This window comes from Alligator mississippiensis, chromosome 14 (assembly GCF_030867095.1).
Source record: "Alligator mississippiensis isolate rAllMis1 chromosome 14, rAllMis1, whole genome shotgun sequence".
NCBI lineage: Eukaryota > Metazoa > Chordata > Crocodylia > Alligatoridae > Alligator > Alligator mississippiensis.
In genome coordinates this window covers 41,647,186-41,917,681 of record NC_081837.1, presented here as the reverse complement: position 1 = coordinate 41,917,681, position 270,496 = coordinate 41,647,186, and the positions used below count along the sequence as shown (strand labels likewise).

The window sequence follows — 270,496 nt, the reverse complement described above, 5'->3', positions numbered from 1 at the left end:
GAGTCAGAGGCAACATAAGGAGAGGCATTGCATAAGTGTCTGGAGAATTCTAGTTGAAAGCAATAGGGTTCCCTGGAAATTACTCAAAAGACCTTGGCCAGCTGGGCAAGTTGGCTCGCTAGCTAGCACTTGCTTTGAATTTCCACCAAACCCATGTCCCTATCATGCTGCTTGTTGTCAAACAACCTCATCAAAGCAGCTTTTGAAGTGGATTTACAAGTGAAGTCCTGCCCATGGCACCATCGGAGTTCCTATGCAACACTTTTGCCAGATCAGGGTGGGTCTGCTCAACTGTCCCAGCCAAATCCCAGCGTGTCTAGTATTATTCTGTACAGACTCCCATCGGTGTGTTTGGTGCTGCCCTTTTCTAGCCGCAGAGAGACACGTAACGCCTGACATGTCTAAGACCTTAGTGATAGATAGCTGCCAAACCTCCCATGGCAAGACAGGTCTTTTAGCTACTGGACCAAAACCAAAAGGTGAACATAGAAACTGGGCCCATGTCTGGATTCATTCCAGGAATTGCCCACCCGGGGTCGTGTCTAGATCTGGGAAGCCAAGGTCCCTCTCTAGTTCTGCAGCTGCCTATCCTGTCTGCTTCACAAGTGTAGACTCGTGGAAGGGTTCCCCCTCCTCCGCCTCAAGGGTTGGAGACACAAATGCAAAATAGAGGAATTCAATGTCTTATGCAGGTCACATCTGGCATGGAAAAAAATTCAAAGCAAAAGCAATGCTTGGGGCAGAAAGGGCTTCCTGGCAGTGGTCCAGGGAGAGGCTGCAGCTCTCCCACCCCAATCCAAAGGAGCTAAGCAGGAACCGTTCTCTGCCACGCTCATATTAATGCTGTATTAGGGAGTTTCCAAAGTTCAGACTCAGCTGCCACTTCCCAAATTACAGAAGGAAGAAACAGCACCCAAGACAGAGAGAGGAGCACAGGGCCCAAACCTGACATGAGGAGCAAAAGCCCCACTGCCTTCAGCAAAAGCACAATTGAGCTCAAGTTTCACATTGCCGCACCCAAGATGTGTTTTCCTGCACCGTAACCGATGAGGTGCATCTCCTATGCCTCTACTGCTCCTTTGTTACACCACAGACAAAGTAAGAGTGGGGGAACTGCTGTGCTAGAGCTTTTAACCCTGTGATGCATTTAGGCAGCACATCACCAAAGCAGAACATGTTTTCAGGATGCAAACCAGACGCTGAAACGTATGTTCCACGCACATCTGTTTTTGTCTGAAATGAGAGCATTTCACGTCCCCAAGGGCAACGTTCCTTCAGCAATTCCAATACCAATGCTGCTCTGATTCAAAGATGACTTGCTAAACCTTCCTGCTTTCTTACTGAGGCTCACCTTTCCTTCCCACATACAGGTTAAGTGGACAAATCTGAATGTCAAAAGCAATTTCTCCAAATAAACTGCCTCACAGCAACAACAGAGCTTTTGCTTTGAGCTTTTCCCCATGCCTAATGCGACATGCACAAGATGTAAAATTCCTCTATTTTCCTTGAGAGGGAGGAGGGGGAACCCTTCCACGAGCCTATGCTTGTGAAGCAGACAGGATAGGCAGCTGCAGAACTAGAGAGGGACCTTGGCTTCCCAGATCTAGACACGACCCCAGGTGGGCAATTCCCAGAATGAATCCAGACATGGGCCCAGTTTCTACGTTCACCTTTTGGTTGTAGTCCAGTAGCTAAAAGGCCTGTCTTGCCATGGGAGGTTTGGCAGCTATATATCATTAAGGTCTTAGACATGTCAAGTGTTATGTGTCTCTCTGTGGCTAGAAAAGGGCAGCACCAAACACACCGATGGGAGTCTGTACAGAATAATACTAGACACGCTGGGATTTGGCGGGGACAGCTGAGCAGACCCACCCTGATCTGGCGAAAGTGTTGCATAGGAACTGCGATGGTGCCATGGGCAGGACTTCATTTTTAAATCCACTTCAAAAACTGCTTTGATGAGGTTGGTGGACAGCAAGCAGCATGATAGGGACATGGGTTTGGTGGAAATTCAAAGCAAGTGCTAGCTAGCGAGCCAACTTGCCCAGCTGGCCAAGGTCTTTTGAGTAATTTCCAGGGAACCCTATTGCTTTCAACTAGAATTCTCCAGACATTTATGCAATGCCTCTAGTAGATCAGGATGACTGATCTACTACACAGGGTTTTAAACTGACTTTGCTGGGGGACAGGGAAACTCCATGAGTCTATGAATCCAAGTGGAGCATGCCTGGGGACTGACACAGAGGAAAGCTCCCACGTGGAGGACACCAAGATACCCGGTTTTGAAAATGCTCATGGAACAGTTCTCCTGCAGCATCTCAGGAAATCGAGGGTGTCAGTTGGGGTCCTTGTACACCAATGCCAGGAGCATGGGGAACAAGCAGGAGAAGATAGCTCTCCTGCTCTCCAGTGGGTAATACGACCTGGTAGGGATCACAGAGACCTGGTGGGACTCTTTGCATGATTGGAGCATAGCCATAGAGGGCTACACCCTGCACAAAAGGGACCGAGCAGGGAGAAAAGGCGGAGGGGTGCTGTGAGGGAGCAATACACCTCTCTGGAGGCTGACTTTGGCTCCAAAGATGAGCAGCTTGAAACCCTCTGGGTCAAGCTTCGAGGAGGGGCAAGGTGAGAGCGACCTAACTGTTGGCATTTACTACAGGCCACCGAACCAAGAGGAGGAGCTGGATCTGGAGTTCTCTCGAGAACTGACAGCAACCGCGCATGCAAGGGACTTGGTCATCATGGGTGACTTCAATTACCTGGACATTGATTGGGAGGAACACTTGGCTAGGTTGGATTGGTTATGTAACTTCTTAACTGTAATTGAGGACCTTTTTCTGACCCAGGAAGTGCAAAGGCCAACCAGAGGTACCGCTCTCCTAGACTTGGTCTTGGCCAAAGGAGATGAGCTGGTGAGTGGCTTGGCCATTGAGGGTAGCCTGGGCGACAGCAACCATGAGCTCATCAGGTTCACTGTCCACCGCAAGGCTGACAAATCAACTAGCAGGATTGAAGTCCTGGACTTCAAAAATGCTGACTTCAACAGGCTCAGGGCATTAGTAGGGGAGGTGACGCAGGACCAGGGACAGAAGGCGAATGAGATGCACAAAGAGTGGTCGTTCCTCAAGGATGCAATCCTCAATGCACAAAAGAAAACCGTCCCCATGAAGGGGAAAGATAGCAGAAGGGCTGGCAAGCCCTCCTGGCTCAATAAGGACATTGCGGTCCTCTTGAAAAAGAAAAAAAAATAGAGAGACATACACACAGTGGAAACTAGGGATAGTCTTCAAGAAGGACTGTACAACAGTGGCCTGCACTTGTAGGGAAATTAGGAAAGTTAAGGCGGCACTGAGTTTGTTAGCCAAGGGAGTCAAGGACAATAAGAAGTCCTTCTTTAGGTATGTAGGGAGCAGAAGAAAAACAAATGGAAGAGTGGGGCCCCTGCTTGACACCTCGGGACAGCTGGTAAGGGGTGCTCAGGAAAGAAAATGAACTCCCGAATGCCCACTTTGCTTCAGTATTTCACCAGACCAAGGGGAAAGACAAGCGAGATAAGGATCGCAGGGGGCATGGTGGGAATGATAGCCTTCCCACTGTGGAAGCTGAGCTTCTGCAAAACCATCTAGAAAAAAGTTATTTATAAGTCAGCAGGACCAGATGGACTTCACCCGAGAGCGCTGACGGAGCTGGCTGAGGTCATCGCAGAACCCCTGGCAGAACTCGTTCACAAATTGTGACACAGGAGAGATCCCTGAGGACTGGAAGAGGGCCAGCATTGCGCCCATCTTCAAGAAGGGGAAGAGGGAGGACCCAGGCAACTATAGGCCAATCAGCCTAACCTCCATCCCAGGGAAAATCCTGGAAAAACTCATTAAAGAATCTATGTGCAATACACTCATTGAGGGTAAGATTGTCATGGTAGGTCTCATCTTACCAATCTCATCCCCTTCTACGAACAGGTCTCTTGCCACCTGGACACAGGAGAGAAGGTTGACATTATATACCTAGACTTCCAAAAGGCTTTTGATCTAGTATCCCATCATATCCTTGTGGAAAAATTGGAAGACTGCAGGCTTAACTGCTCAGCAGTTCAGTGGGTGAAGAACTGGCTGCATGGTAGGACCCAGAGAGCTCTCCTGGAGTGTCCCTCAGGGGTCTGTTCTTGGACCGGTGCTTTTCAACATCTTTATCGATGATCTGGATGTGGCGGTGAAAAACTCGCTGGCCAAGTTTGCAGATGACACCAAGTTATGCGGAAGTGTGGTCATGCCAGAAGACAGGTTGTAGATACAGGCAGACCTGGACAGGCTGGAGAGCTGGGCAGACCAGAACCAGAAGAAGTTCAACACTTTCAAGTCTAAGTTGCTCCAAATAATCCCCAACATACCTACAGGCTCGATGGTGACAATTTGACTTGCACCCTGGCTGAAAGGGATCTCGGGGTAGTGATCGACTACTGCGTGAACATGAGCCGGCAGCGCGATGCTGTGGCCAGCAGAGCAAACAACACACTGGCATGCATTAACCGCTGCATCTCATGCAAAACTAAGGAAGTGATACTCCCACTGTACTCCACACTGGTGAGACCGCAGCTGGAGTCCTGCATCCAGTTCTGGGCGCCGCACTTCAACAAGGACACGGAAAAACTTGAGAGGGTCCAGAGAAGAGCCACCTGTATGATCAGGGACTTGCAAGGCAAGCCATACGAGGCGAGACTGAGGGACTTGGGCTTTTTCAGCCTACAGAAGAGAAGGCTGAGAGAAGACTTGGTAGCAGCTTACCGCTATGTCAGGGGAGTGCATCAAGCACTCGGTGAACAACTGCTCACCAGGGCACCCGTGGGGAAGACCAGCACCAATGGATACAAACTCCTGGAAGGCTGCTTCAGGCCCGATTCCAGGAAAAACTCCTTCACAGTCCAGGTGTCCAGACGGTGGAATAAACTCCTGAAGATTTCCAGGGTAAGTGACTGCACCATCTCTGGAGGAAGGAGACTGGACCTCGCTGGGGTCACCTGATCCCCAGTTGTCTTTTCCTGCCTAGTGCAGGGGGACTAGACCCGATGATCTACTAGGTCCCTTCCAGTCCCGTGCAATCTATGAACTCCACTGTATTTCATCTAAAGATAGATATTACGAACAACTTTTCTTACAGTAAGGGGGCCAGAGTCTGGAATGGGCTTCCAAGAGAGGTGGTGCTGTCACCTAGCTTGGAGGTCTTCAAGAGGAGGCTTGACAACCACCTGGCTGGGGTCATCTGACCACGGTCCTCTTCCCTGCCTGGGGCAAGGGGTTGGACACGATGATCCATTGGGTCCCTTCCGACTCGATAATCTACGAATCTACGTGCACCCTAAAATGGATAAGTGGGCAAATATGTGAAAAATTGAGGCACAAAGAGATTATAAACCTCTATTATTCTTGGAAAAGATGTCAATGTGTTTATTATCAATAATTTCCATTTATATTCATGTGAAGAACCGAATCAATACATTTCTCCAACCCCATAAGTAATCTAAAATGAAAATATAGCTTGGGGCTGAGAGTTACTGCCCAAATTCAAAACCCAGACAGTTTTTAATCCAAGTCCTCTCCAAAGCTAAAGGGGCTTCCGATTGAAAAGCACTGAAACGGGCTTTTGTCGTGTTGTTTGCTGGTTTCTTTTTTCTAAACACAAATGCTGGTTAGAGTCTTGAATCTGTTTTGCAGACACGCTTTTTGCTTTCCAGAAGTAACACAGAATGATGGGTCTGGAAGGGACCTTAGGAGGTCACATCTAGTCCAACCCCCTGCTCCAAGCAGCACCAGCCCCAGCTACATCATCCCAGCCAAGGCTTTGTCTTCAAAACCTCCAAGGATGGAGAGTGCACCACCTCTCTGGAGAGCCTGTCCCAGTGTTTTACTACCTTTCTGATGAAAGAGTTTTTCCTTATATGTAACCTAAACGTCCCTTGCTGCAACATGTGCAGGCCATTATGACTGTTCATTCAAATGTCAGATTTGAATACATACTTGCCTGCTGATCCATATATATTTTATCTGAATGAGTAAGAAACACTCAGAGGGGCGGTTTGGTCTTTACAGAACTCTTTGCTAGGGAACTGAAGGGGGACAGTCCCTATTGGTAACCATTATAGTGTACACTCAGATTTTTTAAAAAGCCGTAGAGGAGAGGAGGGGGGAAATCCCCTTCTTACAAAACATTACTGCTACACAGCCTCTCGGGTTACCCTGCAAGGTCTTGTGATGACCCACCATCATGTGTGCTGTCCTTTGTGTCGCTCGTGAATGCCCATCCTCGCTTGCATGTTCTAAGAGGGAGAAAGAAAGCCCAGGGTTTCTCAAACACATGCAAACCCACAGGATGAGCTGCCATAACCATGCACAGAAGGAACAAGGATAAAAGAGCTGAAAGAATAAAACTGGCAAAAAAAAAAAAAAAAAATCAACCATCCCCACAGGTGGGAGTGGCAAAAGCTCTGGTAATTAATTACAAACGCTATTTCTAGGAATGTGTTCAAACTTTAATGATGCCAGCCTAAATCTAAGCCTAGAAGCAGATCTCTTTTTGAGATGCCCCTAAGCCAGGCAGCAAAAGCACTTGCAAAATCTGCCCCTCATAGGAGGTGCCTGGCTGAAAATGCAGCTTTTGGGAAAATCCAGCTCCAGCTGAGAGTACCAAGCATGTTAAAATTTGGTCTAATTCAATCAATCAGGAATTGATCTCAGAGCCAAACCTTTAATATTCACTTCTTGCTTCTGCTGCTAATTTACTTCACTGCTACGGTCAAGTTATTTGAGGACAAAGTTCTCACCAGTTTGTTAATTGGGGACACTGGGGGGGCAGGGCAGGGGGGCTTGGTGCTTGGTTTTCAAAGGTCCTGAGCCTCTCCAGCTCCCTATCATACGTGCTCGGTGCCTCTGGGGACCAGACCCATGTATTTCAAGTTAGTCACCGAGTCAACAAGTTTTCTGCAAAGATTGGCTTTAAAATTTGATATTCACCGTCACATCCAAAATTTGATATCTCAGAACCTCCATCTGCTACCGCACAGAAGAACTAAAAGGAAAGGAATGAAAAGATTACAGTCAAGAGCTCACCCGGCAGGAAATGCCAGAACTAAGGCTGCTTAGCAATTCATTGGCTATTTTGTGCATATTAAGATATGGACCTTAGTAACAGGATGACAACTGATTTTTTCCATGACACTACTGTCACATTCAGGGTGCACAGAAGGGAGTGTGTGATAAATTCTTCTTAAAATTGCTTGTTCTTTTGTACTCATTGACCAGTTTGTTGTTTCCAACACACCATACAAATTCTTCACCACCAACAAAGTTTATCATCAATTGCTGATCTTGTCATCAGTGTTTGCATATTCCTGATGTATTAATGAATTAACCTTCGTAACACTCCTCCCTGCTAAGAGATGGAATTACGCCCCCCCCCCCCCACCTCCTTATACAGATGGGGAACAGAGGCACAGAGAGTTAAGGATGAAAGCTGCTGAAAATATTTGTTCATTTGGGATGGCCTGTTTGACGTTAAGAGGACTCTTTTCTTTTTCTTTTCTTTTGAGTGTATGGGAAATGTTTTTGAAACTTTATATGATCAAAACGCAGCTCCAAATACATACCATCAGGTATAGAAGCGATCATTCAGCACTTCCCAGGTGGGTTGGTGTCCACCTGGGAAAAGTTTGGTTTAAAGGACTTGTCAGGCATGGCTTGGGATAGAAACCCATTCTGAATACTGGCTTTTAACTACCTTACAATGAGACTATGCTTTCTCTTCCAGCAGCCCACTAGCTTATTCACTACACATCTTACAAATAGGGCAAGAAATGTTTTATCTGCTGCACCAGCCCCATTCATTCCCAGAGGATGGCCCATCCTGTGGACTGGCTCCGGTGAAAAACCAGCTCAGGATCATTTAATTAAAGATAGCATCACATGCGAGGAAAAAGAGGGAAAGGGGCCAGGAGGCTTCCTTGGCTGACCAGAGAAATCCGGGGCAGCCTACGTGCCAAAAGCGGGGCGCACAAAAAGTGGAAACAGGGAGAGATTACCAAAGAGGAGTATACCTCCTCCGCTCGCACTTGTAGGGAGGCAGTTAGATGGGCCAAAGCTACCATGGAGCTGAGGATGGCATCCCAAGTAAAGGACAACAAGAAATTGTTTTTAGATATATAGGGAGTAAAAGGAAGGCCCAGGGAGGAATAGGACCGCTGCTAAATGGGCAGAAACAATTGGTGACGGACGGGGGGACAAGGCTGAACTCCTCAACGAGTTCTTTGCCTCAGTGTTCCTAAGTGAGGGGCACGACAAGTCTCTCACTGGGGTTGTAGAGAGGCAGCAGCAAGGCGCCAGACTGCCATGCGTAGACCCTGAGGTGGTGCAGAGTCACTTGGAAGAACTGGATGCATTTAAGTCAGCAGGCCTGGATGAGCTCCACCCGAGGGTGCTGAAGGCACTGGCCGACATCACTGCAGAGCCACTGGCGGGAATATTCGAACGCTCGTGGCGCACGGGCCAAGTCCCGGAGGACTGGAAAAGGGCCAATGTGGTCCCCATTTTCAAAAAGGGGAGGAAGGAGGACCCGGGCAACTATAGGCCAGTCAGTCTCACCTCCATCCTTGGCAAAGTCTTTGAAAATATTATCAAGGCTCACATTTGTGAGAGCCCAGCAGGACAAATTATGCTGAGGGGAAATCAGCACGGGTTCATGGCAGGCAGATCGTGCCTGACCAATCCAGTCTCTTTTTATGACCAGGTTACGAAACACCTGGACACAGGAGGAGCGGTGGATGTCGTATACTTAGACTTCAGGAAGGCCTTTGATCCGGTATCCCACCCCATACCGGTGAACAAGTTAAGAGGCTGTGATGTGGATGACTGCACAGTCCGGTGGGTGGCGAATTGGCTGGAGGGTCGCACCCAGAGAGTCGTGGTGGATGGGTCGGTCTCGACCTGGAAGGGTGTGGGCAGTGGGGTCCCGCAGGGCTCGGTCCTTGGACCGATACTCTTTAATGTTTTCATCAGCGACTTGGACGAGGGAGTGAAATGTACTCTGTCCAAGTTTGCAGATGACACAAAGCTGTGGGGAGAAGTGGACACGCCGGAGGGCAGGGAACGGCTGCAAGCAGACCTGGACAGATTGGACAAGTGGGCAGAAAACAACAGGATGCAGTTCAACAAGGAGAAATGCAAGGTGCTGCACCTAGGGAGGAAAAATGTCCAGCACACCTACAGCCTAGGGAATGACCTGCTGGGTGGCACAGAGGTGGAAAGGGATCTTGGAGTCCTAGTGGACTCCAAGATGAACATGAGCCGGCAGTGTGACGAAGCCATCAGAAAAGCTAATGGCACTTTATCGTGCATCAGCAGATGCATGACGAATAGGTCCAAGGAGGTGATACTTCCCCTCTATCGGGCGCTGGTCAGACCGCAGTTGGAGTACTGCGTGCAATTCTGGGCACCGCAATTCAAGAGAGATATAGATAACCTGGAGAGGGTCCAGAGAAGGGCCACTCGTATGGTCAAGGGCCTGCAGACCAAGCCCTACGAGGAGAGACTAGAGAACCCAGGTTCAGCCTCCGCAAGAGAAGGTTGAGAGGCGACCTTGTGGCTGCCTTTAAGTTCATCACGGGGGCACAGAAGGGAATTGGTGAGTATTTATTCACCAAGGCGCCCCCGAGGGTTACAAGAAACAATGGCCACAAGCTAGCAGAGAGCAGATTTAGACTAGACTGTAACAGGAGGGACGGCAGGGTCGCCGTGCTAGCCCTCGCCGCCTCCTCTACTGTGCCAAGCTTCGGACTTGCATCCTCCTATTTTCGCCCGCCACGACTTTGATGATAAGTGTTTTGTAGGGAGGCTACCTCTCCTCCGCTCGTCCTCAGTTCTCCTGCTCCGGGTGTCTGGCGTGTCTAGGCCGTGCGGGCCTTCTCTATGTGCCACCCTTCTCACCGGGCTCTTCCCTCTGCAGTGCTGCCCTCTCACCGGGCTCTTCTTTGGAGCTGGGGTCTGTACCACCAAACTCCGTGCCCTCACTGGGGCTGGGGTCCTCACTCTACCGTGAGTCCCCTATGAGGCCTCCTCCATCCCCTTACAGCCTCACCCAAACCACCGGTGTTAAACCAATTGCAACATAAACTCAAGCCTCTTGGCTATAACTTAAACCTAAGCCACCTGGCTGTACCGACATTGCTCAGCCATCTTGGAGCTGCTACCCTTTTCTCTGCAAGCAGTACCTGCAGTCAGGCTTCTCCTCACATCATGCTCCAGGAGCTTCTCTCTCTCTGGCAGAGAACTCCTGCTGTCTTAGATGCCCGTCACCAACTGCCTCCAGTCTCAGCTTCCCTCCTCCTCCTAAGAGCCAGGCCTTGCCTCTTATAGCCAGCTGACCGCTGGCAGGTGTGGGTCGTCTGCTGGCTCCCCTTGCCTTGGCAACCAGCACCTGAGGAGTCTTCTGTGCTCTTCTCAGTAGCAGGCACCTTAGTGTCCTGCTACATAGACATTAGGAAGAACTTTTTCACAGTTCGAGTGGCCAAGGTCTGGAACGGGCTCCCGAGGGAGGTGGTGCTCTCCCCTACCCTGGGGGTCTTCAAGAGGAGGTTAGATAGGTATCTAGCTGGGGTCATCTAAACCCAGCACTCTTTCCTGCCTATGCAGGGGGTCGGACTTGATGATCTATTGAGGTCCCTTCCGACCCTAACATCTATGAATCTATGAATAATGCATGTACCCCAAAGGGCTGAATTAAGACTATATAGAGAACCTTTATTTTGGCATTTCCTATCTTTTGTGTGTTCTGAGTGCAATCTTACCACTTCAAATTGTCTTTAAATGTCAATTCCTATTTTTTTTTAGAAAAATACAGATATGAATTCTATCAAGGGGAATCGGATTGATCGTCACCTGGTTCATCAGCAGGGTTAGGACCTTCGGATCATAGCACAGTCCTCTATCACTTGAGCTCATGGAGTAGGCAATAGCAGTAGTAGGCTGTCAGACTTTATATTGACCAGCCAGGGAATGGAGAAGTAGTAGAGGTAACCCTCGTTGCTGCTAAATCAGGTCCTCAGAGCTCCACAATTTTTTACCCTGTACTTGGATATGCAACTGTTTGAATCTGTGGCAGAACAAGCTACCAAGTAAGACTGTTGCTCACCAGCACCAGAGAGGTATCTTGAGGCCAACGAGCATTGCTGTGGTACGTTGCAACTCTCAGATGCGTGGTGCTATAAATTGCTAGATTTTGAGGCCGTACCGATCATCTAGACTGATACCTTACACAACATAGGCGGGGGAATCCCGTCAAGCAGTTCCGGCATTGAACCCTGTGCTTCCGACTGAGAAACTTAACTTAGCTCTTCTAAACAGATACCCATTCTTGATTTAAATACTTTTTACTTTTAGATTGAAAAGATGGACCCTCTCACCATTCCTGTCTTCCTCTCGGTACTTAACAGGTGGTGGGCAAAGCACATCTTAATCTCCTGTTCAATTAGCGAAACAGATGGAGATTCTCCAGACCTCAGATCCTTCTTTCAGCTTCCCCGAGTCCATTTTTTAAATAATATTTTTAACTGGACACAGACTTCTAGCTATGGCACTATGGAGCCCATCGCTACAATCCTACCCTCTACCTAAAACTCTCCTGCTCGTACATCTAAGGAGCACATTTGCCCTCTTTGTAATGGCATCACACTACGAGCTCACATTCAGTTGGTTATCCACCGTGATGCCTAAACCCTTTCCGAGGCCACTGCTTGCTCACGTAATTATGGTGTGAGCTATATCCTTGGTTTCTAGAGGTGTTGCCCTGCAATTAGCTATATTAAGACCACAAAACATCATTACTATGGAGAATGAACAGAGTCTGATCTCAGTACATGGATGTAAATCCAATATAAATTCCACCGTAATTCAGTGGACTCCTCTGGATTTATTCCAGGTTTACCTTGATGCAAATGAGATCAGAATCTGCCCATCAGGCTAGTATGTAATTAGAGGCTCAACAATGGGCTTGTGCACTGTGAAAGTATGCCAGCCACCATATAGAACGTGTTTTATCGGATCATTCACGTGGAATTTTTGGAAGATTGTATTATTGTTCCTCATTCAAAGGCTCCCGCAGGGTTTCTTACCCTCATAGCCCACTTGCCATTGAACTAGAAGAACACGGAGCTCATTAGAGCAAGAAGTTACTGCACCAGTTTGCTTTTTTCCTAGCAGAATTATTATTTTTGCTTCTGCAATCAACAGCAAATGGCTCAAGCAATGGTTTTAACGAAAGGATGATCCTTATCAGCTTTTTGAAGGGTATGCTTTGCCTTAGCAACCACAAACCATTTAAGCTTTTAAGAACATTTCTGCTTCCACCTTACTTCCCACACGCATACAAATCATCATGTACATTTATATCATTAGGTATGAATTAACATTAAAAGTGCCAGAGATAAAAGAAATATAAGACTGATGCAAAACCTGCTCAAGTCAATGGAAAGACCGATATATTTATCATCCGGACAACTGTGCGATGCATACGTGGAGGTAATCCTTCCTGATTCTTTCTGGGCATCAACTGATCCTTCAAACCATGACAGCTGGTCGGGTGTGTGTTTAAGTATAAACAGCGCATCACAAGGTAATGGTCATATCATGTACCGTGCAAATGTTAAATCCTAATACAGACAACAGACAAGGCACTTATAATTGCATCCAGCAATACCAAAACTGGAATGAAGCAGCTTATCAATTATGAAAGGACTCACCTGTTAAATGTATCTAGGGTCCGTGCTTCAAAAACAATATTGGGAAGTTGGAAAGGGGTCAGGAAATTGCTACTGAAGTGATCTACAGTTAGGAAAATATACCCTATATGGTCATACACCTCGTGACTTCAGCAATCTATTTGGTTTACTCAACAGTGAAGTGATGATTTGACCACAGTCTACAAGTCTATAGATGTGAAAAAAGCTTTTTGACAGGATATGGCATCTTAAGGCAGCAGAGAAAGGCACAACACTATCTGATGATTAGAAGACAAGGAGAGAAAAATGTACACAAAAGATACTCAATTTTCCACAGAGTAAGTCATTAATCACTGGAACAACGGCACACAGAATGTGTCAGAGTCACCATCACCTGATCCTGTCTAAAAGGAAAGCTGTCACTCAGACTGAACTTGTGGACTGCATGAAGAAAGTCACTGCAAGCATTTATGGGGCTTGTAGCGCAGAAGGGATCAGAATGGCTCCTCCTACCTTTAAAATCTCCAATTCTGTGCCTCAATCCTTAGTATTACAGAGGAATAAATCAAAAGCAACAAGCACATTTCTGAAGCTGCATGGAATTTACCTGTTACGGCCAAACAACGTGCGTCCAGTTGCCGAGTACACAGCCAGCTTGCTAAAAAACAGGTTTCCAGAAGTGAAAATCCTGCGTCATACCATGCTAGCAATAACGTACAAAGTAATCCACGTTATGGCCAGCCCATCAGGAACTATTAGTCATCCGGGGCACCCCTGATGATCGCATGAGTGAGAGCACTTTGCACGAATACAGCGATATGGAATGGGGATTTTGGAGAAGGAAGGAAAGAAGGAGAGACATTGATGGGATAGAGTGGAAACTAAGGGGACAGTAAATAGTATCTGCTCAACATGCTGTAGATGAGATGACTAATTAATACACGAGCCAGATGTGACAAGGAGGATAGAGTTTCCCTTGTGTGTACAACATACAGACTGTGTCCAGCCATTACCCGTTCCCTTTGCTGGTTGCAAATTATCGGAGAAATAAGAGACTCTTAATACATATCAGCAATTTTGGTCCAAAAATACTGTAGTCAGTTGTGTCCAAAGGTTCATAAGGGAACTGGGTGCCCAGCTCCCACTGGCCCTCAAAGTCAATGGGGAGCTCCCAAGTACCAAAGGGCCCGATTCCAAAAAGCATTTAAGTACCTATAGATGCAGCTAGGTGCTAACTAGGCTTTTCAAAAGTATCTATAGGCTTGATTCCCATTGAAATCTCCCCATATCCCCCACAGGAGTAGGACCTGGAGACATTTCCCCCAAGAGGTGACTGTGTTAGTCCCCTTCAAAGGGTTACCCCCCAGCAACACGTGACCAGTTTGAGGGAGAAGCTAAATACGAAAGCACGTGCATGAGCGCTGGGGCCTGCCAAAATAAGCAGATCATACAGTCCGACAGAGGGGGGAGTCACACTTGCTTGCACTTCTAGGAAGAAACACTGAATGCCATGATGACCCTGCCTCTTCCAGCCGTTCACTAGTGCGCGTTACCCTCCGTTATCCATCCCCCTCCCCTGCCATTTTGCCTTGAAGAGGACCTTCCCTCTGTTTCAGTTCTGTCTCTGCATCAAGCACTTCCTTGAAGTCTAGAGTTTCTCTTTTGAGCATCATTTACTCTAAAGCCTGTAGCTGTTATATGACTTGTGGCTTCACTTGCCGCGCCAACATTCAAGCAATGACAAGAGGAGGGATCAGAATGAGTGACGGCGCTTCTCACAGTGCAGCACAGCTCCGTTTCAGATCTCTGCAGCTCCAACTCAGTCACCTTCTGGCCTGAAGACCCGCAGCACTGGCCAGCGGAGCTGGAACCACCGAAACGTGGTTGAAAAAAATCAAGCCCTGAACCCTGAGGGTGTCATTTCCAGGAGCAACGATTTCTTTAGACATGTCCTTTGTAGTAGAGCTGGGGGCACGGTGACAGGACACCTGGGTTCTTGACCTTGTTCAGGCCACTTAATCTGACTGCCATTCAGTTCCCCTTCTGTAAAATGGGGATAATACTTGCGCACTGTTGTAAACCAATTTGGGAATGAAACATTTTGCGGTGCTATTGTATTGCAGGAATAAGAGCATGACCTAATGAGAAAGCAACACCTTTGCAACAGGGCTGTATATCGTAGCCAGCAGGAACACAACATGATCATTGTTTTATGAGTAGCTGTGCCTTACTATTACCCATGCAATGCTTACCAGAGGTGGAAGACCCGCTGGAACAAACTGTTCAAGACACTGTTATTTGTCCTTCTGTGTACCGGGGTGGGGGAGTTTCACTCCAGCTAGCACTGAATACAGATGCAGTGCACTGGTCCTGAATACTGCTAAGCGACACTAAAAGGATGAAACCATCAAGGAAAGGTGAAGGATTCACCTGAATACAGGATCCTACAAGTTGTGCAGCAGTGTCACAGAGTTGTTGCACATTTCCTGCAAACAAGGAATTTCTTAGAAGATCAGGGGAAATGGGGGAGAAGGACATGCATGACTTTTCAGTAACATGCTTTCCTTCCTGAAACTGTCTTGTTGGCAAACGTAAAAGTTATTTCCTAAAGGTGCAGAGATACACCCACTCCCCGGACACTCTTTAGGAAAAGGTACTTCATTCATTCATGCAACCATGTTGTAGTAGTGCACGGTGAATGCATTTCCACAGCAGTAAGCAAGAACGAGTCAGACTGAAACTGCACCGTCAAGATCTCTGATGCATCGTCTGCGAAAAGGAAACACAGGTAAACATAACACAGCCTCATGAGCGCATGGACGCAGTTTCCTTTATACAATGGATACAGCCCAGTCATCCTGGAATACACACCAACAGAAAACAAAATCAAAACAGACTGCTGGGCAGGGAAGGGCAAAGTGCCAAGGGCCAAGCTCTCCCCTATGTTACTCTGATGTAAATCTGAATTGACGCTATGGAAAGCTAAAGATTGCTCAGAGAAGTGTGAAGAAGGAGGGGCAAAAATGCCTGGGCAAGCATTTTCCACTGATTTCAGTGGAGTTATGTAAGTTTATACCAGCTGAAGAGAAAAAGTTGACCTTCCTATCCACCCCAAGAGGCCCCTGCTAGAGATCACCACCCAACTGAAGTCAGAAGTCATGAAGGTTTTGGTGGTGCCTGTTTGGGATTCACACCAGCTCAAAAGCCCATCTCTCAATCACCTTGTGCAATGAAGCCATGACACCAAATTAGGCAGTTCCTCCCTGATCCAAGGGAAGGGGGGATCTGGGCACACAAGGTCTCTAGGGAAGAGGAGCAAGCATTAGACAGGAAATGCATTCTTTATTTGCTCTGAAGTAACAAATTTGCGCCTCTTGGTATTCTCATATAAGTTGCTGCGTGAACCCTTATGGTGTGCAAGACTGTCCATACACACAGACGGTCACCAATGTGCTTGGCGAGTTATTTCAGTAGATAACTGCGTGGACAAACTCTGAGAAGCTACCTCCATCTGAAACTCTACCTGGTTTAGCCTAGAAGCATGCATTTAAGTGAATGATCTAAGCAGAGCAAAATCCCGTGCGCACATACTCCGGAGTGGTCAGCTTACATCTGTTGGGTACTGACGTTAGCCAAGTCACACTAAGCCACTTCTGTAACCCAAGTGTAACGTGAATCACTGTTACAAGCTTGCCTATACGAGCAGGCTGTTGAGACAATGCTCTCTTCTGTCTCCTGGTCAGGTTCCTCATAATGTCTGCTGGTGAGAGAGAAGGAACCACGTTGTTGCATCAGAAGAAAAATGGGCGTGAAGTACATGACATAATCAAGAGATGATTCAGATGAAGCATCACTAGAAATGCCCCTTTTAAAGTGACCTTACAAGAAACAAAAGTGGACAAGGTGGGCTGGCAGACCTTCCCCGGAGCAGGGAGTTACCTGGCTGCAGTCCTCCTTTTCTCCATTTCATTACTTTGATCACAGTCACACAAGTCCTGGGACCAAAGCAGTCCTCTTCCTTCCTCGGGGTGCATTTCCTTCACTTGCTCAAACAGTAACCTTAAATTATAATCATCATATCCCATGTCTTTGCAGGAAGGCACACGGGGAAGCTGGCCAGTACAAACTAGCTAAGGAGACCGAAGGAGGCAGACAGATGGTTGCGGCACAAAGAGGTGAAGTGATTTGGGAAGGGCAAACTGCTTGAATCTAGCATATGCCCTTTCAAAAGGAAATGCCAAAGTGATTTCTACTTTCTCTTTCTTGGATGCTTAAATTGCTATTAAAAGCCCTTAATGTCATCATAACATAGCTAAATAAAACCCAAGGTATCCTGGGAGGACGATGGAAAAGTAAAGAAGTGTCAGAGGAAGACTCTTCAGCATTGAAGTGGTTATTTTTACTTTGGCTGTGGTGATAATTCTCATACTTTGATATAACCACATCTCAGTTCAACAGCCAGTGCCAAGCTGCCTGCACAGGCTTAGTATACTTCCAGGAAACCCAATAGGACTAAGTCAAGTCAGAAATGTGAACACACACATCGCCCACTTGCACGCGTTAACCCCAAAATCTTGTGCTATAGCACTGGCTCCCATGACACATACAGCTTACTAGAGCCACACATGCAGCGTCCTGATAAGAAACCTCTCGGTGATAAGCTCTCAGCTCAGTAAGAAGAACAAAATCCATCAGAGGGGACTGCAGCACTGCCGCTATTCCTCGGCCGTGAAGCTGTTCCAGTTCATAGGAGACCTCTGTCACATATGCCTCGCGCCAGCAGCCCTGAAGCTGCTTGCCGCAAGTCTCTGGAGCCCCAGTGGTACTGGTGGGTCTGGTCTCTGGGAAAACATGTTAAGCAGTGAAAGAAACAGAGTTAAATTCATCCCTACAACAAGGTCTATGTCAGCAGACTTCTGTACCTCCACAGAAGCCTTCCCTCCCTGTGAACCATTGTGGATCCCCAGCGATACAGGGGTCTGTGCACGAGAGCTCAAGGCAAGATCACAGCCTTGGTGTCACAGGGTTGGAAGGGACCTCAAAGGTCATCTTGCTCATCTCCCGCACAGCGATCTTTCAGCTGCACGTGGGCTATTCAAAATGGTTTAAACCTAGATCTGGAGTTGCTGCTGACACTGCGTTTGACCTGGGGCACGTCACTGGCTCTCACTGTGCCTTGGCGAAATGGAGAAAGCAATACTTACACTTCCTCCGATGAAAAGGACCCTAAGTGATGCATAGGCTGCTCTGCCACTGGAGCCATGGTATCTCCTAAATTTGCAGTGAGTGGGATGCCCAAAATTCACGATCCCAAGTCAGTACTTCCCAGGAGCCCCCACAGCTGTACCTAATTTGCATAGGTTCCTAAAAAATAAATGCAAAATGGCCATCAAATGCTCTTTCCAGAATTGGAGCTTTGTCAGATTAAAAGCAAAATTACATATCAGCAGCCAAAATGCTAACCAACTTCCCCAGCATTTCAGAAAACCAAGAGCCTGCATTTCTTTTGGCGTGTGAGAGTTTAACTGGGCTCTCTCTGTGGCATCAACCAGAGCTTAATGTCATAAAATCACGTGCGCTAGGGTACCCTTTCCACAAGACGGGCAAATCCTATATTTAGGTCCTCAGGTGAGCACAAACAGAACAGTTACTCCTCTCAGAGATGATTCTCCAAATGCAGAGCCCCGATACCTGCAAAGCAGCCGGACATTCAGCCTCTTAACTAAATGGATCCCTGGTATAGCTGCACTTACTGCATTAGAGGGATTCGTTTAGCCCTACAGTCCTTAATTAAGATAGCCCTTTTCTTTTGGACTGCTGATTGAAAGAAAATGGAATTTCTTAAATGCACCTGACAGATTTATGCAAACGCCTTTCCCACAGATTGAGTGATTATATTCAAGTAACACAAAAGCACTTGCCTGGGGAGTTTTGGTCAGAGATGATCTTGCCTCGAGCAGGGAGCTGGACTAGACAAGCTCTTGAAGTCCCTTCCAGCTTTTCTATGATTCTGTGGTTTCAACAGGGAGAGGGCATTCCTTAATCCTCACGGAAATCAAGCTAATAGGCAAAAGCATGCGTGTGTTTGGGTCCAACTTAGGGTAGGTCCCATATTGCCAGTCCCATTATTTCAGTCTAATCAGACATCTGCACAATTCCAACCATCCGTGCCTTGGAGACGTAATGTGTGGTTGAGGTACATACAGATCGTTTTGAACTGTAACGCTATGAGTGTAGGTCGTGCCATACCACACCAGACCTGTGCTCCATATCTTCCTGTGACACAGAGCAGATCCACATGCTTCAGACATCCATGAAATGGAAACCAGTGGCAGGCAACTCTGAAACAGCCCAGCTCACGGCACCCACTAGAGATAAATCTGTTCTTCTCCCAAGCTGAGGGTTTAAACCATTTTTAGGGTCAAGTCCAGACTGATTCCTGCACCGATGCCTAAGTCACCATCCGAGTGGCAGTCGATAAAATGTCGATGTTACGAGGGCAGCACGCTTTCACTCTGTGCTGAAAACCATAAAGAAACCAAGTGTTATGTGGTTGAAAATGAAATATCTTAATATGAAATTAAAGAAGGAGGGCATCGCTGTTTCAAGTGCAGTAAGAGGGGAAAACTTCTGAAGAGAAATTCATGAGAACAGATGATCTTTCTACAGTCCCTTTGACCCAGAAGCTCTTTACAAGCTTCTTCATCAAGCCCTCTTCATCAAATTCTTCTTCAAAACCTCTTCATCAAATGCTCTTCTACACAGAATTTCAAGTGTTGGCAATGTGAATATTCCCTGACAATTAGGGGCAAGACCCTTCACTTGCCGAAGGCAATTGCAAGACCCTAAACTCAGCTCAGACTAGGATAACTGCTAGGTATTATTAACACGATGCAGATTATGGGAGTGTCAGGCACTAGCCTCTTTGGACCAAGAGGAGACTATTGCTATCTATTGCTTATAGGCCTGCAACAAGACAGGAGAGTTGCTTCCAATGCCCCTGCTATGGAGTCACCTGTATGATGGATTGTATTAGAGCGTGAAGAGAAGTGAAGAGGGGACTGCAAAGAACAGCCCGTACAGTAGAAATGTGGTTCTTGTATCTGAATGGAGAAAGGGGAGTTTTAGCAGAGCTCAAATTGCTGCACAAGCTGCACTGTAACCAGAACATGAGTGGCAACATCCCTATTCTTGGCACGGGGTGCCATGGGGTTTTTAATTGCCCAATACTCATTTTCATAAATCCTAGATAAAGTATTATTTATTCCTTCCTTTATTTTTTTCATAGGACTTTCTAGTTGATGAAAAGTTTCCTTCTTTTTCTTTTTTAGCTAGAAAAAGACAACTACTAGAACTCATACTTCTTGATTATTTGGGGGGGGGGGGATTATTTACCTGTGCCACATTTGTATGGAGCTTTTATGGTGTTAATGACCTAGAAGAAAATATAAAGGAGGTAAGTCTGTTACAGAGATTTAAAAATAGAAACCCTTTTTCCCCTAAGAATAAGGTCTTTTCACCTAAAAATAGAAAAGACCCGTGAGAATGCAGAAGTAAACTCCACGCAGCACCTTTCAAAGCTCATATCACCATTCAAGCTTTCCTCTTTGCTTACTTCTTGTAAATTTAAATGTGGCTAATGTAAAAAAATGCCATGTCTAAGCACAAAAAGATTTGATGGGCTGGGTTGGGGGGGAGGGGGTCAGAACACAGGAAACCTCTTGACGGGAAACCCAAGTGACATTTTTAATGAATGACTTAAAACCCCAATATTACTCCTCAGGAAATGGGAAAGGAAATTGAGAGGATGTTTTGAGAGTATAAAACAGGGGCTCCATCAAGGTGAAGGCATTCAGATCTTGCGTATTGCCTCTTGTGAAATTCAACTGATAACTGGACCAATAGGAAAGAAACTCAGCTGAGAAATGAAACTTCTCACTGCATTCGCTAGCCTGGTCCTGCTTGCTAGCCTTCAGCATGCCAGCTGCCTGCTGCCAGAAGAAAGCTGCACACAAGTTGGTGACAGCCTGCTGCGAAGGCTCAACACCCTGAGGACAGAATTTAATCAAGTCAAGAACTTTTTTGTGAGTATGACACCTGTCAGCTTCTCTGTCCTTCTACCTACTCCTTCTGCACGTTCAGTGATTTGGCTTAGAGCAAGAGAGATGCACAAGGCAGCTTTCTCTGAGCAAAAAGAGGTTTAGATGCTGGGTTCTGTGCTTCTGTCTGTGACTGAATTAAGTAGTGCAATTTCATCGCTTGCTAAGAAGCTAGAAAAACTGCAGCACTTTCTTTCTTGTTGCAGTGACAGCAAAAGCAAAAGCTTTCACAATGAATTTCCACACGTGCTAATATTACAGGGGAAAAAAATCTGCTGCAGATTATACAATACTGCTAATGAAAGGGTTACATTCAACTCTAACCTAAGAGGGTGCTACTGAATTGAAGTCAGTGATGGAGGAGGATGAAAAGACTTGACTCCAGAATTAATTTTTGGGAGAGAGAATACACCAAGGCATCAAAGCTGGAGCCAGGCATTCTCTGACCAGGGAAGCTCTGCATATTATAGCACCCATTTCCACATCCAATTTAAAAAATGCTGCCTGTGGAAAGGTTTCCAAGCTGGTGCTACTGCTCCAGGGAGCTTTAGGGTGAGAGTTGCAATGAAGCAAGTCTTGGTGAAGCTGAGCAAAACAGGCATGGAGAAGGGTCTGCACTGAATCAGTGCTTATACAGTAGCTTGAATGCATCTAAATTCCTATTTAAAGCAAATGTCAACCTATATTAAGAACATCAAATTAAAATGAGATGCTATGGATCTCAGTGAAAATTCAGAATAATGGCATTGCTTGTCTGAGCAGCCAAATTAACACAAGGGATGGTAGGTTTAAGGGACTTAAGGCTTTGATTTAAAGTTTGCTACAAGTCTCTGAAAGAAATGCTGAAGCTGGTGACTCCCTTTAAAGACCTGTTATTATCTCTCTCTCTCTATCTGGAGCAGTGATGCACCGTGTTGATAAATACATTCGCTAGACAGATCGAGTAAGCAATTCAGTTCAAGTGGTTGGCACAATTTTCCACCTACTTGAAACACAAGGTGTGATGCGCTGTGCAAGCAGTACTGTCATGTGCACACTGTCTGAAGTCAGAAGAAATTAAGTAGGGCTGAAATGTAGGCTATTGAAATTAAGCACGTGTAAAAGAAATCCCCCAAGGATACGACTTTCTCTTCCCAGCTTTTAATTTCAGATCATTTCCACCAAAGCACCGGTGACACGGGTTAGAGATTATCAGGATGTGAAAGTTAGCAGTAGGCTGGACACAAATCCTGCAGGGGAAATACTTTATCTCTCCAGTGTTTGCCTTAAGGAGATAATGCAGAGTCAGGCAAACCAGCCAGTCTGAGAAAGTACAATGCATTTCTAAAGCAAAAATGAAGATACGTAAGGCTGCCTACCTGGATAGGAGCTGACCTTTCTCCTGCATTCTTTCACAGCAAGACAAAGATGATGAACTTGACATCCTACTGCTACAAGATGAGTTACTAAAAGATTTCAAGGTGAGATTTTTGTTGTGGACTGTGATGAATTCTCAGTTAAGTCTGCTTTTCCTCCTTTGCCTGTCTACTCAGATTTTATCATAGCAAAAAGACAGCACGAAGTAGATCCAAATGTCAGGGTGCATTTGTCGGACAGTGGTGCAATGGGTCAGTTGTATCTAGGAGTATTTGACTGGCTTGTTTCTTTGTCTGCCCAGCATCCACTCAAGATAGTCACTCCCATTGCTGTTTCCATGTGCGGAGCTGTCTTGGGGTCAGAGCAGAGAATGGGGGAAGCCAGGATCTCGTGGTTTCTACGATGTTGATTTGAGCCTATTGCTTTACCTCTGCATCGGTAGAGCAGGATAACAATGTTTGCTGCCCCTGAATTACTGCATGGGGAGGATGGTGGGAAAGGGCTGTATAAGCTTTTATCCACCTGTAAAACTAGTCTTCTGAGCAGCAAATATAACAGAAGGAGGCTTCTTTCCAATGATGATTTATAAGATTTCTTCTCCCAGAAAGTGACCCGCCATTAATGCAGTTAACTCCTCTTCCCCCAGGGCCAGCTGGGCTGCCAGTCCGTTTCAGAGATGATCCAGTTCTACCTGGAGGAAGTCTTACCAAAGGCCGAAGGCAGCGACCAGAGCATTGAGCGGCATGTAGACACTATTGGCAACAAGCTACTGGACCTGAGACACACGCTGAAGCGCTGTGTGAGTATCTTGTCGCTTGGGGGGTTCCCATCTTTCCAGGAAACTAATGCATAGCCAGGAGCACCTGCAGCACGAAACTTGTACTTGCCCACAGGGAAGGGACGGGGCCCTTTGCTGCCAAAGCCATGTGGGATGCCCTAGATATGCTGCCAAGGTACCCTAACCCTGCACTGCTGGAGTGTTTTGCCAGCAAACACAGGATAAGACAGCTCACACTACAACAGGCACATTAGAAATACAGGCAAACTGCTCTAATCCCTGGTGTGATGAAAGGCAGGCAAAACTGCACTCACAACCAGAGAGACCGAGGCAGGTATCGCTAATATACAGATCACTGCAGCTGAGGAATATATGAGATCAGGTGAACCAAATGGCTTCTTCTAAACTGTGGCATCTCAGATGTTATTATTCAAATAGGAAGCTTTAGAAGAAATTCTTCATGGTTAAATGGCAGTCAGCAGCCCTGGAATAAATACCAACTTAAAAAAATGTCCAAGTGAAGTCCTTACCTGAAAGGAGTTGCTTTCACAGACTGAGAAGGCACAACTAAGCAGAACGCAGCTTCAGCTCCTGAAACTGCCTGCTTTTGGTGTCCTAAGTGTGTCATCTGGCAGCAAAATGACTCAGTGAATAAGCAACTCTACACAGCCAGCCTCAGACTCTGCAACCTAGAGAGAGAATCGTCCCTTAGAGCAGCTCATGAGGGCTGTTATCTGGCACGGAGCCCAAACCTGGCAGTGTAGGAGGCAAGGAGCTATGGGGAACATTTCTATGTGCAATTATTATTTGCACCCTGAGACATCAACCAGTACCCAAACACCATTGCATAGGGCTCTGTACAATGCAGGCAGCCATACTTCCTGCTCCAAAGAGCTGGCGGTCTAAAACGTCAAACAGTGACATAAGAGAGGAGGGGAGAGGATGCAAACACCTGCCAGGGGCTGCTAGGCGAGACACCCATCTTATTTTTAAACAGCAAACCAGTTTCATTTCGGTCACAGACATTTCACTCTGAATGATACACAGGGCTGAGGTGGGTTTGTATAGGGGAATTTTGGAGGAAGAGAGAGAAAGAAAATAGAAAAGAAGAAAGCAAAGAGTTGAGGGAGGGAAGCAGGTAAGGGGAGTGGGGGGAGGTTGCCGTCACAGGGGAAGGGAAGATGAAGTGGAATAAGCAGCTGGTTTTGCTTTTCCACCTTTCCAAAAGATCTGTTAGTGCAACAACAGCTGGGGTGGAGCTGCTTCTCTTGGATACCCAAAGTCTCAGCTCGTGGCTCACTACAGTGCAGTGCCCTGCAGCAGGCTCTTTAGTTTGAAATCCTTTCTTGCTTTCTTTTACAGCACAGATTCCTGCCTTGCGAGAAGAGGAGCCAAACCGTAAAGCAGATCAAGGAGACGTACAAAACGGTAAGCTCCCCATCACACAAGTCCTTTGGGAGCTATCCGTGATCCCAGTCAAGTCAGTATGTCCCTCGTTGCAGTTGGAAAGGGAGCTCTAGGGTGCAAAACTGGCAAATCAAAAGCGTCGCGTCTACGTGACTGTCCAGAATTCCAATTCTGATTCAGATCAAATGAGGTTATGTCAATTAAATAACCAGTGCTCGGGACCTCTACAACCTGTGTCTAAGGCAGGAAAAGTGTTGGGGGTGTTTGCTTTTGGGTTTCTGGTGTTGACTAGTGCTGGAAATCTTGAATTGCCATAAAAGAAAGGGCTTCTTGAACCTCTTCTTGTATTCTGACTCAAGCGGTTAAGATTTTTCACGTGATATCTGAAGCAGCCTCAAAGCATTGGGAGGTTGACTCAAACTGGAAGAGAGCTCCCCCTTCCTGTTATGGTCTGAGCACAGGTTGACCCCGCAGAACAGATAGCTGCTACAAAGGGAGGTCAGTCCACTGATTCAAGTACTAACCTGGGGCTTGAGACATGGGCCCCACGCCCACTCTGCCACACGTTTCCTGCATGACCTTGGGCAATCTCTGGGCCTTGGTTCCCCAATCTTGAAAATGGGGTTGAACACCACTTCCCTACTCAGAGGGGTGTTGCAAGAGCAAACACAGAGGTTCCCAGACGTTCTGGTGGCATGGGCTGCAGAAAATAGGTAGGTCACTGCACTGGTCACTAGCCAGAAAGCTTGCAAGCTGGCCGACGCAGGGAATGGTGCTGAACACACGCCGCCTGACCTCCAAACACACTTCTCTAGGGCATATTATACAACCAAGGAGTCAGTCAGGGGTCTCTGAGTTCATACTGTCCAAATACAGGGCTTATGATTCATACTGCAACTGGGTGAATGTTATGCAATAAAAACATGCAGCTCTTCTTTCCAAAACATAACAAATTTGCCGGGGGGCTTTACACCCCGCTGTTTGTGTTTGCTTTCCACGAACAGTCAGTCAAAGGAAAGAAGTGTAGGCAACGAAGGCATTGATTGCAAGTTAACGAGATCCTTATTAACCTTTCTGTGCGCTCAGAAAATTATGCATATAGGCTTCTACTGCTTTAACTCATCTTGTAATTTGTTAAATATCTAAAAATTCAGCGATGCTCACGTCATTTCTTGTCTCTGCCCTTGTCCCGCAGCTACACAAGAAAGGCATGTATAAGGCGATGGGGGAATTTGACATTTTCATTGACTACATTGAAGAATACTTGATGATGAAGATCGGAAAGTGACACCTTCCACAACAGGGAAACTGCTATTTAAATCGAGTCTCATTGTAATATTTAATACCTCCAATACCTCAATGTTTATGTTTACAGATAGCTTGTATTTGTTTAAAGGGAAACAATGTAATTTTAAACTGTTATTTATTGTTTGATATTTTTGCATGGTTTACAACTGTGCAATTTGTATTATCAGCTTGGAAATATCCAGACATGCAGAATTTCAGGAAGCATTTTTGAGGGGGTAGCCAATGAGCCAAATTCATCCCTGGTGTAACTCCTCTGAAGTCAGGGGTAGGTACCCCTAAGTCCTACCCCTACTGATCTCCTGTTCAGGAGACCCCCTGCTCTAAATCCAGCAAAGCACTCCAGCATGTGCTCAAGTGCTGTCCCCTAATTATTCATAATCAAAACCCTGTCACGGTTCCTCTGTTGCGCATCTGGGATAGGGAACCGATTATTTTCAAGCGTCAAAACAATTTCCCATCTTAAAATAGAAAATTAATCACAGCTAAAACCCAAGCCTCTCTTTCCTGAAAAGGCTTTTTGGTCTGCCGGCTTGACACGAAAAGGAATATGGAGGCGGATGGTTCGTGTTCAAAATTTTTAATTCACTAGAAACGCCAGGGATGATATAACAAGCAATACATTGTGATTAATCCAACTTCCTGACCTCAGCTTCAATCCTAGCTCACTGTTATAAGAAAGTATGGTATTTGGAATTAACTATTTTAGTTCTAATAGAACTTCTCATGACTGCTAGTAACTATTTATCACATGACTTTCAGAGCTGCTGAGTCCCCATAAATGTCTTTGAAGTCAATGGGCTTTGCAGATGCTCCTCATCTCTGAAAATCAGGCTATTGTGTCCTATCGTTCAGTCTTTGAATGGGTTTTGCTCACTGTTGGTTTAGTGAGTGGAGAAGATAATTTAATTACCCACCATTTTAAGGTGGATTTGGTAATTTGCATTCAAATGCATGAAGCTTCACATGGGACTGACACGGGTTGGGGTTTTGCTTTACATTAAACTTTATGAATGAGAGGTTGCAACAGGCGAATGCTGCAGCCGACGTGTTACAACCACGGTGGGTTCTGTTTTCCAGGATACTCTTTATTCTCTGCACTTCAGTAGTTGTTTTGCCTTTGCTCACGGGCTCCTGTGCACCCCGCTGTGCGAACGAGGTTGCCAGGCAAGGAGCAAATGCAATGATTTTGGGGAGCTCGGTTCTAATATTTAGAAGCATCAGGATGCTCCATGCTAAGTGAAACACTGTCAGTTTATCATTTGCTTTACCGTGCTTTGTACCTTATCTTTAATAAAAGAGAAAGAAATACACATACACGCTTCTCAGACTATTTTTGAGATCTAATCTGATGGAAGGCAGAGGGGGTCTCTCTTACCGGGAGATTGTATCACAGGGGAACTTGTTATTCAAATGGATATAACCAGCATGCCCTACAGCCCAGACTGAGAAACAGCTAATCTATGAATCTATGAACTTTTGCTATGACTTATCCAGAGCCCCTTGGATCTCAGCATGGGTAGAAGGAGGGTAAGGACAGCATCTGGTTACCAAAATATAACATTTAAACCAGGCTTCCTTGAAAGCCTGCCTATGCTTGCATTAAACCCCTCCTGAGCCCAAAAAACCCCTCCCTTTGACTTGAGTGGTGTAGCAGAGCGTGACCTGGGCAATGAGGTTACAGCTATAGGAACCGTACCAAACAGTTCCATTTAGCTCGCTGCAATTTCATTTCCTCAAGACGGGATGCCGTTTGCAGCCCCGTGCTTCGCTAAGCCTTTTGTTGACACATCCATGAGAGTGACCTATTTGTAGGCCTATGCAGAATCCATCTTTTCGGTTGCCTAATAAAGGTCTGATAAAAGAGGACATGTTTTTGTCCTGCTCTCTCAACATATTAACCCAAAGTTGTGCATAAGAAACAGCATCTGTCATTTCTGGTGTTGCAAACATTGTGTTGTCTTCCCTGACTTTTTCCCATTGGGGCACCTGGTCATAGAGGTACCCAGGATGAAGGCTATCAAGCAAACTGAAGTCCCTGGAAGTGAGTGAGGACAGAAAGGGAGAGATTCCCTTGACAATAGCCATTTCTCTGGGGGGCCCATATAATGATTACAGGAACATGGTGAACCATGAACTCTTAGTGTGACCTTAGCCAAGTGACAAACATTGAAGCACAGGCTTAACCCCATCCCCTTCTTCCCACCCTATTTAGGACTGCACTTGAACAGCTATTTGATTTTAAGCATACATTCAAGCCCCATCAATTCTAGCTGGGGCCTTCACCCCACCCCGCCTCCCATCCCTCAGTTCCTCATACATGCATTGGGACAATGGCACTTGCTTTGCTTGCTTTTTCTCCCTGAATTATAAGGTCTTTGGAGCACAAGCTGTTGCTCGCTATGCTGGTGTACAGTGCTAGCACAGCAAGCACCGATCCTAGTTCCAACCTTTAGGCACCAGCATAATGCCAATAATAATATTACTTAAGAAAAGCAGCGCTCCTTTTTCCCTGGGTACTGTACAATACCCAGTCCATGCTCAGCATCTGAACCCATCAATCCAAAGAGCACCCACACACACAAGCATACCAAGATACAAGCACTATTTCTACCTGTGCCAATGGCAAACCCACAGATGACTAAAGAGGGCACGTTTCTTAAACTTCATTTTGCGCGCCTCCATTCAACCTCGGATATTTGCAGGTCTCAATCCAATTTCACTTTCAGTTTCTAGCCACTTTCAGTTTCACGAACATGGAGTATTTGGGCATTAAAGCCGAAGTTCAGAGCACATTCAGCAATCTTTCCAGGATTTTTCTTTCCTGCGTCATTTCAGAAAATGAAAGCAAGGAAAGGGAGCGTTCTTTAGTCAGCGAGACAATCCCATGCACCAGTAAGTGCTAGATCACTCGTACACTACTTTTAGCCCTCTGACCCCACTGGCACTTCCTTTTTTCATTGGCTGTCCCCCACAGTAGATTACTCGGCGTCTGCCGCTGCCCAACCGTGGCAGCCCACGGAAACTTAGTGGGCTACGGGCCCCCGGCCCAAGTTTTCAAGTCGGCTTACGGCACAGCGTTTGACCTAATAGGCTCTTTTTTTTAAGTCAAATCTGCATTGAGACTGTGCTTCTCAGATACCGAGAAGGCAGTGTGGCCAGTCCAGCAGGAATACCCCTGGCCCTACGGCAGCTCCAACTTGAATGCAAAAACCCCCTAGCTTTTTTCCAAGCAGATGCCACTAGTCTGCTTCTTTCCTGACATGCCTCCTGCTGTACAGGTCCTTCTCTTCAGGCACCAGAAAGCCACTGGGTTAAGTTCAATAGCTTCTCGGCCTTGGAGGTCTGGATTCCTCTCTCAACCAGCGTTACCCAAAATGCTAAGCATTTTGTAGCTGTACCCCGTGCAGCAAAACCCCCACACAAAGCAGTAGAGACGGCAGCGCATTGCCTTTAAGGTTTTGCACACCAGGCTTGAAGTGCAACAAGAGTTATCGGAAGCATATCCGTGTCCAGCATGGAATAGCAGGGGACGTAAGCCCGAGGCTTGCTGAGCAGGCTATAGGGGAGTCAGTCCTGGGAGGTTGGGATATAAGAGGGTAGGACTGAGAAACCATAGCAGAGCTGAATCGTCCGTAGCTGGAGACAGTGTCATGAATCCATTTTCCTTGGCCGTTGGCATAATCTGACCTCTCTCAAAAGTGAGTTCAACTTTCCAGGCAGTTTTCTGCACCTCCATATATTAAAGCCTTTGCAACCACTGTTGACGGTGTAGAGACAAGAAACTCCCAGTCAAGAAACCTGTGGATTTGCATGAACGTTGCAGGCACTGTACACTCTGTCCTCTGCACAGAGAAAAAGGGTTGTGTCAGCTCAATTGTGGTCAGTGTTTCAAGTAAAACACAGTCACTATGGTTAAAGTAACCACAGGGAGGAAGCAACCTAGGATGCCTCTTGCTATAGCGAGATAAAAGACTTCCAGTTACCTGATACCGGAGGACTTGCTTCATTCAGAAGAAAATGGAGACACTGCTGTCAGCCTTTTGGGAAGGAAGGGCTGTAGAGCAGAGAGCTCCTTGCTCAATGAGATCAGAGTGTGGCAGGCTGCAGGACAGGAACCAACAGCCAAACCTCTGAGCTTCAGCCAAGGACAGAAAAAAAAAGCTTGACCTTGGCAAGATCCCTAGCCAAGAAAACCAGTTGGCTGGTAGTAGAAACCAATAAGGGGTAGGCCCTGGCCACAGCACGGGGAAAATCAGAAGCTAGATCTCTGCAAACAGGGCATGCAAAGAGTTTAGGGTGTTTAGCTCCAAGGTCCCGGACCGTTTATAATACCGCATACACATCTCATGCACACATGCAGAGATACGTGCACATATCCTCTTCAGAAGGCTTCAGATATGGCACTGTTGAACTCCCGGAGGGAACTCTGCACTGCCTTTGGGGCAAACAGGATGCTGCTTGTGGAGGAAGGGGACAGGGCTATGTCCGTTATCGAGCGGCTGATGCATGCCGTGTGTGGACAGGCGTCTAAGAGAGGCTATTTCAGAGATAGCAAGGTCCTCGCCCATCCCTCTACATTCAGATGCAGAGCTGCAAAAGGGCAGGCTGCACCAGTGACACGCTTCAAGCACCCTCCGAAGTCCTCCATATGACTCACGACACCTACATCAAACCAGAATCACGGCACCACTGTCTTCAAGCCTTCCTCTCCACTCACCGTCATCTCCCCTAATCTGCATCTCAATCAAAAGCCACTTCATGTGTCAGGTGTGGATTTCAGTTCCCAGGTGCTTGCGGGGCGCCTGGGCTCCAGGTGATGCTGTTTCACACGTGCCGCAAGACGGAGAGACAAAAAACAAACGTGTTAGTGCTGAGACTGCGGTGCCAGCCAAACGCTTGCTATGGAGGCTGCGGGCGCTGGCAGCACAAGGGGTGAGATCGCGGAGAGGAAAAGCGTAGGGCCCCGGGGACCAGAGTTTCACTCGGAGCTTTGCCACAGCTGTCGTCTGTCAACTTGAGCAAGTCACTTAAATCTTTGTGCCTCAGCTTCCCAGCTGTGAAACGCAAGGATAAGACTGTCCCTGCTGCCCCCTCTCCACCCATCTGCATGAAGATGCTAGCACTGGCTGGAAAATGGCTGTTCTGTTTCATGACAACCATTGAGGCTTTGACATCTGCCTTCAGCCTGCATTAGAGGAGAAAGCCGTTGCAACGCAGGGTTGTGTGAAATGAATCATAGAAGTCGGGTCGGAAGGGACCTTGTAGACCTTCAAGTCCGACCACCTGCCTGGGCAGGAGGAAAACTGGGCTCAAATGACCCCAGCCAGGTAGGCATCGAGCCGCTTCTTAAAGACCCCCAGGGTAGGAGCCAGCACCACTTCCCTTGGAAGTTGGTTCCAGATCCTAGCCGCCCTGACTGTGACGTAGTTCCTACGGATGTCTAGTCTAAACCTACTCTCCAACAACTTGTGGCCGTTATTCCTTGTTATCCCGGGCGGTGCTAGGGGAAACAAGGTCTCCCCCAAACCCTGCTGGTCCCCCCTAGTGAGTTTATAGACGGTCACCAGGTCCCCCCTCAGCCTTCTCTTGTGAAGGCTGACCAGGTTCAGGTCCCGTAGCCTCTCCTCGTAGGGTCTGCCCTGCTGTCCCCGGATCATGCGGGTGGCCCTCCTCTGGACCCTCTCGATGTTGTCCACATCCCACTTGAAGGGGGTGCCCAGAACTGGACACAGTACTCCAGCTGCAGCCTGACCAGTGTCGCATCGAGGGGGAGGATCACCTCCTTGGCCCTACTTGAGATGCACCTGTGGATGCACGATAGGGTCCGGTTAGCCCTGCCGACCGTGACCTCACATTGTTGGCCCATGTTCATCTTGGAGTCAGTGATGACTCCAAGATCCCTTTCTGCCTCCGTGCTCTCAAGAAGGGAGTTTCCCATCTTAGAAGTGTGCTGCCGGTTACTACTGCCCACATGCAGCACCCTGCACTTGTCCGTATTGAAACGCATCCTGTTTTGTTAGCCCACCCCTGCAACCTATCCAGGTCTTTCTGCAGTCTTTCCCTCCCTACTAGCGTGCCCACCTCACCCCATATTTTGGTATCATCAGCGAATTTGAACAGGTTGCTTTTCACCCCGTCGTCCAAATCGCTGATAAAGAAATTGAACAGCGCGGGCCCAAGGACCGAGCCCTGGGGGACTCCGCTGCCCACTTCCCCCCAGGTTGAATATGACCCGTCCACCATCACCCTCTGAGTACGACCCTTCAGCCGATTTGCAATCCATCTGACCGTGCAGGCATCGATGCCACAGCCGCCTAGTTTTTTAATGAGGATGGGGTGGGAGACAGTGTCAAAGGCCTTGCTGAAGTCCAGAAAGACTACATCCACGGTGACACCTACATCCAATGCTTCTGCGACCTGATCGTAAAAGGCAATCAGGTCGGTCTGACATGACCTGCCCCTAACGTCCCTTCAGCATTTTGAAAAGGTCAGCTCTCAACGCCCCTTCCCTCTCTTTGGACTCAGGAGCCCATCCCAGACCTCAGAAACTTTATGATCAAACACATCGAATGCCTCAGATGCCAAGGGAAGCTCTGCCGTGTTTCCTGCTGCCTCTACAAGCTCAGAGACCAGGGCTTGCCAAAACACAGGGCTGCCACACTGGTTTGCAAAGCACCCCTTGCAAAAGATAGCTTCCCTTGGCTGAGGTGGCATCAACGCACAATGTGCATCAGGGCATCTGCCGTTTCAGTGCAGGGCTCCCGTAGCTCCGTTCGGCCCTTGCTGCCCTTTTGCAGGCTTTCCCCGCGCGATGTCAGGCGCGCTCAGACTGCTACGCGTGCAGCTAAGCAGCACATCTTCCCTACATGCCTCCCTCCCCCCCCACCTTTTGCTTTACCCACCACTTGCTGTCGTCACCTCACCCAACACTATGAAGCGAAAGCTCTTTGGGGCAGAGCGCGGACCTGCGCCCTGCTGAAGCTGCTAGAAGCTGCTGTGACAGGAAAGAGCAACAATAACAATTGCATCTGTTATCCCGCAGCAGACCGTGCTGATTAAGTTCCTGACAACCTCACCTTGTGTACCCATGTTACAGTAAGACGGGTTGAGCATCACATACATAACAAGACAGTGGTTTTCTATTTTTTTATCCCACATAGACAAAATGGTTTCCTCAGTGGGTATCTTCTTCCTGACATCTAACCCAGGGCCCAAATTGGTTGCTGACACAGCCCTGGTGCCTGAGAACTAGCTCTGCTTCATTCACATTTTACACTCAGCAGCTCAACCAAGTAGCCCGAGGTGCCTCCGAAATGCTTGCTGCCCGCACCCGTATCTGTCCTCCGCTGTACATGTGCTTTGGACAAAACTCCCAGAAAGTTTGCAAGGGTTTGATTCGATGCCGTAGAGGTGTGTCCAGCAGAAATACCTTTTGGAGGAGTTGGAATAATAGGTGGGAAGCTTTGAGGACTTGTTCTGGTTTTGTGAAACCTAATACATAGGGACACAAGAGCCTATGAGCGCCAAGGGTCTCACCCAGCCTTCCTGAGAGCAACAAAAGTATTGGAAGAAGCCATCCAGCAAAGGATGCAATTGCCCACCAGGCTAGAAGACACACCACCACCAGCAGGACAAGGAAGAACAGCCTTCCTCTTGCAAGGTGCACAGCCCTAGGTAGAGCACCCCTTTCTGTAGCTCCCAAGTCAACGAGACCCTCTGCTGAGAGACGGTCACTCTGTCCACGACAGCCCACCACACGTTTCTTCCATGCACCCAGTTCAGCCTGTGGTTTGAACCATGCTCCACCCCAGGCTCGTGGCAGCAGATGGCAAACAGCGGGGACTCCACAAGCACGGGACCTAGACAGCAGGGACAATCCAGGCACTGCCAACAAAGTACAGACTTGCATAACGGCGCAGTCACCCCCAGCTGGGATTTTTACGGTGCGGTGAGTGGCTGAGACATCAGATGAATCACTGCTCATTTGCACTGGAAGACGCCAGCTGTTGCAGGGAATGCCAGGACGGAGCAAGGTCACACCGAAGAGCTGGCAGACCTCCCGACCTCGGTCTGCTCTTTACACGTCATACTCAAGGTGCTGCTGTCAAGCCAAATGCAACAGGCAGACCCTCCCTTTGACAGGTGGCCTGAAACCTTCCCCAGTGCACAGGGCTCACCAGAGGCCTAGTCACCACCTAAATCCCCACTTGAAAGAAATAGCTTCGGGTTAGCAGAAAACGAGTACACCCACGATCGAGAGGGTCAGCACACGGGGTTTGCACTGCTTCAACGACATGGCTTCCAAGCCAGCTCCAGGGACATCAGTCTAGCTTATGTAGACAAAGCTTTTAGGACTTCGGTGCCTTGAGCTGTCCTTCTGCAAGGAGGCAAATTAAGCTCCAAATGAGGAACATGGGAAAGGGCAACACATCTGACCACTCCTCTTCTTCTGCTTTTTTTTTTTTTTAATTCTTCTTCTTCCTAAGCTTGCTTGAAAGCAAGAGAGTCCCATGAGCTGTTCAGTCTGTCTCCGTCTCCACAGAGCCCAGGAAGCCATCAAAAAATCTTAGTCATCCCTATTGACAAACATGGGAAAAGCAGGCAGGGTGACCCCCTGGAGGCACATGCTGAAGGCTTCCCCTGAACCAGAAGGCAACAGAGGAGGGTGCAATCTGGGTGGAAATGATGGGAACATCTTTGTGTGCTGATGGGAGGAAACCCACCCGGCTTCTAACCTGGGAGAAAACAGAAAGAGGGAAGGATGCTGGTCTTAGCTTGTATAGACAGTTGAATCAGGACACTTCTGACTGTCACTTCAGTTTATGGGAATACAAACGAATGGTCCTTTCCTTGCTTTAATGATGGCTTTTAAGCCTAAAAATAATGAAGCAAAGCTCCCCAGGATGGGGTGACCGGTGTGCCTCCAAATCCAGGGTGAAGCAGAGGCCGGCTCAGCCACCGGCATAATGGCTTTCTTCCCGCGCTCCCCAGAGAGCGAAAAACTTCCCTCATGGCTCGTATTCTGGTTTTGCTCCCTCACCTGCACCCGTGCTCCCTGAACCCTCCAGGGGAAGTTTTAAAGCTGACCTGACAATTCACTGCTTGAACAATCCTCTGTCCCTTTTATCAGGCCCTTTGCTTTGCCAGTCTGGCATAAAGGAGCTAGACTATAACAAAGACTCCAGCCCCAGCACGGTAGCTGGGTGAAAAGGCCGGAGGAGGGTCCATTTGTGGAAAGCTCTAGTCTAAAGAAGACTTTGAACATAGAGCACTCTTTCAAAACCGGATTTGTTTTGTGCAGGTTGTGCCACAGCTTGTTACTGCATTTTAAATGCTTATGCCAGCTGGTCCCAAGCCAGCATCGCTCTGTGCCCTAGATTTTAATGTCAAACTATTCCGAAAGCCAGGGTTTTGTGGTAAAGGAGGGCAAGTGTGACAAAGAAAACAGAGCAGAGGGCCCTGGTGTGAGCTTGGTACATTCATTATTGTAACAGAGGCAGATGTCACTGACTGCCACTTTCTTACTCCAGCTATACCTCAGTGGTAGAAACTTGACTAATAACAGTTGCTGAGGGAACAAGAGGATTATTCAGGTTCAGAGTACCAATATCAGCCAGGTTAAGCTCTCTTAGACATAGTGCCAGCATGATGAGTTTCTGAGATCCCAGGGCCGAGACGCCACGGCCAGAGGCTACTCTGCCTACGAAGTGCCAAGTGGACAGAAGCTGGACTAGGACCAGCCCTCGGCACCTACTACAGTCCCTGGGAAAAACATTCATGCAGAAGATGGTGTGTCCTTCTCATTGCCTTGTTGCAACCTAATTTGAAGGCTAAGCTGTCATCGCAGTCCAAATTAGATTCGCTTGTGGATTTTCAGGGATGCAGGGCGGAATAGGGTCACGCTTCGGAGCCTCAAGCTGAGCAGGATCTTGCCCGGCGTGTCTGATTTCTAGCAGGCAATCAGGCAGGTACCACGAGGAGCAACACCAGCCCTGATGGCTCACCAGCTTGCTGCATCGGGCGATGCCTCCGTTCTCGAGTTGGTTCTCTCCCTTCGCACGATGTCTGACTTTCAATATTTGGCCAAACTAAACTAGATCCCCACACCTATTCATCTGTGCTCCCTCTCTGCCCGTAAAGTGGAGGAGACATAGCAACTGGCTCATAGCGAGACCCAAGCACGGATGTGTCTGTGAGCCACAAGGTGAGTTCTGACGCACGTGGGCACCGGGTGTGAAGAGGCAACCAACCTCAGCGTGCTGTGCCCTGCCTGGGAGTTACTGCACCTGTTTTCACTACAAGTCTGAGCGAGGGTAGATGCGATGAGTCTTCACAGAGATCAGCCATGAGGCCGGGCAGCTGGCATGCCTGCTTTCAAGGAGAAATGAAAGTGGGAAGGGTTGGTCTAAGACCCTGAAGTGAGGCTCAAAATGCCCACGGCTCCACAGGGAGGTCAAATCACAGCCGTATTGCTTTCGCCTAACTTCCCTCTTCAGTTTGCAGCTCACAGCATGTGGCAACTAGGATTTTCAAAAGGTCCTAAGTGATGAGCCTAAGTCCTATAGAAAAATCAAAGGCAGCTGAGTGTTTGTCTTGCTTTGGCGCCTTTGAAAGCTCTTGCCTAAAATCTGAGTTTCTCCCAGACCTTAACGTGCAAAGGCACATTACACCAACACAGGGATTTTAGCTGGTGCCTCAGGACACAATCTACCCGTTCTCTGCGGCGTTGTACGTACCGGTTCTTTTCCTAACTTTGGAGGCTTTCATACCACACCCGTTACCCTGGTGTCTGAGCCCGTGCTATTCTCCGAGTCCCACGCTTCAACGGCATGTCGAGATGCAAAGCTTCTGGGGATCCTCTACAATTAAAATACAGTGTTATTTTAATAATAAAACAAAATGGTCTGCTCCGGTCGTGCAATCAGGCACATCTATTCCAGTTCAGCATCACTTTAAATACTCTCGGTCACAACAGCATAGCCAAGCCCCTTCATATTGCTTCACAAAAGCTAGATCTTGGGGCCAACTTATGGAGGAAGATATTGTACTGCTAAAACACTGCTATGGGGAACCCAAGACCAAGATGTTAAGGCATAGCAGAAGCAGACCCTGACAGAGGCTTTCTCTGTCTAGGGCTTGTCAACCAGGAAGATGGAGCCATCTCTTTTTCCCACATCAGTTGACAGGAGAGGAATCCTGGCAAGGCAAGCGAGTACAAATAGCACGCTGGCTCGGTACAATACAAATAGCATAACTGGGAATCTTATCCCTCTAGCTTAGCCATGCCTAGTCCTACCAAGGATGACTCGGGTTTTGTCTTCTGAGTCGTTCAAATGGTCTCAACTCCAGTACACACAGGCAGAAGGAGAGCCTTCACGCACCAGGCTTCACACTGCTCTATCAACTACTTTAAAAGTAAAAACTGCATGCAGGACCTGGGAAGGCAGACTCGGGGCCCTGCTTGGGCACTCCACTAGCAGCGTCTGCTGGTGGCGAAGGCAGCCCAGACAGGGCTGTAAGGGTTTCAGTAAAAGGTCCTTTCCCAGGCCAGGCATTGCAGCTCAGCCGTGCGGCGGGCTTTGCAAATCGAGCCCGGAGACTTCTGCTCCACGGCTCACCTGGCAACAGAAGCACGAGCCCCTTCTGAATGCATCTTCCCTGCAGAAGGGAGGTTTCACAATACCCAGGGGAGGTTACTTTAGCAAGAAAGGGGCCGGGTGACAGCACCCTGTGGAGGTTTCCCAACAGGAACAGGAGCTGTTTGCTTTTGCTTCTGCTATCACTTGCTGTGTCCACACATATCACAAAGCTCTTCCAAGAGCATCAATCCTGATTGCTAGGTTGAGCGACTGGTTGGTTTTAAAAGCATTAACTGGAGAATGCCAGAGTTGCAGGCTGGCAAGGTGAACCAGGAGCAGAGACTTAGTGCGGCTGCTGTTAGTTAGTCCAGTAATTAGTGCCTCCAGGTTTGAAAGAAAGCATATCCTGAAGCACAAGACAGAGCAGGACTCTAGGTAGAGTGTGACTGGGACTATGAGACTGAAGAAGGAAGGGAAATAATCCATTAATAGCACCTGATCTTGGGCAGGTTAAATCAGCACAACTCCATCCACTTCTTTTGATCGACACCAGCTGAAAACCCAGGCAAGCCCTTCAGGGACCCATCTTGCACTGACATTAATTAGCTTCCCTCAATCTGTCCTTTTCTACTTCAGCCTGCTATGATGCCTCCCCTCCATCCCCGAGAGGCCTCTCTCATCCCTCACTCCCTGCAGCAGTGTTTGCTCCTGGCAGCTTGGCATTTCAGAGCCAGGTCTCACGGACGTGGTTCGCGTCTTTGCAGCAACACCGTGTTTTTCTCGCTTTGGTTTCATTCCCTGAACCTCTTGCAAATGCCATCTGGGCCCACGCTGCTGGGGTGCTCTTCAAGCCCCTACACAGTTTCGTATTGTCAGGGCTGATCAGAGGTATTCTGGTTTTCAAGCAACAAGGAAAAATTCTGTCTTCCCTGGCTAGGAAATATGCTGGGAACATTTGAAACGGGTGCTCTGGTCATAGCTGTCCATCATCACTTGGCTTTTATGGTACATAACTTCTTGTTTCTGGCCTCTGCTTTTACAAGAGCCCGCTGTGGATCTACTACATTGCAAAGGGTTCTCGTTTTTACAAGTTCACTGGCTTAGGCTAGCAGTAGCCTTAGCCCTAATCGGTATAGATTCATAGATGTTAGGGTCGGAAGAGACCTCAACAGATCATCGAGTCTGACCCCCTGCATAAGCAGGAAAGAGTGCTGGGTTTAGATGACCCCAGCTGGATACTCATCTAACCTCCTCTTGAAGACCCCCAGGGTAGGGGAGAGCACCACCTCCCTTGGGAGCCCTTTCCAGACCTTGGCCACTAGAACTGTGAAGAAGTTCTTCCTAATGTCCAGTCTAAATCTGCTCTCTGCTAGCTTGTGGCCATTGTTTCTTGTAACCCCCGGGGGCGCCTTGGTGAATAAATCCTCACCAATTCCCTTCTGTGCCCCCGTGATGAACTTAAAGGCAGCCACAAGGTCGCCTCTCAACCTTCTCTTGCGGAGGCTGAAAAGGTCCAGTTTCTCTAGTCTCTAGTCTATAGTTTGCAGGGAACATGGCAGTCCCAACACACTCCCTTCTGCACATTTGCCTGCTGCACTGAGGCAAGCTCTGGCAGGCCTAGTGCTAATCCAATATTTATTGATTTACTAAGCAGTTTAGCTGTACCAGCTTGGAAGAGTGCAAATAGCATTACTGGGAATCTTATCCCTCTGGCTTAGCCACACCTAGTCCTAGCAAGAATGATTCAGATTTTGTATGGAAGGTTTTGTCTTCACAAGTCATTAAAATTATCTCAAGCCCAGCACACGCGCAGGCAGAGTGAAGTTGGTGTGGCTGCTCAGGTGACAGCAGCTTCCCACGAAACCACTTAGGCAGATGTCAGAGGCAGCATGGTTAGGGGCTGTGAGTTCACAGCACTGCAGTCTTCCTTTGTACCTGGGTGTTTCCACGCCTCTGCTGTCAGTGTGAACAACAGCACTTTCAAATCTCACAAGAGCTAAGTCAGAGCTCAGAAACTAAGGGCTGGTCTGGCCCACGTTAGCAAAGAGCGCGGCCGATGTAAAAATGGACTAGTACTCCAGTTACATTCAGGTGTCCTGCTCAATGAAGTAAAAAGCCCAATGCTGCTCATGCTTGACCTTGGAACAGAGATAGATCCATTCTCACTGAAAAGTCTGGTGAAGCTGAACCACTGCTTATCCTAGACATAGGAGGAAGTGTGGGGTGAGGTTGAAGATTCATTTTGCACCCACATATTTGCATGTAGCCAGCAGTGGGATATCCGTTACAGCCCTGATTTCATGCTGATGCTGCCAGACCTGCCGTGCAGTCAGCATACATCCCTAGCACTTGCTAGTTGGCTACTGCTTGCTAGAGTCCACCAGGGACAACAATATCTGGAGGGGTTTTCCTTTCCCAGCCTATCCTCGTTTTGTCCGGATGAGTCAGAATCGCGCACCTCCGGTTTACGTAAGTGGCATCCAGCAATCCCACAAAAAGGACTGTGCACTTTGAGACATGCCCTTGCTCTGCCTCATTGCCATCATCCTCCACCACTTCTGCCTTTCACAGGAGCTGTATTTACTCCGCAGCCAAATGCAGAAGAAATCCCTCATCAAAACAAGAAGGACAATGCAAACTTCACATTATCAGAGGCATCCCCTTTCAGGTACAGCAGCTTCCTTTGAGTGGAATAATTTAGCAGTGATGAAAGAAGCTGGATTGACAGTCCCAAAGACCACATCTCTCTCTTTAGGCACAAGTTAGGTACAACCCTGACAAAGGTTGGCGCCTCCTTCTCACGCTGATCAGAACCGACACGAACAGCTGCGGAAAAGGAAACCATTTGCAACACGTGACACCAACAAGAGGTTTTGATCCTACAACTCAGGCACTGTAATGCATAGTTCTGAGCACTCCTTATCTGGTGATTTATGTACACACAACCAGCTCTTTGAGAAGACCTCTCTTTCCAGGATGGAAGCTAACCAATGCCAATTAAGTGCATCACCCTGGAAGTAACTGGGCAATTCGACTGCTCTGCTATTTGATCTCGCAATATTTTGAGCCCTCTGCAGGCCATCCTTACCAGGTAGCTGCATTACTAGATTTTCTGCATCACCCCACTCGGTTTCTAGGATCACCTGTAGCAAATATCTAACGCGGTCACTGTGGGTCTTTCTTGCATTTACTACTCATTTGAGCCAACCATTCAGGACATTTGGTTCCTTCTGGGAAAGGAAGGGTTGAGCACACTAAAGCCACTGTCTAAACAATAAGCCCTAAGCCTCCTCTATGGATGAGAGATGGAATAAAATCTCACATCTATTCAAATCATCAGCTTCTCCGTCTCCCAGAGCAGCAATTACTTCTAGCAGAGGCAGAGACTAGAAACCAGAGACGAACCAGCGAGATCTCAGTGAAGTTGCTGACTATAATAACTAATGCTGACTATCAACCCGGTTCAAAGCGTAACCCCTGACTGAACTCAACTTTTCACTGACAGCAAGAAATAGCAATTTTTACAGTGCTGGAAATGTACTAAAAATAAGAGGGCGGAGTGCAAAGAGAAACTTTTTTTCCAACTAGCTACTAAAATTAAAGCGTTGTGGTAAATCTTTCATATATTCCTCGAGTCAGCAGCTCACAGGTACAGTTCCTTCCTGTCATCGGAAGGAACCGGGCTGGACACAACGCTGCATATACGCACACAGATTATATAACGATTAAATGTCACGGGCCTGCTCGTTAAGGTGCTCCCATTCTGTAGATTCGGTTCCAAGCCTGAAAAGAGTTATGGGCCCAAATAATGGCATTTAGTTATTTAAACACTGCAAGGGCAGCATGCAAGGGAACGAGCTGCTAGTAGGGTGATATCTTCCTGCCGTCCCACACAACTGGCCACACCAAAGCGGCAATTCTTTACGGATGCAAAAGGGAAAGAGGATATTAATTACAACCGTCCCCTTAAAACGTGGCCTAGTACACATTGGATAACGATGCACTTAACCGCGGTTACGCCAGCTCCGTTAACTTTGCAAATACCCTCTCATTAGAGTCGATGCCTGATGCCTATTTCACGGCAGGAAGTGAAAGACTCTGGACTCAGATACAACACGTTTTGAAAACGGTCATCCAGAGAGTGCAGGGACATCCAAAAGAGCCCATCACCGAGTTACTTACAGCCTTTTTGTGTCAGTAGATGTTTTCTTTAAGCGTGGCCCAGGGTCACTGGGAGTCTTTAGTCAAGGCACCTGGGCTCGCTAGAAAGGTGAAAAGCAAGCAATGTTAGTAGATGCGTCACCCGAGTTGGAGCTCTTCAGAGCAGTAGGGCAAACGCTGCCAGGAGGTCCTGGCCCAGCAGGCTGCAAATGCTCTGCAGAACCTGGGATGAAGGAACCTTCTCCCAACTCCAGGTCTAAGACAAACTAAAGGTCTTCAGGGCATGATGGAGACTGACACCCAGACCTGGCTCGGCAAGCGATGGAGCAGCCCTGGGGTTATGTTCCCTGAGCAGCGGGTTGATGACTTGAAGAAAAAGGCCCATCCAGTCCCTCTAATGATCTCAGATGGAAAGGCAGACCTTGCAAGTGCCCGAAGGAAGAAGCCTCATTTGGCCTATCCTTTGCAGTATGGCACATGAAACCGCCTGGCAGCACTGGTAGGCTGCTATCTTTGCTGAGAAAACCCAATCTGCCTTTTTTCTAGTGAGGCTCTGTCAGCAGCAACAGAGGATGTGCCCTTAGCCAGAGCTGAGAATAGCCCGACTACTGAAGGGTCTAGGGGTGGCAGCAGCTTTGTTAGTAGTCACTTAGCAGCCTACGGGGAAAGCCTTACCGTGTTTTCATTTTGTACAGCCTTATGAACTGAAATGCTACCTCCGTGTTGGAGGTACAGCTGCCATTCACTGCCTGAACAGCTGTGCAACAGTCCTACTGTACGTGATGATTCAGGGAATCCTTCTCTATGCAGCTTACAAACCCTGGCTGATGCTGTGAGGAGATCTCCTATAGCAGGGGCTGCCTCTGCATGGATGTGGAAGCCACCATTTGCTGACAGAGGACAATTGTCATTCATTAAAACGACACGATCACCTAATTTAAGTGGAAACAGTATGGGATGGCTGTAGCCAAAAGAACTAGTTTGCGCTTATGTCTTTGCAGGGACCTGGAGTTGGGAGAGTGGAAAAGGACAACAGGTGGAACAAAGAAATCCAAGTTTTGGTTCTAGCTCGTAAAGCCCACAGAGGTGAGGCTGGGAAGGGAAGAAATCCAAAAGCCACACACAAGCAGCTCTGAGCAGGAGAAAGGAAAAGCTGGGGCTGCTCCTGTAGCAAACAGAGACCTGCTTAACAGTGGAACCAGCCAAGACCAGAGTCATGACGTTAACCTGGAACAAGAAGAACGAGGAGAGCTGGGAACTGCCAGAGAAGAATCCTGGAAAGCCCCAGAAGTCCTGACCCAGGTTCAAGGAAGTTCAAAGCAGCAAGGAAACCACATTTGGAAACTGGGTACAAGGGGCGTATTTCAAGCCAAGACTAAGTTATTTTAGGGTCCTCCACAGTGCCTGTCTGCACCTGTTGCATCCTTGGAGAAAAGCTGTAAACCCACAGTAATGGTGTGTACTTAAGCCACCCAAAATGTTGGTGGGAACCCATCACAGCACCTCTTGGCTGAAGAAGTAACAAAGAGAACCAATGCTCAGGAAACGTGCCAGAGACACCAAAATAGAGAACTAGCGCTGAGACCCCATAAGCCAAGGGAAGCCTCAAAGCATCCACATCCAATGGATTGGCAACCAATATAGTCACTGAGCCAGCACGTGGCTTGAAAGGTCAACCAGAGCTGGTTTAATCATCCCCAAACTTCACCCCCTCAATAGACAGGCCAGCACAAAGGGAGATGACAATGCTGATCATCAAGGTATAAAAATAAAAAATGATTACACAATAATCATGTTCCAGTCATAGTTACATGATAAGGTGCTTATCTTTCATCATCTGCACAATCACTCCTGGCTTCCAGTTATGCTCGAGGCATTTGCAAAAGAAAGAAAGAAAGAAAGAAAGAAAGAAAGAAAGAAAGAAAGAAAGAAAGAAAGAAAGAAAGAAAGAAAGAAAGAAAGAAAGAAAGAAAGAAAGAAAGAAAGAAAGAAAGAAAGAAAGAAAGAAAGAAAGAAAGAAAGAAAGAAAGAAAGAAAGAAAGAAAGAAAGAAAGAAAGAAAGAAAGAAAGAAAGAAAAAGAAGAGTTAGCAAGAGATGCTTTCACATGCTCATCTAATTGCCACGTATCTTCATCTCAGATCTTCAGCTTCTAGTTGAAATCAAGCATGAATGTCTTCTTGTAAGGCCAATTAAAGGTCAGGACAAATTGGGTGATAGCCCCACAGGTGCCAACAGAACTGGATTGATGCTATTAACTGCGTAAAGCTGCATCTTGCGTATAGGTGGCCCATCACAAACTGCTCTAGTTACTACCTCTCAGATCCTCTCTGAAGATTTTCCCTGAAGAAGTTACATAGATTTGATCTGGTGTCTCCTACAAACCTGTTCACGGTAGAGTATTCCCATGCCCTTCAACCCTCAGGAAGAGAAAAGGGACATTTGTTCTTCCCTAACAATTGTAAGAGCCTTTCTTGGCAGATTGTGAGTGTTTCCCCCCCCCCCCCCCCGCCCCATAGGTTTGTTTGCTTGGGATTCATTCTTCTTCTTTTAATTTTATTTTGCTTTCAAACCTGGAGGAGAGCTATGAACTCGCATGAGTAAGTATCTGTTCTCAGTAACGCCCACACATTGACACAGCAATTCCTTTTAATAGCAGCATCTTTACAGAAAACAGATCTCTGAGTACCTTGTTACTCTTGGTATACATGCATTCGAGAGGAGACAATCATCTCCCTCCTAGAAGAGTGTGAGGGAGAAAACAGGGTTGGATGGAAGGGGTGGGGACACGCAGACAGTGGTGAAGCCATGGAAAGGGCATTGGTGAAGCCCAAAGCAGGTGTGTGTATGAATGCAATTGTAAGAGGGAGGTAGGAGCCACCACACTGGACAGAGTATCTGGAAGTGGAGGGGCTACAGCCATGCATGGAGAGAACAGGCCGTCTTGGAGATGCAAGAGATCCAACCAGGGTTCAAGTCACTTGGACCCTTGGGGAGGGGTCTGCAGAAAAAAAATAAATTGGGCTGCCCAACACCATGCCCTAATAAAATCAGAGACCCCAGGTTATGTTTTTTAAATCTTACAAGGGGGCTTTCTTGTGGGGGGCCCCCAAGCTCCCCCAAAATTTGCACCCTGGATCCAACCATTCAGAATCCCCGGTTAAATCAAACCCTCCCCAGTGCCCAGTTTTCACTGGCATCAGGTGACTCCCAAATTGTCCAAACCAGCATCGATGTGATCTCTTTAGACCAACACGACTACAACCAACACCCCCAAGCCCGTGCAGGCATCCAGAGCAGCGCAGCACCGAACACCTTCCACCTCAGCTGCCCCCAGGAATGAAGCTTCTGTTATTTCTCTTCCCTCCACCCTGTGTCTACAAACACACGGGAAAACATCTCCAAGCCACAGACCATGCTGGGGATGAGATTTGTGCGAGAGCGCACTGTGATTGCCAAAAAAGGCTCGACACACAACACGATCTGGGAAAGCCGCACACCCCCCGCCCCCCCAAGCCACGCTCGGGTTTTTCAGCGCAAGTATTACATGTGTTTATAGCGAACATTTTCCAAACCGCTGAGCCTGTGCAAGTGCTTTGTGCTAACGGCAGCTGCGGGTCAAGACTCTGGAAAAAGCTGCCTACACTTCACACCTCTGTGCAATACACATGCTGGTATCGTGCACGTTTCCGCTTCAGCACTGTCAACTGCGCTAGAGCATCAGGGCTGAAGACTAGGGTTTTAAATGACAGGTTTCTTGTTTTGGAACCAGGCAGCCAAAGAAAAATGCCTCCCTCCCCCCACTGTCTCCTGCTAGGAATGATTGGAAAAGGCTCCTTGCTATTAATTAATTAATCAATCCTTTCTGTTTAGCTTGGTGCTCTTGGTAGCTGTTTTACAGGAATCAGCAGTTTGACGTTTCCCTGAATACAGAAATGTTAAACCCCTTTCTCGAGCTAATATTTCACGCCAGACATCCTACATCTCACAGCAAACTGAACTAAGGGTAGACCTGCAATTAAGGTATTGATCTGGGATTTGGGACAACTGGATTTAGCTTCCAAATCTATCCTTTGCCCAACCTTCAGCGAGGCATTTCATCTCTCCGTGCTTCCGTTTCCCCACACCATGCAAAGCCATGCAACTTTCTTAGGTCGCAGGGGAGATGGGAACAGAAATCTTCTGATATTCAAGAGACGGGGACTATACAAGAAAAAAAGATCATAGACAGGTGTAAGCCAGAACTCAGTATGTTGGAGCAAAACTAATCCATTTAACAGCCCTGGTTCTTTGGGTAGAGGCGATATCTTTTATTTGACCAACTAAATAGTTGGAAAAATTGTGCTTTGCAAGCTTTCGGGCACAAACACCTTCTGCAGGCATAAGGAGAGCCTGTTGGTGTTGTGTGTGCTCTCCTGGGTAGACTAGAAGCCAATCTGCAAAATGCAGGTCTATTGGCTTCTATTCTAGTGAGGAGAGCTCACAATTCACCAACAGACGCTCCCTGTGCCTGAAGAAGGGCATTTGTGCCCAAAAGCTTACTAAGAACATTTTTTTCCAACTATTTAGTCAGTCTTATAAAAGATATCACATCTACCCAAAGAAACTTGTCTGCCTACGTCCTTAGACCAACAAGGCTACGACCAACAGACCTGACATTTCAGCCTAAGATGCCTTCCATGTAGACAAATAAGAGTCACCCTTAAAAAAGGAATAAAAGACAATGAGAGAGACATACTTCTGCCTGGTTTCTTCACTACCCTCTGGGATGTGAAACACATTCAGAAAATAAAGGGTCTCAAACCTCGACAGAATTGGAGACTACTCCGATTTAAAAAGCACAGGCACCTCTCTCTCCCCGCCTTTCCCTAACACAGACACACACGCTTATGGCCTACACCCTTGGCAAATTGTACATGTTCCTGTTCATAACTATATAGAAGCAACCCTCCTGTGAGCATCTCAAATCACCCAGGTTGGGGCCTGGAAAAATGTATCTATATAGATAGATCTATTGATAGATATATAGATGAAGACTGATGGTTTCTGCTTTTTAAGCAGCAGTTCCCAATCTGCCCAGCTGCTGCATTTCCATACCCCTGCATTTCCATCATGGCACTTTACTGGAGATCAGGTTACTTAACGATTTGTTTAGGCGTTTGTAACTGAAAAACAGGAGGTTTCTCCGTCTAAGTCACTGGAAGGTAGCTTCAGCATTGCATCAGAGTCAGAGCTCTGTGTTGTATTCATGGCTTCTGCCATTACACTTCGCACAGCAATGATGCAGGTTTGAAGTATTTTGCTAGCTTCTTAACACATCTAAGGCTTTCAGTCGGTGCAACTCCAAACCGCAGTGTTTTCTGACAGTTTTAGTATGAGTTGTCAACATCACAAAATAATACCATGAGGGCTCCCAGCCTGCTGGGAGCAGCTATGCAGCACATGACCTGAAAATCCCCAGAGCACAAGTAGAAGAGGAAGACAAGATGCACACTGCAAATCATTTCCAGTAGGCTCACGACTGTCCCTTGCGTGGCCTTCAGCCCTCGAGCCAATGCTAAATCAGAGGCACAGGAGGAAAGCGAGATGAAGTGTGAACTCAGGCCAGCAGTGTCCAGTGGATGCTGCATCAGCTCAGCAGAAGGGGGAGAAAGCCCCAGCTGAAACCACACCAAAAGTTGAGTAAAGGGACCAAAGGACATGAAGTCAGGACACCTCAAATCAAGTGACTAGTAATTTTGGCTGCCTATGCTGAGAAGCCTTAAAGAAAGGGCTGCGTGCAGTCTATTCGTCTGTCCTACGCGGGACTCCACCAGCAGCAAGGCACCCAAAAATCACTCACGAAAGAGCCTTGGCCTAGGACTCTAATCTCGTGCAGCGACACCTGGCAAGTCATTTCCTGTCTCTGCACCTCCAATTTGCCATATGTAAACGACAGTAAATATTTAACAGTTGAGATGTGCTGCAAGGCTCCTTGAATTAATACTGACATACCTAGAGAGAAGGTGCTAAATGCAAAGGTACGATCTACAAAGTGGGAACAACACTGCTCATCTCCAAGACATCCTTATGTTCAGTCAACCAGCTTTGACAAAGCCCTTTGCGATCCGTGACCGAATGATTATGGCTCCTGACACTCTTTAGCCAGAGGCAGCACAGATCTGATGGTCTAAGGAGCTGGTCTGGCCTCATGTGTCAACATCAACATTTAACACGGACACTGCTGAGGTCTTCAGGTCAGGGACAGCTATGACTCCAACTAGACACAAGTAAGGACAATGCCACGTTACATAGAAGGGAGCTGCTGTGAAGAGCCAGGCCAAACATACCCGACTCTTTCCACCTCCAGTTGGCCGGGAACCATCACCTCTCCCCACCCACGGATGACCTGGCCAAAGCAGCCTCTCGATTAGGTCATTGCAACTAACTGCATTTGGGGCTGGAGATGGAAACAAGCACCGACTCCTAGAGAAAGAGGGCTGGAAGTGACCACAGGAGATGATCCCAGTGCAACCCATTGCTCTAAGCAGAGGCTGTCTCAGTCCCAGAACCACTGTGTGCAAAGCAGGCTGGAAGCTCTAGCACAGTTTGATCTGAGCAAAGTTGTCAACCCAAAAGACTGTATCGAAAGATTACAGGTAAGAAAATAATAGAGTTGTTCTGTGTCATTTGTTGATCAGGCCTCATATGATGACCTGATCATAACACATCAGAGCCAAAACTTGCCTTTAGCTGGTTTCCTTACCTCTAGTCAGAATGAATTAGTGACTTTTAGATGCTGAGTCTGCATGCAGGGAGTCATTTAGCCTTAGGCTCTATGTTAATGGAAGAAATTGTCCGGTTCCACCACGCGCTCCTTGCATGATGCCACTGCCGCTCTTAGGCCTTGATTGGGATCTTCAGAGCCACAAAGCAGTCGAGTCCTCACTGCATCAGCGGGCACGTCCTGGTCCATATTCCAGCGAAACAGCAGTGCTTCTGCACGTCAAAGCAACCCCCGAAAGCCAAGCGCTAGGACTCGGGACTATTCCTAACTGGGGAGCTAGCCCGAGGACAGTAGCGGCGTTGGGAACCAGGTGACCACCCAGGGCCCCACACTTTAGGCGGCCCCAAAATTTTATAACAAATTTGGGGGGGGGGGGGGGTGAAGTTTTTGCAAAGAAGTGCTCTATTTGCATTCTAACACTCGACTATTTATCTGATTCCCCCAAAGAATATTAAGAAGATCCATGATACAACTGTGGTGGGTTAATATTTACCCGAGTACCTCTAAGGCAGGGGTGGGCAAAATGCGGCCTGCCAGGCCATTCTATCCAGCCCGGGGGGCCTCTAAAAAATTTAGAAAATTAATATTTATCTGCCCCCGGCTGCCTGTCATGCGGCCCTCGATGGCTTACCAAAACTCAGTAAGCGGCCCTCCGCCCAAAATAATTGCCTGTCCCTGGTCTAAGGGGTCTCAAAGGACTCTCTTGCCCAGGGCCCCAACAACCCTCAGCCCCCCACTGCCACGGGCAAATCAAAATAACCCAGAATCAACCACCACTACAAATCGAGAGATTGCCGAACAGCACAGTTTTAATTCATTAACAACCCAAGCGGAGCTCCATCTTATGCAGGGATGAAAGGCAGGAAGCTCTGTGGAGTTCGCATGACACTTTGTCCTTCAGATACGCCCTAGCTAGGCGGTGTGTAGATACCACTGCCATGGGTGCAATAGAAAACACTATGACAAATTAAAGAAGGGAGATTTCATCAGCTTCAAAAGCCACAAAAGCAGGGCTTTTTTTTTTTAACCAACACATTTCGAATAGACGTCAATCCCTGCTGGTTGGAGCGGAAAAGAAAAGTAACCAGTCTCCCAGTGTGAAATCACTTTAAAAAAAACAAAATCAGATAAAGCCTTTTTTAATCACCTGCTCAGAGCTTCCCTGCTCTCTGCGTTTTGGCAAAGCTCATGGGCAGCCCAACCATAGCCCCGCTCTGACAAACACTGATCCATAACGTCAGCACTGGGATGGCGGGGCGTGGGGGAAACGACTGGAAACTCGTGCCAGGCTGATGCACATCTAAAAGGCACCTGATGTGAAAAGCTTTGCAGGATGGCACCGAGGTGTGCTGATGCAGCAAGTCTTGCTGGGCCCAGCAAGAAAGGGGCAGGGGTGGGCAAGATCAGGCCGGGGAAGTAACTAAAACATTTTGCAAAATGCTGCTGGTGTGCAGGAGGAGGTCTTACCTGCTCCAGGCACACAAAGACCCCAGCTGCTGCTGCATCTGTCTGCTACTGCCCCAGCAAAGGCTCCATGTTTGGGGGCAGGGGGGACACCATCCTGGCATCTGCTTCAAGTTGGTGCCCAGACTGGTGCCCCACATGCCCCCCCTAGTTACACTACTGGATCAGACTGAGGTGCATTAGGAGCCCTTTGACCTACAGCACTCCTGTTATGCCGGCCAAATTACAACTCTGCAGAGCCTCTAAGTGCAATGCCAGAGCGCACTTCAAGGAAAGGATTTACCTGGGCTGGCTGAAGGGGCTGCTGGTCAGAGCTCCAGCGGCAGAGCAAAGTGGTGCGAAGCCCAGGACTGGGCTGCTCAGCTTTTACGGGGGTCCAGACCCGGGCTGTGTCCGCTATGCCAAGCATGAACCCACCCTGCAGACGAGGCAAAAACTTGTTTGGTGAGAGCACAGAAGTGAAAGCAAGGGCGAGTAGGATTCTTCTCCCCTGTAGTGTCCTGCAGAGCTCACACCCACCGAGCTCTGCTGCTTAGCTCTCCCCTGTGCCCCCAATGCAATTGATGCTGCTGAACTGGAGCCTGCAACACCTAGGCACCTTATTGTCAGCACTAACAGCATGGCTGTCCCGAGCCCATGCCATCAGCTTCCTCAGACTCTCATGGAACGGAAGTCAATGACTCAAGTGGCAAATTCAGATTGAAAAAGGGGTGGCGGGAGGAAAAATAATCCACCCGCACACATCAGCCCACACCTCCTGTTTCAGCACTTATGCAATCTTGATTACCAGAGCATCCAAGTGCCTTCCCACCCTTGTCTTCACAAGAGCCTGGCATTGCCCAAGGCTGGAAGCAGCAGAGGGGCAGGATGGAGTTGGCAAGCCGCACTGCCTTCTCTTTATATACTTGACAGGAAAGATTTGATAACCTTGGTGCAAAGGCATTGAGAGCTATTATAACAGCAGCCCTCCAGCCATGCACACGGGGGTACTCATCTCTGATGGCAGCAGATGATCTGTGCACCGCGCTGGTGAGCTGTAGCCACTACCAACACTTGAGAGAAGCCAATAATGTGCATTTTACAGCCAGCAGCATCTGTCACCTTACCCAGACCCTTTCCCCTCCCAGAAGCCCTCCCTGTGCCCAGCTGAGAGGAACTGCTTACTGGAAACAGCCTCAGCCAACAAAATCCATGCCTTGAGAGCTGGCAGAGGGAAGCAGGGCCCTTTCCAGGGTCTGCAGCCTACCAGCTTCCAAGGAGCATGGTGCCTCTTTCTTGCAAGGAAGTGGCTGGAAGCCAAACATAGCAGAGGAAAAAGCTAGACGAGCATCTCCCTCTTCTGGCTCTTGCAAGTAGTGCCGGAGGCTGCTACTTCCCAGTAGCACGTTCACATCACATCCAGGTCCTGGGTGCAGGTGGGTGGGTCGGCTGGGAAACTACATCATGGCATTTAGAAAGATTTGGATGGCACAGCGTGCCTGGCCAGGGAAGGAGGAAGGGCCATTATGAGCCAGACCCGCACTCTCCCCCTTTGCCTTGCAATTAATTGCTTCGCCTAACAGTCTTTCATCTCTGTGCCAAATAGCCTGGTGAAGGGGGAGTGGAGGAGGAAGAAAAGAGCCCAGCTGCCACGGATCACCTACGGGGGGGAAAACCCTTGGGACCAATATTTGTTTATCCAGGACATATGCCAAGGGCAGACATGGCAGCCAAGCCTTGCTACCAACTCTGCAAGGAGAGAAGAGGCACCAAGATCGCTGTAGAAATACCCTCCCCCACCAGCACCGACTGAAGTCAATGGATAAAATCCTCTGCTGTGCACAAGGCTAGAGCAAGGGTTTGGGCAGCACATCAATCCCACTTAATGTCTCTAAGAGACTCCTGCCTGACCCCAACTTTTTCAAAGGCCCTGCAAAAAGCTCCCAGGACTGCCAATGGGCTCCGGATCAGACCCAGCAAGAATTTTCTCCCGACACCCAGGCTGCAGGTACTCAGTCCCCCTTCAGGGTGGGGGAAACTGCCTCCCCCAACCCCAAAAGACCAGTAGGAGCCAATCTGGATTGATACACAAGCAAGGAACAGGAAGACTGGGCGACGCATTAAGTGTCTTTAATCCGAAAGAGGGAAAAGCAGACCAGGAAGATTAGTATAAGCCAACAGACAAAAAAATTAAAAATCTGGCTTAAAAACAAATTAAAATTCCATACAGTGTCTAAAAGGTCTAGAAACTAAACATTTCCTTAAAAAAAAAAAAAAAAAAAAAAAGAGTTGTTGTTGGAACACATTAAAATGCAGTGAAACAATGTGATAAAGAAAATAATTCATGGACTAAAGACCTCAAAAGAGCTGTTCTGCTTCTGGGAACAGAGGGTTTCAAACACCGAACACCACCGTGGGAGAGGCCAGGACAAAGCCAGGAGCTGCCTCTCCTCCTGCATCATGCAGGCAAGCAGCAGAACAGGAGTCCACCGAGCCGGGGGTTCCCCAGAAACCAGGTGCCCCTCGAATGGGGGAGTCAGTGCTAGAAAACCAGCTGCTGCTCCAACGACTCTGAAGCTTAGCTGGTCCTTCAGGTACGTGGCCACTTTCCCCCAGCCATGCCCGAGCCAGCTGGTTTGCTTGGTGGGACCTCCAGTAGCTTCTGCCCATATTAGCTTCTTGAGACGGGGAGCGAGGGGCAGCTGAAGAGCCAGAGGAAATACTGCAGCACTGTAAGGAACTGAAATCCACTGCCCAGGCATCTCACAAAAGAGATGGAGAGAAGGATGCCCTGTCTGCACTTCGAATCCCGCTTCCCCGATGCGGGGAAAAGTCTTTCCCACATCCGAGTGGGGCAGGAATAGATGGGTCTGGCGGTGAGAGAAAAGGGCCCGCTCTCCCATAAGCTCTGTGGTCAGTGCTGGGGCCCCACAGAGGAAGGAGTGTCTGCATGGTCTGACTTCTGCTGCCAGCTTTGAAGAAGTGCCATGGTATGAAGCAGTCATGCTCAGCACACTGGGAGCCCCAAGGAAAGTCAGGGCATGATGCCAGGAAAGGACAGCAGCGGGTCTCTCTCCCTCTACAAAACCAGCAACTTCTTGACTTCACAAGAGCTTGAAAACCCTGCAACAGGCTGAGCACTAAGAGCATGGGGGGCAACTGCATTAGGTGCTTCCGGTCTAATCCCAGGAAGGCTGAGGCTGCTGTGGGGGGGGTTCATCAGACACTTCATCCCTTCCCCCCACTCCCCAAAACCCTGAGACTAAAACTGAATCCCAGGCACGTGGCAGACCCCAATGGACGGTCCAGACAGACCGCACGAGTGCACACGTGCACTCCCGCATCTGCATACGCATTACACGCACCCCATGGGTCTGCATACATGCAACATGCATGCACAACAGTACTTGAGAACAACCACGTGTGCATGTGCTTAATGTCAAGGCTTCCAGTTCAGGAAGGATCTCTGCTACGTTAAAGGGCATCCAGCAATTATCCAGGCCTGCAGAGCAGCTCTGGACCCAGAGGCTTTCCCAGCCAAACCCAAACTCCAGGCCCCTGCAAATAAGAGTTAAAAGGAGAGCAGAAGGGACTAGGAAGAGCCCCCAACAGCACATCCCTACACCCCAACCGACGGCTGGCCAAAACACCGGCACTGACCAAAGAGCCAGCAGCCTTCATCTCTAGTGAACACTTTGCATAGGGAACACACTGTCTGGGTTTCAGCTCTACAGTAGTTTTAAAAAATATTTATATATTAGATACCCTAAAAAAGGTCACCACAGGAATCTCCATGTCTTTGGAAGGAGGGAGGCAAAGAATTTCACCCAGGAAAAAAATCCAAATTACCGGCACCATTCAACTAGGAGACAAAAAATAAACGTGTGGGCATATCTTACAGGGGGCGTTTCCTTGCCTGCTCCAGAAAGGTCAGAAACACAGGTGGGCTGCTAAAAATAACTAGTCTGGTATAAATGTCTGAATTCCATGCGCTTCGATATAACAGTCTGTCTTTGTCTTTTTTTTTTTTTCCTCAAAAAATATATATATAGTTATTGCTTTGTCAATGCCCGGGCAGGGCTGGGCGGCGCCCTCAGTGGGGGAGTGCTGTCGGCTCGACGGGGTTCGCTTTCTTTCGCCTCTTCATGAGCAAAGGGTTGGACGAGTCTTCGATTTTCTTGATCTTGATTTGTTCGTAGTCTACGCGCATGGTGGCCAAGGCACTCGTCATCTCCTCCTGGAGGCAGAGAGGGAAACGTGGGAACGATTAGCAACAGCACACAACGCCCGTATGTTCCAGTGCTCGTATCTGCCTGGCCAACGCAGTTGCAGACTAAAGCTGGAACAAGCCATTAGGATCATGCGATCCAGGTCAGACCTTTGCCCAGCATCAGTCCTCTTCACGTGGAGATTAACTGGATCACACCTGGCTGGGGTTGTCCGACCCCAGGGCTCTTTCCTGCCCAGGGCAGGGGCTCGGACTTGATGATCTGCTACGGTCTCTTCCAACCCAAACATCTATGAATCTATGAACTATAGCAACCAGCATTAACGAAAAGGCTTTGGCGGATGGAGAAGCCATTTGGCCCCCTTTAGTCCAGCTGCCTTTGCTGGAGTCAATTTATGTTTTATTTCTAGCTTGAGTTGCTCGTGCTTCCATTTCCAGCCACCCCTGTCGATGTATTGGATCAAATGATTTTGCACGCTCGTGGTCTGAAAAAGAGCACCCCCTCTTAAAACACCCACCGTATCACTTCCAACTCCCAAACTGACATCTATTCATACCTAGGCTTCCTTATAGCCCATGGGAAGAGAGAGAAGCAGACAGCCTCTAAACCCATCCTTCATGCCACTGGCACGGCAGCCTCAGCAGAGGACTGAATAGGCCACAGAGACCAAATTATCTGCTCACCTCTTCGAGGCAAATCTGAGGCCCTGCCAAAAAGCCTGAGGCAGTGACGACAGAGTCGTTACTAGACCAGTTAGGCTCAACACTGCAGTTGGAGGCAAAATGTGGAAACCCGTGTATTGCAACCAGCCACACGAGTGTACTTTCTAGAAATATTCCAGCCCCTTAAATATGTGCATTTCCCATTTATACATAGCTTGTGTTTGCAGCCCATTTCTCTTCCTTCCCAATCTACTTCCTCTCTCACATCCAGGATATATAATAATTTCTGTCAAGAAGCCTTCCTCACAGGCTCAAATGAACCCAGTAAAGGCCCCAGGGCTGCCTGTGGAGAAACACCTACAGACCTACGGCCAGTTACCTGGGTCCTGATCCAAAAGGCTTCCCCCCACCCAAACCCTTGCCAAAAGCAGCACACAAGCTTGAGCGAGGCTGCGTACTCAGGGACTGGCTTCACAAACCAACAGCAGCAAGCACACCATCTGCAGCAGATGGGTTTCGAGGGCAGAAAAATTTCAGGGAGCCTTTACCTTGACATCCTCCCACAAATCCTTCTCTTCTTTCAACACTCGACTAGTGTGCAGTGGCGTCTGAGGTACCTGCATGGATTGCTTTAGGCAGAAAGAGAGACAAAAGGGGGTTAAGCCACCAGTCACATTTCCTGTAGCCCTTGCCCTTCCAGTAGCCAGCACTTGCATCCAGAATGCCAGGCACCTACCATGATCCAAGGATGGTTCATGAACTCCGTTATCGTCATGCGTTGGGTTGGGTCTGTCTTCAGCAGGTTCCGAATCAGCTGTTTAACTGGAGCAGGAAGAGAGAGCATTAAAAAGCATGCCTATCTATTTATTTATCTATCTAAATCTACACATCTGGGCATCGCCTGGTGAAAGCCCCTGGTACTTTGTTGGCTGCAATGGGGCAGACGCCCAGGTTTAACTAGGCCTTATTCTACTCCCAGAGGCCTTGGATACAAATGCTGAGCTTTCCCAGGGGGTGTTACAGTGAAGGAAAAACAGCAAAAGGGTAAAGGGGCTGCCCTGGGACCTCAGAGACCTGGGATCCCACTCCTGCCCTGCCAGTGCCATCCTGCATGACCCTGAGCCAGTCAGCCTCCTGCATGAGACCCATGAAGGAAGCGGGCTCGTCGTGGGTTCTGCCAGGAGACTTATAACTTGCATTTCCTCCATCACCATTGTTACCAACGTGAACTGTTTGTGGGTACAGTGTCATCCAAATCCCCCACTTCCCTGCCCCAGGAAAGGGAAACCACATTGCCACTATCAAAACAACCAGCCCCATGGGATTTCAGTGCCGATGGTGCCTGTACGGCTTCCCTGAGTGCTGAGATATGCACGTTGCTTAACTAAAGCCATCCTCTCTGCTAGAGGGGGCACACAGCACTGCAGCTCTTACCTTCTTCCGATACTTCGGACCACTCAGGGTTGGGGAATTCATACTGGCCCATTCGGATCCGCTTCTTCATGCCTGGAGAGATGGCCAGACCGTGGTTGGAATAGAAAGGGGGATAACCACACAGCCTGAGCCAGAGGGAGAGAGAGAAAAGGAATATCATGAAATGATCTGCTAGAGAAACATCCTTCAGATGCTACACAGAGCACTGGAAACTCACTAAATCAAGTCCCCCCCTGCTTCTTCTATATATCCAAGTCCATTCCAGATCATGCATCCAACAGCATCCTTGAAGGGGTCCCCCAACCCCTCAGGGAGGGACAAGGATAAACTCACTCCTGGAATAGTTCCCCCACCCCAAGCGAAATATGGAGGGAGGCTTTGCAAACAGGCCAGTCTGAGCACTAGACAGACACTACAAAGTAAGGAACAGCCCCCCTGATTTGGCTTGGACTAGCAGGACAAGGCTGCGTTATTTAAAATACAGTGAGGTTCCTAGAGGAGCAAATGGATTCAGAGGAAGAGCATGGCCTGCTCCTCCAGCAAGGGCCCTGGCAAAGCCAAGTGGCCATCAACATTCAGAGGGTAAAAGCAGCAGCTCCCCTGGGTTGGGAATGGCTTACTTACAAAATATACATGATGACACCAAGGGACCACATGTCACAGGACTTGTCATACTTCTCTGGGCCCAGCACCTCCGGGGCTGGGGAAAGAAAGGAAAAGGCAAAAAGTCACAAGATGGTCAGAAAAGTCCTGAAAAGGAGCAAAAGGGGCCAAACACATGCATCACCTCTGAAGAGCGCAGCTCTAATTTAGGCCAAAGTCATGAGCTTGACAGTCTCTACCTGCACTCCCTAGCCTACCTCAAAAAGGCAGCTTAACTTAGGGGCTGGTGTGCGCAGAAGCAGCCCCATGCTTTCAGAAGCCGAACAGATAATCATTTCAACTATGTGCACAGCTACACAGAGGCCCAGGACCAGAACAAGAGGTGCTGAGCATCGGGCCCCGGAGTCTCGACAGGCCGTGGGTGGCCAGTGCAAGGAAGATTATGAAATGGCCACATGATTAACACCAAGCCAAGACATGCACCAGACAGACTGCAGGAAGACAGGATGCATGCTGCCTCTGGCCTGGGACAGCCTACACCACCCACCATTTCAAGCGTCTTGGCTCTCACGGTCCTCAACGCTTGAGCAGGGATTGCAGAGGCCCAGATCTGTCTGCAGTAAAACCGGTCTTCTGCATGGCCCACCTGAGGGTACTGGATTTTAACTAGAGGGCAGGGCTGCAGCAGTTTAACAAGGGAGTTTACACACCATCGGTGTAAACTAACAACGATAGCAGGAGATTCTGAGACCGTGCATTCCCCATTCCCTAGAAGAGAGCAAGGCTTATGCACATCCCAAAAGACTCACCCACATAATAAGGCGTGTAGCATGGAGTGGCCAGGGAGTTGTGCGTGGTGGTTTCTTTAGCAAAGCCAAAGTCGGTGAGCTTTAAGACAGTGTTGGGCCTTTTGGAGGTGTACAAGAGGTTTTCCGGCTGCAAAGACACAACAAAAAGCAGCAAACAGTCAGACAAGTCCTCCATAGCCTTACACCCAGCACAGATGGGGCCAAGAGCAGAACGGGGCTTCTGTTTCATCGCAGAAGGTTTGCATGTGAACACACCACTGGGAGCCAACCAGGTTTAAGTGCAAGCTTCAGGGTCAGAGAGGGTTTCTTGTGACAGCCCAGTCCTAAGTCCTACCCGAAGCTCGGTCCTTGGCATCCGACTGCCTGGTGCCATTTCCAAGGTCAAGATATGGCGGGTAAAAGCTGAGTGAGTCAGGCATCAGGATGGTTCACATGTTCCCCTAGCACCTCAATCCCTCCCATCCCCCTCCCACCTACCCACAAGCCCTTCAGGATCCAGCCAGGGTTGGCCCAGATCTTCTGGGACACTGCAAGAGACTTTCTGGCCATTTCTGTCAACCCCAAGGCTTTCCAGCAAGGGTCTGGAAGGGCTTTCTAGTTGTTGCAAACCAGCAACTGCCAGTCCAGATCTTCTGCTTGGTGAGCACCATGTCCAACATCAGATGACACAGCACACCTAAGCAAATGGGTGTGAACACCGGTAACATAGGTGCAGTTATGAACAAAGGAAAGAAATCTCAAAGCCCTTCCTGGACCCAGCCCTTGCCTCAGGGGGTTGGTACTATTCGAGTCAGCTTGCAGGGGTTTTCCCCACTACCACATTCAGTTTTTGGTCTCTGCTCTCCTGACCATCCCCCTCTCTCTCCCTCAAGAACAAGGCTGAAGCTGCATCCTTCAGGTATCAGCATGTATCTTTACCTTAGATCAGCTACAAGACAGCAGGATGTTGCATACTTGGGTACTTAAGCCCCAATGTCCTGGGGAAATTCCAATCCAAGCAATGCTGTTCTGTCCCTGCAAAATTCCCCCTGTGATTTCATCCAGAGGCAGGAGGCTTCTTCTCTTTCTGCCCCGAATTTGGGCGGCATCATCGGGCAGCTATGGAATATTTGCTGTGTTCCACGACAGAGGTGGCTGCATTTCAGAGCAGCTTTACCTACTGGGCCTGCTCCTCGGTTACCGCTTAGCTGCCGCTGCTCTTTGCGACTGAGGGATGCTCAAACCGTGAGATGGTACAGAAACAACTGCTCATCGGCTTGAGAAATTGAATGCTAGAAATCCTTCCGCTCTTGCTCTTTATTTTTATTTAGAAGAACTCATGGTTCTCCAAGGAAGGCCCCCTGCAAGACGCAGGGAATGGCAAAGGTCAAGGGTTATCCCCTTTCCCCAACATCAAACCAGCCATCGTTTCATGGTCGCTGCTCTGAGCTCCTCCTGTTCTCTGCGGGTGGCCTGAATTTAAGCCAGCCAGAGGAGAAGGGAGTGAACATGCACCTCTGCCGGGCTGTGCTTTACTACGGCTATTCCCAAACTTACCGGGAAGCATTTCAATTTTTGTTTTCTTTTTTAAAATGGCTTCTTGTGGTGCTTCCTCACTCCGACATGCTGCTTGCTGGTGGCACACAGACACGGGTGCCCTTGCCAAAAATCTGTGATCCAAGCACCGTCCACCATTGCATTAGCCCTACTCCTGACCCAAAATGCTGCCTTGATAAGCCTTCTACCCGAGCGAAGCCACCAGGATCCAATGCAGCACTGCTCCCCATCCCTGCCCCGCAATCCCCCTGCCCTTTAAAATGACAGATTTACCCGCAGCCTGCCAACTTTAGCGAGCCTCTTCAGTGCAAGCTAAGGGTCCTGACCTGGACTGGACAATGTAAGCAGAGGTCCCTCTGTTATGGGCAAAGACCTTGGAAACGGGCATTAACTACTAAAGTAAACAGTACCTTAACATCCCGGTGGGCGATGTTAATCGAGTGCAGGTACTGGATGGCCTCTCCAATGCTCTTCATTATTTCTGAAGCCTCTAGAGAAGTTACAGGAAATTGTAGAAGTATGTAACGTGACAGCTCGGCAGTATAGCCCCCTCCCCTCTGCACCCACAAGTGATTCACAGAGCATCTGCAAAGGCAGGACCTAGATGCTCCCCTGAGAATCCAAAGCCAGAAAAGGTGGCTGTCCCCAAAGCCTGCCTTTCTGCAGCGAGTCCCTTACATAGCTCACGTGGCTCTAGGATAGGCCTGCTAAAAGCAGTACTAACAAGGGAAAGCTCCAGCCACTGGCTTCAGCCTTAAACCGACTGGCGGAGCCACATCCTCTGCATCTAACAGAGGTTACAGCCTGCCTCGTTAGGGATGGTGATAGAGAAAGGGCCTTGGAGAGCCCAGAGCTCAGCACTCACTGCAAACTGGCAAAAATCCCATTTTTCAACGAAAATACTTTTACAAGTCACAGAAACCCATCCAGCTCCTAGGCGAGCTGCGCGGGAGGCGGCACCCAGGGAGGAACAGCACTTTTGGAAGTGTGCCCTCTTCCCAGGCAGATGTAAACATGCTCAGTTCAGACACTGGAAGGGGCAAGGCTGGCTAGGGGCCGTGTCTGCCATCCAGCCCCACACCCACAAACTTGCAGGTTCCCAGGACTTCCCACTCCGTGCCCCAAGCAGGCAGCAGTCAAGGGAACGGGCCTAACTGAGAGACGCCTTTGAAAGGCAGGACGTGTAGCACAATCTGAGGGTGATAAAATGCTGTGCGTCTTCTCCCTACCCCGCTCAGTGAAGGCCTGGTCTCCCCGATCTTGAATGCGACTGAAGAGCTCCCCGCCATCCAAGCTGAAACAGAGACAAGAGGAATTGGAGACAGAGATGCTACCGACCATGCCCCGAGTAGCTTTCTCCAGCTGCCCTCCACAGCAGCATGGGCTGTTCTGCACCCAGCCCCATGGACAGGCAATGCACAGCTGCCCCTGGGGAGCTGCCCCAACACCCCAGTGAGGAGAGCGCTGGCAAGGAGTCCGGACTGACGACAAGTTTGGTGGGGATTAATCTCTCCCCCCACGCCTGGTTAACGCTTCTGCATGCGCTCCTCCTCCCAAGCCCTGTCCTCCACCAGGTCACTGGCAGAGGGCCTGCAAAGGTACAGAATAAAAAGGGCAAGTGGTTGTGGTCTCCATGGTTGCATGTCAACACCCATTTACAGGAAAAAAGGCAAGGTGCCCTAGAAGCGTTGTGACATTTCCCCGCCTGGCTGGCCTACTTTCTGAGCACAAGCCAGCAAAGCTAAACCCATGTGAGCGAGGAAGTGTTGAAAGCAGATTTCCGCCACAGTCTGTGGCTCCGGCTACTTCAAAATCCGGGGTCAGAGAGTGCAGCCACGTGCCTTTCTCCTGGCACGCAAGGTGGCTGGCGGCCGGCAGGCTCACCGAGTGCCACAGCACAGCACCGGCCCCATCCTCAGAGGGTAGCTCTCACTGATTTCAGAGCCTGGCCATCTCAGCAGGGACGAGGGGACCTGGATCCCCTAAGCAGCTTTGGTTTTTTTTAAAAGTGCAGCTTTGCTGACCCTCAGACTCAGCCGTCTCCTCTACCCCGCTGCCTCCATGTAGCTGCGGGCAAGTCACCTCACTGCAAGACAGGCCACGTGATATCTCCTGCCTCTCTTTTCTCTTGGTTTTTACGAGCTCTTCAGGGTACAGACTCTCTCCTGACCTGAGTGCAGCGTGCCGGAGCAAGAGGGCCCTGGTCCTGGCAGATCTCCAATACCCAACTGAACTCAACTATGTGACTGGGAAAGGCGATCTGCTTCTGGTAAGACCTCAGCAGCCAAGTCCTGGGTTGCAAGCACCAGGGCTTTAACACGGACCCTGTTGCTGAGGGTCAGGCAATGAGGCACCACAGCAGTGTGTGGCCCCTCAGGACCGTGGCAGACTCCAGACTGGTGCAGCCAGGATGTCTCTAGCCTAGACACTGCAGTGACCAGCTTCCCATCACCCAGACCTTCCTTCCTGCCCCGCCGCACGTGCGAGCTGCTCGGGCCCGCTCTGCCTGCAGGCGCCCGGGATTTCAGCTGGCTTCTCAGAAGCACCTGCCCACACAGCGAACTCATACGCAGCTTGCATAACCACCGAGCTGCAGCCTGCCCTTCACAAACGCCGCGCTGCTCCTCGCTCCCTCCACCCCCCACCAACCCTGGCCTCTGCCAGAGGAGAGGTTTTGGCAAGGAAGCTGCATTCAATCACAGCTGCGGTTGGGATGTGGTTTCGATACTTTCCCCTTCATTCCTCCCTCCTCCCCATATTAAAGCAGCCGTCTGAGCGTGCCAGGTTGGCTCAGATGCTGCTGTAAGAAAAACTGTGCTCTTTACCCTGCCTGTCACAGTTTCTGCGGCTGCCTGCTGACCACGAAACCCACCCCTGACCATCGCTGCGACCGAACAAATGGGTTGCCACCATGCACGGCAGCAAGGCTGGGACTCCCGAGGCTCCGCGTCTGCTTTGAATGGGGAAAGTAGGGGTGGTTGGGACAGCCTGCCCGCTACCAGAGCACAGCTGGGTTTGCAAAGTGGCTCAGAACCCAGCAGTGTGGTCACAGAGTAATTTGGATACCTGGTTCTTAATTGCGACTGCCACATCCCTCTAGAGAGCTCACATGGGCCAGTTCCCTCCTCCCTACTACTCTCCAACCCTCGTTAAGAACTTCCCTGACAACAATGACTCAAGATCCCCCTCTCCACACACTACAGCTACCCTCAAGGCCACCAATTTTGCATTATAGCCAGTCCTATTTCTATCCAAGGGGCACAGAGGATCAGACAGGTGCCAGTGCTGGTTCTGACCTCTGTGTAGGAAGAAAATAAAAATCCTGGTGTTGCTGAGGCCTGAAGAAGTGAAACACCTTGTATGGCACAGAATCATAGAAAACGAGGGTTGAAGGGACCTCAGGAAGGCACATCTAGTCCAACCCCTTGCTCCAAGCAGGACCAGCCCCAACTACATCATCCCATCCAAGGTTTTGTCTGGCCAGGTCTTGAAAACCTCCAAGGATGGGAGTCCAGCACCACTCTGGAGAGCCTGTTCCAGTGTTTTCCTACCCCCCTAGTGAGAAGGTTTCTCCTAATATCCAACCTAAACTTCCCTTGCTGCAACTTGAGCCCATTGCTCCTCGTTCTGTCATCTGTCACCACTGAGAACAGTCCAGCTTCATCCTCTTTGTAATCCCCCTGCAGGGAGTTGAAGGCTGCTATTAAATCCTCCCTCAGTCTTCTCTTCTCCAGACTAAATAAGCCCAATTCCTTCAGCCCCTCCTCACAAGTCATGTCCCCAAGCCCCTGCACCATTTTTATTGCCCTATCCTGGACTCAATCCAATTTGTCCACATCGTTTCTGTAGTGGGGGGCCCAAAACTGAGCACAGCACTCCAGATGTAGCCGCGCCAGTGCCACATAGAAAGGAAGAATCACTTCCCCTCAGTCTGCCGGCGATGCTCCTACTAATGCAGCCCAGGCCATTAGCCTTCCTGGCAACAAGGGCACACTGTGGCACATGCCCAGCTTATTGTTCACTGTCACCCCCAGGTCCTTTTCTGCAGAGCTGCTGCCCAGCCAGTCAGCCCCCAGTCTGCACCGGTGCATGGCATTGTTCCCTCCTAAGTGAAGGATTTTGCACTTCTCCTTGTTGAACCTCATGAGATTTTTTTTGGTGCAATCCTGCAATTTGTCTAGGTCTCTCTAAATCCTAACCTTCCAGCATATCTACTACTCCCACAAGATTGGTGTCATCTGCAAACTTGCTGAGGGTGCACTCCATCCCATCTTCCAGGCCACGGATACAAATACTCAACAAAACTGGCCCCAGGACCAGCCCCGCAAGCACTCCACTCGGCGACTAGAGTGCCAGCTAGACATCAAGCCAGTGATTACTACTCTCGGAGCCCAAATATCCAGCCAGTTTTCTATCCACTTCATGGACAGACATCATGGGGGACATGTCAGATGCAGGCAATCTTGTCTCAGCCTCTCCAACTAGCACGCCTGGCTGCTTTCAAAATGGTTGAACCCTTGTGATGGGAAAATCCAAGGCAAAACTGGCAAATTAAGGAGACCGTCTTTTCAAAGGACATGTGGCCCCCCCATCTCCTCCCTTTGCCCTGGCAATCTTTAGTAACTAGTTACTCGCTATTTAAAATGCCCCCATTATGCAACACAGGGAGAATGGCCAGTGTCTTCTTCTAACTGCACCTACATTTTCCACTGGTTGCAGAGGTCTCTGGAGCATAAACCTTGCCCTGAGCCCATGGAGGAGATCAAAGAGAAGGAGATACTTGGAGATAACCCATTCCTGACCCCGCACTTACCATTCCATGACTATGAGCAGACACTTTCTTCCCTGGTAGAGGTTTTCATAGACGTCTATGATCTTTACAATATGGGCGCACTGAGAGGCCCTCCAGTGGAGTTCAACTTCTCGGCGGGCTTTAGGGCAGTCCTGCAGCATCTAACAGGAAGATGAAATAAATACATAAATCTCTCAGCCACGTTTTGCAGGATGAACACAATCCCAGTTGGCATCACAAGAAGGAAACTCCCAGTGCGTGATGCATACAAGATTTCTGGGAGAAAAGCACGTTATTCTCCCAGTGCTCTGAGGTCGAAACAGTCGAGCTGTTGCCATGCCAGTATGACACACTAATAAAGCTTTTCCAGGCTCCCACACAGAGAACAGAGGCAGACACACAACTGGGGGCATAAAAGGGACCAACTACAACAGAGGCTGATGTATATGCATCCATTCCTGGCATGGTATTCAGTACAAGGATGCCTACACCAGACAAATTATCGTCTTGGCCAACACAACACCACCACCACCATCTAGTGGCAAAGAATGCCAAGCCAACTAGTTTCTTCCCGGCCAAGGCAAACCAAACAGCACCTCTTCTAAGAGTCTCGGTCCTGATAACTGGATGAATTTCTACTTGACTGCAATTTGGGAAATACATATCTAGGCAAGTACCGCATAGACCCAGGACACCTATAACAGCAACACTGATGCAGAGCGAGGAGCCTCTGCCCAGGTAACTGGAGCAGCCCAGGGATCAAGCGGACAGCGCCACAAGGACAAACGTAAGGTGCCGCACCAAGGAAGAAGGAATCGCCAGCACGCTCACAGGCTGGGCGAGGACCCTCTCAGCAGCACAGCGGTGGAAAGGCATCTCGGAGTCACTGTTACCTCCAGATGAACACGAGTCGTCGGTGTGGTGAAGCGATCAGTAAAGCTAACCGCACTTTATCATACATTAGCAGGTGATGATGAACAGGTCCAGGGAGGTGATGCTTCCCCTTCATGCGGCACTGGTCAGGCCACGGCTGGAGTACTGCATCCAGTTTTGGGTGCCACGCTTCAAGAGGGATGTGGGCAACCTCGAGAGGGTTCAGAGGAGCCCACTCGTATGGTCAGGGGCCTACGAGGAGAGATTGAGGACCCTGCATCTCTTCAGCCTCCACAAGAGAAGGCCGAGGTGAATTTGTAGGTGGCCACAAGATCACTGGGGAGACAGCAAAGACTAGGAGATGCTCTGTTTACCAGGGCACCCCTTGGAGTAACTAGGAACAACGGCCACAAACTGACAGAGACCGTATTTAGGTTAGACATCAAGAAGAACTTCTTCACCGTAAGGGTGGCCAAAATTTGGGATGGGCTTCCAAGGGAGGTGGTGTCTCCCCTACCTTGCGGGTCTTTAAAAGGAGGCTGAATCTGCATCTGGCTGGGGTCATCTGGCCCCAGCGCTCTTTCTTGCCCACGGCAGGGGGTCAGACTCCATGATCTGCTAAGGCCCCTTCCGACCCAAACATCTATGAATCTATAAAACTCTCCAGGAAAAGCCACACTTTGCAAGAGAAGACGATTTAGCTGCGTTTGTAACAGGACCTGTTCCTACCCAACGATGACAGATGCCAATGCCCCCCTGGCACAGTCTACTTCCTCCCTGAAAGCTCGGCCTGAATGTCAAAAATACCCTGTGGTGGTATGGGGTGGCAGGGGGAAGCAATTGTGCCCTTTGAATCGCTCGTGAGCATCAAACAGAAAAGCACAAGGGGACTAGCGCCGTGGAGGGGACGATGCTTCCACTACAAGAAATTTAGGGGTTGAAGACAACCAAAGGCCCCCTCTTGTCTGACTGCACATCAGGGTCTGCCCACCTCTGGCAGAAGGATGCTGATGGTCCACACAAAGAGTGCAGGGGAGGGCAGCGGGTGCAGCAGGTAAGCAGAGGAAGCTGCCTTGCTAGTGCCCCAGCCTGGCTTGTGTTGTAACAACAGCCCATACTCTGCTCCCGCTAGAAGCAAACTTTAGGGGCAGCCATAGCTACAATCCTAGGAAGTCATTTGCATCCGGGTCAACACCTGGAACACAAATAGTGAGCAAGGTCTTCACAAATGCAGGCGCGAAGGGTGTTGGGAAACCACGCCTTGCAGACAGAGACAGCATCCGCTGAGCATGTGTGTGCAAAAACACCGGCAGTCACTGCATTCGTGGGGACGCAGTGCCATCTGGCGGCAAGAAGCGGGTGCCTACAACCCTTGCAAAACTCCCGACCCTGCAGCTCTGCATTATTCAGCTGAAGAAACCGTTACAAATTTGCACAACATCCTGTTTGTTAATGAACCTTTGGCGCATATGAGACATCTTTTGCCTGAAGATTGAGGACCCACATTCAGTAACAAGTTGAAGCCTCCTTTGAGGCCAGTTGTTATCATCACCCACATAGCAATGGGGAAGAAGAACCATGGACAAAGGAAGTGAGTTGCCCAAGGTCACCCTGTGGGGTTAGTAGCAGGGATGGGATGAAGAAAAGTTTGCATTTCTAACCCCATGCCACAGGCTTAAGTGCTGGGCTTATTCAGGCAGCTAGTTCCTGCATGGACCAGTGCTACGCACAAATCACCAGAACAAATCAGCGCCACTGAACGCCTGAAAGCACGCGTGGAGGGAAGCGTCCCTAACAAAGCACTCCGCAGTTCAGCGTTGGCGTAAGCCATTCAGGCCCTCTCTCAGCTTCACGAGTCCTGTTTCCATAATCACTTCAATTTACCCGATCATCGCTCTTGGTAAAATGGCTCCCTGGAGCATGTGAACTCCCTCCCCCAGCCAATTACTGCTATCAGAGCTATAGCTGCTGAAGGGCAATGACAGGCGTCTCCCGTGGTGCAGGACACAGCCTGGTCATGGGGAGCTGCTCCTTTAGCATGGCTGGAACTGCATGCCTTGCACTGACACCAAAGGCAAAACTCCCCATCATGCAGGGGCCTGAATTTTCAGCCACCAAAATGATCAAATTGATGCCGCTGCCAAGCAGTGCGATACCTCCAGCTGGGTGCACACAGCAACAGTCTTGTGGGAATGGATATTTGCTGATTTTTTTTTCCAGAAGGCATGAACATTTCAATGAATGTTTTCAACTCTTTAAAAATTTAAAGCTACTCCAGGGCTTGGCAAAAAGCAAGGCACCAGTGAAAACTTGTGACTTCAGGGGGCCCTTTAAATCAAATATTAATTTTAGCAGCAAGGTAATTATGTAGGATATTTGAATCAAAGCAGGTCTATAAACCAAGTTCTCTGCTTTTAAGCTCTAGCTGCTTATTTCAGTGCTGGAAACTCAGCGGTGCTGCCGGCTCCTGAACTTAGAAGGACACGATCCAATTAACTATAGCGGGGTGGTTGGTTTTATTTTTTACAAAACAAGTCTTACACCTACTGTCATCCTGACACAGGGGGGTCTTTCTAGATCCTCACATCCAGGCCATCTCACTTTTGTGGGTCGTTTCTGCAGAAGATCCAAGAGACACCCTTCCTATTCACCCACTCGTCTCGGCCTGGCGGGGAGGCAGCTGCCCAGGATCTCACCGCTTTGCAGGTATCACAGCATCCTTTCCGTGGCCTCACGCAAGCTTGCTGCACTCTGATCTACCCAGAGGGTTGCTACAAGACCATCGTCCCAGCCTGTTCCTTTGACCATGTCTCCTTTCTCCCTGGGCATTCCTCTGTTGCCTTCCCCTTCTCGGCCACATCACATACAAGCTGCTTGTTTTCGCTTTCAAGGCCTGTCATAGTTTATCCGTCCCTCCCTCCCTTCTGACAGATCAGCACTGAGCCCAAAATCCTGGCCTCCAACCATGCATTCGACCTCCAAACAAGCATTTTCACGCGTGCTGCCCTCTACACTGTACCGAGCTTCCCACGCACATTTGCCAAGCTACCCCATTCTTCTCCTGGCTCACGTGCCGGCCAGCTGAGCCCACTGTCCAGCACGCCGGCCAATGCCATCTCTTTGTTTCCTTTCATTTCTCCGTCCAGCTGTATCAATCCACTCTCTCTTGAACAATACTTCAATGGCAGAGTCTCTGGAGGAAGGACCAGCTCCTTTTGCTCTGCTTGTCCAGCTTCTAGTACAAATGGGGTCTACAGCCCATGACTGGGGCTCCTGGGGACTCTACCAATACTCATTATTCAAGGAGGGCACACTGCCCCAACCGACCTAGAGTATTAACCAACAGCCCACTACCATCGGACGGGTAAACAGAAGGTATCCTGGTCCAAGGGCTAGGGACACGGGATAGGTTTCAGGTATCTTGTCTGCTGTGAAAGATGCTTCTGCTCCCCGGGCCTCAGTTTTCTCACCTGTAAAACTATCCTGTACAGTGCTTGAAGAGTAACAGAGAGCAGGCACTGCACCCCATCCACCTGCAAGGGCAAAGGCCTGGAGAGAAATGCTGCACAGGAATATTAAAGTAAAACAACATATGGCTAGGGAGAGGGGGAAGAATTTAATTTTTTAATTGGGTGTTAATTGCAATGGGCAGGAGGATGCGAGAGGGCCCATTTAACCAACCTATGCCCCTTTAAACGGCACTAGGCGGGGCATGAAAGATGAAGTGAAAGAGCCCGGTGTATCCCAGCTGGATGCGATGGCAGTGTCAAACATATAAATAACCGTGGACAGGCCCCTACGCAGCTCGAGCTCCCACCTGGCCGTGACACACAAAACCATTAGCAGCATTTCCTCCAGAAGCTCCCCCCATAAAACCACATGGGACAGGAGGGTCCAGAGTACACAAACAGACCGTTCTCCAAACAGCCGGTCCCTCTGCTTCTCCAGAAGGAATCAAGGGCCTTTCACAGAGCCTGCCCTTGGCTCTCGGGTACAGGAATGATCTGCTCCGCTGCCAAAGTCTATTAAATACCACGTTCATCAGGATAAACAAACAGCCTTAATTACATGCAGCAGCCTCCTAAATATAGAGCAGCAAATGCATCTGACTTGAGCTCGCGGTCTCCCTCCTGGCCTGCGCCGTCGCAGTACGCCTGCTGCCAAGAGACTGGATGCACGTCCCCGAGCGCCCGCTGCTACGTTCTGCTTGGGGCTTGAGCTTTGCTTTGCTAAAAGGCCAATTTAGCACCCAAGCGGGGCCATCTGCGTTCAACAGCATCTGCAAAAGCTTTCCCAGACTGGAGCGGGGTGGGTGGCTACGCGTGCATGTACTCAAGTGCCTCGCTGAGCCAGCTCCCCAGGGATCTGCACACAACACGCCACAGCTCTCTCCCACCGCAGCAGGCAGCCTCCGACCAAAGGGATAAAGGCACAAGCTTCAAGCGAGGAGCAGTGTAGAAAGACACCGACCGTAGCACCGATAAGGATGTGCTTAGGTGGGGAGCGTGCAAGTGGAAGCTCACCCTGTCCCTAGGGAAAGAGGCACCTGTAAGAGGAGCAACAGGATTAGGGATTTAGATGGGGAGTTTCATTTAACAGGCATGAGCAACTGTGGCTTCCCTTGACAACAGGGAGAACAGTGTTCCTACCCCCCGGTTCCTCTCCCAGCTGCTGCGTCTGCATCCAAACAGATCCCCATGGCACACGCCAGCCGCGCGCAACCGCGTCACCGTCGGCTAGTGTGCTGTCAAACCAGCGTTTCTAATCTCATCCAGATTTCCTTGACCGCAGCTGGCGGAGCCGCCCAGGGGCACCGTGGCACCGACTGCAGCTGGGACAGGGCTGCAAGCAGTCAAATGCTCAACTTGCCAACCCCAAGCCCATGCTCCCCATCCCTGGATTTGCAGAAAGCTGGCTTTTCCTTTTGCCACTTGCCGGGTTGATAAGCAACACCTCTGCAGGGGCTTCCATCCGGAGATCAAAAAGAGCTTTGCAAGGCACAACCCAACTCCCACCCACCTTAGGCATGCTCTGTTGCCCCAACACGTCTAGTGCAGGGGGTCCCAAACTTTGGGGATGATAGACTTCTATCTGCCCTTAAAACCTGCCATGGATCACTCTGCACCTGTACCATCAGGCTCTTTACTTGGGGCCCACTATGATCCAAGAAGCCCTTCCCACCAAGTGACCTGCAGGCCAGTTTGGGAATCACCCACGCCGTGGACAGAGTCTGAGCATTGCAGTCCTGCCAGGTCAAATACCCTCCCAGCACCTGCACTCCCTCCTCCCAGCTTCTGTCTTGTCTATGCAAGCCCATCAGGGCTCCTGCTATATACCGGACAGCACCCAGGACCAGGACCCCTTGGTGGCTTCAGCTAAGTGCTCCTGTAGCATGAAATAGCTATCAAGTCATTTGCCAAAGGTCTCAACCGGAGTTGCTGTGGAGTAGGTGAGAAGCAAGAAGCCCCAGCGATACGGTGACACTGCCTCCTAGGCTTCAGTTGCAACCCCAAAGCCTCTGGTTAAAGGCTTTGGGGTTATTAACCGCAGTAGCCGGCCAGAAAGGCTTTCAGGAAATTGAAAGTGGAGCTGGCGAGCGGCATGACAGCGCCTGGAAAGAATGCAGCACCCCGCCGCGGCGTCCCCGATCCGGGCAGCCACACCGCGCGCGCCGCACCCAGGCAGGGGGCCCCAGCTGGGCCAGGCACGCACATTCCACAGGCTGTCAAACCTGCATTCCCAGCTCAAAGGCATCCGGGCTGGGGGAAGGGGAAGGAGGAGAACAACAAAAGGAAAAGCCACCAGCATAGCAAACCTAACCGCTGGCTTCATCCATGGTTTGTAAGGGGGGGTAATAGGGGGGCTGGGCACTGCTAGGGGAACAAAGGACCTCACTGGACACTGCGATTTCTCAGAAGCGGTCAGCAGGCAAGCAAATGTCACTCCCTATGGAAAACCCCTCTGTTGCATTTAATGGGATTGGAATCCACGGGGTCCTGGAGAAGCCCTTTGACTGGCCTACGGACAAGGATCCCCTTGTGAGAGACGCCCAAGCATCTTAGGGAGCTTTTTCAAAGGAGCGCGATTCCCTGTTAACTGTTTAAGGACATTTCCACCAAGGGTAACGAGTTGCTACTCTCTGCCCTGCAGACAGACTTCTACACCTCCTGCACACATCAAAGTCAAGGTACTTTTTTATCGTGAAACTCAGAAACACGCAACTATCCGATTGGCTTTTATCCAAGCAGATCAGTGGACGGTTTGCATTTGTACCTGCAAAAACAAGCTTTGCTTGACTACAGGAACAGGGGAGACGACAGCTGCTCTTTCACCTCCCAGTATTAATCCCATTAGCCTGATTAGTCATGATGTGGACACACGTCCCTCTGCATCCAAGGGCCGTCCTGCTTGAGGAGGCAGTCACACAACTCAACTGGGCAAGCTGGAAGCAAAGCCATTCTCATTCTGGATCTTAAAATAGCTAAACCAGAACAGTTCCCCCCCACACCAATCTTGTTCTTCTAACAGGACATCCATAAATCACGTTCAGAAGTGTAGGCATTAGTCTACATGTTGTAGGAAAAGCATTACAGCTATTATTTGCATTGTGGCAGCAAGTACAGAGCCCAGCCATAGATAAGAGCTGCATTGTAACTCGGAGCTTGTATAAGCACGAACAAAGACACAAAGAGACTGTCCGTGCCCTAAGGAACTCAACGTATGGAGGATTTCTAGAGCATGGGGAATCACAGCAACGTGGAAGTGAATTGCACAGGAAAGTAAAATCAGATTATACCACAGCACCAATTCTCCGGCACTCAGGGTTAAGAAACCCCTTCAGACATAAGCCCAGCAGACTAATAAAAGAGAAACCCCCAATGCCATAAGGCTGCCTTTTCTGCTGGGCAGAAGAGCAAATGTTTTCTTCAAATAAAAGTCAAAAGCTTACCCACCTGTATGCCAGCCCACCCTGTCGGCATTCACGGACCTATAAAAATGACAAACTGGGGGAATGAAGTACCAGCATCCGACTTAACTGTCTTGGCATAAAGCCTCTGTGGGTCAGAGCACAAGACGACTCCCCAAAGCATCTCAAGCCCCACCTGAGCCTCTCTCACTCTTCAGAGCAGGCACACATCCCCATACGTGCTGCTGCTGTCCAGACTTCCCTTGTTTTCTAAAAGGCTTAGAGGGGAACCTATGCCCGTCCCATCCCCGCAATACCTTGCCCCCATCCACAATGGGAAACGACCCTTTTCAGACTGCACATGTCATAACCAAACCTATGGCTATTTAAGCAACTCTGGCAACAGCAACACAGAACCCATCTGTCCCGGTCTGGCTGTTTTTGGGAGAGTCTCAAGTTTGCAGTATAGGGCTTATGACAGGATTCCCTTCAGCAGCTCCAATTCCAGCCAGCAGAGGGCACGAGGAGCCCGGGGAACCTAGTATGCTTGGGCAGGATGGGGTTTTGGTTTTTGACACTGTACAGACTGCAAGCTCACCGCACAGATTTGTTATGAGAACAGGTCCCCACGGATCATTTCTCATCAGCGGAGAGGGACGAGGAGAGCCCAACCACATCCGAAGAAGAGAGTTCACACAGACCCCTGTGACCGGGAAGAAAGCCGCCCTTGCAAGACTGCAGAACCGGGCTGGAAAGAGCATGAGACTTCCCTTGGGGTGACCTGGCACTCCGGGGACCCTGGGGCTGGGTTGTGAACTCCCATTTCTCACGTCACACCTCTCCGTTTCCCATGAGCCCTTCGATTCTGCGACAGAGCCCAACTGGCATCTAGCTGGCCCCATCCGACGGGAGGGCAGATGCCACTTCCCTTTGTCTAGCTTCTCTAGGGAACCAGACAAGACATTTAAAAACAAAACAGAATTGGGGGCGGGGGGAAAAAAAAGCTTGCCTACCCAAAAATGTCCTTTATCACATCCAGCCCTCCCCCATAAGCCTGCTCGCTGGGGAGCTTCCGAGGCCGATAAGAGAACAGGAAGCATCAATGCTATAAAAAGCAAGGAAATAATAGTCACAAGAGTTGAGAGGAAATCATTGCAGAGGTTCTTCTGAATGAAGCGGTTAAGTCCCCACGCTCACCCACCCATGACAGGACCTTGGGAGACCAACTTCTGGGAACTACCCGCTTGCTGTTGAGGTTTTAAAATGCAAAGCTCATGGCTGGAACACCCCCTTCAAGCGCTCCAGCGGTGCATGCCAGACAACATGGTGCTGATCGCAAGGACCTGGCAAAGGCTGGCTGATGGAGAGCGGTGTTAAAAAACCACCTGCTGAACGGTGGGGTGGACACACAAAGGATACAATGCAGGGGTACGCTACGGGCAGCGTGCCTGCGGTGCTAGGTGGCAGCTACAAAACAGCAAAGCAACACAGCTCTCGAGGACAGAAGCCACACACATAATATTGTATGCAATGGGAACTGCAAGAGAAGCGTAATGGGGGCTCAGAAAGAAGCTGGCTCCATCTGGAATTTGGTCGGGACATAAGGTTCAGACACTTTGTGAAGGGTACCAAGATTTACCATGAACCTAAGCAGTCAGGATCTTGTTCTTACAACTTGTGTCAAAGGCACGAGGGACAAATCAGCTGCTGCTTCACCTACCCATGTTTAGACCTCCATTCATTGACCGGGCAGAACTAAACAGATTGCATCTGCTCAGGATGGGGAATGGAGTTCATCTGATCCAGAGCGCAGCTGCAAATATGAACCGCGCACAATCCTAATGCAGAGGAAGGAAGACCCTGGGGGGTTTTTTGGACGGGGAATTACCTGCCTCCAGGCTGGCAGCGGAAAGCTCTTTTGAATCTGTGGCTACTCATTCTAGTCTGCGGCACAGCAAAGCTCTTGCGCTTCCACAAGTTGAATAATCCCAAAATAAAAAACATTACTTAAAGAAAAAACCCACCACACATAACACGTGTAGCCGCGACTCCAACTCAATCAGCAAGGCAGTACAAAAGGGAACTTATGGTTACAACAGCAGAAAAAGCAGAAGATTGTGAAACTCATCCAGTTGTGTCTTTGGTTTGGCACAAGAGGCAGAAAGAAGAAGCAATGAAAGGAGAAAGCGGCAGCTATGAGCAGGTTGATTAGCAAAGTGGTTCCCAATAGTGGTCTGGAGGGGAGTCCCTGGTGCTTCACAGCCAGCCAGCACATATCACCAGGTGCTGGCTCCTCAGCCCAAGATGCTAAATCAGCAGCTGGAAAGCATTAAACTCAAGATTCAAGCAAGTGCTTAGCTTCAGCCTAGTTGGTCTAACAAACTAATAATCTAGTAGGTCTAATAAAAGATATCTCCTCTACCATGAGTTCTGGTTCCTTTAGCCTCAGCCTAGTTCTTCTCCCATTGCAAATCAAGAGGACCCCCCGCTGACTTTGATGCAGAGTTAGGTTTTTAGAGCATCCTACTTCTGCACACGAGTTGTAGCTGCCACAGGAGTCTTTTCTCAGTCAATCGTGGCGTGGGAGTCATCCATGTATATAATACACTATTAACATGAGGTCCACGTGGATCAGATGGCATACAAGTGGGAGGCTATTCCCACTCCAGGGCCTCCGCTACTCGGGAGAGATGGCTGCACCAAGGCTTGCGCTGTGTGCATCAGGCTACATGTGGTACAACATGCAAACAAGTCAGAGAAGCCCCCTTGCTGAGATTAGTCTCTAGCTCGTGTAAACCCTCGAGAACAACTGCACCTTAGCTGGTCTGGAAGATGAACTAGGCGTGTGCTACACACACACACACCGACCCAACGGTGTTTTTAGAGGGAGTAGTGTCTGAGCACAATTTCATCCACCAGACGCGCCCCCGCTTCAGACACCATCTCTGCCTTGCTGCACTCCACCACTTCCTACACCTCTCCCTTTGCCTACATGTCACAATTTACAGCTTCAGCTCCCGCTGGTAAAGCTTTATGCAGCCTGAGGCCTAGGACACGGATGCACAAGAGCTGAGAACAACGGGAGCCCCTCGCAAGCAGAAGGTGGACGTGGACCTCCACTTTGGGCCCTCTGACCTCTTCTTCTGCTCTAGACAGGGTCGCTCCCCAATCCAGTGCAGAGTCCTCCAACTAGCCTGGCCTTTGCTTGAAGGGAGAAATCCCAGCACACAGCAATCTTCTGACATCCTTATGCATCCACATGTGCTCTCCACACACGTGTGCAGAGAAGGAACAAAGACTCGTGTTTTACCGATCCACAGACTGCACTTCCCTCTTGTGCACTCGCACCGCTTGCGTTGGACCAGAAGGCTACGCAGCCAGTGCCACGATGCAAGCCGGGGCCAGCCAGCATTCTTGTTGAGCAAACAAAATAAAACAACCTCCCCCCCCAAAAACCCTCTTATTTCAAGCTCTGTTTCCACAGTCTGAGGGTGGAGGGGGCAGGAAGCGAAGACAAAGATGATTTCGTAATTACCGGCTGGAAAAAGCGGTCAGCAGGAAATAGATCATTTAACATGAATCCAAACAGGAGGGATATCAAAAGATGCATCTACTTTTTAGAGGTTGCTCAGCGTCCTTGTAAAGAAGCTGAACGCAATGCTAATGAAGTCGGAGGCCGTGGCCTCCATCACCTGCAGAAACATTTGCCTCTGCCTCCGGACACCCGCAGGCAAGCAAACAGCTGCTTGATGGCTTGCAAAATACCCTAGATGCAACGCAACTAAAAGACTGCAGCTTCTCTGCGATTTCCTGTTGCGCTGTGGGAACGAGGAAAGAATCCAGCAAGGAACGGGAGACAGAAAGGTTAATCTTCCAGAAGAGAACAATTTGTGCCGTGCTGGAGCTTTTACAGACACGGGCTGAAGGGCAAGCCGGTAACAGCAGTGAAATGTGTCGGTCGAGGATTTTTCAATCAGGGGTTGTATTGTTCGTGAAGACGGTGGGCAGGTTGCAGGGGCCCTGGGGAAAGCAGATTGAACCCCTGAGAGTTGGGGGTCCCCCCAAGCCAGATCCATCCCTGTGATGCAGCTGCAAGACAAGAGCCCCAAGCTTTGAGTTCTCCCCAGATCTCAAGTGGAAACACCTGAAGAGTGGGCACATTTGGCAGCTCGGGGAAAGGTCAAGTAGAGCAGGTGGGCGGGAGAGTGAGAGAGAACAACCGGAGTGAAAGATCAGGGAGGAATATTTAGATGATAAGCAAGCGTGCAAGCGTACCTTCGTGACAGCGGGCCTGCTGCCCCTTGCCCTATTACGTACACCAGCGTCATCAAGTGAATCACGTAGAGACGACCAAATTCTGTCTTTGGTCCCGGATTAAAACCCTGTACCCCCCAATCCCCAGCCTCCACTTCTCCTCCTGGGGCCCAGGGAAGGCAGGCATCGGGGAGAGGACGCAGCCGGTCATTCCCCAAAGGGAGCCGTGACCTTACTGCTGCACTTCCTATCCCTCAGTGAGAGGTGGTCTCCCAGTTCTGGCATGACCTGCCTCGTCCCCACCTGTTTCCCTCCTGCTTCTTCCAGCAGCAACTCCAATTTCCCCCCCTCTCTCTGCTAAAACAAGGAATGAAATAGCTCAGTAATTTTGACCGACTGGCATTAACACCCCAAGGAGATGCCCCGAGTTGTCACCCCAAGAATGACAACCAGGCATGTGACCGTCCCTCCCTCAGATGCCTTCAGACTTGGGTCAGGACCTGGCTAGAGACAGGAGAAGTGGAATACGAGGTTACTTTAACAAAATGTACAAAGGGAAAACCGCTGAATGGGCTCTGTGAATTCATCGGCCAGGCCACGGGCTCCATACCTCCGACACAGGAACCCTGTTGCTAAAATTTGCTCATCTTGAGGGTGGTGACCCACAGCACACAAGAAGGGAGGAAAACTGTAGCTGAGGACAACAGCTTGCTATACACACTTACTAGGAACCTTCTCCTCTCCCTCCTGCACCCACAAAAACAGGCCCCCCGAGTTTGAAGCTCCCCAAGTCAGAATTGGCACCTCCAGAAAATCCTCTCTGGAAAGGCCCTAGGTAGAAAGGGAACCACAGCCCCTGCCGTTTCAGACACATTCACTCTCAACGTACCACCCAGACCAAAGCAAGAGGTAGGTGTCATTGATGCCTCTCTGCAAACCAAGCTCAGCCTTTTGCCACTTGTGGAGCAGGGGCAAGGCACGCTCCCAGCCCCCCTCCTCATCCCAGCAGCCCCTGTGCAACTGGACCCAGAAAGGACAGAAAACTTGCTGGCGCGTTTTATTCCTGCCATCATCTCCTATTCTTAGCCACACTCCTCATCCACTGGCCCTTACCCTAGCCCCAAGTACATTCCCAACATGCACGGGAGGTGCTGAACAGCGAAGCCAAACTCAGAGCTCCCGAGCGAGGTCGTGGGAGACTGGCTGCCTTCCAGGATGTGGGGCTGAGGTTTTAAGAGACATGCACAAAAATCTCTAGCTGGAATTGATTCACCGTGCCCAGACCATGAGTCTTCAAGCGGCCAGCTGGGGACCCTGGCACTCATTTGATGGAGCCAGGCGAGGGGACAGCGCCTCCCACCGTGGTTATGCAATTTTGCTTTTAGATGGTGAGCTCTTTGGGGCAAGGAGCGTCCCTCCCGACACAGCAGCTGGCACGATGCCTTCCCGATCCCAGCGGGGCCTTGGATTGTATTCAAATGCCAACAATAGACAAGACACCCTGAGAGAGAGGGACAGAGACAGAGAGTACATAGGAGAGGACAGTGGAAAGAGCACTCAACACCCTCACCCCACACTCTCCTTTCTGTCTGCCGTGCGTGTCTTTTCCACAGCCTGGAGGGCACGAGACCAGGACAAGCACAAGGAAAGGACGTGCGCCCCATCACAGAAGCGCTGCCCTTTTTGTTTTGCACTAGCTGGGTTCAGGGCTTGACCCAAGCGCCAAGATGGTCTTGCAATTAAAGGCTCACCTTACTGTAAATTTAACCGACACGAAGCCAGCAGGTTTCTACAGAAATTGCACAACACACCTCCCAGACCTGAGCAAACCTCTCATCCCTTCTTGCTTTATCTCCCCTGTTGTGCTATCCTATAAAAGTCTGCAGCAGGGATCTAATTCCAACTATGTACAGGATTTTTAAGTAACCCTTTAAATATGCCACATCCCATAAGGAGACATTTCTACAAGGGGGCAGGGGCCAGGAGACTTGTGTTCCAGCCCCATTTTGGAAGACAAGGAAATCATCTAATTGCTCCGCAGCTTAACTTCCCATCTTAGGAGTCATGCCTCTGCTTCCCAGGGGGTTGTTATATTAGAATCATTAACAAATGTTCAAAGTACATCGAAGTCCCTGGACAGAAGAAATAACCCACACTGCTCCAGCTCCCTCCAACACAGTGTTCATCATGCTACTATCTCAAAGGATGGCCAAGGCCGTCCTGTGCCCTACCCATTGCACGGATACTCACTACCCGTGCTGCTGTAGCACTGTTGTACAAAGATATTATCTTGCTGCAGCCCATGGCATGCTCCATTCTTGGGCAGCTGCTAAGAGCAGCGTATCAGATCATGAGCACTTGGAAGCCTTGCCCAATTTAGACTGCCGGTATCCCAGGCAGTCTCCAACTGCGGCAATGTATTTGCTGCTCGCCGCCTATAAGCGCGCTGGGGAGGGGACAGCCCTTTGGGGTGTTTTACGACACAGAAAGGATTAATTCATCCCTGCCCCCCACCTCTGCCGGAGCAGAGCTAGGCTATATGTACCACCTTGTTCATCAGCTGCTTGCACCATGGGTCAGACACTTTAAGAAGCAGGAGGATTTGCAATAAAAATAGCCAGCCTTCTAAATCCAACCCCAAAGAGACGGGCAGGTGTCAGAAACAGCCTTCCCCAGCTGAGAGCAGGGAGAGAGGGTGGGGGGCAAGGAAGATGAGAGAGATGAAGATTGACAATTTACAGTAAGAGCCCTACAGGATGCAGCTGTTTTCACTTCAGCTTTTTCCAGCTCTGCCGTCTCTGGTTCCCCTTCTCAGCTCGGGCTCTGCTATGATCGTACCATTAGTACTCCACGTGAAGGCACCTGCCTGAGGAACGGATAGCAGCGATCTTTCATTTCATGCTAGTAAAGGAAAATCCCAAGGCAGTCACTATTAGCAAAGACCCCAAGGGTACCAGCCCTGAACTTCAGCCATGCAGTAAAGCCACGAACTTTACTGACTCCCCACCAAGGCTGGAATAGCACTGACAGCCAACACACGAGGCTTTGATCTTGACGGTATTCATCGAGCCCTGATATCCAATGCACTGGACATGCCAGGCCAGTTGCATGGGACAGCCTTCTCTCTCTCGCATTTCCAACCCAGGACAGAACAAGGAAAGCAAAGCTCTGGCAGCATTAAAAAAAAAAAAAGATAAAAGATTCCTGACTTCAAATTAGCTCAAAAGCACAAGATGCCCCAGCATCTTCTTAGAGCGATGGTGTAGGCCAGGGAAGGTAATGCACAGGAGAACAGATCCACCTAGAGATGACTGATCTCCCTCTAAAGCACCCACTCCTGCCACGGTCAGAAACAGGATGCTGGGCGGGATGGACCGCAGGTCTGACCCAACAAGGCAATTACATCCTTATCTTGCTGTTCTCCTCCCAATTCCCTATGCTGCCTTCAGTCTTCTCAAGTACAAAGTGGAGCAGAGCAGAACTGAATAACCCTATTTAGTGAAGGCCGCAGGAGTTGGAAAGGCTCAGGAAGAAACACAGTTTGATCCATCTAACAACTTAAGTGGCCACTGGAGAGGAGGAGAGGGCTTGTCTACTCTACTCGAGGTAGGGAGTGTTTTTAGGGTTAGAGCTTACAACCAAGGCAGGTGCAGTTTTGCCAAAGGGATTACGGTCAGGGCGGACTGCAGTAGCAAACAGCACCCAGGAAATCCTGGAAATATTAAAAAACAAGCCTATTAGTCAGCTTCTGGAAATCAAGCAGGAGCATGCATCTGCATTAATAGCGAAAGCCTATTCAAGTGCCTGACTGGCTGCAGCTCCTGAACTGCCAGGACCAGCGCACCTCCCACATAGCTGTCTGGGGAGCAAATGTCCTCCCAGAAAAGGAAGCAGCAGTAAGAAAGAGAAACCCAAGAGGTTTCAGAATCACTGGACAGATTTTCAGATTAGGAAAGGACATTATCTAATCTAAGAGGCACATATAATTCTCAGAAAAGCAACTAATATCTCTTTTTACCCTAGCCAAAATAAAAGTTACTCGCTCAACAGACAACTTCTCTCTCTTCCTTCTTCAATTTTCCATTTCCCGCCACGGATAAATCCACCCAAATTTTTTTCTAATTGCCACAGGGCTGCCATCTTGGCCAATATACAGGGGAGGCTGGAAACCTCCAGAGCTACAACCGTGCGCTGCTACGGCTTGAGCTGAAGAACCAAAGGTTCCCACCTTGCCCAAAATGGCATATCCTCTAAAGAGCAGGCAGGCAAGACTTGAAACACATTTGTGAGTGTGTCGCACCCCAGCCACTGGCTGGTATGACTCCAGGGTCCCCAGCTGTGTCCTGACAGTGCCATCAAACCACACAAAGGCTTTAAAGTCTACTGGGTTGTAGCAGGGCTGGGAGCCAAGGAGCTCCAGGTCTCTCACCGCAGCACAGCCCTGAACAGGTTGTTTCATCTCTCCATTTGTGAAACAGGAACATTCCCAACATCCAAGGAAGGCTGCCGAGGTGCGATTAGTCACTGCTTGAACAGCACAGTAAAAAAGTTGGACGGGAAATGATTCATGCCCCTATACAGAGCTTTATGGGAGGCGCAGAGGTGGGTAGGTGTTCTCTCCGATTACAGATGGGGAAACAGGCAGGCAAGGACTCCCAAAAACTCTAAGATCAGGTGTTGGCTGATGCTGGAGGATCCTCAAAGATGGGACTAAATCAGATATTCAGAGTGATCTTAACAAGTGAACCTCAGAGAAGGAGAGATGCAGGACCAGGAGCGAGAACCCTTTATGGAGTGATGGCTGGTAGGTGCTGGTGACCTTCCAGGGTAGAAATGCACAGCTGGACAAAGAAAGGAAGCGATGCCCCAGCCTAGCATAGTCCTTTGGAGGTTTTGAGGAAATGGTTTTGAGGGTTCGGAGGTTTTGGAAATGGACCCTGCCCCTGCCCACCCTGAGCAGGCTGGGTGAAGCCAGACCACGACGCTTCCCTGCGCTCTCATGCCGATGCCAACACAAGGAGCTACTGCTGAACAAGCCTGCAGCCGCATTGGAAAGGCACGGCATGCGGTAACCGGATCCCGGTGTTACGAAAGCATCCCCTTGACAGAGGGCAAGGGCAGCACTGCTGAGCACAGACTTCAATACAATCGTGCCACTGCCATAGTGGCCTGAGGAAGAGCGAAGGAAGAATCGGGCGGGTATCCTAGGATTCTTTGTTATCATCCAGGTTTAGAGAAAGCCCTTTCCTGGATACTTGGAGAGAGACAGGCTGGTCCCGTCGGCTTAAGAGCTCCCAAGTCATACTAGCTGGTATCATCTTGTCCAGAACCAATGGGCAGCTAGTGTTTGGGATGGTTGGACATGGAGAAGTACAAGTATTTATATCCCTGTTTAGGAAAGAAATCCTTGTGTTTAGGCACATATTATTCATTTGCCCATCTCCTTCCTTCTCCCAAGCTCCCTTGCTCCCATCGAGCCACAATGGAGTCGAAGGGCTGAATCTATTTTTCCTCTTTCCAAGAGTTGCTGTTTAAAGCATTCATCAGCAGGTTTCCATCACAAGAACAGCAGGGTGTTCACTCTGAAGATAAATGGACCTTTGAAGAGCCATTTCAAATACAAGATGGAAAGGTCAGGTCGAGTTGTCCTTGGGACTCATCTGAGCTGTGCTCCAGGACTTCAAAGCCCTTGTCCTTGAGGTGTGCACTTCCATGGGGGCAGAGGACGCATGTAGGAACGTGCACGGTGAAACATGCAGCAGCTGTTTTGCAGGACATCTCCAAGGCCAAGCCAGACACTCTTTTGTGGTTTTTGAACTGCGTTTTTCCCCCTTTCGTACCCCTGCAAAAAGCTTCTACAAGCTGGATATGCAAATATCTTGCCAGCAACCCCACCACATCCCATCAGACCTATCCAAGGTTAGTTTTCTGTTCGTCGACAGACTTACCCATGGGGAGCTAACTGCACTGAGAGTATCTGGTTTGCAGCCCCACGGAGGCTGCCAGACAAGGGCAGGAGGCAGCTGACGAGCAGGGTGAAGAGGCTTCTATTTATACACAAAATACCTTGGGGGTTAAAGACAAAAGGGAGGAAAGGAAACAGTGACAGCTGGACAGTATGGGGAGCTGACCAGCTGTTCGCTGAAGTGTACTTGAAGGCTGCTGGGGCATTGCTCAAAGAGACCTTAGTTGCTGTAACTACTCTTTCCATTACACAGAAGGCACCATGGAGAAAAGAGACTCTGATGCACCTGCATCGAGGATGTTTGCACTCCTGTATCGCCTCTGATGTCATCCTCGGATCTGGAATCGAGGTGGGTTCAAGCACATCACCAAGTACGGTCATAGCCGACGTTAATTAACACTGGCGTCCTTGGAGTCGGTGACTCTTTCTCCCGAGATCCCAAAGCCCCCGCTCCCTGCTTCAGCCTGGCAAACAACAGCCCTTCTGAGGATGCCAGCTGGGACAGTACCTTAACTCCAGCTCCACGAAGGACTTCCTGCAATAGGCGCCTCATTAAAACACAATGAGCGGGGGTGGAGGACAGGGCTGCAAAATGATTCAGCTAGTCTTGCCAGATGTATCCCATCCCCTAGCAGCTTTCACAGGGAGGAAACTGCAACTATTTTTATGATGCTAAAGCCGTGCGCTGCTAAAGACCCCCCGCATCGCTGCCACCGGGCAAGAGGAGCGGACTGCACATCCACTGAAATTATTGATGTGATACAATGAAGCAGTGGCTTGCCTCCATATTTGTCATTGTTACGGATGCCCCACACTATTCAAATCTCACAAAAGCAGAAAAACCAGAACATTAGAAGAGGGGCACCTCTCTCCCTCCATCAGTATAAGCTCACCTCACAGCAGCTTAGCACCTTGGAGATTTCAGCAGACAGCTTTTGCCGGCAGTGTGCACGCTGGCTCAGTCTAGATCCCCCAGGAGTCATTACGCAGCAGGAGAGAAATGAGCTGCATGCAAACTTAAACAATCGTCAGCTGCAGCGAAGTCCACAAGCTGGTCACTTGAAGTAAGCCCCACCACATCAGCTGTGAGACCATGCTCCGAATAACTCAAGCCATCCTGGCAGGGGCTTCAAAGCCAGCTTTGCAACAGTGCCAAGCACTCACGGTCACTCTGACCCCGATGCACTCTCTTGGCTTTCTGCACCTTCGAAAAATGAACCTTGAAGTCAACTACGTCAATAAAACGCTCCTCCTGGAAAGTCACAAAACACACCGGGGCAACGCCCACGACAAAGGTCGAGTCCTACAGATTTGCCTGCCTCTGCATCCCTTACTGCTAAAGGAACGTTATTTCGCACTTCGCTGGCTTATAGAACGAACTCAGCCAGGGCTACCCACACGGCTTTAACAAAGACCACGTACAGTATATTCTGTACTGTGCATGTAGCTTGAATACCCCTACTCCCAGCTCCTGACATGGGCCAAGCTCTCGGCAGCCTTAGCAAGAGACCGAACTCTTCCCAACCAGGCTCAGAACCAAATTCTTAAAAATCCCGAGTCCCTGTGAGCACAGCATGAACCTCCCCCTCCACACCTGTAGCCCTTCAGGCCCAAGCTGAAGCCCATTATCTTTGCCAAGACTGAGATGGGTGGGAGGGAGAGATACCAGAGGGAACAGGGGCCTGGGGATTACACACACACACATATATTCCAAGTACGGCATACGTCCTCAGACACCGCTGCACTGATTCAGCCTCGCCTCCTCCTCGTGCCAAGTTCCCGTGAATCACTCCGGCTTCTTCCCATTCCAGAAACTGTGACGCTCCACAATTATCTCGTCCCTTCCACCGCTGTCTGTTCACAGGTTATGTGGATCCCTCCAGCACAGCAAAGACGGGGAAGCAAAGAGAACAAGCGCCCCTTTGGTTTGGTGTAAGGCTTGTATTTCTCGCTCTCGCGCGTGCACGCACGCACACACCCCATCGTGATGAGCAGGTGGGAATGAAGAGGTCCTTAGCTGAGAGTTGACAAGCAAAACACCACCCACAGTCGTATGCGTTTCAGGGGGAGTAGAGATGAGGTTACGACAGACATTTGCAGTCTCCCTTTTGAATGCTGCCGAGTCGATGCAAACTGGCAGGACAGGAGGAGCTGGCATGTTTGTATTTTAAAGAGTCAAACACATCCTGGGCACTGTAAGAGATCCCCTAATTTCTGGAGGGTTGATGCCTTCCACTGACAATTGGCGGACAGGTTTTCCCTGCCCAACCCAGAGACGAAGTCAAGCTGCTAGCTTGCTACCCTGCCTCCATTAACCCTCATGCTGACTCTCAAGATGCCCAGTTACCTCTGCGCCGTGGGTCACAAATGGTGCACCTGTTGTTCGAGGGGAGACAGGCATGGATTCAGTTTTTAGTTTTTCTAGAAACAGCAGCAAGGACAGCTGTACCAATGGGAGCCAGCAGACAGATGCTCTCACCCTCCAGTCCCGGGGAGCAAGGTGGCAGAACGGGAAGTCTCCCCTCAAGGCATATGGAAAAAAAAGGGGTAGGGTGTTCTTATCTCGTGGCAGCTAACCAAGTCCAACCTAGTGATGACCAAACAAGCTGTATGTCTTGCAAACTACCCACAAAGTAATCCCAGGGCCCTCCCTTCTAAAGGCTGCTGTGGACATTTGCCAAACATTTGTTTTTTAACTGAAGAATCATTTTGGAAAGGAAACCAGACTCTCCCAGGTATTCAGACGGGGCAGACCCAACCTTAGCACCTCTTGTGTAGCAAACTGCCCAAGAGGCACCAGTGAATGATCAAATGCTGCACACTGAGTTTTAGGAGAGGGAAGGGAGGGAGGAGGGATGTTTGACTTCTCCATTAAAGATACGGAAGAGGGAGTCAACTGGCCGGTAATGAAATTCACAGGCGAAATGCAAATTGCCAGGAAGGATGGTGAAATAATGCAGAAAGGGAGCTCAGAGAGGTTACAAGCAGGGGAAGGAAATGAAAGACTCTCCGAGGGAAAAGAAGAGCAAATACCTCTGCAGGGAAACGATCGGAGAGGAAGGTATTCAGTGGGAGGGAGACCTGGACACCAGCAGATGAGCAAGCAGCCAAAAACACCGGCCCACGGGACCCTGGGATGCACGATGCATTACATCACAGCGCTCCTCCATGCAACTCCAGCATGTTCACAACTTTGGATGAGGTTTAGCCCAGGCAGTGCAGCACTGGGAAGGGGAAGACAAGGCACCATCCACCAGGTCCCTGGATCTCCCCTGCCACACCAGCACAGCTCTGACATGAATTAAGGGAATCAGGAGAAAATGCCTAGCAGAGCGCTCCCAGAGACCGTGCTGGAGCACCGTGTAGGGCAGCTCTGCCACTTGTGCAGCCTAGTCCCAAGGCATGAGGCAGCCTGGGCTACCAGATTAACTAGTTCTCTACATATTTTCTAGAGACACGGGATATTTTCTACCTCCAAGTTCCAGTTCAGACACGCTCCTCTAACTGAGCAGCTGACTTACCGCAGAGCTGCACGGATCCAAGTCCGGAGCATCCCAAACTCTGGACTTGCCCAAACGCTCACAGGAAACCTGCACCAGAAGCAGAATGAGAATACAGGCCTGCTCAGACCTAATCCAGTGACTTAACCACACCACATAACCACACTTCCAGACTCCAAGGAAGCGGCACTACGGGATAGGAAGCCTCCACCTTTCACGTCAGCGTTATCATCCATTTAAACAGGCAGCGACTGTTTCGGCTAACGATGCACGCATTCAAGTCAGCAGTACAGCCAGGCAGGTGGTTAAAGCGACGCTACCTTTGGAGGGCTTTTCACATCACCGCAGTCCTGTTATATTTTCAAGACCAGATTTTCATCGCTCCTTTGTCTGCATTTTTATGGAGCGACAGTGAAGGAAGAGCATCCAGATCAAAGAGTCTGCAGCTCCCTCGTTCCACTGCTCCACAACGTCACCGCACTGACGTGTTTGTATCACAAGGTGGACATGCGGAGGCGGCAGTGCTTAAGTGACAAAATTATTAGGTTCATCAAGACTTCAAAGGCAACTAAGTGAATGGGCAACAGGATGGCACCTGGAGCTCAGTGCTGACAAATGCAAGATGCCACACGTTGGGAAGGAAGGACCGCTTTGAAGACCTCACCCGCTGCCTTGGGTTTCACTCGGGAGAAGGGCCTGGGTCGTCACTACAGATAGTCAAAGCAGCAGCCTTAAAATGCACATCAGGAACAAAGTAAAGAATACTAAAAGCTTTTACTGCCAGTTTACTAGAAGGCCAGGCAGGTAGTAGGGTGCATGCAACGGAAAAATCAGGTCATCTGAGTCATGCGTGATCTCAACCAAATCGCTTGACCTCTGCATGCCTCTGTTTCCGCTCCCACACTGTCTAATGCAAGCAAGGAGTTTCTTCTTTAAACATACAGCACGTAGTATAACGCCCCCAGTAGATGCTGCTGTACTAAAAAATAAATAGTAGTCCAGAAATCAGAAGGGAATTCCTACCTGGAGCAATGCTGATTCTTTATCATACTTCTAAGGAGCGCATGGGGGAAAGGTACCTGTAGGGACATCTCCGTATGGACAGCAGTTACAAAGATTGAGATGCTTCGACCTTAGAGGAGGAGGAGGAGATAAGCAGGGACATGACAGCATCACGCAAAATAAAGAATGGGATAGAGATCGGTAGGAAACCGGCGATTTGAGTTTTCATGTAGCACAAGGACGAACTATTCAGTGGAACTGAAGGGTAATTTCTTCTTTTTAATATCCCCTATAGAATTCATCTAGAGAACTCGCTACCACAATAGGGCAAGGTTTTGCAGGTATCCAATTATTTCACAGGCTTGTCTGTGCTTTCCTCCAAAGTTTCCTGAACTGCCCGCTGCCTGAGAGGTTGGGCTATTGAAAATCCAGCCCCTGCCATTGCACACAGTAAGTGGCATTCACAGCTCTACAATTTTCATAATAATAATAGTCAAAAGGCAGCTCCCAGTGCAGGCCAGAGTTTCACATGGTTAGCTTCCTCCCATCTCTCGGCTCTTCGCAGAGCCAGAGGGCAATTTCACAATAAGGTGGTGAGGGCTGGCAAGGTACCGAGAGACATGACAAAGCTTTCATAAGGCAACTTGCGTGGTGCAAGCCAAATTATCACATGAAACAGGAAATGGCCTCATGTCACAATGGTTGCACAATCTTCTGGTACCCTGCAAAAGCTGGAGACAGCAGCTCAGTGCCAAAGACATCCAGGAGCACAGAGGCTGCTTTAGGATACCACTGGGCTTTGGAGGCGGGAAAGGTCTTTTAGCTCTAAGAAAAGAAAACCAACAGTCCCCACCCCTGCCAGCCCCTCGGACATGCATTAAAAGCAGCGTGTGCTCGCATTTAGGAAATGGGTTTTCCGCACAAGAAGCCAAAGAGCGAGCAGAGGTGATCTGAAGGCTATTAGGCTTTGTAGGAGAGAAAAGCAAAGCGAATGGCGTTAGGATCTAGAGACCCCAGCGGGATCAACATCTCCTTTTCACAGGTAGGTAGCAGCCTAGAACGGTCTACCAAGAACAGTCAGTCACGAACAAATGGGCAATACCCCAGATTCCCCGGCCCCACGGTCCCCCAACAAGGCAATGCCAGCCTTTGCCACGTGCCCTCTGACAAACCAGTTATCCCAAAGCTAGCGAGGAATCCTCAAAGCACGTGGCAGGGTCCAGGCTTTTCTGCAAAAGAGGTATTGCTTGCTACTTGCTTGTGGGCAAGACTGCAGTCACCACCACGCTGGCGGCACCTGCTTCAGAGACAGCCTGCCTGGTGCAGAGGGCCCCGGCCCTGTACGACTTCACGCTAGTCACCTTGCCCCTTCCCACTCTCTTATTTTGGACTATGCTCAGAGACGGGTGATATCCTAACCCTCTCCATGCTACCACAATAAAGGCAGCTGCGCTGTGTTGGTGAACACGGTGCCTTCCAAGTGCCCCCTAGGCCAGCTGGGAGATTTCGGTGCAGATTTGCTGGGAGGAGACGAGCACCTTCTTTCGGGCACGGGGTGCTCTTTCCTTCTCACCCGCCTGCATGCCGTGACCAGCTGCCACGGCACCGAGTGCACGCAGACCCTTCCCTGGGATGCACGTGGATCGGCGAGGCTTGGGCCAGGCAGGGCATCTGCTGAGTATTTATTCCTCCCTGCCACCCCCGCCCCCCCAATGGCCACTCTCCTAGAATGACAGATGTGGCAGCTATTCAGCCCTTTCAGAAGGGAACAAAAGCCCTCTCCAGAAGCACAAAGGCAGAGAGCAAGAAAGCAAGCTGGAGCTTAAATAGGAACCACCTGCCAGGGGCCCTGTGCCCCCCTTCCTTCAGAGCCCAACCTGCACCCCGGGGCCTGCCGGACGAGGCTGATCCCGGCCGGCCCCCCGTTCAGGGGCCTCCGGCGTCTCATTAAAAACGAGTCCCAAGAGCTTCCAATCTTCTTGGCACCTTTTTTCCACCTTACTAAAAATAAAGCAGTCGTGCACTGCGGAGCGAGGCTCCGTTAGGGAACCAAGAGCGGCTTCGCAGACACCTGCAGCTATTGAGGCTGCCGTGTGTTGGCAACCAAAAGGGGGGCGGGGGGGAGGAGGAAGGGAAAGAGACTGTGAAACCAATGGGTAAAGGGTAACAAGGGGGCAGTGCAAACAGTCTGCACTGACTCAGCCTTCCACTGTGACGGTGACACACGAATAAAGCAGCAAAGGGGGCGGGGGTCACGTTAAAAACCCAAATACAAAAGACGCAAACTTATCACTGAATGGGACTGGAATAAAATGGGAGTGGGGGGGAGATTTTGGGGCTGTCACCTTATGACAGGTGTAACCCCTTCCCTCCCCCCCAACACGCACACACACACCAGGTTTTGGACACCAACCCATCCCTGGTGGTCCCCTCCAAAAGACAGCAGGGTTTGGGTAACTGAGTTTGGAAAGAGCACAGCTTCAAAAGGGGAGAGGGGGGTAAGGACAGTATACACCGTGGGGACACCCAGGTAAGGTTAGTGGAGCAATGCTCACATGCGCAGCCTCAACTTTCAAAATCCAACCGTGCCCCTCGCATGCAATAGCATCTTGCTTCTCAAACATCCCCTCTAACGTCTGTAGGATGCACGGTACTAAGGAGCACAAGCAATGGCGTACCAGAGCCGTGGCTTTGACACATGCTGCAAAGTAGGGCTTTCCTAAGCTCTAGGAAGGAAGAGAAACCAAGAGATGACACTACAGACGCAAGGCCAAGGATGGAGAGATGAAATCCCACTTTATACAACTTGCACCCAAGCCAGTAAAACATAGGCAGAATTCAAAGAACCCACCCGGGCTCGCTAAGGCTGACATGCCCACCCAGAGCAGCTCTAGCCAACATCTCCGGCCAAAAAACATTGTGTAGACATTTCCAGTTGGCTACCTTACCGGAGTTTGGCTGGAGTTGTTCCACACACAGATGCTACTATTGCAGAATCAAAGCGCCTTGCTCTATTTGAACTCAGTGGACTTCCACAAATATTTGCCATGTCAAAAAAAACCCCCAAAAAACCTTAAGTGACACTCCTGGATTTTCCCCAATCAGAGGAAGGAAGCCTCCCACAGCATCAGTCAAGTTTCCTTTGCTCTTCTAGAGCATGGGAGATTCCCCCAGTTCATACTAACTCCAGAGAGGCGCGTTTCCTATAGCTGAACACACAAATAGTAATGGACTTTAGAAAAAACAACCACCACGTGGGTTGGAACCAGCCAGTGTCCCATCAACCAAACCGGCTTCTTGCTTCAACAGCAAACACCACCAGTTGGCCATTTTAGGGAGAAGCATCATAGCCCCAGACCCTTCCCCTACAACACAGCCCTACTTACAGCAAAGATAGGGACTGAGGGGAGAGCTTGCTTTATCAGCCAGGCTGATAGAGGTATCCATCATCCAGTGATCCCAAGGCCACGCAGCTGAGATCACGCCGCTCCTGCTATGCGAGCTCACCAAGTGTGGGAGCAGGGGAGGAGGAGGGGGAAGTCGGCACTGTGAAAGCAAAGCCTTCTTACCTTGGCTAGACTAGCAATTGGTACCCTGCGGCGATGCCGACCTCAGCACAGAGACAAAGGTGTGCTGGGATCTGCACCGAGGGGGCAAGACACCCCCAACCACCACTGAACAGGAGCTCCAATTGATGCGACTCCCCCTCTCGCCCCTGCCGTACCCCGTCAGCAAAGACTCTGGGATGTTCCCAAGCACTGGCTAGGTGGAAAAGATGCGGGTTTCAGAGAGGATGAGAAAGTAGCCTGAAAGCAGGAGGGTAGAAGTCAAATTTCTCCCGAAAAACTGAGCCAAGCCAGGAAAGCAGAATAGCCAAGGGAGCTAAAAGAAGAAAGGAAAAAAAAAAAAAAAAGAGAAACCAAGGATCAAACAGACTAAGAATCTGAGCTAATAAAATGCCCCAAGAGAGCATGGAAAAGGGGGAGAGACTCAAAGGCAGAGGGAGACTGAAGTAGGATATGCAACCTGTTGTGTCAGCTGGTTATTTATAGAGCGATAACAAGAACAAGAGCAGCTGATGCACGAATGGGGAGAGAATGCATGCACAGCCGGGGAGAGGGAGGAGGCCACGAGCCATGCTCTACCTGAACCGTGACAGCCTCGAGCCAGTGAAGAAGCACCTGCGGCCTGTTTATATTGCACAGCAACAGAGCCCTACACTGTCAGCTGCAGCATCAGGAACGGGCATCCTCTGGCCACGCTTCCACCAATCCCCAAGGTGGGAGCTGCATGCAAAAGGCCAGCCCACGCTGAGCACACCCCAGTGGAAACCAGTTGCAACCAGTGGCCCAGATGCAGGAGAGAGGGCAAGACCATTTCCTGTGCCCCACGAGCCTGGCCTCTCTCATTCAGCTGCTTGGCAGCAGCCTCTTGCTTTCTGTGCCCTTGCTTACATGAGACTCTGTTAAAAAGAAGGGCTGCGAGGCAAGACATCAGAAAGGTGCAAAGAAGAGAGGCCCCCAGGACCCCGTCTGTGCAGGATAATAAGGTGGCAGGTACGAGACACCGACTGATTTGGGGATATTCTAAGAGTCCTTTGCCGAATCCCAGCTCTAAACACAGTGAGGGATGAGAAGAGGCCCTGGACACAAACACAAGACGAAAGTGAATCTCGGGGTAAAGCTGTTCCCTTCCAGGATAGGGAGAGTTCCTCATACCACGTCTTGGCCAACTTTCAAAGGCGAGGGTGACAGAGAACAGCAGACTAGGAGGACAGAGGATGTGGGAAAGGAAAGGCAGTTCCTTCCAAAACTGCCACCCTAATGCAGTCACATGCCCTCCGCCTTCAGCCTGAATTTAACCGTACAGCCAAGTAATACATCGCAAGAAAATCTGCTCTAGGAAACTCTAGCCCTGGGTTTACTTCTGTCTATGTCACTGAACTTCAAACATCTCCCTTCCCCCTATTTCTACCCAAGCATGACTGTACATCAATGGAATGATATGGCACATGTCCATTCATCTCTCATCATACAGTCTTAAGTGATGAGGGTTGAAGGGAACTAAGGAGGTCACATCTAGTCCAACCCCCTGCTCAAAGCAGGGCCAGCCCCAACTACATCATCCCTGCCATGGCTTTGTCGAGACGGGTCTTCAAAACCTCCAAGGATGGAGACTCCACCACCTTCCTAGGTAACCTGTTCCAGGGTTTTACTACCCTCCTAGTGACAAAGCTTTTCCTAATATCCATCCTCAACTTCCCTTGCTGTAACTTGAGCCCATTACTCCTCATTTTGTTAATCACAGGAATTCTAATAAGTAGAAGCAGCAACAACGTGTTCATTGGGCTCTGGATTGCTACAACCGGCTCAGGCCTCCGGAAGGGGCTCCTAGGCTGAGGATGCTATTCGTAGAGTGCCGTGCTCTCCGGAAAGGAGAGCACCACAGACACCTTCATCACCGCGTCCAAGGAGCAGCATTTATCTTGAGCATATGTGCATGGCCGGCCATGTGACACGCTCCGGGAAGGCTGTGACTAATGTACAGCGCGTCTTCCATGGAGAAAAGGGGAGACAGCAGACCTGGATAAATCAGTTAGGCAAAATATATGACCGGCTTTATTGAGCCTGAAGAATTACCAAGCCAGCGGGTTACCTACTGCAACCAGACAGCATGGGGGTGGCATAAAACAGACATCCCTTTTGTACTGCAGTCTGTTCCCTGGGCTAAAATGAACCAGCCCGTCCCTGCCTGTAGGTTTGGGGGAAATACAATGTCTTGTTGAAAACAAACAGGAGTTAGAAGTGGAAGGCTTTCATCTGAATGACTCAGGGGATGGGTACAAGCCACAGAGCCTTCCACCTACAAGGCACTGCTTCAAATCCAATCCACAGCAACGCAGATAAGTCAGCACTATCTGAGAGCAGTCCTGGAGGAGAGCATGGGGGCTGAAATCCAGTCCCTAACAAGTAGGCACCAGTATCACAAAAACCAGCAGAGCTTTTACCACCCCTATTGCCACCAAGGGAATGGGGCCTGGATTCCCCAAGTGCCTCCTGCCAGGAGAGGCAGGGTAAGGACGGAGATGCACAGATGGACACCCGAGGAAGAGCTGTGTCACCTGTGCTGCACCAGCACATCAAGCAGCAGCCTCCCAGGTAGCTCCTTTCATCAGCACTTTGGGGACAGAAAGGGAGTAAAGCGAGTAGCAGAAAAAGACTGTGCACCAGAATGAATGCACACCGAAAATCTATCCAGACAAAACTACCCCATTACTTGCGGGTGCACGCGTCTCACGAGACAACTGCTCTCTCTCCAGTCTCTCAGTTCTAATTGCTCAAAGGGAAGTCACAAAACACCTCTTGTGGACAAGCCTATGGACTTCACTTCATAAATCTACTGGATGCAAAAAAAAAAAATTACGGACTAAATATAGACATTGGATGTATGGGTACTATAACCTGCCTGACATCTGATACAACCCCAGGTAACTGGTCTGCATTTTACCAGCTACACCCTAACACCAGTTCAACATCCCCCACCCCACCTCACACCTATTGTCTCCCATCCTCCTGATCCTCACTGCCGCACATTTGCATTTTCAGAGACCTGCATTTTGCAGATTCGCATCTATTCTGCCCAGAAGAGCATGCAAACACCAGCAGACTCTCCCTATACCTGAAGAAGTGTTATGCAAACACCTTTTCCAACTACTTAGTTGGTCTAATAAAAGATAGCGCATCTACCCAAAGAACACTGTCTAGCAGAAAAAGAGGGTTTCAAACGCAAGATCCCAAATCTGGCCAAATCATACACAATTCTCCAAGCGCTGTCCTGTCACCAAACCCAGGCTCTCCGTGGCTCATTTCAATCCCATTGCCCTAAGCTCTGTATCCAATTAGCTTTCCAATCAGGGCAAGCAGAGCTCTGAATGGGCAAGCGGGCGTTTGCATTTTTACTACAGGAAGTGGCTGATATTTATATGCATGTTTAATTTAGAGGTGAATGCACCGCATATGCCTTGAACTTGGCAGCAACCTACGTGCTTTGCACTTTCCTTCAAAACACACATGGAGCTTGATAACAAAACAAAACCAAAAAAAAGAAGAAAGAAAGAAAGAAAGAAAACAGTGTTAGAACAACAGAGGTCTAAACAGGGGGAGACATCTGTGCCGCACGTAACATTAGGTGTCACTTCCTGCTGCTTTCCGCAAGACCCGGCTGGGATTTCCCTCACCCGCTCAATAAGAAACGCCAGCTCCTGCTTCCATGACGTGACCCCACGGCTGCCCGCCCTGCCGCAGCAGGCCTGACGCAGCTGAAGTAAGTTTGCCACGTTGGTACCCGGGTACACACAAGTCAAGTTTGCCCTCTGCCCGCTCGAACAAAAAAACTCAGCCATGCAGGCGTTTAAATCACCCCCTAAAACAAGGTCCTTTCAAAGCAAAACCCTACACCCCTCCCTACACACACACAAAACAACCCACACACCCGGCAGATGCTGATCGTGTCACGGACTGAAAGACGCTCAGATCCGGCAGCGATGGGGGTGGATTAGCAACCACTACAGAAGCACCAAGCACCTGCCTGCTCCCCCCGCTGCCCGCCCCACACCTCTCCAGCGTGTCCATGAAAGGAACTTTCTAACCATTCAAGGAACATAGACAAATACCAAAGCAGAAATCCTGGCAGCCAGTGGATCTGGAGTCCTTGTATATCTATTTATTCCATCCTAACAGGCTCAAGAGGGAGTTTTATTTATATGGCCTTGATGTCTGGTGAAGCACAGCAGACTGGGAGCTCTTCATATCACTGTGTCCTTTCCCCAGCTATTTGTTTAAAAGGATTTTTATCATCTCCGCAGGCTTAAACATCAGCGACTGCTTTGGAGAGAGACGGTCATCCCAGCCTGCATTGAGCCTCCATGCACGGGGATTGAAAGCCCTTCAGGGCAGAGACCTCTTCTTTATGACAGTCCATAAAGCAGGTAGCAGGGTTCCTAAATCTACTATCATTGATATAGCCTTCTGATCTCTGACCCCGGGCCTCCCACCTGCCTGACCCGTCTCCGTGCTAACCTGCTTGGGACTGTGCCTTGCCCCACAGACACACACTATAGAAATAATGCCCCCAAAGCTGCTATTGGGATAAACAAAGCACGGAAAGGAGCCCGACTTGCCCAAGCGCATGCTGCAGATAACTGGCAGAGATCACAAGATCACCTTTTCACAATGTGGTGGCACGTTCAAGGACAGCAGCAGGCCCAAGCTGGGCAGGAGCTGCGGACAAACTAAGAAGTCTCTCTCCTCCGCACGGTTTACACCGATACGTCGGTAGCTAGGGCTGGCTGTTAAAACCCGAGATGCTGGAGCTATTGGGCTCCATGAATGGCAGGGTTTTCTGCATCAGCTCTCCCAGCCCGCTCCGGATCAGCCCTGGCAAGACATCAGAGCCAGACGACCTCTGCGAACAATTTGCAAGCCTTCAGAGAGGGTCCCGGCATCTCCGGTGGGAGCACGGTGCTCTGTAAACCAGCAAATGCCAGTGCCGGCTTCTTGGCTGTTGTTGAAAGGTGGTTTTGTTTCTTGGAGGCAGAGGAACAAGAGCAATGGGAAGATTTCCTAGCATAGCTTCCCCTCTTGGGCCAAGAGGACAGACCCCCGAGCTCCTCCCCAACTTTGCACCACTACACTCCATCAAGCTCCCTATAATGCTGGGTGCTTTTTATCTCTAGGAGGAGAAAGAATACAAGCACTTCACCTCCCCCTTCCCACCCAAGACATTTTGGTGCAAGACGGGTTTCCCTGCCACAGGGCCCCTTTCAGGAGCGCAGCTTGCTATTCCCAGGGAGCGAGGCTATCCTCGCCTGTTGGGCCCATCACCTGGCCCCTACCCAGACTTTGTGAAAGGAGCAGATCTGCAGCAGATGACTCCCAGCAATGCACATAATTAGAGCAGATGCTAATTGGGCTGGGGGCAGGGCACAGAGAGAAAGAAAAGGATCAGCACGGCTTAGGAGGCTCCACAGCATAAGGGGTCGGCTGCATGTCTATGGGGCAGCTCCACATCGGTCATCACACCCTCCTGCCCCCGACCTCGCCGGAGCTATCAATTGCCTGCCAGCCTGTATTACAGCAGATGCTGCGAAACAGTCCGCTGGGATGTGGAGTCCCAGGTCCTATTCCCAGCTGTCACCTGCTAGCTGTATTACCCAGCGCAAGATCAATGCACATTTTCATTCCTCCCCTACTACTAATGGCAATGCCTAGATGACTGGCACAAGCATTGGCTGCAATCAGCAGTGGAGGGAAGGGAGGATTGTTAATAATATTCACCTTTGTGTCATCATGCTTAGGGCCAGACTGCACCCCTCTTTGTGCCAACGTTTCAGGCCAGCCACAGGCTCGAGACCCACACCTAGCAGAGTGCAGTCTGCTGTACCAGTGGGGCTAAAAACATGGGAAATGAAAGCTTAGATCCTGAAGGGATGGAGATGAGGGAGGGAAGCCATAAATCCTCACAATTAGAGGATTTTGCAGCTCTGCGGATCTCTCTCATCCCTGAAAATGACCGTATGTCACTGGAGAGTGAGCAAGGCCTTTAAGATCCCTGCCTGTAGCTAATTTAAAATATTAAATCAAGGGAGAGTGGATCCATCCATGACATGAGGCCAGGCACCCTGCGCTCTCCTGCCACGCACACACGTGGCTACCTGCAGCAACATCAGCCCCATCACCCCCCCAGCCTTCCAGCTCCAGGGGTGATCTCCATCATATTCCCAACAGCAGCTGTTCTCTCCATCTCAGGGCGACTGTATTCTCCTGCAAAGAAGTCTTTCCCCTTCCCTTCAGCACACTGGGGGAAAAAAGGGCTATGTTTCTATTTAAAAGCGGAATCAAGTACCCTTTGGCATCCTGCTCATAGCTCATTATGAAATTCAGGACACAGCTACTAAAATTAGACTCCGGCTTTAGGATAAGTGTTAATACTCTGTGTATCTATACACCCAAGAACCTCAAAGCAACTGCCTGAAACAAAGCAATTAAGCCTCTATACCCTTGTGAGGCAGTCGTGCCCATTCTACAGATGGGGAAACTGAGGTAAAGAGCAAAGGGAAGCAACTTGCCTACGATCACACACTAGGTTAGTGACGGAGCCAGGACCAGCATCCAAATCCCTGGAGTCCCAAGCCACTCTCCTATCCACAGGACCACACAGCCCCAAAGCCCATCCCCAGATGCATGTGGGGTCTTGCCATACAAGTAAAGAAGTCAAGCACACACGTTGCCTCCAGAAAAACAAATTTTACCCAAGGAGCCCTACACCCCCTTCACCAAAGCAGTCAAGGCTACACCAGCACATTTAAACCCCTTCATTAAAGTGTCCACCATCCCAAAACACATCCTAAAACACAGAAAGCTAGTAAATACTTGTGCCTGGTCTTGCACACACGGAAAGGTTTGCTAATCCTTCCAAGCAGCATATCCAGAAGTTCACAGCTAATCGCTTCACTCCACAAGGCTCCCTGCTTCGTCACAACGGGATGGCTGAGGAGACCTAGTGGTGGTGTGAGGGTTTTTCTTCTTTTTTTGTATTTTATTTATGTCATCTCCCTCCCCATCACTGTCCCCACAGCAAGCCTGACTAAAAGCATTTCCCTGCCATTCAGGACTATTCATCTCCGAGCAAGCCTTACACATAAAATTCGTTTGACAGACGACTTATGGAGCCCAATTAATATCGTGCAGCAGCAGTTAAACACTAAGAGCATCCCCGGGGAAGAGATGCATCCGAAAGCCTCCGGGCAGGGCAGGAGTAAGGGGAGAGTGCACTGCCAACCAGGCAGGAGGAATCTCAGATTTTGCTTTGCAAGAGTTTAAGCTTCTTCCCTCCCACTTATACAAGCAGCCTCATGCAAAGGGCTTAGGGCGAAGGAACACGGGGCCCAGCCAACACTTAAGACAATCCTGCCTCTATACCACTATCCGCTCACCAGTTCCAGAAATGGAGACATTTCTCCTAAGGCAGAAGCAGCTCCCTGCAGGAAGGAGAGGCAAATATCTAAAGGCCCGTAGCACTGCTACAGCACTTCCCAAGCCCAGCTCCCCTCCAGCTACTGCTTGTCCCTGTGGCAAGCAAGAGGCGCTGCTGGAGTCAGCAAAGCCACAGAAATCAGGCCGTCATTGCTCCTAGTCCTCTGCTCAGAGCTCATCTACATCCTGCCTTCCCACTCCAATCCCCTTCCCCTGCCCAATCCATTGCTCCTTGCCCCATGCTCCAATCTGTTGCTCTGCCCTCTGCTCCTTGGCCCATGCTCCCCGATCCCTTGCTCTGCCCTCTGCTCCTTGCCTGTCCCCTTACTGATCTACTGCCCGCCGCAGGCAGAGGCTACCCATGCCATTTGTGTGACGGATGCCATAGGTTGGCCAGCCCTGGCTTAGTAAATAACCCTCGTGCTCTTCTCCAGACAGCGTACACGCATCTTGGGTATTTCCCAGACGCTGGATTGATGCAGAAAACAGCTGAGGTTGAACACAGACTACAGGCAATTAAAACCAGACCCCAGAAGTCTGGGGTCTGGTCTCACCTCTCTCATAATGAAACACTCTTGGTCGTTGTAATCTATTCTGTGGGTGCAAATACACCAGAGCGTGTATTAGGAGGAATGAGAGGTGCCTGACTCATTGAACAGAAGGATATCCTCAGGAGACATGGGGGAATTTGCCTGCTCGCAGCACTGACAGACCTCTGCAAGGGCATCGTTTGTTAGACAAGGAGCAGGGTTTCTTGTAGCTGCGCTGCATAGAAAGCAGCCAGGAACCTCGCCTCGTTCTTGCTAGCTGACGCTAACAAGGCCAGAGACACTTCTGCCCTTCACTCCTCAAGGTAAAGTCCATAAAAGCAAGTGCCAGAAAAGAGCACTGCGCATGCAAGTGCACTGAGAACAAGGAAAACATCCATCCGTTGCCAGAGATAAGCTTTCCAGGAACCCTCCCAAAACCCCTTAGCACAAGTTGTTGACTTCACTTGCCTGCAACAGGTATGGGGACATTCAACCAGCCAACAGCGAGTCTGAAGTTCAGAGAGCAGCAGCAGTGGGGCAAGTGTCCAGCCCCTGGAGAGCGGCAGCCCCAGAGGCAAGAACTCCTCTAAGCCACACTGCTGCTTTGCACGACAGGACCGTGATTGTGGGACTAACCTCAGATCGGGCTCTCTCAAATGGTGCGCGTAGCTTGGGGAAGACAGATGTGGCTAAAGCCTGGAAGGTTTGTGAGAGGCAAGCAAGAGGAGGGAAGGAGACGTATTCACGGAAGAAAGGCAAGACCAAAAAAGAACGAAGACCAACTCTACAGCTTCACTTAAGCTTTGGGAGAGATTGTGGTTGTGATGCCTTTTTTAAGAAGGGCAGCCTATAAAAAAAAAAAAAAAAAAAAAAAAAAAAATCAAATTTAAGACGCCAGCGTTGGCCTTAGACAACCAGCACTTGAGAGCAGAGGGTCAGAGATGGGGAATATCCCTTCGGCTCATCCATGCTGGGAGCTGTGGGAATGGCATCCAGCCTCAAACCAGGATTCTTCCAACAGCAGGGGAGGCGCTGGCCAGCGGGTCCAGGCAGTGCTCTGTCCAAAATCAACTCCCCGGTTACTTGAACGGGGCAGTTCTCCTTCTACGGCTCCACGACACCCATAATCTTCCTGGAATAAAGGCGGAGGGGGACAGGGAGGGTGGTGTTTCAAACATCCGCTCCAAAACAGTTCTGCAAAGCTGCTGCATGAGTCATTTAACCCAAGCTGCAGTGGCAGCAAGACCTGGGGCACTCCCTTCCAAGCCAAGAGCTGTAGAAGAAACCAGTGGTCAGTCAAAGCAGGCTTTTCAGGTGAAGAGGATTTGTTTCCATGAAACACAACAGGGGGAAAGAGGGCACATCTGGAAATGTGCTCATGAACTGACCATCCCTTCAAACCAGGGCCACATGCTCCCAATCACCTGACACATTAGAGATGTCAACCATTATCCTTCAAACAGAGAGACCGGGATCCTTTCACAATGGGCTAGTCAGAGAAAGGAGCAGGCTGGGAAGTAGGAGGAGAGATGGGGAGGGAACAAGAAGGCAGCGGGTTGGCAGCCCACGAGGTACCAAGCACGTTTCAGAGGCACGGCCACTGGAGAGGTGACTGCACCACTCCCAAGATCGGACCTGAACCCTTCCACTTGCACTTCCCAAGTGTAAAGACAGCAGACCTGAGGGGCTGTGCTCAACACCAAGCCGAACACACGAGCCCTACGCCGCACAGTCCAGGCTGCAGAGCCAGTCCAATGACCGAATTCCTTCAGAAGCACTATGGCAGACAGGCCCATCAGCTGAGAGCCGCTGAGTCACTATTTCACTATGATGATGATGATGTAGTTTGGATAATTATACAACTGCTAATGCTGGCAGGCTCCACTGGAAACCCACACAACAGTCTCCAGCATCTGAGTGACTCAACCCACGAGCCAGCTTCACAATTCTGATGACTTGGAGGAGACATCCCAATTTTCAAATTACTGTTAATTCCTCCTTCCAAGGAAAACAGAGGTGAACGGGGGCCAGCTAAGGCAGCAAAAGCCAAGAGATTTTTGCAACACCAGACTATGTTTTACTAGCAACCTACTGATTGCAATGGGTGGCTGATATTGCGTAACGGAAGGAGAGGAAAGAAAACAGAGACTCGGACCAAAGCATGCAACAAGCACTAACGGCCAAAGCAAGTGATCACAGACTATTCCTAAGAGGACTCTTATTTAGTCCAACAATGCTACAAAAGGAAGGAAGATGGATGGTCTCATGTCTGAGACAGGGAAGCGGGGGTGGAGAGTTGTGTTTCTGGCTCCCCCGCTGACCTCCCGAGGGACCACAGAGAGTGCACTGCATCCTCCTGCTCTTCAGCTTCCTCATCTGGGAACGGAGATGGCCTCCAGCTAGGGGAAGTCAAGATTTCATACATGCATTTTGCCGTGAGGTGTTGCCATTTGGACGCTGCAGTAGAAATATCGCTGCCAAAAAAGCCTCATTATTGGACCAATATTTAAACCGGGAAAAAAAAAATATATATATCAATAAAACTGGGATAACATGCATCTTTTGTGGTGCAGACTGACCCCCACATGCCCAAGGACCCTTTGCCCCTTCCTGAACAGCACAGCCCGTGACAAGCCCTGATCGGCATCTAAATATCTGAGAAATGATGATCTGCAGCTGCTGGAATTCCCGGCTGACGGGACGCATTGCCAAATTTCCACTGCAGTCCCCAACTCCAATTCAGACTTCATTTCCCTGCAAACAGACGCTTGTCCGGAAGTCTTTGGAGCTTTTCAAGAGAGCACGAGGGTCAGATGTGTCACTTGGTGACCTCAGAGGAATACAAAAAAAAGATTGGGAGGCGTGCCGCTTAGCTTTCAGACTACCCAGATCAAATTTGAGGCAGCCCCCGCACCCACCTCGCTCCCTAAGTACCCCTGCAGCTACTTATGACAGCCCCTATTTCTGCCCTTCTCCTCGCACCCCGCAATGCTGAAGACAGCCTCAGTCTGCATCCCCAACACAGGAACCAGGGGTTATGGGAAGCTGCCATGTTTCGGCATGCCAAAAGCCCATGGTTAGCATGCCCCAAAGCCCGGTTTATGCTCCAACTCAAAAGCAGCAGCATGGAAGAGAGAGAAAAGAAAAGGCTGAAAGCAGTAGAGTGGGTTGTGGGTGCCCAGTGCCAGACAGGGATGGCAGGAGCTGCCGAAGAAGGCAAATAACAACAGGGAAAGCAAGACCCTAATGGCAAGACCCCTAATGGCAACACCTCTCTAGCTCAGGTACTGCATGTGAGCAGAGCTGCAAAGTCCAGCACTGGCTCAAAACCCCAGGAACATTCAGATCTGGGATCAGAGTCTGAACCCTATCCCCAACGCAGGCTGCAGCTCACTGGATGGTCGGGGTCAGAGTCACATGCACCCATGACGCCAGAGACTTAAATAATCTCGTTACACATAACAGAGACCGCTGGGCCGATCCCAGGCAGCCGCAGTGAACCTGCCTGCCTGCTCCCTTTATTACTTAATGCTGAAAGCATCCACCCACGGACACAAAGCAAGATGTTGCCCCTGTCCAAAGCGGCTTCCAGGCCAACGCAGATCAGCCACCCTTTCCGGTACTATCGTGCATGTCCATCTAGGCGTGGAGAGGACATGCTGTACGCCAGCCTTCCCCGCCTCACCAATCCCCAGCCAGCCAAGCAGCGATTCCCACACCCGCCACCACCCCCGTGCCTGATTGCCATCCTGCCTGCGATGTCATTTTCACGGATCACAGCAGCTCCGGAAAGATTCGATCTCGGCACGTCTCACATCCGTGGGATTTAAGAGCATTCATGGGCTTTTGTTCTTGACCCCGGAAGAAATGCAGGGTTGATGTGATTGTTGTACCCTGCTCACTAGAACCCCTGGCCCTAAAGAGATGAGAGAGACCCCCAGAAAGCTGCAATCTTGGCAGGGACTTGGCCATCAGATACAGGAATTCCTCTTGCTAGTGCTCTCTGCATTCAGATTCACGCTCTCGCCCCCTTCTCTAGTCCTCAGGAGCTGATCCCTATCCTCGTCCTTAGCTAAATTAGGATGCATACGCATATGATGCTTTAATGCGCGTTAGCCTAAGTTAATGCACATTAGGGATGCACTTCTACACATGCATGCCCTTAACACACATTAAAAATGGTGAATTTAGGCTAGTCACAAATGCAGGTACCAAGTTCAGGTGCATATTAATGCACATGTAGACACATTAAAATGCATTAACTCTGTGTGTGTGTGCATGCTTTAATCCCAAGTTAGTCCACACACAAGTGTTAATGCACTTTAATGTCTGCATGTCACCAGCCAAAATCCACTTAATGCACATTAAGCTAATAATGCACATTAAATTTAGGTTCAGTTAAATGCATGTGTAGACACACACTTAAAAGCACAAGCCAGGTCCACCTTGGACACGGTACAGAGAACCTGAGGAATCAGTCGCACACCAAAATCAGGTCTTCCTCGCACCCCACCAGAGATGAAAGGAATGTAGTTATGGGCAGCTGGGCATGAAAGGAATTGCTGGAGCATCTTGGAAAATTAAACTGCTTTGGCCCCATTCACACTAGCAGTCAAATCTAGCTGAGGAACATCTGAACACAGCTTCAGGTCAGCCAGGGTCTGAAGTGGCTTCACGAGATAAAGCCAACTAAAGCCGACAGTAAAAAAAGCCAGCTATAAAAAAAAGGAACCTGCTAGCCAAGGTCCCTACCACAGTTGGGATATATGGAAATCTGGCACAGCACAAAGTTTCTCAGGAAGCAGCGCTCCTCCAGGGCCATGGAATTGCATCGCTAGGGCAATGTCAGTGATGGCAGAGAGGTGCAGAGACACACCTGTGCACATGACTGGGCTTAAAGCCATTTCAGTGCAGACAAACCCTTTAGGGAAGGAACCTAAAGGGGAAATTTTAGGCAGAGCTATTTCCAAACAAATTTCTCAGGTACTCTGGCGTGTCTCTTGGGACCAAAGCTCACTCCAAGAGACGCACCTGAAGTCACAACCCTTCTGGGTTTAAACACATGCCAGCTGTGGGGTAAGGCGCAGTTAATGAGTGGTATTTCAGTATCCAGTGCCAGCAACCTGCTAAGCACTTGATAGGCAGGTGCAAAGTCCACGTCCTCGCTCTAAAGCATTTTCACAATCTAGGAAATAGTTTTCCTCCAAACAAAAGTCACACAAGGCCCAAGTGCTTGAGAGAACAATCAGAACACCTTCACTTCCACCAAGTCAAGGACATGGGCAGCTAAAGGGGATTACTGGCTTGTTATTCTCTGCTAGTACCACCATCAGCACTTTCCCTAGAATCATTTAAGGCGCTTCAGAGCCATTAGCCTTCTCTGCACAGGGAATCTGCACAGGGATTAGCTTGAGCACTAAAGCCAAGCGTCTTGCTAGACAGGGAGCAGGAAGACCGTGCTGGCACGAATGGTCTGGAGGAGCCCGCAAAGGCAGCCGCCACCCCCTGTTCTGACCCATCCATCACACCCCTGCACCCCCAATTCAGTGGAAAAGACACCAGGGTCTTTGCCCTAGCACCCCGCCTCAGCAAACTGCGGGCAAGCTTTTAAAAGGCACTCAAGGAGCTCCAGCCCCACTGCCTTACAATGGGACAGTGGTCCTCAGTGGCTGAAGCCCTTTTAAAAGATTAGGATACAAAGCTGCCTGGCAAGCCTGACAGGGTGTGTCTGGGCAGGAGAAGGGAGTTCCCATCTGAATGGCTCAGCGCTCACATTTCCACGGGCACGAGGAGACAAAGCAATCACAACACGCCTAGATTTCCCCGAGACAACCTGGTCTGGCACCATCCATTAGCTTCAGTGCTTCCCAACATCTCCGACCCTGATGCAAGCCACCCCCAAGCCCCGCATTAGCAACCCAGCAATCCTACTACCCTCCTCGCTGCTGCCACCGCCCTTGGCCTGGGAGACAGGCGCTCTCCGCAGAAAGCCCTGCACCAGCTGAGCAGCATTCTCCGCGTGCTTCTCACATCCTCCAAACGCCACCTGACTCAGCCGTGCTCGATTGTGCAACGTCGGGATGCCTGACCCCAGCAAGATCGCCCGAGAAACCCTGGGAGAGAAGGGCGGTTTAGGGGCAGGGAGCAAAAAGAGAGCTGTGCTCCCAGGACCTGGGTGAGGCATGCAGGGGTGGGCCTGGACGGAGGGTCACGCACCTGCAAGGATCCCCATGGCAGCTACCATGCTCCAAAACACAAAAAAGGGCCCATCTGCTTGTCCCATCCCTGCCATACCCCCCACTAACCCCCTCCGCCCCTGCCCCACCACCAGGGAGAGAGGAAGCTCCAGTGATGTGTGGCACGTCATGCCGGCACCCTCACCCTCATGTCGGGTGGGCGCACATCATGCTGGGGGTCTAGCTGGAAGCTCCCATGGAAGAGGTGCTGCCTGCTGCACCAACCCCAGCAGCCCACAACCACCCTCTCCCTCTGCAGAGGACTCCGGCCAGGCAAACGGGGAGGTGGGACGTTATTCTTGGAAGCTGCGAGGTGAGGTCATGCCGTCTGAACGCTGCAACCCGAAGCCATACATGGGGCGTTCTGCTTGGAGAGAAGCCGACCGGGACCTGGGCACCAAGGGGACGGAGAGAGAGCAGCGCACAGCTCAGGCACTCAAAGATAGCAGTGGGGAGGGGGAGGATGTTCTGCAGCACAGAGCACCCTTCCCTCACTCCATTAACACCAAGCGAGGCTGAATCAGAGCAAACCCGTGGGGTCTGACACTAACCCAGCTCAGCATGGAAACTGCTGCTGGCCTGGTGGAAGCAGGGGGGCCTCTGGTCAAGCAATCACCAGCGACATCAGCACAGGACCGATCCTGCAGTGGAGGCAGAGGGTGGGCCACATGTATGCCAACCGTGCCTTGTACCAGTCACCTCTCTGGAGTAGGGTTCGCACCAGTGCCTTTACCTGGGCAATACCCAGTGCAGACTAAAAGCCACCTGGTGCTGACATGACGGCAAGGCTCTTCCCATCCGCTTCTGCCTTGGGCAAAGTGCCCTCCTCCCCTTGCATACCCAGCACAGGCCTGCAACCCTTGGCCAGCAGAGTCCAGGGCCAGAGCAGAGCAGCAGCGAGTCAGAGACCTAAAAATACACGAGCGCAGTCAGGCCATGGTCTGTAAACTTCGGTGGTGGGAATGCATTCCAGCAGGCCAGGAAGGTTTTGTTGCACCCTTTTTAGGCTCCCGGTTGAGGGAAGCGAGCAGAAATGGCCGAGTGCAAGCAACCCGAGGCCCTGAATCCCAGCCCCGAGCACCCGCCATCTCGCACCACGCACACAGTCCCCACAGCCACAGAAGAGCTACTTCAGATCAAGCTGCACCTAAGGATGTCTCCTACCCCTTGACTCTTTTCGGCAGGGACTGAACAGCTGGATGAGTTTGAGGGCAGACCTATCGGTTCTTCAAGAGTGGCAATGCCGCTAACTCGCTCTTCCAGGCTTCCCGTCTGCGCTCTTTGGTATCTGTGTGTCCCTAGCTCTCATTTCACTAATGTGCTTGGAGGCCTTGCTTCTAATCTACAGAGCTCCCAACTGTTTATACAGTGCTTTAAATATACACAGTACATTTAAAGCCCAGCGCCTCACAGCAAGTAAAGCATGCCTGACAAAGAAGAGAGCCCCGGCCCGGTGCTGCTTGCTACCTAAAGGCACAAGTCAGTACAACACAACGCAGCACAAAACAGGTTAATACACCGTTCTGGACGGCGCTCTTCCCTGAGCAGCTGTATTGGCACAAACTGCTGAAATCAGATCAGGGACCTAACTGTCATGATGCATGAACTAAATCTCCCAGGTACATCACTCGATTGTTCGTGTATGGGAAGAACTCAGCCCCAGCCTTACAAAGGGTTTCTGCCAACACACCTGGCCTGGGAAGTACTAACAACAGACTGAATCAGCCCATGAGTCCATTAAGTCCTGTGTCCTGTCTCTCAGAGATGGAGTGGATGTGCACAGGAATAGTATTAATTCATACAGAGCCTATGAAGAATGACCCACCCCATCCCTCCCCCTACAGCTTCCAGCATCCAGAGGCCTGGAAAGTCCTAACTTTTAGGCTGTAACCCCAATTTTTGTGCTTAATATCCACCGATGGACCCACCCTCCGTGAAGCTATTCAACCCCCTTTGGACCCTGGCTAATGCTGCATCACGGTCCATCCCTGACCTCAGAAGGCCAGCATGCCCTTGGCACCAAGGCTCTGGAGACTTGAGTTCAGATCCCAGTTCTGCCACAGACTCCATCAGTGGCCCTGGTCAACTCCCTGAACTGAGAGGAGCTATGGAGGGCTAAGCACATGTGAAGTAGGAGGCTCTCTGCTTCAGGAGGATGTTAGGCAGGACTGTCATACTCCAAGGGTGGTCGAGCGCTGGAGCAGATTACCTAGAGAGGCTGTGAAATCTCCGTTCCACCAGGCCCCAGAGATAAGTCACACCAGCCCTTAGCACTGCACTTAAGTGGAAGTCTCTGAAAGCACGAAGATTGGTAGTCGACCAACATGTTCTCCAACCCCTCCAGAACAAGTTAGGCCAAGTTAGCGAAAACATCGATGAGCTCATCCATGCCAGCACGGGCCTGTTCTTTGTGGCACGCTCTCTTTGGCTGCGTGAAGTCAGGTCTCAAGCATGGTCCAGCAGGATAAGGCAGAGAGAAGGAAACTAGAGGTAACTACGGGGAAATGACTTCCTCTCACCGAGCCCGTCTCCCTCAGCTGTGGTTTCCCCACCCTTCCTTCCAGTTCAAAAGAACTAGATGCAGAGCATTATTATTATTATTCAGCTCCCTTGGTCTCCTTAGGAAGTATCGGTGCCAAAGCACAAAGCAAAAGTCAACCTCACATTGCCTGGGTCTTGTCAGTTTAACTCAGAACCTAATATGAAGTCGCGGATTTGAGTGCTTGCCACAGACAATAATTTAGGAGGCATAGCATGACGCCCAAATTACCGATGCGAACTCCGAACCCAAACCAGTGGAGAACTTTGGTCGGTGAGATAATAAACCGCTGTCCTGGAATACCCCAGAGAAATCATTATGCTGTCCACAGCTCTGCAACTATGTGTTGCATACGAGACAGCATTAAGGCCATTTTTGGTTTTACAAACTACATGACAAAGCTAAAAAAAATGCTTCTCCTCCAGTGACATGGGCTTGACAGTGCTAAGAATGAGTCAGATTGTAGCGTGCAGTTAATACTGAGATACCTTCACCGAGGAGCACTAGCCCTGCAATCTTCATCTGTCTGTTTAATGATTATGGGGCTTAGAATTTAAGGGTGGATTTTCGAAGGAGCAATGTGCCCAATTCCAACTGAAAGCCAACGGGAACTGAGAGCCTAACTCCCCAAGTCATCCCTGAAAAACCCCAGCCTGGGAGGATGAGTGTGTTTGCACATCAGCCAAATAAATGCGGTCATCTGAGGCATCTTGCGGCTCTTGCAAGAAGCCAAAATTCTAATGCAGCTTCATGGTCCTTAAAGCAAAAAAAAAAAAAATCAGGATAAGACTGAGGGGGTGGTATGTTCTTAACCTGCTGAAAAAATGGTAAGGGACAACCTTGTACAATATAAAGCAGGTCCAACAGACATGGTGCAAGAGAAGGGGGGAATGTCAGGACGCTCTTCCAAGCAGGGACCAACTAGAGAAGCCCTTTCTGTCCACTACAGACTCAAAAAACAGAATCTGAGCTAATTGCGACTTCAAGGGAACGACTGGATCGTGTTCCATAATATTCAGCATATCAGCATAGCACAATAAGGGGCATTTCCTAATTCCCAGGGGGATTCACTGAAAAGCATGGAATTTACCTTGTGGGCCTATTTCATGGCATGTCTGCCAAAAAATTGCCCCCCCCCCCCCAGTTCTAGACCACATCGCTCTTGTAAAGCCTACAGAGGAACCACGATGCTAGGCCCCTCATAAGTGTCATTACGGCCTTTGCCCCTCCCTCCCCCAGATAACTTGTCCCTCTTGGACAGATGATGGACTCAAAATGGCACAAATGCATTTAGGGGCATGTGCTCACCGGTACAGAACTACTCCACTTCAAGCACGTGGCTGCTTTAAAGGGTACTTGGGGAAAAGCAGCATGATGGATAGCGCTAAGGTACCTTGGAAGGCGCAGCATCCCCCAAGGGACTGCTTCATGGACCGCCTTCCTGGCACCAGCCAGCTACAACTACCTCAAAGCTGAAATTAAAGCCTCATTTTTATTTAAAGCAACTTACCCCCCAGACCTCCCCAAGTGAAATACATGGCAGAGATGCGGAAGGACGCACAGGAAAAGCTACTCACTAGCGTTCATCCAGCATTAACTGAGCCTCTATTATCCTCCGACCCAGACTACCTGCCGTTTCCTTGTAAAGGGCTGCATTAAGGCAACCAGTCATTGATCCAGCGTCTCATCGGAAGATTAGTCGGAAAAGTACATCTAGGAGTGGAATTTACACTGCGTAACACAGAATTGGATCTCGCCCGCAATCCTACCCCTGCAATCTGTATCGCATAATGCCAACAGCCCAACAGCAATAAACAAAGCCAAGTCAAGTCAGCAGTGACCTAATTACAATACATTTTCCAGATCTTACAAATCTAATTTTCTTCTGATAATAAACCATGCCAAGCTGGAGGGGAAAAAAAAATAATACGCACGCCATCTCGTGTTTCAGTACCATTAGCCACCATGTCATTGCCATTAACGTTCAGAATGCCAAAGAGCAAATTATTTCATCCATAAAGAGCGTGATCCTGTTCAGTGCTAAGCACCTTGAATGAGTCGCTGCATGCCACCGCTTCGCCTTGGGGTGGTGGTCACCAAAACACCTTCAGGACTCAGCCCCTCAAGGAGAAAGCATCTACCTTGAAATCCCCAGCAAAAGCCAATGCCAACTTGCTGGTCTGAACAGGATCGTGTCTCCTTAATACTGGTCATCTTGTGGGTTCTGCCTCGCATGTTTTCTTCTGCAGTGACTGGTGGAAGAGAAACAGGTGAGGCCATAACTACCTGCAAAAAAGCGTCTATTGTTTGTATCTGGGCACAGTGCAAACAAGTGAGACTATACCACATTCACCTGCACAAGACCGGAACACGTTACTTTATACAGCAGTCAGGTGTCTCTGCCAAGGACTCAAAGTGGGGGAAATTGGTCAAAATTGCATCTTCTCTGCTGCTGAACTGCACATGCCTCCTAAAACCACTGCTATAATAATACTTAAAGAGTTATCTAATGAAATCCGAACATAAATGCCTCTCCGAAGTTGGGAGAGAGAGGTTTAAGAACATGTGGTTTGACAGGGTTCCCAAAGGAGCAAACCAGAAACAGAAGTAGTCACGAATATTAACGAGATGTATAGTTGTTTCTCCATCGACAGCCGATTGCGTTAATACATAACCTTTTAGAGCATGACGTGTAGGGAGAAAGGTTTAGCATGTAGCTGCTAGCCTTCAAACCCAGCATACAGCACAAAGGCAGTTCACCTTTGGCTTCTGGCTGGGAGCCACACAATTTCTGTTTAATGTCACCGGAAACACAACTGCTCCTGATGCAATCATTTCCTTGTATCCAGGTCGCTCAGTTATTCCTTTTTCGCTCATGCAGCTAATGAGTAATTCAGAAGTTGTGAATAACTCTGTATAGGTTTACAAGAGCTAGGCCCTGGCTGAGTAACACCGCGTGGCATTTAGGGCCAGACACACTGTAGTTAGTAAGTCACCCATCACTGCCCACAGGTTTAACCGGTGGATTTGAAGTCTCCCAAGCTCACTGGACAGGCAGCTTGTCGGACGTACTCCTCACGGCAGAAGGGACGAAGGGTAGCTTTGTCTGAGACCCTGAACTAACAGCACAGCAGATTCTCCTGTGCTAGAAGGAGTCACTTACGGGAGCAGCTGCGCTGCACTTTGAACTGACACCAACACATTCGATAGCTCAGCTAAACTCTTCTCGGTCCGGAAGGAAGAGAGGAGAATGATGGGGGTGGGGACAACGTCCCAGCAGAAACATTCCCACTTGAATCTGTCACGTTCCTTTGCCTTGCTGCTGGATCCGGCACATCTGCAGGCACTATTGCTTAGCTCACACATGGAAAGATTTGGCCCCACGTGGCCACAGCTTTCCATCTTCATACAGGTCCCAGAGGTAGTGAAACAAGGTAGGGGGTGGGATTTAAGCTGAAAGGTAAAGGCTGTGATTTATGTTCCATTTTAATGCTATTAAAACCCTGAGCTGTGAGAGGCATTTAAGCACAACCAACGAAACGCAATCGAACACACACCGTGGCCACGTGGCTGGCGGAGCAGGATAGGACAGACAAGAGCATCACAGCTCAGAGGCCCTGCTCTGAGCTTAGCCCGTATTTTGATAAGGGACAGCTGCTGACTCAAGGCATCCCTTTCCCTATGCCTCACCCTGCCGCTCTTCCTCTTTTGTTTTTTCACCCAGAAAGCGTACGAAACTGCTATTCAAACAGTTGAGTCAACTTTCAAATTGATGGAGCGAGCAAGTCTGTCAAAACAGAGGTTGATCCTACTCATTTACAGTCGAAAGGGAGGGATGGTGGGGGGAGGAAAAAGGGATTTAATGCATGTTCCTCAAGCGCAACAGTGCGGCTAATGAGAAATGTCAGCCTTTTAGACAAAAAAGTTACGCACGTGTCACTCAGCAGAATAACCCCCATTTCTTTTCCCTAAAATATTAGATCTGCAGCAGTAATTTCCCTCCCCCTTCCTCTACACATCTCAGCAGACACCGGCACCTGCACCTCCCTTCTGAAGGAGGATCCTGATTGATGGGGGATCTGCACATCAAGAAGGCTCCTCCTTTATTGTGTTGAGCTTAGCAAGCCCAGCCTTAAGCAGATGTCCTCATTTAAAGACCAGTGAAACACAGGCAATCCAGAAGCTGGCTTGGGTTGTGGGTTTGGTTTTGTTTTTTTAAATCTTCACAACGAACCAGGTAACAGAGTTTCGGAACAGCAAACGAGTGGGAGCAGATCGCGTCTAAGATGTGGAACGCTCCCCGGAGGAGACGGTTCGTACCCATCCCACCTGATGCTTAGCACTGCATTGCATGAATAAACTTTCCCAGCTTCCCCGCAGCAGAGAAACACTGTCCCCTTCTCCAAAGGCTCACTTGAGAAAAGGGAAACCATCACATTACTGTGGCCTGGTGTGTATACTTTAGCACACTATTTATATAAACACCTTTCAAGCAAAGGCATGTTACGGACTGCTATATACACACACACAGTGCCACCAAAAAGCACCCAGCTCTGGGATGGAGAAGAGGAGACATTTCGTGTCTACAACGTAACTGCTGAAGAGGATTATTAAACAAGGACAACCAGACCAACTTCTGCATTGACAGAGTCCTACCAGAGCCTGAGCGTCTGCGCACGGGAGCTGGAGTTGTACAACGTCACCCAGAAACAAGCTGGAACAAATCTTCAAGACTGGAGGCGACTTTGCCTCTCAAACTTGATACTTAGGCCCTAGAATCAACCCCTTGCCACATTATTTTGTATGGTTTTAAACCAACTCACGGCCCAGCTTTGCCCATGTTAGCGGGCAGAAGTTTAAGTGGGGGCAGACATTGCACAGCAGGGACGGAAACAGTAGCAACGCCACGCAAGAAAGCCAGAAAGTGAAACCGGCTGCCCCCATTTCGTTGTTCAGCCCAGGTACAACGCATAACAAACCCCAGCGGCACGGAGGGCAGGACGTACACTGGATCTTTTTTAAAGGGCGTTTTCATTTTGATGGAGGGGGGGCATCACAGGAGCTCTTTTGTCTCTGCAGTTTCATAGATTTGCTCATTCTACCCCGTACCGAGAGACTGCTCGTCTTCGCAACCGGCTGTATTTCCGTGTAACAAGACAGCAGACATGTTCCATCACTGCTGGGCGGTAACTGTTGCTGGTATTTCTCACATCCCCTCTCCCCCAGCCACAGGAAGGAGTGGGAGAGGGGGGGGATCTACAGGGAAAACCAGCCACCCCAGCACCAGGGAAGTCCTCCTGCCAGCTAATTCCCAAGGTGGGAGTGGAGGGTTGGGGGGGGAGGGGGGGGGGGATGACCTGTAGCAGCCGTCAGGAAGGATCCATGGCCGTGTTGCCAGAGCCACCATGGAACTGAATTCTCCACCCAGACACAGGCCAGTCCCTCCTGGCGCTGGTCACTGGAGGGCCTGCAGTGCTTCCAGGGGGGCTCCTCTCTCTCTCCCCACCCCAGCCCTTTCGGACACACCAAGCCTGGGAAAGGCTGGGAGGACCCTCACCCCACACAACCCCTCTCTCTGCCAACGCCAAGTGCTTCCTCGGATCCAAAGAAAACACGAGGCCAGCCTCGCACACAAAAGCCGGCTGGGAGGGAAGAGGGGGCAAAACCCAGCAAGGATTCTGGGGGCTTTTCCCAAGCAGGAGGAGGAGCGCCCTGCCCTGCCCTGCCCTGCCCTGCCCTGCCCGGGGGGAGACCACAGGCAAAGCCAGGGGGCAGGGTTGGGACTCCTGGGTCAGCCCCAACCCGGGGCAGGGGACAGGGGGATCCAGGACAGCTGCCCCCACCTACCTTGAGGGCGAATTTCTCCCCCGTCTTCTTGCTGAAGATCTCCAAAACTTTCCCGTTGATGCCCAAGCCCAGCACCTGCGTGGTGACCTTGTAATCGTCCGTGATGGCGTTCTTCTTGATCTGCAGGCCCGCCTTCACGTGGAACTGGGGGAACTGCTGCTGGAGCGCGGGGTGCGGCTGCGGCGGGGCCGGCGGCGGGGCCTGGGCCGGCGGCGGCTGCTGGGGGGGCGGCGGCGGCGGCGGCGGTGGGTTGGGGAACAGCGCCGGCGGGGTCGGCGTGTTGGACAGCATGGCAGCCCGGCCGGGACGGCTCCTCTCCCCGCCCCTCCGCCGGAGGAAGTTGGAGGGCAAGCGCCGGAGAGGCGCCGCGACCCGCCGGGCTCGGCAGCAAGCGGGGCAGCCCCCTCCGCGCCGGATCCGGGCGGGAGAAGCGCCTCCCCCCCCGGCCCGAGCCCCCGCCCCGCCCCGGGCCGCCGCGATCGCCGCCCGCTCCTCCGAACCCGGAGCCAGGAAAGGGAGCGCTACAATGTAGCAACCTCGCCCCCCGGGCGGGGCCGCCGCGCGACGTCACAAAGCCCCGCCGCGCCGCCATTGGCTGCCGCGCCCGCGGGGCGGGGCCGGCGACAAGGGGGTTTAGGAAGATGCAGGGGGAAGAAACAGGAGCCGGCGGCGGGAGAAGAGAAGGGCAGGGTCGGGCCTTGGTGTTGTGGGCCGGATCCTTCCTGGGAGTAAACCCAGGTCCCGGCAGGGTTGGACCAGACCTCCTGAGGGCCCTTCTTACCCTCGTTTCTGGGAGGAGAAGTTTCTGAAGCCAACCCCGGTTGGTCTGGCCTGCGGAGCTGGAAGGAAAAGAAGGAAAAAAAGTCCTCAAGAAAGAAAGTAGCCCCCATCCCCTGCCCCGCAGCAGTCCAGCCACTTCCATCCTCCCAGACCTTAGACTTACACCAGCGTCACCAAGCCTGAGGCCTTCGGGTGGTCCCCATCCTAGGAGATGAAGCGGCTGTAAGGAGATCCCCGTGGCCAGCAGACTGGGCTTCCATAGGAGAAACTAAAGGTAGCCATATCTGTTGGGTTCACTTAGGTCCTGGCAGTGCCACCAGCTTTTGTGCCGACAGGCCGCTTGTCCCCACCCAGGGAGGGCCAGGTGGTGTTAAGAGGTCATCGCTCAATTCCAGGAGTCCTCTGGCCTCTGAGAAAACAAATGGGAAAGTTGTAGAAAGAAACCTGGAAACTAGTTCCTTTTGGGAGGCAGAGAGAGAGTGGCCGGCTGGATCCCAAGGTGCCAAAACAAGGCCAAAGCAAACTTAAAATCAGAATTTATCATACTGCCACACTGCTCTGTCCAAATGCAGAGACATCGCTTTGAATGGGCGACAGCAAAAAGAAGCTGTATAGAGGGGACCCATACCCAAGCTATGCCCTCCTTGCCTTTGCTATCAACAAATGCCTCGTACAAAGCACGTCGGCCTCGTCTTGGCCTCGGTACATGGGCGGATTTTACCCCAGGTACACAAATGCCACCACTCGTTCACTCAGAGATCCCCAACGAAGGGCTGAAATCTGGAGAGTTGGCTAAGTCCGCAGGAATTGTGGGAATCCTTGAAAAATGAGTACATGTGATTAAAAATTGAGTGGCGCTTGGTACACAAAACGCCAGCAGCTCAAGGAATAGTCATTTCCCTTATGTCCCCACAAAGAAAACACAAGGCAAACGTTAAAGGTTCTTCCGCCATCTCATGCAGGCCCTTCTGCATTTCTAAGACACTTTGTTTTTAAGCAGGGAGGAGCAGGTGGGGAAGGAATGCTGCATATTTGCGCACACGCTATTACAGGGGAAGCCTTTGGTAGCTGTCGGCTCTGCTCAGCCATCAAGAACAATGCTGTTCAGTTTGTGGCCGAGTGTTTGCCAAACAAATGTAGAAAGAGCTGCCATCAGCACTGAAGATGCCTTGTTATTCCACACACTAACCTGGCAGGATGGAGGAATGAGGGTTGTGTCTTCTGTATGGAGACCAGGCCACCACAACAAGCCCCAAAATTGTTCATGTGCGAGTCAGGACAGAGGCCAGAGGTCTCGGTGTAGATGGGTCCAGTGCCCACCAACCCCTAGACAGAAAGGGGCCCCTGTGGGTCATCCTCAACCCCATCCCAAAGAGATACAGAGGGAAGGGATTTCCCTAGTTTTAATATGCTGCTTTCCCCAGGACCCCAACAGCTTTAGGAGAAAAACGTAGTCTCTCCTTAGGACAGCAAGGATGCCATAGCGGGCAAAGCACCAGTCTCCAATGGATGAGAGAGGTTGCAGGCCCCAGCTCAGCCACACACTCTTTTGCACAAAGGTCAGGTCATCTCTGCCTTGTGCCGAGAGATTACATTCAAGTCACCACCCAGGGGTGCTGGGAGGCACTCGCATGCTGCCGTGATAGAGGCCCCACACATGCTGAGATAGATCTCATCAGCCGTGTAGCATCTCTGGAGATTTTGTTGGGGTCTTTATTGCCCAGGAAGCCATCAGAGTGAAAAAGAGGAAAATCAGAAGGTATTTTGTTCTTTGATTTAAAAAAAAAAATAAAATCCATAGCGGGAGTTTGAGGCAAGGCAAGCTTCCAATCTTCCCCTGGGGAGGGCCTGTTAACAAGCGTTAAGCAGGTTTTCACTTCTTCCTAGCACCCGTAACACTCCAAACATCAATGGGTTAAGAATTGCATGTGCCCAACCGCCCTGTTTTCTGATGACTGTTTATCTATGATCAATTCCCAGGAAGACAGGGGACATGAATAATAGAGCAGGCAGATTGAGTGTCAGTGAAAGGGTAGGAGGCGAGAAACAGTTCTGCAATGAACAAAGGACATCCCAAAGATAGCAAATTAACCTGTGCTCCCTGTTCTATCCAGAATCCAATAAAGACACCAGCATGCTTCAGATGTGAACGAAGAGATAAGGAGTCATCACTGAGAGCCAATATATCACTGATCAGCCCAGCGTCCAACAAGAGGCAATGAACAGCTCTTTATCCTGGGCTAAGGTTCAGTGGAAATTTTTCCTCTGGGGACAGAAAACAGGAAGTGGCCTTGCAGTATTGGTCATTAATAATCCCTGGTTGTCTTTGTTAATTAATTTACAGAATTAAATATGGTGCTGGTCTCTGTGACACGTGATAGTGTCACTGCCACTAAGAAATTTTTCTCCCTGTGGTTGTGGTTTCCTGGGCCTCTGTACAGTGATGAATTTCAACCCGAGGCCCTGATTCAGGAAGGTGTGCAAATACTTGCCTGACTTTAAGCACATACTCAAAACCATTTTTAGGTTTCAAAATATGCCTAAGCCCCTTATTTTGAAAGTGACTGAAGCCCTTTGAACCCAAGATCTATTTTCTTCCAATGGAACTGAGGCTCCTAAGCCACTTAGGCACTTCTGAAAATTCTCCCCAATGAGATTATTCCCATGTTTGCAGGTACACACAGTCCCCAAAGCCACAGACACATAAACAGCATATCCTGGGAAACTCCTCGCTGCCCCAAGAAAAAATAGTTGCAGCTACTTGGTGGAGCCCCTTGAACCTTGACACTTGGGGATAGAGCCTAATTCACCTATAAAGGACACAACAGGCCACAGAGACTTGCCTTCTCAGCCCAGGTGTTAGGTTTAGCCCTACACATACTTCCAATCCAGGGGCTTGGGGTTTCCCCCATTTTAACATCAAGGGAAATCATGACCTTGAGAAAGTAAGGACATGAAATCATGGGGAAGATGTTACATCTGCAACATGCTGGATCTGAACTGAGCCCCAAAAGGCAACCACTTCAAACAGAAGATAGAAAAGTACACTATAACAGATGGAGCTACAGACACCACATCACGGTGGGAGAAGCTAGAACTGGTAGCTCATAAGCAGTACAATCTGTGGAAGACTTCATTTTCCATCTCTCAACCCATACCTTCCACGAACAATACATGCCTTTCAGGTTTCAAAACCACACCGATAAAATAAATCTACCAGCTTGGAAATGTATATCATGCTTTTTTAAAAGCCTGTGCTTTAAAGCTAAGTACAGACAGCCAGAAAGCCCAAGGCTGAATTGATTCAACCTTCGCAGGTCAGTCTAAACTGCATAGATTGAACCGATAAGCAAGTGAATAATTGTTCACTTTTGATTCCAGAAATGCAGCCACAGACCTGCAGTGGTTTAGGCCAGGAACCAGGGTGCACAAGAGCACACCTCCCTGCTCGGCTGAAGCAGGCAGCTTGAGCTAAGTCTAGCCCGCCTACCCTGCAAGGGTGGAGGTGCAAAGCATGCTGGGATGCTGGGGGTCTGAGAGTTAACTTGAATCTGGAGCGGATCAGGGACAGAAGTTCAATAAACCAATTTAACCTAAATCCGTTAAGTCTGATACATCCATCCAGGTTTATCTTAAACTGGTTTCATCCATTCTGAAAGTGGTTTATGTGCACTGAACTTCTGTTGCATTACAGATTTGAACTGGTTTGCAATCATTTATACCGGTTTATGTATAATATCTGTCCCTGGTAGAACAGCTTATCTTCAACTGGCTGAAGCAACAAGATGCACCAGCCACTTGAAAACGTATCATATCAGTGATGACTGCCTGAGTTGCTGTCACTCAGCTGTAGAGCTATTCCTCAGATGGAAGAATGATTAAACCCACAGCTGTCACTGGGCATGGCTACAAATAATACTGATGATAAAGAATCAATGTCTTCCAGGCTCAGGGTTTTCATCAGGAGACCATTACCCTGCTCCATTGCTGCTTAAGTGCTCACAGTACGTGACTATTCCCCTCCTGAGCAATTCCTGGACTTGCAGCATCTCACAGAACCTATGTTTCAATCAAGATTTTATCAGCCTCCATTGCCCTGATTAAGAAGGGGTCTCAGGGTGAGAGTTAAATGCCAAGGGATTCATAATGATGCATCGTAGAGGTCAAAAACTCATTAAAGCTGTTTGAGTAGTCTGGGGGTGGACGGTTGTGCAGATGCTGAGAGACAAAGTTTTGCTTTGCAGATGTATTTAGGGTCTGCCAGGAAGCTGACAGACCCACTTCCCCACCTCTGCTGCCTGCTCCAGAGTTGCACAGCACAATTATGAAGATATCATTTGGAAATGCAGGATTTGCCAGTGGAGAGACTATTAATAGGCATATTAATCATCTCCAGGCCTTGTCTAAGACCAGGCCCCATAGAGCTAGACGCTGTAAATGCATACAGGGGAGAACTCCTGCCCCACACATCCTATGGTCTGAAGAGGTTAAACACAGGGAGTGAGAAGGAGAATTGTCACCTCCATTTTACAAGCTGGAAAGCAGGACCCAGGGAGATTAAATGACTTGCCCCATGTCACACAGCCTGCAGCCAGGCCAGGAGATAAAATTCACACATCCTTTGTCCCATTGCAGTCCGTTCACCACAGGACTTTCCTTTTCCCCGCTAATCCTCCGCACCCAGCATGTGCCCTCCATCAATGGCTGTGATGATGTTTTAGTAGAAGATGAAACATCTCTGGGACCCAAGCATCTGCTGACTTCAATAAACCTGCAGCAGTTTCTGAAGGAGACTGCTGGCAAACCTGGGGCCTGTGATTACACAGAACAGGGGGTGTTAACGTGCCATTTCCTACCTAGGAGCCAGCCCCCGCATGACAAACGGATGGATTTTTTTCTCCTAAGGCCACCCACAGTATTGGCTGTCACACAGAGCCTTTTTTTTTCTCTCCCTTTAAACACGTCTCAGGGTGGGGAATCAAAGTGGCTAACGGCAGTATTTCCAGTGACTAGAGGGAATGCAAAGTCCTTCAGCATCTCTCTGCCAAGCAAGGTCAGTCTTGATAGAGATACTGCAGCACGTGGCCTCTTTCCTTCATAAGGCTGTTGAGAGGCAAAAAGAGGGTCACCAACATCATTTAAGGAACGGGTAATTTTCCTGCTAAGTCAATCACTAATGGAGAAAGATTTCTACCAAGGGAACACAAGGACCAATCAATCACCAGGAATAAAGTCAAAAGGCAATAGGTTTTAAGGTAGACGAGGCCCGTTAGAGCACCTTAGTATCTTCTTTCAACAGGGACATAGCCCTCCAAGGAAGGATGACTACGTCACACACCATCTTGCACCGCAGGGTCTGAAAGCGCTTGATAAAGAGCCCGTATGCAAGGAACCCCTTCAGCCACTGCTGATATGCAGCTACCTTGGTGAAGCACAGCACAGCTACACGATGCTTCGGGCAGGGAACAAGGGAGAAGGCCAACAGGGATATATTTAGCCTCGCTGGAATCTGCTCAGGATATTGGGGTTAACACCTCTTGTCCTCACATACTGAACAGCTGCGTCCCAAAACTCGTATCTCGTCCAATCCCCTCGGTTTGTTAGGCCTCAACTCATTAACTAATTATCCACCAGGTGGCACTAAAAATCAAGCAATGGTGCCAGTCGGTAGGTGTGAGAGGCAGGAAGGGCTTGATCCCTAGGGCCATTGCCATCCTTGCACCCCGTGTCTGGAGCCAGGACATGGCGCTCCTTCTGCACGGCACAGACATCCTAGCCTGATGGACTGGGCACGGCACAGCACATCACACAGCTCTGCCAAGGTTACTGTGACCCCACAAACACCGGACAAGGATATGGAAACACCAGGAGAAATAACCACTGCACACACCCCTTGGTAAGGGCTCTCATCTTCATGAAGGGCTCGTTAAGCAGGGGACAGCTTTTGGTCAGTGCGGGTCCTAGATGAGCCGTGCCACTACTCCAACCCATGACCACGCTTGCATTAAGACCCAGAAATACCAGTGTGTACCAGGTCACACCAGAGTAACCATGTCCGGGGGATCTTCAGCACCCTTCACCAACATCACTGCCCCACGGAGTGCAAAAAGAAACAAGCATTTCAGATCCCACCAGAGGGAACAGTTATTTTGGTGGCAAAAGGGGCAGGTTGTTTCATCTGTCCTGCTGGGTTCATAATCAGCTAGGAGGAATTTCCTTCCTAGCTCCTGCTGCCCCAGCATCATCACTCCAGGCATCACACTGACCTAGAGCAAGGGCAACCCAATGATGGAAGGGGGGAAGTGGGGAATGAAGGCGTTGAATGGAGCAACACAAACAGAAACACACAACGTATCCACCTTCCAGTCAGGTGTGTCAAATGGCTCTGGTCCTCAGGCGCTCCATTCAGGACCAGAAATGCATCAGGAGACCTATCCAGCCTCCGCAGTTATTCACAGCAGTAACAGAAAGCCTCGCATTTGCCCTCTTCAGCCAGTCACTCCGGAGTATTGCACCAAAAAAGCCACTGATTTGGCACCCAAAAGAACCTCATAGCCAAGTTCTTCCCAACGGCTGCAGGCACGCCGGATGATTGAAAAGCCCCTGCCCATGCTAAAATAGAGCGTGAGCAGACCCCAGGCAACCTTACTGCAAGATCCCTGTGCCGGGTGGCTGGAAAGGTCAGGCTCTGGAAACAGTCTGCGGAGCGCAGAGAAGTGCTGTACATACAGCATGTCTGAGACAGCCTGTTTGTCTCCGCTTTTGACATGAGCTGTTGGGGAACAGGCCTAAAAATAGGAAATATTCTCAAGTACGAATTTTTAGAGGAAATTAAAGCTACGTATCCACTGTTTTGCTTCTTCATTTCATTACTGGAAGGTTCCCCCCCGCCCAAGCGTAGGGTGCAACTGCCTGCAGTTCTCAAGCAAAACCAGCTTACTAAGGGGATGCAGCAAGGGCATGATTTGAGGGAGCGGATAACTGGGAGGGACAGGAGCTGGGCATAAAGACATATGCATAGAGGTATTTGTGCACGTGTGTGGATGTGTGCGCGCACTCATGTACAGGGAACACCAGCGTGTCTGCTAGCCACATTAAACACTCGCTACCTCAGAGCCTGGACAGACCATTCCAGGTTATTTTTAAGTCCTGCAGTTCCAGGAGCCAGAGACAAGCATAGCTCTTTGGGGCTGTCCGTGTGAATGCTGCAGCCACCCTATTCTCAGGGAACATAGCATTTCAAGCTTCTACAAGGTTACCAACTCCTGAGGACAGAAATGCTTGTATGTATGGAAAAAAAGCAACTCTGGCCTTATTTATACCATACCACACTGGGTACTTTAGTGCACAATGCAGTTCAGAGGATTAAACTGCAAGTGGCCTGACAAAAATAACCATGTGACTGGCCTCAAGCAGAAGCACACTGGTCTAAATAATGCAGTTTAAAAGCTGCTTCTTGCCTCATGCATAAAACCTGTCTAAAAGCAGCAAAACCCAAATAAATACCAAGGCACATTTTCTTCCATAGCTGGAGATCCTATCACCAGTAGACTAAGTGCCTACTGAAGAAAAGGCTGGTCTTTATATACTACAGAGCTTTCCCAGCATGCCTCGTTCTTATCTCCAATGAAAGGCTACCTACCTTCATCCTAGAAGAAATTAAAATAGAATAGAAATTGATGGGCCAATGTGTTGGAGAGAGAGAGAGAAAAAGAGAGAGCATTGTATACTAAGTAAGCTCTAACTGGGGAAAAGCCCAGAGCAGGAATAAGTGTCATCCTGCCCCAGATTTTACTGGCTTAACTCTACAGAAAGTTTCCTCCCTTGGATAGGAAGAGAATACCCCCCCCCCCCCCCACACACACACATTCCTACTATTGCTGTCCTTTAGCCCCGATTCCCATCAGGTCCACATCCTCCTAGCTTTGGATTTCAGCTGTGAACAGGCCACAGCCCTCCAGTGGAAACAGGGTAGAAATCCTAGTTTTCCTTGTTCTGGCCATAAAACCATACCCAACTCAACTCAGAGGGTTGAGGAACCTCCATGAGCCCCTTTGGAAATCTGGACTGAGTTTCTGCTTTCTAGAGATAACCCAGACCTGGTGATTCTTATGTATTTCAGGGTTCCTGGTTTCTTCTTATTCTAGCCCAAAATCCCAGTATCATGCAGTTCTCCCACCTTCACCACCAGAGGGTGATATCACTTCACCGCTGAGCATCACGCTGTCTGCTGTGAGGGTTGCGCTCAGGTTGCCTCCGGGGTAGGTGTGCAGTGTCCTACCTAGAGTATTGATGTTGGGCAGGACTCTGCCCTCCACTTCCTCGCAGGCGCTCACGATACACCTGAGAGACATGCAGCAATCCCAAGGCACGGTGACAGCATTGCAGGCAGCACACCAAGGCCTCTTTCACCAGAGCTCAGTGCAAAATGAGCCCCTGCCTATACCTGCCGGGACTGACAGCCAGGAGGCGTGAACTTTGGCGAAGCCACCAAATAGGCATATTAGCCAGCTTCACTCACTTGGAGAGAAAAAGGAGTTTTGGTATTGAGGCATAGATCTGTGACTGAGACAAGCTCCTAATTTGACTCGCAGCTTTCTGCATGACCCTCCGTAAAAGTCACTTGGGCTCCCTGAGCCCCTGTACAATGGGTATAATAATTTCCAAGAGCTTGTCTTGTCAAGCATTTACTGAGGCTTTACCAGGATTCGCTTGGCCAGGGCCTCTAGGCACAGCTAACAAGAGCAAGATGCAAGCCCTGCCACTCCTTGAAAGCCTTCCTGCAGACAGCCAAGGCAGACCCTCTCTGCTGAGATAACTGCTCAGCATGTTGCTCCCTGCTATCAAGGCTAACAAGCACCTGGCCACAGGGCAGGCTCTTCGGGAGACGCAACTAAGGTGTATTCTTTACCTCCTCCTATAAATAGCCCTCACATAGCCCTTTTTAGGTCTCTCAGCCCATTAGGAGCTGGGTTGAGAAGATAAGTCCATGCTTGAGACTTCACTGAGCTGCTTTCTAGTTAGGAACAAGCAAGTTGGCTTGCAAGGGGTGATGTGAGAGGTGAAGGCCTCCTGGAGCCTGCCAGCCCTCACGTGCATTGCTATTAGCAGAGTGCTCCCTGTGGTAACCTTAACTCTGCCCAGACGTTTGAGACCAGGCAGTCCTCAAGGCAGGAGTGCTCTTTACAGATCCATAAAACATTGGGATGTGGAGGCTGCTCAGTTTTGCTCTCTTTCTCCACCCTGAGGTCTTTTGACCTTTCCAGGCCCCTTTTTGTCTTGTAGAAACAGTAGAGAAGTCGGGCAGAGGGTGATGTCAAAGGTTGGTGTGCCTGTGTCCTCTAGATCTAGCCATCTGCAGCACTGCTGATCACACAACTCAACAGGGAAGAGGCCTAGTAGATCAAGGGCTTCCAAACTCTGACAGACTGTGCACCACCAAATTAAAATGATACAACCTTAAGTACCACCAGCAAATTGGTCGTATAAAGTAATTATAGGAAATCTGTTAACACATACCAGTGATGGGTTGTCTGTGTACCACAGATGGGGACCTGCTGTATTAGATCACTGGGTCCAGCAAAGGCCAGTCCTTTCCAGCACACCCATCATGCAGTATCTTGGCGGTCCAGCCTTTCCCAGGGAAAATAATACGGAAGTCTCTCCATCTGTGGTCACTAATGCATTGTTTTATTATCTGACCCCTTCTCACCCCCAGCCTTTCAGACCCTCTCCTAACCTGTGCAGAGGTGTTCTCACCTAAACCTGCCCACAACAGTGGCTAAATCCCCAGCTCCCTTGAAACTCAGGAATCAATTGAAGAATGCAGCTTCCACTCCAGGCCCATTAAAACAATTTATAAGGATGTGGATTTCTATGAGAGGAAGCTATTGTTTCTCTCTTCCCATCCCCGGCCCCACAGCCAGCAGCAGGCTCAGGCTCTCCGTGCTTGCAGCACAATTGGCTGATCAGCTAAAGCACTTTGCCTGGCATGTAATAAACTAGATTATTATTTGATTACAGCAGTTACAGGGGGAAAAGAGACCTTGTGGATTAAAGTAATGATCGTTAAGGCTGTACGTAACTCGGATCCTCTCCCCGTGTAGCTTTGTGTATGTGTGAGGCTGGTGACAAGCTTTCCCATTTAAAAAATGATTATACATTTAAATAATCCTACATGCTTTCAGGACAGGGGTAATTGAGTTGAAAAGATATATTTAATCCCCATTAGATCTATTAATGTCCTTCTTAAGGCAATGAGAAGACTGGAATTAGCACAGGAGGCAGCGCTTCAAGCATCTGCTCCTAAACCATCCACCGCAATTCTTTCTTCACTCGGAAGCAGAGAATATCATGCAATTGTCCGTGTACCCTGGGGAGAGGTGCTCCTCCCAAATCCTGCTGCTTCTCCAGCAGGCAAAACAGGGTCCGGATTTGTACCTGGAAGCAACAGGGCACTGCAAACAGTCGCCTCGGTTTTTCTCCCTGCAATTTGGCCAAACTAAATCAGCAATAATTTCAATTCCTCTTCCCTCCAGCACCTTCGTGAAATGCTGCCTCATGTGGTTAAACACAAGCTGTGTTTCTCCCAAGACATGACTGCATTTCTGTGCTGTGGGAAAGGAGCCTAGAGCTCACATGCTTTGTGTGTGTCTCAGTTTATAAAGCCTATGGGTTCCTTTAGGATGACAGGAGCTGTGATAAACTTGTTGCCCGAAAAGTAATTGAGGCCATTGCACAGGCAGATGCACTCTCAGGCCAAGAAATGAATCCTGGGGCCACAGTTTAGCAGGGAAATCTTTTTCTCAAAGGGACTTTCCTACAAAATCCACTTCTTACAGTGTTGGTTTTTCCTTCATCATTTTTCTCCTTATATTTCCTTACTACTACTTGTCGCGCCTGGTTCCAGCCATGCAGTCAGCCCAAATAGAAGATATCACCCCACTTTTCCTCACTGCAAAACTCTTAGGGTCTGGGCACATGTGAACTGCAGAAGGGCATATAGTTAATACATGTGCTCTCATAACCAGTTCTGAGAGAAGAGGGATATTTAAGGGATTTAGGCACCTAGAGAAGTTTAAAGGCATTTCCTAATTCCCTTGCTCTCAGTAGCAGTTGAGCACACTGGTGTTTCTAAACACCCCACAGGCACCTGGCTATCTACCTAGAGTCTCACAGTGTTTAAAAAGGAAGCCACAGGTATCCAACACCTCTGGACTTTCATTGGGATATAGCAGCATGGTGCCCAATTACCTTGGAGTCGTCTGAAAATCCCAGTCCTACATGCTTGTATTAGCACCGCTCATTCCAGTACCCTCTGTGATTTCCCCACGTGGCTGGCAGTCCCAAAGAAAAAGCATATTGCTCGCTGGGAGCAGTGATGATTTTAGCCTGCATTTCCCCTTGAGCCTGGCTGCTCCAGCCAGGACTGTTTCACTGCCAGCCCTCCTTCTACCAACCTTACAGAGGGACGCTCAAACACTTCCCACGCTCTAGGGTCTCACACTGGAGTGAGCAAGTGGGAATTAGTCTATAATGTATACAAGGGCTCTAACACTCGACACAGATCAATCAGCAAAAAAGTCCTAGCCCTCTATGCAGAGTCCTGTTACCGAGTCTGCCTTCATCTTCTACATCTTGCCCAAAGCTTTCTGAAGCATCGTAAAATAAATGACAATTTTGAAGAGATCTTCCTGCCCAACATTTGTAGAACCATAAAATGCTTCTCGCTGGCCCACATGCATCTCCAAGCATATAAGGCATGTCTTCTTCTCATTAGCACCATCTTACCCCGACATGATGATAAAGAGGAGTGCATCTCTGGCATCTTGATTTGTGCCAGGAGCAGTTCTAACAGCAAGAGGGTTTGGCTTCTTCTCAGCAGATTAGCATGCTGGCGGGGTCTGAAATTGCTCACATATCAGGCTGGGCATGCTCTGGCTGGCTGGCAGAGCCCATCATTGTATGGCATGCTGGAGAATATTGTTCAGGATTAAATCAGTTTGATTCATGGGAGTGAGATCATGGCTCTGTCCCAAATTTCTCCTCGGGTCCACTGTTGCACAGGCTGTTGTCCTCACTGCATTTCTCTCCTGAACAGACTGCAATAGAAGAATGGATTTTGAACCAGTCCAGCCGGTCACACCATGCCGGTCACCTACTGCATATCTGTGACAGAAGTCTTTACTCAAACATAATGGTTCCCACTTGATAAGGACTGAGAAAAGAGACTAAATTTCAAGTCCTTACTTGGTTTTTTTGGTCATGTCTTAAAATGTGTGCGCCAACTCCAAAGACAATTTTGTCTGAGAAAGACAAATAAAAGTGAGCGAGAATAAATACTAAGTGCTGAAACACAGAATCATTTTTTCCATCTCTAATAGGAGAGCACACCCTGATTTTGCCCACAGCACAATGCCAGATTATCTCCACTTCTGTAGGTACGGTTAAGAAGAAAAGAAAGGGGGGCAAACCCACACAGGCACGTAAGAAGCATATGTCTTTTTATTGCTTTGGAGCGACAGTGTTCTTTTGGGCCTCCCAAAACCTAAATCCTAGAACAAGCAAAACCAAAAGCTTGTGAGCAAATCCTGGATCGTGCATGATATATCTGCTGAGCAGCAGTACAGATCTATTGATAAGGTTGAGAAATAAAATACATCCAGACCAGTCCTTACAGCTGTCTCAGTCGTGCTGAACACAGAGCAATCAGCAGAATAGCAAGCATGGCTGGAAAGCTTTACTGGGGAAGTTAATGAAGTAGGCAGAGAACGTTAGAATCATTTGGATAGGAATGGACCTCTAATGAGTCATGAAGACCATCTGTCCCTGTAAGGAATTGAATAGACTGGTCTAGACAGGGTCTGTGTAAGTTATCTCTTGGCAGGAACCCAAATCCATGTCTTGTCTTGCCAGCAGGAAAAATGGAAACTTAACCTGCAAAGAATCAAATAAGGTTTTCTACTGTTAGAAATGCAAGCTCTTGGTCAGTCTCTGTCATATTTCTACTCAGCCCATCACCGTCTCTGACCCTTTTACAGCAGTCTTCATAAGAAGATCAAGTGTTTCCGAAATACTAACTTAACCCTTACTTCCTACTATGGTTGTTGCTGCTACCATCTTCTAGACAAGGAAATGGAGACCCAGGTCGTGACATTATTTGAACAAGGTCACCCAAGCCTGCCAGGAAGAGGGATGATGGCATGGTCCTGGTGTGCTGGTGGTTTCTTGATGCCCATTCTACACGGGTATAAAATGACTACACAAAGCATGAGACCATGGGGAACTGTACCTACCAAGTCCCCTCATGCGACCTGTCCCTCCGGGAAAGGGTGCGATAGGGAGGGGAGACTGGATTGTGCAGAGCAGCTACCCTCACCTGCAAATGCACAGGGTGGGGAGAAGCCAAGTCTCTTCTTGCACAAGTCTGTCTCTGCACAACATCCTCCATTAGCAAATCAAGGGAGTAAGCCTTCTTCTTGACTCCTAGATATTTAGTGCTACAGACCAAATAGAGCTCAGTCAACAAGCAGCTAGTGACTAAGCCAAGCAGCGACAGCAATAAGTTCTGTGTGCGAACAGAGCTCTTGCATTAACAGGGCTTTCTCCATGCACGGAGGCTCAGCCGTGTGTCAGCAGTTCCATTATAAAAACTGTGGTTCATGGATTTACGAAGCTCAGCCATTAAAACTTTGCTCGGGGTTAAGTTGGGGACATGCCATTTCACCCCCAGAGCAATAGGTTTCATTAAACATACGTCAAAGGATTGCATGGAGTTTTCTGATCAGGACAGATCCAGGCCCCAGGCCAAAACCCAAGGCCCAAATCACCCATCAGCTTTGGGTAGTTACAGCCATGGGTGGAGATACAAACAGAGCCGCTATCAAGAGGGTGTCTGAAAGGACTGAAACGTGAGAAGTTCCTTAATCCTTTCACCGTGCAGCCTGTATGGTTACTACCAGCTGCTTCCCACCCACCCCATGCTATATTTAGTGACCACTGAACACCTGTGGGAGATAATCGTTCCCTTGAGCATTCCAGATAACGCTTCCATGCCCGTTTCTGCAAAATGGCCACATGCTAGCAGTTTATGGCTGGGAAGAGCCGTCACTGGACTGGCAAGGAAGCAGCACTTGAGAGACTGACCATGAATTATTTTAAATTGAAATAGCTCAACCAGACATGACATTTTGGGGAGGGAGAGGGAGGTGGAGTGGCTATCCCCTAGCCCAGCCCTATAATAACCCCACATCTATGCCAGTCAGCTGGACAGGGTTGGCAACACCACTGTCTGTCTAGGTTGTGGTGCATTCCTCACCAAGACACTGGGAGAAGAGGAAATGCATGCAAGTAATAAGAGTCCAGCATGTTATGGGATCATAGAAAATTCAGGTTGAAGGGACCTCAGGAGGTCACATCTAGTCCAACCCCCTGTTCAAAGCAGGGCCAACCCCAACTACATCATCCCAGCCAGGGCTTTGTCTAGCCTGGTTATAAAAACCTCCAAGGATGAAGCTTCCACCACCTCTCTGGGTAACCTGTTCCAGCATTTTACTACCCTCCTAGTGAGAAGTTTTTTTCCTAATACATTCATAGACATTAGGGCTAGAAGGGACCTCGGAAGATCATCGAGTCCAGCCCCGTGCCCCAGGGGCAGGAAGTCAGCAGGCATCACAGGATCCCAGCAAGATAAACATCCAAATGTTTCTTGAAGGCATTCAAAGTAGGTGCTTAAACCATCTCCGACAGCAGTCTATTCCAAACCTTGAATAACATCTAACCTAAACTCCCCTTGCTGCAACTTGAGCCCATTGCTCCTTGTTCTGTCATCCGCTACCATTGAGAAGAGTCCAGCTCCATCCTCTTTCAGTATCCCCTTCAGGTAGTTGAAGGCTGCTCTTAAATCTCCCCTCAGTCTCCTCTTTTCCAGAAGAAAAAAAATGGGGAGGAACGAAAACATCGGAACTTGAAGTGTAGAGCAAGAGGCCTGTGGCCTGCAACCTAAAGCAGAGGGAGCCTGCAGGGCTGGTGGGAAGAGCGATTTGAGACCATACGATCTGAGACCAGGGGAATTGATACTCAGTCTGGTACCTCCCATATTCAAGTAAAAAGAACCTACCTACATGGAGGTCTGGGACCTACAGCCTGAGACCAGAGGCACGTGCAGAGGCAAGAAGATTGCCCTGGTGACAGCGGAGGCAGGAACAGATGTGAGGCAAAAGGTACAAATGGAGAATAAAGCAGCTGTAAGCTGCCAAAGGAAAAAAGGGCTTTAAAGTGACCTACCAAGCAGTTGAAAAACATTGGACATGTGCCCTTTAGGGCTTATTATGCCTAATAAAAAAGGAACACCTGTACATTTGCTTGTTTCCTACCTTAGAAACACCAGAACTGTTAAGTCTGCTTTCCTATGGATCTGCTCGGAGCTCAAGTTTTAAATGGTGCCAATCACAGCTTGTCCTTGTTCGCATTTGCAGCTCAGCTGCACCTGTCCACAGCAACAGGTCATTTTCCTAGCGGAGGCCTTGCCGGAACCCACCCAAAGGGTTGCAGCGAAAAATCCCCTTCGCTGCTGCTGGTGCCTTTCTGTGCTTGCCAAGTGCCTGCTTTTGCTGTGCCAGGAGAGCTGGGGATTAGAGGGGGAATCTGCACCCAGGAGCACAGCTGTGGGGGCACAACACCTCCCCTGCGGCTCGCAGCTGAGATCACTCCCCCGATTTCAAAATATTCAACACTGAACCTGCATGTGCTGCAGTCAGCCCAAATTTATCCCTGGCGAGAGCAAAACTCAGGAGGGTTCAAGGTCAGGGAGAGTCTGATCCAGCAACTGCAAATACTAGGGTCTTGGGAAACTGGGCATCTAAGCAGCTTGGTAGAGGGACAGAGCCTTTCATCTCCCAGCTGTGTCTGAAACCACAGCAGATCCGCGCCGCCCAGAACTGCTGGCATCTGCAGGCTCTCTGGCTTTCCCTTTGTGGAAGGAGTGCCTGGGTCATAGGACACTTCCCAGCAGACTGTTATCCAGGAAAAGAAACTCTGTATAAAGCAGGTCCTTTCCCACCCCCACCCCAGAAAGCATCCACACGCTGTGTAGAGTCCAAACCGCCTCCCTGCCTTGGATCCTGACTTTCCTAGCAACAGAACAACATGCATTTCAGCCAGGAATTCGCTTCATCTTTGAGAAGTACTAGCCCTCACCCTCCTCCTCCTCCTCCTCCTCTTTCAGATGTCCACTGGCGCTTGCACCACCCCTTTCAGGGTGAAGATCTAGTCACCTGCCTCCCTTACGGGGACCTTTCTTAGGGGCATTAGGCCCCTGGTAGCCGGATAGGGGACTCCAGGCAAATGCTACCAGCCTGCCGCAGCTGCAGCCATTTGGCAATTTGAGTAAAGAGGTCTGTCGGTAGCCAGGCCATCAACTGCCTCCCCGCAACCAGCTGAAACCCTCATGTCAGGGGGAGGCCAGGGCAGGCCGGCTCAGTGCAAAGACAGGTAGAAGCCTTTTCCCTCACACTGCAATACGTGACCTCTTCCCTGAGCTGATCCTATCCGGTATCACCCCTTAGCCCCCAACCTGCCGCCTCCTGATGCACAAAGGAGGGGAACCGGTGGCTGGTGCCCCTATAATCCCAAATCCCTGCCCCTCCACCAACAGCAAGGAGGCATTTGTGTGACAAGATTATGGAGATTAGCTCCATTAGCATAAGCAGCTCCTGGGACTGGCCCTAATCCAGACAGACAGATGTAGCCCAGAGCTTGTAGGCCACATGGCAGTGTTTATTGTCTTACTGACATCCCCTCCAGGACACATGTGGGCTGAGGGAGGTTTTTTTTCCATTACTCTCCTGTCAGGCTGAGAGATGCCAGGACCGCGCGAATCCTGCAGACGCCCCACAATGGACCCGGATGCCCAGGCCTGGGTCTCTGTCGTGGATTTGTCTTTTCCGCGTGCTGTTCTTTGAACATGTTTTGTTCCATCCGCGATTTTAATCTGGGTGTTTGCCTCTGGGAGAAAGGGCCAGGCTTTTTGCCTCTCCCAACAAGGCCCACCACCCCCAGGGGACATGTGTGAATACATTCTCCATTGCTTGTAACAGGTTTTGATTGTCAGGCTCTACTCCTTCCCCATGCACAAGAGGAAAGGAAGGAAGATGTGCAAGGGGACTGATGTACCATTACATTGCCCTCAATTCCCCATAATCTGAAGCTGCGCAATCCTCAGCAGCAGCAGTAGATCCAAGGCTGCTTTGACTTTGAGTGATGCTCTGAGTCCCATGGCTTCCTATCTTCTGAGATGGCCAGAAATGGGACCTAAAGAGAGCAGAGGCTTCACGCTACCAGGCAAGGTCACGAGCCACTGAGTTGCATGCTAGCTTCTGCAGCCTCATCTTGCCTCTCTGATGATGCACGGCCCTTCCTCCTCTGCCAGTGACATTACCGTCCCATTCACAGAACAAAAGGAGAAACACAAAGCACTCAGACTCCATGGGGCATGAGTGTGTCCCACCACGTGGGGGAACCTGACTGTGAGCTCACCACCTACAGAGCCCAGCTGCCAGCTAGCTTTCTTTGTAATACTGGATCAGAGCTACCCAGAGGCAGAAGCTGTAAAGAGATCAACCCGCCCTTTGTTCAACTGCGATTTCCAATTTTATAGCCTTGTGGTTGCAAGAAAGACAGAAAACGGTGGTACTTCTGCACAGTCATCCTTTCCCCGAGGGGCTCCCTGCGTGCATTACTAATCCTCCAGCTCGTATTGATAGGGACCTTTTCATCCCACAGATCTTTACACACTGCACAACCATTCATCTGCCAGAGGAAAAAAAAAAGTCTCCTTTGTGATACAACCCGGCTAAGCAGCACCCAGCCACGTGGTGTGGCAGGTTAGGACAGCACGCCGCATGGTGGAAATGGCTGGGGAAGGGATATAGTGATGGAGAAGGCTATTTCTGAGTTTGGGGTTTGCCCAGGCCCTGAGCTCAATAGCCTTTCCTCTATTCAAACCAGGGTGCTGGCGTGGCATCCTGCTCCAGAGACAGCATAGCTGCAAGCACGGCATCCAGCAGCACCGTGCTGCAAAACTGACTCTGTACAGATTTCAATGGAAGAACAGTAGAGAGGCAAGCAGATTAAGGCTCTGTTGCCCATTTGCCTCTGCAAACACCAGGGAATGGACTCCAGATGACCAGGCAACCTCACTCCAGATGACACAGAAAACCAGAAGCAAGGTTGGCCCACCGGCCTCTTCCTCACTGAACGATGGGAAAGGCAGCGTCACAGAAAAGGGCAGAAGGCTTGGCTGGCACTCCCCCATCAGGAACACGCTTTACAACAGTGCTTGGCCATTGACTCACCCCCTGAATAGGGAAAGGTATTTGGGAGGTCAGAAAACTTTCCCATCCCAATATTTCCATGTCTAAGAAGTAGGCATCGCTGTCTCCCCTCTAGTAGACTCACAGAAAATGGGGGTTGGAAGAGATCTCAGGAGGTCACATCTAGCGAAACCCCCCGCTCAAAGCAGGACCAGCCCCAAATACATCATCCCGGCCAAGGCTTTGTCTAGCCAGACCCTAAACACCTCCAAGGATGGAGTCTCCACCACCTCTCTGGATAGCCTGTTCCAGTGCTTTACTAGCCTCCTCATGAGAAAGTTTTTCCTTATATCCAAACTAACCTTCCCTCGCTGCAGTTTGAAACCATTGCTCCTTGTCTAGTAGCTAACGTCTTTCTTTTGCAGAGGCCGTACTAATAAGTAAAGGGAAAGCCGTGCTGAAATTCAAGTTACCCTCTCCAGTTAAGGCTTAAGAGAGACTTAAGCTGGGCATAAACCCTGTGCACAGTCTTGCCAGGCTGGTGAGGCACAACAGTATCTCGGACTCTGTCTCCAAGCTGCCAGCAGGAGCAGCTGCCAGTGCTTACCCTTTGTGGGACCCCGTCTCCCTGCCCACCTCCAGCATTTAGCTGTGTATTCAGGGCCACCATCCCAAACACGAGCACCCAACCATGATAATATATGCACATCCAGCAGGTCTCCGTATAACCCGGGCACCTCCTCATCACAAATAGAGGTTTTTCACATGCAGATGCCTGCCTGCATGGACAAAGGGCTCACTTGCATTAGTAGTAGCGCCAACCATTTGTGACCAGAGCATCAATTATTTGTGAATTGCCTTGGGCACTGTACATGGACCCTTAGTAAGAGGCAGCCCCCACCTTTCAGCCTCAGCGAGATGAAGGGAAGATGAGGCTGGAAGCTGGAAGATGAAGGGAAGCTCCTCCCCATAGATGCTATTGAAGGCGACAAAACCCTTGCTGGTCTTAAGGTGGAGATTAGGTGATTGTGACAGCAGGAGACCAGACTTGGTGACTCAAGAGGTCCTTCTCAGTCGCACTATTCATGCATTTATTGCCTTGTGGAGGGCAGACAATGCCATCTGGCCTTCAAACCTAGACTGGGACCAGCCCTGGTTCCTCTCTGATCCCTGGTTCACGGAACCAACTGGACAAGACGCGGCGGATGCAGACGCCGTTCGTTTCAGCTGCACCGTGCAGCGTTACACACTCGCACCCAGGCCCTTCCCTGCCTGGTCTTATCTGCGTTCCTCAATAGGTGTCAGCTACGTCAGCTCCTCCTGGGGTGAGTGCTGGCATGGGAGGAATTTTATCTATTTTCTGTTGCTGCGATAAACCCTGTGGGCCAGGCAGCGCGACAGCCTGCAACTGCCCTGGCGCAAGCAGAGCAGCTGCTCTGGGTAATACTGGAAGAGCTTTACTCTGGAACCAACGTATCCGCCCCAGCACACTTAAACCAATCATCTGGGATTACATGGCACAGGGCTGTGACCTGGTATGTGGTCTGAGCCAGAAATAAAACTGTTTACATAGCAACTGGAGAAACAGCAACGGCGTGCTAGGTGAGGCATCTCTCCTGATCGCTCACTTGCATTTTCTATATTTGAATTTGAAGGACACTGTTTACATTGTCAAGAGGTTTTGTTGCAGGGGCAGCGCCCCACGCTGTGTCCCACGCTCGTCATTCATCCGCACAGCTTTGCCAACAGCCTTGGGTGTGTTAGTGGCAGGGCCTCACACTTCACGGACTCAGCAGCCTCTGTGGGAAAGACAGCGCCACTGTTGCAGTCCTCTGTCCCGTACTGTACTTACGTGCGTGAGATGCTCAGAGACTAGCTAACATGTGTCGTGCAGGGAGTCAAGGGAGATGTAGAGGTGCTGGCAACAGGCCTCAGCCAGGTTGCGCTCGGTGCTGTACAAATGCATTTTAAATGAGCGCCTCCACTGCAAAGAGCTGGCAGGTTTTATTCCCACTCTATGGATAGGGAAGGCATCTGAGGCTCAGTGATTAATCTGGGAACACACTGCAGCAAGGGAGGTTTAAGTTGGATATTAGGAAAACTTTATCACTGGGAGAGTGGTGAAGCACTGGAACAGGTTACCCAGAGAGGTGGTAGACTCTCCATCCTTGGAGGTTTGTAAGGCCCAGTTCAACAAAGCCCTGGCTGGGATGATCTAGTGGGGCATGGTCTTGCTTTGAGCAGGGGGTTGGACTAGATGTGACCTCCGGACATCCCTTCCAACCCACATTTTCTATGATTTGAACATGCAGCAGCCTAATCTGAATTAAGCAGTCAGGTCTCTGCTGCTCATTGGGCATTTCTGCCAAATTCTGGCTCTAATGTGAAGTTGCACGCAGTACATCCTTCATACCAAGCAAGTCTGTGAGCAATGCACTGTGTGATATACCGTGCTCAGCCCCAGAGTCCAGCTGGGCAGGGTAACGGGGCACGGTTTCTTCATGCTATGGAGGAAGCAGCTTCCAAAGCTAAGTCAATGGGCTGCCAAATTCCATGCAAAGTGACATAATAACGACCCTCCTAACAGGGGATGCTTCAGCCATCTAGCCCAAAGCACAGGACCTTTGTCCCTGTTTTGGGGAACTAAAGCCCAGCGTGCCTTGCCTGAAGCCACACAGAGGCCTGTGGCAGAGACAAGCCCAAAACTCAGGCCTCCTGACTATTTGTACCACCCAAACCTCCCTGCCCCCCGCACCTTCCCTAGCCAAACACCCAAGCTCCTTTCCTATTTGTGCGCAGGAGCTTGCACCATCCACCTGGGAAGTCCTTCACGCAGCATCTGGGAGGAGAAGCAGGACTCCGCCTCGGTCCCTGCAAAAGCTCCAGATTTACAGTCTATCCCCTTCTCCCACATTTGCCTTGCCTGGACCCCTTAGAGTGACCTGCCTTTCCAGGAGCCCTGGGTTGTTCATCCACCCGCTGTTATTTCTATAAATTTCCCGCAAACAGGTGGGAACAGGACTTCCAGAAAGCATTTGCATAAGGGCTGGGTATAATTATAGATGCATTTACAAACCCTCCAAGCGGCACGTGATCCTGGGGGTTTAAATTCATAGGAACTATGAATCATGAAAAGAAATGTATTTGGGTCCGTGTGTCCTGCTTGCTAATTCCCGTCAGGCTGGGCCGTGTTAGGGGATCCTGCTCAAACCCTCTTCTCTGCAAGGAAAGGGATGGAAATTGTTGCAGCGAAGCATATGATCGTATCATCGGGGGTGTGGGGGGAGGCGCAAGGGAGGAAATCCAGGGGATTTTTTTTTTCTTCTTATCCTCCTTGCTATCCTGTTACTTCTCCAAATGGCTCCATCTGTGTCACACACAGTGAGAAATACAGAGAGGAACGAGTTAGAAAGCTGCTGTCGACATTGTAACTGCAGCAGTCACATGTAACTGATCCCTCCATGGCTTAGCTCCATACAATTGTCACTGCCGAAAATGTCCTGAATCAGCACCAGCTGGCTGGAAAATGAATGCTGCGCTATTCACTCTCCTCTCCACCCCCCCCCCAAAATAGCTGAAGTTTCCCCATCCCCCTATGCCAGCAACCAGGATTTAACAATCAGCGGGAAGCATACCAGCCGTAGCAGGCAGGCCCAGAGGAGGCCGCATGTGATCAGTGGAAAGTGAAGAAAAAAAAAAAGAAAAGAATTGAAGTTGAGATTTTCAAAGGAGACTAAGGGAATTAGGAGCTCCAGTGCCATAGGAATGTGATGCACAATGGGCACCTAACTGCTGCAAGTCCCTCCGAGATGTCCAGCTTAAAAACAGCTCAGGTTGAAAGTCCTGAGAACCCTTTCACTCCTTGAGCCTTTACACTCCCGGGAACCTCAGACTCATTTTATGGCCTTTGTGATTATGGGCTGCCAAAAGCCGACAACAACTCCTTTTCCTGCTGACAATACGGTTGCTTTTACGTCATTCAGACGTCCGTGGGGTGGGAGAGACGGCAAACAGAAAGAGAGGGTGACCAAGTCCAAGGCAGTGCAAGCTAAGTTGTCAGTCTGCAATCTGCCCTGCGCTGGCAGGCCAAGCCCATCCCCATATCTACCGAGCGATAAAGCAAGTCATTAAGTTAGAGAGCCGGGTTCTGGAAATTTTCCTCACACACAGGTCCCCAGAGGAGCTGGGACTTTCCTTAGCAAGTCATTGCATTCAGACCAGAAGGTCAGCGGAGGGGAGTGAGGTCCTATCCGCGCTGAGCAAAGCCAGTGTCTGCATAGGAATGGCTATTTCCCAGTATAAAATCCTTGGTAAATGTAAACTATTACAGTACATGCATCCCAGCACAAGTGCTCACACTGGGACAGGGATGTATTTGGTAGCTGTGTTGGCCTGAGACAAAAAGAAATGCAAAAATCTAGAACTTGGTTCAGAAAAAGAAAGGGTTTTTTTGCAATTTCCTAGTTGGTCTAATAAAAGGTGTCATTTCTGAACCAAGAGTTAGATTTTCACGTCGGGACAGGGTCTTTTGCTGGTGTAGTTCACAGTGCTTTGGAAGAGGTTTCAAGCGAGCCAAGACAGACCGCTCTTGTTCGGAAACAAGCGTCCGCAGATCCCCACCACTAGAAGCACGGAGGTGTAATTCTCTGGGGAAAAGCCTGCTATATAGGCATACTCCTGGAGAGCAGAAAAACAATCAACCCACCATGGAGCACAGCAAGCAAAGGCAGAGGACAGCCCTGGGGGGAAATGAAGGGAGGAGAAGCTGCAAGTGCTCTTCCCCTCCTCCCAGCCCGGGTTACTCAGCAACACAGACTCCAAACACAGCTCTGCAGCGGTCAGTGGGTAAAGCCCATCCTGGGAGCGCGGCTAGGTCCTTGCAAGCAGAGCGCAACAAGGCAGGAACGGGTCCAGGTCCCGATGGTGGCTGGGAGCTGGGCAGGCCCCATCTGGCACCTGAGCTTGGCTTGGCTTCCCTGCTGGGACTCATAGATGCTGACTTTTATCTTTGCCGGGGTGGCCCTAGATGATGGAAAGTTTTATGCATTTCAGGTGACACCCCCTTTCCGAGGGGGGCAGGGTGCTCGGTGCCTCTGGTGGGACTGTTTTTTCCAGCATTGCTCAGACTGAAGCAGCGCTGCAGGATGTTGCCTGTGTGACTGAAAACCCTGCCCCTCGCTCTCGCTTAACCACTAAACCTAACACTCAAACCACATGGCCTCACAGCTACAGGCAAGGCCCATAGCCCTGTAACCTCCCTCCCCCAACCCCCTCCACGTCTGGTGATGACTAGCAGGTCCAGATAGCCATGTCCCCATCTTCTGGAGCCCTCTCCCTCATGCTCAAGCCAACCCTCTGCCTTTATCCCCCCCAGACCTCATGCTCAAGCCAAGCCTCTGCCTTTATTGCCCCCCAGACCTCAGGGTACAGCAAACCCCCCCAGTGCCATGTCTGCAGTACGCAAGGAGGAAAGGACTTCTGGGCCCGAACACCCACACTTCTCACACACGGAGATACAATGCTCGAGGTACAACCTTTGGTGGCCTGGAGGGAAGGGCAGGAGCTGCCCCCTTTCTTCTGCAGAGCAGCTCAAGCTTGCATTAGGGTCCAGGACAGTTCCCAGTGAGAATTTACAAAGCATCAACATCTCTCGAGACAGCAGGAGCCTCCTGGGATCAAATGGCATTTGGTTCAGGCTGCTGTTGAAGTTTAGCTAATGCCAGCAAACAGAAATCCGCATTAAACGGTATATTAGCTTGCCCAGCAGATGGGATTCAGTCAGGAACAATCTGGGACACTGCTGCTTCTAGGCCAGGAAAGAGCACAGCTGCCATCACCAACACCTGACCAGTGAAAAGCTGCATGCTTAAAAAAAATCTCATTGGCAGCTATATATTTCAAGTTGCGGATGGCTTATAATCAGCACTAGGTGACCATGCACAGAGGAGGTGAGACTTGGGAACAGCCAGTGATACGACTGCAGCGTAAGGAGAAGGATCGGATGTACCTGTGCTCTGATACACTGAAACTATCGTATCCCTCATCTATTGATGCAATCAAGAGGCACCAAGATGGTCAGATAAGCTGGAGACCCGTGTTTCTGCCCACCACGGTCCTATAACTTAGGGCTGCTTCTCTGTCTTCTCCCCAAAACCCACAGCACGATTTCAGAAGTGCCCTGTGCCTCTCGCTCCCATTTAGTCTGGTCGCAGCAAAGGGGTCCTGGGCTTCAAAATCAATCAGGTCCTAGCTGTGCATAGACTCTCCTACTGCTCCAGGGCTTGTGCCATCAACCAAGCCATTGGGTCTGAAGTGTAAGGGCCCATTCGCATGGTGCTGGAGGTCAGGAGGCAGCTGGGCCACCAGTGAAGAACCATCAAATATCCCAAATTGGGCTCTTTCATCTCAAAAGGTCACTGAAAAGCAGCATGACTGCTAGAAACAAAACCAACTTCAGACATGACTGTGGAGACTGTTGTTGAAAAGAACCACCTCACCTCCCACACCCAGGCGGAAGTTTGTCAGCCCGGACAAACTTATCGCAGCGGTGAGATAATATGGCACTCCCCAGGCCTGTGTTCAGTGCTGGTCCGAGTAATAGTCACTGCAGCATTGGAGCGCCTCGCGGCCTATTGCAGTGAGGGCCAAGCTGTTTGTCTAGCATGCCACAAATTAGCCTTGTATCAGCCCCAAGCACTGCTCCAACCCTGCCCTCTGCCAGATCTGTTGCTCTGCTTTCTGCCCTATGTGCTGCTCAGCTTCCCGCTCCTTGCCCCGTCTGATGCGTGCCACGCAGAGGGGCTGCCAGTGCTACTTGTATCACATGTGCTGTATGTTGACCATGCTAGTCTTCCCAGCATCCACAGAAAAAGTAAGAGATTTGACCAAAATCAGACAGGGAAGTCTGTGGCAGATGGGAGAACTGACCCCAGGTACCTACCTGCCCCCTTTCATATCGAAGCATCACAGATCTCATTACGCACGTAGCGATAAAGTACGGCATTAACCGAATGGACAAGAACTCGTATTCTTGCAGAATGATGTACAGCTATAACTGAAGCTTTGGAAGGCTTAGAGCTGCCCTGGCTATTACTCTGAGTTACCTATTATGCTATTATAGAGGAGAAAGGGAGAACGAAATTCAGGTGCACAGGCAAGTTTTTCAGGTTCTGGCTGAGGAGAGGCTGTTCCAAATGGCTGAGCTGGAGGGAGGAAGGCTCTTTTCCCTGGCGGCAAGGAGCATGGGTGAAAGGACCCAGCAAAGCACAGGCGCTGGGAGCAAAGAGCCAAGGGAGACCTATTATTCTTGAGCACACCTGCAGACTGCGTACTGCTCTGTAGCCCCTGCCTCTAAGGATATACCATGTCTATCCCATTTTGGATAAGAGCAGACATGCTGCACAGCGTTCAACTCACTCCGTGCCAGGGGCTTTTGCTGTTCAGCACAACAGCAATGGAGACCATTTCACAAGCAATATCTATGCACCTTCCCTTTGAGGAAAAAGCTGTCTGTGCTTGCCGGGACACATTCACTTTCAACTTTTAGCTCTGGGCTGCCATTTACTTAGAGGATGAGTGCAGAGAACCGCTGGTGTACATTACTCCCCTGACCTTTCCTGTTTGATGGCATTACTGACAGCGTGTCAGTGCTCAGCGCTCCAATAGCATTTATGCCATCCATCATCACAGCCCTCTAGAGACGCAGACAGCTTGTATTATTAGTACAACTGTAACCAAACTTTGTAGCGGAGGAGCTGGACTGAAGGTGGACAACTATTTATAGACTTGGAGCTTATTGTGATTACAAATGAGCTCACGGCGTGCTCAGAGCTGTACGAGACATAAATGCAGACGGTCACTATGTACAGAAGATCGGATCAGCAACTTTGTCTTATTTGATTTCTTTATTCCCCTCACCCCAATTCTGCAACACGTATCCTTGTGATAGCCTAATGAAATGCAGCACTGGGGCTCTCATGTGCCCTTGGCTACTCAGTGGCAAACTCTGAACTCCTGCATTTCTGTTCCCTCAACTTTCCAACCTCGCCCATTTGTTTCATTCTCTTATTGCATCCTACCTGCCCTGCTGGCAGCCAGATCCCCAGGCAAGGATGACCCCTTTGTTACTTTTCCGTAGATCCCCTCAATCAAGGGCTTCCTAATCCCTGACTGTGAATCCAAGGCACCATGGCAATACAAATAAGGTATTGCACCCATTGCAATATCCTATCATATAATAGCAGCCTATGCAAAACCCCCAAAACCCAATCCAGCTCTGTGATAGCGTGCCATGGGAAAGGGGAAGTTCCTTCTGCGCTCAACCAGCGATCAGCTTGTATCATCGCAAGGATCGCGCTCACATTAATATGCAACCCATTTTTTTAAACGAGCGGATGGAATCATTTGCCTTCGTGTCCTGCAGCAGTCCGTTCCGTATGTTAATTATACAGCTCATTTCTTTAAACCTTTCCCAGTCCTATCTTTATCAGCTGTGACAGAGAATCACGTCATTGTCCGGAAAAAAAATAATCAGTTAGCTGCTTTCCACTCCTCCCGCGCTCTTAAGGCCAAAGAACACATGGATTTTGGAGCTAGCCAGAGGAATGCGAGTCCTTACATGGTTTTGCTCCCTGATACTTTGTTGTCTCTAAAGAGCTATTCTCAGCCGCTAGGAATTGGCAAAGTGATGCTGGCAAGCAGCTTGGGTGGAGGCTGCTTATCACCGAGTGCATCTTCCCTGCAGTCAAAGTGAACCAAGATGCACTTCAAGGGAAAATCCATTTGAATCTTTGCTTGAGAAATAAAAGAGAAGGGGAAAAAATGTGTTGTGTGACAGTGCCAACAATCCCTTTCTGTGATTTTGCATTAGCAGAGAGAGACCCACTAGTTTCCCAACCCCCCTTCGCTCGAGTCCCACTCCTTATAAGTTCACACTCCCATCCCAAAACTCTACGGCTGCTGGCTGCAACTATGAATAGCAAGTAGAGGCTATTCTTCTCCAGACTCCCCTTGTTTCTCACCAGCATGGGAGAGACCATAGTAGCCGAGCAAACATCTATTGTGTATCAAGCCTACCTGCTCCAAAAAATATGTATTCACACTTCTGCAACGTAACTGAGGCAAAGACAGTCCTGGACATACGTGCGCTTGGCTTTCTCTGGTCTGAATGGTTTTTAAAGCACTTTTACATTCACGTGACAGAAGAAAAAAAAAAGAAGAGCTTACCACCCATTCATCTAGAACGGGGCCAAAAGGTACCATTGCTTTTTGTTATTTAAGCTAGGAAGGCTTCAAGGTAACGTAAGGGCCAAATTTTCCTCTTTGATCCAGAGAGAACCTAGATCCACATTATGCTCCCTTCTGACATGGGAATCGAGAGCGCTTGGCTGGTTCGGGGAGGATGCTGACCTGGGCCTACAAGGTAGAAACTTAACAACCAGCAACAGACCCATTCTCACATGGTCGACATGTTCCACTTTCAAACAGCAGCTGCTGCTACGCAAGAGGGAATGATCAGACCGCCCGCTGGAGACAATGGCAAAAGGGGGTGTTCTCCGTGCAAGTTGGGTGTCATTGGACACGTACAAACCTGGACTCCTCTAGGGAAGACTTACCTGCGTCAGGACATGTTGGTAATTCTGGTTCAACTCCATAAACATTACTAACATTGGGAGAGCTAATACATGCACGAGCCTCTGGCATTTTAAATAACGTGTCTCATAACTCTAATTATAGCAAGTATAATTGGCATGGTTCTTGAAATGCCAAAGGGTCTAGCATACAACGGCTTCCAATATCACTAGCAAAGTGAAGATTAATCCTCTGGTTGAAATGTTGTCATCCCGACCAGCAGATATGACCAACATCTTCCTTAGCGCTTGGTACCTCTTCCGAGATACCTGAAAAGACGTCTAATTTTTAGATAGCAAACACTGCCCCTCCAAAATCAGGTCTCTTTCAAGCGTCTTAAGTTGGACTCCCGGATGCTGAGATCCCTCAATGAAAAATCTTGGCCCATGTGTATAAATCAGCTAGGGCTTGTTTAGAAGTAGCCTGTGATTATTTCAAAACAAGTCACTGAGCAGAAGGGACTCTGCGAAGCAATAACTTGCTTGCCGAACTGATGGCAGTAGCATTTTTAAAGCCGCTCGGTGCTAAATGACCCTGAACAGCAAGGCCTATTATTATGCAGAGGGTGAAAAGCTGAGTCCATTGAACCAAAAAGATTATTGCTAAATGGAAAAGGTAAATCTTTGCATCTTCTGCCGGTTCAGCTGAGTTACAAATATCATCTTATAACAGCTGTTTTTTCTCTTTAATAATCCAAGCTATTTGTTATTGAGTGCTTATTTTTTCCGGAGCGGAAGGAGTCTCTCTCACTGCAAATTATGGGCCAGATCGTGAACTACTACTTGAAATTGGGCAAGAAATTTATTAAAAGCACAAAGATCCAAATCTAATGCTTACCCCTCCTTAATTTTGTTTAAGTGAAGAGCTTACACCTGTTCCAATGTAGGTTTGGTATTTGAATCCCCGATTCCTTAAATGGTGGCATTAAACACAACTGTTAAAGGTGCAGCTTTGCATGTGGCAATTGCTCTGAATCACAGAACCTGAACAACAGAAATCACCGTCTTTTTGATGCAGTACGCAGGAGCACAGGAATACAGGCATACCTCAGCACTCACTGTATCTACAAACAGTGTGACAGAGCAATGCAAAAATGTTACGGGATCCTGCGCGGGAGAATATTACTTGCCTATATAAAATTGTCATTGAAAAAAAAGTGTCTAGCTGCAATTGCTGTTGGTAGAGAAATGAAACAGGAATGAGGAGCAAAACTAAACAGGTCTGAATATGCCAAAGCATGCATTTGGGAACAGATTTAGGATTGTAAATATTTTTTTTGTCCTTAAAAAGTCATCCCATGGTGTTAAACGATGAAGAATCCACTCTCGCTCTCCAGCTTGACCGGGTCACCTAATTCAAAGCCGCCCTTAAGTCAGAGAATACACTTCTCCAGTGTAATGCAGTTGATTCAATTGGTCAAGAATTGGCAGCAAGTGATTTCATGAAGATTAACATCTTCCTTATGAAAACAAAGCCTTTAATCCTGCAGGCCATAGCTACACAGGCCTTTTTATGGGAGCGTGACTTCAACTTCAAACTATTCCACTATATAAATGGGGGAACCTACTGTACACAAATGTAAGCTTCTATAAAAAGCAAAGCTTTCTTAAGTGTCTGTTGCTGGATTTTCCTTCCAGGCTAGGGATAAGAAGGCTTTAAAAAAACCCAAAAAACTCCACTGGATCAAATGGGAAAGTGATGACTTGAGAATGCTATGGCAAAACTCCGAGATGTCCATTTACAGCACTGCTAATGAGAAGAACATTTGTCAGGCCACTCGCATTCAGCATGAGCATATTGAAGTCGTAAAGCTGTCCGCCGTATGTTTCCTCTGGCATTTCAAGGACAGCAGACATAGAAACACTGCGAAGGGAAAAAAACTTTATCAAGTCTGTGGAAAAACACAGAGAAAAAAGAAAAGATGTTTTTCAAGTTCAGAATCCAGTCAGTGATGGAGGACATTTTATTCTCCCACAATTTCAATACAGCTGGCTGCTTTCATTTGTTATTTTTGTAATGCCAGCTCATTTGATAAAGCCTCAATAACACAAAATATTTCTCCTGCTCATTTGTTCTCCTAGTTGTCTCCTTCCAAACAGAGACACATCATACTTGGCACCCTGGTAAAGATCTCTTGTAAAGGCTGAAATGTTTCGAGTGCTCTCTAGTTAGATGCCACCGAGTATAATATTTGGCAGTGCAAGTTAAGTTATACCATCTGGAAAGTATTACTGCACTTTTTTTCCCCTTTAAAAAAAAAAGAAAAGAAAGAAAAGTCAAGTATTTCTTTCAGGAACTTGCACAGCCTTTTGCTAAAGAAAATTATGTATTTATTTTTTCTTTAAAAATGAACTGAAGTACAATTTTAGGAAATATCTGTTCATTACATTTACATACATCGTTGAAAACTGACTTTTTTCCCCCAAAAAGTGTTCCTTTACAGAGAGAAAAGGGTAAGCTCACATGCACCTTAAGTGGTCTCTACAATTTCCACCATATTACACTCATCACAGTATTTACAATATTACAAAGGCTAACCTGTAAATTCTTTAGACATATTGACATTTTCGTGTGAACACTTGCAATGTATAAGAAACCCTGAATAGTAACTGGATTGCACTGAGACAGATGTAGGCTGGTAAAAATAATAAGGCACAGTACTATGAAAAGGGAACAGTTTGTTCTTTTAGCTACACAGACTTACTAATCACCCAGTTAGTTCATTCATAAGGGTTTTATTTGGGAGAAAGGAAGCACACATCATTTAAAAACAGCCAGAAGAAGGTTGGCTTGTAAGAGTCTGAAGACCCTGGATTTTTGTATGGCATGGTGGGCACCAAGATTAAGAGGCTATATTGAACATAACACCAGTAGAAGTTTGCACCAGACTAGAGAGAGGATCTTCTATGGGAAGTATGAGAGATGCATGAAACTTGCATAATTATATAAATTACATGTCCCTGATACCTTACTAAAAAGAGAAAAACGTTAAAATCTTTAAATGGCGCTTGTGGTATCCTTGGAGTACGAGAACTTGGAGCCAACGTTCAGAGTTGAAGAGCACCCATAATTCCTCCTGAAATCAGAGTGTGACCGGTACTCAGCACCTCCGAGAGAAAAAACCCTCCAACTTGCCCATCAGAAATGCTTTTTGGTGCCGAATCTGTTTTTAATCTCAGTTGTATAGTGCATAGAAGTACTGAAAATCTTTCCATATCGTTTTGGCCCTTTGCTTCCACAACAGCATTAAACTTTGCCGGGCAGAGGATTTATATCGCTCAATTAAATACAGAGCTCTGGGTGCAGAATCAGCCTTTTGCTTGTATTCATGGGATTAGTAAGACATTGCTGAGATCATCATGTATGCGCTTTACAACCAAAGCACCTGGCACGATTTTAAAAAAGGGAGGAGGATTGTGGTCTGCAGTGGGTGTCTTTAAAAAGGACCCAAGGTTTACTCAGAGGTAGTTTTAAGAGGATCGCTGCTACAAAGCACCTCTTGTGTCGATCTACCATTAAAAAGATACCAGATGGTTTTTAACAGCATCCCAGTCCAAAAGGGTCACTATCACTGTGAATTATACCAGATTTTGACTAACAGTCCCACAAAAATTGCCTTACAGTATTTAAACACCTTTTAAAAACACCTTCTGTTCAGTTTGATCCGGATTCTTCAATTGCCACAAGACCAGAGATTGTATTCAAGCTGAGTAGGAAGGAAAACTAAAAAAATACTAATGGACAACAGAACCTGCTGCATGTAGAAGGTAGCTGAAATCTTCCCACAGTAATAAGCAATCAATATAAAATGGGAAACACCACTGTCAGCAATTGGTGTTAGTAAGATCACAGCAGTAAAATAACAGAACCTTAAGTAAATGTACCTCTTGTGTAAATCCTTCTATAAGTATTATCCTAATCTTTAGTGCAAGAACGATACTTCACTGTCCCGTCACTTTGGACAACAGAGCCACGGGCTTTTCAGATTAGGTTTGGACCCCGGTGTAAAAAGTAGCAGGTCTCAGATCTGATGCTTCTTTCTTGTTATAGAGCAATTTAAATACAAAAATATTGCTAAACCAAAGGCCTACAACCCACACTTCTTAAAAGAAGATTAAAACCACACAATAAACAGCGTATGTTGTTATTTACAATACGGAGCTGACGCTGTGTGCAGGAAAATATCGTGAACATTGGAAGGAACACTTGTTTAAACAAGCTTGGGCTTATTCAGTAAAAGGAATTTAGAAGCGTGATTCATTGTTTTACTGTAAACCTTGGCAATGCCTATTTGAATTGTGCTAGAGCATCAGGTGAACGCGATTTAAACAGCAGGAGAACCTCAATAATGCCTGGGAGATTTGCCGGGTCTTGTAGATTTGCAAAGTAAAGACGATAGAGGACACTGCCGTAGCCATAGGAAAAGAAACAGAGAAAGCGGCGGTGTCCATTTATCCTGGCAAATATCAGCATTACTTCTGAACATACTAGCATGCAACGTACTAGTATTGCAGGTAGTCATATTTTTGCATGAAGCCAAACAAGCATTAGTGAGGTTCAACTGGTGAAAACGCGATCGCCTCCGGGATGTGACACTGTTGGACATTTTTGTTTTAGGTCCCAAAGGATTGCACGTGTGCCGTATCCACATGCCCTCACAAAGGGCTCGGCATTTAGAGTGCTTGCAGGACCAGGCTTCTAGTTCCCCCTTTCACACTATTATGAATTCAGATGTGCGTCCTGCTTCTGGGCTATCAGGTCAAATTTTGCTAAGAGTATAAACACGTATTAAATGATACTGAAGTCAATGGGGGTGAATGAGTGCAGGACAGAGCCAAATTTGCCCACTGACTTCTTTCTCAGAACAGAAATTTACCTGTCAATATAGCAGAAATCCTCTAAAATCACCAACATCGCCCTTCCTGTCTGTTGTGATACTGGGACACAGGCACGGTTCTAGCCAAGTACTTAAACACAGTCCTGTTTTTATATATATGAGTAGTCCTAGATGAACTGGACTCATGCTTAAAGCTAAGCATATGATCAGGGGACCCTGCCAAATCAGGGTCAAGGTGTTTCTGCCTGCCATTGCTTTGTTTGCCATTTTGCAATGCCGGAAGGCTCATTTGTACCAGGAAAAGAGTGAGGAGGGGAAGAAAAAAAATCATTCAAGTCTCTCTTATTCATCAAGATGCTACATATATATTCAAGATGATGCTAAAGCTGCAGACATCCTCTAGCATGTCTAAAAATATGCCTGCCTAATGTACCTATAAAAAAAACTTTTGCCTTGCCAACTGAAGAAACTGTTCGCGAGCTCCTAGGAAGTGGAACAGGAACAGACAAGGATCGTATGCCATGGCTTTTGGGAGCCGTTAACTGTGTATGGCTAAATGCTGGCCTGTATTGCCTTACCACAGCTAGTAAGCAGGCTGTGTAGACACTTGTGTAGAAAGTGTAGACACTTGGACACTTGTGTAGAAAGGCGACTCAACAAAACATAAAAAGTATGTACTGTAGAATACTTAACAGGGCCAAGTTTCTTGGGAAACTCTGGAATTTAGAATCAAATACACATATTTGTTCAACTTGAGCTCTGTCACTTTATCAGCCAGTTTCAAGGCGTTTGCTATTGATCGTGATCCAAAGCCCAAGCTGGACAAGCTTTATCCTGGTATTCTGACACGCTTTTAACCTTACAGACCCGGGCCCCTGATCCAACGCGCCATTGATGGATGTAAGTAAACACAGGAATGAGAAAGTGCACCGTACATCACCTAACGAGAGCCTTGGATTTAAAATGTTTGGTCAATTTATTTTGTCGGACGCACCAATCGCTCCACTGATTGTGTAACCAGGAACTTCCCTGTCCTACCATAAAAAAAAAATCGCTACAGAGAAACTCATTAAATTTAAAATCCTGGGCTCATAAAAAAGCTCTAAATTGCATTTAAAACTGTGTTCAAGCACTTGGAAAGAGATCAGATGTTTTTGTAACTCAGCTCAGACCATGTGGCTACATGGATTAACAGTTTCAGCAAGTTGTGCTGCTGTCTCTATTGATCACAATGCCATTTCATTTCTTGGCAAGGAAGGGGAGAAATGGGGAAGAGAGAGAGAGAGACAAAAAACTGTGGCCAGGTACAAACATCGCACTTTTACCAGTGATCGCAAACAGGTTTATAGTACCCATAAAGGAGCAGAAGGTCAGTTTACACACAGACTGGTTTTAAAATGGCAGAACCCGGTCTAAGATTTGCCGTCCCCACCGAAGGGCGAACGTGTGCTCTGTTCGCCACCCATCTAAACTACACCGCTCACAGAAAACCATGTAACTTTGATTGATTCCACTTTGGGCTTTTTGAATGTCTGTACCTAGCCTTTATGTATATCTGAAGCATGCAAAACAGCAGTTGAGGCATCACCCTCTCAGAAATACCCGAGAGGTCACAACTTGAAAGGAAGTCATTTTTCCCCACGCGCTGTCTCGTTTCAAGACACTAATCTGCTTAGATGGTTTAACCTGCGTTTGTCAGGTATTTGAGAGATGACATTTAGAAAGGTTTCAGACCATTCCTTCAACTACTAGTCTTATCCCATACACAGCCTCTCACTATAGTCCTGGCCCTTAAAAATTCGCCTTGCTTAGCAGGAAAGGAGCATCTGTTTTTTTAAGAAGCAGCTCAGTGTAATCCAATGGAATGCACCCTGCAGGACAAAAAGGGATTTTAAAAGGACAGGATTGCAGACATTTCTCTAAGGCAGCCTCCAATAGCAGGGGTGCTTGTTTTTAGGATGGGCATTTTCAGTTGGGGAGGGACGGAGAAGGAATCACTTGGCCAAAATACACGCTTGAATTTAAACTCCAACCAAACAGGATTTGAGCAACTTGTGCTTAATGCTGTGGGCCACATTCTGCTCTTAGGTGCACCCAGACACCCTTCAATGGGAGCAGCATATACATGTCTTTATGTACAATTAACATGTCCCCAAATGCCTGTAGGCTCCTTTGAACATCCCAGCTTAAGATATTTAGGTGCCTATCTCCTTCGGTGCCTTCTTCCCTTGGTCTCCTTTGAAAAATCCCAGCCACCATGGGTTAAGGGAAAGCAGGACAGAACAATCACATTGTTAAAACATAAATGAGCAGCTTGCTAGCGACCTTCCAACCTCTCAGATTAAAACACTTGCTCTCTGGACAGTGGATCTGCAACCTCTTCCCTCAGGTTCAAAAATTCATTTGCAAGTTAAAACAGAAAGCAAAGGTCCTTCTATCCAAGAGAACAGCAGCATTTTAAACCTAGTTTGCCTGCTGTCAGTGCCAAACCATCTGCTGACTGAACTGGCCCTGATAAGAAATGCTCTGACTTGTTGTTTTTTTTATGAAACTCAAACCAACCTGGTACATCTGTTAAAGCATGTCACTGCGCTGAGCCAAACAGATGTGCTGACCTATCAAGCGATGCCGTACGCACCACGTTGCAACTGAAACAGCTTGATAAAACAATTAGCCCTTGAAATGTTTACATTTCGACTTTTGCTAAACAAGATTTAGTGCTTAGGAAAAAGGAAAGCCATTAAAAACCTCCGCATTTCACCACCTTACAGACTACTAGGAGGAAAATTAACACACAAGGTATGGAACTCTGGAAGTATGTCGTTCTCCATTAACTGACCAGTTTTGGTAGCACAGTGCATAGAGGTATACTGCCATTGGAGTCAGATGCTAAATTGGCCCTCAACTTGTTTGCCACGCCAACTACGGGAGGCAACTTGGAACCAATGCCTGGGAAAGAGCTTGTGTAGTTCGATATCCGTTTACTCGAGGTTTTATCAGTGCTGGGGGGCTTGGGCGTTCGTTTGCAAATCCAAGGATGTCTTAAAGCTTGACTTGGAGTCATGCGTGCAGAAGGATCCCAGCTAAGACATTCTTTTAAGAACTCTATAAAAAAGGGGTCGTCACACCCTTTCAGTGCTGTCACCCAGTCTTTGTTGCCTGGAGCACCCCGCATTTTGCCCCTGCGTGACCTGCTGCCATTGAGGGTTACTCTTCCGTCCGCATGCGTCGTGACCGTGCAGTAGCGAGGATGACCCTTGGAGTTGATGAAGTTCTTGGCTCGCTTGGATTGATCCAAGAGCTTCTGAGGAGGCATTCCAAGCAGTTCCATCATGCAAGCCAGCTGATCTCCCTCATCCTCGCCGGGAAAGAGAGGGTATCCAGTCAGCAGCTCCACCAGAATACAGCCAAAACTCCACATATCAATAGGCATCCCGTAGCGACTCCCCAGAATGACCTCTGGCGCCCTATAGAACCGAGACTGAATGTACGTGTAGACTCTTTGGTGCTCGAAGCAGCTGGACCCAAAATCAATCACCTTGATGCCACTCCGCCCTTGCTGTTTCAGGAGGATGTTCTCCGGCTTCAAGTCACAGTGTATGATTTTGTTTTTATAGAGCGCGTCCAAACATTGCAGTATCGAGTGGGCAAACTTGCGTACCAGCTGGATGCTGAACCCCTGAAACTTGTTTCTTTTGATCAGTTCATACAGGTTCATGCTCAGGAGCTCAAAGGTCATGCAGATGTGGTTCCGAAAGGTGAAGCTTTCTAGCATGTGGATAACGTTCATGCTGCCAGTCTTATCCTGCTTCTTGAGATGCTCCAAAATGCGGATTTCTTCCGCAGCTTGACGGTGGAATCGCTTCTCATTGCGAACCATCTTTAAGGCCAAATGCTGGTGGAGTCTATGGTCATAAACTTTAGCCACTTGCCCAAAGCTGCCCTTCCCGATGATTTTAAGGACTTCGTAGCGGTAAGCAAGATGGTCATGAGGCACGTGAATGTAACTACCTTGGTCGTCATCGTACCCTCCGTTGTTAGGCCCTCCAATGACCCCTTGCCTCTTTTTTGCATTCGGACCCACAAAGTAAATTTCAGAGAAGTTCAATATTTCTTGCTGCTCGTAGGCAGACAACTGATGTTTATACTGTTTCAGTGCTTGCTCTGGAGCCTGAGCGACAGGTTTATGTGTTTTTGATGAACTACCGCTAGATTTGGCTGTGCCTAAGCTGTCTGTGCTTTTATCTTTCGTCAGGGCAGGAAGAGATCTTTCGGACCCACTGATCCCTGCAGACTGAAGAGTACTGCTCCTTCTGTTTCCAGAGTCCTCAAATAATTGCTCAACTTTGACCTGGCTTCCAGTCAGGGGATGATCCTTCATTGTGAGTTTGTTGCTAGTGACCTGTGGGAATTAAAACAAAAAAACACGACACAAGAAAGATTAAATGTTGGGTTTTTTTAAATGCACAGGACAAAATGTAACAATACCACCTACAACAAAGTGCTGTCATTCAGCAAGAGTTTTACATTTATTTTCAGAGCATGCATCTATTCGACAGCACACAGTTACCTTAACCAACCGGAGTTACATGCCTGCCATACACAGGGACGCAAACAAAATGCAATGGACTTTTGAAGATGTAATGAGCACCAATACACCATACCTTCATGGCATCTGACAAAGTAGGCTGTCGCCCAAAAAAGCTTATGCCTTTCGGATTAAGTCTGTAAGGTGCCACCCTGCCCTGCTTTCCCCCATGTCTTCAGAGAAGGTACACCTTAGGCAGCCATTCCCCTAAGGGCAAAATGCCTATCCTTACTCGCATGCATCCAGCCAGAAGAAAAGCACTGCAGTTCAGCATGGCCACATTTAGCCTCATAGCACGACACAGGGAGAGATGCAGCTTGCAGCTGTCTGAGATGTGCAATCTAGCTTGAACATATGAAGACTATTCTGTGGACAAGAGTACAGAGGGGAAAGACAAAAGAAAGAGTGTAAACAGGACACGGGTGGGGAAACCAGGACAGACAATGACTAGGAGGACTGAAAACACAGGGATGAGAGGAGGAGAATGACAAAGCACGATTCGGTGATGAGCAATACCCAGCGTGCCCAGCCAGTAGGGTTACTCAAGTGTATTCAAGACCTTATTGCGGAGGCGTAATCAAGAATACCTGCGTTAATCCGCTTCTCTGCAGTCCTCTAGGTCAGACACCACCATTCCCACTCACTGTTCTAAGTTAATTTGGGCTTAAATAGCTTCCCGTCTACCAACAGAAAAATATAAATAGTAGGAAAGCGGCATTGTGAAATAGTCAAGGCTTGTCATTTTTTACAAGTTTCTGAATGAGCAACCGCTGAGCCTCCGGAAACTGTTCCTCCCTTACGACATCCATGCCCTCCCTCAGGAATCCCCCCCTTCTCGATTCACCACGGCTCCACACTGCGAGGAGGCAAGAGGTGTTACTTTCCTCTGTGCAACCCTGAAGAAGTCACGACTAGCGCGGCAACATCTGTTTCCCATTCTGTCTTTTCATCTCAAAATAAAGATGTAAGACATGTGCCAAACCCAATCCTTGGAACTGAAATAACTCCTCGGGAATCAAGCAAAAATATAAATAAACCTGGAGATCCAGAGCAATAAAACCCAATTCCTTTTTAGCTACATACAACCCACCATCTCAGCGCAGTCAGTAAATAAAGGGGAATGACTATTCTAGCCAAAAGCCACCAGACACACACCTCTTTCTGTAAAGATCCAGCTGGTTGGTGCTGCACTGAACCATTAGGTCTTGCTTCGTGGCCCAGGACCATAAAAATGCAAGCTGCCATTTAAATCATTGGTGTTCAGACCCCTGGGATCTTCTGTTCAAAGTCCTGCTACCCAGGGCTGTGCCTGTCCAGAAAGGCCAGCAGCGCATAGCTAAGAGACACACCTTTCCAGGAAATCACTAAAAAACCGATAACCTAGAGCAAACACTTTCTTCTTTTGAGCCTGTGGGCGAAGTGCTGAGATAAAGAGTGACAGATGTTGTGGGGGCTGAATAAAAAGCTCTTCTCATCAAACAGATCAAAACTTTAAACTCACAAATGAACAGAGTGTCCAGACTTGGCACAAGGTTCTGGGGGCTTGGGTTTTTTCATTTTCTTTTAAAGATGTCTGAAAAACTAGTCTCTTCCTTTGGAGGGGAAATCTTATGCAGCCAGGTCTATTTACCACTTCCACTACCAAATTTGGACAAAGGCCATAAACCCGGTTCTTGAAAATTCACCTCTGCTAGCCTTTTAGGGTATTCTTCATATAAGAACTGGCGTTATTTAAATTAATTCACCATTTTGGGCAGGGAGGATTTGTAGGGGCCGAGAAGCTATGGGCCACTGCATTATACATCATCTTCCATTGTGCACTGGCCAGTTTTTTGGCTTTAAAAAGGTTCCTCAGAAGCTCATCAGGCTTCCTGGGGATATAGTCAGAAACGTTTCTTGGTGGGAGGACAACAGCAGCCACTTGAGAGTCCACTGTAGATACAAGTTTCAGGCGCTTGAAACACTTTACTGGGTGGGTGGTTAAGCCCACTAACTTTCCTTGGCTTTTTTAAGGGGAAGACATTTTCACACACGCACACACACACACACACACACACACACTCAACCTTTTGGGAAAAGTTCAGTATTTTGCTTGCAGTGTGACGTCCCTTGGACACTCTTCCCACAGAGAAATAACTGGAAACCAGGCTGAAAAACAAGATCGGGAACTTCCTCTAAAAATATTCAAACACTTTTTAAAAGAGATGAAAAATCTGTGGTTAATTTTTCCAGGGTGCTTTGGTGAAGGTGCAAAATTGAAGCATTTCAGAGCTACCTAGACCAGCACACTGTTCCTCACACCCTTGGGTAGCCAAGGTCAAGGGTCCTTCCTGAGCTTGCCTGGACTGAGCTGCAGTTCTGCTCATGAACCACTCAGCTGGGTGCTCCTCTGAGCTCCCATTTCCAGGCAGTTCCCACTTACTCCTTTCTCCCTCCCCTCTCACATCCAAAATGCACTCCTGAAAAATGATTAACGAAAATGTTAATGCAGTGCTTTACCCCTTGCAAAGACAAATCCATCCGCTAGCTTGTATTTACATCTCTCACTAATATGTTGCCCTGTGGGTGCCTCATGTTCCATCTCCTACAAAGCAATCAAGAGGCCCTAGAATACAAATTATCAGCTTTACTTTATTGTTCTGGACACCAGAAGCATCCAGGAGCCATGCCAAAACACAGACCCTCAGGGTCCCACACACCCTTCTGTTACAGTGTTATAATTAGAAACTAATCCAACAGTCTGATTAAGTACTAGAATTACTACACAAAGCATGGTATAATTCTTCTCCAAAATCACCACTCACTTCAAGGGACACCAGCAAGTCACTTCACCATAACAGTTGAGAGCTGAAAAGAAGGGGATAGAGAGGCATATAAAGCCTAAACAGAAATGTCTGCATCAAACAGGGCTAAATAACCCCGGAGTGCTATTCACCTAAGCAGCTTGTGCAAATGCTCAGGAATTAGAAAGTGGATGATGAAACTGGACTAGTCGGTCTCAGAGTTCAACTGAATGACACGCAGGAAAAAAAATGGGAAAAGATTAAAAAAATCTTTTTGATGCCTTATTGTGTTATTAGTGAGGAGGAAAGGGTTTAAATAAAAAAACCTCAATAGCCAATATTTCCCCTTTCATCCAGACAATGGTGTTTGTAAAAAAAGACTCACACTGTTTTCACGATCACATGCAGTAAGGTTTCATTAAAAATATTCATTCTCCCTCATTTACCAACTGTGTGAATTATCCTGAAGTGTACTGGCAATTTATACTATTATAGCTACAGGGGGGCGTGATGCTACAGCACACACTGAGCAGTTCACAAAAGGCATCCCATTTTAAGGCTCTTCCCTTACATTCAGTTTAGCATATAAAACACCCGCCAGGGCGGATCGTTTTAGCAACAGAGGAAGGATTGTTGCACGTCTGTCAGGTATCTGGCCTGATTCAATGCATCTCCATGGCAGCCCCGCTTGGCAGAGCTCCGATAGAGCAGCCCTTTGTACCTGGGTAGGTGAATCGAGCACCACAGCTTCAAAACACACTGCACAAAATGGATGCTATTTATGGCTCAGATTTCCTAAATATCTTCAGCAAGTCAAATGCGTTGCTTGAGTCAGTCCCAGTATCAACACCCCAAAGTGTGCCAACTACACTTCATCTTGAAGAGGCTCAAGCATAACACTGCTTCTAAATGTGAGCTATATGGGAGCAACACTCAGCCTACTAATGCTGCGCCAGGGAGCAAATGTCTCATAACCGTAAAGGAGTCTTCTTCGGTCTGTAGGAAAGCCAGAGTTCACCTTTCCTGACAGCCCCCTCTCAACAAAATGAATCCCCTTCTTTTCTGGATCTGAAACCCTGTTTTTTCCCATGGGTAACATGACTCGAAGGCAGCAGGGCATGAGGGAAGATTGAATGTTAGTCCCCAGAAGCAGAAGGAGTATTAGGCAAAGGGGCCACCTGACTGTGGCAGACTGCAGGATGGGTCAGTCTGCACTTGAACTCAAGAGGCTCCGATCCAAAGCAGATGACTGACTACTGAACAACACGTCAGCTGTCTTCAAACAGCTTCCTCCTAGGAACCAGGGACTGCATAGTTTACTTTGTCCATAAATTTGCTGTTAGCAGCCAAGAAACCTGACTGACAACACAAGTGATATGCTGCAGGAAGACTTTGTTAGACTTGTTCCTCGCACTCAAAACAAACACTCTTGAATGAGGAGGAAACAGCTAATCTGTCTCCAAAATGTTTTGCCATTTAAGTGTTTCTACTATCACTTTTACAAACTCAAATAAAATTCTAGTCCCTCAAAGGCTTCTGGTTACTGTCCACAGCCGAGACACGATGGAAAGCCAGTTGTACGTATCAGTCTCCCAACTCTAGTGTAAAGTTTTATACTTCAAACCCAGAAAATTTTGAAAGGGGCCAAATCACTACAACCTCCATGTGATACAGACAAAATACAGATGAAGGAGCAAGGAAGAGCTGCGAATCAGAAGCAAAGCACCGACATGGTTATGTTTGCCACGTGCTCTGGTAGTTCCACTCTGCTGATTTCAATTCAGGTATGGCTACATTACGAGATAAGTATAGCGCTCGCTATCGCCAAGGGACTGCACAACCACCAATCATTTAAGGAATTAAAGAGAGCACTACTGTCCTCTCATATCTATGTACTCAAAAAAATGGCACATGCACGCACACAGCCGTCTGCTTAGCGAAGGGTACAGGACAAATGAATTGCTAGCATCAGCTGCCATAACCATATTGCCTCACAACATGTTTGTTTCCAAATTGGCCTCTTATTCCGTCCCATTTCTCCGTGCTGGCTTTTAACCACAGGCCTTGAGGAGTGGAGGCTTCACTATAAAACTTAGGCCAGGATGCAACACAAGCCAAAATGCATTTAAAGACAGTATTACAATGAGACTGTTGCACAGCTGAATCTGATTGCTCCAGCCCAGCTGAAACAACTTAGGAATGGACCTCATGATGCAAAACTTCTGCTCAAAACAAAAATGTACAGCCACTATAAAAATAGAAGTCAAACATATGAAGTCTAGGAAGTGCTCTTTTGCTACCCATTACAGTGGTGGATAATACCAGAGCTCCCAGAGGGGTTTACATTTCTATATGACTTGAGGGGAGGGAGGGAGGTACAAGCCACACAGAGCCTTTGGTTGCTGTCCATAGAGACTTATTTCCAAGTATTTTCACGTGAGAAACTAAATGGACATATGCCATCGTTACAGTACAACACAGCTGTGGAGTAACAGACTGCCATATTTATCAACGTGTGATGTGCAATGGCATGAAGGTCTTGACAGTTTGTAAACTAATTTTCTTGATCAAAGTAGGAAGGCTGGATTTTAAAGTAGGTTTTTGCCAGAGTGGTCTAGGAAATTCAGTGCAGACCACAATACTAGGGTATTATCCTTTTTATGCTACTTAGGAAAGGCTATCGTGCTAATCAGCTGTTACAGGGTTTTAATGCTAGGTCTACTTATTTATTGCATACAGTGAGATAGGTAACTACTTAGTTGATATCATTATCACATAGCCTGAAATACAGAAGATTGCAAATTACTTACGTTAGATCTGCCAAGTGAAGGAAGTCCGGACGGACTGTGTTCTTCATTTGCGGGGTCTTGGTACCTGATCTGATCTATTCTCATGTAAGAATCGTACAATCCGTCTCCATATCTGGCTGGAAACATCACATATGCAAGGCAGTTATTCACAACAGTTAGAAGTTTTTTTTTCTAATTAAGACATTTGGCTGAGTTTCAGTTCATTTTCAATAAACTTGGGGCTTTGCTTAGATTCTCTTCTTTTTTTTTATCATTTTCAATGCAAAACTATTCTTTAAGGAACAAGAATGATCCTAGGCAGAGGGCTCCTTTTCCATCCTCAAGCAGTCAAACTATCCTGTAAAAGCGACATGCAGCAATCAAGCTCAATAAATTTGCTGATATTAACACCAATCAGCAAGCGAGAGAGACAGAGAGAGGAAAAAAAAAAGACACACACCATGGGGGGAGCCACCAGACTTTTCGTTTGTCCAGTAACTGCCAAATACCAGGACTGCGCTTTAAAAAAAAATAAATAAAAAAAAGTGTCTGAAGCCATTAACATCGCAATCTCACAACACTGATCAACTGATACCTTAAAAATATTGCCAGAGCATTTGTTAAACCATCAAGTACTGCGTTTCTATGAAAATAAGACGGCGTTTCTTATACCAGGAACGCTTTGCTCTAAAAAGTGTAACCCCCCCAGCTCTGTCACTCCCTCCGAGGAGCTGAGACGGCAACCCTGGCCGCCGAGCAGAAAATGACATTATTTTTTTTAAATCCCCAATTCAAGGCCAAAAAATCCGCCGGGTTCCCTTCGCTCCCCGCCCCGAACACGCTCGTTCGTGGCACGCCGCATTGTCATTTTGCCCACCCCAAGGGGGTCTCGCATCGGGAAGCTCCTCCAACTCCATCCCAGCTGTGCAAGGACCCCCCTCCTCTGCGAGAAACCCTTGCGTAACATCTGGACCGCCCAATTTGGGGCTCACGGCGGCTCTGACCCTTCTGGGCCGCGTCCTGGTCCCTCGGCGGTGCTTTTCCGGGGTGGGGAGCGACTCCGGATAAGGGGACCCCTAATGTGAGCAGATCCCAAGCAGAAAGGGAGCAGCTGGGGCTCCCCGGGAAGCAGGGCCCGAGGGACAAAGGCCCCGAGCATCCCGGTACCTGTGGCCAGGGGCCCCTCCGCCTTCCTGCTCAGCAGCATCATGGCCGGGGGCGCTCGGCTGGCAGCCCGGCCGCCCCATCCCCTGCACACTGCCGGGAACACGTTCCCTGCCCGGGCAGGCGGCGTCTGCGCCCAGCCCGAGCCGGCGGGGGAAGGAGGGGAAGGGGGAGGAGAGACACAAAGCAGGCGGCTGCTTCCCTTCCCTTCCTTTCCCTTCCCCGCCCCGAGCCAGCCTCCTCCCGCAGCATCCCCAGACCGGACCCTGCTGCCTGCAGCGGCTGCACAGCACTGCCTTGAAATGCCACCGGGACAAGCCGCAGGCCTGGCACGGCATGGCATGGCACACATCTCGAACATGCCCCCTGGCACGGCGCAGACCTGGCACCCAATGCAGTGCAGACCTGGCGCCCAAACCTGCCACTCACCAAGGCGCAGACTGTGCATGTGAACCTGTCACCTGGCATGGCATGGACCTGGCACCTGGAGCTGCCCCCTGCCACAGCACAGACCTCACGTCCGAACCTGTCCCCCTGGCACAGTGCAGACCTTGCACCCAAACCTGCCACCCAGCACGGCACAGACCTCGCCCCTGAACGTGCCCCCTGGCACAGAGCAGGCCTTGCGCCCAAACCTGCCACCCAGCACGGCACAGACCTCGCCCCCGAACCTGCCACCCAGCACAGCACAGATCTTGCGCCCAAACCTGCCCCCTGGCACAGAGCAGGCCTTGCGCCCAAACCTGCCACCCGGCATGGCACAGACCTTGCACCCAAACCTGCCGCCCAGCGCGGCATAGACCTGGCGCCTGAACCTGCCCCCTGCCACAGCAGAGACCTCACATCCAAACCTGTCCCCCTACCATGGTGCAGACCTTACACCCAAACCTGCCCCCTGGCACAAAGCAGACTTCGCACTCAAACCTACCACCCGGCACAGCACAGACCTTGTGCCAAACCTGCCCCCCGGCACAGCACAGACCTCGCACCCGAACCTGCCACCAGGCCAGTAGCAGTGGCCAATGTCCTGCTTCCATGAACGGTTGTCAATAGGCGCTTGAGAGAGAGTAGAAGCTGTGCAACAGAGGAAGGCAACTGCCTCAGTCTCTTCCCATCCTTCCTGACCCCAAACGTGGCATCATTTAATTCGAATGATTATAGGACTCATGCGACAGTGTCTTTGGATTATTTGTGCCCCGTGTGTTGTCAAATCAAAGGGGGGTGTGACTGCACCCCCGCACCCTTCTGGATCTGCTCCTGTATATTGACATCCTTAGCACAGAGGTAGGATGGCCCCGTGGGCAGGGTGTTAATGGAGAGTGGAGTTCAGATTGCAGACGGAGCAGGACCTGGACAAAACACTGGGCTGGGTGCACCCCAGCTGCGCTCTGCCTGCCGTGATGCACCAGTGCAGGGTTTTCACCCTGGTTAGACTCTAGCCCTTCTCTGGGAAAACGTCTGCTCTTAGTTTCTACTGATCTTTTTTAAAATAATAGGGCAATTCTTGGCTAATAGAGCAATTCTTCTGTTGCAACGGGCTCACAAAGGCCAGGCCTGGTCAGAATGTTTTGATAGTCTGGGTTCCTATCCGAAAGTGAATCACATTTGCACTCCTAACAGTGCTAACCTAGCTGTGCCACTGCACTCCTGAAAGGATCTTGCAACACCTGGTTGAGAATCACTGCACTAGCGCAGGCCTTCTTACTGCACTCGGACGGGCTAGAAAGGCTGCAATTTGCCCAATACATGCACTCAGGGGAGCTCAGCATAAGCAGTGCTCACGAACTACAAGCACTGCCTTCCCTGAGCCTTTTCCCATTTCACTGAGGCGCCTTTCCTTGTCCTTATCCTTCCAATGTAGGCTATGAAATTGATAGGGCCAAGTCAGATCAGGGCTTCTTCAGAGGCCCTGAAATGGAGGGCTCAAGAGTCAATCTCACCTCCAAGTAGTAGTTACTGTACCGAGTCGACAGCAAGGCAAGGAGTTCCTATGCCCGTAGCTATTCATGCACTGGCAAAATGCAGAGGGTGTGGGCTGGGATTGTGCTGCTATAACTGCACTTTTGCTGGAGTGATTTATTCTAACCCCTCCCCTATCCCAACCAAATCTATTATATTGGCAAATGTGTAGGTTTGCTGGCCTGCCTGTCTATCTATGCTAGCTACAGCTACACTTGCAAGTACAACTATGGCAGAGAGCAATCACATCTCAGTGCCCTTCTAACCACCATCACTATGGCAGCAAAGCTTGCAGTGGCCTTTGGCAGAGGCCTTAGTAGTCTGGCTGTCCATATGTCTTTGTTGTCTGGAAACAGGTAGGTTTATTACTACAAGGAAGCAAATGCCTGTTTGTTTTCCCACTGCGGGAATATACTAGCGGCTGGACTCGATGATCTCATGAGGTCCCTTCTAGCCCCCTATGAAACTGGGGACCAGGCACTGTGTGGCTGTGCCAGGAGGTAAAGGAGATATGGTTACCATGAGATGGTGGTACATTGCTATGACTCAGTTTCCCATCTTTAAAATGAGGACAGAAATAGTTCCCTCCTGGTGAGGATAGATGCAAATAATCTAGTAAGGCACTCAGATACTTTAGGAGTGGGGGCCATAGATGTGCCAAAGATAGACAAAAGGTTTTAAAATAGACAATACGTGTAGTGTATTTGTAAACGGGTACAGCCCTCCTAAATACAAGTCTGACCAAAAAAAGACTAATGCTGGTGTTTCCAAAGTGAGGCCTACAGGCAAAATACAGCCCACAAGCCCTTTTGATACAGCCCAGTGCCCAGGGATGTAACTTTGGGAGCCCCTCCTCCAGTGAATGTCCTGCCTCCCCATCCTTGGCTCAGGGCTGGTTGTGTTGCAAAGAAAAGCCTCAGAGCCACCTGGTGTCAGTAGCAGAGATCACAGCCCTGCCCATGTTCTCCGGGGATGTGCTTCACTTCCTGCACCACATCTTCAAGTAGGCAAGCGTCCATCCTTCTGGATCATGGTGCGTGCAGGAGAGGTCACCAGGACCTTGGGTGTGTACACCTAGGCAGGAGTGCGGAGGAGCGAAGCCTGCCCAGACCTTCCCTCTCCGCTTTAGGTCACTGAGACCGTCTCCAAAGGCCAGACCGAGTCTGGATGTTCAATGCCTCGATGGCTGTAGTTATACACACATCCAGGAATTGAACCCGGGTCTCCTGTGTAGTGGAAAAGGATTCGACCCCTGAACCCCCACATCTTCTACCCTGAGGGGAACTGGACACACTGCTCTACACACAATGGATTTATTTTTAAAATCTTTATTTAAAGTGCGTGCCCGCTTCAGGGTTACGTTACCTTTTTTCACCGACCGCTTCAATTTTGGATGCCGTGGGGAATCAGGACTCTTGCCTCGACTTTCTAACAAAATCTCTGTTTGGGGGACCTTCAATGCCTCACTTTTCACAATGAGCAAAGTTAAGCAATTGGAGAAGGGGTTTCCTCCCCAAAAAGATTAGGGTTTTACGTTGTCACCGCTGAAGAATCCAATGCGAGTTTGCTGTCTGGTCAATATAGAGAAGCCTGTATTAAACGTGGTCTTTGCAACAAGCAGTTGCAAATATTTCTCCTGAAAGACAATAAGAGATCTGAAAAGTCATCAGCCTGCATCAAACACAGTATCTCCCCACACACAAGTGCGCCCATTTCCCCACACACAAGTGCACAGTATTTGCCCACACACAAGTGCGCCCATTTCCCCACACACAAGCGCACAGTATTTCCCCGCACACAAGTGCACAGTATTTCCCGGCACACAAGCGCACAGTATCTCCCCACACACAAGCGCACAGTATTTCCCCGCACACAAGTGCACAGTATTTCCCCGCACACAAGCGCACAGTATCTCCCCACACACAAGCGCACAGTATCTCCCCGCACACAAGTGCACAGTATTTCCCCGCACACAAGCGCACAGTATCTCCCCACACACAAGCGCACAGTATCTCCCCGCACACAAACACACAGTATCTCCCCACACACAAGCGCACAGTATCTCCCCACACACAAGTGCACAGTATTTCCCTGCACACAAGCGCACAGTATTTCCCCGCACACAAGCACACAGTATCTCCCCGCACACAAGTGCACAGTATTTCCCCGCACACAAGCGCACAGTACCTCCCCACACACAAGTGCACAGTATTTCCCCACACACAAGTGCACCCATTTCCCCACACACAAGCGCATGGTATCTCCCCACACACAAGTGCACAGTATTTCCCCACACACAAGTGCACCCATTTCCCCACACACAAGTGCACAGTATTTCCCCACACACAAGTGCACAGTATTTCCCCGCACACAAGCACACAGTACCTCCCCACACACAAGTGCACAGTATCTCCCCACACACAAGTGCACCCATTTCCCCACACACAAGTGCACAGTATTTCCCCGCACACAAGCGCACAGTATTTCCCCACACACAAGTGCACCCATTTCCCCACACACAAGTGCGCAGTACCTCCCCACACACAAGCGCACGGTATCTCCCCACACACAAGTGCACAGTATTTCCCCACACACAAGTGCACCCATTTCCCCACACACAAGTGCGCAGTACCTCCCCACACAGAAGTGCACAGTATTTCCCCACACACAAGTGCACAGTACCTCCCCACACACAAGCGCACAGTATTTCCCCACACACAAGTGCACCCATTTCCCCACACACAAGTGCGCAGTACCTCCCCACACAGAAGTGCACAGTATTTCCCCACACACAAGTGCACAGTACCTCCCCACACACAAGTGCACAGTATTTCCCCACACACAAGTGCACAGTACCTCCCCGCACACAAGCGCACAGTACCTCCCCACACACAAGTGCACAGTATTTCCCCGCACACAAGCGCACAGTACCTCCCCACACACAAGCGCACAGTATCTCCCCACACACAAGTGCACAGTATTTCCCCACACACAAGTGCACCCATTTCCCCACACACAAGCGCACGGTATCTCCCCACACACAAGTGCACAGTATTTCCCCACACACAAGTGCACCCATTTCCCCACACACAAGTGCGCAGTACCTCCCCACACACAAGCGCACAGTATTTCCCCACACACAAGCGCACGGTATCTCCCCACACAGAAGTGCACAGTATTTCCCCACACACAAGCGCACAGTATCTCCCCACACACAAGTGCACCCATTTCCCCACACACACGCACACCCATTTTGAAGTGGGGATTATTCCAAGAAAAAAACATATGCATTTATTTGTGCATCACAATTTCCACAGAAGTCCTCGCAAGGAAAACCTGCATTTCTTTCCAACTGCTTCTGTCTGAAAAAGCATTACATCTTCTCGCTTCGTGCGCTCGGGCTTCTGCTTTCCTTCATCCGCGCAGGGCCTCGCTAAACAACACACATGTGGAAAACAGCTTTACACAAAGTATTTTATCCAGCGTCAGGCCCTGCTCCACCGAACCGGCCAGGGCAATGACTCATGTGCCTTAAAGCCTGCCGGCTGACGGCTCAATGCTATGAATTCAATTGAAGGAGCGGTGCTTATGAAAGCAGGGGTTTGGGTGCTTATGAAAGACACTGGTGAAGGGGATCCCAGCCAGGCCACGTTTCACCGACTGCTGACTACCTTTTCCACGTTGTCACAAGGGGGGGTTTATATATTTTTTCCCTTCTGATTACATCACTGTTTTGACATAAAGGATTTGCAGAGCCGTCAGATTATATTTCCCCCACCCTCTCCTGTGGACGTGCAGAAACGCCGAGACACCGCTGCACCGAGCCGGAAGACTTTCCCAAAGATGGCCAGCTCTCCTTGTAGGTGGACTGGGTACACGGTGGGGTACATCACACACCATCCCCTTCACTAACATTATTATTCTCTCGCCCCCCTTGGATGATCGATGCCAGCTCTTAGCTTTCACTTATTACATAAAAAAATAAATAAAAACGCTCTGGTGGCCAAGAGCCCAGAAGGCTGAGAGACAACAAGGACACCCATGTGCAAGTTCAGGGTTGCTGTTGTGCATCAGACCTCCCTCAGTATGTGCACACCTCAGAAGTGATGGCTCGGGGCCATTCAAGAAGAAAACAGGTTTAAAACAAACGGCTCAGAGCCGTGAGGGGCAGGCAGGCAGGCGGCCATGAGGCGGAGGCGGCGCAGCGCGAAAGGCGCAGGCCCGGGGCGGGGCCGGCCGGCTCCGCCATGGCGGCGGCGGCGTGCTGAGGGGAGCGCGGCGCCGCCATGTTCGCGCGGGCGCTGCGGGTGCGGGGCCAGACCGCCATCAAGGGCTCGGAGCGGTGAGTGCGGGGTGCACACTTCAAAAACCCCCATTACTAGGAAAAAAACAAGCAAACAGAAAAAAAAATAGCTTGAAAACCGCCCCCCAGCAGAAACGGGAGGGGTCTGGGTGGGGGAGACAACACCCCAGCAGCGGTCAGCATCCATCCATCCGTGGCAGAGGCAGGTGCGCATGGTCACCTCACTTATACGTCCCCATATGGCGTGGAAGGCGAGTCCCCGCTGGTGGGGGAATGAAGATAATAACACACAGGATGATTATTATTATTATTATGATTAATTATTGTTATTATTACTCCCCGCAGGAGGAAGCTGCGGGCCGATGTGGCGGCCGCTTTCCCCAGCCTGGGCGCGGAGCAGGTGTGCGAGCTGGTGCCGCACAAGGAGGAGCTCAGCGTGGTCAAAGTGTACTCGCACCGGGGAGACGCCGTCACGCTGTACGCCCGCGGCAGGACCCCGGTCCTGTTTGAAATGGAGAAAACCCTGTATCCAACCGGTAGGAGATGGAGCAAGGACCGGTTTCCCTTCTGTCCTCGGTCCCCCGCACCTGAGCACCTTTGCTTCCTAACCGGCCGTGCCCTCGGGGCCGGTGAAGCTGGCAGAGATGGGGCATTGAGCCCCAGAGAGGCTAAGTGACTTGACCAGAGTCGCACAGGAAGTTTGTGGCAGAACAGGAATTTGAACCCATGCCCCCCCCGCAACAATGTGAGCTTCCTCACTGCTAAACTATCCTTTTTTGGCCCAGTAACGTTCACGTACATGCGGGTTTAAGGCTCTCAGCTAGCCGGGCTGCCAGGTTCACCTCCCCATACTTGCGGAAAAGACTGAATAGCCCACGTAAAATGCGGCTCTTTCAGGATTTTTCCCTACCCTCTCAAAGCCACCTTTGTTCAAACAGATGATTTCTCCCAAAAGCCCACTGGACGATTGAAGATTTAGCGCTACCGTTTCATTGCTGCTGCTGCAAGCATCAGCTGGCCGAGGGGACGCGGTAGCTCGGGTTCCTGGCTTTTTGTTCATACGCCTGCCAGAAAAACCTGTCTCGTTGCAATCGGGGAGGTGGGTTACAGGGGTTTAAGGAGAGTAAGAAGCAAGATCTAGAGAGATTTGCAGTGACGTGCTTTGACAACCTGTTGTGTTTTGTTTTTTTTGATTCAGTGTATACTCTGTGGTCTTACCCAGATCTTCTCCCTGCCTTCTCAACATGGCCCCCCGTCTTACAGAAGTTGGCAGGAGGAGCAGGTAAGCGGATCAAGACTCACTCGCGTGGCATGACTCATGTTGATTGCTTTGGGGACTTGACCCATCTGGATCAGGCCTTTTTTGGTTCACTCGCTCTTCCTGTTCAGGACAGGATCTATTTAAGACAAAAAACAGAGATGCTGACTGTCCAACGAAGCTGCAGGACAAGTGATTAAAACAGGGCTCCTTAATTAGAAAACTAATTAGCAACACAGACAGACAAGGTTCCTTGGGTGAATTTGATATCTTTTATTAGACCAACCCAAATGGTATGTTAGCAACACACAGCACGCAGCAACTGCTGCAGCTTCCTTAGCCTGACAAAGGGTTTTTGAACCCGAAAGCTTGCTTAATAACTATTCTCCAACCATTTAGGTTGGTCTAATAAAAGATATCAAATTCACCCGAGGAACCTTGTCTACCTATATCCTTAGACCAACACGGCTACAACCTAAACCCCTGTTAGCAACACATGCATTTTTGAGGACAAAATGTCATATATAGGTCGCTCTGATCCTTCCCGTTCAATGGCTGCCCAGTTGGACTTCTGCCTACTGTTTCTGTCTGTGTGTTAGAAAGATATTGATTAACAACTGTTAACTGGGACACTGGACTACTCATTTCATCATTTTTTAGCCATTAATGAACTTTCTCTGGACAACTAAGCGTGTCTGCTTTTAATCTGTTTCACTCGGTGGGGACTCTGTTCAAATTCAGGAGAAACAGGCTGTAGTGTAGTTGGGAACTGAAGCCTCCTCTGCAGAATTTTGGATTGTATACCTTGGGTTTGGATTTGCATCTTTGGACCCAAACTCAGCCCTGTGATTTGGTTGTGGGTCAGGCTCGTTCTCTGGGATGGGTATGAATTCCTGGATCACACTGTGGAAGCAGTTCAGGATAGTGAAAGTCATGCCATCATGGACGGGAATCTTTGTATCCTCAAACCTGAACCCTGCTGGAGTCTACATGCTGCTCACGTAGATGTGTGTGCGCAAATGAGGTTGCTGTTTTGTGCCTGGACTTGTGACAGTACTTTAGTCCCTCTGCTTTAGGTGCCTCTGGGGAAAGTGAATCCCCTGCATGTGTGACCAGGCCACTGCTGCTGACTTGTAATAGATTCATAGGTGTTAGGGTCGGAAGGGACCTCAATAGATCATCGAGTCCGACCCCCTGCATAGGCAGGAAAGAGTGCTGGGTCTAGATGACCCCAGCTAGATACTCATCTAACCTCCTCTTGAAGACCCCCAGGGTAGGGGAGAGCACCACCTCCCTTGGGAGCCCGTTCCAGACCTTGGCCACTCGAACTGTGAAGAAGTTCTTCCTAATGTCCAATCTGAATCTGCTCTCTGCTAGCTTGTGGCCATTGTTTCTTGTAACCCCCGGGGGCGCCTTGGTGAATAAATCCTCACCAATTCCCTTCTGTGCCCCCGTGATGAACTTATAGGCAGCCACAAGGTCGCCTCTCAACCTTCTCTTGCGGAGGCTGAAAAGGTCCAGTTTCTCTAGTCTCTCCTCGTAGGGCTTGGTCTGCAAGCCCTTAACCATACGAGTGGCCCTTCTCTGGACCCTCTCCAGGTTATCCGCATCCTTCTTGAAGTGCGGTGCTCAGAATTGCACGCAGTACTCCAACTGCGGTCTGACCAGCGCCCGATAGAGGGGAAGCATCACCTCCTTGGACCTATTTGTCATGCATCTGCTGATGCACGATAAAGTGCCATTGGCTTTTCTGATGGCTTCGTCACACTGCCGGCTCATGTTCATCTTGGAGTCCATTAGGACTCCAAGATCCCTTTCCACCTCTGTGCCACCCAGCAGGTCATTCCCTAGGCTGTACGTGTGCTGGACATTTTTCCTCCCTAGGTGCAGCACTTTGCATTTCTCCTTGTTGAACTGCATCCTGTTGTTTTCTGCCCACTTGTCCACCCTGTCCAGGTCTGCCTGCAGCTGTTCCCTGCCCTCCGGCGTGTCCACATCTCCCCATAGCTTTGTGTCATCTGCAAACTTGGACAGAGTACACTTCACTCCCTCGTCCAAGTCACTGATGAAGACATTAAAGAGTATCGGTCCAAGGACCGAGCCCTGCGGGACCCCACTGCCCACACCCTTCCAGGTCGAGACCGACCCATCCACCACGACTCTCTGGGTGCAGCCCTCCAGCCAATTTGCCACCCACCGGACTGTGTAGTCATCCGAGTCACAGCCTCTTAACTTGTTCACCAGTATGGGGTGGGATACCGTATCGAAGGCCTTCCTGAAGTCTAAGTATACGACATCCACCCCTCCTCCTGTGTCCAGGCGTTTCGTAACCTGGTCATAGAAAGAGACTAGATTGTTCAGGCACAATCTGCCTGCCATGAACCCGTGCTGATTTCCCCTCAGCGTAATTTGTCCTGCCAGGCTCTCGCAAATGTGAGCCTTGATAATTTTTTCAAAGACTTTGCCAAGGATGGAGGTGAGACTGACTGGCCTATAGTTGCCCGGGTCCTCCTTCCTCCCCTTTTTGAAAATGGGGACCACGTTGGCCCTTTTCCAGTCCTCCGGGACTTGGCCCGTGCGCCACGAGTGTTCGAATATTCCCGCCAGTGGCTCTGCAATGATGTCGGCCAGTGCCTTCAGCACCCTCGGATGGAGCCCATCCGGGCCTGCCGACTTAAAGGCATCCAGTTCTTCCAAGTGACTCTGCACCATCTCAGGGTCTACGCGTGGCAGTCTGGCACCTTGCTGCTGTCTCTCCACAACCCCAGTGAGAGACTTGTCGTGCCCCTCACTTAGGAACACTGAGGCAAAGAACTCGTTGAGGAGTTCAGCCTTGTCCCCCCTGTCCGTCACCAATTGTTTCTGCCCATTTAGCAGGGGTCCTATTCCTCCCTGGGCCTTCCTTTTACTCCCTATATATCTAAAAAACAATATCTTGTTGTCTTTTACTTGGGTTGCCATCCTCAGCTCCATGGTAGCTTTGGCCCATCTAACTGCCTCCCTACAAGCACGAGCAGAGGAGGTATATTCGTCTTTGGTGATCTCTCCCTGTTTCCACTTTTTATGTGCTCCCCTTTTGTCCCTTAGGCTGCCCTGGATTTCTCTGGTCAGCCAGGGAAGCCTCCTGGCCCCTTTCCCTCTTTTGCCTCGCTCGGGGATTGTCTTGCTTTGTGCCCGAAGGATTGTTTCCTTAAGGCACAGACACCCTTCTTGGGCTCCCATCCCTTCAAAACTCCTGCTCTGCAGTGCGTCCTTGACTAATCGCCTGAGTTCATTGAGATCAGCTTTCCTAAAGTCTAGCACTTTCACCCTACTAGTTACCTTACCCACTCGACGTCTTATGTTGAATTCTCTTATTAGGTGATCACTGTCCCCCAGATGGCTGCCGATCTGGAGGTCCTCTACCATGTCATCCCCCGTTGCCAATACTAGATCCAGTATGGCATTCCCCCTAGTGGGACCGTGTACCTCCTGTGTCAGGTGGAGGTCCTGTACACAGGTTAGAAACCTGCGTGAGCGGTGGGACTTTGCTGTCTGTGACTCCCAGCAGATGTCCGGGTAGTTTAGGTCCCCCATGACTACCGCCTCCTTAGCTTTTATGGTCTCCGAGAGTTGCCTCAGGAGCCCCGAGTCTCTTTCTTCCCCTTGATGTGGGGGTCTGTAGCAGACCCCTACCACCAAATCCCTTTCTCCTTGCCCCCCATGTAGCCTAACCCATAATCCTTCTACTTCCTCAACCTTGGATTCTGTCTTGATGAGGGTTGATGTATATTGCTCACTGACATAGAGCGCAACCCCTCCCCCTTTCTTCCCCACCCTGTCCTTTCTGTACAATCTATAGCCCTCAATATGTACCGCCCAGTCATGGGATGAATCCCACCAGGTTTCTGTTAGCCCCACTAAGTCATAGGTGTTTAGTGCAAGCAGGAGCGCTAGTTCATCCTGCTTGTTTCCCATGCTCCTAGCATTAGTATATAGGCACTTGAGCCCTGCGACTGGTGCCTTTGCTGCCCCCCAGCTCCGAGTCCCAAGGGGCCCATTGTTTCTTACCTTCTCGTTTCTTACCTGTTCTGTAGTGCTGGTCTCCCCATGGCTTTCAGGTTCCCAATGCTCTCTTTCTTCAGGCTGGGCTGTCCTTGTGGGTGCCACATGGTTTGGTGGTCCACAGCTTCCCCCACCCTTGTACTCCCCTCCCCCCGACAAGCTTAGTTTAAAGCCCGCCGGAGGAGATCCGCCAACCTGGAAGAAAACACACGCTTACCTTTGGGGGACAGGTGAAGCCCATCCCAGCTGAGCATGTCCCTCGTCGTGATGTGCGGGTCGTTGTCCAGGAAGCCGAAGCCTGCCTCGAGACACCACTGCCGAAGCCGCCAGTTGGTTTCTCGGATGCAGTTCTCATGCTGTCTTCCGCATCCGTTCACTGGTAGGATGGAAGAGAATACCACCTGTGCACCGAACTCCTTCAGCACGCCACCCAGAGCACTGTAGTCTGCCATCAGGTGATCGGGGGTTCTCCTGGCCGCATCATTAGTACCCACATGGACTAGGACCATGGAGTAGTAATCGGTGGGCTTGATCCTGGCCTGGATTACCTCGGTCACATCCCAAATCTTTGCTCCAGGGAGGCAGTATACCTCTCGTGCTGAGGGGTCCTGGCAACAGATGGGTCCTTCCGTACCTCTCAGGATGGAGTCGCCTATGACGAGCGCTCGTCGCCTCCTCCTCTGGGTCCTCGTGGATCTCTTGACCTGTTCAGAGTGTGAAGAATGTGGTGTTTCTTCTTGCCCAAGGGTTTCCTCCTCCCCTTCCATCTCCTGCAGGGTCACCAGGGCCTTGTACCTGTTCACCAGTCAGACTGGAGAAGCTGGTACTGGTTCGCTGCGAGCTGCTCCGGTCCTGGCTGTGACCATCTGCCACTCTGCTGTGGAGGGCACTCCCCGGGCTGCTTCTTCCTTTGGTGCCTGGTCCTGCAGGGAAAGGAAATATCTGTCAATTTCATCCTCCACCTCCCTGCTCCCCCTCAGCCTGCTAACCTCCTCCCGGAGCTCCCTCCCCTGCGCCTCCAGAGCCCTAAGACGGGCACCTGCCGGACAGGTGTGGGGGCCCCCAATCTCTGCCCCCCCCCGGCCCTGCTGGGGATCCCCCACAGGCCAGGAGGTAAGGGGACATCAGCTCCCCCATGGGCTCGGTCTGGGTGGAGGCCTCAGACCTGCCCCGGGTAGCCTTGTCCCCCTGGGCAGAGGCCCTAGCAGCACTCCTCGTAGACACCATTCTGAGCTGCTGTTTGTAGACCTGTGTGGTGTCTATGCCCTACCCCTACAGGAGTCTCACTCCTGGCCCTTCTGGCCCGCCCGCCGGCGCGAACGCCTGTGCAAACGCTGGCGCGCTCTCACAGAGCGCGCCTGTTTGTGCGCTCTGTTCGCGCTGCGTGGCTCGGGAGCGCGGCTCCCTACCGGCTCAGCTATATGGGACCCGGGGGGCTTCCTCTCCGGATCCGGCTCAGCTGCGCCGGGTCCCTCCGCCCCACTTACCTTCGGGGGATCAGCTGCTGCTGCCCCCGCTGCTGATTCCTCTCCTGCTGCTGCCGCCTCCGGTCAGTCAGTTGGTTAAGGGGGCACACGGGCATGCAGGACACACGTGTGCCTGGCTCCTCTCTTTCCTGCTGCTGGTTCCCGAGTAATGACCTGGTCTATGTGGAGAAAGTCCTGCTGAGATGGGAAAGGAAGCTGATTAAAGTAGGGGTGCAGGTCACTGGTTCCCTTGACAGCAGGGTGGCCTCTGCCGACCTCTGAGCTATAGCTGTAGATAGGAGGGGACCTAGGAGGCAATAGTCATCAAAGGCAGAGGGGATGGGTAGATGCAGAATGCACAATGAAGCTTTATGGTAGCATAGAGCCTGGAACCTGGGACCAAGATGTTATAGTAAGGTCAGTGCTTGGCTCAGGATATCAGATACCAGCCCAGCTGTAGAGCTCTGGGGTCTGTGTTTATCATTGGGATATGCTGTTTACTTTGTCATATGGTCTTAGGACTTTTGCATGGCTGCCTTCCTTGCCCGGGGATGTGGACCACATATCTGGGTTGCATACAGGTTGCAATATTAGCTTTGCTGAAAGCAGCTGTAAGGGCAAAGGGGAGTGTAAAATGAGTTGGCATATAAATAAAGATCCACAACTTTGGGAAGGACCTGGAGTACCACTCAGAATTGGACCTGAATCCAACTGCTGGGCCCCCAAACACTAGGTCTGGCTCAGTCCGCTGTTAATATCCAGGGCTTCAAAGGATGGCATCTCTTCCTGCTGTACAAGTGGCAGAGACATTCCTTCCTCCTTAGTTCATGTGTCAGTGAGCCTATGCCCCGAGACTGACATCAAGAATAAGTGCATGACAGGGTGTATTCTTGCTGTCCAAGACTGTCAAGCGGGGAGTTAATACTTGCAGAGGAAAGTCTGCAGCAGAGTGCCTTAAGTGCAGATAAAGTCTAGTCATCAGGACTAGCTCAAACAGGGCAAATGGGGCAGTTAGCTCTGCCTGTTTTCTGGGAGACAAGCTGAGACTGGCTTGTGGGAGCAGCCAAAACCCTTGTGGTGAGACATGGTGGAAGGAAGAGGAGGTTAGATGGAAACCCACCCTTCTGTATTAGCAACCAGATTGGTTGGGGAATCTCCATCCAAGACCTGGCGACAAAGCCTTGGCTGGGATGATCTAGTTGGGGACAGTCCTGCTTTCAGCTGGGGTTGGACTAGATGCGACCTCCTGAGGTCTCTTCCAACCCTTGTTTTCTATGAAAATACAGGCACAGGGTATGGCTGTACACAAGCACTGTGCTTTGGCTAACTCCATGCGATGGCCAGGCAGACAGAAACCCTGGACAGGGCTCCCGGGAGGGCTTGGGAAGCCCTTTTTTAATCCCCTTGGAGCCGCGTTTCCGGTGCCTGCCTGGAGACCCAGAAGGGAGAAGCCCAGGTTGGGTGGGTGGCTGTTTATTCTGATCCATGACAACGCAGAGGTATTTGGTGACAGGGATCGTCCTCTCCATGTAGAGTGTAATGTCCCAGATGATGCTCACAACTCCAAGGGGCCTTGCCTTTATGAGCTGGGTTGTTTGAGCCTCTGGGTCTAGGGCACCTTGGCTTTAGTCGGAGGTAATATTGAAGATTTGTCCATCTCCCTCCACTGCGTTCTCTTTAGGTTGCTATGCTTACATATTTCATCCTGCCATGTGCAACATAACTGATAATTGCTCCTCAGTTACTGGCAGCTCTAACCTTTTTGATACTGGCTTCTAGCTTGCTTGTTTAGATCAGATTCTGGCTGGTCTTGCCAATCAGTCAGTTTTTCAAGCTTCTCAGTAAGTACTGCCTCAGCTCTGAGCCTTAGCTTGGCACACAGCAATGGTAGGTGGGCAGAATATATGCTTTGCTGCATTTATCTGGTGCTTAGGATGCGAGACTGGGAGATGAACTTCTTGGATACTGGGGGAGTAACATCTAATGGCTTAGAATGGGAAAGTCTGAGAGCAAGGACAGCCAGGCTTATGTCTGTGGCTGTAGAGGGGAATGGTATAATAGAACCTTGGGAAAAATCTTGCATGAAACAGAGTCTGGCATAGGAATAAAAACAGAAACTCTGTTAAGATGTTCAGACAGGGAAACAAAATTGCTCATTAACAATTTCAGAGTGTTAGGATGAATTGCAAGTCTTGTGCTGTAGTTGTATTTTAAGGGAAATGCATGACATTTCCAGTCTGCACTGATCTGTGAAGAGTTGAAGTGGAGAATTTGGAGAACTGAGAAATGTGCTTGGCAGCTGGGTTTTCTGCTAGAGCCCAGACTCTTTGGGTGCAGAGAGGAGAGACAGAGTACCTGCCCCACCTGGTAGCAAATTGAACTTCCTACCTAGTTATCCACTGGTTCTGCCATCCTTCCCTGGCAGAGTTGCCTCTTCCAACCAACGCCAGTGCACCCTTTAGGCATCATCCTGTGTAGGGCTGATCCCTTTCAGCTCCCCCTGCTAGCCTTCATAATTTGGGGTGCTTAACAAAATTGGGTCCTTGTAGTTCTTGGGAAGAGCAGCATTCAGGCTTGAATAGTGGAGACGCACAGAAGAGCGTGTCTTACCTGGAGCGCACTCTGCTATGGCTGGGATTGTATTTCTTGCTGAGCAGCAGAAGGGTTGGGGGTGGAAGAGGCGGCTGGATCTCGCATCACCAGCTTTCAAATGTTCCTTGAAGCCGGATGGATGCTAATGGCTGTTTACTCTTCACCGTAGATCTCATGCTGCCAGGAGTGTTGGTGCCATCATGTGGGCTCCCTCAGGTACAGCAGGGCACTCTCTGCGCCATTACCCTCGTGGGGAACAGGTACAGCTCCTCCAGGATTTCTCTTTAGAACTAAATAGCAAAAGAAAGATCTGTAACAGAAATTTGCTACTTACTTTGGGAAAAGCAGATACGTTTTGCATGTCTAAAGCAATGTCTACATTTGCTAACTTCAGAGACTTCATCTCAAACTGGGATAGTTTTGTAGCACCCCATAAATTAATCTCCTCCCTAGGAAAGGGGAGCTAGGTAGATGGCTTGATTGGTAGAAAAATGTTAAAAGGCAGAAACTTGAGTATCTCTGGGAGAAGATCCCTAGTGGGAGTGAGTAAAAGTAGAAAGCCTTCACAGGACTTGGAGTTATCAGGTGTAAAGAACAGAGTCAAGGTAAAACTAGTTCAGATGAACAATTAGCCTCTGTTGTAAAAATCTAACGTATTAATGACTCGGCTACTTCTTGTTCCAAGTAGCATGAATATTTTGCTCTATCCTGTTCTGATCGTATCTTCTCCAGAGCCCCCATAGCAGTAGGAGTTGCCACCATGTCCACTGCAGAGATGCTGGCTGCTGGAATGAAAGGGAAAGGCTTCACTGTACTGCATACTTACATGGATCACTTATGGTGAGTACAGAGACGAGGGTGCAGTGAAAATAAGGTGAGAGCAGGAGGTGTGGCCATCTGGGCACTGGAACCAAGATACTCCTGGAACCAAAAGTTCAGATCCCCCGAGTCAGTATAGGCAGCCCAGGCACGCTGTGTTCGGTGGGATGTAGGGGCATATTCTGGACTACAGAGGCCTGGGCTGATCTCCAGAGATCTAGAGTTGATGCCACAGCAATTCTGGCAGGTAGGGGCTTGCCATTATGTCTCTTGAGCCCCATGCACACACATCATACTGGGACTTGATTCCTCTCTGGTGAAACTCTTAAGCCCAAAGCCATTAGGAAAGGGATTGAATTGGCCCATTACTATTACGTTGCCTTACAACTGCCTTTTTGCACCTTTTAATACATGGCATGCTGGCTGTCTAAATCTTGACTCCTACTTTACTTAGATAATGCTTTCGTTGTTGGGATTCTCTGAAATTCCTGCCACAGCCTTGTTATAAAGGGCGTGTCCTGCTGAAAGAAGCAACTGTTTTACCTCTTATCCACAGAGATACTTCGGGTATTTTTCCTCATTAAAATCCCTCAGTGTGTTCAACTAGCTTGTTTTCAGAGCCTGCAAAAATGTTCTCTGGCCAGTGCCTCAAGGGAATTAGCTTTGCAATGCACCGACGCCTGTTTTTTTCCAGTGACCTGCAACATCCATTGGAAAAAAAAACAAACAAGTCACAGCTCCCCTGGTTCTATCTGTGAACGTTGCAGTTTCCGCTGCGGTCTGTTTGGGGATCTCTGGAGGAAAGGAACTTTTTGTTTTTCCAAATACCTTTCAGGCCTTTAAAATAGATTAGGCTTAAAAGAGAAGCTGCTTATCCAATATGTGGATAAGCATCTCTTGGGGAAGATGGCAGGGGTTAGAAATAGCATATCCTGAATCTCTTTAAGAGGGTAGGACTCGGTGGCCCTTGAGATGGTTTTCAGACCTACAGTTCAGTCAGCCTCACACGTTGCACCTGTTCTTTGGTCTGGTGTGAATCTAGTTCTCTAAAGGCAAAGGATTTTTTTTTTTTGCCTGCCTCAACCCAGGGTCAAATTATAAGACGTGAGCAATCAGCAAAAGGGAGGCTGGTTACTTACCTTTGGGATTGCAGCCTTTCTCCTCCCCTGGCTCCTGTTCTTCAGAGAGCAGCCTCAGCAAAAAGGAATTGCAATTGCAGTTTAGGAGCTTTGGTGAAACAAATTGGATGTGGGAGTGTCTCACTCCCAGCACCTTAAGTACAAAAACTCACAGCACAAAACCACCATCCCAACTGCCTGTGTTGGCAGTGACAAGGACGCTAAGAACTAAGCAGTTTTCTTGACTCTTGTAGACATTGGGTCTGATCAAACTTGGGGAAAAATGTAGGGAAAAACAAGTGTACCACAGGCACTGAGCTATCCTTGTTCTGTGGACACAAAGGATTCCAGCCTCCTGCACCATCAAGCTGGTGACTATCATGAGCACTTATTTTACCAGAAATGGTTCTAATGAATGAATCCAAATATGCACTAAGGATAGCAAGTGTAAGCAGCTCTGCACTTACCAGTGATGAGCTCATGTACCTGGGCTGGGTCCTGCTGATGGGATGGCTAGCAGGATTTGTATGTGGTGTTATAAGACTGAAAAGCAATCAACACCTGAGGAACAAACCACGAGAGATAACAGGCTCTGGCTGATCTTACTGAATGCAAACTCAAGTGGCTCAGTGGGCACTTGCAGACTCAGAGCCAGCAAAGGCCTAACAAGTTGTAATGGCTGGAAGTAGGGTGTAGGGGGGTGCAAATTTTTCACAGGAGAGGATAATGAACCCATGGACCAGATTGCCTAGGGATGAGGCAGATCCTGCAGCACTGGAATTGAAGACCAGATGCCTTTCTGCAGGAGATTCTTTTGTTTTGCCTTGGGGAAGGTGGCAGGAGCTAGATGAAATTCTCTGGCCTGGGCTAGGAATTCAACAGATCACGTTTGGCTAAGCAGTCACATGCACAGTCCTAAGCATTTGGTCAGCATACTTACTGGGCAAGCTCCGGGAGCTACTAAGCCTCGCTAGCTGGCTGGAGCAGACTGTGGGCACTGGCCGCCATGCCCAAGTGGCTGAACCCTTAAATACCATTTCCTTGATGATTGCACTCACCTGTGTCTTTATGGCTGGGACCCACTCTAACCAATGTCATGGAAACTTCAGGGATGGGGGTTGCTTATTACAATCACCTGTGCTGCTACCTGTTCTGAGGCCATGGATCTTTCTCCTGCCATCCCTTCCAACATGGATTGCTTGACCTTAGCTAACATCAAGAGAAATACAAAGCACACAGGATAATTCCAGGCTTGAGCACAGCTGCTCTTTTCTGTCTCTACAGCTGGGGTTATGCAGGAAGTCAGACTGGACGACTGCAATGTCCCTGGCCGTAGACTAGATAGCCAGGGAACCACATACAGTTTGGAGGGTGGGGATGTGAGCAGGATCCGTGATCTGTACGTAACAGCTATGTGTGAGTTATCGACCACTGGCCACGACCTTCACTGTGGGACACCTCAGTGCTATGGGGGGGGAAAACCATCCTGTATCAAAGCAGTAAAGAAACATGAGGAAAACTGCTTCACATTTCCTGTTCTCTTTTAAAAGGGGCTTTGGAGACAAAGCTTACCCACCCACAATAGCTCCGCTGGTGGCGGATCCTGTAGAGGTGGAGAACGCTGACCAGGAGGATGGTGATGAAGAGGAGGAGGAAGAGGAACTTGACGGCAACCTTCCTGCAGACCCAGCAACGCAAACGGACATCAGCAGTTTGAGCCTTCAGGAGGGAGATGGTTGCATGCGGCTGACAGAAAAGGAGGCAACACGTGACAACGATGCTGCTGATACAGCTGAGGATGAGAACATGGAGGCTCAGACGGATGCTGAGGACAGCAGGACACCAAGAGGTACTTCTGCATGAGAGTCAATGAGCTGTGTGTCTCAAATGAACCACCTGGGCAAGGGGATAGCAATCCAGACAAGGATGCTTTGGGAATCGCTTCCTGTTTAACAGTGCATAGAAGGGCTGAGCAATAAGCATGGCAGACAGACACTGAAATCAGCCTATGGCACACCAAAGAGGATTGCGTTTAAAACACATCCACTCGGTTCTGCTTCCTCGTCGTCTGGATACTGTGCTGGAGGGGGAGAGATTTCATAGATTTCATAGACGTTAGGGCTGGAAGGGACCTCGGAAGATCATGGAGTCCAGCCCCCTGCCCAAAGGGCAGGAAATCAGCTGGGGTCATAGGATCCCAGCAAGATAAGCATCCAGTTTGCTCTTGAAGGAGTTCAATGTAGGTGCTTGAACCACCTCCGGTGGCAGGCTGTTCCAGACCTTGGGGGCTCGGACAGTAAAGACATTCTTCCTTATGTCCAGCCTGAAATGGTCTTGTAGTAGTTTATGACCATTCGACCTAGTTGTCATCCCTAGGGGCGCTCTGGTGAACAAACGTTCCCCAGAGGGAAGCACACTCAGCCTTACTTGAGGATAATCGTGGGCTAAAAAGAGGTTAAGTGACTTATCCAAAGCCACAGAGAGGAGGCTGTATCAGGATGACCTTAGACTATTAAATTGTTTGTCTCCCAGTCTTGCTGGGTGGATGCTGATTTAACTTAATGTACAACCTGAGTGTAAGAATAAATGGCAACCTGAAGTTCAGACGAATGAGAACCCTTTCTAGTGAGTTCTGTTGTATGCATCTCTCTTGCTCTTCTGGCCCCATAAACAGTATTTCCCCCCTCTGCAGAGCAAATGGATGAATTGTTTCATCAGTGCTTTTTCCATGCTTTGAAATGCAAAGTGAAGAAGTCAGAACTCCCCCTGCTGACCAGCACCTTTCTGCGAAACCACATGTTCCCCTGCTGGTACGTGGTAAGACGCCTGCCCTCGGGGTGGCATGAAGTGTTTCTGGGTTTTAATTGAAATTACTGAGAGGCTGTAAAATACACTGGGTGTAGCTTCTGTCTCTTGCAGAAAATTCAGTACTCTAGGGCTGGATTGGCATTAAAGGTTTTTTAAACAATTTGATTGCCATTCAGCTCAAGCTAGCTGACATTTGCATGTGCTAGTCAGGATGCTCCACCTGTGCGTGTTCCAAGACTGTGGCTATAATTTTCTCCCTACAAGTTCTTAATATAGACTATAGACATGCTGTATCTGTGAGGGCCCTGTGCAGAGGAAAAGCTCCCTGTGTTCTGCCTTCCTGCTGGAATGCCAGCATTGATAAGGGCAACTTCACCATCACCCAAAAACAGAGGTCTATAATTGGCCTTCCCATGTGCAGTCTTTAGCCAGGCTATTAAGAAGGATTTATCATGCCCATTCTTAAACTGTTTTACATTGCTGAAAATGTTTTGTCCCGATGTCTGCTTTTTTTCTTTTTTTAAATCAATAGCCCAGAAGGACAACAACTGGACATAAAGAAATCAAGCTACAGAAAGGTGAGACTTTTCAACATGTATTTAAATGAGGCTAGAGGAGAAATAAGCTTTCAGTGGGTTCTTAAATTCTGTACAAAACAATGTTCAGAGGCTGCACGTAGAGAACCTGTGCCAAAGCCACAAATTATATTCTCTGTCAACACTGGTTTAGTATTGACTGTACTGAAGTCACGGGCGCAGGCTTCCTGGGCCAGGTATAAAAGAAAAAAATCAGACAGGACTTGTAGTATCTGGTTGTGGTCCTCCTGAGGTCTGGCTGCCTTTATATGCAGTGCTTGCCACAGGAGAAAGGAGTCCTTGCCCTAAAGCTCAAAGCAATAGGTGGTTAGGAGAGCTGAAGTGATTAGCTTCAGAAGGTCACAAAGCAAAGCGATGGCAGAGCTGCTCATGGAAGTCTTGAAAACTTACAACTAGCTCTAATTATTACATTGAAGGGAGCAAAGAGGGTCTTTTTTGGTTTTTTGCAATTTGATCCTTTTTCATCAAACTTGTCTGACTTGCGGAGAAAACCATGCGGGTCCCAAACCAGAGACTGGGTGGCCTGGGTTGGTTAGCAGCATGAAAACACAATTTTCCAGATGCCTGACTCACCTTTCCCCCCAACATGTCTGACCAATGTTTCCTTCAGTTCTCCAAGTTTTTGCAGTGCATGCAGCAGAAGAACATCCTGCAAGTGAAGGAGCTGAACAAAGGTGTGGAGAGCATAGTGGGCGTAGACTGGAAGCACCCAGAGTAAGTTCAGATGAACTTGTAGTGATGTAAAATCATGTGGATCCTTGATTTCCTTATTAATTGAATCTCATCTTTTTCATTATTCTGCCCAGAATCGATATCAGGCTAACCAGCCTTTTGGTATCAGGGCCATCTCACTTCCCCTTTTTGAGTATCAGTGCAGCATTATAGCAGTCTTCTGGAATTTCTCCAATATTTCAAGTTTTTCTTATAAAAAAAAAAAAAAAATCAATGACAACCAACTATTTTAGGACTTCATGGTGAAAACAGTATGGCTGTTGATTTTTAAGTATGTTTGTTTCTAGTAGATACTGTTTAGTCTCCTTTGTTACTAAAGGACTACAAAGTACTTAATCCACCTCATTAGCTACAAACATGCCACCCTGTTTCTTTTTAAATATAGATACAAATAATCCCACACATGTACTTCCTGTATCAATAACAACAATTTTGCTTTCTCTTTGTAATGAGCTTCATACCATTACTAGTATTTTTGGCCATATTGTATCTTTCTTAATGTCTTTATTTTTTTCAGTCACGGACTTTTTCCTTCAGATCTTTAGCTTTCCTTATTCATTTTCTACATATCATAATTTGTGACTTAGGTTGCTATCTAGCTATTCCTCTTCCCTTTTAATATCAATCGCTTTTTATTTTTTACTTGCTGTCTTCACTTTGCCACTGAATCGGGCTGATATTTTTTTAGGCAAATAATTCTTCTCTCTGGGTAATGAAATAGAGTTTTTTCTCAGCCAAGTTATAAGATTTTCTTGAAGAACGAGCTTTCTTTCAGGGTTTTTATCCAAGATTTTTCTGCCCAGTTAGTTCTAGCTCTTAATCTTCCTCCTCTTTGGGAAATGAGCTGTTTTGAAGCACCAAATAACAGTGTGGATGGTTGGGACTTACCTCTTTGTCCTTAGAGAAAGTATTTGGGTCATCACCAACAGCTAGATAACTCCCAACTTCCAGTCTTGCAATTCATTTATCTTTGTCTGTTAAAATGATGTCCAAAATAACCACCTGGGTTTAGGCACATTGCTGCTTGGGTTAGAAAACCACCACACATGCTATTCAGAAATACTCGTGAGTATACACACCTTCTAGTCTATCTCCCAAAACAAAGTGGCCCATAGCGCATTTTCTCTTTTCGCCCCTTACACGAGTGCTTGAGGAACACTTTAGCCAGTTGTCTAGCTTGGGAGCAGTGGGTTCTTACATCTCCCGTCCAGCATTGTGTTTGCTAGCACCATGATCCATACCTGTGGCTTTCTGTTACCAGTGCACGTAGAGGTGATGGTCTTTTATAGAGTGCCTTCACCTTTCTTCCACACGCTGCCCTTCCTAGGCCAATTAAAAACACTCACCCTCACCTTCTCCAAGCTCTCCACTTTTACTGCTGGCTTAGTGACCCTGATGCCATCAGCTGCTCCCCATCAAAGACCAGTCTCCCTGCCTGCAAGAGGCAAGCTGCCCTAGCATCCTTTCTGCGTGCTACAGCGAGGCCCCATGTTCCCCAAAACCAACCTCTTTAGCTTTGTACCTGTCACACAGCCCGTTGCTCACCTCTGGTATTTTCTGTATTCTCTCATGGGTGGGACCTGCAGGATCTCACTTTGACTTTTCTCTTCCAACGTCCCTGGAATCTTTGATACTCTAGACAGCTCCATGTGATGCTGTGTCATTCATTGCAATGTGTGCCATCACCGGATGACTCTGTAGTGCCAGCCAGTCTTGCAGGAGGAGCACACTTTTTCTTCCAGAAATGCACTGTCCTATTTGGCCGCCTTAGGGATAGTTACAAGTAACCCTAAGGTTTATGGAGCAAGAGCCTACAGAGGAAAGGGGAGCCATTTCCTGGCCCTTAGTCTGGGATTTTGACAGTCTTTTCCTCAAACCTTTCCTCGAAAGGAGGCCAAAAATGTCAGTTCCTCTTAAATTGAATGAAAAGGCAGTTGTCAAACCCATAAAATGGGCAGCTGGACTTGAGAACACATTCAGTACTTGGAGCAGTTTTGGAACGAACTGACTGTAACTATAGACCCACATGTGGAGCACTGGGAGCCAGCCGGACAGGTTCCCTTGTGCAGACAGTCCCGCTATTTGCTGTTGGTTCTTAAGTCAGTCACCCTGCAGTGCATCTCTGCTGTGCTTATAGTATGTAGAAAGGCAAGAAGTGGAGACTAGGAAGGGCACCTGGTGTAAGAGGGCTGCTACACTAGACCGCAGCTCCTCTATGGTGTAGGTGCCAAACGACCACAGCGCTCCCTGTCCTCTGCATTGTTGCCAAACTGAGTTTCCTGCCATTGTTTTCTCTGCTGTGTTTCAGCATTAAGTCGTTCGTGGTGCCCGATGGGTTTTCCCCAGTGTCGGCCACCCCAGAGAGCAAGTGTGGAGATGGAGAGCCACTGTATCACCCTCCTGACATAGTCCCGCTCTATGGTGTCTCGATGAAGATGGCCCCGCTCTTCCAGGAGTCTGGACACAAGTAAGGGCTAGACAAGTAGAATACACCCATCAATCAAGTTGGAGATGAGCTAGATTTGAGCTGTATTGCTGTCAGCATTGCTGTCTGGGCAGTAGTTAAACAGGAAATCAGGGAGACACCAGTAGGGAAGGGAGCAGTGATGGGGGTTAAGTAGTCAGCTGTCTCCACTCTGTATCGAAGTAACGAATGGCTGAGGGGCTGACATCCCAGGTCACCAGAAACACTGGGGCTAGGGAGGGGAGGACAAAATTGTCTTGGATATATTCCAGATCAGGTAATTGCAGCCTGCTTGAATACCCCAGGATTTGCAACCGGACACTGGCTGCTTCCCCTTTGTTCTCCTCCGCTGCCGGACAGGCCATTGTGGGCTGTTCAAACCTCTGCCGCGTGAAACTCTAGGGATGACATTCTGCTCTTTAGCGCAGCATGAAATACTGAGCCTGCAAAAAGGCAGCAGAGGTGACCCAAGAGATGCATGCATCTACCCTGCCTCCAAAGCTGGGTTGCTTTGGGGTTGTGGAGCCAGGGCTCTTGTAGCAGCCTGTGCTGGGCTGTCTTATGGGCACCAGTACTTGTGCAGGATCTTCACAGGGCTCTCCAGAAAAGAGGCCACAGCTGCTTTTTTCAGAAGGCAAAGGTTGTCTTCAGTACTTAAGGGAGGGGAATTCTCTTCCAGAACCTGGCCTTCCACTGACTTGTTTGTGGTGCTTTAGCTGTCTTTTACCTGGCATAAAAGAGCTGAGTGGGGGAAGAACGTACCCTAGAGAGGGTGGAATGCCCACTCTGAACCAGTATCCCTCACCTGTGTGCTGTGGGCCACTTATTTGTAAAGAGCTTGATGCAAGCTCCTATAGGAGCACTGGATAATAAGGTTGTTCTTTAAACATCTTATTTCTTCCTGCAACCAAAGAAAAGGCAGCGTCCTCTCTAGCAGCGACGTGAGAAGCATCATCATCGACTACGTAAAGACCAACGAGTTGGTTGATGAAACAAACAAAAAGTGAGTAGCAGCGAATGTTATACATGCATCGCATTTCCCAAGGGACTGAGTGCACTGGAAAAAGGAAACTTAGCTAGTTTAAAAATCTGAGCAATAATTTAATTATTACCATCGTGCCTAGGATTCCTTCTCATGGCCAAAGGGCTTGCTGTGTTTGATGCCATTTAAGAAGGCATCAACACAGTCCCCTATTCCAAAGATCCTGTACTGAACAACTTACCAAACTAGAGCACAGTGCACTGTGACTGTGTGCCTTACTTCTTATGATCCTGTTTTCTTCCAGCTTTGTAAAGATCAATCCCATCTTGTGCGACTGCCTGTTGGATAAAGCGGAGCAAGACAATATCTCAAAGCTCAAATGGGACGATCTCCTGAGCAGGTGACTGCCATTGTGCACTCTACTAAATATTAGCTGAAACTTAGCGTAGCGCTTGATTCTGCCTTACATAATAGTCTAGTTTTATCTTAAATTACGCAGTGGCTTCCTAATGGCTAGTGTAAAAATACATCGTAACTTGTAGCATGTGCTTGGCCGATACCACAGAGAAACAGTGCAGGTCCCAGTCCTTTGTTTCACACTGTGCGCCAAACATTACTGAAACATCCACCCCTTTTCCTTTTAACGCTCACCTGATAAACATTCACAGCAAAGCCTGCTAAGAAAGTAGAACCTAATTCTACCAATCTGAGCCGTACAAACATAAGCGCAGAGAATATAAATCCATCCTCTGCAACAAAGCTTCCAACTTTAGATCCTCGCTGTCTTCAAAAAAATGCGCTCGGAAACTTAAAAGACCCTTCAAGACCCAAAGCCTACATTTAACATGGAAACTCAGATTTAACAAATTGCTTTAATTTTATCTTGCCCAATACATTACAAGACAGTAACTGAGAGCCGTACAGATTTATAATGGACAATTCATTCCTCTCTTCCCAGTGTATTTGCCACATTAACATTCTCCAAGTACTCCCTTTGAAGTTCAAATTTGATATATGCACATAAGCAAGAGAGCTGTAATAGGAGGTTCTAAACTCTCCCTTCTTTTCTCACTACTCCATTGTTTTCAACTGCTGAAAATCGTCCTGAATGGCTTTCATTTTCTTGCTCTCCGAGAAGTTGCTTATCACAAAGTATTTCGGAGCAGTTCCAACAGTTTGTTCAATTTCTCTCTATCAAGCCAAGCCTCATGGAGAACAGGATTTTAAATTGCATTTGCGTCACTGCTCTCCCTTCAACCATTGTTGTTCACTGTTCTGAGTTGGATTCTTTTTTTTCTTCCAGAATATGCCTACATTCTCATGCTTGTTCTGAGAGAGAACAGGCACCTTTTTATCAGCTGGTCCTTCCTCCCTTTTCTTTTTCATGTAGCTTGCTGGGAATTTCAGAGGCTTGTCTAAAACCAGACTTCTGTACATGACAAATGCATATACAAATAGCAAGTAGGTTCCTGGCCCATGAGGGAATAAAATGCACCTGTAGCAGTATATAGGGTTGGTGATTCTGCCTTACATAATAATTTGGGGGTCGGACTCGATGATCTATTGAGGTCCCTTCTGACCCTAACATCTGTGAATCTATGAATAGTCTAGTTTTAGACTAGACTAGTCATATATATAGTTTAACCCTATATAACCGTATATAGGGCTGGCTTACTGCAGTGAATCCATTCTTATTTGCCAGTGACTGCAGTAATGGTCTGATTAAATGCAAGCTGAACAAAATAGCATTAAAAAGCCTCTGCCTAAAGTGGGTGTTGCAGAGGTGGCTTTAAGGCACCTGTGTCCCCTGTCCCTGAAGTCTTGGATTAGAAGGGTAGCAGAGAGGCTGGGTAGACATGGACTAATCTCCAGTTTGCCTTTGATCTGTACAGATTGGATGCTTGTATAGAAAGAGCCTCATGCACTAGTTTACCAGCAGGGGGGGACATGGCTAACATAATATCCCACCCACGCTAGCAGATTGGACTCTTCACTTGTTTAATCAGGCCTCTCCCAGTAAATGAATAGCTTGAGAACCTGGCAGCCTTGTTCATCCAATACAAGTACCAGGATAGAGCCTCCATGGTATATGATCCCTAAGCAGTAAGAGAAGGGCTTGCTATACTGGAACTGTGGAGAGAAGCCCTCTCGCTCTCGCTGCATGTGACAGACTGGCCTTAACCCTTTTCAGGTGCCTGGCGCAACTGCAGCCCTTCCACCAGGTGACGTTTTTTGGACACAAACCCATCGTGAGGAAAGGAAAAGGCTTTCCCATTGACATAACCATAGCTCAGAGGTCATCCAATAAAAAGGTAACAGCAGAAAGCCGGTAAGAACAGGGCTCAAAGCTGGGACCTGCATGCTAATGGCAACTTGGGCTCAGGCTTCTTTTGTCTCTGCTGAACATTTAAGTAGCTTGTCTGTCTCTAGACAGACATGATACCACCTGCTCAGTGCTGCAGAGGACGGATCCTCTTTGGACCTGCCATCCATGCTGGGGGCTGTCAACACTTCCAGGCTATGCTGGTGTCCTGGGGTGTAGGACTTAAGCACACCCTTAGGAAGGTGAAGCAGAAGGGCAGTAGTGTGGGCACTGGGTAAGGCAGCACTTCCTGCCTTCAGTCCGGGAAACAGTTTTATACCAAAACGGGTCAGGCCTCGCCGAATGCCTGGGATGCAATTCAAGGTGCACAGCCCTGGCACGGTGGCTTGTGGACATGTCGTGGAGCTTCAAAACCTATCCTGTGATGTTTAACTAGACACAGAAGAGGGGAGGGACCACAGCTACTGCTTGTACCCAGTGGCACTTTTTCTGCTGCCTGTAGAGGTTTCATCTGGGACTGTTTGCGGGGCAGGGACTGGAATGCTATCCTTCAGCCCATTATGTAACACTTATGGGGAAAGCTTGAATGCCCAGGTCCGGCCAACTAACTGCCTGGCAGAAGGGGTGCTTTATAACCCCCAAAGTAACCATCCTTCTGTGCCTATCCCACAGGTGACAATTATTAAGAACCTTGAGCTGTATGGCCTGGACCCCCAATCTGTTGCCACCACTCTGCAGCAAAGAGTCCAGGCCAGCGCCACTATTAGCCCGCTGCCTGAGGCCAAGGATCGTGTACAGGTCCAGATCCAAGGCAACCAGATCCACCATCTTGCCAAGCTGTTGCTAGGTGAGTTCACACAGGGCCCTGCTCTGTATTGGTTACGGACTGGAAGGTGTTCTGATGATACCTGGCTCTGGTGCAAAGCTGACATGGACGCTTGTTTCTGTTGCAGAAGAATACCGGCTACCTAGGAAGTACGTGCAAGGTCTAGAGAAGGCTCCGAAGCTTGGCCGGAAGAAGTAAAACGCCCCTTGTAAGAAATATTCCTATCTCCTTATTTATACATGGGTCTGCCTACACAAGGGAAATTCTGGACCCTTTCATTCAAAGGGGAGTCCTGCCAGTGACTTCAGCAGGGCCAGAGTTTCACCCAAAGATTAAAATTGCTTTAGCTGTTCATTTTTAATAAAAATGAAAAAGCACTTAAAAGCCTTACCATGGTCCTCCTCCCAGTATTGACTAACTGTCCAACTGTTCCCCATGTGACTGGTTCCAGTGCCTTTTTAGTTCACGGTTTTGTAGCAGTGCACTGGGCATGCCTGCTCCTTTGAGAGCCCTGTTTGGACTGGATATAGTGTAAGGCCATGTTGTAGACATACTCTGTTAGCAGGGGGAAAGAAGAAAGTGCTTCCAGGATGGGGACAGAGAGACTGTTGCAGGGGTAAATACCCTGCGGTGCAGGAGAACCCTCCGAACAGCCAGACCCGAGCAGGCAGGGGGGCTAGAGGAATGCAGAAGGTACCAGAGGTCCTGCTGGCTACAAGTGGACTGCAGCAGCCTGTGTGATCCCAGACCGCACAAAGTTCATCTGCCATACCTACGAACAAGCAGACAGCCAGTACCGTCTGAGGTAGGAGATGTCAACCTTACACCAGCCCAGGAGGTAAGCGATGCTGGCCTGGGATCAGAATGGTTCTGAAGGGCAGAGGGGTGTTTACGAGCAACCTCCCAGAGTGAGGTTACCTGGTGGACTATAAAAGACCATTTGAGAAGGGAAACCGGGAGTATTACATATGTAGAACTGTGCAGAGGCTCGGGGGAGACTCAATGGCCAAGCTGTGGCCAAGTGTAAAGATAAGGAGACTGCTCTGAAAAAAGTGGTGGTCATAAACTATTTGAACCTCGGAGGGAAGACTTTCAGCTGGGGAATGATCAGGAAGTCCCCAGGGGCAGTAGGATTAGTGATGGGAGGTCCCTGAAGCCTTGAAGTCCCCAGAAAGAACACACCAGGGGTAGCAAGGAAGGTAAGATTGGGACTCTGTTAGGAGAACCCCTAGGCAAAGTCTGTGCCTTTTGGCCTGGGGCGAAGGTTAGGCAAAGACTGAGCATCCCATGCCCTCCCTTTGCCTTTCAGCTGTTAGTAAGAGGGTGAGAGCGGCCCAGTAACTACACCTGTGGCTGTGGGAACGTCCCAGACACCACGAGACCCATGCCAGGGAGTGAGCGTAGGTGACAAGGGGAAGCCAGTGGGGGAATGTAAAGGGTCAGGAGCCATTGTAGGGATTAGAGAGAGGGCTCGTGCAGCAGAGGAAATAATTTGCCCAGAACGAGCAATATCCATGGATTGCACTGGGGCCACCTAGGGAGCCCAAGAGTGGGAAACCTTGTTCGTCCTAGGTGGGACCTAAACCTGCACCCTACTGGGGCTGGCTACCTGTGGCAGGGTAGTGCCTACTAAATAGCACATGGTGCAACTTCAGGGAAAGGCGAGTAGAAGGTACCTGAAAACCTCCACCCCCACTGCCTGGTGGGTTATCCCAGTGATGGGGAAAAGGCAAGTGGGGAACAACCGCATTGGAGAATCACTCGGTGATGTGCTACAGCAAAGACTTCCCAGGGTGAGTCTTGGATTACGGGCAGGGAGGTGTGTAGCAGTGCACTGGGTGTGCCTGCTTCGTTATGTTGCTGTTTAGATCAGTGGTTTGGGTTGGGACTATAAGGGGTGGTTAAGGAGATCCCATTAAGTGTTGCGGGGTGGGGAGCGCACACAATAGCCTTGAGCCCTGCTCAAGGCCTGAGCAGCTGTCAAGTCTAGAGAGGGTCAGGGGCCCCGTTGCCTGAAAGGGCCAAACATTAGACCGTAACCCCTGCGAGGCTTGGGGCATGGTATAGGGAAGGTTAAGGAGGCATGCAAGGAGCCCTTAAGGCAATCAGTGCCTGGCAAGGGCACCGGCAGGCTCAGAGGGCCTGCTGATTTGGGATGTGCATCTGTTACTGAGGGGACCCTGGGAGCCCAGTGGCCACCGACTTACTACAGTTTTACATATATGCTTCATTTAACAAAAGCATAAAAGAACTAAGCTACTGTATAAGTAGGACAGAAAATTGCACATTGTCATCCATTACCCAGTAGTCATAAGCAGCAACAGTTCTTAAAATGTCCACATCCTTCCAGGTGTCACTGATGCCACACATTTGGAAGACACTCAAGGAAAAACTTACCTTGCTTTTCAGTAGTAAAGGATGCATATGTTTGCAAAGTCCTGAGTGTGTCCTGGGGGCTCGGCTGCAGCTGAAGTCCAATTTGCAAACTTAATTGTTTAAAGTTTTGCCCCTGAACTGAGTTTCACCACAGCATAACCTCTACTCCTACATCATCAGGTCTCCCCACCCCAACCCAACACCAGTTTGTAAGTTTAGAGCCACAACAACTTCATTTTACAAGAAAGAACAGATTCTCTTTAAACACTGTACAGAATGCAAGCAGATTCCACAGGAGGGCGCAAAACCATTTTAAATGAACTGTACCAGAGCCAACTTTTGCACTGAATTTTATTGACTTTCTTTTTTACACTGTCTGTACGTGAACCACGGGTTTCAGAACTTTCAAAAAAGCTGAAAGTGAGCAGCATTTTAAAAAAAATGCCATAGGTAATTAACAGGGAGTAATAAAAATAAATTACAGCATTGCAAAAATGCATTTCACTTTGCCACAGAAGCTTTGCTATTCCGATCTATACATGGTATTTTACATGTTTTACAGTGGACGTTTGAAAAAAAAAAATTCACACACGTACTAGGCAACACAATACTAACCAAAGGCACTGCCAGCAGTATTTTGCGCTTAAGGAAGGGGCCTACGCTGCCATCATGAAGGCTTGCTTTCAGGACTAACCTGCTCTTCTTATGCCCCAGATCTTAAAATAAGAAAAACAAGAAAAGAAAAGAAAAAGCCCTCCTTTCTGCAGGAGGGTTGCAGCAGCATTCACGGTAATTGCATAAGAAGCCATGCCTTCTACAAAACGTCAAAGACATGCTGGGGTCCCAGACGGGGGGAAGTCACTGAAAAACTAGTAAAAAACCCATAAAACTTCTTACAACTTTTAACCAGAAAGATGACGAGGGCTTCTGTTTTAAAAAAAAAAAAAAAATCTGGATCTTGCTTCTCAGAACTAGTGGTGTTTTACAGTGTGCTTCCTTCTGCTCCGTCGAGATTTGTACAGTGCTTTCAAGTCTACAAGTGCTAACTACTTCCCTACCTCACCGTGGTCTCGGGAGGTAGTTAAGCATTTTGCCCAAGGAACCAGTGGGCAAACACACCCACAGAGCTTTGGATTTCTTTATGCTCCCTTTAGGCTGCCAGAGGTCACCCAGGATCACCTTCCTGGCACTGCGTTCCCTGGCGTCTAACTGGTCCATACAACTGGCTGGAGCCTACGCTGGCGCTATGTGGCATCTCTGCTATTGGCAAGCTTGCTAAGCGGGGCAGTCGCTCTCTCAGGTCTTGGAAACCCAAAACACAACCCCCAGGACCCATTCACCTGGAGGGAAAAATGTAAGGATTCCTCCCTTCCCCCTGGGAGACGTGAGCAGCCTCAGCCCAACAGTACTTTAGCAAAGGGGTGGGGTGGGGGAGAAATGGCCGGGCCTTTAAGAAAAGCCCTTCCCACTGATGGGCCTCATTAGCTTTAACGGTTAAGTTTTCACGCTTAAAACAAAAAAGGCACTGAGGTAAATTTGAGATTCTTGAACTAGACTTCCATCACTGTCGTCATCCAGCAAGCCGGGCCCCTGATCTGGAATTGTTCCTTCCTCCCAAACAACATTAAAGGGACACTTCAGTTAATCGAATCAGACCAAGTCCTTTCAGATTCTCTCTTTCCGTGCCATTTTGCATGGTTTTGCTATTGCACTTTTTCCCCCACCTTTCTTTTTCTTCCTTATTACCATGTCAAAAACACAAGCAGAGGAGGGAGTGTAAGAAACGGACCTGACACTCAGATTTTACACTACATGCAAATGCCAGAAAAAGTCACCTTTCAGTTTCGAGTTGCAACTGTTAAAATTCAGACTTTAACTTAGTTTTCCAGGCAGAAGTGTAAAGAAATTGGTGTCCCTTTAAGATGCTTCCGACTTCAGTTTTTAGCCTAGAGCTGTGCTGCATCATGCAGGTCAGTGCTCCGAGCCATGGCAGTGTTGCCTCCCGCTACAGCAGAGCCATGGGCACCAGGCTAAGCACTTCTCAGGAAGGAAAGCGCACGTGGCTGCCAGTGATGAGCGTTGAGGCAGGTCCTGCTATATTCTCCCAGCTCCAAGCAGAGAGCTTGGCAGGAGGCCTAACTGGAAGGTGTGATGCTGGGAGGATGCTGAAGTGCAAGGGATGGGTGCAGGGAGCAGAGGTAGTAAAGGGGGGACAGAAGAGAGGGGATTGGGAGGCAAGCAGCAGGAGACGGCAGGCTAAGTGGGAAGGAGACCCTCTGTGCACTACAGCAAGGGGCCGCAGCAAGTTGCAATTGCCCCCCCTCCCCAACTTGTGCAACACCTCTGCCACCCAAGCTGGGCACAGCTCCTGGTCAGAGCGTGCTTTGTGCTGGGCACAAGCAGGGAGGAGCTTTGAGCCTATAAGCATACCTGGTAGTTATGGCTGAGGGTTCGGTACAGAGCCATTGTACCGTGTCCCACACCTTCACCAGGATCCTACACTTTTCAGATGGAAATCTGTACAAATATTGGTCCCCCTTTGTGCTGCACAGGAGACTGGCAAGGCAGAGAATGACCAAGCTAAACATTGGAGAACACCTGCTCCCTCCTGCAGACTGACTTGCCCAATCAAATAGTTTCCTCCTCCTCCAACTGAATCTTATTTAAAAAAAATAATTAGTCTTTCCCTAGAATGAGCATTCCCTAAGTCGCAGCAACATCTATAGCAAAGACTGCTGTAGAGCTGGAGCCTTCTTGGCATTCGATGATCTTTTCAGTAGGTTTTAAAACTGTGCAACCATTTGTTTGGCATCAACTGCAGCCGCAACTTCCACGTGGTCTGGTGCAACCACCCTCTTTGCTCTGCCTGCAGTTTCCTGCATGGGGTGCCCTGTCAATGGAGCGACACAACACATGCACACGTACACATGCACAATGCATCCGCAGCACCTCAGAGCAAAACCAACAGGCAGGGTGTTGGGAGACGGCTGAAGGAAGTGCCCGAAAAAGCAATGACTAGGTGTCCGTATTTATTTAATGTCGGGCAGTTACTGTGAAGTTTCTCCGATTGGTGATCCGATGCAAGGAATGAAAGCTAAGCAGCAGCTGTATTTGGTTTGTTGAGGGCCTACAGACTTGAAGCATAGGCTTTCCATTCTTTGACTGGCTCAGGTCCAGCAATAAAAATCTCAGAAGGAAAAGAAATGCAACGCTCGTCTCTGGGTTCGGTGCGTGCCAGTCCTCAGAGGGAGAGACAGAAAGAGCGAGAGAGACCAATTTGAGGTGTCCTGAGAAGTGTCTTTTTTTTTTTTTTTTTTTTTGTAAAAAAAATACTACCTAGCTTAGTCTGGTACTGCATGTGCTTTCTGTTCAGGTTATCCGGGCTTTCCTCCTGCTTCTTTCAAGGTCTGCTGTAGTTTCTGTTTAAACTTGCCATACTTGCTCTGTACTTGCTGGATTTTGTCCTTTTCCTCTTTGTCCAGTATCATTAAGAAGTTCTGTAGTTCTGGAATGGAGAATGCATCCCACTGCACATAAAGCAAAGACAAGCAAAAATGAGCAGTTTCCCTTAGCTATGGGCTGGGGTTTCTAGTTCCTCCAAGTCTGCACTCAGAACTGAGGGGAGTGAAGGGAAGATGTTTTAAGTTACCTCCGTTTTCTTATGCCTCAGCTCAGTGCCTGGAGATGGAGAGCCAGGATTCTCCGGTACAACACCCCCCACAGAGGAGCGAACCCATCAGGGGACTGCACGCAAAATCCAAGTTCTCCGGGAGAACGTAGACTTTTCCCCAATGAGAGGGGTCAGGTCCCCAAGGGGATGGAGACAACAGCCGGTCACCCGTGTGTCCTAACACCGAGGGACTGTGAAGTCCCCCACAAACAATGGACCCAGCAGGGATCAGTCTTTCTTATGATGCTGTCACTGAATATCACATGTGCAATGCAAATCCTTTTATGCAGCGGCCTGGGAGCCCGGCTGTCACCTCGTATGTAGAGTCAGGCTTGGTGCAATATCTCACAGGAATATTGGCCTTTGGCCAATGTACTTGGCAACCTGTATTCTCTCTCATACTCAAGAGAGGGAGTTGGCTGTGTCAGCCTGATGACAGGCAGAAGAGGGCCGCATTTCTGTTCGGTACCCCTACTCTTTGCGTCAGATGAAGCAAGCTGCAGCCTATGAAAGCTCATGCCTCTCTGAACCAGTTACTTTATTAGGTGCCTTCCTGCCATGCCTCCTCTTTCACACTGCGGTGGAGGAGCCTTTTTTTTGGCATCACTGAAGTGTTCCAACATGTGTCTGGGGTGTATTTGGTAGCCACTTTGGTCTGAGAGAAAAAGAAATTTTAAACTCTAAAATGCTCGGTTCAGTGACAATACCTTTTAATAAAAGGTATCGTTGCTGAACCACGCGTTTTAGAGTTTTGCGTTTCGAATATGCGTCATGCGCTCTTTTGTCATTTGGGAGCCAAGAGTGCATCTCCTGTAGCTTGAGTAGCAGATTCCCATGGTTTATCAGCCTGTCTCTGAGTTGCCATAATTGCAGCTGAAGCCTTAAGTGGCTGTGGAATCATTACACTGCGCGTCGCTGACCTGACCCCTCTCAAATTAAACTAGTGGCTTAGTTCTGGCAGCATTTTAGTTAATCTAATCCTGGTGGATGAACTGTAGGACGGCCTAGCTTAGCTCCATAAACAAACACGCACGCGGATTATCGTCTCAAAACATCAAACGGGCCTCGGCATTTTTACAGCTTAAATCTAACTTTGTTCTCAAAACCCAGGGCAAGTTTGGAGTAACAAAACGGAGGGGCTCAAAGGTTCTGAAAAACACAGGGATCCTTCAGTCAGCTTAATGTTCCCCACCCCCCAATGGAAAGTTGTCCAATTCAGCATTTTTGGATGATAGAAATGGTAATGCTACAAGAAAAGCAACACTTGTTCCCCTCACGCCACCTCCAACAGGGCTCCTGCTACAGTAAATCATACAGGTTTGTTTAACACCGCCACGGTTTTTTGTCAAGCGGTTAACATTTGTGCAACAGCCAAGCGAAAGCGAGTCCTCGACATACCTCAACTTCCCCCGTTTCGTTTTCCTTCAGCACAAAACTGAGCACATCTGTGTCGGGGCCAGCCAGCAGGCGGAGATACAAGGGGTACTCTGTTAGAGATAGCTTCTGGAAGAGAACTGCGAGATAAGAGAGAGATTCACAATGAACCTTTGGAAGTGAGGGCAGAGCAATGGTCTGGAAACAGCATCAGTCCTAAGGCATCTTGAGCCAGATTTCAGGAGTAAGGGCAACCCTAGGGTGGCCTTTCTCAAGGGGATGGGCGTGTAAGGGCCAAGGCAACACCGGCCAGTGATGAAGTTGTTAGAAACGCCTCAGATGCCAAGATTGTAAGATTGAACATGAATTTGTCTACAAAATGAACATTTTGAATCGGTGTGGGTACAGAGTCCAAGCATGGGCAGGCTTCACCTGTACAGCTGGTGGCATTCAAGCTAGTAGCCTCATGGACACTCCCTTGGTGCCAGTGCAGCCCATCCACATCAAGCACTTGTGTCCTCAGCCTGACTATATTCCATCTCCTTCCACTTCAACCCAAACATACTAAGAAGCTTAATGGATAGTCCTCAAGGTTATGGCTCTCAGGACTGGGTGGCTGAAGTGAATGCAGCCCACAAAGCCTTGCCAAGGTGCTTAAATAGGTGCTTGATTTTCAGAAAAAACAAGGTGGAAGATCCAGTGTTTCCCCTTGGTGTCTCTGGGCTTCACCCTTCTGAAATCAGGCTGCTTATTTAGGCTCCCAGAGTAGGATTCAGAAGCTTAATTTTAGGCAGCCGGTTCCAAGTCTCACACTGAGCGCTGGAACCACAGGGCAAGGAGAATTAGAGAAGATAAGGAGTAGCGAGACTCCCTCTGAATTGCAATGGGTGTGGGGCACCCTATTCCTTTGGGGTCCTAAGTTATTTTACCTTCCAGCTGATGGGCCAAGAACTAATCTATAGAGCCAAAGTGGTGCAGCTTCTGGTGACTGCTCCAGCTGCATCGGTGATGGCGGACTGGGGAAATCAAGGGGGAGGGAAATGAGGCGATAGTAACCAGTGGGGCTGGAGAAGTCAAAGTGGGGTGTTCATTAAGGCCAGCTTCACTCTGTAATGACAGACTTTTAACACGAGCTCCTTTTTGTAAAGGCAGGTGCATCGTGCTACTGGTAAAGCAGCATCTCCTGGTTGCCACTACCCCATCTCACGCTCCGCAAAGGTGGCCATCTTTGCATCTGCTTTGACACGAGACCCCGTAACTCTAGTCTGAGCACTTGAAATTAGATCTCATCTATGCACCAGTAAGCTGCTGGCACAGGCATGAAATTAATATCAGCATGTGCAGATTGAGTTTTATCCTTGAGCAAGTCCTACTACAGTAGCCAATGAGGGCGAAAATGGAGATGTTCTTACCACACAGGGAAAGACAGTAAAAGTTATCCGGGATTTACTGTGCTACAAAACACTGACTATACCTGCAACGGTTTTTTTGTCCTTCGTAATTTTTACCACGTACCCATCATCTTTCATCCTGAAGCTCATGCACTTGTATATGCACCATAGGCAAGACAGCAACCGCTTGCCCTTTCACAGTGACACTGCACTGAATTGTGAACATGACTGAGTCGTGCAGCAAGGGAAGGAAGAGTTAATGGGAAGAGCAGAGGGAACTGGGGTCAGGTGCACGGGGCCAGGACCCCAGCATTTAACACCCCTGGCTCCGACAGAACATGGGATCTGCAGCGATCACAGTTCAGGTCAGGATGGAAGGCCTAGGGGCAACTGTGGTTCTTCCCTGACTAACATTTTGGCAACAACATCAAGTAGCAGGGCAGCTCTTCTCCTGGGAAGTGCTAACTATGGAAATTCTGCATTTGGGAATGACACGCAGGATGGGCCACATGGTTAAAGGCACTGGAGGGGGACTCCAGAGAGACGACCGCCAGCTTCCCTCAAACCCCTTGCGTGACTAGAGGCAGGATACTTCATCTTTCCTCCAGTTCTCAGTTTGGAGACAGGGAGAGCAACCTTCCCCTCTCACCACTGTCGCCTGCCCTGTCTATTTAGGTACTTAGGGACTAAGACTGTGCAGTGACCTGCACAACAACACAGAATAAGAACCATTTCCAGCTGTGTCTGGGAGAGGAAGCAGCTGAGATTTCCCAAGGTGAAGCGGGGGAACCTGTCTCTGCCATTCAGACCTCCCGGGTGTGAGCTCACCTTGCCCGTCTTTCTGCATCTCCTTGAAAAGTGCAAACTTCTGAGGGTTGTCGACCACCATGAACTTCTTCAGGAGCCCCTGGATGACCTCGCTGACTGTGGTCGTGCTGCTGATGTGGAGCTGCTTGACGGCATCCAGCGGCAAATAAAACGAAGTTCTCTTGTCCGTCATGTCGGCCATGTTCACCTCCTTGAGGGCGTCGTAGATGGACTGCGGCCTGATCCCTGCTGGCACGGTCACAGGCCGGCGCAGTTTCAAGTGCACTTTAATGAAGCCCGTGTAGGTGCCATCTTCGTTCTAGGGTGAAGGAGATAATCAAAGTCAAAGCTCCAGCGAGTACTCATGACAGGTTTGCAACTAATGCCAGCATGTTTTTCCAGCTGAATGGCCTTCAGGAACACTTAACACAGTAGTAGACCCTGCGGGCTTACGGCAGGGACAATTTTCCCTACTGCTTGTGCAATTAACAGCTTGAAAGTATCCTATTAGTCATGTTAAAGTAACTAGCAATTTAGGGTCCATCACTACAAAATTCTTCCTGATCCCTGCTATTCAATAATTTCCTAAAATTCTTTCCAGCCTTTTAGCTGTCTTCATATTTAAACTGATAGTGCCAAAAAAAGAAAAAAAAAATCTGGAGAAACGGTATTAAAAACAGCGTGATTTGCAACTGCACTTCTCTCCGCTTTAACTACAGATGGGTTTAGAAAGTGTGTTTTGGCATGCGAACTTTGGACCAGAACTCTGAACTGCAGATGCAAACTGTAATGCTAAAAACCGGAGTCTAAAATGGTGGAAAACACTATAGATTTCAAACCTGGATAATAGAAATTTTCAAGGGATCAGCTGCTCTTGAAACCTCCACCATCTGCATCAAAGCTGGAGATAAAGCCCCTTCCTAGCTCCTTGCAAAGCTATAAAGAGAAATCTAATCCCAGCTAAGCAGACAGCACCTATGTGCCACACTTCTGCAGATCTATAAAACAATCTGGAACAAAATGTTCAAGGTGCTGGAACATGGGTGCCCTGCTTGGTGTGAGCTAATAGCTACCGTGACCTGAGGTGTGATTTTTTTCCCCCACAGATCAAGGGCAAAAAAGATTTGCCATTTGCCTAAAAAGAAAACGACCTGCACAAACTCCATCAAAACCCAGGGTACCATTATGCTGATGTACAGGTCAGAAGAGTCAAGAAGCAGGAAAAAAAAAATTCATTAGACATCCCAAACTGGTGCAGGGCTCTTCCTTCCTTGAGTTTCTATCCACCCCAGCTCTAACCAGTGTCCTTGTGTAAAAAAAAACAACTCACAAAAAAACCAGGCTCCAAGTTAGTTTTCATATAATAGCAATTGCAAAAAAAAAAACCCCTCCTGAACCAGTTGACACCTGAATGCTGCTCTCCAAAATGTACATTAATTCTAGTTTTCAAAAGTTCCTTCCTTCTGATCCATAAGAGCTTATGGAATTAGCTCCTTTTTATTAGGTCCAATTTGTGAAACACTCATTTCCTCAGACTCCAACGCTCATCACCAGGGCTTCAAATTTGTGATTGTTTTTTCCCAAGCGGCAAACAAGGCTGCAATCAAGGGCTAGAACTGTAGACAAATTAATGATGGGTTCCACAACATTGTTGAAAAGTTTGACGGTGACACGTGTTTCCAGAAGGGCCCTGCATCTCCAAATACGCTGCAAGACAGCTGCCGAACTGGAGGGTGCTATTTTATTATGACTCATCTGAGCTGGAACAATACAGCCCGATCTATTTGTGGCAAATCATTTGCTGGTATCTGCTGAACACAGATTACTGGGCAGATTTTCCCTCCTAGCAAAAAATAACACATTAGCTCAAGAACAATCATCTCGATGGCTGTGGGGCTAATATGAAAGGGCCCCAATTAGATACAAGGCCAGTGAAAGAGTTTCAGGCCCTCTAACTTCCCCCACAGGCCAGATCGGTGGACCTTCAGATAAGGTCCTATGTTAGCAAGAGTCATTCATTTGATTTGGTGGGACTGTGGTCAGGCCCAAGCAACACCAAAAGCAGCAAGTGATTCCCACCCCACACTCATGCCCTGGCCCCAGTCGGCTGGGAACCACTGTCAGGACCAAGGGGACTCGAAGTCATGTCATTTCATACCGCTGATTCTTGTCAACAGGGACCCAAGCTTGTTCTCAGCGTGCCCTGAACGGCCAGCCGGTCACGCAGGGATGTGCTCAGGCCCTTTCCTGAATCAAGATCTTGGTCAGAGGGTAGCAAATTCAAAAGCTTTTGCAACTCTGGAGCCTAAATCCCACTGACCCCCAATAGGCGAGCAGGATTCAGGAGTCTAAGTCATTCAGGGTTCACGAGTGTTCCCACTGGTATCAGAGTAGTGCCCCACACTCCAGTCACAGCGGCGGGGCATCACGTTCGCACGGACACTGCTTCTGCCCCAGGGAACTCGGGCTCCCCTTGCACGGTCCCACCCACACGTAAGCCACCTCGGATACAGCCTGCAGGTACAAGCCCGATTCAAACACCCCCAGTTGCAGAACTGATCAGACCATTTAGATTCCAGCCGCTCTCTCGAGCGTCTCGGGAGACAGCCACTTGATAGCACAAGTTAACACGAATACCACGTTCAGGCTTCATTTTCCACAGTAGGATTCAGATGCAAGGCAAGCAATAATCCCTGTACTGGTGACCGAAGCAATTACTGCCACAGCTAGTTACCTGCCGTTCGTCTCTGCAGTCTAGGCATTCCCCCACAACAGGACCCCTGTGCTGCTGCTGTTCAGCACCAATCAGAGGTTTTGGACACGTCCGTGGAGAGCGATGCCCCCCTGCCGACGGCTAGAATGAGACCTCCTCCTTCCTTCGGTCAGGCTTAACAGCCTGCTGCCAATACTTAAAGTCATGTCAACAGACAAATAAAATACATACCAGCTTCATCAACAAGCAGTTTGTGACCTTTGCATTGAAATCATCAATTTTCTGCTTTAGCTCCTGGACGGTGGGAGGCTTGTGTTTTTCTTCTTCGGCTGGTTTTGCTACATTCTGAAAAGAGAAATAAAGCCTATTTAATGCCTTATTTTGTATACAGGGCTTTGCCAGCCAAGGGCACCTTAGAAAGGATACATATGGCACAGTATGTCCTTTATGGCTATACAACATCCCACAACTGTCTTAACTTGCCTTCCATCCTAGTGATCGCAACTGTTAGCGTTCCCTATACGACAGAGGCTCCAAACACACCGTTACTTCCCACAGTACTTATTTTGCACAGTGGTGGGGAAATTTTGCCTAAAAACATGCAAATAACCTCTTAAGTCCCCTGCTGCATTTAAGAAGAGCTGTGGAAACTCCTAGGTTTCCTTGAAGAATAAAAAAGGTGCCTAGAGCTTTGCCAGGAGGGCTTTTAAACAGCCTGGAACTCGCTTTACCTCTCTCCGAGGGCTGTTTACCTCCACTCGAATATTTCTATCATTTGAATTATTCCAAATCTGAGCCTTAGAGGTCCAAGCTGTCCCTCTGGGAAAGGCGATGCCTGCCACGCAGGCGTACGGTGCAGGAGGGACCAAGATCAGAGCAGTCAATAACAGGCAGACGGCTCCTCGACTTCCAGCGAGCAAGTACTTCAGTGATTTATTGACCCAAAGTGCTCTGGGTGGTTTAGTGACTACCAGGCAATGGCTCCTATCCACTGATCGATGTTCAAACTAGAGAATGGACCAGATACAGGGGGCTCTTGCTCTCAGTGGGGCCCGTGGGCTACCACCATACACATTTTGCCTGTAAAGATCTCAGTCCGCAGCCTGCCGGCCACAGGAGAGTGGGCTGGTAACGTTTGCTCCTTGCCACGCACCCCCGGACAGGAGCACGCCTGGGATACCGCTGCCGATGGCAAGGAAGAAACGAATGGCCATCTTGAGCCATTTCCACTGGCACCGCTGAGATGCAGGCGTGGTTTTATTTAAACCCTGCCAAGCCCTTGCACTGCAAGCATCAGAGACATGCTTATAGTGGCACAGGGTAAAAGCCTCCCTGCGGGTAGGGAAGAAAAGAGCACACACAAATAAGCCTTCGAGCCAGCAAGTCAGCACAAGGGAGCAGGGGAGTCACCTGCCTTTGGGCAACTGGTGGGCAGCAAAGTGCTCTAAATAACCACGTTTCAGGGATATAGGTTATAGCCGTACTGGTCTATGAGCAAAAACGAATCAGAACCCGTGACAGAAGTGGTATCTTCTATTAGACCAACTAGATACTTGCAAAACAAATTCTTTATTTGCAAGCTGTGTGCCCAAAAGCTTGCAAATATATTTGCAAATACCTAATTGGTCTAAGAAAAGATTTCAGCTCTGCCACGAGTTCCGATTCCTAAATAACCCCATGTGCAATCAATAAAATGCACACAGGGTTATTTGGGAATCCCTGAAGAGCCTGGGCATCTCCACTCTCCGAGGCATTATGGGCGTAACGGGATGTAGCCAACTGGTTGTCCCTCTGTGCTGTTCAGGGAACGTACTGGGTTCCTGTTGTCATGAAATTATCTCAGAGCACTGCAAGCAGTCATTGAGCTTTTAGTGAAGACATGCTACTGCCCCAAATTTATGGGTGAGGAAACCAAGGCACAGAGAGATAAAGGGACTTGCCCTAGGCTGTACAGGGAATCAATGGCAGAGATGGGACTAGAAGCCTGCACCCATGCTCCTGCTTTTCCTTGCACCAACAAACCTGTCACAATAGATGGGTACCACATCACCCACCTGCACCTGCCTCATGCTGTGGCTAGGAGCCATGTGCTATTTTTAACATGCATTGGGAGCGGGGAAGGGGGAAGCTGCACACACTGGGGCACTGCCTACAGCAGGTTCGCAGATGCAAGGCTGGTGATTATGCTGCTCAATTATTGCTCACATTCTGGTGTCCCCAGTTATGACCTAGCCATTGCCTTATAGCTGAAAAAGTGAGCAAGTCTAAGCAGAAAGCAGCTAACAGGGCCAAGGCCTCATACCAGTCACAAGTAATCTAAGCAGTGCATTCACAGCGTGCGGTGGAAGTCACACAGCTGCACGGGGAAACAGAGGGATGGGGCTTCTTTTCCCCTTTGACAGGTTTTGGAGACTTGCCTTCCAGGAAGCTAAACTTGCAGTCAGCTTCAGTGTGTAGGTGGGTTCAGATGCAGGGCTTTTATGTAAATGCATTCATTAGTCATTAGAGACAATCGGAAAACACCGGTAATCAAGTCCCATCGCAGACGGAGACGGGCTGCGGGGAGCTAAAGGGGAACATAATTGGGGGTTTGAAGCATTGGAGCAAAAGGGGAAACAAACGCTTTGGATCCACCTGTCACAGCAGGGAGCAACGCCCGGTGGGAAGCGCAGGGCCTCAGCACCTTGCAGAGGCAGGCTGGGAAAGGACCGGAGTCGGGCCCGGTTGGATATTGACCCAAAAACATGGGCGTCCTTGTACGTCACTGTTGCAGTCATCACTGCCATGCTGATTCACACCGTCCTGAGGACCTGGCCCTTTGGGTCTGTAAATAGCCTTGGAAACCAAGTGCAGAGAACTAGGCAAACTCGAGGGCTGCTGGCTCGGGGGGTGGGGGGAGCGCTGAACAGCGAGCGGGGAGGGAGAACAAAAGCTGGCTTTCAAAACAAGCTGCCATCCGCCAGGAGGTTAATGGACTCTGGAGGAGGCAGATGGGATTGAAAGGTTTTGTGCAACCCTGAAATGAATTAAAATCCACAGGTGGACAGAGGAAAATCTATTGGAAGGAAGTGGACAGCGCAGTAAAATTCAGAGAGAAAAACCAAACAGTGCAGTAAAGCACAGCACGTGCCGCCTTTAGGCCTTCTTGTAGGGAATTCACCTACTACCGGGCTAGTACAGGGCTGGCTGCCGGTCTACAAGGCAGTAGGCCAAGGTGTCAAAAATGAGGTTTCAAGTGAACAGTTATGTTCGTCCTGCCTAACTCTTGCCTTGAAAGCACCCAAATTCCAGGGAAGGCCGAGGGTCTGCAAGTCATATTGTGGTGAACTATGCAAATGGACAGGTGTGCAGTTATAGCCTTAAAAAAAAAAATGCCGCCTGCTCTTTGAAACCTCTTGCTTTCAGCAATCGTTCAAAAAAGGTCTGGACGTCCCTTCAGGGACCTGCACCTTTGCAGCAGAAGAGCTGACAGTCATGTGCTGTAGCTGCATTTGTTTAAGCCAAGGACCTGGGTAACGTCCCCTAATATAATGTAATGTAATGTGCCCCTAATATCCTCTGTAACTCTCCATGGGATGGATAAGCCGATCGCATGCTGCAAGGCACCTCACTGATGCAGTGTGGAGGTCAGGAAGTAATCCATCTCCCTTGTCCACGCACAGTGTTGCACAACTGCAAACGGACATCATTTAGGAGGTTTTGCTCGGAGGCAGAGATGCAGACCAGCACCCAACCATGCAGGTCCTCAAATGGGCCCAATGTAGATCTCACTGTAGTCAAAGGAAAGACTCAGCATGGACAGGAACTACTCCAGGCCCACATGGTTCATTACTGTAGCAACTAGCACCTTGCACACCAGTAGAAGCACCAAAGGAATATCACCCCTGATTATGAAGATGGGGAACAGAGGCACAGCCAAATCCAGTGATTTGCCCAAGGTCACAACACGAGCCGGGGGCAGAGCCAAGAAGTCACTCCAAATCTCTTGAGTATTCAACACAAGGCCGTGCTTTCTTTCCATCGCTGTTCTGATCAGCATAGCAATGCCTGTGCCCTAGCTAACCAATTCACTGGGTTAATAAAACTAATTAATTTTATTCGTGCGCTCAAGGGCAATTTTCTCTTCATTATGGCGTGTAGCTTAGGTTGCAGCCCAGAGTCTTTGCCGAGGGGTCTTCAGTTTAATCAAGACCCAAGGATAAAATCTCCTTTGATAACGAGGCTGTTGGAGTCCCAAGTCTGCCCCTGCCGTGAACAAGTTCACGTGCATCGTGGAACGTGCCCGGGGAGGGTCCCATTTCACACCACAGCGCACTGCTGCCCGGGCCGCAAAACACCTTCTCCCGAGACCGGAGCACGGATAGATGCTGCCTGTGCCTGCTAGAGGGAGTCCTGTGTTTTAATGTGGGTTTGCTCCGAAGGCAGCATTAAGGGAAAGCAAAAAGCACTGAGGGACGTGCAAAACACGCAGCCTCCGAGCAAAAACTCCGCAGGGCAAACAGGGTTTCTTTGCACGCGGTCCCATTCGCGAAGGATTACACAGCAGGCGGGCAAAATACCATTTCAGCTCGCTGCTCATTTTCACTGCCGTCTGCTCCTGGATTTAACTCGTTCATCGCCACATCCTGCCTTACCCACCTGTGAGCTAGGTAATGCTCCAACAAGGGAAGAGATGCAGTTCAACTCAACTCCATGTAGGGTAAATGGATTCATTAGAAACCAGTGGACAAGCACAGGCCTCCAGCTGCTCAGAGAGGAAGAACATGGCTCTCTTCAGAGGAACTGAGTGGGTTTCAATGGGATTTTCCCACGGGGCTGGGGGCCTGGTAAGAGGGGTTGCAGAAATGCCCAGCCAGGATAGCCAGCAGTCTTTCGCACACGCCTGGGACAACAGCTGGGCTGGCCTGGCCTGCAGTCCTCACCCAAGCCAAAAGGGAACAGGGCACAGGAAAACCTTAGACTGGCACCCGAACGGCTGTGCACACGCGGCTGGAGCGGATCTAAGCCGGGCTCTGCCGTGCTTCCAACAGAGGAGCAGGAAGCGTGCCCGTCTCTCTGCTCCCCATCGCTTTAATCCGTGTTACCATGGAGATACCGAAGCCAAGGTTGCCGAGAGAAGAGTGACAGGCTGGGTACCGAGTTGGGCGAGAGGAGGAAATGTTAAGCTCTGGGAGCTGGACCTCGGCTCAATGAGGACTGGAAAGGAGGGAGAGACTGAAAGAAGCTCCAAGAGGCGCAGGGACTATCGCCATGTTAGAAACAGCCGATACAAGGGGCTGCAGATGCAGAAAACCCTTCAAAGCTGCAGAGAGGAAAAGCGCTGGAGAGAAACAATCACCTGTCTCCTAAAAGCCCCCCAACCCCCTGTCCATATCAGGGCTTTGCCATGTGAGCTACCCTTACACAATCCTCGTTGATGCCTGGAGGTCTGGCTGATGTGGCCGCAGCTCTCGTGGCGTGAGATGGCTAGACCAGATTTAGCCTAATTGGGGTCTGAACAGACAGGCTCCCAAGGCAGCCTATTCTGCTTGCTGCACCCTGTGCCATCAATGTTTCACTTAAACAGGACCGTTGCAATAACTTCTTACATGTACAATACTTACAATGCCAAGCAGAACCCTTCATGCCAAGTGGGCAGTTCATCAATGGGGTAGGACCAGAGCCACCAGGCAGAAAAGGACAGGGCTGACATTTTTCAAATGCAATCTTCATGGTTGAGATAAGTATTGTCCATTTAAATTAATAGCGCACGCGTTCCTAAATCCTTTGGACGTCTCAACCAACGTATGTAGTAGCAATCTCAATGAAACTATGCACTGACCAACTTATCTTTCCACCACTTTCTCAAGCTTTGCTTGCTTCTCTCTTTCATGCTTGTGAAATTGTGTGGCCTACTCGGAGGTTTTACCAAGAACCCTGCTGTCCTCTCTTGATTCAGGGATCAGCAGCTGTTTTTCTGAGTAACGAGCTTCACATCCTGTCCTGGGTAGATGAGCAACAGGATCAACTCTGGTATTCAGTCCTCGCCCCTCTAATAAGATTGCAAGGCAACAACTTGCCCACGATGGCATTACGAGTGAGCGTCTTAGCCAGGGATGCATTCATCAGTCCTGATTCTTTGGCTACATCTAGGCTAGGATTTAAAGGTGTGATGTTACACAAGAGTTACGCCGCAACACGCATCTTCTCAAAGCCAAACGTATTTACTGTGTGTTAAACTGATCAAGGTCTTGGCATCTACATTCGGATCGCCGTTGCATAACCATGCTGGTTTCAATTCACACCTTGGCTCCAGGAGGTAAGGCCTAAGACACTTCCGCCAGATCGTGCTCTCCTCCCAACACACAAAGAGACTGAAGCAGTCAGACAGTCGGTGTCATTTGCCTCTCTATTGTGTGCCAGCCCTTAAAAACTCCCTAAACCATCCCACAGTGGGGATGCCACTTGCCGCAGAAGTAGCCCAGTCTCCAGCACCATGGTCGCTGCTGGAGGGATGCGTATCTGCTGTGTTTCCCAGCAGGCAAAAGACAGGTGCTAATTACTGAGCTTTCTGGAGGCAGCGTGGGAGTGCTGCTATTGGGCATCGAGTCGAAGAGTGGCACTTTGGGCATTCGCATCTCGTCTCCAAACCAACTCCCCCAGAGCCTTGTAGCAGAAGATGGCCAATTCCACGCCCGTGTCCTGCTTTTCATCTGTTTACCGTCAAATTTAGCAACCTGCTCATGCTCAGAGACGCAGGTTAGTTGTGAATATTGCCGACAGCATGTAGCACTCCCTCTCCAGAAAGGTGATATGCAGCTTTGACTTCCTTGCCACATCCCACCCACACCTGCAGAACTTGCTAGTCCAGTCTTGATCCCTGCCCAGCCCTGCCAACATGCCTCCACGCTGACCTGCGCTCCCGCCTTCAATTCCAGCCCTATCCTGCCACCACTCCCCCCACGCACCCCGATGCAGATCTGCAGTGCCAACCGCTTTCCAGGCCCGCGCCGCACAGCTCTGCCTTCTGCAATTCCAGTCTCTTCCAGCACGACCCAGTCCTTGTTTGTAAACTCTGCAGTCCTCTCCCGTACATGCTTAATCACAAAGCCAAGTCCACACCTGGAAGGCCTTGCACGTACAGGGGTGCGTGCCTAGCCTAATAGAGCCATTCAATCATTTTCTTCACTTTACATGAATTGCACGTGTTCGTTAATTGTGCTGCTGTGCTGGATCACGGACAGGACCGAACCTAGCCGCTGGATTTACTAGTAAACAGCAAGTCCCAGTTCAGGGCCGCAACAAGTTTCCTAATTTTTACAAGGCTGCTCTTTTTACCACTTCCTCCCTTATTGGTCTGCATCCTGTTTGAACTCTCTTCTGTTAAAGCAGAAGAAAAGGACAGAAAGATGCATGGATCTGCAGACCAGAAACTGTGAGCCATTTCACTGATGGCTCTCTTCTTAAATGACTCGATCCAAGTCTCAGATGGCTTGGTCTTAAGCCCCGAGTGCACAACGAAACCTTCTAGCCGGTTCTGTACTTACGTTTCTTTACTGAGATCAAAAATACCCAGCTAAAGATTTGTGTGGTTTAAAAAGGGGGGGAAAAAATCAAACTAATAAAACCTCTCTCCTCCCTCTCAACGATGGATTGCAACAGTTGGCTGCTGTGCGGACTCCAGCACCAGTTTTCAGTTGTTACCCTCCCATTAGAAAGCTCTTGTCCCAAAGTAGGAGGAGAGGTACAAACAGTTCAGCCCAGAGCTAAGCTTTTGCTTTACTTTTGCCTGGACGCAGGTCAGAAAAAGTTAGCATCCAAAACTCCCCCTGCTTTGTTCAGTGAAGAGACATTAAACAAGTTTGTTCTGAGCCTCTTAAAATTCATTTTGACCATCCGTTTGTTGACTTCACCCTTCCTATTCGAAGAGTGAGACAAGCATTTATTTGTTCGCACCTTACAATACGATAGTGCGAACTGACTCAGGCACATGCTGAAGTCTACGTAAACCTCAAGATCAACTATACACACACACACACACACACACACACACACACACAACGGTGGTGTTGCATGCACAGGCAAAAGCCACTACTTACCAGCTCTAGCATTAATTTGGTATTTTAGATGAGCTTTCTGCCCGACTTCCCTCATTTAAACCACGGGGCAGATCTAACCTTGAAACATCAAGCATTTTACAGGTAAATCTGACTTCAAGTTCCTCAAACTTGAGCCCTTCACGAGACTGGTTAGCCTGCGACTGCCTTCCAGTAAGTCATCACACAACCAGGCGGCTTCTTTTCCCCTTTCAGACAGGATTGCAATCAAAAAAAGAAACCTGGCATCATGACAACTTAGCAAACACGGGATTTAGCTGCCTCGCTATGTTCTCTTGGGGGTCATTTAACAAGTCATCTTGCATCTGGTGTAGAATTAATTTGTTCTTGTTAAACCTGCGGTGTTCAGTGACAGATGGTTTAACTGTTTCCACTGCTAACTAGCAACGAGGGGTGCACGGACAGTAAAATGAACCTGTTTCAGAAACAAAACTATCGGCCAACAAGAGACACTCCCATAGCCCTGAACGTAACGAAGGGCTGACGCTTCTCAGCAAACTTCGTACCAAGTTTCAAGTCAACTTGCAGGCAATGCAGGTTGACCAAACCCTAAATTAGACTAGTGCCCTTCCCTTGAAAAGCTGCACAATTCAACCTCCACAGAGGCCCTAGAGAATACGGAGCCGTTTCTTCCTGTGTTCGACATCAGAAGTGGTGCAAACCACAGGCGTTGCCGTTTCCATGATACCAGCTTTTTAAGTAGGCTGGAAATGTCAGACCCACTCTAAGTATCGCAGCTCGGATTGTAAAAGGAAAGCTACCCTGCACGGTGACGTCTGGGGCTGGCCACACGTTTTAAACAGCACGAGCAGCAACAACACAACCGGTGACTAGTCACCGGAAAATTTTACTCCCATCTCGTTGGACCTGTTCAAACTCCAGTCACCTGCGAGCGTTCACCTGCGGGAGCCCTGCCGATGCCGGCGTTCACAGAAGATGAATTTTCAACTCATATGGAAAGCAAGCTTTAACATTTCCTTTCCCTGCACGATGTACACCAGGAAGCAGATTTTAAAGGAGAGTCATGTACATCCAGCTCAGGAACAGGCAGCATCTGCTATGCAGCTAAGCAAAGAGAGGCAAACCCTGGTAGATCCAAAATATAAAAACCAAGGACAAAATGGTTTGTACCCTGCCTCCCCACATCATGAAGAAGTCTGTGGAAACCAATCCGCTGGGGACGTTTTGCTCAGATGGAAAGGGAAAAAAAAAAAATTAGATTAAGTTTTACAATAATTTCGTAGCTCTAAAAAGATAATGTAATCACCGTACCTAATCAAGGGAGAATAAACCATTAAAATGAAGTTTCTGGGAAATCCTAAATATAGTAAGGAATTAACCATCGCTGAGAAATGGCCCCTCCTGATATTGTCAGGACGAGACTCAGACCGGTAAGGACAGAGGGAAGCATGTTCCCTATTGAAAGAAAATGGGGGGGGGTGAGGAAATCAGATTTTTACAACTGGTTTAAAGTGAATTTATGATGGTTTGAGCATTCGTTCAGTCCAATGGGGAGCATTTCTTTTCCCCCGTGAGATGTTTCTCCGATGGCAGCTGTTGCTCACCACCTGCAGGGTCTCAAGCCACAACGGCATGGATTGTAGCATCCTGCAGTTTGGGTGTAGCTGGGGCAAGGGCTTGGGTTTCAGGTCAATCTCCAGGACAAGGCTGCCCCTCCCAGGCATTTCCTGACACGCGGGAGAGCTGCCGCACACCTGCTGCCCCCTGCTAGACGCCAGAGGCCCCAGAGCAGGTGTCCCATCCTCTTTTATTTACACAGCTATTAATAACGAAGATACCATCCCGGGTGCCATAAAAAGACCCGGGAAGTTCAAGGGCCTGTTCCCTTAACACTCTCCCGCTGCTGCTGAAACTAAAACTGGAGGATGCTCTGAAACAGGTGCCGGGCACAGGGTCCAAACACCATCCCAGAGCTAACGCCAGCCACCCAGGGACTTGCCCCAGCAATGAATTTAGCCTAGTGCGTCACCTCCAGGGAACACTTCTCGAAGTGGCAATCATCTCATCCCACGTCGTTGCAATGGAGGCCTTGCAGGGACCGATTCAGGGTATGTGTGCTGAACTCAGGCTGGCCAAGATGGAAGAGCAGCAAAGTTGCAGCCTGAGTTTTAAGCAGTTCAAGTCCAACCCTGCATTTAACCCCAGTTGCAAAGAGGGCTTACAACATAAACTTGCGAAGTCTTGATAACCGCCTTAACCTGTGGCATCTACCCTAGCAAAATGGCCATCTAACCCTGGATCGTGGTGGAGTCGACTTTGGTGTACAAAACCAGGATCAATTATATCGGTGTTTATACAGCGTGTGCCCAGGTCCAGAGACGGACGGACTAAGAGCACACAGTTTAGGAACAGAACCACCCAACCGAGACTACAGGGCCTCCTCTCTGGACTCTGCAGCCCTGGGAGACTCGCTGCTTATCAAGCAGAGGTAAGCAAGGAAACGGGATACTTCATGGACTCGAGCAGAAGCTTCCTTATTATCCTCGATGACTGTTTTAATTGCTGGGTAATGAGACGGCTCAAACATGCACAGGTTTTTTTTTTACCAGGAGGGTAAACCTCCCTGGGGAACGAGACAGAATCAAGAGCAGAACATGGCTTGACTTTTCCAAGTTCAACCTGCCTGAAGGCTGCAAACCAATCTTTTCCTAGCAGCACTGCGCATGCTCCACTGGGCATAGAGCTTGGTACCGTCCAACAAGAGATAGGAGGATGGCGACAAACTGGACCTGAAACCAATGAGCAAAGCCACATCAGGGAAGTCCGCAGACTGCGCATGAGGAGTCGCTGTGCAATTTCTGCAGTAAAAAACAAAGTTGAAGCAAGGTAGAGGGTGGGACCAAGAGGCGGCATGCAGAGACCCAATGTCTGGGAGGAGAAATAATAGCTCTGCACATGAACCTACAACAGTCACCTGGTCAGAGTCCGATAAAGTCCTATCTCTGGTCCGAAAGCCTCCTATTGTTCTTCGCCAATCCGCCCAGCCCTCCTGTTGTGCAAAGTTTCTGCTGCAAAACATGCAGTTCTTGCTGAAGAAAAGAGAACAGAAGCTATTAACCATAAACCGTTGCCACATTTCCTGTTTGAGAGCGACAGGATGAGACAAGCTGTTAGCAAAACAACCTCTCCATGCTTCTCTGCCCGTGCACACGCCAAAAGGGACAGCGCTAGGATGCGTTCGATGAGGGGAGGGTTGTGAATCCCAGCCCCAGATTTAGGACAGTCAGGTGATAAGGATTTGCTTAGTCTCCAGCCTGGAGGAGGACTCTATGGGCAGGTTAGCTTCTGTGATCAGCCTCTGCCCACCAACGTCTTACTACAGTATTTCAATCCAGGACAGTCAGGGTTTAAATGCAAGCATGAAGCTTCCTTAGCCTGACGAAGGGTTTTTGAACCCAAAAGCTTGCTTATTAATTATTCTCCAACCATTTGGGTTGGTCTAATAAAAGATATCAAATTCACCCAAGGAACCTTGTCTGCCTATGTCCTTAGACCAACACGGCTACAACCCAAACCCCTGCAGCATGTGCTTCAGGCATATGGGTTGCAGCCAGGTTGGTCTAAGGAGACAGGCAGACAAGGTACTTTGGGTAAACCCAATATCTTTTATTAGACCAATTTGGTCTAATAAAACAGATCAGATTTACCCAGATAACCTTGCTGGCCTATGCTTCAGTGGCTCCAGACAGCACACTGCTAATCCCTTCCTGGACAGGCAGGCTACACTCCTACAGCTCCTTTCATCCCAGGATCTCCAAGTGCTTTACAAATCATCAGTCAACACCCCCAAGTCTCCCTTACAGCCGGAAAAGAAAAGACAACCACCAAAACCGAGTTAAACAACAAGCTAGTGGACACACAAGGCAAGAAGCAGAACCCATAACAGTTCCTTAAACCACCACTCTGTCCTCCAGAGAACGCTCCTGCACTTCGATGAGATGCTTTTGCATTTCACTGATGTTAAGAGATGCTTTATTAAACCTGCTTAAGACGCAGCCCGACCTGGGAATAGCGAAGAGAAAGTCACTGGTTAACAAGTAAATGTAAGACTGCCACAGGACAATCCTAGAATAGATGTTTCTGCACACCACCACCTACAATCCTTCTCCACCCCCTCTCCCAACACCACCTGCTCGTGGGAAAGAGAAGAGGGGGCGATGTTCACCCTACTCGCACTCCTGTACCACCTACGTAGCATATCGAAGGGAAAGATGAAACGCTAATGAGAGAAAGCTGCGATACTGGTATCTACACAGGAAAGTCATGGAGTGGCATGCTTATGGCAATACCCTCCTGGGCTCTTGCAAGCTCTCACTTGCATCACAGCTGTACACACAGCTGTACACACCCTTTCCACTGGGTGACGTACCGGAAAGCATGTGTCCAGCGGCCAAAGGGGAAGACAGAGTCATGCCTTCTGGGTTGTACTCTGACTCCACCATCGACTTGCTGTCAGAGTTGGCTGGCTTTACACACAGACCTTCCACTGGTTTAACAAAAAATCGGGTTAGAAAATCTGGTGCACAACGCAGCTCAGTTTCCAACCTGGGTTATATATTGCTTAGCTCTCCAGTTTAAATGCACTGCTTTGATTTTACAGGCTAAATGGATACAAACCAGGTTTGAAACTGCATTGCGTCCACATGGGATTTTGCAATGCTTTACTTAAATCTTTTTGCAAACAAAGTGAAGCCTGCCTGCTCAGACCAAGTCTGAATTCCTCCACCTTCCAAACAGCCCGAGTCCAGCTGGCGTGATCTTCTTTTGAGGCTGGTAGGAAGCATTCCCTGGACTTGAGCCTCGCGTGGCACGGGGGGAGGTAGCACTCAGTGAATTAAAACCTCCCCAGAACCAACATGCGTGTGCTAAGGACTACGGCTCACAAACATGCAGCGTGCGTCGCTCCAAATGGCTGATGTTTTTGACACGGGTGGCTGATGTGCTGGTTTGCCATGCAAGCCTTTTCTTTGCAATGCAGCATTTCTGTAACAAGTCAGAAGTTCATGATACGGGCTACTAAATGGAGGGAGGTGGGAGAAACAGGTGATAAGGAGTACTGGGCCACGCTCCTGAATGTCAGTCGGCAAAGGGGGATTCTGTTTATTGCCTTTCAGGGGTGCTAGGGGGAATTTGCTCCCGGTCCAAGACAAGAGATGCTCTTGCCGATCAACGGACTTGGAAATACACCCGGGGATCTTAAAAACAGATGGAAAACGTTCTCTCATCACTTGTTACAGCACCACCTGCAATGCAAGTCCTCCCAGAGACTTCAGAGGATGCCAGCGACAGCAGAACAATGCATAAGGCAGAAAAGAGCCCGTTGCTGCCAGACAAACGCGAGTAACACCTCGTGGCTACGACTCAAAGGCGCGTCACGACACGAGAGAGAAGTGGAGCGAAGAGGAGCCAGTCTCAGAGTCACTTCTTAAGGCACAGATCAGTCAATGGCAGGAAACTTGTAGGTACGGGGCACCGCAGTTTTCATCTTGACAAGCTTGGTGTGAATAAAGAGTGCCTGCTGGAAATGACAACCATGTGCTACCCTGGGATGACTTCCAGTGACCCAACTGTTACCCGTTGACAACATGACACCCATGACAACCCAGTCACCACCCAGTCACTTTGCCCATTTCAACCTTCACGTGCTTTGGTCTTTTCGGACCATCTTCTCACCAGGCATCTCAGAAACGCTGGTGCCACGTCGAATCCACCCGCAGACCCTCTTTGCTGCACGGCCGGTTACACAGCCCCAAAACACGGAGCTGGATTGGAGTTTTGGGCTCGACGCTGCAACCGTCTTGGACAAAAGCGATCCTAGAGACAAGCACGGGCCAGTTTCTGTGCTGGACTACCGGGGTGTATCACCGCTTAAATCACTGAAGTTGTGTCAAACCGGTGCCTCCTCCGGAGAAAACGGGGTTCAGTCTTTTAGCTGGGTCTCAGTGCACGTAGCACAACTATTCGCTGCAGGGTGATTACAACTCAGCTCACCGAGCACCAGTTCTCAGGAAAAGAAGAGTTGGATTTAAAATTACAGTGGTGGCACTAATATGCAGTTTATCCGAGTTTTCTACAGCCAGTCATTCCAGATGTACTGGAAATGAAATGGCATCGTAACTGCTAATGATCTATGTCTGGTGCTATAAAATGAAGATTGAGATGAGCAAATTACTAAGGCCCCCTCTTAAAACTATGACTTAATACCCAAGTCAGAAATTCCTAAAAATAAATCTGTTGCTTTTAAAATGGTTTATTAATTTTCTCCATTTTTGTATGCCTTTGGCAGCTCAAAGGGTTGGGGGGCGGGGGGGGGAAATGAAAACAAATCTAACACCAAGTGATTCTGCAAGTCATAAAACGTTCAACAAAGGGTCGGGAAACCTTTTGTGCCCGCATAATAACTGTGTAATTATATAACCTCCAACACTTACCCACCCCTCGCAGCTTAAAGTGGGGGGAGGGATGGATCCAACTCGCATGGTGTTTCAATAAATATATAAAGGAACTAGATCTATGTGAAACCCCGGACCAAGTTTTCAGTAGGATACTGGGCTTTGCTTGAACTCGACAGAGCAGCATTGCTATTAAGAGAAGCACACACCTTGAAAGAGGAAGAAAAATGATCATGACTACATTTCGGAGTGGTTATGAGTAAGCAAAACTGGACTCATCTATTACTGCAGAGATTTACTTTGAAACAACTTTTCCCATCTGCATCTTTGTTCACAGGCAAAACGTTTCCAATTAGATTGGACAAAAAACACGATGTGCAATGAGTTTCCGCTTCTAGAGGCATGGGCCGTCTAGACAGGACCCAGCAGGTCTTCTCCAGTAACTACAGTAATGCTTCTGTAGTAACTGCCCCTGCGTGTGCTCTTATCCCGTGTTAAGGGAAAGCAGTTTAGCCCTCTGGAAAAGGGATGACACCCCAAGGTTTAGCTTCTGCTTATCACAGGGTAAGAGCGTGCACATAGGCAGTTACCGCGGAGTGGCTGATGTACAGTAAAGCCCTGCTCCCATTTACCCTGTAATACATGCGTCCATACCCGAAAACGAGGGGGTGCCTGTCTAGAAGATCTACTCCCGCTCAACCACGAGGTAATAACTTCGCTGCATGAGTAACTACATAAAATCCCATGCTAGGAAGACTAGATCAGAACAGCCCCAGCTGACCCTAGTATTTGTGGGAAGCCAAAGACGACCAGATTAGTAATGGAAGAAACCTCAGAGTTTGAAACCAAGTTCTCGGAGCCCTTCAGAGCTCGAATCCACCCCTATTCTGCCCTCAACGGTTTTCTCAAAAGTTTCCACATACCCACAGTTTTTGTTAAAAGAGATTTGCATAGCAACCGCATTGATATTTGGAACAATTTCTGGCGAAACATTTTCTGACAAGACCTTTTGTAGTGACAACAACTTCTAAAACAAAAAACGCTTTACGAAGCACGCCTTATTTCACTTATTTTTGGTTTAACCATTTTTTTGGAAGTGTTCTACTGGAAAAATTACAACCCGCAGCAACATCTTGGTGCTCTGCACACCTTTTGGTCATTTTACAACCGTGTGTTACCGCTTCCACGGCAATAATTACTGTTAAAAGATATCGGAGCATCTCCTATCTATGAGGTTTTACAATTCCACCAGGAAGTTCTCTTCCAGCTTAAAAGTTGCCTTTTGCTTAATTTTTTTCCTTTTTTTGTCAAAGAAGCAGTTTAAATATTGGATGAATCGGCGGGTGGGAAAACCTGCATTCCATGGTGTTTCATGGAGTTGGCTTTAAAGCCTCTATATCAGAATAGACATTATTGTTCCCCCGCTCCCCAAACCGCACCCACTGCAACAAATGACTAATATCAATGAATATTTGGCAAAGGAGGACTTCCTTCTCAGAGTATGCATCCAAGGATTATTTCATAAAGAGCCACACAAGGAAGGGTGCTCATGTCCTTTCCTTTCTCCCCTGTGAGATACCATTCACAATTCCTAACCAAAGTTTTTTTGGCATCCAATTTGGCCACCGCACTGAGTAAAGCAGACCTGGTTACTCCACCCAGCAGCAGCTGGCTCTAACAACAGGCAAGAAGCATACACAAGTTGCTAGGAACAGCGATGAGCTCCTGCCAAAGGATCAACCTGAGAGGCTCGCAGCCTATGAATTATTAGCGGGATGTCTCGCAGCTTGGTGCAGGAGCCGACTCCGCGCCGTGAATGACTGAGTACGGTGCAACGAAGGGGGCTCCATCTCAACGTGCGCGTGCTCCTGGCCTCCCCACCCCGCTGCAAGGGATACGGAGATGCGGGTCTCTCCCTGGGAATCCCTAGGACTTGACCGAAAACCCACTGAAGTTAGACTGTTTCTTTCTATTGATGGTAACTCTCCCTGGATCAGGCCCTTGATAGGGTACAAGGTGAACATGAACAACAGCAGCAAAACAAGTCCCTGCATATATTCCCGGATCCTTTGCAAGCAATGGCTGCAACCAGGTAATACACAACAGTTTTTACCAATTCTGGTAGCAAAGATTAAAGATGAATTGAAGATTCGGGGCCTGCATAGCAAGACAAACAGATCTTCATTCACTTGCACGGAGCATTACTTTGCTTGCAAACAAGGCAAGCTCAGCAATCCACATTCATACCGACAGTCGATGCTTTCTCAGGACAAATGAAGAAGAGGCATGTAAAATCCCCAGGAAAACCAAGGGAATTGAACGGCAACAAACCCTCGCCCTCCCACAGGGGCTGTGGATGGGGCAAAGATGCGGAGATCTGTTGACAAAGGCTGCAATCTCTCATTTATCTGGCTCCTGGCCTCTGTATTTTGGAGTAACCAGCCTGCCCAATGCAGAGGGCTGCCTCCTTCCAGCAGCTAGGCACAGCTGAAGCCCAGCTCCCTACATGCCACATGTACAGGATGCTGAAATTCTTCTCCAACCTATATCTCTTCGCCCATGTTGCCAAAAAAAACCTTTCCAGCTGGATAGTTTTCCCAACAACGAGCAATTTAATCCCAGGGAAAATTTAGCTCCCCCTATTTGTGGCTCAATCCCAAGAGATGCTCAGCACCTCCCAGGATCAGGTCCAAGGGGCAAAATAAGGTGAAATCCCTTTGTGTATAGAAGTGCATCTTGGGGCAAGCTCCAAACAGAGACGTGTCAGCTAACTGACTGCCACTCAGATGATCTGCTGGCTCCCGACCGCCGGGAACACTGATCTGTTTGCTCTGCTTCCATCTGCTACAATAGGACGTATTAGAGACTGACTGTTCTTACAAAAGAGGAACAGAAGGGGAGTCTGGCAAAACATCCTCTGTGCAAACAAGGCTCTTTTGACCAACTGGAAACGCGTGGTCCCAGCCGCAACGGCGTCGTTAGCCCAAGAGCTCCATCTTCTCTCCAAGTCCGCTGACATTTCTAGCTGGAGAGATGGAAAACCCCACGTAACCAGGAGACGAGAGAATCCGGATGGAAAAAGCTCGGGCGTGCAAGGGCAGGTTGCGACTGCCACACCTGGCCTCACTCACCGACTCGCTCTTGGCCCCGAGGAAGTCGTTTCTTTTGCTGTAAGCTCACCTAGTCAATGGAGGCGACGTTCACGCTTGGCCATTGGACTTCAATAGATTAACTGGCACAATAAAAAGACAGCCACGTATTTACAAAGAGCAACCAGATCTTTACCAACTTTTTGTTTAACATCATCATCCGGGGAGTGCTCCTAGTCACCTTAAGGTCACTGATCCCATTTCATGGGATCACGCCTCCAGGACCTCGGGGGGGCAAGAGGCAGAAATGCAAAGGATAGGGGACAACAAACAGAGCAAGGAGGCAGGGCCTTCAGCCCCTGGACCAGACAAGACATGACACGCAGGCAAGGTGCTCTCCTCTAGCCCCCAGCCTCAACTCAGACTCGCAGACAATGAGGGTTGGAAGGGACCCCAGGAGGTCACATCTAATCCAACCCCCTGCTCAAAGCAGGACCAGCCCCAACTCCATCACCCCAGGCCAGGCTTTGTCTAGCCAGGTCTTAAAAGCCTTCAAGGATGGAGATAACACAACTTCTGTCTGGAAAACCTTTACCCTCCTCGTCAGAAAGTTTTTCCTAACATCCAACCTCAACTTCCCTTGCTGCAGCTGGAGCCCATTGCTGCTTATTCTTCCATCTGCCATCACGGAGAACGGTCCAGCTCCATCCTCTTTGCAACCGCCTTTCAGGGACGTGAAGGCTGCTATTCAATCCCCCCTCAATCTTCTCTTCTGCAAACTAAATAAGTCTATAAACATAGGCAACTGCATCCCAGAAAGTGTTCCCAGCGCTGCAGGAACCAGTGCTAAGACAAGATTGCAGTATAATCTGAAAGTATTTTAAAAGTGATGTCTCGAGTTCCCATGTTAACAGCTCCTCACTAGTCTGCTCTGGAATCGAAGTCTTGCATTGGTTCATGGGACACGTCCAAAATGGACAGCAACGGCCTCAGTTTCTCTCGCACATCCCTGGCCGAGGAGTTGCAACCATCTGAGTTGGCTTGGATTGAAACCTCTCAGCTGAACGAGCAAACGGCTCTGCAACCCGTACCCAGCGACGCGAGCTCCCTCACCCCCACCCCCAAACAAGCACGTTGGCTTTAAAAGTGAGGTGGGGAACAGAGTCGGAATCGACCTAGAAACCCCATAAAAGCAGGACGGCAATGGAAATACCGAGACCCCACCATAAACTGCTAGGTCAAGTAACTATCCTTTTAGGCCAAAAAAAGTGATTTTGCCACTTTCAAGTATTCAAAGAGAAATTTAAGTAAAAAAAAAACACCCCAAAACCTTGCTGTAGTTACAGACAGGCCAGACCTCAGCTTGGAGCCAGGAGCTCCGCTGCACACAACTGGAAATAAATTCAAGAACTGAGTGGCGTGTCGGCTGGGACGTGTGAATCAGCACAGAAAGGAAAATAAACCTTCAGCTGATGGCAACTGAAGTTGGCCTAGGAGGCTTAGTGTCTTCCTTTTCTTCTTCTTTCTCCTCCTCTGCTTCCTCGGGAATCCTACAGGGATGGCAGCCAGAAACTCTTCCTCAACGTGGATCCATTTCCCCAAAATAACAGCAGTGCCCACGCCTGCTCCCAACTGCCTTCCCGTCCTGCCTGGATTTGGGTCTCGTTCTTGGTCTTCTTTTCAAGTCACTGGAGTATCAGACCCGAGTTCAATTCCAGACTTGGCTAATCACTAGGTCTTTCTGTGCCTCCGTTCCCCCCACCCCCCATCTGTAAAATGGCCATAATCACATCTTATTCTGCCTGCCTTGGTGTTTTTGGTTGTGAGCTCTATAAAGTCTGTTACTCAGCATCACTCACGGACCAGGACTAAAATAACGGGGCCCTGATTTCATTCAGTCTGCAGGTGCAACTGGAATAAAAGGAACGATCCCGCACAGGGCAGGCAGGAAACCAGCTGGTTTCACCGGGTTTTCCCTCTCCAAGGCCTGCCTCCCAGCTACCAGCACGGTTTGTACCTGGCAGGGGACAGAATCAGCACGTCAGTCCTAGGCTGTAATTTGCATCTTCTCTGCTCTCATAAATACGCTGGCATGACAAAGCCCGGCAAGACGTCCAGCAACGTCTGTACCAACGCATTTCGGGATGAGCTGGGCACCTAGCCCACGGAAGCGCAGGGCACGGCGGCTCTGGGTCAATGCACTCTGGAGGGTCCTGCCCCCGGCCACATTGGATACCCGAGCTTTCCTCTCCTTATTTGCCTTCCTGACAATTTGCTCGATTCTCCTTGGCCCTGAACTACATTGGCGCAGAGCTCTGAAGGAGTGAAAACAAGTTTTGTAACTATGGCAACCATGCCCGATTCATCCTGCCTACAATGGCACGCTGGTCCTTCCCGGCCCGATTCTTCCGCGCGCGGCTTCTCGCGTCCTCACGTACAGGGGCTCCAGGGGGTACGAGCCGGGATCCCCGAGATCCAGCCTGTCTACAGCACACGAGCCATTGCAATGCAGCAACAGGATACCTACTCCTCCCAAACAGGCATCCCCAAATTGCAAATCGAAGCTAGTCCTAAGAGTGACACTGCCCGTTGTGACCTGTCCAGCACCAGTAGTGAACTGCGCTTGCTGCATTCAAACCAGACAAAAGCAAAACGTAAGGCAGTCCCTGCCCCAATGCACTTGCAGCATCTCTGCATAATGTGCTTGCATGTGTAGCAACTGCTATTGCCCAGCCCCAATTTGGATTTAGATTGGGTCAATTTATGTTGCCTTAAGAGGGCTCCCCATCTTCTAAAGGGTCAAGGGTGATGCGGCAATGACGATGTTCTTTGCTGTGAACCCAAAAACAAACAGTTATCCATCCGCTCAGCAATGCAGTATTCCCCGGTAGCATAGCAACACAGCTCTGCATATCACCATGGCAAAGGGCTGAAAGAAGGATTTAACATTTTTTTTTTCATTTTCCCTGCTCTGATTGAGAAAGATACTATTTGCCTTTTTTTAGAACCACTGAAATCCACATCTAATATTTAAACAGCAACACCCAATGTCGCCAAGACTCCCAGTCTCTCTATTTCGGAAATGAAAAAAAATATTTTGTCAAAACTTGTCCTTGCCCATAGTCAGCTGATTTCTGGTCTCTCTTGGATACCTATGTGGCTGCCTTGACCCAAGCATCTGGGCTCCTCACCATATTTAAGGGATGCACTTGGTAGTCATGTTGGTCTGAGACAAAAAGAAATGCAAAACTCTACAACTCTTGGTTCAGAGATGATGCCTTTTATTAGATCAACTAAGAAACTGCAAAAAAAAATATCTTTTTCTGCAAGTTTTCAGGCACACACACCTTTCCTTGGGCTTGGCGAAAATTAAAGATGGTAAAAAGTCCCCATAGCTAAAAAAGTTTCTACCTATTTTATTTTCTAGTTTTGTTTTGCTTTTTTTTTTTAATTTTACCTAGTTGATTTTCTACCTATGGGGACTTTTTACCATCTTTAATTTTCCCTGAGCCTGAAGGTGTGTGCGCTTGAAAACTTGCAGAAAAAGATCTTTTTTTTTTTTGCAAGTTCTCAGTTTCTTAGTCTTTTTAGTTTTGCAAGTTCTTAGTTTCTTAGTCTCATCTCTGAACCAAGAGTTTTGCATCACCGTATTTAATGCATTTCTCTCTGCAGCAGCTCTGGAGGGTTGAAGTGTGTTATTGTGATCGCTGCCATCTTGGCTGACACACCAGGACTTCCAGTATTAAATCAGTAAGCGACAGCCTGAGTCAACGTGAGTGGAAGTGAGGGGTTCCTCCCAAGTCAGTTCAACTCTTACAATTCAGAAACGCAGAGAGACAGCAAGGCTGAAAACCTGCCCGAGGTCCCACAGGCTGTCCCTAACAGAGCAGGGAACTCAACTTAGGTCTCCCAATTCCCAGGCTAGCCCCTTCACTCCTGGACTAGCCTTCTCCCCATCCCACCAGTAGAGTCTGATGCTTAGAAAAATCACAGGGGAAGAGAACAAATACAGAGTTACTCATTTCCTGAAGTCAGTCACATCCAGAACGTTTGAATCTTTGCCGGCACTAGTTCAGAACGAGAGATTTTACATTAGAGATGGACAAACACTTGCCCGACTTTGACCTCTGCCAGAAACACAACCTGCACGCAGCTCAAACCCAGCCACAAGCACACCGCTCTCCTTTGGCGCTTGGAGCAGAGAGCCCAGGGTCCATCTGAACGGGCAATGGTGTCTGGATGCCCCCTTGCCCACAGCAGGAAAGGCCCTTCGGGGCAGGTGGGAGCAGATTGCGGGAACAGCTGCCGTCTGGCTCTCTGGATAAAGAAGTCTCCGCTCTCCAGGGCTGCGAGTTAATCTTGCCTGGGCTGAACTCCGCACTGCGCAGCAATGCTCAGCTACGTGGCCTATGGCCCGTGTGTATGAAAGGCCACCTTTCCAACAAAAGCTGGTCTGGAGAGTCCCCGGGGAACGTCCCACCTCGCAATGGCTGAAGCAGCTCCAAGATCCCACCAAACAGTCCAGTTCTAGGATCTGCATTTTCACAAGTAGCAGCAATGCCTCCACAAGCTGCGATAGGCAATGAAAGCCAGGCAAGAGGCTGACAAGTCAGATGCCCCCCTCTCTCAAGAGCCCGGCCAGCCACACCATGCACAATTCTGCTTCATCCTCAGCCATGAAAACAGACTTCATTCAAGCGACCGATGTTTCCCCAAGCCCATTGAAACGGTCATTTTGGGTGCATCTATATGTTCAATTAATGTGCTTTATGTAATGCGCATTAAATCCAGCATCTCCACTGTGAAGTACTAGAAAAATAGCTAAAAAGCATGGTTTTTTGTGACGCTTTAATGTGCATTAAAATTGGGCTAATGCACATTAAAGCACACGTGTAGACGTGCCCTTGGAAACAGGCTGGACAGCATGCTCTCCCTTTGCTTTACACACTGAGTGAGAGGAGATATTGTTTTTTAGATATATTGGGAGTAAAAGGAAGGCCCAGGGAGGAATAGGACCCCTGCTAAATGGGCAGAAACAATTGGTGACAGACAGGGGGGACAAGGCTGAACTCCTCAACGAGTTCTTTGCCTCAGTGTTCCTAAGCGAGGGGCACGACAAGTCTCTCACTGGGGTTGTAGAGAGACAGCAGCAAGGCGCCAGACTGCCACGCGTAGACCCTGAGATGGTGCAGAGTCACTTGGAAGAACCGGATGCCTTTAAGTGGGCAGGCCCGGATGGGCTCCATCCGAGGGTGCTGAAGGCACTGGCCGACATCACTGCAGAGCCACTGGCGGGAATATTCGAACGCTCATGGCGCACGAGCCAGGTCCCGGAGGACTGGAAAAGGGCTAACGTGGTCCCCATTTTCAAAAAGGGGAGGAAGGAGGACCTGGGCAATTATAGGCCAGTCAGTCTCACCCCCATCCTTGGCAAAGTCTTTGAAAAAATTATCAAGGCTCGCATTTGCGAGAGCCCGGCAGGACAAATTACGCTGAGGGGAAACCAGCACGGGTTCGTGGCAGGTAGATCGTGCCTGACCAATCTAGTCTCTTTCTATGACCAGGTTACGAAACGCCTGGACACAGGAGGAGGGGTGGATGTCGTATACTTAGACTTCAGGAAGGCCTTCGATACGGTATCCCACCCCATACTGGTGAACAAGTTAAGAGGCTGTGACTCGGATGACTACACGGTCCGGTGGGTGGCTAATTGGCTGGAGGGCCGCACCCAGAGAGTCGTGGTGGATGGGTCGGTCTCGACCTGGAAGGGTGTGGGCAGTGGGGTCCCGCAGGGCTCGGTCCTTGGACCGATACTCTTTAATGTCTTCATCAGTGACTTGGACGAGGGAGTGAAGTGTACTCTGTCCAAGTTTGCAGATGACACAAAGCTATGGGGAGAAGTGGACACGCCGGAGGGCAGGGAACGGCTGCAGGCAGACCTGGATAGGTTGGACAAGTGGGCAGAAAACAACAGGATGCAGTTCAACAAGGAGAAATGCAAAGTGCTGCACCTAGGGAGGAAAAATGTCCAGCACACCTACAGCCTAGGGAATGACCTGCTGGGTGGCACGGAAGAGGAAAGGGATCTTGGGGTCCTAGTGGACTCCGAGATGAACATGAGCCGGCAGTGTGACGAAGCCATCAGAAAAGCCAATGGCACTTTATCGTGCATCAGCAGATGCATGACGAACAGATCCAAGGAGGTGATACTTCCCTTCTATCGGGCGCTGGTCAGACCGCAGTTGGAGTACTACGTGCAATTCTGGGCACCACACTTCAAAAGAGATATAGATAACCTGGAGAGGGTCCAGAGAAGGGCCACTCGTATGGTCAAGGGCCTGCAGACCAAGCCCTACGAGGAGAGACTGGAGAAACTGGACCTCTTCAGCCTCCGCAAGAGAAGGTTGAGAGGCGACCTTGTGACTGCCTTTAAGTTCATCACGGGGGCACAGAAGGGAATTGGTGAGGTTTTATTCACCAAGGCGCCCCCGGGGGTTACAAGAAACAATGGCCACAAGCTAGCAGAGCGCAGATTTAGATTGGACATTAGGAAGAACTTCTTCACGGTTCGAGTGGCCAAGGTCTGGAACGGGCTCCCAAGGGAGGTGGTGCTCTCCCCTACCCTGGGGGTCTTCAAGAGGAGGTTAGATGAGTATCTATCTGGGGTCATCTAGACCCAGCACTCTTTCCTGCTTATGCAGGGGGTCGGACTCGATGATCTATTGAGGTCCCTTCCGACCCTAACATCTATGAATCTATGAGAGGAGTAGGGTTTTAAACCGGCATACGGCATCTCCATCTGACCAGCTGAGGCTGATCCCCACACAAAGCGGGCAACAAGAAGCGATGATAACCCACCGACCCCCGGCGTCAGCCACCAATGTGCCCCTTGAAGACATGCTGTAATGCAGCTGGACCTCGCTACACACGCAGGACTTCAAAAAGGGCGGCAGCATGAAGCTTCCCGTCAACCCGGAGGAGGGAAACACCGAGGCTGGGCCCCACGAGCGGAGCTCTCGAGGGTGCCCACGGGGCTTTCATAAGCAGACGGGTTACCGAATCAGGCCGGAAACCCGTGCACCTTTCCTGGATGTTAGAAAACCACAGGTCGCAGGCCCATGCAGCTGGCTGCCAACATTAGCAGAATAAGCACAGATGCAGGGGCAGTGTGGTCCAGACCTCCGCATCTGGTCAACGCTCCCGGGAAGACAAATTGGAGACCGTTCCTATCTGTCATTTGTTTGATACTCAAAAGCCAGTGCTAAGGTGTTTGGCTGGGGCAAAGCAGACTCCTTTGACCAGCGCCAGCGAGGGCAATTATGGGGAAACAGACAGCCCCAAATAAAGATCTTAGGAAAACAACCAAAAAAGTGGGGAGCACATACAAGAGGGGCGAAGGCACATTTGGATGGATCGGGGCATGCCCCTTCGAGTCTCAGTCTGCCCCTGTATGTACCCGGGGGAGCTCCATCTGGTACTTCACCACGGCAGAGCAGAAGGGAAGAGAACAGCAGTGAAAGAACAGTGTCAGAAAAGGAATCAGTGGGTGGAGGAGGACACTGTTAGAAGCTTAAACACCTGCCAAAGCATTTTCAGGAAGGCCCAATTGCTCGAAATAGATGTACACAAAAGGGCACAAGAAAATTACATTGGTTTTAGCAAGCAAGTTATTACAGACGCACAGAACTCTGGTCAACCCGCGACGAAGGCTGAAAGCAGACGTGAATCATAACGTGAAGAGGCACGTGAGATCCAAGAGGCTAAGTTGCCCTTTTTCTCTTTATAGACAGGATCTCGCAGTATGAATGGTGGCAAGCAGTTCTGCTGCGCCTGCAGGAGGATCCTGGTTTTGAACGATCACACTCTTCTTTATACTAAAGATTTGACACGCGTAGCAAGGTAGGAAACACCCAAGCAGAGCTTCTGGGGAAAAGGCAAAAAAATTAAGATTCAAGCTTGGTTGCTGCAAGCAAGGTTATTTCCAAAACTAAGTTTTATGGCACTGGAAACAAAAAAGAAAGAAAGAATGATGAAGTTGCTCAAGAAGGATTTGCCATCTCAATTGTTGTAAACAGCTGCTTCTCCCAGGCACGTGAATTACCAGCTGTTCTTGCTGGCCGTTTTCATGTAATGACTTTCTCCACGTGCCCTATTTTTCTTTCCTTTACTCTCTAGGCCAGCTTCCCTTAGCATTGCCACTGCCTAGTGTTGCAGATAAAGTTACTACAGGTCCGACAGTGCCTCAAAGCTATATTTAAGCACCCCCTTCCCACAGTCGCAAATGGAATCGAGTCTCCTTCCCTCAAGCGCCTTTGCCAATTGTGTCTTTGGCAAGATCTGTCCCGACGAGCAACTGTACTCCTGGGTTACATCCCCAAGCTTTGCCACCAACTTGCCCAGGGTAACAGAGGAAGTCTGCGCCTTAGCGGTAAAACAGCAAGAACAGGACCTACCTAAGACAGCGGTTGGGAAAAGCTGTGTAAAGTGTTTGAAACATGCTTTTAAGATCTTGGCATATGAAGACTCATCGCTAGGCCTTAATCTAATCATTAGGCTTTGTGTAGGTGTTATATTCATCCGTAGGGCATTGCTTTCTCACTGACGGCCCTTTAAGAACTGGATGAAGATCAAACTTGTTCGAACAAGTCAACCAGGAAGGAACAATATTTCATGTGCTTGTTTTTCTCTCGGCAGAGGCTCCGGAGGCTGGAATACGTGGCTCTCGTCTGAAATCCCGGTGGTGGACTGCGAGTTAAGCTGGGAAGCTTGTAGCACTGGGGACCCGGTCACGTTTTGCCCCTCGGATTGGGGCAGCTGTTCCAAATTGCAGAAATCAGGACAGGCGGAGTTGTTCCCAAATCTGCCCAGCAGGTTAATGCAATCTTGGACCCAGAATCTGTTTACTGCACAGCCACGAGCAGCAGATGATTTGTTAAGTAGCTGTAACACACAATTCCTGCCATATGTAGGTGTTTTATAGAGTGTGGTTGTGGAAGATTTCCACATTTAGTACTGAAACAATGGCTGCAGAAGAGGTGGGGGGGATCAAAGAAAGAGGGGATAAAAGGAGTGTGGGGAAACAGGGGGAACTGTGATTTGGGCCAATACTTGTCTAGTGCCGAGGGACTCCAGACTTCCAAATCGACATGTTTTAGCCCAGCAGCACTTGCACTGTCTGCTATTGGGGCATCATCACTTCAGCAAGCCATGTTTTGTGACCTGGCATCTCATGATCCAAGAAAGCCGTTCTCTGGATGCTTAGCATGTTTCTCTTGGGACCCCCAGTCAAGCCTCTGCCTCACCGAAGGCACCGAGGGCAGTCAGGAGGGACGTGGAGACCAAAAACCGACCCAGAGAGGTTGGCATTTGATGGCACAGGCAACACTTCATTGTCACTCTCTTCTCAGAGTAGCCTGACCTTGGAGGGTGAATCAGAGCTGCAGATGAATGGACCAAATCCAACAGCCCCAAGAAAGCTCCCAGTGGCTTCAATGGGTGTTGTGCTCAAGTGAAAGGCAGATTAATATCCCAAGGATGAGCCCTGTCAGTTCAAGCAACAAGGCAATTATCTGCCTGGCGCTGCTCTGGGAGGGTTGCATCCAGCATTTCCCACCTGCTGTCCCGGGATCCTACGCTGCTTCCCCAGTCAAATTCGGCTGCGGCACCTGTTCCCCTCTGTAATCTCCAAGGATGCTCAGGGAAAGCATTCCACCCACATCAAGCGGTCCGTGCCCAAACAGCTTGTACGTCATCTGGATCCAGGACGAATTTACATTTCTGAGAGCCGCACTGACATCAGAATTGGGGGAAGGAGAAGGGGGAAACTTCCAGGTCCCTGCTAGTACCAAATGCCACTCCAGGATTGCTCCTTACAGTCCAGTCCCCATTCCCCTATTCCACCTGCTCCCCCGCTGCACCTTTCCAAATCCACTGGACCGTTCCTCAAACAATCAAGCGCTTGCAGAGATCATTTACCCTTTGGAAATCAGCTATGTATTGCCCACGTTAGGCCTCCACATTTACTTCTCACTACTTTTTGACGCAAATCTGGTGATTTATCGCTTCAGAGCCCCAGGTGCCAGCTCTGGCCTCAGGGTCCCTAACCATCTCCAGCAATTCACTCACATAACCCCCACTAATGACACCTCCCAGACAAGCAAGGCCAGAAGCTTCAAAGAATTTTTACATAGTCCCGATGCCCCAAATATGATCACGGGCCTTCAACTGTTTTTCCCCATAAGAAACAACCAGGCACTTGGAGGGAGATATGCATCTACTTCGCTGATTCAAGGGCAGATGATGCATATCATGTCATCTGATTGCTTGGGCAGCTATACAGTTGTTTGAACAGGAACCATTTCCTTCCCCTGGTACAACTACCCTGAGACGCCATGTCTGCACTACGCCGGTCTGGGGGGGTGGGCAAATATGGCTGCTGACTGACACCGCCGTGCCCGCCGACATTTTCGGTGCAAATGCAGTTATACTGGCAAAACTCAGTTGTTTGACTTGAGATGCTGGGTGCTGACTTTCCTGCCTGAGCACAGCTCAGTCATCACAGCTGCAGCCACAAACCCTCTGGGGGTACGCATTATACTGATGTGTACAAGATACTGGAAAAGGGCTCCTCGTGCAGGCTTCTGCATTTGCTCCTAAGTCTAAATTATTGAACATGAACTCCTTTCATTCAGCTTGCATTTGGACACCTAAGAAGAGCTAGCAGTGCTCTGATAATAGTTGGGGTTCACAGTCCAGTGACGGGCACGGGCAGCCTAGGACAGAACGGTGCATGAATAAATGATCAGAGTCCTTTGAATGAAAAAAATCTCAATATCCTGCCACAAAAGAAAGAAATGTACAGGTGGTGGGTGGGGGGGGAAAACACATTATACAAAGGTCCAATCTTGTAGGTCTACACAAATGAATCATCGAACGATATTTAAAAAAAATAAATAAATGCTGGTTCACCGACCGTTCCCTTTCTGGCATGAATAAAATTACCAGGGAATGCCCCCTGTTAAAAATCCAAGGGAAAATTTCTAAAAATTTTTGAACAAGATACTGCAAGCTACAGCACTGAGACTGTCCTCCCCCCACTTCACTCAGCTGGGCCATGGCCTGAAAGCCGGCACTTTCCAAGAGACTCTGAGTGCTTTTATTCTGCCTGTCTTTAGAAAGATGAGACCAAGAGCACCTGCTTAGGATTATAACTTTACAGTTTCAGACATGCAAATGCAGCAGTGCCCAACAGCAGGATTTCACCACTGAGAAGTTAAAATACATTTTTCTCAAATGAAAACAACAGCCCCCTGCTCTGCAGCCACAGTCTTCTCTTTGCGAGCTAGGAGCACGGCTAAGATCAAACTTTTTGCAGCAATGGGGAAAATAGTTACCCAGTGCAAGCTCCCAAATGCCAGATGTAAATATATATATTTTTTCCTATGTAAAACCTCTACTTCCGTAATTGTTTTTCTTCCTTCTCCTTTTGTACCCAGGTCTGGTTAGTGAACAGAAATCGGCTAAAGGAACAATACCAAGTGTTTACCAATATAAAGCAGACTTATACCTCGTCAGTATTACAGGAATTGTGCCCTGAGGGGGGAGGGAAATCAGTCACCCGGCAAACTTGGTCTCTTTTTGAAGACACGCATGAACATGCCAAATTAATCCATGGGGCAAGGTCTGAGATCTCAGGAGCTGAACCAGAGGTGAATTTGGCCCGTTGACTCTACAACCCCGCCGCCACCTTAACATGCCTTTAAGGAGGATTGCTCAGAAATATGATCCGCCGCGTACCCCGGTGCCGCAAAGAGTGGGGGGGACACGTCTCTGCCAGGGGGTTACGCCAGGTAGGAGGGCAGCGAACAGGTACAGAGGAGCGGTGAGCACGGGGCTCTTCCCAAACTCCTGCAAAGGTTCCAGCTGGATTCAGGTGAGCCAGGAAGAGGGCTGGAAGGGGAAAGGTGCATCCCAATACGGACAAAAAGGCTGTAGGATAGGTACGGTAACACACCCCACCTCCACCGTCAGGCAGCGAGACAAGTAAACCCGTCTCCCCCTGGACAGCAGAAGGGGATCCTGCCAGCTATTCCTGCCGGCATCTGCAGCCAGCCGTGCATGCATGCCGGCGCTCGCTTTGCAGCTTGCAAGGGGGAAATTCTCTCCCTTTCATCCCCTCCTGTAGTTTTAAAGCCATTACCTTCACGGGGGTTTTGTTTTGTGGGTTCCTGAAGAACGAGGTCTTGGCTGTGAAGAAACAATCCTCCAGATCTTCATCCCAGCTACAGTACCCGCTGCTCATGCTGCTTGCCAAGGGTCATCTACCAGCTGCGGAGTCGAGACCCTCAGAAGGCGCGGGGCTCGGCCATGAGCCGGAGGGACAGGTAACCATCGGATTCCTGCTGACTGCAGTGGCAGTGGGATTTCCCAATCCAGTTCCTGTACATTCAGCAACCAACACGATTTTATGTCCTCAGCTTCACCGGTTCTTCTTTGCAACAGCTCCTTCGGCTCCTTATCCAGTGTTAAGTGAGAGATTTCTCTTTTAAAATGGCCTTGCTAGGTAACCCTTCCCTTTCCTCATCCACCCACCTGCCTCTGCAAAGGCTGACGGAGAACACGGAGGGGGTCGGATCTGAGCAAGTTTCTTCTGCTCTTCACTCTCAAACTCACTCACCATCTGTGGTTTAATCTCCTGTCTGCAAGCGCTGTGGAGCTGGCTGCAAGAACAGCATCACCTCCCTTCCCCCCCACCCCTTTCCTGCCTGCTCTCGGTTCGCACAGAGGAGAAGAGGAGCCACTTCCTCTTACAAGATTTCTCACCCAGTTTTTGCATTCGTCTCAAATGCCCTGGGCTTTCAGTATCTCTGGGCACAGTCACCCTGGGGCAAAAACATTAAATGAAGGCCATGGGGCAATGCACATCTACATAAGCAGCTGAGATGTGCCCCTCTGGCTTTCAGGTACCCACCACCACCTTTCTGAAAGGCACTGTGCACATAGCAAGTCAGCAGTCATGCAAAGCTGACTACTATCAAAAGCCTGGTCATCAGCACCCTTTCGGTAGGTATCCTTGGGTGTTTTAGCTCACCTGTGCTCTAGTTGGAAATAAGTCCAGGAGAAGTTTTAGCTTCTCTCAGCTATGATTGAAACATCCTATGCCAAGGGAATCATTAGATGGAGACTAGGGGGATCAGGGGCTTAGCATAAGGGGGTCTCAGTCCCTCGTTGGGGCTGTTAGGTGCTACCAAGTCACGGACACACTGGTAGTGGGTGTATGATAGATAGATAGATAGATAGATAGATAGATAGATAGATAGATAGATAGATAGATAGATAGATAGATAGATAGATAGATAGATAGATAGATAGATAGATAGATAGATAGATAGCCTAGCGACATCTTAATGCAGGAATCAGTACATGCTTCTCTGCTCTGCAGCTAATTTTAGAACAGTTGGGAGGATTTCAGCAAAGCTGACAGAAAAATGAGGCAGTTTTGATTATAACCTTTGAAAGCACCAGTCAGCTCATCAGGTTAGGCCTTCCAGGTTGTCAGCTATTGTCATGGTACAGGCATTTCTTCCCAATTCCTTCAAACAATTCCTTAGCTTCAGCGAGAGTCTAGGTGCAGCAGACCGCACATTCATCCCATCACCTTGCAACCCCCTTTCTTTCTACAATTCATGGAATCAGACGGCATGAGCCTATTAGGAGAGCTATTAGGAGAGCTATGCAGTCTGCCCTCCTTTCCCCATCGGCCCACTGCAGTGGGGGTCACTTCAGGTAACACCTGGTGTTTTGATGGCTTGTTTGAAAAAGCCTCCTCTCCCCTAGCTTTAAAGAATACAATTGTCTATATGGAGCCCTGCAGAGGTAAATGCTATAATCCCGATCTGCTGCCTCCACCGAACAGACACTTACTCCCATTAGGACTGACCACTGAAGCCAGTAGGGATGGAAGGGGTCAGCACTTCACATCAGGCCTTTTTGGATGCAAGAAAGATGGGCAACGGGTTTCATTCTCACTCATCTGGAAAGTGGCCTGGCAGAGCTGGCGACATGCCGTTATACTGGAAAGGTCTCTGCGACTGGAAAATCTCTCGGTAGTGAAATAGCAGAAACACCAACACGGCAAAGATGGGATTCTGCGAATAATACCAAGCAATTCTTCAGAGAGCAACGTACAGGACAGGAGGGGGGACAAGTAGGCGAGCAAGGGAACGCCGTTCTTCTCCAGATATCTTCTTGAGTCTCAGAAATTTCACCACCGGGGAATGTGCTTTTTTTCTTTCCTCCCCTCTACAATTCCTGTGGCTTCCATATTTCTCGCTCAATAGGGGCCCAATCCAACCCCCACACAAGTCAATGCTGGATAAGTCCCTAACTCTCAGCACTGTTTTCCCCAGCTTGGAGATTATCCATGTTCACCGTTCAGTCCATTCACAGACACCACCATCAACTGAAGATGCTCATTTTCATCTCAAGTAATGTTTTTATGCATGTAACCCATTTAACAGACACCCCCTTACATGGAAGATCGAGCCCCATTCCTCTCCAGAAGCATTTCTCGCCGGTACTGCGGTTTGCTGGAGAAGCGGAGGAGCTGGGAATAAGGACTCCTCGGTCCCGGTTCCCACTTCCCTGCCAACTGGCTGCGTGACTCTAAGCGAGCCACTTTGCATTTTGCAGATGGAGTCAGGCAGATACCACCACCTACTTCGTGAAGTGTCCAGCCTTGCTTAAATCACAGACTTAAAGGGCGCCGAGATCCTCATAAAGACGATGATCGTTAGCATGCATTCAGCTACAGTACTACCAAGTGCAAGGACTTCGCTGGGCATTTCACTTCACCCCGTCTCATGATATGCAGACGACGTTTTCTATCCTACAAATTACTTCTATGGCACTTGTTGCTATGACACCTGAGCAACTCATTTTCCATTTCCCATTGGCAAAGATGAATCACTCACCAAGCGGGCAACTCTGCAATGACGAAGCCCAAGCCAGGGTAAGAAGGTCAGCTTTGCAGTATGCCCAAAGAGATCGGGGCAATAGCAAAGAAGAGCAGAGGTAGCTTTGCTCCTATTAAAACACATTTCCTAGGGGAGAAAGGAGGGTAAGAGGTGCACCTTATAGACTAATTGAATCCTATGGGACAGTTATGCTTGGCTGGCTCCTCTGAAAAATAACCTGAAAAAAAGCAAAAAGAAATCCCTCCTTAAGGCATTTCCTTAAAGATGAGCAAAATAAAAACGCTTTGTGTTCTGAGGAACATTCATGCTTCCCTTAGCAGAGAAAATTGTAAAAACTGTACTGCACGAGAGATCAAGCCAGTGCCAGGCTAGACGATGGGAACGGTGAGACAACGCTGCTCACGACAGCACACAAAGGGCCACCCGCTACCCTCTAGGGGAAAAAGTCATCTGGGCAGAGAGCCGTCGCGGGGCCTGGACCATGCTTATCCTTCAGCGGACTTGGAGAATACACCAACGCCCAGCTTTGGGAAGGCGCACGACCTATATCAGGGCTAAGAGATGATGGCAAAAGATATACAGCAATTACTGCCTTTGCTGGAAGAAATCAGCACCGTCTACAAACAATGGGTACAGACGGACACTGATGGAGGGGAAGCCTACGACACCCATTTCAGCGTTAGTCGTGTTACAGCTGCAGGCAGAGGCCCCAGCCAGGATCAGGACCAGGAGCTCTATAATCGTATATAAAGCTGTGGTCCCTGAGCCAATACACACACACACACACACACTCGAAGGCTTCAGTGCTACAAGCGCTTGCACACGTAGCTAACCGAGTACACTGCTAGCTCTGCCGTAGTCAACACCGAGACCCTGGCCCTACAGAAATCAATGGAAGTTTTGCCATTAACATCAATGGAGCCAGGATTTCTCTCTATGGGTACGCTCTTGGAGTTCTGTCTAACACACGCTTAAGTACTGGGCTGGATCAAGCCCAAAATATCAATGTTTGATGTCATATATAATAATAATGCTTAACCACATATTAACAGCCGCTGCCCCTTAGATTACTGTCACTCCATGACAATTAATCACCATAGTTATTCCCTTTTAAATAAGCCAACCATGCATTAGTTTTAGGGATCCCCGAGTTTGGAACATGTGCTGCCAAAATGCCTCCCCCATCCACCTCCCCTCAAAACCTGGCTGACAATAACTCTCTCTTAGTTGTTGGCACTTTAATTCTGGGGTTTTTTTAATCATCTTTTCACTTCCTCATGCCTCTCTCTTCCCAGAAACAAAGCCTATGACAACCAGAAACCCAGGGTTGATTCCAGTTGTATGTCCGACCCTCAGGGTTGAGGCTTGGAAGTAGATTTGGGCATCTAACCCAGACACATCCTTTATCCTTTCCCAGGCTTTTTTGAGAATGGGCTAATTCTTTAAAATCCCTCCCCATCTCCCCACTAATTAGACAATATTCTGAAGATACATCCCTGGGGTGTGGAAAGACTGAGGCTTACTGCTACAGTTCCCCCTGCTTCCCTACCCCGCTCTCCCGTACCATTCGAGCCGCAGAGCTCATCCATTTTCTCCTACCGCCTTGTATACAATAATGCTGAGGGACCACCAGCTAACAACGTCATCAGCCATTCCCGACAACATGCGGCACGGACAACGGCACCGCTCTCTTCCAAGGATGATTGATACACAGAACACTTCTCTTGGAGGGATGCGCATGCTTTTCACGAGTCCTACTGCTTTAGGTGCAGAATGGATTAGAGATTTCCCTGGGAGCAATTAAGGAAAAGCACGGCGCACGGTTTTGCTGGTGCAAAGTCCTTAACGAGCGGGTACAAAATACAAATTCTAATTTCAGAGTGACGGTTTGATCTAGTTTAAAGATTTCCATTTGCTGAAGCTGTCAAGAGGGGTGTCTGCTGCCTCGGCACAGACAGCTCCACCCCCGGGGGCCGGGCTGCGGGGACGCAACAAGGAAGTGTCAGGATGATGAATTGCCACGATACGCGGCCTCTATGTTTATTATAAGGGCCATCAATAATGCATTGGTTGTTTTGTCACCCTGAAGATGAAACAAGCCTTTCTAACACACGTGCTGAGTGGGTGGAAACACCGATACGTTTGAAATAGATACCAGAGCGTATATGCAGGGCTTCTCCCTGCTATTAAAATCATTCACGGCTCAGTGGAGATTCTGCTTGGAGAGTCTTATTTTAATGCATAACTTGAAAGAAGGAGAGGAGAAGAAAACAGCAAAAATAGTAGCTCCCAGTAAGCTGGGTCTAAATCCAGCCCCCCTTTCCCACCCCTGACGTGTGCATTTTGTTGAATTCAGTGTAATTACTAGGCAAGGGTTTTCCAACCCAAAAAAAGCAGAATAAAGTGATGCAATGCAGCTGCAGACAGTTTGCATAAAAGCTATTTTGGCTGACACTAAGGTGTAGGGTGACAAGTTCAGGTGGTGAACTTCTGAAGGTTTAGCTCAATGAGTCTCAACCGGAGCGCTGCAAGATGCTTTTAAGGGTGTTGGAGGGTCACCGAACATTATCCCCATGTGAACACACACACACCCAATCTACAAGATAAACCCAGAGCTCTCAAATAGCAATCCACAGGGTCAAACCTACCATGCCCTGTTGTGATCTTTATGAACATTTTGTCCTCAGAGAAACAGGTTACACGCATTCAATTATTTTTCCGTAATTAAGAGAAGACTGAGAACCATGGCGTTTTCCCTGAGGGAGGCCTTGAGTACATAGAGGAGGAGAGAGACTGGTTTACCTGGTGTACAAGCCTTGTGCCAGCTGTCTGGAAAGAGCTGAACTGCACTCAGAGCAAGGACAGAACTGGGATTAGGAGACTTCCAGGTCTGCCTTACAAAGACCATCCACCCACTCCCAGCTCTGCATCCTGAGGTTTGCTTTACTCGTTTTAAATCACTGAGAATGTCAGTGAAAACTTTACTACTATGAAGATTTACAGCTTTCACGTCCAGTTTATGGGGAAAACAACAGCAAAAACCAGGCGTTTGGAAGCGATCCATTCCGATGCTGGCAACATTTGGAAGAGTCCCAATTCTCCCTACCTGCCATCCCTGCAGCATTTCTCTTTAGTAATTAATCCAGTAAATCCCGCAATCCAAGCACGTCTCCCCAAATGAAACCCAGCTCAGCAGAAAGCCTGAATGACCTGCCATTTTCTAGTATTTGTTGCTTGCAAAGGCACCAAAAAATAATATAACACCTTTTTACTGTGCGCATTCCCTATTTACAGTTTTGCATGAGTATGTCAAAAGGGGCTGAGAACAGGCAGGCCCAGTGCCCTGGCTGTCTGCAAAACATTACAAATCACTTCTGAGTTGCATTTGGTGGTTTGAAGTGGGAGTGGAGATGTCACACTGTCCTGGCTGGATTTTAAATCCCCGTTCGCACGGGCTGAACCTGATATCGGCATTAATGGGTTCCTGGTTGCTGCGTAGACAGTTGGCAGAACGGGAGTCGATAATTACACATTATCACACCACTCTCCTGCCCATCTCGCCCTGTATATAGATGAATCCACTTAGCAGAGGTCTAACCCCATTATGTTACGTGGAGGGATGGACACGTGTTTATTCTGAAGGGTTAATGTCCTGTACAGCACCCAGAGTATGCAGCAATTAAAAAGGCCTCTGGGATCCCAATGAGCCCATCTCTGAAGCCAACGCTGGATTAACCCCTTACTATTTATTCCCCCAATGCTTTATTTGGTTCAGTTGTAAATGCACCAAACAATGAAAGTTAGTTTTTAAATGCACCAAACAATTAAAGTTTCTGGCACTTCCCTTTGGAAAGCATTTCCCGGCCTACTACTATGCAGTTTCCTCCGATATTCAGCTTTAAATTAAACCTATCCTTTTAAGCCCCTATTTAAATAAATAAAAAAAGTCTTACAACAATCCAATTCCACCCTCTCTCCTACCCAGAGGAGTTTTGATCCTGAAAAGGAAGAAATGCCAGACAATGTGCAAAGTCAACCAGAACTGCTACTTATTTTCCGCGGAAGGTGCTCGGATACTACAGCAACAGGCAGCGGCACGAAACCCCAGGAAAGAGAAGTTCCTTTGTCCTTTAGTTTCATCCTAGGAACGGCATTTATGCACCCTTAGGTCACTCTCAATATTTCTTCTCTTCCTTGGGGCTTACATGCCCTGGGATTGTGGACAGGTGCTTCTCAAGCCTGCCCTCCTACACCTGTTATTTAGTCAAACTAAATGTACTTGGCACTTTTAACCTTTCATCATAAATCACTCTCTCCCCCCGCTTCACTCTTCCCATTGCTCTTCTCCTCTACCCCCTCAATCCACACACTTTCCTGGCATGAGGACAGCCACCTCCTCCCAAGCTCACCAGCCTGCTTTTCCTGGAAAACAATACACTGAGAGGGGACAACGAGTGCTGGATGCAGAAGAGGCATCTTGCTCTTTGCTGTTTTGCAAGCCTTGCTTAGGAACAGGTAAGAAGTACGATCTCCACCACGTGACTGCTACGGGAAGGAAATGCCAAAAAGGTGCCAGTCGTAGAAGGGAAAAACCTGCTGGAAACATTCAGCCATGTCCCTAGCAGCAGGTTAGCAAAAGTAAAAGAGCCAGTGGATGAAACCACGCCATTTTTTTTTGTGAATGGATTTGCCATTGATCATACAGCCTTCTCTGCCCGATGATAAATCATCATGTCCATGCTGATAACTTGCCTGCCAAGTTGCATCCCACTGGGGTTTAAAACAGCTCATCTAAAACCTCCGAAAAGTCAGGATTTCATCAGTCAAGTCCGCCTGTCTGTCCATCCCCGTGACTGTATCACCGAGGCTCTCGGGGCCGCCCCGCAGGACACCTCTGAAATCACACGCGTGCTCCCCAGTGCTGGCGTTTGCAAAATGAATTTGCTGTCGTGGGATGAGATTTGCCCACTGGAGCTGGGCTGCAGCAGACTACAGCATCTCTGTTTTACGGGGGCGCCAGGCACCACGGAGGACACTGGGACGAGGCTGGGCTCAGAGGCTGCAAAGCAAGGCACCTGCAACATGGATCCAGTGGCCACAAACCAGTTCATAAATACCCAGCCTGTCCACTGCACTTGAATTCAGGAAACCTGAGCTTTGTGCGGGGCTCTGACACCGCTTACCCTTGGGTGAGTCACTTCATAGATGTTCAGGCCAGCATGTCCGTCTAGTCTGGTATTTGCCATGTGCTCCATACCTTGTGATTGTGGCTTCCCCTCTCTCTGCCTCAGTTTCCCCATGTATAACATGCAAATGACAACACTGACTCTCCTGCACAGCACACGCTGCCTTGTACTCTGCCTACAGGTGAGAAGCGTGGGCTAGTCCTACAGGGCATCTATTTGGTTCTGCCATGCTGCCCTGGGAGAGAAAGGGGGACGCTCCTCTGTAGACATCGTACCCTGAATCAGTCCCAAGCAATGCAGCTAACTTAGGCAACAGCTTTTGAGAGAAGTCCACTGAATACTTGCAACTGCAGCTGAAGTCAGTCACAGCATGGGATCATTCTCCTTTGATACTGGGAGTGCTGGTGAAATCAGCTCCGAATTTCTCTTGCCACCTGCTGCGCTCCCAAACGCTGCCCAGGCCCCACCGTGCTTCTGCTCCTCCTCCATGGCTGCCTCCGGCCCTCGCCTGGCACTGCAGGCACCTACAGCTGCCCGATCACTTACTACCCAGCTCCCCCCAGCGACACCGGGAGGTAAAACATTTGTCATTCTGCAAAATGAAGGCCGAGTGACAGCCCTGTCGGGGGCCCGTGGCTGCGCTGGGGAGCGAGCCTCAGAGCTATTCTGCCGCTCTGAAAAGAGACCGGCAGAAAACCCAGAAAGAACAGGCGCGATCTCCTTGTCACCTTCTTTTCCTTTAACTTTTAAGCCTGCTCCCACACCTCTGAGGCAGCATTTTATACTCCAAGACATTTAAGCCACGGACCTGGAGCGCTCAGCACGCCCTATACTGCACTAGCAGCCTGTAAATGGATTATTCTGCCAAAACCAGCCTTGACACCAGAGTGGGGGCATCTTCAAGTGACTTGTATGGTCATCTGAATAATGCCGCTCATCTGTCCCATCTACAAGACTACAAGCTCTGTAGGGCAGCAACTCCGTCTAGGCATCTGTATGGTACCGATTGCCATGGGGCTCCGATTTCAGCTGGTGTCTCTGGAGGCTAGTGTCACGCACGCAAGGACCAGGAACAAGAGCAAGCCAGGGCTAAATGGGCAGACTTGGCTTTTAAAACTGTAGGTGCACAACAGCCCAGTTGGCCTACAGCTCACCCCAACTTTCCTGTTGACCTCAGAGAGGAAAGGGGTGAGCCTGCACATATCCCACAAGCTCTCTCAATTCTCAGACCTATGTTCTGCCCAAAAGCTGCCGTGATGTCCCACCAAACTGAGCTCTTCCTCCTGGGCAGAACCATACTCCATTTTCAATTAAAGATATCCCCACTCCTTAATCAGGCATCGAAATAGCCTTGCACTTGTAACCAAGATCCACCCGAAGCTGGAGGGGCCCCTGTGCGCCCACCCTTACTTCTTGCTGGCCCCGTCTCCACCCGGCCAGCCCTCGATGGATTCCCATCACAGGCAGTGCCTCCGGCTCTCTTAGGAAATGCTCCTGCGAGGTGTATCAGATGACCTCCGTACCAAGGCTGGCGTGATGAGGTCTGCACTATAAGAAGCAGCTTAAAAGAGAAAATGGCCATGAGAGAGGCCTGCTCCTGAGAGGAAAGAGCAGGGCACAGGTCCAGAAGCTGGGACGCAGCAGTTGTCGATGACAGGCTATCTTCATCATCTTCTTCTGCTGCTGCTGGAATATGCAGTTTGATCAGTCTGAGCTAAACAGGAGCTGCTGATTTTAAATGGTCTGCGGGAGCCTGGTTTTACATAATTAAGGTGAAGCCTGGCTGCTTATATCCCTGCTGATCTGGCTTCTGTAATGCACTTGGACATGATGTTTGCCTACCCCATAGCGATTTACTCCTTTGTTTTCTCTGACCATTGGGTCGGACCGTTTTTGGTCACGGTGCTAACGCAACTCTGTCAGCCCTGGAGCGATCATCCCATGGCAAGTGAGTTTTGAGGGAGTCGATGCCACGCTCTAAAAGCATGTGGAGTTCAGACAGCTACGCTGGCACTTGTACCCAATGACCCACCTACCTACCACTCATAACCCCACACTATAAAGAGAAAGGGGTGGTGAGGATGCTCTACATGGTTGCAGTCCATTTGCCCCGGTTTCCTGCTAAGAGATCTTCAAGTAAACCCAGCCTAATGTAGTGAAGTAAGTCCACAGTAAAGGAAGCAACCAGGTCCTTGCTCTCCAGTCCCTTATGGTCTGTTTGTGCAGCACCTTGCACAACAGGCCCCAACTGCAGGGCTTCACTAAGTTGAAACCAAGTCCTGCTGTCACTCAAAGGGGTGCAGTGCCTTGCAGCAGCAACCAGGCCCTTTAAAAATCCTTCTGCTGCTGAAATCACAGGGATCAATTCAACACTGAGGCTTCCTCAACCAGAAAGCATCACCTTCCTACAAATCTGAGTTGCCAGCAAGGCTAGTGACACTTCTGTCTTGCCTTCCAAACCGCAAGGCTCAGCCATGCACAAGCTTGCCCCGGGGCTTCACTGTCTAATTAGTAGTTTGTTATTTAGCAGAAAAGTCCCTGATGAGCAGCTTTAACCACCCTCTCTACCGCACATACGGCACAAGCACCAGCACGCGAGTCTTACCCAACTGCACCGTGAGCGTGAGGGTCTGAGGCTTGGGGTATGCCTACTACACTGCAGGTTGAGGTGCAGCACAAATACCTGAGCGAGGTCCTGGAAACCCCCTGGCCTTAGCAGCCTGGAGCTCCACGTGGCCCAGTTCACTCTGCAGAGAAGTGCTGAGCTCCCAGGCGGGCTTCTTCCAGTCCCGGAGCTGGCTCGGTTACAGCCTGGGTACCTCACCGCGCCACATTGTCCGCGGGGTAGCGGTACTCCCAGGGAAGAGCAGCAGATCCACAACCATTGAGATCACAGCTAGGACTGAACTGCTGCAGCTTCACACACAAACAGAGCTGCAGCAGAATCTCATTTCCTTCTCCCAGCTTTAAGACAAACAATTGAGCCCATCTGCCCTCTAACGGATAGAGCCAGTGGAGCTGCGCGCATCAGACAGTTCATTAAATTTACTTGGGCGACAGGCAGCAACTCACCCAGCAGGGCCGACTCCAGCATGAACCGGCTCAGTCAAGGTCAATAGCTCGGCCCTGCGTGTCTCCTGTTAGTATTTGGTTTGGAAATGCACGTGCTGGGGGAGCAAAGATCCCTGCCCGGTGCTAGACACACGGCAGCTTATCACCAGACCTTGTCCGTGGCGACATAGGCAAACACACTGCCTCTCATCCCAGAGGTCTGCCCAGCTGCTGTCCTGCTCGGTGATGACCCTTCTCCTGCTTGAGCCAAGCAGCAGAAAGGACCGGCCACAGCCAGGGACTTTAACCAGGACACCAGACTGAACAGGAATGCGAGGCTGGCACCTACCTGAAAAAGCCAACAAAGGTTTGTAATCAGGTGTCTGCTCAGAAGGTGTGTGGCCACATACCCTTACTTCAGGCCTCCCTTTGTTCATACACTCAATATTAAGCATTAAAAGTGAACTGACACATGGATTACAAACCTGTTCCTCCCCAGACTCGGTAGCTCACACCCCGCCTGGGGTCCCTCTCCAATGCAGCTCTGGGACTTGTGCATTCGCGGTCACGTTCCCTTCCACCACTCTGCCCTAGCCCCATTGCACTTGCACGCTGGCGGCCAGATGGCGTGCAAAACTCAGCGCGATCTAGGCTCCTCTTTGAACATCGCACTGTCCAGATGCCATCCTAGTATCCAGGCAAAGACTTTTCTGTGGCAGCTTTGCTGCTGTCACTTGACATTAACGTCCTGCACAAAGCCAGCCAAAGGCTGATTTCCACTGCAGGATAAATCTGACTGCTGGAAGGGTCGTAACATTGTTGGGCACCGCTGATTTGGCAGAGGGTGACTCCAGAAGCAAAGACGAAAAAGCTTGCAATGGTCAACCCTAGCTGTTCCTGTGGTGCTCGACTGACTCAGCAAGGTGCCGAGGGAGAGTTCATTTTCAACATCAAAGCATTCCCCTTGAAGGTCTGAGCTGTGCTACTGCAGCACCTTACTAAACTAGATGCATCACTGCCCCTTTTCATCCTGAGCGATCATGGGCCTGCCCATTAGCAAGCTCACAGCACTTTCTACAAGAGAAAAAGGCTGAGATTTTGAGAGCAGTCCTGAGGACTGGCCCTCACCCTCCATTAATAGCAATGGAAGATGCCGATCTAGATCATTTTGGACATCCTCAGTGAAAAGTATCACATGTGGGGGGTCCTAAAATAATCCATCTTGGGTAAACTGCATTCAGCCAGATGTGAGCTGTACATGCAACCTGCCTTCACTTCCCATCCCGAAGCACCGCTATGTGCTGTTAACATGTTCTCTCCGGGAAGCAGGCAGAGCAATACAGGTTACATGCATGCCTTTCTCCAGCACCTGCGCTAATACACGGCAAAGAGGACTGTCATCCCCATGGTGATGCCTTGAGTCTTTGGAGAGGTGCTACACCTCAGGCCCTATTCATTAAGCAGCTTTAATGAAATTTTTAATGCATTTTTAATGCAAATTTAATAATGCATTTTTATATGTGCCAGATCCTTTTATTACCACTAAGACACACGTGTAGCTGTAGCACACCCAGACTGAACCATCCCGTTGTCACATGCCGCCCAGGTAGCAGCCCTGCACTGCTCCACAGCTTTGTCATCAGCTTTCTGTTCCCAGGTGCAATCTGATGGACCGATGATTTGATCCCTCTGGCAAATCCAGTAAAACCTGAACCGAGATGCTAAAAACTCATGCCCTCCCTCATGGAAGCAAAAGATGAGGCGTCTGAAATGTAAAGGGGCAGTAATTTATTGGTAGGTCCTTTAAGCCTCTGAGCCTTAATGAAATCTAAATCACCACTGAAGGAGAAGGGAAGGCCACGCTGTCATTTCTCATCACGGCGCTGCCTCTGTTTGCCAGGAAAGCACAGTTCTCTGTCGTTCTCTATAAGGCTCCATACGCCCTCTTCTCCCGTGGGCCGCCCAACACCCACCCTGTTGCAAATCCCTACCTGGCTGTAGTCTTGCGTCAGGGTATTTTCTGGGGAGGCCTTGTTAGGAGGTTGCTCTCCGGGCTGGTTGCAGTCCAGCTGGATGAGGCTCCTGCACTCCTGATGGCAGGTGTATTTGCAGTCTAGACAGGAAACAGCAGAACACAAGTTAGGGATGAATTTAAAATGACAATGGCTGGCTCTCGTGGAGGGGTGGGGGGGAGAAATTCAAGGAATCAGGTTTCTGCTGGAGGTTAAATGCAAAGAAGTCACAGAAGCCAGTATTTAGAGTTACAGAAGGGCAATGGTAAAGGAAGTACACATACCCACTTGCATACCTATCCAGGTATACCACCCCCACGCAGAGATCAGACCCTAACGTGCATCAGATACCCAACCGGTTGTTGCAGCAGAGCTGCAGTTGTTGCTGTGGCGGTCCAGAACACGTCCAAGGTAAAGATATTTTCGTGGTATCTTTTCCTGGATCACCTGTCCAGTTGGAGACCTGCTGGGCAGCCCAGACTGGAAGAAGGGCACTTGATGCCTAAAAGCTCAACCAACAGCTCTCCTAACTATACAGCTGGTCCAATATTGGCTGTTTACATTCACATTTCCCGGGGCAAAGGATGCAAATGTACATGCAAGCCGGACGCAGAACCGTGTCCACGTAGTGTCAATGAAGTCAAGTTGCTGGACCTCACCAGAGAGAAGCTATTGAAAAACTAGGAGTCAGGACCCCCAAGCTGTACGCTTTGTGCTAGTGTCAATGCTACCGCCGTCTGTAGCAAATCATGCTATAGGCAAAACAGTGGTACTATATCCTTGGTCTCTTATAGGTACCTTAAAGCTACTGCTAGCACTCCCAAAGTGCCCGAGATCCTGGGGCAAAAGATATCAGTGAAACAGTCACAGGGCTTAAAGTTATACTTTACAATGAACACAAGTCTGGGAGCATTGTCTAGGCACAGGAGTTGCTCAGAGAAGTCTTAAGGATAACTGGTTTCCAGAAGCAGCACTGGAAACGTGCGCAGTATTTGGTGGGCAGCAAGCTTTTTTGTGCACAGATTTGTGATGCCTTAGCAGATACCCTAAACATTTATCTGCCATCACAATCCGCGTACGCCGAGCCATGAGGAGCACACCCTTTCTTCCCAGGCATGCTAGCAGGAAAGCAAGTGAACTAGAGAGAACACACCCTGATGGTGCATTTCCAGGAGGGATCTGGGATGGGGAGATCCCATTAACATACCCACAACCTACAGAAAAGAGTAATTAAACAGGAAAACAAGAAACTGGCTGAGTCAGATACGTATAGGACACTGAGCACACTTCTTTGGGAGTAGCCAGTCATTTCACCCATAATCAGGGATGGTAAGCTATCAGGAAGCAATTTTATAATTGCACTGCTGTGACCTCTGGAAAATAGCCAAAGCTCTGCTCTGGGTTTTCTTGCTATTTCCTTTTGTTTTTTCCTACACGGAGCATTTTGAGAGACAAGAAATATGCATATTTTCTTTTCTATGCAGACAAGACTTGAAGTTCTCAGACCAACGCTCTTCACAGCGAAGGTGCTGCAGGCTCCGGTTCCTAGACACACGTAACCAGTGCCAAGCACAGGCCAACAGCTCATTCAATGCAGGATATTGTTCTGACTGCTTGAAACCAAAAGGCACGTCTGCTCCGCGGATTCCACGTCAAAATGAAGGCCACGGCACTGCAAGCAGATGCGAAGGTCAACTCCCATGGAGCGGCTGCTTGCTGAGCTCTGAAGGACAGACAGAGTCACTGCAAAACATTATTGTGAAGCTCCACGATGGAAGGGCTGGGGTTAATCAGTGCAGAACATAAACCAGCTCCAGTTAACGCACCAAGTCCGTTTGCTGGGAGGGCTGGCACCGGAAAAGCATTTCTGGCTTCCAGCGCATTACCAAGAAGAAACTGAGGCACAGGGAAGATTTAAAAAGACAGCCACTGGATTTGGATGCCCAGCTGGAGACACCCAGGGTTGGCTGGGCAGAGCAAATGGACCTGCAGGTGCCCTGAAGCCTGGGGGGATTTGTAAGAACTCAATACCTCCCCCCCAAACTTAGGTCCAAGATGCCTCCAGCTGCGGATCCAGAAGCCAGGGGTTTCTTTTGAAGTCTTGGCTGGGACTTGCCCAGGACCACGGACTAAATCAGTGGCATAAGAGGGAGCACAACCCATGAGTCCAGATTCCCCAGTCCTTTGGGGCTTTTGGTAATGCGCTGAAAGCCAGAAGCGGCATTGGGAACACAATCCAGGACTTCCTGCTACCAGTCCTGTATTTTCAAACTAGACCGATATCAGCATTGCAGCCCTCCTCCCAAGCACAGCACAGCAAAGGTTCAGATGTACTTTAATTTGCTGATAAGTTGGTTTCTCAAGTTGGTGGGGAAGAGAGAGAACGATGGATGGCAAGACCTGTGGCAGCAGCAGCCCTCCGGCCCCGCTTTCCCTGAACGGCAGAGAGAGAGAGAACCTCACCCAGTCACAAAATCCTCTACGAAAGCAGAAAATCAGTGGCTCGCAGCCCACGCAGCCCATGGGAAACCTGTATTTATTATTCTAATGCTCTAGCACAGGTGGGGTTTCCTGCTTCACTCTTCATTAATGCTTTCCTCCCGATCTGTCCCGAAGCCCTGGCAGCGGGACTTGGAGTGGACGGTACGCGCAGTTCCACCGGACACAGGACCCTGCAGTCCGCAGCATCTCGTGGTGCCGTATAGCAGAGGTGCTCGATGAACTCTGTACACCCCTTGCAGCTACAGCCTGCAAGAGGCGAGTGTGTGAGAGCAAAAACATCTGGGTTTTGGCTTAATTGCAAAGCTCTGATCAACTCCCTTTGAACCTCGATAGCACCTGCACTCGGACTTGGAGGCAGCCCCATCAGCTGCACGCGGTGGTGCTCCAAAGGCTTGCCGGGCGGCCACTGCTCAGGGGCCTGTTTTTGGCCTTATTTTACCAGCTCTATTAGAAAAGTTGCTGGGCGCTCAGGACTCCTCAGCAGTCCTGCCACCGGCTCCCAGGGCAATACAGGGCAAATGTCTGCCCTGTGGCTTCACCGCCCACAAAGCCTGGACAATACTGTCCAGGGGACAGAGCACTAGCCTGGAACTGGGGAGACGCTGTTCCCAGCTCCACCCCTGATTTCCTGCAGGACCGTGGCCAAGTTGCTAAGGCTTTTGTTTTTATGGACACAAAGGTATTGCTTCCTGCTGAGATAACACGTGGCTATCGTAGGTGGAGGCAAGGCACTTGCCGGGTTTACCACCAAGCAGCTAAGCGAGGTGAACACTGCGAATCCCCCGCTGGGTGGTTTGTCCTACCTGCTTTACCTGGCCGGATAACTGAAGTTTCTCGTCTTCACTACGCTTCCTGACGGGCAGCAGCGAACCCTTCTAATGAAACAATAGCAACGAAGCCCCAGCTGTCAGTGCAGACACTCAAGTCTCTCCGTGCCTCAGTTTCCCATGCGTAAACAGGGATAACAGCTTTCTTGCATCACGCAGGAGAGGCGAGGCGAAATATATAGAAGACTGAGGCAGTCGGACACTACAATAACAGCACCATGTACCTACCTCGAGACAGACTGATACCAGTCCACTTTTGTAAGCCATTTTGAGAGCCATCCCCAGCTGGGAAACGCTTCGCATTATAACAATTTAGGAACTGGGTTGTTAAGTATCAGCATGTCCGGTGCCAGGCTGCAGCAGCTGCAGCGTGCATCTAAACCATAAATCGGCCTTCTGCATAAATCTATTATCAGATTCAGCCTGGGAACACCCTTGGATAGGATACTGGAAGTGTCAAATGGTCTCAGATACACAATGAAAGTGATGCCCTGACACCGTAACAACGTATTTACGCAGAAGTTTTCTTGGACCTGCTTTACTGTAAGAGATTAACGTGCCTGTTTCAACGGAGGTTCCCCAGAACGGGGCAGAAAATGGCTGTTTAAAACTTGCCCTTTTTTGCTGCACACAAATATTGCTACTGACAGCTACAATGCAGGACAGCTGGTCTTCCACATACTGGACTCGTCATTTCGTTTGGTAGAAACCATTTGTTGACCTCAATTTATTAAATTATTTCCCCATCTTCTTTCCAAACTCTCACTTGACTGGGGTTTGCTATGAGCAGCTGAGACCGTTCGGCAACTGTTCCTGATCCAAGTAATCCTTTTAATTTTTAACTATTGCAAAACAGCCCGGTTTACCTTTTACGCTACATAAAATTCCAGAGAGGTCACCGAACCAACCAAGCAAACACATATCACCCCACACCAGAGAAAAAACATTCATTCCCAGCGAGCGACTGACAACTGGGTATTTTCTGCAAAGCACAAAATTTGTATTGCTTTTAGTGCTTGCTATTGCAGTAAATCTGCATAAATGTAGCAAACTAAAATATCACAGTAGAAGATTCAAAAGAGACCATAATTATCTAAGAGCTCTTTCTGGCTCTGCTTAGAGATGCATATTAGCTCTTGCAAATGCTGGATAATATGCAGCTGCAAAAGCACAAAAACAAAAACCCGGTTTTGTTCTCGAGAGCGTGGTCTCTTCCCTATCTAAGGCATCCAGGACTGCGCACATGGCTTTTTTAATAGGAACAAACCCTTTCCCATGATTGCTGGGGATCACGTATCCTCCAGACCTGGAGTTCAAGTCCGCACAATACGGTACATGGGCACGAGGGTCCTCTGTATGGGATCTCAACTGAACAGGTGCTTCAGCAAGGCAACGTCCCCTTAATGTTATGCTGCAAAGCCCATACTGCCTTGTGCAAGCCCACGATCCTTTGATGCAAGGCCAGGATAGTAAAGGCCAAGAAGTCTGCCCTCGGATCAATACCTGCCGCAACAGGAGCTTTTCTTGTTCCACAAGACCCTGAATTACTTGTGGCCCCGACTGTACATCCAGCTGCAAAATCCAGGTTTCAGGCACCCCCGATATATGTTCGGCTCCAGGTAGTTCACACCCACCCTGAATGAGACTTTGCCTATAAACATAGCTTCTTCCATCCAAGGGCCTTGAGGTGCTCTCTATTAATTTTAATCCTTACAACAGCTGAAGGAGACATGTTGCACCTTGCAAAGGTGAAGAAACTGAGGCACGGGGAAGATTAAAAAAGGCAGCCACTGGACTTGCAGGTGCCCTGAAGCCTGGGGCATTTGTAAGATCTCAATACCTCCCTCCCAAAACTTAGGTCCAAGATGCCTCCAGCTGGGGATCCAGAAGCCAGGGGTTTCTTTCGAAGTCTTGGCTGGGAATCGCCCAGGACCATGGACTAAGTCAGTGGCATAAGAAGGAGCACAACCCACGAGTCCAGATTCCCCAGTCCTTTGATCATGCCGCCAAACTGGGGTTTCTCCTTGCTCGGTTCAACCCACTCGCTTGGGCCGATAGACCAAGCAGTCTTGGACATAGCCACTGGTTTAACAGCACACAACGGCAGCTATTGTAAAGGCTTGATCATATCCATGTTAAGTATAAGACTCCCTAATTAAAGGGCTTTCATCCCCACTTGAGCAAATTAATATTCACAGGCGCATGCTGTGTACCCTTTAATCTGCAATACTTTTATTTAAAACGCATGGCACGGTGCAGTGACGTTTCAGACAACACAGCAGCGCTTCCTCCAAGCTGGCACCGAGAGGTTTTGAAAGATGGGGGGGGTGCGGTTCTCTCTTCCAAATAAAGAGGATTTCCCCTAAGTCCAACAGGCAGAGAATGAGAAGGGGAACTGTGCTGGAACAGGGCAGCAAAGAGCCCATCTGCTGGGAGGCAAATACGACAGCTTGACAAATGTTACGCTGCAGCCTTGGGATCTAAACTTGTGTACCCCCTTTCATCTGAACAGCAAGGTGTGCTGCAAACACGAGCCAGGCCTCCCCGCGAGGGTGGGAGCATCCCTGGATGCATCTGCAGGCAGCTAAGCACGGAGAGGGATTAAGTGACGTGCTCAAGGTTGCATACAAAGTCAAGGACAGAGCCAGGAACAAGACTCTGCTTGCTACTCGAGCCACTAGACATGCCTCCCCACTCAGAGCCAGACCATGCAAGACCAGGTCCCCCCCCTGCTCTGCCAACCGGGCCATGAGGGGGACAAAGAATGAACTTGCGGCTATGGCCAGGTGCTACTGCAGAGCCGCCCCCCACTCAACAGCTGTTCTCTGTTCCCAACGCCACCCATTAACACCAGTGCACCAGCAGCACTGGAGGCTCCTGTGACTGGAATCCCAATATCACACAAATCAGTGGACACACCAAACACTCACGACAAGGTCACTTTGACCCTCAACAGCCCTTGCACATGCTTCCTGTGCAGCGCTCCACGAAGGGTTTGTCGCGAGACCACCTCTCAGCTCTGCATTCGCTGGAAGGGTTTTCAAATTGCACATAAATACCCAAATCCCTCCAGAACGAGGCCAGACTCGCCTTTCCCAGAGCTCCAGGATGCTTGCCAAGGAAGACAGCTCTGACAGCTAAAAAGCTTTCAGAGGGGAAAAGCAGCTTTGTGGTCGGAGCTGGGAAATCAGGACTTGGGAGACAGGGTTTCCAGTCCCAGCTGGGCCAGGGGCTTCCTAACCTGCCAGAGACCACATGGCTAGGCAGAAGGGGTAACACTGATCTACCTCACTGCAGCACTGCAAGGCTTCGTTCACTAATACCTTTAATGCACGTTGCACAGTCCCTGGGTAGGGGAAATGCAGGGGAACATTAGGGGATGGTAGAGCCAGGAACTGGAAATACCCCGCACCCGAGTCCCACTATAAAGGAACTGCAGAAATATGCTCTGCTCTCATGCAAACCAGTCTGGCAGGGACCCAGCAACCTGCCTTACTAAGGCCAATAAAGGGACCTGCTGTTATCCCAAACGGTCAAAAAATCTCCAATTTACAACCAACCCAAAGGTGACCATTGAGGTTGCACCAGCAGCTAACACAGCTCTTGTTTACCTCCTAACGCTAAATAACCCAACGGTAAGCTTTCCTAATCGTTGCACCTTTCGGGGTAAATTCCAGGGCAGATACAGTGGTCTGTCACTACCCCTGCAAGCAAAGTGTGCCCAGCAAGGGGATGGGACGTGTTTTCACAGCAGTGCTCTGGCACTGCCCACCGTGCAGCGAGCAAGCCCTTGGCATCAAAGGGGGCAGAGCACCCTTGAGTATTTGGACCCTATTTTGGTACCCATATGGGGGACAACGCTATTTAGAAGCCTGGCCCTGACCATGGGTGCTGGATGCTTTGACAATTTAGCCCCTTGAGTAATACACTTGACCCCTAGCCTCAAAGGAACTAAAAACCCAGAACAAGCAAAAAGACTGAGCAAACCACCTGCCAGGAGCGCATGTACAGCCCACCGCGCATCCTGGGACGTCCTGCCACCCCCAGAAGATGCCATTGCGCTGTCAGTGCTCAGAGCTCGCATGCATTTCCAGGCAGACCAAGGTTTCCCCGCTCGCCCCTTCCCTCTGCCAGCTGCAGACACGGTGCTTGCCAGGGGAATGTAAAATTGATCCCAGAGAGTTCCACCATCGCAGGCCAAGAAATCAATGCTTTTATTTACATAGGTATTTTTAAGCAGGATTCATTTCTTATTTGAAGTTCTCTGCTCAAATGGAAAGGAGAGTGGGGGGGGGTGGCATTTCCTAAGATAGAAGCAGCAGCTCTTAAAAAGTAGAGCTGAAAAGAGCATTCATAAAGCCCATCCGAACATGACAAATGCACCTGGGCTGTAGCAAGTTGTTATTAAAGGCATCATTAAACGTGCAAGTCGTTTAACAATGCACAGATCACTCTCCTCCTTCCCTCTCCAGGGGGTCGGGAATATAACGGGCTGAGAATAAAAAAAATTATGCTTTACTGATCTAATGCAAACAAATGCCAAGAATGCAGGGGAGGTAAGATGGTAATATGTACAGTAGTAGCAGGGTGGGTTTTTTAATTTAAATAATTGGGTTCATTCTCCTCCTCTCTCTCTCACACAGGTCTAATACAAATACTGGACTGGAAGGACCACACAGGTCAAAATGCAGTCTCCCAACCATGCAATTTTTTTTTGTCCAGACCAGCACAGAAACACCCATTGCAGGCCCTTAGGCTCTACACACAAAATCTGCCAAGTCCTTCCTAACACAGAGGGTCCCTTTAGTACAAGCAAGCAAAAAAAAACCCTAAAAAAACAAAAAACCCAAACAACATGCTACACAAAACAAAGCTCCCCCCCAAAATCCCAACCAAAAGCATATTTCTTGGCCTCAGAAGCACCTTCTAGGCAGTGTCGCACATTTGTTACTCAGATTCACTTAAGGCCTGATGACCACAATGCTGCCGCGCACGGGGTGGCCACGAGCAGTGCCGCATGATTTTGCTGGGTTTCTACGTGGACATGAAGACGAATGCCCGTGGAGAACGCTCATCCGGCGGTCCAGGGGTCTCCGCACAGGTGCGAGGAGCCAGACTTGCAGGGCACGTGGCAAAGCCGAGAAGTACCGGCAAGAAGGCAGAGTTTGCAGGAGTGAAGCCTTGAACTGCATTTAATTCCTCAGTTAAAAGGACGCAGCGAGGACCGAGACTGGATTCTGTACGGCACACGAGCGGGCCTTTAAATCCCAAGCAAGCCAAGAACACGCCAGTCGAATGAGGCCAAAAAGCTCTTTTTACGTTAATTTAACAAGATGTTCTTACCCGCGGCTCTAATCCCTGACTGTTAACGCTGAGCAGATTTAAAGCTGAAAATTTCCTCTTCTGCATTTTTACCATTTCCAGCCTGTGCTTCCCTTGGCTTCGATGCCAAAAAGAGCTTGCCCTGGGCAGCAGATACTACAGGAAGAAAGTTAATTCCCCCACTAAGACCCACCAACATTGACTGGAAAAAAATGGGCCACTGGGTTTGCCAGTCATAGCACACGTCGCTATTTATATTTTAAACATGAAGCCTCAATTTTGAGGTTAAATAGAGTTCTCCTCAGATGGTAAGAAATAATCAATGAAGACATTTGCCCCCTGCAAATAAGTGCCATTTCATAAAGCCTTTGCAGTATTCCTTGATCAAGTAAAACATGCAATAGCCCAGCTGTTTAGGTGGGAATTTATGATCCCTTATCAAATTAGAAAGTAGCTTCTTCACGCAGAGAAATCCCTTGACATTCATCCAGGCCCACCAGCCTAGGAAGCATCATAAGATTCCCCAGCGGGCTCCTTTAAAGAAAGAAAAAGGAGCTTGCACTCAGACAAGTACGAAGACAATCCATATGCTCAATGTAATTTGTGCCTCAAGCCATAAGCAAAGGATTAATTGACAGGTGTTAGGAAGAACACCCCCCTGAGCAGACATAAGTAACAGAGGAAGGATCATAAAGGAAGAACGTCCCAGCGGTTAGATGCAAGCCTATAGGTTACCCAAGCACAAAGAATAAGTCTGTGCCGAGTCACTTAATACTGGTGCCTCAGTTTGCCTTCTGTAACATGGGGATATCTGCCCTGTGCCGGCTCCCAGGGCTGTGCAAGGGTATATAAATTAGAGACTGAGGAGCTCAGACACGAAGGTGTCGCGGAGTCCACATCAGCCCCTGTCCTGCAGGGTTTTATACACCTCCCTCGCTCAGAGGCCAGAGTTGGAGCAGAGTCGGGGGCTTGCTGGACCTCTGGAGCCTGCTCCTAGCTAGTTATGGGCACGCTGGCATTGCTTTCCCCCTTCCTGCAGCTGCTCTATGGGGACAGACAATAAGGATTGGGGAAGGCAGAGCTGTCAAGTCCCATTTTGAGCCCCACAGCAGTAAGTGGAGGTTAAACTCCAGGTCCCGGAGTCATGTGGTGGCCAGAAAGATATGGAGAAGAACGTGAAGCTTCACATCTCGAGAGCCAGATAAAAGGAACCCAATCCATGTCTTTTTTTAAAGACTCACCACTTCCAAACCAATCCCCAGGTGGTTTAGGAGCTGAACCCATGATTTCCAAATGCTTGGGATTGCCAATTTTGGCAAGGAAGTGCAGGGAGAACATAAGCGGCGCTATCCTGGGTCAGCCCGATGGTCCATCCAGCCCAGTACCCCGTCTCCAACAGCGGTAGGAGTGGATACTTCGGAGGGACAATGTCCTATGCTTGAAAATAGCCACCTCCGACTCCCAGGCATTCCTCGGCTCGGACGTCTAGCACGGCTGAGCAAAAAAGCTAAACCACCGTCAGGGAGCTGTGCCTGGGGGGGAGGACATTAGCAGTCTGGGGGGGAGAGGGAAGTCGTTTATCACTTCCCATTTATCTGGTGGGAGCTGCTTATCATTTTTCTATTTAGAGCCAATTTGCTTAAATATGCCTGGGGGCAAAGAGAGAAGGTTTTTTAATTAATTAGAGATAAGCCAAACGGTTAGGTGACAAATGCAAGGCAGGAGCCTTTGTGCAACCAGGACCTCCTTGGATGGGGGGTGTTTATGAAGGGAGCTGGGGGATGCTCGAATTGCACGTGCACCTGCACCCCCAAAATGGACAGCGAGATGCTAGGGCAGGATAGGATCAAGGGGGAAAGCGAGAGGATGCGTCCAGCTGGGGGATGAGACAGCACGTCCACAAAGGAGGATGGAGGAGGAGCAGACATGGGCCTGAGGCCCCTGATCTCTGCATTCATTTCCACACTTCACCAGTCACTTCATCTCCCTCTGCCTCAGCTCCCCGTCGGCCCGGCAAGGCCAGCAGCCGTCCCTCGCCGAGGAGCTCGTGCTGCACTGCAGCGCTGTGAGGTCCTGAGCCAGACGGGCTTTGCATACACGAGGAGGCAATAGCAATAACCACCCCGCAACACCTCCCAGCAGATCCCTATTCCAATATTTCACCTTCCAGTTGCGACGAGACGCCGTACAAAGAGTTTGTATGGATGTAACCGGGTTTCCCACACAAGGGAGCCGCGCCTCTCACAGCCTCAGGGGAAAAGTTTGCATTTGCCAGTGAATGTTTTCCATTTTTGCCTTTCTTTAAATACATGAGAGGGATAGTTGGAGCTTTGGGCCCTGCTCTGAGTTGTCCTGACTCTGGAAGAGTTCAGATCTAGCTGTGGGACGCTTCCTGCACATCTCATTAGTTATTTGCTCTCGTTCTGCATCAACTCAGCACGACAGAAGTCATCCCTTTGCGCACCCTGGGCAGCAGCAGCGTGAGCTTTCCCAAAACTGCTCACTCTCTCTCTCTCCCTCCCCATGGAGGGGGAAGTTTCACCTACCTTACCCATTCAGACCCCATCTGCTGCAGCCGATTAGCTCTATGCATGGTTGTGGTTTTAGGGCCACAGACGCCTGTCTATTATGACAGTGGCCAAGACTCACCAAAAATTGTTGCCCATAAAAGCGCATTCTTTCCCAGTGGCCTGATTACCATATACTTGTATTTAGGGAAAGAGGCCTGGCAGACATCACGCAGCTTTATTGCTGGAAACCCCGGCAAGTGGAAAATCTGAGACTCCCAACCCATGCGTTTAAAAAAAAAAAAAGATTTGCTGCCCAATGGAAACCGATCTCAGTAAAGCCGATGAGAGTGGATTATTAAAGGCAAAATGCACTACCAGCTCAACAGCACTAAGCCATCTAGTTTGGGAAGGAAGCCCTCTCTTAAGTCTTTGCAATGCATTGGATACTGTGGGAGCACAAGGGCCGTATCAGATAGACTTGGGTACAACTCGGGTGCTCGTGTTTATGGGCACTCTGGGGGAAATCACCTATTTCAGACATAGCACCTCGAGTGGAGTGAAAAGGAGCAAGCTCCCTGGCAAGATGCAGGGGTGCACATGCAACTCTCAAACTTTTTAGCAAAGAAGAATCCACTCCCCATTAGCACCAGATCTGCTGCTTGCTCCAACTCCTAGGGTCCCTATGGGCACAAAGCAGCAATGCACAGCCCTGATGCAAATGCCAACACCGCTGCTTTCAGCCAACAGCGCCAGCCCTCCATTCCCTACCTCGCTAATGAACCTTGGGCTGGATCCCAGGAACAAGCAGCCAGCTCCGCTTGCAGCTGAAAAGCAAGGAGCTGGTGCAGACAGAGTGCCATTGTAGGTTAGAGAACTGGCTGGTGCAACGGAGAAGCCGTTATTCTGGGTCAGTTATTCAAGAACCAGAGATCCAAAAGCAAGTTTGAGACTAAATGATCATGATGGCTTCGCTCCACACCTTCCTTGGTATCACAAATCCCTCTTAACAGGAACTTTGGGAGGGATGGGCACCCTATTGCTGCCGGGACTTGTTTGCAGAGCTCCAGACTCTGCATTATTCATTTATCCTTTAAATGGATGCTGGTTTTACTGCAAAGAGAGGTGAGAAAGAGAGAGAGATACAAAAGGAGAGATACAAATAAACTGAGAGCAAAAGCTCCTTAAGCAGCACCGAGTAGCAAAAGCTGCAGATAACAGCATTTTCTTTTGACTTCAGTTCTCCGTGTGCCCTCAGCCAGCCTTGCTCGGATAAGCAGGCAATTTCGGAGGATTATTGTTACCACTCTGCTCTACAGAGGGTACAAAAGACCTGAACGCTTTTAGTTGCATCGCACTCATCTAATTTCTGCAGTTTTACCTTTCAAAACCTCACTGTATGATGGCCCTAAAATGTAAAGCCATGTTCTCTGCAAATGGTTTCACACTCCAGGGTTCCTCCTACACCAAGGATGCTTGTGGGTGCACCGGCTAGCTCAGGAGACTGGAAGGGTGCTGGAGAGCTTCTTCCTCCAGCTCTCCCGTTTGAACCGAGCCAGGGCCAGTAGCAAAAAAAGCTGTTGCAAGGCAAGGATAAGGATATTCAGCTGTCTCAGACCAAATCCTTGGGGATCTGTAGCAGCACCGTTCTGCCGGGCCACCTTTGAGTAAAAGGAGTGAACAGGGCCAGGAGGGTGAAGAGTTGAAGACAGTCCCTCGAGATCAAACTCCAAGTTCGTGCTACCACCGACCGGTCTCTCCCTCTCCTGAGGCCAACTCCCCAGCCTTTCAGGGCCAGTGACTTTGCAATTAAAAATAAATCCACTTAGCTTCAAATGTTAGTTTTTCAGGAAGAAACTGAAACCTTGTCTGACAAGACTCTCCCCACAATTTTTACAGGAATACAGCTTTCGTTAGAAAGGTATTGCAGGTAAAACGAAGTTGCATACCTCACTCGTCTTCCTCCCCATCCCACCCTGCCCCCAAATTGGAGGGGATGTTTCAAGGGACCATACTGAGGGTTTCTCCTCCTCGACATAAATAGTCGGTGCCCAGGGAGCAAAAGGGAGGTCGGCACTGCCGCAGGCTTGCTGTTGCTGGTCATAAAGGAGTCAGGAGGGCAAAATCTCCACCTCCTAGGTAATGGGTAAGGAAGAGACCCTCACAGCCATGTCAACTCTCAACTCCACATGCTACTGAGATTTCAAGGTTTCATTCTGCTGACAATAGAGACCAACTCCCGCAAGCCCCTTATATCCAAGACCCATCCATTCATTTAGCATCAAAAGTGGTCTCTCCCCCATGTTTAAGCCACGGTTCTCAAAGCAATCAATCATGGTCCACCACATAGTGCTACTCCAAAAAATCAAGTCATCATCATTTTACCTACTGCAAACTCAGGCAACTCGATCATTTCATCTGTCTTCTTACCCCACTGCAAGAACCAAAATCTCAGAATTTAAATGGTTCAGAAAAGCTCTCCTTTTCATATCCACCTTTGCAATTCAAGGATACTGTTCACTAATGGGATCGCTCTTGAAATCTGAGTTTGGAAAGTGCTGAGCACCTGGCCCCTCAAGCCCTTTGCAAATGTCCCATGCTGGGCATCCAGGAAAAAACAGTGAGGAACCTACAATCATGAGATTGTTTCTGCATGGATTACAAGAGGGTACAACGTACTACTAGACATGCATGCTTTCAGTTGCATCACGCTGATCTAATTTCTGCAGTTCTACCTGCATGGACAGTCTCATAAAAACACAGACAAATGGACGATTATCCTAGGACACTGCAAATCCTGAGACAGGACTACCGCAGCTGTAGCTGGAGACCCATTGATGGAGAACGCTGCAATACCTCTCCCCAGGGGTGGAGCAGGATGTGCTAGTATATCGTGATGACCAAGTCATTCTCATGGTATTTCCAGCCCACACCAGGAAGCGAAAGGGCCCAAGTAGAGGCTTTTCACCAAGATTTTCAGGAAATTCCCAGGCCGCGTTTGCAGAAGTAGTGGCCAGACTGGGCGTTTCCATGAAACGGAGCCCAAGAAGTTCAAAGCTGGCCTTCCTGTGCTCTCCCTCTTTCCACCCCCCTGTTCCCAGTACTTATATGGTCCTCCTCACCGTGCTATCTCGGAGCGGTTGACAGCTCGGGGCTGGAATGCACTGATATGACAGAGAAGCTCTTGCTGCAATTTAAATGGATTAGTGCGTTCATCTTCCTTGGACAACCAAGAACCCCAAAAGGAGATTTCCAGACACCCCCCTCCCCACAAGCCATTAGGAGTTGCAAGTGTGCAGTGTCTCTTGGGTTTCCAGGACCCCTCAGGATCAGGCCCGCTATCATTAGGCTTTTCTTTAAGGGGATTAACTATGACACGTCTGTAGTCACCATCACCTACTAACAGACATAATCACTGGCAGGGAAAGCTATGTTTAGAAACTTTAACACGGCTTTAGGATGTAGCCACGTGACAGGGCTCGTCGAGAGCCCAGGCAGCGAGCGGGATGCCTCCGCTCCGGGTTCAAGGGACTTCTCTTAACTGACACAGACACCAAAATGTCATTCCTAGGCTAAACTTAAAAGAAATTCATAAGAAAGCAGCAACCTCCGTGATGGACTGGAAATCCCTCCCCGCTCAATTAAAAGGGCAAATGGTCACCTACTGTCCAGGTGAAGTTCAATGGTGCAGGCTGAGCGGAGAGGTGGGTGCCCCCCTTACCGAAGTCATCCCCTGCTTCTTCCAAGCTACCGACTGCAAAACGCAGGGCAGAGGTTGCAGTTTTAAGAGCTAACATCATGCAGACTTCTTCTCCCACCAGGTCCTGCTATCAGCTATGCCTACCTAGACGGGGGAGCAATTCCCCCGACTCGGATAGCTAGCCCAGGGACACACCTGTGCAGCTGGAAACAGAGCGCGGCCCTGGGGGAAAAGAAAAAGAAGAAAAATCACAGATTTCTCTCTCGATGCATCACCAGAGCTTGCTGGGAGGGAGACAATTGAGCTGTCAAATGTCCTCATGATTTTTCCAAGTGTTTCTAAAGTTGCACAGAATTATGTTAAGCAAACAGGAGAAACCAGGGATTTAAAACAGCTGAGAAATGGGAAAGAAAAGAGAGTTAAGATATCAGAGTTTTTGCACACAAAGCCTGAGCAGAGGCTTGCGGGTACTGAGAGCGCGAAGATGGGTCGGAGCCACTCTCCCTGCCCTGGCGGAGATTATGCCCCTGGGCTCTAGGTTTCACTGTAGCTTAAAAACTGACAGTCCAGGTTGGGGATGACAATGCCCAAGTCCTAGCCCACACCATGAAAAACTTTCAGATCCCCCAGGTTAAGCTCCTCTGAGAGGGATTCAATTACCAGCTCATAAAAGAAACCTGGGAAGAGCAATTCTTGGCCTTGAAATACCAGATTGCAACAAATGGCTGGCATTATCGCACCGTGCTTGTGGGAAGGGCATTTCACAGCTCCCTGCAACGACTGTCTTCACACTCATTCCTAGACTGCCTGCCAAAATTTCAGCCCGAGATTTAGTAAGGGGGGGCGGAAAATTGACAACCAAGTACGGATCCCACTGCTGGCCCCCAAATACCTCGAGTTTGACATTAAAATGCTGATGCAACTTTAACTAGAGCACAGGCAGTGGGTACAGCTGCACTCGAGCAGCCCTGCTGACCTTAGTTCTGCAATTCCACACTTGATTGATTTTATTCAATCTATAACTCCTCAAATTTAGAAGCAAAAAGAACAAGGAAATGACTGCTGAATAATTCTTCGTTTGCTGTTTGAGAGGCTAAGCCAAGTTCCCATTTCATGCACTCAGCAGCCTAACATGTCTCTGTGAAGGTCATGGGATAGTTATTAAGATGTACCAAGTATCCTGACATTTTGGACAAATATAGGAACGGCCCAGAGTACTTAGGCTGGTCTTCGCACAGCTGAAAGGTGAGCCTCAAACACAAATCATCCGAGTCCCCTGAAGTTCTGCCCAGTTTCAGAGACTGCCTTGAATCTTTCAAGCATCTTCCATATTTCTCTGCCACACACATAAGCACAATTAGATTAAGTTTTGAAGGCTCCGTCATTCATCTTTTCAAACATAAGGAGATTGAAGGCTCAGTCTCTCCACCCTGACTCAGATAAAACTCTTACTGAGGTCAATGGGAGTTTTACCTGCATAAAGCCTTCAGGAAAGCAAACACCTGCACAGGTCCATCCTTGGGGGAAAGGGAAAAGTTACTACAGCCAACTGGAGGATGAAGTGATGCATAAAAACAGGGCTGCTCTGTTTTCCAATTGCCGTGAATGTGAGCTGCTCTTATTCAGGGTAGATACCTCAAAAAAGCCTATAGTTGGAACTTGCAAAAGGAAACGGGAGTCATTATCATCACACCCAGCAAGCAAACTACAGGTACTTCACTGTGTAAAGATTAACATCCAGCTACGGTCCTAAATCTGTTACTCACTCTTGCTGGAGATCACAAGTACTCTCAACTCTGCTTTGTTTCACAACCGGCACAACTACCTCGTTTAAAAAAAAAAATCCTTCGATCTTACAAACTTCCACACCTTGGAGGCCTGGAATTCAAAACCAGCTTCTTGGCTAATTCAGTAAGGTAGCAGTACCAAATAGTCTTTATAACCATGAAAACTGTACAGCAATAAGCCCCAAATAACACAGCTCACTGCAGTGTTCCTGCAGCTGTTGGGAATGCAGCTGTAGAAAACTGCAATCAAATCCTGTACGCAGCTGAGCCTGCACACAAGAAGTTTAAACTGGCTAATGCTCCCCAGACTGAGATCTACAAGAACACAAGCCAGAGAAGATCAACATTTGGCTTTGCCATCTAAAGACCCACTGCAGTTTTCTACCTCTCACCTACTGCATGTTTCTTCTACATATCACAGTGCAGTACTGCACAAATCCTCTTCTGTTTAATTACTAGCTGCAAGGCTATGCATCTTGGCCATTTCTAAGCTGACCCAATCTACAAATTAGCAAGAGCACCTACCTTTAGCCAACAAAGCCTCCCTGCTGGGCCTCCGACGGCACTGGAGACCCTCGGTCCAGGATTTTGACTTGGGGAAGTGCCTGAATATCTTGCGGATTCTCTTTGTTACAACTCCAAAGCAAGCGGCTGCCTCTGCTTTCCCTTCTGTCATCCTCATAAGAGAAGATCAATAGCTTCTTCAGGCACAAGCAACCAGGCAGCCGGAGCAGCACCCGGGCAGCACTCGAATGCAGGATGTTATTGCAAGAAGCAATGAGGATCGTGGAGAGTTGTGCGCGTTTCCAGCGGAGGCCCCTTTCTCTTCCCCCGTGCAGATAAAACATCACTACTGGTCAATCATAATCTACTGTCATTTTGGTCTTGTCCCCCCCACCCCCATGTCCTGCAAGTGGACAGCACACAGCTCACTGCCGATGCATCCATGGAAAACTTTCTATTTCTGGGGCTTTTGGTTTGATAAGATAAAACAACCTACCGGAAGAGATTACAACAGAGAGCGCACAGGACCCATCCTTTCATTGGGAAGTCTCTTTCCAATATCTTTTTTTGTTTTGTTTCATTTTTTTTTTTTCACTCAAGTACTTCTTTCCAGCAATTTACGGAGTGTAAAAATAAAAAATAAAAAAAATCAATGCCTCTAAGTTTTAACTGAAGTCTGAATTGAAGGAATAAATCAGGTTCGACTTAAACACAACATTATGAATTTCAGCTCAATAAATAATTCTTTGCTTTTTTGGATGAATCCCTTTCCTGCTTTCGCAGCATCTGTCAGTCATTACTAATAAAGCCGTGCCTTAGGTACCATATGGCAGGAGAAAATAAATCATCAGTTTAAACAAACACACTTCAAACCTAGCACTTCACAACCTCTAAGTCGCTATTGTCCTGTATTTAATTCAAGCATCTTCTATCCAAAGAGCTGTGTGGTCTTCAAAAATATGACTTCAGCTTTGCAATATCCCAGGGAGATGTTCTTGTCATTTTATAAGCAGATTAACGGAGACGCAGGTAGACTGACCGGCTTGCCTCGTTTCACACACAACCATGGAGAGGGAGAGTAGGAAAGGCATGCAGAAGTCCCGACTCCCAGCCCCTTCCCTCCCAAACACCTCAGATACCCTTCTCCTAATCCTGATCCGTTACCATTCAGGGAGTGAACCTCTATAGGTTTTAAAGGAGCGCTTTCAAAACTGACAGGTGACGTGACACTGAACCAGGGACACTCCCTTCTCCCATCCTCCTCCCACCCCAAAGACTCACCACCCTAACCTATGCAGCAGAATAAGCATTGCCACTTCAGCTGGCCACACCTAGCCACGAGCACCTCCAGAGGCACTCGTCTGTTTTGCAATGGTGACAGCAAGATGACAGGCCCCCGGGGCTGGCACGCTAATTCTGGACTCGGGGACCTGGTCTCCAATTCCCCACTTTGCCACTGCTATGCAACTCACCTCACTGCTCCATGCCTCTATCCCTCCCAGGCTGTAAATCACTACCTACCTTGTGTAAGAGCTTTGCCATGTACAGGTTTAAAGCATACGCACAGGCTTATCATCATCGGTGCCTTGGCCCCACTCTGTCCGCATATCGACCGTGCATAGACTGCATGTGCTCAAAATGGCACCTCTGCAGCTGCCTAACCGGCTGAGTTGATAGATCAAGGCTCAGTAACCTGCCCGGACTAGCCGGATAGTAAGAACCGTACCGCGCTTCCTCGGCAGGATGCTATGGGCGACGTAGTAGTGACTGCATTTCCCACCCCGCCAGTCAAACCAAAGCTGAATTGTACCAAGGGTGGGGTAGGGAAGGAAGATGAGAAGAACCACCGATTCATTTTTACCTCTGTGTTTCAAGAAGAAAGAAATATAAAATAAAGCAAACAATACTGATCCTTTTCTAGTGCGCTCTGAATTTACAGGAATGCCCACACCTGCTGCAGGAATGTACTAATCTTAAGCAAACATCTGCTGAAGAACTATTACTACAAGAAACCTGTAATGTGCCATGAACCAGGGAGGAAAATGCAATGGATTAAACAACTTCCCTCTTATGGAAATAGGCCCTGGTTCCACAAAGCACTTAGGGATGGATTCAAATCAGACGCATAAAGCCAAACACATGCTTAAGTGCTTTATTGAATCAGGTCCATAATGCAGAAGCGATAGCCCAAATCCTGCCCTCAGATGCAGGTGTTCAGTTCCCACCAAGATTAGCGCAGGCTATGCGCGTGTGTGTATCAAGGGTCCCCTCTGCGGGGGGTGTTACGGACAGTCTTCCTTCCAGAGGCAGAGGCTGGAGTAGGATGATTTTCCCCATGAAGAGTTACTGTGTCCGAAAGTTTGTGTTTTCGTAAAGTTATGGGCATCGCAGCTGAAGCGGCGCTAACTGAGGACTGACGCCATCCGATTCCAAATCCCAGCTGAGCCACCCTTCCAGACACGTAACAGGAGACACGGTCAACGCACCACAACCACTAAAAATGAAATGGTTATTGTTTTACAGTCATTCAAAGCGCAGGGACTGCACTTGGCTGCTTCCACTGGGAATGAAAGCACTTTAGGAGACTTCATAGATGCAAGCCAAGAGGAAAAAAAAAAAAAGAAAGAGACAGGCACCAGCCTGGGGAGGGAAGATATCTGATTGCTGGGAAAGACAGCAAAGCTAACGTACCAAAAATAAAGCCCTAACAGTGATGATAAATAAGTTGCATGTCTTCCCTAGATTGTGATGTAAAAATATATTGCATTGCAATGCAAAGATGTGAGCTACGCTTCGGGTGGGCACAGCTATCAACAGCAGGAGCAAGAACACATGGACCTCTGAACATCTCACTGGCTCAAGTCCAATACACACATCCACTGAAGAGGGGCCTAAAAAGTGACTGCAGACTGGAGTCCTCGCACCAACAAATACGCTTCTTGGACACATCAAGGTGACCTTTTTAAATGTTTCCAGCTGACATCCTACCAGGGAAAGGACATTTCAAGTCTGAGATCTTCTTTGCCATCTCCGTAACATTTGCTCCATAAGGAATGCTTCACATTTCAAAATGCTGCAGAGCTAATGGGTAGCTGGAAAGCTGAAAACTCACAGTCAAAGGCCAAGTATTCATTTAGTGACTGCTAATTGCAAAGTCAAAAGTTCGCAGGTAGGATTCCCTTCCCATTATTCAGCAGCACGGGCGGAGACAGCGGGGCAGCCATCAGGACTCCAGCGTAGGAGAACATTGTGCTTCCAAGGGAATGAGTGGCACACGTGACAATAGATGCATTCGTGGAGGTGTTCAGCACGTGTATCATTTTTCTTTGTTTCAGACCGTTGTCACTGCACGCTGCTCCCGCTTGTGCAAAGTGGGGGACACGGCAGGACAACTTATGCAACACAGGTATACCAAAGCTATTTCCTAGTCAAGGAAAATATACCAGATCTAATCTAGCCAGACTTTAGGAGGCAATAATGTCACAGGGAAAGTTATGGTATGAGCCAAGATGGAAAAAGATGAGAATTAGAAAGAGAATTGCGAGCTGGGAAGGAACTGGCTAAAAGAGCGATGATAATAAGGAACGTTGAAAGGGGAAGCGTCAGGCTGGAGGGAGGTTAGCCGTGAACTTTCAAGGATCAGTCTTGGAAGTGATCTGATTTAATTACTCATTGCTGATTTGGGTAAAGCAAGTAGAAACATCATAGTGGAAGAATGACCTTAAAGACAGAACTAATAAAAATGGACTGAAACGCAATAATATACCAAGTGCAAGGTCCTGCACTACAGACTGAACACCAGGGAGAGATAAAGCAATATTTAAGATAGAGGATAATGTCGGTACAAGAGCAAGTGGGTTTGCACATGCCAGGAATAAGTTTAGGTTAGAAAATAGAGGAAGGAGATTTTTTATCAAGCAAGGATGAAGGTCCTGAGCAGCCTCTCCACTGAAGCGGCAGGGATGGGAAACCTAACTGGTTTCAGGATATAGCTTGATGGTTTATCACAAGGATTATTTGATGTGGTGCGTGTGACAGCAGGGGCCTAGACTCAACGACCCCGCCAGTCCCTTCCAGTCCCAAGCTGTTGTGCGCTTGGTCAGTCTCTCCCGACAAGATGCTGTTCTATATTTTCCAATAACCCATGCATCTGGGGATCACCATGCCTTACTTTTTCCTCTCCTGAAGAAACAATCCTTGGAGTATAGCTCACACCTGCAATTCTGCCTGATTTCTCCAATGCCCATGACTGAAGAGTCCTGATGGGTTTGGAGCTGAATTTGTTGGCGTTTCATTTGAATAATACACTCTGTCCCACTAGCACAAACAGATCACAAACCCAACCACACTTCCGTAAGGTGCAGGACATTGGAGCCCAGTTTCTGCCCCACCGCCCACTGGTTGCATCAAAGTTTCCGAGCTGCCTGCTGAAGCTGTGGGCGGCAGGAGAGCCGTGTTCGGTGTCCTCCACTGAGATCTTGAATGTCACAGTTTAAGCTTCAGAAGATGTCATGTTTCAAGGCGCCAAGAGCCAAATACGTGCAAAGTCCTAGTGGAACAGGCCCTACACTAAGCAGCACGGTGTGCAACAGCACAGGCCAGCCCTGCATGCCCAGTTTGATTTACTTCTTAAAGTCCAGAGCCCAAATATTTCTGAATTAACTCTAACAGGATGATAAATAAGGGCCATTTGCTGCCCGCAATCTGCTTGCAAAACTCCCATCCATTGATTCAGGGGCGTGAACAGGAGCTACACACAGAAATCCAGCAGAGCCCTACACAACAGGAGACCCAGGCCACCAGGATGGGGAAGGACAGCCAAGGGCACTATATCCAAGCATCTGTTGGTGTCACGAACTAGGAGACTTCAGCTATGCTCAGCTACATGAGACTCTGGTTATGAAATGCTGGCCAGTCTGCTTCTCTGCCGCATCCCCGAAGTTTTGCCAAGTCGTCGATCCCAAAGCGATCAGCCATCACAAAGGGTGATCTAATTCCTGTGCAAGTCAGTAGATAGAAAGACCCTTTTTACTGAAAGAAGTGGGGTTTGTGCCAGGCCTTAATACAACAGAGGCAGATAAGGCAGGATCCCCAACGTACTCAAGTCGAAGAGTCTTTTCGACCGACTAAAACGGGCCTTGGATCAGGTCTCGAGATGCACACAGGGCAGTCTGAAGCCACCCGCTGTCTGCGAAACTAAACATCCTTCCTCCAATACTGGCAGGTTCTAGGCTTTCCTGTCACCATCCGCCAGCTTTTCCACTAACAAGGAAACTAGAAATACCACCCCCCAAATCAATTCTTGGAAAAAGTTTATTTGGACTTCCCCTTTCCAAACATGCCAAATAAACAGGGGATTTCAATGTGCTTGGGGGTCACGTGAAAAAAATATATCTAGCCAAAACCCCCTCCACTGTCACCTACTACCCCTTTTTCTAGCAGCAGAAGTGTTCTCACACTCACTGGCCAGTTCATAAGGGAAGTTCTGGACTCAACGCTTTCCTCCCGGCCCCAAAATCTGGATGCTTGTGGTTTCCCCCACGGAGCGTTTAGCATGGTCTGCACTGGTTTTGTGCACAAACGTCTGCACGTGATGGTGTGTTGAAAGAAACAACTTGGGGTGGAAGTTGGGGGGAAAAATATCACACAGGTTGCGGATAAAGCCCTCCGTTAAAGCAAAAGCCAAATTAAATGTAAATGCCTGATAAAGATGGGATGGAGCTATACCACCAGACATCTTCACGATTCGAATCCAAATCACACGGCTCAGCCCCACCTCGTTTCTAAACAGGAAACACAAGAACAAAATTGCAACTCCACGTGGACTGAGATGCACAAGTGAAGTCCCTCAATGCACTTACATGGCAAGCTATTGGCACTCTGGGGGTGGAGGGCATAACTATTAAATGAATATTAAGCTAGAGTATAATGCTGCAGACATCTTATCCTGCATTATTAATCCGGCAGTACCTCCCCTCCCATCTCCCCCTCTCCGGTTTGTTTTTAGGACTCCAGAGTGACACTTTGCTCACATTTTTGTTTCCCCTTCTCCTGCCAAATAAACGTTCAATTCATTTTTTAAAATTGTATTTAAGGCATCTTCAAACACTTGCCTGCTGTAGCAGACTTCTGAGAAGCATCTCTTTGTGCTTGCAAATATCCAAACCTTTGCATATGTAAAGACTTTGATTTGGATTTTCAAAGAAACTGAGAATTTGGTCATCGCGTTCTGCACCTAATTCTCTTTGGTTCCTTGGAAGAAATCTCAGTGGAGGGTGGCTGGGAGGGGAGGGAATCGTTTTTGCACTAAACAAGCCACATGTAAGTGGTCCTAAACTGAAGGTTTGTGTCCTGGTGAGCACTAATTGCTCATCGATGCACTGTCTTGGGAGTAGCCTATGCAATATCTTGAAGCCACAACTTTCTGTGCGACTGCGTGTGTCATAAAAAGCAAAAAGAGCAGTTGGGAGGGAAGGGTAAATTAGGTGAACGCACTAATCCACAGCATTTTAAACCAAAGTATCACGTAGCAAACTGGCCAATGCCAACATCTTACTGTACCATATTGTGCTACCATGGGATATGATGCGGTGTGGTGACATTTAATGAATATCAGACAGTGTTAAAACCTTAATACGATGCAACACGACCATATGGTGCCACTGTCTTTCCTGATTGCCCATCATTTACAAATGGCACCAGAAGGCATGTGTATGAGCCCTGCTCACGCCACAGGATGTAAATCACAGCTAGAGACGTTTAACTGATTCAAATGCCAGGTGAAGCCAAAGCGTGAAGACAGACAGGTCTGAACGTAGGACTAATTGCTCCAGAGAGGTCAGCATCTGAACACTGCCGAGCAAACGCACACAGGCAACAGAAAAGCCTTCCTGTGGACCAGGAACAAACCACAATACTGTTTGGCAGCCACAGAAATGAGCCTTTCAAACCTGATAAACCCGCTCCCCAAAACTCAGGCCATCAGCCCTGCAGTCTCTCTTCTTGGTAGACAAAGCAAGATAGCGACACACCTAATAAAGCATGAGGAAGTTTCATAGCATGCCTCACCCTCCTATTCGCGTCCACACCAACTATAAGCCCACTACAAAGCAGCTGATACGATGACAAGTAAAAGCCTTGGAAATGTCATGCTACCATGAGCAAGAGCCCACAGTTCCTACCACCCACTGCATTCATAGCGATGCTGGCCAGGAAGTGGGAGGCTGATAGGTTTGTGAAAGGGAAACTGAATGCCATCAATGAGGGTTGCAAACCAGCCTGCTCCAATCCCAGAGCATGAAAATGCTCAAACCCAGAATTTTTTATTATTATTTTTTTTAATAAGCGTTGCACCCACCGTCAGGGCCGGTTTCCAGAAGAGCTTTGTGCAATGGGTGCATGTTGCACAATGAGCGTTCTTGAAAAATCAAGGCCTGATTTCTCTTCGTATTGTGTTAAGCTCTGCTGGCCCTAGTCCAAGACCAGGGCCACAGAACAGGAAAGATCACTCCTGACCCCAAGGAGTTGACAAGCCAAGTAAATCCTGGCTACAACCACGCATTCTTCTGAAAATCCGGACTTAGAAGCCACGCTGCATCAAGCTGGAGATAATCAGTCCGTTGCACTAACAGCAGCGAGCGCTGTAATAAAAACGTGCTTCACCAGCAGGGTGCATTCATCAATAAATCCCAAAGACCTACCTGAGCCCTTGGATCATGTGGTGACTGAGCAGACTTAAGTTTAATTTATGTCCAGTAAGAAGAAAAAGAACAGATACAGTCAGTACCAGGACTAATTAGCACAGAACTATATTGGCATTCATCATTTCTGGCTCTGCCTAGGGCTCACGCTCCAGCTCTAAACAGTGAATTTTGTGCCTAGTGAAGTGACAGATCAAACCCAAAACATGCAGTCTTCCCTGCTATGCAGAATACCCAGACATCCATCATCACGCTGCTGTTTCGAGCCATCGTTGCCTTTCCTGTTGCAATGCTGAATCTCTTTTGCAGTAATGAAGGGATTTCCCAAGAAAACTCACAAAGCGCATAAAACATGAGCGTGCACCCCTGGAAAAACTAACGGTGAAACAAAAGGGAGGGAAAAAAAAAAAACGTTTAATGCAAAAAAGACCCTACATCTGACACCTCTACTCTCACGAAAGATGGCAGCAAAACATTTCATCCCGATCACAGAAACACTGATGGATGCACTTCACCGCCACAGCAAAGAGGGTCACACCAAAGTTAAACAGACGCTTGGTTTTTGGTCCCTTTCTAATCGTGGCACCTCCACCACTCCAGGGCACTGCAATGCCTCAGCAGAGTAGCAAATTAATTTTTCTGTTTATAATATCCGTTTCCATTAGCAAACGCCGTTTGTCGCCAGCGGACTCGAGATTAAATATGCTTTTTTTTTTTTTTAATTATTTGTGTACGGCTATTTTAGCAGCTGTCAAAACAGCCCTGGAGGTAGAATATTTCCACTGCTGTGGTAGGCTGGCTTGTAGCGCAAACAAAAAGCAGCACCAAGGTGTGCCCGCACCAGCAGTAGCAGCTTTTGCTATCAACTTTAATTTCCCAGCTATCTCAGGAGGAAAAAAAAACAACCTGATTAGACTCCCATGAAACCTCCTTTTCCAAACTGCAGCAGATGGGTAATAAAATGGACCTACGTTTTAGCTCAGAAGAAACGTTCCCATTTCATTCGCTGCTTCAGCTAAAAAGGTGCCTTATCTCTGCTTCTTTCGTTAGAGCTGGGAAATGCATCCGTAAGCAATTCAGCACACAGAGCAACCTGCAGAGTGAATTTAAAGAACAGAAACTCTTTCCCCTCATCAATATTGAGTGTACAGCGAATCTAGATCCACATGTGGAGCCCGAGCACACACTGTGCTGCAGCGTTGGCATAACCTCTGAAGCACGCGTCCCCTGCCAGACACATTTTACGATGAGAAGCCCTTAATTATATGCAAGCACATCAGGATTAGATGCGCTTTACGATGTTCGACATGCTGCACAAGGCAGGCTCGGAAAGTGAACAGCTAACCATGAACACAGAGGGGACAGAGAGAAGTCGCCGTGCAAATGGGGAGCTGTTGAGAAATAAAATACAGATCCAGTCCAGCTCAAGTCATCAGTCCTGTCTTTGGGGAGGAACAATTTAATTACTGACTTCTCTACTCTTGTAACCATTAGTACAGTAGTCACATGGAAGTTGCAATCAGAAACAGTCATTTCCAGCTGCTTCAACAAGTAGACGCAGGGTGAAGGTTAAAACACCAGTGAAAACCAAGGTCTATTTATCAGCCGCACACAAAGGGAAAGAATGAGCAGTTTGGCAGCAGCACGGCTCACAAGAAAATGCAACTCTATCCACCATTAAGTTTTCATACCTACAAAAATCAGCCATGCATGTTCCCATCTGCGCTTCTAGCGTACCACCACGATCGTTAAGTTCAATCAAATCCCCCCCACGTGTAACATTTCCAAGATTTCCTTGAGACTACGGAGAGAAAAAAAACCCCTCCCGATATGACAGGGATATGCTGGCAGTAACACGTGCACCATGCAGGGGCACTACTCTTCTAGGGGCCAGCAAGTGCAGCTATCGGGATGGCTTGGTAAAGAGCACAATACACTGGGACCCAGGAAGAAGAAGTCTGTTCCCAGCTCTGCTACCGGTCTGCTGACCTTGGGCATGTTGCTTCATCGCCTCGTGCCTCAGTTTCCCCACCTGTATAAAGGGCATAACAACACTGACCTCCTGCACGAAGATTTCCCATAAAGTCTTTGACAGATAGTGGGTAAAGTTACTGCTCATTCCCACCAGGACCCCCATGGCTTTGTTCCTCACTTCTGCTTGCCGTGCTTCACAACACCGACTGTTATGACATGTCACCAGCCCTCCCAGAATCGCCATTTTTCTTTTCTCCAGCCAAAACGCCAGATGGTACCTTAATACGGTAGTGACCAAAACGACCCCTGCAAGCTCATTGCTGCCACAGATTCGCAGAGCGTGACGAGCATCTTTGCTGCCAGGCTCGGCGAAGGGACCCGACTAATTGTTCTCCAAATGCCCTTCGCAGCCACACGACTAAACGGATACTGCCACGCTGGATCCCACCCCACACCCCTTCAAATGACATCCCGCATCCACCTAGTCGGTGCAAAAAAACCCTGGCGGCTGCTCCAGAAGCTAAACCTGCAAAACATCCCGAGTGCCAGGTGAGGACACGGCGGGGGCACAGGGAGGAGCCAGGCGCGCTCCTGGACCGCGCTGTGTAGCTGGGGACGGCGGAGTCAGCCGCCAGGGGAAAAATCCCAGACAGGCGGAGGTAGTCTGCTCCTGGCTGGGGAAACTCCTGCAGGCAGGGACGCGAGCCAGGGGCCGCCTTCCCTCCAGTCAGTCCCCGGCTCCTGGGGCGTGCAGCTGGGGACGGTCTGAGCAGCACTGAGGGAAAACCAAAAGGTCAATCAGACGGAGGGCATCTAGCCCTCGCTGGGGCAGCTCCTGCAGGCAGGGGCTAGCTTCCCCTCCAGTCAGTCCCCAGCTCCTGGGGCGTGCAGCTGGGGACGGTCTGAGCAGCACTGAGGGAAAACCAAAAGGTCAATCAGACGGAGGGCATCTAGCCCTCGCTGGGGCAGCTCCTGTTGGCAGGGGTTAGCTTTCCCCTCCAGTCAATCACTGGCTGACGGGGGCATGCAGCTGGGGACGGTCTGAGGCAGCACTGAGGGAAAACCAAACCGCAGTGAGGCAGAGGGCATCTATCTACCCCTTGCTGGGACAACTCCTGCAAGCAAGGAGGCAGGACAGGGGCAGGCTTCCCCTCTAGTCAGTCCCTGGCTCCCACCCGCACCGTGCACAGCTGGGGAGAGAGGTCAGGCAAGGAGGAAAGAAGAAGCCCAGTCTAGGCGGAGGGGGTCTATTCCTGGCTGGGGCAGCTCCCGGGACACGCAGCCGGGGACGGTCTGAGGCAGCGCAGGGGGGAAAAACCCAACCCGCAATGAGGCAGAGCTGCGGGACAGGACAGGGCAGGGGCTCCCCCCGCCCCGTGCACAGGGCAGGCGAGGAGGAGAAAGGAAACCCAGTCAGGGGGAGTCCGCCCCTGTGCAGGCAGGGCTCCCCACGCAACCCCGGCTGGGCAGGGAGGCAGGGAGGGCGGGAGCAGGCAGGGTGAGGAGGGAGGCGGGCAGGTGGGGAGCGAGGCACTCACTGGCGCAGCGCAGGGCCGGGGGCCGCACGGCGCCGCCGCACAGGTCGCACCATGCGAGGCGGGGCGCGGCGGGCTGGAAGCGGTGTCCGTGGCCGCGCTCGGGCGGGACGCGCGGGTCCCGCGGCTGCTGGAAGATGGTGCGCACGTCGGGCAGCAGGCGCGGGGCGGCCCGGCGCAGGCGCTGGGGCAGGGCCGGGGGCTTCCCCGCATCGCCGTCCTCCTCGTCCCCGTCCCCGTCCCCGTCCCCCGGCAGCAGCGGCGGCGGCGGCAGGCGGCGGGCGCGCGGGGGCTCGCGCTTGGCGCGGCGCCGCTTCCTCGCCTCGGGCTCCGCGTCCAGGCGCAGCGCGCGGGGCAGCTGCCCCACCAGCGCCATGCAGCACCGCGCACCGCACCGCACCGCACCGCACGAGCGGGAGGAGCTGGAGCTGGAGCCGGAGCCGCGGCCGGGGGAGGAGACGCGCCGGGCGCCCGCCCCTGGAGAGCCAAGGCTGGGCAGGGCTCGGCTCGGCCTCCTCTCCTTCCCCCCCCAGAGGCTGCGCTGCTGGCCGTGCCCGCCCCCGCACCGGCCGGGCGCCCCGCACCTGTTGGCGCAGAGGCTCCTGCCCCGACCCGGCTCAGGGGCGCACAGACACAGGCCGCGGGCCCTGGGGCAGCTCCGGGTGCCAGCTCAGTGCGGGCTCGGGCCGAGTGTAGGGGCTGATCCTGCCTCATTGCTTCCAGCCCAACTCCTCGAGGAAAGGGGAGGGAGGTCTCCCCCGTGTCTCCATCCCCGGGCAAACCCAGGATTGCGAGAAGGGGGTGCCTACGCTGAGGGGCATCGTCCCCTCCAACACCGCCCCTATTTTTCTCGAGGTCAGAAGAAGCTGGGTGCTAGGCCGGGCGATTCGGTTTCAGACGGATGCCAGGACAGAAGTGTACCGGAGGGTTGTTCTGCCGTGAGCGGAGGGTTTTCTTTTCTCAGCAGGAAGGGGTTGATGTCGCTTTTGATGTCCAGGCTGCTGGTTGCGAGCCATCTTCCAGGTCCTGAAGGCAACGCAGAAAGCACAGCTTGGATCCATGTTCAACCATGAAAGCTCAGAAGGGTTTATTATCCTTGGACAGCGCTCAGTGGGTCTAATTAGCAATCGGTTCAACTTGGTGGAGCTTGCCCTTGACAGGAGACTCTCCCCTCCGTCTCCTTGCCGGACATGTCTCCCAACTCCTTCCTGCATTTATACTTGCGTGTGCGTGTCCCTTCCCCGTTTCATACCTACTCTTCTCTCTCTCTCTCTCCAAGATGTTCATTTTAGTTTTGCTGGCTAAGTTCACGCACTTGCACTCTCATTAGTAACTGCAGCAGTTGCAGCTGGTATTTTCATTCTCCCTTCCGTGTCTTTTTGCTCGCTAGTGCGAGTTTTATTTCTT

General features: G+C 49.2%; 5 protein-coding genes and 1 long non-coding RNA gene across 11 annotated transcripts; 3 read left to right on the top strand and 3 right to left on the bottom strand.

Moving 5' to 3' along the window:
• The first annotated feature begins 20,685 nt into the window (after positions 1-20,685).
• Positions 20,686-25,875, top strand: IL10 (interleukin 10). The gene is made up of 5 exons (XM_006267827.4): positions 20,686-20,844; positions 22,257-22,319; positions 22,862-23,014; positions 24,356-24,421; positions 25,596-25,875. The coding sequence occupies exons 1-5, from the start codon at positions 20,686-20,688 to the stop codon at positions 25,686-25,688; spliced, it is 534 nt and encodes a 177-aa protein (XP_006267889.2). The 3' UTR covers positions 25,689-25,875.
• A 25,894-nt stretch (positions 25,876-51,769) lies between these two features.
• Positions 51,770-112,790, bottom strand: MAPKAPK2 (MAPK activated protein kinase 2). The gene is made up of 10 exons (XM_006267819.3): positions 112,407-112,790; positions 63,742-63,881; positions 60,158-60,222; positions 59,339-59,418; positions 57,393-57,519; positions 56,605-56,680; positions 55,981-56,105; positions 55,283-55,368; positions 55,095-55,175; positions 51,770-53,892 (listed from the first exon to the last, which is right to left on the bottom strand). The coding sequence occupies exons 1-10, from the start codon at positions 112,695-112,697 to the stop codon at positions 53,749-53,751; spliced, it is 1,215 nt and encodes a 404-aa protein (XP_006267881.3). The 5' UTR covers positions 112,698-112,790; the 3' UTR covers positions 51,770-53,748.
• A 172-nt stretch (positions 112,791-112,962) lies between these two features.
• On the top strand, positions 112,963-115,590 carry LOC132244846 (uncharacterized). The gene is made up of 2 exons (XR_009456699.1): positions 112,963-113,460; positions 115,301-115,590. It is a non-coding gene; the product is annotated as an uncharacterized LOC132244846 (long non-coding RNA).
• A 27,844-nt stretch (positions 115,591-143,434) lies between these two features.
• On the bottom strand, positions 143,435-157,441 carry DYRK3 (dual specificity tyrosine phosphorylation regulated kinase 3). Of its 4 annotated transcripts, none has more exons than XM_019477296.2 (3): positions 157,292-157,441; positions 156,146-156,261; positions 143,435-150,366 (listed from the first exon to the last, which is right to left on the bottom strand). In XM_019477296.2, the coding sequence occupies exons 1-3, from the start codon at positions 157,332-157,334 to the stop codon at positions 148,795-148,797; spliced, it is 1,731 nt and encodes a 576-aa protein (XP_019332841.1). In that variant the 5' UTR covers positions 157,335-157,441; the 3' UTR covers positions 143,435-148,794. The 4 variants fall into 4 exon arrangements, with proteins under 4 accessions (XP_019332841.1, XP_019332843.1, XP_019332842.1 ...); XM_019477298.2 differs by lacking the exon at positions 157,292-157,441 and adding an exon at positions 156,585-157,257; XM_019477297.2 differs by lacking the exons at positions 156,146-156,261; positions 157,292-157,441 and adding an exon at positions 151,708-152,658.
• A 6,041-nt stretch (positions 157,442-163,482) lies between these two features.
• EIF2D (eukaryotic translation initiation factor 2D) lies at positions 163,483-185,968 on the top strand. 2 transcript variants are annotated; one of them, XM_006267817.4, is made up of 15 exons: positions 163,483-163,589; positions 163,896-164,086; positions 164,749-164,832; positions 173,080-173,170; positions 173,643-173,750; positions 176,398-176,696; positions 177,540-177,657; positions 178,188-178,233; positions 178,862-178,965; positions 181,292-181,450; positions 182,361-182,450; positions 182,734-182,829; positions 184,621-184,741; positions 185,425-185,599; positions 185,706-185,968. In XM_006267817.4, the coding sequence occupies exons 1-15, from the start codon at positions 163,534-163,536 to the stop codon at positions 185,774-185,776; spliced, it is 1,809 nt and encodes a 602-aa protein (XP_006267879.1). In that variant the 5' UTR covers positions 163,483-163,533; the 3' UTR covers positions 185,777-185,968. The 2 variants fall into 2 exon arrangements, with proteins under 2 accessions (XP_006267879.1, XP_059573195.1); XM_059717212.1 differs by lacking the exons at positions 163,483-163,589; positions 163,896-164,086 and adding an exon at positions 164,184-164,295.
• Positions 185,969-188,287: 2,319 nt separating this feature from the next.
• RASSF5 (Ras association domain family member 5) lies at positions 188,288-269,480 on the bottom strand. 2 transcript variants are annotated; one of them, XM_059717213.1, is made up of 6 exons: positions 269,093-269,480; positions 240,711-240,832; positions 198,141-198,254; positions 195,218-195,515; positions 193,023-193,138; positions 188,288-191,481 (listed from the first exon to the last, which is right to left on the bottom strand). In XM_059717213.1, exons 1-6 carry the CDS (start codon positions 269,463-269,465, stop codon positions 191,329-191,331), a joined length of 1,176 nt encoding a protein of 391 aa, XP_059573196.1. In that variant the 5' UTR covers positions 269,466-269,480; the 3' UTR covers positions 188,288-191,328. The 2 variants fall into 2 exon arrangements, with proteins under 2 accessions (XP_059573196.1, XP_059573197.1); XM_059717214.1 differs by lacking the exon at positions 269,093-269,480 and adding an exon at positions 259,402-259,495.
• Between the last annotated feature and the right edge of the window lie 1,016 nt (positions 269,481-270,496).

What these genes read in the sequence shown, in the direction of transcription:
- IL10 (XM_006267827.4), top strand. Translation starts at nt 20,686, where the DNA reads ATGAAACTTCTCACTGCATTCGCTAGCCTGGTCCTGCTTGCTAGCCTT. An exon ending in GACACACGCTGAAGCGCTGT is followed by an intron (nt 23,015 to 24,355) that starts GTGAGTATCTTG and finishes TTTCTTTTACAG; the next exon opens with CACAGATTCCTGCCTTGCGA. An exon ending in TCAAGGAGACGTACAAAACG is followed by an intron (nt 24,422 to 25,595) that starts GTAAGCTCCCCA and finishes CTTGTCCCGCAG; the next exon opens with CTACACAAGAAAGGCATGTA.
- MAPKAPK2 (XM_006267819.3), bottom strand. Translation starts at nt 112,697, where the DNA reads ATGCTGTCCAACACGCCGACCCCGCCGGCGCTGTTCCCCAACCCACCG. An exon ending in TCGCCCACCGGGATGTTAAG is followed by an intron (nt 57,520 to 59,338) that starts GTACTGTTTACT and finishes GTGTCTTTGCAG; the next exon opens with CCGGAAAACCTCTTGTACAC. An exon ending in CTACACGCCTTATTATGTGG is followed by an intron (nt 56,681 to 57,392) that starts GTGAGTCTTTTG and finishes TTCTTTCCCCAG; the next exon opens with CCCCGGAGGTGCTGGGCCCA.
- DYRK3 (XM_019477296.2), bottom strand. Translation starts at nt 157,334, where the DNA reads ATGATGCTGCTGAGCAGGAAGGCGGAGGGGCCCCTGGCCACAG. An exon ending in GGAGGGGCCCCTGGCCACAG is followed by an intron (nt 156,262 to 157,291) that starts GTACCGGGATGC and finishes TGATGTTTCCAG; the next exon opens with CCAGATATGGAGACGGATTG. An exon ending in CTTCACTTGGCAGATCTAAC is followed by an intron (nt 150,367 to 156,145) that starts GTAAGTAATTTG and finishes TAATTCCCACAG; the next exon opens with GTCACTAGCAACAAACTCAC.
- EIF2D (XM_006267817.4), top strand. Translation starts at nt 163,534, where the DNA reads ATGTTCGCGCGGGCGCTGCGGGTGCGGGGCCAGACCGCCATCAAGGGC. An exon ending in TTCCAGGAGTCTGGACACAA is followed by an intron (nt 181,451 to 182,360) that starts GTAAGGGCTAGA and finishes CTGCAACCAAAG; the next exon opens with AAAAGGCAGCGTCCTCTCTA. An exon ending in TCTTGCCAAGCTGTTGCTAG is followed by an intron (nt 185,600 to 185,705) that starts GTGAGTTCACAC and finishes TTTCTGTTGCAG; the next exon opens with AAGAATACCGGCTACCTAGG.
- RASSF5 (XM_059717213.1), bottom strand. Translation starts at nt 269,465, where the DNA reads ATGGCGCTGGTGGGGCAGCTGCCCCGCGCGCTGCGCCTGGACGCGGAG. An exon ending in ACTGCTTGTTGATGAAGCTG is followed by an intron (nt 195,516 to 198,140) that starts GTATGTATTTTA and finishes CCTTCACCCTAG; the next exon opens with AACGAAGATGGCACCTACAC. An exon ending in ACGAAACGGGGGAAGTTGAG is followed by an intron (nt 191,482 to 193,022) that starts GTATGTCGAGGA and finishes CTTTATGTGCAG; the next exon opens with TGGGATGCATTCTCCATTCC.